This window comes from Papio anubis, chromosome 1, assembly GCF_008728515.1.
Source record: "Papio anubis isolate 15944 chromosome 1, Panubis1.0, whole genome shotgun sequence".
NCBI classification, from domain to species: Eukaryota; Metazoa; Chordata; class Mammalia; order Primates; family Cercopithecidae; genus Papio; species Papio anubis.
The window spans coordinates 182730600-183018957 of record NC_044976.1 but is presented as its reverse complement, the minus strand read 5'-3'; the positions used below and the strand labels follow the sequence as shown (position 1 = coordinate 183018957).

At 43.1% G+C, this 288358-nt stretch overlaps 4 protein-coding genes and 3 pseudogenes across 17 annotated transcripts; 5 read left to right on the top strand and 2 right to left on the bottom strand.

The window, feature by feature from the left end:
- Positions 1-68322: 68322 nt before the first annotated feature.
- FAM20B (FAM20B glycosaminoglycan xylosylkinase) lies at positions 68323-117508 on the top strand. 2 transcript variants are annotated; one of them, XM_003893465.4, is made up of 8 exons: positions 68323-68442; positions 85508-86017; positions 92044-92130; positions 96251-96360; positions 105327-105498; positions 105707-105898; positions 108189-108248; positions 112946-117508. In XM_003893465.4, exons 2-8 carry the CDS (start codon positions 85641-85643, stop codon positions 113175-113177), a joined length of 1230 nt encoding a protein of 409 aa, XP_003893514.1. In that variant the 5' UTR covers positions 68323-68442; positions 85508-85640; the 3' UTR covers positions 113178-117508. The 2 variants fall into 2 exon arrangements, with proteins under 2 accessions (XP_003893514.1, XP_017807351.1); XM_017951862.3 differs by lacking the exon at positions 68323-68442 and having other exon boundaries at positions 82188-86017.
- On the bottom strand, positions 78645-79457 carry LOC116271282 (annotated as a pseudogene).
- Positions 117509-122966: 5458 nt separating the features above from the next.
- Positions 122967-139236, top strand: TOR3A (torsin family 3 member A). 4 transcript variants are annotated; one of them, XM_031658211.1, is made up of 7 exons: positions 122967-123382; positions 123935-124048; positions 126885-127150; positions 129126-129304; positions 135362-135486; positions 136238-136406; positions 139035-139236. In XM_031658211.1, exons 1-7 carry the CDS (start codon positions 123109-123111, stop codon positions 139141-139143), a joined length of 1236 nt encoding a protein of 411 aa, XP_031514071.1. In that variant the 5' UTR covers positions 122967-123108; the 3' UTR covers positions 139144-139236. The 4 variants fall into 4 exon arrangements, with proteins under 4 accessions (XP_031514071.1, XP_021785829.1, XP_003893513.1 ...); XM_021930137.1 differs by lacking the exons at positions 136238-136406; positions 139035-139236 and adding exons at positions 132083-132179; positions 134969-135133 and having other exon boundaries at positions 135362-135477; XM_003893464.4 differs by lacking the exon at positions 139035-139236 and having other exon boundaries at positions 136238-137269.
- A 1001-nt stretch (positions 139237-140237) lies between these two features.
- ABL2 (ABL proto-oncogene 2, non-receptor tyrosine kinase) lies at positions 140238-267753 on the bottom strand. Of its 10 annotated transcripts, XM_017951844.3 has the most exons (14): positions 266871-267072; positions 181547-181691; positions 175125-175187; positions 173124-173294; positions 168037-168332; positions 163309-163581; positions 161900-161984; positions 160307-160484; positions 159034-159218; positions 155482-155634; positions 153241-153330; positions 150908-151081; positions 149804-150037; positions 140238-149494 (listed from the first exon to the last, which is right to left on the bottom strand). In XM_017951844.3, exons 2-14 carry the CDS (start codon positions 181656-181658, stop codon positions 148314-148316), a joined length of 3195 nt encoding a protein of 1064 aa, XP_017807333.1. In that variant the 5' UTR covers positions 181659-181691; positions 266871-267072; the 3' UTR covers positions 140238-148313. The 10 variants fall into 10 exon arrangements, with proteins under 10 accessions (XP_017807333.1, XP_017807332.1, XP_003893510.1 ...); XM_017951843.3 differs by lacking the exons at positions 181547-181691; positions 266871-267072 and adding an exon at positions 267318-267753; XM_003893461.5 differs by lacking the exon at positions 175125-175187.
- LOC116273763 (cytochrome b-c1 complex subunit 10) lies at positions 175896-177397 on the top strand. The gene is made up of 2 exons (XM_031663231.1): positions 175896-175916; positions 177209-177397. The coding sequence occupies exons 1-2, from the start codon at positions 175896-175898 to the stop codon at positions 177395-177397; spliced, it is 210 nt and encodes a 69-aa protein (XP_031519091.1).
- Positions 222871-223741, top strand: LOC103879634 (annotated as a pseudogene).
- Positions 259250-260545, top strand: LOC101003105 (annotated as a pseudogene).
- Positions 267754-288358: the final 20605 nt, after the last annotated feature.

Genomic DNA, 288358 nt, shown 5'->3' with positions numbered 1-288358 from the left:
TTGCCCTGTCATCATGATATATTGGTGACCTGGACCGTTAGATTATTAAAAACGTGTGTGTCCTCACTGGTGTTGTATAATGACTTGTAGGGGCCGTCGTGAAGTTTCATCCGCTGAGGGAGGAGGCATGGAGTCCGTGAAGTTTGTGCTTCTCCCCAGGCCCCTTGGGAACACATGAGGGACCTTTCTTTACCCAGTTGTCATGTGTGACCACCAGGCTGAGAAACCCTGCCCTGGGACAGTGCCTACTTTTCCTCAAATTGGCTGACTCGGAGTTCCCTGCATTTCTTCTTTCCTGCTTACACAGCAGAGACAGACTCATATCTATCTTCATATACAAATACGCAATTAACAGAACAAACAAAAGACCTGCTCATAGGAAATGCCCTACTTATAAAAGTCAATACACAGCCAGGCACGGGGGCTAAATCCTGTACCCCAGCACTTTGGGAGGCCAAGGCAGGCGGATCACCTGAGGCCAGGAGTTCGAGACCAGCCTGGGAAACATGGTGAAACCCCATCTCTACTAAAAATACAAAACTTAGCCGGGCATGGTGGTGCATGCCTGTGATCCCAGCTACTTGGGAGGCTGAGGCAGAAGAATCGCTTGAACCTGGGAGGCGGAGGTTGCTGTGAGCCGAGACGGTACCACTGCACTCCAGCCTGGGCAACAGAGCGAGACTGTGTCTCAAAAAAAAAAAAAAAGTCAATACAAATGAACATATTCCATTAGATCCACCCTCCTTTTAATCTCCAACCGCTTCTCTGTACACTTAAAGATTTTTGAGGATTGTAATGAATCCAGTCTGTCTTTAGCTCAACCTGTTCCAATTAATGTTCAAATGTCAAGGCGTGGCTCCGGAGCACCCTTGGTTTGACTCCTTTGTCCTGGCAGTGCTGCACCTGACTTCCTGAAAACATCCTCACCTCCTGGCAACAAGATGTTCCAGACCCATTCTGATTGTTTCCTGCTTCAAGATATGGAATCAGCTCTCCTCCAAATAATCCTGGTTCCTTTTAATGGAGAAAGCTATTAAAGATCACAATCTGAGTGCTGGGTGCATGTGAGGTAGAGCGGGGGAGGTGGGGAAACGGGGTAAGCGTGCTGCTTTGGTGGTAACGGAGACAGAAAAATATTTTCTTGTAAGGTTGTGTTCATGCTACTCTTTCCAATTTAACACAGCGTGCCTGGCGGGTTCCACCCACGTTTCTCACAGTATGAGCCTTCAGAGGCCACTAAGACCTTCTCCATGCAGACCTACACAATAAGCCATAAATTCAGCCCTCACCTTTTCTCCCCATCCCTTCCTGTCAGGGGAAGGAAGCCGGGCAGAGATTATTTTCTGACTAGCAGAAACTGTGCCACCACTTGACTCCTGTAAGAAGGCTGCCCTACAAGGATTTGGTTTTCAACTGCTTTCTCTGGTGTATATTCTATGGGAGTGGGGGTGGATGCATGATCAACTTTGCATTTGGCAGGGACTCCCCTGTATCTGGGTCCAGGCTGGAGGACAGGACAGAGGTCAGGACAGAGAAGCAGGAAGGTCATTCAAGAAGTGGGCTGCAGCCATTCAGAACGAGAGCCTTGAACCAGGGATGCAGCAGTAGAGGTGGAGAGTATGGCATGGAGCTGGGCATTATTTGGTGTCTGGACAGAGGAGGTCAAGGTGCATCCCATGTGCCTGGCCCTAGTCTCCAGGTGGAAGGAGGTGCCAGCCCAGGGAGAGAACAGAGTGGAGACACAGACACCTGAGGGGCCTGGAGTCAGCTTGGTTTTGACCTTGAGCTTGGGGTGTCTCCATTCAGATGGAAATATCCAGCGGTCTGTCGGATGCATGGGCTGGGACGTCTAACACGAACCACAGGCAGAGGAAGCTCCCAAGCCCAGGCAGGTGGTTTGGACTGTCTGTTGCCAACAAGTATTCTCCAGAGGCCGTCAACAGCTTGAGTTGTTTGCTTACATGGCTTGGGAAGACTTGGAGGCACTTCTCATTCTCATTTTGTGTGAGTCCTTGCCAGGAATCCCTGGTGTTTTTACTTAACACCAGAGTTCCAACTCAAATTAGCAAACGGCCCAGGAGGTGGGACCCAGAGAGAGGGCTGACCACGTCTCCCCACTGCCAGCTCTGGAGAACAAGGTAAGGGTGTTGGGGACCCAGAACCAAGGCCAGAGAGGCTTCTAGAGCAAGCCCTGGCCATTCCAGAAGATGGTCTCTGCCTCCCAGCATTTCCTGGTAGGTTCTGGAGTCTCTGGAGGGACAGCAGGGGTGAGGAATAGAGGAGGGTTTGCAGAGGAAAGATCTTCTCCCACCTCCCATGCAGCAATTTTGGGGGTGCCGTGGGGGTGCCGTGGTGGTGCCGTGGGGGTGCTGTGGGACTGGTCTGGCCCGAGCACCACCTGCCCCCCAAGACTCTGCCTTGGCCAGGGCTGCATCTGGGCCCCACCCGCAGAGAAGACACCACCGCCTCCCTCCCTCTGAGCATCCGCAAGACTGTGCTCATCTGGAAGTGCTGTTTGAACTGCAGCCTGTTTTCACTCAGGGTCTGGACGTGGCAACTTGGATCCTGGTTGTTTACCTAATCTAGCATTGGGTTATTTCTTCCCCTTCCCTGATTGCAAGAAAGTGCCAAATGTAATTAGCCGCCTCGGGCCATCGCTGTTCTCAGCTCTGAGCCAGATATCAGACCTGGAGAAGGATCGTTCTGGAGGTCAAAAGCTCGCTCAGGGGCCCTGTTCCCAGCCTTCATTCTCACCTTTCCCCAGGAGGGACCCAACCTCGAGAGTTCCATCTCCTCCTGGCCCCGCCACACTCCGGGCTCGTTCCCCTCCCCCAGCCTGAGCTCATACTCTCTCCCCTACTGGGGGTGCCCTTCCCATTTCCTGACACCACCTGGGACCCCACCTGTCCTCGCAGCTCAGCTCGGCCACCATTGCTTCCAGCCCACAGTGACGGGGTCCTGGTCACCACTCAGGACCAAGGTAGAATGCGACCAGACCCTGCCTTCCAGCAGCTTCTGACACAGGACACAGGCACAGAACCTGTGCGTTAACAATTACAGCCCCAACTGGAAGGATGAGAAATTCCTCTTCGGCGTTTAGAGAACATCCTCTAGCCAACTTCGCCGCTGCCTTCCTCAGTTCTCCCAGGCACTTCTGCCTGCTGCCTCACCGCCACCCTGCGCCACCGACAGCACAGCCTCTCTTCCAGCCTGGGTGGGGGTGTGGGTTAGAGTTCCAGCTGCCTCCCGAAGTTGTTGGGAAATGACTTAAGTCTTCCTTGCCACTTGGGCTTGGAAGTGAAGTAAGTCAGACATATGTGGATTAAACCTTGTGATCACCACCGACCAGCGCCTGGAGAGGATGTGCGACACCTGCCTCGCTGCGTGGGAGCATGCAGTGAGATCATTTACACAAAGCACTTAGCATCCAGCACACGGTACTTCCTTAATAGGTCTAAGCCGGCATTTCTGCGTGTATTACATTCCATCCTCAGCCCAACCTTCACAAGGAAAACAAGACCAGTTCGTGCTTCCTTCCATTCTCCAGGCTGGTGTGCAGTGGTGCAAGCTCAGCTCACTCCAGCCTCAACCTCCTGGGCCCAAGCTAGCCTCCCACCTCGGCCTCCCGAGTAGCTGAGACTACAGGTGCGCACCACCACGCTTGGCTAATTTTTTATTTTATGTAGAGATGGGGTTTCACCATGTTGCCCCAGCTGTTCTCAAATTCATGGACTCAAGCAATCCACCTGCCTTGGCATACCGACTGCTGGGATTATAGATGTGAGCCATTGCACCCAGCCTCTGTTCTCTTCTTCAAGCACACATAGATGCATGCACTGCTCTGCAGCCTTGTGCTCTAAATAAGTAGGGTTCACAGGTGAGGTCTTTCCTCATGACCAACTTTTATAAATGTAGGCAGAGAAGAGGGCAAAGGTTTTCAGAGCCAGAGATGGCACAGAAGTTCCTAGTGATGTCTGGTGCGGGTAACTGCCTGTCAGGTGGTGGTTGGGAAGCTTCTGTGTGAGCAAATGTTTCTCTTCCTTCCCTTCCTCGACCTTCCATTCCTCCTGACACACCCCTTCCAATCTCACAGCTCCTCACCAGTCCTGGCCTCTCTGCCCCTCCAAAACATACCTAAAGAAATAACTCCCGGCCAGGCACAGTGGCTCAAGCCTGTAATCCCAGCACTTTGGGAGGCCGAGACGGGCGGATCACGAGGTCAGCAGATCGAGACCATCCTAGCTAACCCGGTGAAACCCCGTCTCTACTAAAAAATACAAAAAACTAGCCAGGCGAGGTGGCAGGTGCCTGTAGTCCCAGCTACTCGGGAGGCTGAGGCAGGAGAATGGAGTAAACCCGGGAGGCGGAGCTTGCAGTGAGCTGAGATCCGGCCACTGCACTCCAGCCTGGGCAACAGAGCGAGACTCCGTCTCAAAAAAAAAAAAGAAATAACTCCCCCTAAAAAGAAAGATGTATGTACAAAGATGTTCATCACAAAATTATTTATAAGATGAGCCTCGATCTTCAACTATTGAGGAACAATTTAACTACAGCATAAAAATGTTATGGAAGACTCTACAGATGTTAGAATGGATCAACATGAAGACGAGCATCTAAAAACACATTTATAAGCTGGTCCTAAGTAAAATAAGCAGAACATAAAATTGTTTATAAACACTGTGATTAGAAATAAGTAAAAAATGTGTATTTCTCCTACTAAAGTTAGAAAGGGGCACAGATAAATGAAAACAATTGTGTAAGAGGAGTAGAAGGGGTTATGCACGGCATGCTTTTAAATTCCTTTAATGTTATTGCAAAGTTATGTTAATAATAAAAATGTCATATAAAAATAAAAGTGCCAGTCCTCCGTCCTATTCCAAGTAAGTTCATGTCAAGATGATCATGGCTTGGAGTTACCTTCCCCTGATTGTATATTTGGATCTGAAAGAAGCCTCCTGGGAAGGAGACCTCTTAAATTTAAGAGGAAACTCTAGGAGATGAGATCTTGGACAGGGCAGAGTGGAGCAAAGTCTCTGCTGCCTCAGCACCTGGCTCGCGCCCTCACGGGGCGGAGAATTCAGGCACCGGGGGCCCAGGTGGCCATAGAAGGCACCACACTTTTCTGGGCTACCTTATGGGCCAGATGCCCAGCAGTCAAGAGTTAGTTAGAGATGGTACCCAATCCCCTGTTGCCCCATTCCATGGAACAGACAGACAGACCAGGCTCAATCCAGGCTACAGTGTGGGTTAAAAGGTCAGGAAGCAAGTCACTGAGGTCTCAAAAGACAAGGAGGGGCCAGGCATGGTGGTTCCTGCCTGTAATCCCAGCGCTTTGGGAGGCCAAGGCAGGAGGATCACTCGAGGCCAGAAGTTCGAGACCAGCCTAGCCAATATGGCAAAACCCTGTCTTGACTAAAAAGACAAAAATTAGCCAAGTGTGGTTGTGTGCGTCTGTGGTCCCAGCTACTCAGGAGGCTGAGGCACAAGAATCGCTGGAATCCGGTAGGCAGAGGTTGCAGTGAGCCAAGATGGCACCATTGCACTCCAGCCTGAGCAACACAACGAGACTTTGTCTTAAAAAAAAAAAAAAAAAAAGATACCAGTCGTGGTGGCTCACGCCTGTTATCCCAGCACTTTGGGAGGCCAACGCAGGCGGATCACCTGAGGTCAGGAGTTTGAGGCCAGCCTGGCCAACATGGTGAAACCTTGTCTCTACTAAAAATACAAAAAATTAGCCAGGCGTGGTGGCAGGTGCCTGTAATCCCAGCTACTCGGGAGGCTGAGGCAGAAGAATCACTTGAATCCGGGAGGCGGAGGTTGCAGTAAGCTGAGGTCATGCCACTGCATTCCAGCCTGGGCGACAGAGTGAGACTGTCTCAAAACAACAACAAAAAAAGACAAGGAGGATTTTGTCTGGGTAGGACCCATGCTGGGGTTCGGGGTGCTTTAGGGGAGAAAGCATGGACTTTGCATCCTCAGCTGAGATCCCAGCTCTATCACTACCCAGGTAACCTGGAGCAAACTATTAATCTTAGTTTTCTGATCTGTGAAATGGGCATTTAATGATCCCTACCTGAGTATTAATTCTCGTGTGTGTGAAGAGAGGTCGTGGATCTGCACGTACAGTGCCTGCACATGGCACTACATGTTGGCTTTCACACCTATTTTTGGTGGAGGTGGCAGGAAACCCAGGCAGCCTATTCCAAGTCCACAATGCTCCCACTGAACCACATGGCAGGAAGGACAGAAAAAAGTGCTATGAATCAGGACAAAAGACACTAGAGCCCAGGTGCGGTGGCTCATGCCTGTAATCCCAGCACTTTGGGAGGCTGAGGTGGGAGGATCACCTGAGGTCAGGAGTTCGATAATAGCCTGGCCAACATGGCGAAACCCTGTCTCTACTAAAAATACAAAAATTAGCTGGGGGTGGTGGCAGGCAACTGTAATCCCAGCTACTCCGGAGGCTGGGGCGGGAGAATTGCTTGAACCTAGTAGGCAGAGGTTGCAGTGAGCTGAGATCGCGCCACTGCACTCCAGCCTGGGCGACAAGCGAAACTCCGTCTCAAAAAAAAAAAAAAAAAGACACTAGAAACCTCAGGCAGGTTCCAGGAGACCCCAGGGTGTGTGCAGCCCAGAAAATTCCTCTGGGAATTGTTCTTTCTTCCAGTTTTACCCAGTGTACGTTTGCATTTTAACATCACCATCTGTGTCAGTAGTCATGCCACAAGAACTCTAACTCTGTTCCCAGAGTCGGGTAATATCTCTCCAAAGGATTTGCCCTTGGGTTTGATAAAAGTCGAGGGGAGTAGATAGGTTACCCTGTGTAAGCTCTCTGATCAAGAGTGGCTTTGCAACCTCTTTATACTAAATGTGGCAACCCAACACCTAAACTGAAATGAGTAGCGAGGAGTCCCCATGTGTGTCCTCTGCCTTGTGACAGGAAGAACCCTGGATTAGGATCCAGAACCCTGGAGCTGAGCTCATGGCCTGGTCTCTCCGTGTAGTACATGCCCTCAGGCAAGTGCCTCGATCTCTCTGGGCTGCAGATTCCATTGGCACAATGAATGCTTCAGGCTTGATGGGCGGTTTGCCTCATCTACACATTGGGATCACCTGGAGACCTGTTAAAACCACAGGAAATGATGGTCAGACATCCAGCAAGAGCGTAACATTTTTAAATCTTTTATTTTCTGAAACAGGGGCCTCACTATGTTGCCCAGGCTGGACTCGAACTCCTGGGTTTAAGTGAGCCTCCCACCTCAGCCTCCTGTGAGTAGCTGAGATTGCGGGCATGGGCCACCATGCCCAGCTCAGAGACAGCCTAATTTAGGGGTGAGACCAGGACATGGGTATTTCTTTAAAGTTCCCTAGATCATCTTTTTTCAAATTTAGTTACACATTGGAGTCACCTGGGGAGTTGTAAAGACTGATGCCTGCGTCCTACCCCCAGAGAGTCTGACATAATTGATAAAGTTGGGGGAGCCTGGGCATTGGTGGGTTTCAAAGCTCCCCAGGTGATCTTCATGTGCAGCAAAAACGCCTCTCAGCTGGAGGCAGCTCCTCAGGAGGCCTGCATTGGATTGGCTGCCGCTTCCTCGGTCTTGTCAGACTTTCATTCCTGCTCAGAAAGACGTCCACTGAGAACCTTGAGTAAAATCAAAGCCAGGAGTGGCCAGGGATGGCCAGGGATGCCCAGGGCAGCTTACAAAGCTAAGGCCCCTGCAGCGGGCAGGCGGGCCCTGGCTGGAGTGATGCAGGTTGGGTGACTGCTGTCCTGGCCACCCCAGGCCAAATGAGAGTGCTGGCTGCAAACAGGGCTCGTGGGGCCGTGTGTCCCAGGCCGTCATCCCTCCACAGGAGCCCCGGAGGCAGCTAGAAGGGCGAGAGCACAGAAATGCTGTTGCTTCAGAAGATGTGGATTTTCATCTTGGTCTGAATCCTGGGTGAGTCCCTCATCCTCTCCACCTATTAATTCATTTTTATACATGCTTTGCACCAGTATTTATCAAGCGCTGTGCTGGGCCCTGAGGGAAAGCGAGGAGTTGGACACAAGGCCTGCTGTCAAGCAGCCAGGTGTAGTTGTTGGTGCTGGGCTGGAAGGTGGCTCGCTGGAGGCAGGGGGTGCATTTTAGCAAAGGATCGGAAAAGGCCAGCAGTACACGTGGAAGGCTGCACCCCACGTGTACCATGTGTTCATGTGTGTGTCGCCAGGGGCAGTTTCCAGGAGGAGAACCTTCAGGCCAAGGAGCAGACTGGGCAAAGACACAGAGCTGTAAGAGGCAGGACCAGGATGCCGCCGGGGGAGGCACAGACAGGGACCCGGCCATACCCCATGTGCCATGCTAAGGCTTTCGAGCTCTGTCTTGGGGACCCAACTTCCCACACACATGCTCCTGAGCCAAATAAAGTCACAGTCACAGGATCAACACTGTTTCCCAGTCTGCCTCTACCCGCTGTTATGGGATGCCCACATCAATACCCCATTATCCTCAGAGTCCTCAGGCTGTGTCAATGCATGTCGGGACAGTACTGTGGCGCCCGCCCCACCCTGCTGTGCCTCCTTCCATTCCCTGCAAAGTCGTCTACCACCGAACCCAGGGAGGGACACAGGGCCACTGTGGATGGGCTGCTGAGGCGTCTCCATGCTAGACTTCTGATGTGGTTTGGCTCTGCGTCCCCACCCAAATCTCATCTTGAATTGTAGCTTTCACAATTCTCTCGTGTTGTGGGAGGGAGTCAGTGGGAAATAACTGAATCGTGGGGGCCGTTTCCTCTATACTGTTCTTGTGGTAGTGAATAACTCTAACGAGATCTGATGGTTTTATATGGGGAACCTCTTTTGCTTGGGGGTCATTCTTCTCTCATCCGCCGCCATGTGAGACATGCCTTTCACCTTCCGCCATGATTGTGAGGCCTCCCCAGCCACGTGGAACTGTGAGTTCATTAAACCTCTTTCATTTGTAAATTACCCAGTCTCAGATATATCTTTATTAGCAGCATGAAAACGGACCAATACAGCCTCTTTATGTGAGCCTCTGCTCAGCTGCCCTGTGCTCCTGGGGGCTCAGGGAGCACCCACGGAAGCCATTCCATCCTTTTTGTCTCTTGGTCTGATTCCCCAGAGGCACTCAAAGCCACCCTTCTCTATCAGACACCCATGCCCTGCCTTCTTCCCTTAGGACAAGCTCTCCCCAAGGAGGCTCCGTGGTGCCTCCTGGAAATGGGCCCCAGCGTCCAGAATCTGGAGACCCACACACAGTTTTGACCATGGGGAGCACCCAAGAAGTCAGACAGTGGTACCATCTGTTTTCTTTTTAGATTAAAATAAAGAATGGAAACTTGAAAGTTCATGTGTCATCCTTAAGTAGGTCATGCCCTTGCACATCAAGGTTTGAGACTGAGTGAGTGGCGGCGTCACCTCCGCAGCAGCACCTTAGCTGTTAGCACTTCACAGCTTGAAAGGGTGTTCACGGACGTTTCATCCAGAGACTCACAGCTAACATATGAGGCGGGAGTTGTTATCGTTCCCATTTCACAGCGGAGTAAATTGAGGCTCAGACAGATGAGACGATTTGTCCAGGTTGCACAGCCAGGACAAATAATCCAAATCAAAGTTTTCTGGCCCCAAAACAACTGGCTACATCACACTGCTGACAGCATTTTTTAAAACTATGAAGTGCTACACAAATGGCAAGCATTAATAATTATTATGACTTCCACCTCCTGCAGCTTGGCTTAATGCCCCAATGCAGCCTGCACTTCAGACCTGCTGCACTGCACACAGGTCCCCTGCCACCCAGCCCTCACTCAGGAAGAGCCACCATCAGCCCTCACTGGGCAGAGCTGTGAGACTCTCATGTGCCCAGGATCCAGCCCCCAACAAAATGTGACTCCCCATCTGGTTTCACATGCATCTTTGTACTTTCTGGCTGTCCTAACTCCGGCATCCATTGTTCCAAAAGCAGTGTGCGGGGAGTGGAGTGGACACACACGGGAAGGATGAGAGCGTCCTGCCTGACTTGCTGTGAGGCTCGGAGGTGACAGGCCCTGGGGGATGCTCCTTTGGGCATCTCAGTGGCCCAGGGTCATTCAGGCTTCAGACTTCTTCGAGTATAGCCTGAGCGCTTCCCCCACAGTTTGCCTTTGCCAGGATGTGAATTCCTGTTTTGAAAGTGTTGGGAGAGATGGGGTAATGCAGAAGACAGGGACAGGAAAGTGGGGGGAGGTTCAGAGGCTTTTGGAAGTCAAATACTCCCTAGGAAACATTTCAATGTATAAAAGACTGAGAAACATATGGACTGAATTTTCCCAAAGAATACACATGGATTTAAAAATTAAAGGGCAAGAATGGGGTTGGATTTTTTTTTCTGATTGGGTGTTTTTTCCCCCAAAAGTACATTTTGGGGAAATTTTACTGGAAGCCAAAGCACTTAAAACATCCTAAGATGTTAACCAGACACGAGGCATCCAGGTGACCCATCACCCCACATGCCAGGTTAGCCAAGTGTCTTCCGCCTCCCTGAAACTAGGCCCACACCTCTGCTTGCTCTCCACCCAGGGGCTGCACATCGATTGGCAGAGGAAATGGTGACCACAGGTATTCCACTGGCCAGGTGGCACAGCTCGACTGCGGCCCCCTGGGGGCTGCTTGCCTGGGTTCACCCACTGTGAGCTCCAGAATGTTCATTAAATTCAAGTGGAGTCCAGTGGGTCTGACACCAACCTCTTTCCTAACCTCTCTGGGCCTCAGTTTCCTCATCTGAAAAATGGAAATGATAATAGCACTTATGTCATAGGGTTATTGAGAGAATTAAGTGGGGAAGTAAATGATAAATGCTTAGATCCGTGACTTGCAAAATTTTAAGTGCTTGCCAGTCAAAAAATAGACATAATTATTATCATTTATTTTATACATATACACACACACACACACACACACACACACACACCCCTAGAGTGGGATCTTTTAACTCAGGATTTTATAAGGACTACAAAAGGATTCATTGTCAATTTATTAAATATTAATTGAGGGCCTACTGCATCAGGATGAGCTAGGTTATTCTGTAATAACAAACATCCCCACTATCTCAGTAACTGACAGCAGCAAAGTCCCCTTTTCTTTTTTTTTTAAGACAGAGTTTCGCTCTTGTTGCCCAGGCTGGAGTGCAGTGGCGCAATCTCGTCTCATGGCAACCTCCGCCTCCCAGGTTCAAGTGATTCTTCGGCCTCAGGCTCCCGAAGTAGCTGGGATTACAGGTACCCACCACCACTCCCGGCTAATTTTTTTGTATTTTCTAGTTGAGACAGGGTTTCACTATGTTGGCCAGGCTGGTCTTAAACTCCTGATCTCAGACAATCCACCCCCCTCGGCCTCCCAAAGTGCTGGGATTACAGGTGTGAGCCACCATGCCTGGCCAGCAAAGCCCCTTTCTTGCCAATGCTCTCTGTCCATCTCAGATTCCAGGGGCTCTGTTCCACCTGCTCCTCACTGAGGGATGAGGGCTGATGAAGTCCCACCACCCTGGGAGGCATCACCCATCAATAACAGGACAAAGGGGGAGTTGGAGCAAGTCACACATTGGTTCTTAAACATTCCTGCTGGAAGTGCCAAGTTACTTTAATTTTCAGTTCAGGAACCAAACCAAATCATGTGGCTGTCTTAGAGGAGTAGGGAGAGTGTAATTCTGCCATGTGCCCAGAAAAGGGAATACTGGAAATAGCAGCAGAGAACTTCAGGGAGCACCACAAATCAGCAACTGCTCTAGACGCTTTGAGATACATCAGTGAACAAAACAGACTCCCTGCCCTCATAGAGCTTACCTTCTAGTGAAGGGAGAAAGACAATAAAGGTAATAAGTTGAAGGCTGCAATTTTATTTTATTTATTTATTTTTGACACAGAGTCTCACTCTGTCGCGAGACCCAGGCTAGAGTGTAATAACATGATCTTGGCTCACTGCAACCTCTCCTCCTGGGTTCTAGCAATTCACATGCCTCAGCCTCCCACGTAGCTGGGATTACAGGTGTGCATCACCACAGCCAGCTAATTTTTATATTTTTAGTAGAGACGGGGTATCCCCATGTTGGCCAGGCTGGTCTCAAACCACTGACCTCAAGTGATCTTCCCGCCTCGGCCTCCCAAAGTGCTGGGATTATAGCCATGAGCCATCATGCCTGCCCTAGGCTACAATTTTAAATAGGATGGTCAGAGTGGGCCGCATTGAGAAGGTGAAATTTGAGCAAAGACTTGAAGGAAGTGAGAGGGTGAGCCACACCGATATCTGGAGGAAGAGTGTTCTAGATGTGGGGGACAGCCTGTGCAAAACCCAAAGCCTGGTGTGTTCCACGAGGGGAGTGAGGGAGGGAGGAAAGGTGAGCATTTGAGAGTGAGAGAGAGGCCAGGCCCAGCAGGGCTTCATAGCTGAGGATGTGGGCTTCTACCCTGATGTGCTGAAGGGCCACTGGAGAGTTCTAACTTAAGATTGTTTTTTTTTTTGAGATGGAGTCTCACGCTGTCACCCAGACTGGAGTGCAGTGGCACCATCTCCTCTCACTGCAACCTCCACCTCCTGGGTTCAAGTGATTCTCCTGCCTCAGCCTCCCAAGTAGCTGGGATTAGAGGCATGCGCCACCATGCCTGGCTAATTTTTTGTATTTTTAGTAGAGACAGGGTTTCATCATGTTGGCCAGGCTGGTCTCGAACTCCTGACCTCGTGATCCACCTGCCTCAGCCTCCCAAAGTTCTGGGATTATAGGTGTGAGCCACTGCACCCAGCCCTGACTTAAGATTTAAAAGGATAACTGGTTGCTGTGTGGAGAACAGACTACAGGGGAAGCTTGGAGACCAGTTAGGAGAGAAATGGCCGTTCAGTCGCCCTCTGTGGTAAGAACACACATGACCCAATTCTCTGCGGCAGGTTTGTTTGTTAAACCTGAAATGGCTGGCACTTGGTCAGCCTTGCTGGCCTCTCCACGCTGGGCTGTCTGTAGCCACAGTCTTGGGCAAATATGCTCTGGCTGTGGGGTCAGGATTTATTCTGTGCTACCCATGGGTAAGGGGTGGCTAGGGGGATGTTGCAGGGTAAGGACATTGTTAGTTTAAAGCCTTTTGAAAAGAAATGTTTCTTGCTGCTCTTATTTCCTGTCTGGATTTAAATCAGACACCTCCCCTAGCAAAAACAAAAAAACTCCACTTTCTCCTGGAAACCCTATTCCCTGTCCTCAGCAACAGAAGCCCAAGACCTATTGAGTTACAAGGCAATGTCATAACCTGCAGCTTATTTAGGATGAGAAAGAGTCCCTCCACAGAGAGGGTGGCCTGTGTCCACTGGCCCTCAATGAATACGTATTTATTGCTTCTTCCTAAGGATAGTGGGAAGGGATGAGAAGGACGTGGGTTAGATGTCTGGCCCAGTGTCTAGTTCTGCCACTCATAATAACTGGCCTGGCCTTTGTAGAGCACTTTCAAATGCATTATCTCACTCGAGGCTCACAATAGTGCTCTGAAAGAGGTGATGCTGTTATCCTCATCTCGAGAAGCTAGGTGATGTGATACCTGGTAAGTGAGGGGGGCGAGATTTAAACCAGGTTTCCTGCCTCTAAAGTTTAGGATTGTTTCACCGCATCACACAGCCACTAGGAGCACCCCCAGAGAACCTGAGTTACTTCTCCCAGTAAGTCTGTGAATCTGGGCTGGCCCTGTGACCAGTTTTGACCGAAAGAACTTAGTGGAAATGGCATCATGTAACTTCTGAGACTGGGCCTTAAGAGATTCACAGCTTCTTGCAAGTCTTTGTCAGTTGAAATGCTCTCTCTTGAAAACATGCTGTGAGGTAAGAAATCTAACCATCCCATGACCATCAATCTGAGAGGAAGTTCAAGCCACATGGAGGGGGAGATGCTACCTGCTGAAGCACTGAAGCATCAGACATACAGATGAATCCTTCTTGACCTTCCAGGCCAGCCAAGCCACCAGCTAAATACAGCCAAGTAAATGGCCCCAGCCAATAACGTGGAGAAGAAGAGCCACCCAGCTGAGCCCTGCCTGAATCCTTAACCCACAGAATCATGAGAAAATACAATGATTATTGCTTTAAGCTACTAAATGTTGGAGTGGCTTGTTAAACAACAATATAAATGATCACAACCCCTTCATATGGGAAGAGATGACCAACAGTCAACTTAATTCCTTCCTTCCCTCTCTCTCCCCTTCTTCCTTCTCTCCTTCCTTCTTTCCCTCCACAAATGTTTGTTAAGCACCTACAACATGCCAGGCACTATGCTAGATGCTGATACAAAAACGAACAAGGCAGTCACTACCCCTCAGGAGCCTAATGTCTAGTAGGAGAGGCCCTGTGTACACACATATATACAACAAACAGGGTCATGAGGAATACAAAGCACTCAGCTTTGTATTTCTTCACCGAAATACAAAGGGTACTCAGCTTCACCGAACACAGGTCAGTAGAGGCTTCGCAAAGAAGATGTCACTTGCTGTGTGGCAGTCACTGTGCTAAGAGCCAGTTATCTGAACTGTGAGCTCTCTTTCTCTCCACCCTCAGCTCAGCAGTGCAAGCTACACTTCCATAAACATGCCTTCTGCATCATCACATGAGTTATTCAGATATTGAATGTGATAAGGCCAGGCTGGATCCACCTAACACACATCAATTTAGGACTGCCCTGATCCCTGCCCACCCCACCTCCTTGATAGAATTCCATTGACAAACACTCTTAGAGAACTTTTGTTGAACCAGCTACAAACCAAGTTTTCACCTGGACAACATTTCTTCATCTTGACCTTGAAGATATAACAAGAGTCTTTGTTAAGGTCCCTACTACATTCCAGAGTCTCCTTGAGTATAAACCTCACTGATCCTCCAGTCTGGTGATGACTGTATTATTAAAGGAAGTCAGACCATTTCCTCTGCTAAAGGCTTACAAATTACATATTTAATAATCTTTTCAAAACATTTTGCCAAGGTTTGGTTGTCAATTTTGGAATCTACCTCTTTTTCCATTTTTAAATTTAAACTCTAAAAAATGGTTGAACTGTTTTTTGAAAGTTGCTTCAATGTCTGCCAGTCTCCTGGCACCTCCTGCTTTCTCCAGGATACTTCAAACAGGACCAAGCAAAGTTTGGGCATCTTTGCAGCCCCTCTCCGTGCTCTGGGATGTATCTGAACCAGTTCAAAGGTGCAGGGCACTCCCTTCCTATGTAACAGGATGATATCTCGAAGTATTAATGTGGGTGTTTTCTCACTGAAATGGCGTGGTCCCAAGATTGGTGAAGGCATCTGGGTCCCTATGTGTTCCTTCCCATGGGGAAGTTTTGCACAAAGGCCAAAAGCAGAAGTACCTACTTGACTATTCTGGTGTTGGTTGAAAGATTATGATAAATATTTTTGATGGCAACTGAAGAGTAAGACAGAACTCCCTGAGGCAAAAAAAAAAAAAAAAAAAAGAAGAAGAAGAAGAAGACATCAATCAGAGTGGGAGGGAGTAAGGCCGGGCAATGCTAAGGAAGTGGTGAGAACTGGGTTGATGGCTGTGTGGTGCCCTAGCGATGGGCACAGGCAGCAGAGTGCCCTATTCGAGCAATAATTTTCACACCCCACACATGACATTGAGACAGAACCTTCAAGGGACCACTCTGGGTTTGGACAGGACAATGTGGCTCTGTCATCTGCTAACATCCACAGCCATAATGGCCTGGAGCTGCGTGACCTTGGGCAAGTTCCTGACCTCTCTGGGCCTCAGTTCCTCATCTGTAAAATGGGGGTGGTAGCATTCCTTGTGTCAGGATTGTTGTTAGGATTAAATCAATTAATACATATAAATACTTAGAACCATGCCTAGCATGTAGGGTTATGTCATTGATGATGATGATTGTTTTAAGGTGCAGCCCCTGAATTTTGGAGAAAGAGAGCTTTGGTAATAATTTAAATTGGGTTTCCTGCCAAACTGGCAAAGAAGTTCAAGGAAGACTCCAAGCTGGTACTTGGAGTCAGTTTAAGTCAACTTGAAGAAAATAGAGAAATGTGGCTGGGAATGGTGGCTCATGCCTGTAATCCCAGCACTTTGGGAGGTTGAGGCAGGTGGATCACTTGAGGCCAGGAATTCAAGACCAGCCTAGCTGACATGATGAAACTTCGTCTCTACTAAAAATACAAAAATTAGCTGGGTGTGGTGGTGCATGCCTGTAGTCCCAGCTACTCAGGAGGCTGAGGCACAAGAATTGCTTGAACCCGAGAGGCAGAGGTTGCAGTGAGCCAAGATCGTGCCACTGCAAACTAGCCTGGGCGAAATGCCTCAAAAGAAGGAAGGAAGGAAGGAAGGAGGGAAGGAGGAAAGGAGGGAAGGAGTGGGAGGGAGGGAGGGAGGGGAAAGAAAGAAAGGAAAGAAAAAGGTTGAAAGCAAGAAAGCAAAGAAAGAAAGAAAGAAAGAAAGAAAGAAAGAAAGAAAGAGAGAGAGAAAGAGGAAGAAAGGAAGAAAGAAAAGAAAGAAAGAAAAGAAAGAGAGAAATGTGACCTTTCTTGCACACTTGAATTTATGAACCAATATTCTCATCTGCTCCACTATCTCAATCCTATATTAGGTTACAATGTCCTGTTAAAATCATGTTTTATCTTTCAGGGAACAGAGAGCGCCTGAGTGGGCTCTTTCATCTGCTAAGATTTCCCACCTTCCCAAAGCAGCAGGTCTACCCTTTCTTATTCATCTTTCATATTAATCTTCTTCCAAACAAAACTGTGATAGAAAGGCTTCCTAAAGAAGTTGCGTCCTCATCTCCAGAATCCACGAATGAATGTGTTAGGTTACATAGCAAAGAAGATATAGATAGAATTAAGGAACACAGAGAGAATTAAAGTTGCTAATCAGCTGCCCTTAAAATAGGGATGGTGGCTTGGGTTATTCTGATGGATCCTATCACAAGGGTCCTTATAAGTGGGAGAGGGGGCCAGGCGTGGTGACTCACACCTGTAATCCCAGCACTTTGGGAGGCCAAGACAGGCAGATCACTTGAGGTAAGGAATTCGAGACCAGCCTGGCCAACATGGTGAAACCCCATCTCTACTAAAAATAGAAAAATTAGCCAGACGCACTTGTAATCCCAGCTATGTGGGAGGCTGAGGCACGAGAATCTTTTGAGCCTGGGAAGCGAAGGCTGCAGTGAGCCAAGATCATGCTACTGTGCTCTACCCTGGGCAAGAGAGCAAGACCCTATCTCAAAAGGAAAGAAAAGCAGGAGAGGGAAACAGAAGAGGGAGGGCCCAAGAGATGGCAGAGTGGAAAGACATGGCCCAACATTTCTGGCTACAAGAATGCGAGGAAGGGGCCATAAGCCAAGGCACATGGGCAACTTCTAGAAAGCTGGGAAATTCAAGGGAACAGATTCTCCCTTAGAGCCTCCAGAAGAAAGGGATGCAGTTGTGGTGACAGCTTGATTTTCAGTCCAGTGAGACCCATGTCAGCCTTCTGACCTCAGAGCCGTAAGATTATACATCTGTGATGTTTTAAGCCTCTAAGTCTGTGGTAATGTGTTTTCACAGCAATAGGAATGAATAGACAACACCACCAATACAGAAAATAATCAAACAAAAACACTTGTTTTTGCAAAGCTCAGCTTTAGCTTTTCTGACACTGTTTTTGAAAGTTCTTGTCTTCCTGAGCTTGTCTTTGCTTCTCTGCCCCCGGTCCTAGGACTGATGCAGGTTCTTTTGCACTAAGAGCTCTCTAAGAAGTGTTGTGTTTATTTAAACATGTCCCTCTCCTTCATGGAGGTCATTGCTGGTGTCCTCTGGGCACTCCCTTTTCTCCTCACATTTCTTATCTTTGTCTCTGGAGTCATGCCTTCCTTTCCTCTGGACTTTCTGAAGTCCTGTCCTAAGGCTTAGTGCGTGGGACTGACTAGTTAAAATCCAGTGCCAAGTGCTCAGAACATCAAGACACAACAAAGTCACCCAAAATCCACTGGGCAGAATCTCCTGAAATTGCTTTTTTTTTTTTTTCTTTTTTTTAAGATCTAAAAGTCAAGTATCAGTAATTCCATAAAAGTTCAATGTAAGTAAAGAGAAGACAAGTAAATAACTACAGGTGTGAAAAATACACCACAGAAGCAGAAACAAGAAGAGGTGTCAAGGTGGAGGGGGACAAATACATAAGAAAATAGTAAGGAGAAATTCTATGGAGAAAATAGTGGCTCACACCTATATTCCCAGCACTTTGGGAGACCAAGGCAGGAGGGTCACTTGATCCTGTGAGCTCGAGACCAGCCTGGGCAACATGGCAAAACCCTGTCTCTACAAAAACATACAAAACTAGCCAGGCATGGTAGTGCTTACTTGTAGTCCTAGCTACTTGGGAGGCTGAGGTAAGTGGATCATTTGAGCCCAGGAGGTCAAGACTGCAGTGAACCATGATTGTACCACTGCACTCCAGCCTGGGTGAAAGAGCAAGACCCTGTCTCTTAAAACAACAACAAAAATCCCTCAGCCCTGCAGTGGGGCACACCTGGGAGCCCCTTTGGATTGGGTGGTCAGGGAACGGCCCTGGGGGGCAGTGACCTGCTGTACCACACTCAGGAGCTTGGCCAGGACCCTGTGGAAGACTCAGGGAGCCCGCAGGGGATGGTAGGCAGGGGAGGACAGGGCCCAGTCACTCCGTGGCTCACTCACTCTGGAGTGGGTGTGGGATGTGCTGGCAGGGCCAGTCCAGGAGCCTAGTTAGTTAAAGGGGGGTCCTGTGGTAGCCCATGCATGGGATGATGGTGGCCTAGAGTGAAACCATGATGGTGGGTTGGGAAGAGTGGAGGTACTTAGGATGGGGAAGAAGCAGGACTTTCTGTGATGGAATGTGTGGGGGTGGGAGCAGGGGAGGGAGGGGGGGTGAAAGGGATGACTCTGGTTCACTGTCAGGGGACTGGATGGTTGTGCTACTTGGCAACACAAGGAACTCTGGGAGAGGGGGAGATTGGGTGGCCAGAGACGTGCGGAGAGGGGCATGGAAGAGCTCATAAGCGGCAGTTCTGGAAATGAATGCTGAGCATGGCAGCTGGACAACAAGGTGGCCCAATGGCCTGCCCCTGCAGTCTGCGCACCCTTGGATAGTCTCCTGCCTTTGAATCTGGGCTGTGCACTCTGGTTTTCATGGACACTAAGAGGGCATAGTCACCTCCTCACAAGATCTGCCATCAGCACTTTCTGATTTTTTGTGCTTGGTCAGGATTAAGTCTAGAGTAGCTGCCCCCAGAAGGAGCCATTTGAAAAGCATATTGAGGATTTTCCAATACTCTGCTTCCAGAAGAATTAGACACCCCACCTCCTCTGGTTTAATCTAGCCTTTTGGGGTTGGCTCCACAGGTGACTTATGTAGGAAATACGTGGGACTCCTCCAAGGCAGAAGTTTTTAACGGCCGAGCCTGGCAGCCTTCACTGACCCTCATCCACATAGACAAGTGGCCATGGGTATACTCCACTCAGTCACCCCACACTCCAGAGGCCTCGGGTAGACTTTCATGTGTTCACAGACAGATGTAGCTTTTCACTGTCTTCACATTCACACGCTCAAGTACAAGGTCAGTCCCTGCCCATGTGAGATACAAGGACGCACAACCTATGCTAGGGTAGCCAGTGCGCCCCTTCCAGCTGGCCAGGAGCCCTCAGCAAGCCTGAAAGCTGGGAGGAGAGGTGCCCAGCTAGGTGGAAACAGAAAGGAAGATGCAGCGCTATGGGTGATCCTGGCAGCTGGCTTGCTCCTGGAAGGCCAGGTGGGATGTCTGGAAGGTAAGGGCCTGGAACCTGGGCAGAAATTGTAAGTCTCTGGTCTTCAAGGCCTTTAGGAGATGAGAATGTTGAAGCCTCAGTCTTACCAACTAAACCTCTTGGTACCAAGAGGGCCTGGCCTGCAAGGTAGAAACCAAAACCCCCCTCCAACACACACACATGCACACACACGCCTCTAAACATTCAAGTGTACAGATGCTAGCACCATTGTTTCTACAAGCCTGAGAGAAACTGAGCTCTGTTTCCATTCTCCTCTCACATCTGCCTGGTGGGAATGCTCTAAGGTGGGGGTTCCCAAACTTTGTTGCACATTAGGATCAGCGGGGAAGAAAGCTTTCACAAATCTGGATGTTCAGGTCACTGCTCATGCCAATGAAATCAGAATATTTGGGTGTAAGACCCAGACATCAGTATTAACTGGTGACTCCTATGTGCAGCTAACTTCAAGAACCAAAGATCTTTGTTGTTGTTGTCGTTGTTTTGAGACAGAGTCTCGCTCTGTCGCTCAGACTGGAGTGCAGTGGTACGATCTTGGCTCACTGCAACCTCCACCTCCCGGGTTCAAGCGATTCTCCTTCCTCAGCCTCCTGAGTAGCTGGGATTACAGGTGTGTGCAATCATGTTCAGCTGATTTTTTGTATTTTTAGTAGAGACGGGGTTTTATCATGTTGGCCAGGCTGGTCTCAAACTCCTGACCTCAAGTGATCCACCCTCCTCAGCCTCCCAAAGTGCTGGGTTTACAGGCATGAGCCACTATGCCCAACCCAAAGATCTTTATTCATCATCAAACACGGGCCTGTGGTGGGGATTGTTAAAAATTGAGGTGAAATTCATATAAAGTTAATCATTTTAAAGTATACAATTTAGTGGCATTTCATACATTCACACTGTTGTGTAACCATCACTTCCATCTAGTTCCAAAACATTTTCATCACCTCAAGGACAAACCCTGTACACATTAAACAATCATTCCCCTCTCTCCCTCTCCCCTCAGTCCCTGTCAACCACTAATATGCTCTCTGTTTCTATGGATTTACCTATTCTATGTATTTCATATAAGTAGAACCAGACAATATTTGACATTTTGTTTCTAACTTCTTTGCTTGGCATAAGCTCATCCATGTTGTAGCATGGATCAGTAGTTCCTTCTTGGCTGAATAATATTACCTGGTATGACTAGGCCACATTGAATTTATCCATTTAACCGCTGATAGACATTTGGATTGTTTCCACCTTTGGGCTATTGTGAATAACGCTGCTTTGAACATTCATGTACAAGTTTTTGTTTGAATACCTGTTTTTGATTCTTTGGGGTATTCTGGGAGCAGAATTGCTGGGTTATATGATAATCTGATGCTCCTTTTTTTTTTTTTTCCTAGACAGGGTCTGTCTGTAGCCCAGGCTGGAGTGCAGTGGCCAGATCATGGCCCACTGCAGCCTTGGCCTCCTGGACTCAGGTGATCCTCCTCCCTCAGTCTCCCAAGTAGCTGGGACCACAGGCATGTGCCACCACACCTGGCTAATTTTTTTAAAAAAGTGTTGTAGAGATGGTATTTCCCTGTGTTGTCCAGTCTGGTCTCGAACCCCTAACCTCGCATGATCCGCCTGCCTCGGCCTCCCAGAGTGCTGGGATTACAGGCGTAAGCCACCCACTTCTGGCTGATGTTTAACTTTTTAATGAAGTGCCAAACTGTTTCCCACACATGCTGCACCATTTTACGTTCCCACCAGCAATGTACAAATGTTCCAATCTGTCCGCATCCTTGTTAACACTGTTTTTCATGTTTTATTATTATAGCCATTCTTGTAAGTGTAAAGTGGTATCTTATTGTGGTTTTAATTTTCATCTCCCTAATGATGAATAATATTGAGCATTTTTTTCTTGTACTTGTTAACTATTTGCATATCTTCTTTGGAGAAGAGTTTATTCAAGACCCAGATATTTTATACCTCCTAATCCTCATAGCACCGCTGAGAGGAAAGGATTGTTCACATTTTTCTAGATGAAGAAACTGAGGCTAAGAGAATCTAGGTCGCCCCAACTCTAATCGATGACAGAAATCAAGGCCTGCTGATGCTTGAAATTCATACCATACACACGCCCCAAATATTTCAGTGTGCAGACACTTGTGCCAAATGAGAAATACAGTCAGAGAGCTACAGGGGGTCAGGTGCAGTGGCTCACACCTGTAATCCCAACACTTTGGGAGGCCGAGATGGGCAGATCACCTGAGGTCAGGAGTTTGAGACCAGCCTGGCCAACATGGCGAAACCCTGTCTCTACTAAAAGTACAAAAATTAGCCAGGCATGGTGGCAAGTGCCTGTAATCCCAGTTACTTGGGAGGCTGAGGCAGGAGAATCACTTGAACCCAGGAGGCGGAGGTTGCAGTGAGCCAAGATCATGCCACTGCACTCCAGCCTGGGTGACAAGAGCAAAAACTCCATCTCAAAAAAAAAAAAAAAAAAAAAAAAAAGCTATGGGGTGTGGAGGAGGAGGGGTGAGCACAAAAAACTGGAGCCCCTGCGGAGGTCTTCAGATAGAGAGTGGGGTTCCATATGGGTTTGGAGTGACAGAGAGAGGGATACAGTAGAGAGACCAAAGCGTGAGTGCCAGGGACCAGCAAGGTGTATTGAAGGAGATGCATTTTTTCAGGCCTGTTTCTGTAGCAGAGAAAGACACAGTTGTCGTGTTCAGCAGGGGGCCCAGGGTGGAGGTCACTCAGGTTTTATGCTCCGGACTCCTTTGTGCCCTGAGAATTCTCTAGGCTTGGCCACAATCAGCTCCAGCTGCTGATTCTGGGATGGACTCAGACAGACCCAGCCTCACCCAGGTCACACAAATGGAAGTGGTAAGTCGATGCTCCACACAGGCAGCTGCCTCAGCTGCAGGAAACCTAGAGGTGTGAGTCGATATTTCTGTTAGACTCTCAGTTTCATCAGAAATCAGTGCCAGAAAATGGCTTTGCAGCTTCGTGTGTGTGTGTGTGTGTGTGTGTGTGTGTGTGTGTGTGTGTGTATGTGTCTACGGGCTCCAACAATCTTTGTACATTGTACTCTAAGAGGTGCAAAGTGAGATTGAGGGGTAAGGAGGGATGAGGGGGAAGGAGTTCTGATGATCTGAGGCTGGAGGAGAAATAAGGACCAGAGCTGCCCTCAGGACTTGGAGAACAGCCTTCACCTCTGGAAATGATGCCAAAATATTTCAGCCTCTCTCTCCTGGGGTTTCCTGTTTCCTATTTGGTCTCTGGTTTCCAGGCAACACATGAATACCCCCAAACTCCCGAAGTGTATGGGTCTCCAAATGTCCTTCTTCCTCTAAAGCTCACATCCGTAATGGGTTTCCCATCTGCTCAGTCTCCCAGGGCAGCCCGTCCATTCTGCTGTCTCCAGAGACAAAAGCAATCGAAGATGCTTGTGGTCCCAGGTGTGTGTGTGTTTCTACCCTCCCCCCGACCCCGGCACTTTGTAGGTTTCTCCAGTTTAATGAGTCTTCCTGCAAAGTCAGTTTGGCTGAATTGCATTATTAGGGTGGGGAGCAGGCAGGAGATTTAGGGTTTGCTGATTTGATGCAGTAAAGAGCAGCAGCAGGAGCCCAGCAATTTAGAAGAAAAGTGGGGGAATAAGCCCCAAACTTGACCCACTGGTGAGCTAGTGGCTAACTTTCTCTCTCTCAGGAGAGTAAAGGGGCTGTCTTCGGGAACTCTGGTGGGTTTCAGGGGACTTGAAACTTCCTTAGATTCATGATAAACTGGATTCATGATTCACTCCCACCAGATTCAGAGAACCTGGTCAGAGTGAAGTATAAAATTGAAGGGGGCAAAATTTTGGAGAGTTGCATTAATTTTTGTTTTTAGTATAATTAATACATATCAATTGTATTAATATTATTTGCATAATAATAAAGTTAAATAGTACTTCAAGCCTTAGAACAACAGTCCTTTGTCACTCTTATCCAGCTTTGAGCTCCAATCTCAAGGGCAACCTATTTTTAGTTTTAACTATTTGTAAAAATTTACCTTGGAGAGGGGTGTATTAGTCTGTTTTCATGCTGCTGCCAAAGACATACCTGAAACTGGACAATTTACAAAAGATAGAGGTTTAATGCACTCACAGTTCCACATGGCCAGGGAGGCCTCACAATCATAGCAGAAGGTAAAAGGCACTTCTTACATGGTGGTGGCAAGAGAGAAAATGAGAGCCAAGCAAAAGTGGTTTCCCCTCATAAAACCATCAGATCTCATGAGACTTATTCACCACCATGAGAACAGTATAGGAGAAGCGGCCCCCATGATTCAGTTATCTTCTACCAGCTCCCTCCCACAACGTGTGGGAATTATGGGAGTATAATTCAAGATGAGATTTGGGTGGGGACACAGAGCCAAATCCTATCAAGGGGCAAAGCAAGGTGGCTGAATAGAATCTTCCAGTAATTGTCCCTCTGCAGGAACATCAAATTGAGCAACTATCCACACAAAAAAGCACCTTCCAAAGAGATGCATTGGAGAAGGTAGGAAGGACAGTCTCACATTGCCTAAACCATCCCTACCCCAACCCCAATCAGGATGGTAGGAGACAGAAAGTGCCTGCTTGGGGAAGAGAAAGTGAAGTGAGTGTGGAACTTCGAATTAGAACTTAGTGCCAGCCCCACCACAGTGGAACAAAGCTCCATACAGAGCTACTGCAGCCTGAAATTCCAGGCTGGGGCCCACAGAGGGAGAATTTAGACCTAGCCCAGGCCAGAGGGGAGTATACCACCCAGGCAGGAGGAGCCAGAGTCCCTGTCCACTTCATCACCAGGACAGTAAAGTGGCAACAGGCCCCAAATAAACTTCAGTGGCTGGCAGGCAGGCTTTAGAAACAAACCTTGGTCCTTGGATGAGACCCAGTACTGTGCTGATCTGAGAGGCCATGGGTTGAAAAGTTAGCCAGTATTGAGAGGTGAAGCTAGCTGTACTTCCTGGGTCGCATGGGGACTTGGAGAACTTTTCTGTCTAGCTAAAGGTTTGTAAATGCACCAATCAGTGCTCTGTGTCTAGCTAAAGGATTGTAAATGCACCAATCAGCACTCCGTGTCTAGCTAAAGGATTGTAAATGCACCAATCAGCACTCTGTAAAAACGCACCAATCAGTACTCTGTAAAATGGACCAATCAGCAGGATGTGGGTGGTGCCAAATAAGGGAATAAAAAAAAGCTGGCCACCCCAGCCAGCAGCAGCAACCTCCTGGGGTCCCCTTCCGTGCTGTGGAAGCTTTGTTCTTTCACTCTTCACAATAAATCTTGCTGCTGCTCACTCTTTGGGTCTGCACTGCCTTTATGAGCTGTAACACCGTGAGGGCCTGTGGCTTCATTCCTGAAGTCAGTGAGACCACAAACCCACCAGAAGGAAGAAACTCCGGACACATCTAAACATCTGAAGGAACAAACTCCGGACACACCATCTTTAAGAGCTGTAACACTCACTGCAAGGGTCCGTGGCTTCATTCTTGAAGTCAGTGAGACCAAGAACCCACAAGAAGGAATAAATTCCAGACACAGTATGACATCAGTGGTGGCCACTGCAAGAGTGCCCATGTCACATTTCCCCCCAGCTCCAGGCAGTGCAGTTCAGAGAGACTCCCTCTACTTGGGAAGAAAGAAGAGTACAGGAGACTTTGCCTATGAATCTAGTGCCAGTTTTGCCACAGTGAAACAAAATACAGGGCTGAACCCCCACCTGGACATACTTCTAGACTTGTCCTGGGACAGAAGGGAATCCATCATCCTGGCAGGAAAAACCCAAGTCCCAGCCTGCTTCACCACCAGCTGACCAAAGTGACCTTGGCCTTTGAATAAGTATCAGCAGTATTAAGGTAGTAGCAGCTGCAGGCATTGAGCTAGCCCTGGTACTGCACTGGTCAGGGAGACTGTAGGCTTTGGTATGACCTAGCATAGTGCCAGCTGCAGAGGCCATGGATATGTCCATGTCAGCCCTCCCCCAATTCCAGACAGTGCACAGCAGAGACAGAATCCTTCCACTTGGGGTAAAGAGGGAGGTGAGCAAGGACCTTAGTGTGGAAACTCAGGAACTATCTCCGATTTTCCAGAACTACATAGTTTGCAAGACTCACAGTGAACCTTGGGTTAGGGCCCCCTCTACCGCAAAGTGGCTGCATTGACCACAGATTTAGTGAACTCAACAGGTGGTCCCTTTTGAATTACTGGAAGGCTCCCTGAAGAACAGATACAAACAAGACTGGAATAAGTATCTACTTCATCAATGCCCAGATATTGATGAATGTACACAGGCATCAAAAATAGTCAGAAAATATGGCCTCACTAAATCGACTAAATAAAGTACCAGTAATGACCCTGGAGAGATGGAGATGTGTGACCTCTCAGCCAAGGAATTCAAAATAGCTGTTTTGAGGAAGTTCAGTCAACTTAAACACACACACACACACACACACACACACACAGAAAAACAATTCAGAAATTTATCAGAGAAATTTAACAAAAAGATTGAAAATTTGAAAATAAATAGAAATCCTGGACCTGAAAAATATAATATGACAGATCAAGTAAAAAATGCATTTGACATCTTCAGCAGAAGAATTGGTCAAACAGAAGAAAGAATCAGGCTATTTGAAAATACACAGAGGAGAAAAAGGAGAGACAAACACAAGAATTAAAAAATAGCTTCAAAAGAGCAAATGTAAGAGTCATTGACCTTAAAGAGGGAGTAGAGACAGAAAAAGGGGCAGAAAGTTTATTCAAAGAAATAGTATCATGGAGTGGGGAGAAGAAAAAAAAATATCAGAAAACTTTCCAAACCTAAAGAAAGTTATGAATATCCAGTTACAGGATGGTCAAAGAGCACCAAGCAGATTGAACCCAAATAAGACTACCCCAAGGCATATACAAATCAGACTCTCACAGTTCAACAAGAAAAAGAGGATCCTAAAAGGGGCAAGAAAAAAGAAACAAAAAACATATAAAGAAGTTCCAGACCAGGTGCAGTGGCTCACACCTGTAATACCAGCACTTTGGGAGGCTGAGGTCAGAGGATCGCCTGAGGTCAGGAGTTCAAGACCAGCCTGGACAACATGGCAAAACTCCGTCTCTACTGAACAATACAAAAATTAGCTGGGCATGGTGGCTGGTGCCTGTAATCCTAGCTACTCAGGAGGCTGAGGAAGGGAGAATAGCTTGAACCTGGGAGGTGGAGGTTGCAGTGAGCAGAGATCACACCATTACATTCCAGCCTGGGCAACAGAGCAGGGCTGTCTAAAAAAAATAAAAAAGGAAAAGAAAAAAAAAAATCTCCAGTACATCTGATAGTGGACTTCTCAGTGGAAATCTCAGAGGCCAGGAGAGAGTGGGATGCCATATTCAAAGTGATGAAGAAAAAAAAAATTACAAATGAGAATACTGTATCCAGTAAAGCTATCTTTCAAACACGAAGGAGAGATAAAGACTTGCTCAGGCAAACAAAAGCTGAAGGAATTTATCACCACCAGACCTGTCTTACAAGATATGTGAAAAAGGAGTTCTTCCATCTGAAATAAAAGGATGCTAATATGCAAAAAGAAAACATTTGAAGATATAAAACTCACTGGTAAAAGTACATATATAGTCAGGCTCAGTGGCTCAAGCCTGTAATCCCAGCACTTTGGGAGTCTGAGGTGGGTGGATCACTTGAGTTCAAGAGTTTAAGACCAGCCTGGCCAACATAGTGAAACCCCGACTCTACTAAAATTAGCCAGGTATGGTGGCGGGCACCTGTAATCCCAGCTACTAGGGAAGCTGAGACGCAAGAATCACTTGAACCTGGGAGGCAGAGGTTGCAGTGAGCCAAGATCGCACCACTGCACTCCAGCCTGGGTGACAGAGCAAGACTCTGTCTCAAAAAAAAAAAAAAAGAAAAGAAAAGAAAAGAAAGTATGTACATAGACAAATTCAGAATAATATAGTAATTTAGTAATTGTGGTATGTAAGCCACTCATATCTTTAGTATGAACACTAAAAGATACACCTGTCAAAAAGAATAACTACAATTTGTTAAGAGAGACAATATAAAAAGACTCAAATTGACAACAAAAAATCAAAACGCAGAGGGGAATGGAGGTAAGTATCTTTTTTTTCTCTCTTTTTTTGCAATCAAAATTAAGATGTCATCTTAATAATTTCTTATAGCTAAAGATAAGCCTTTAAAATAATTTACTACAGCTAAAGCTAAGCCTTATGGTAACTATAAAGCAAAAACCTGTAATAGATTCACTGAAAAAACAGGGAATTAAAATATACTACCAGGAAACAAGTAACAAAATGGTAGTAGCAAATCCTTACCTGTCAATAATAACACTGAATGCAAATGGACTTAATTATCCAATTAGAAGACACAGAGTGACTGAATAGGGTGGTTTTTTTTTTTTAAAAAAAGGCCCAACTATATGCTGCCTATAAGAAACTCACTTCTCCTGAAAAGCCACACATAGGTTGAAAGCAAAGGGATGGAAAAAGGTATCCTACATAAATGGAAACCAAAACCAAACAGGAGTAACCACACTTTTATCAGATAAAACAAACTTCAAGTCAAAAGCTCTAAAAGGAAACAAAGAAGGTCATTATATAATGATAAAGGGATCGATTCAGCAAAAGGAAATAACAATTGTAAATACATATGTACCCAACACTGAAGCACCCAGATATATAAAATAATATTAGAGCTCAAGGAAGAGACAGACCCCCATACAATGATAATTGGTAACTTTAACACTCCACTTTTAACTTTGGAAACCATGCAAATACATGAAAATTAAACAACATGCTCCTAAACAACCACTGAGTCAAAGAAGAAATTAAAAAGGAAATAAAAACATTTCTTGAAACAAATGAAAATGGAAATACAACATACCAAAACTTATGTGATACAGCAAAAACAGTACTCAAAGGGAAATTTATAGCAATAAACACCTACATCCAAAAAAGTAGAAAACTTTCAAATAATGAACCTAGTGATGCACCTCAAGGAACTAGAAAAGCAAGAATAAACCAACCCCAAAGTTAGTAGAAGAAAGGAAATAAAGATCAGAACAGAATTAAATGAAATAGACGCTAAAAAAAAATACAAAGGATCAAAAAACGGAAAAGTTGGTTATTTGAACATATAAAAAAATCAATAAATTACTAAACTAACCAAGAAAAAAAGAAGACCCAAATAAATAAAATTAGAAATGAAAAAGGAGACATTACAACTGATATCACAGAAATACAAAAGATCGGCCAGGTGCTGTGGCTCGTGCCTGTAATCCCAGCGCTTTGAGAGGATCACTTTAGGTCAGGAGTTTGTGACCAGTCCAGCCAACATGGTGAATCCCTGTCTCTACTAAAAATACAACAAATTGGCCGAGTATGGTGGCAGGCGCCTGTAATCCCAGCTACTTGGGAGGCTGAGGCACGAGAATCACTTGAACCCAGGAGGCAGAGGTTGCAGTGAGTCAAGATCATACCACTGTACTCTAGTCTGGGTGACAGAGCAAAACTGTCTCAAAAAGAAAAATAATAATAATACAAAAGATCTTTAGAGACTATTATGAAAAATTATATGCTAACAAATTAGAAAACCTAGAGGACATGGATAAATTCCTAGACACATATAACCTATCAAAATTGCACCAGGAAGAAATAGAACTGAAAAGACCAATAACAAGTAATGAGATTGAATCAGTAATAAAAAGTTTCCCAGCAAAAAAATCCCAGGACCAGATAGCTTTATTGCAAAATTCTACCAATTTTTATTAAATTTTTTTAGAGACATGGTCTCACTCTGTCACTCAGTCTGGAGTGCAGTGGTGTGATCATAACTCACTGCAGCCTCAAACTCAGGCTCAAGTGATTCTCCCACGTCAGCCTCCTGAGTCACTAGGACTATAGGTGCATACCATCATGCCCAGCTAATTATTTTTTTGTAGCTACAGGGTCTTGTTATGTTGCCCGGGCTGGTCTCCAGCTCCTGGCCTCAAGCAACCCTCCCACCTCAACCTCCCAAAATGCTGGGACTACAGATCTGAGCCACTGCACTCAGCCTACCAATCTTTTTAAACAGATTTAACACCAATTCTTCTCAAGCTATTCCAAAAAGTGAAGAGGAGGGAATTCTTCCTAACTCATTCTATGAGACCAGCATTGCCCTGATACCAAAACCAGATAAGAATACAACAACAACAAAAGAAAACTTCAGGCCACCATCCTTTATGAACATAAATTCAAACTTTTTAACAAAATACTGCCAAGTCAAATTCAATAGCACATCAAAAAGATAATACACCATGATGAAGTGGGATTTATCCCAAGGATGCAAGGATGTTTCAACATATGCAAAGCAATAAATATGATGCATCACATTAACAGAATGAAGGATAAAAACCATATAATCATCTCAATAGACACAGAAATAGCATGTGATAAAATTTAACGTTCCTTCATGATAAAATTCTCAACAAATTAGGCGCCGAAGGAACACACTTCAATATAATAAAGGCTATATATGACAAACCCACAACTAACATCATACTAAACAGAGAAAGGTTGAAACCCCTTCCTCTAAAAACTGGAACAAGACAAGGATGTCCACTTTCACCACCCCTATTTAATGTAATACTGGAAGTCTTAGCCAGAGCAACTAGGAAGAAAAAGAAAGGACGTCCAAATTTGGAAAGAGAAAATCAAATTGTCCCTTATTGCAGGTGACATGACCTTATGTATAGAAAAGCCTAGACTCCACCAAAAACTGTTATAACTGATAAACAAATCCAGTAAAGTTGCAGGATACAAAATAAACGTATAAAAATCCGTAGTGTTTCTATACTGCAATAATAAATGAACTGAAAAATCAAGAAATGAACTGCATTTACAACAGCTAAAAAAATAAAAGGAATAAACTTAACCAAGGATGCAAAAGACCTTCACAATTAAAACTACAAAACACTGATAAAAGAAACGGAAGAAGACACAAACAAATGAAAATCCATCCCATGCTCAGGGATTAGAAAAATTAGTGTTATCAAAATGACTAAAGCAATTTATGGGTTCAATGTAATCCCTATCAAAATATCAATGACATTCTTCACGGGAATAGAAAAACAATCCTAAAATACATATGGAACCACAAAAGACCCCAAATAGCTAAAGCAATATATATAAAAAAAAATAGCAGGAGGCATCATACTACCTGACTTCAAAGTACACGACAAAGCTATAGAGTTAAGAGTAACCAGAACAGCATAGTGTTGGTATAAAAACAGACACATAGAACAATGGAACAGAACAGAGAATCCAGAAATCCACATATTTAAAGACAACTAATTTTTGACAAAGGCACCAAGAACATGCATTGGAAAAGGACACCTTCTTCAATAAATGGTGCTGAGAAACTGGATATCCATATGCAGAAGAATGAAACTAGGCCCCTATTCTCACCATATACAAAAATCAACTCAAAATGGATTAAAGACTTAAAAGTAAGACCCAAAACTATAAAAATGCTAGAAGAAAACATAAGGAAAATATGCTTCAGCCCATTGGTCTAAGCAAAGATTTTATGTCTAAGGTTTCAAAAGTGCAGCCAAAGAAAATAGACAAATGGGACTATATTAAACTAAAAAGCTTCCCCCAACAAAGGAAACAAGAGAGTGAAGAGACAACCTACAGAATGGGGGAAAATACGTGCAAACTACTCATTTCACAAGGGATAACATCCAGAATATACCAGGAACTCAACACCAAAAACAAAAACACTAAAAAATGGACAAAGAATCTAGAATTATACACATTCCTCAAAAGAAAATATACAAATGACCAAAGAATATATATTGAATAGCAGGAGGCATCATACTACTGATGAATACTATTGAATATGAAAAAATGCTCAATATCAACCAGGTGCAGTGGCTCACACCTGTAATCCCAGCACTTTGGGAGGACGAGGCGGGCAGATCATCTGAGGTCAGGAGTTCGTGACCAGCCTGGCCAACATGGTGAGATCCCCATCTCTACTAAAAATACAAAAATTAGCTGGACGTGGTGGTGCACACCTGTAATCCTAGCTACTCGGGAGACTGAGGTGGGAGGATTGCTTGAACCTGGGAGGCAGAGGTTGCAGGGAGCAGAGATCATGCCACTGCCTAGGTGACAGAGTGAGACTCCGCCTCAAAAGCACACTTAATATCACTGATCATCAAGGAAATGCAAACCACAATTAGATATCTCACACCAGTTAGAATGCTACAATATGGTTTGGATATTTGTCCCCTCCAAATCTCACGTTGAAATGCGATCACCAGTGTTGGAGTGGGGCCTGATGGCAGGTGTTTGGATCATGGGGGAATATGCCTCATGAATGGCTCAGTCCCCTTGGTGATGAGTGAGTTCTTGCTCTGAGTTCATGCAAGATCTAGTTGTTTAAAAGTGTGTGTTACCTCCTCCCTCTCTCACTTGCTCCTGCTCTCACCTTCTGATACAGGTATGTTCTCTTCACCTTCCACCATGATTTTAAGCTTCTTGAGGCCCTCACCAGGAACAGATGCCAGCGCCATGCTTCCTGTACAGCCTACAGATCTGTGAGCCAATTAAACCTCTTTTCTTTATAAATTACCCAGCCAGCAATATAAATTACTGGCATTATAGCAACGTAAAATGGCCTAATACGGGCTCTTACCAAAAAGGCAAAAGTTAACAAATGCTGATGAGAATGCAGAGAAAAGGGAACTCATACACTGTTAATGGGAACGCGAAGTAGTGCAGCCATTACAGAACACAGTGCGGAGGTTTCTGAAAAAACTAAAAATAGAACCACCTTATGATTCGTTCAGCAGTCCTGCTACTGGGTATTTATCCAAAGGAAAGAAAATCAGTATGTTGAAGGGGTACCTGCACCCCTATGTTTATTACAGCACTATTCACAATACCGACAATATGAAACCGTCCTAAGTGTCCATCAGTGGATGAACAGATAAAGAAAATGTGGTTTATATACAAAATGAAATACTATTCGGCCATAAAAAGTGAAATCCTGTCATTTTTAGCAACAGGGATGGAACTGGAAGGCATTCTGTTAAGTGAAATAAGCCAGGAACGGAAAAGCAAATATCACATGTTCTCACTCATATGTGGGAGCTAAGAACACTGATCTCATGGAGGTAGAGAGTAGAATGATAAATACTAGTGACTGAGAAGGATGGGGAGATAAAGAGATGTTGGCTAATGGGTGCAAACATACAGTTACATAGAAAAACTAAGTTCTAGTGTTTAATAGCACACTGGGGTGAATATAGTTAAAAATAATTTATTGTAAATTTCAAAACAACTAGAAGAAAATATTTAAAATGTTCCCAACACAAGGAAATGATATATGTTTGAGGCAGTAGATATTCCAATTACTTTGGCTTGATTGTTCATTACACCTTGTATACATGTATCAAAATAGGACATGTACCCCAGAAACTTGTATGATGATTATGTATCTATTTTGAAAATTTGCCTTCATATTTAAAGGCTCTGATCTATTTTTCATTGCAGACTTTATTGACTTCCACCATAAAATATAAGGATTTAATTTATCTCTCTCGCTCTCCTTTTTTTTTTTTTTTTTTTTTTTTGAGACAGAGTCTTGCTCTGTTGCCCAGGCTGGAGTACAGTGGTGCAATCATGGCTCACTGCAACCTCAACTTCCTGGGCTCAAGCAATCCTCCTATCTCAGCCTCCCAAGTAGCTGGGACAACAGGCACATGCCACCATGCCTGGCTAATTTTTAAATTTTTGGTAGCCGTATGTTACCCAGGCTGGACTCAAACTCCTGAGCTCAAGTGATCCTCCTGCCTCAGCCTCCCAAAGTGCTGAATCTTACACCAACCTCCCCTGTCTGCCACACACATGCACACACTTCCACTCTTCCATCTCACAGTAAGTTGTATGGCAATATATAAAAATCAAGATTCAGTATTTGTATTATTGCTAAGTAAACACTGTTCCTAGCTGAGTCTTGTGATGTCAGATTACATTTTCTTTCCTATACAGAGTCCTCACCTCTACCCTACCCCCATATTCAGAATTGCCTTTTTTTTTTTTTTTCCATTGTTAAACAACAGGTGTTGGCAAAGATGCATAGAAGGCTGGGCGCGATGGCTCACGCCTGTAATCCCAGCACTTTGGGAGGCCGAGGCGGCCGGATCACGAGGTCAGGAGATCAAGACCATCTTGGCTAACATGGTGAAACCCCATCTCTACTAAAAATACAAGAAAATTAGCCGGGTGTGGTGGCGAGCACCTGTAGTCCCAGCTACACAGGAGGCTGAGGCAGGAGAATGGCCTGAACCCGGGAGGCAGAGCTTGCAGTGAGCTGAGATCATGCCACTGCACTCCAGCCTGGGCGACAAAGCGAGACTCCATCTCAAAAAAAAAAAAAAAAGAAGAGATGCAGAGAAAAGGGAACACTTATACACTGTTGGTAGGATGTAAATTAGTACAGTCTCTCTGGAAAATAGTATGGAGATTTCTCAAAGAACTAAAAAGGGAACTGCCCTTTGATCCACCAGTCCACTACTGGATATCTTTCTCAAAGGAAAATAAATCATTTTATCCAAAAGCCACCTGCACTATGTTTATTGCAGCACTGTTTCTAATAGCAAAATCATGGAATCAACCCAAGTGTTCATCAACAGATGACTGGATCCTAAAATGTGATATAGATACACCATGGAATACTACTCAGCTATAAAAAGAATAAAACCATGTCTTTTGCAGCAACATGGATGGACCTGGAGGCTGTTATCCTAAGTGAAATGACTCAGAAACAGGAAGTCAAAAAACACATGTTCTCACTTATACGTGGGAGCTAAACAATGTGTACACATAGCCATACAAAGTGAATCATAGACACCGGAGACTCCGAAAAGTGGGAGGGTGAGGAGGCGGGTGAGGGATGAAATATTACCTATTGAGTACGACGTACACTATCTGAGTGATGAGTACACTAAAACCCAGACTATACCATCAGGCAATATTTCCATGTAACACAACTACACTTGTACCCCTAAATCTATAAGAACAAACAATATAATCAATAATTTTGAAAGACAACACATAATTGCCTTTTTTGTTTGCTTTCTTTTCTATGTACCCATCACTCATTTTTCTCAGAACTGCCCCCTCACCCCTCCGTGTAATTAGATGGCCAGGTAATGGGCCCCTTTTTCCCTCTGAGATATCCCTCCCCCAGCCACAGCCTCCTGCTCTTATCTGGCTCTGAGAGCTCAGAGCTGCCATCTCAGAACTTCCCCTCGACCTTATTCTGGAGATTTTCATCCCTCTCCTGAGCTGCTTGTCTCCCCGTCTTTCTCTTTCTTGGTTTACCCCTGCATTTTGGTGGAGCTCCTGTTCCAGTAGTTTCCTGAGAAAAGGGTTGGGGGGTTGGAAATCGTTTTAAAGTCTTACATGTCTGTAAATGCCTTTAGTCTGTCTTTATAAGATTTCAAGTTTAGGCCAGGCTCAGTAGCTCACGCCTGTAATCCCAGCACTTTGGGAGGCTGAGGTGGGAGAATCACTTGAGGCCAGGAGTTTGAGACCAGCCTAAGCAACATAGTGAGACCCTGTCTCAATAATAATAATAATAATGAGATTTCCCAGTTTGACTGGGATTGAATTGGAGAAAGACATTCCCTGTAACTTTGAAGGTCTTCTACCTGCCAGTGCTGCAGGTGAGAAACCTCATCCCATTACTGATCTTAGTATGTGACTTCTTTTCTCTACACCCCTGGCTACTGGGATCATCTCTTTATTCTTGATACTCTGACAATTCAAGATTCAGTGCCTTGGTGAGGGTCTGTTTTCATCATTCTTGTTGGGTATTCTGTGGCTCCTTCAAACTATTGATTTATGGCTTCAGTGCTGAAAATGTTTTTTATAGTAGTTTATTGATAATCTCTCCTCAGTTTTATCTGGTCCCTCCCACTGAAACTTCTTCAGTATGATATTTGACCTTTCTTATTTTCCATCTCTTTTTGTTTTACTTCTTTGGAGAGTTCCATGAATTTTATATTCCAACTCTCTCACTAAATTTATTGTGACTATCATGTTTTTCATTTCCAAGAGTGACTTGTTCTCTGGGTGTTCCTATTTAAAAAAAAAAAAAAAAAAGAAGCATCCTCTTTATTCTATGGATCTTATCTTTCAGAGGATGATGACAACTGTTTTAAAGTTTTTTTCTGTACCTTACATTATCTTTGTTTCCTGAACTCCTTTGCAGTGATGTTTATTTGTGCATTTGCTTTGGGCCCTCTCTTGAACGTTGGAGGCTGTCTGGTACGGATAAAAAAAAAATACATAAGCCAAACAAAACAAAACAAAAAGTACACAAAAATAAACCTCCCTGGGTGGGCGCAGTCACTCACGCTTGTAATCCCAGCACTTCGGGAGGCTGAGGCGGGAGGATCGCTTGAGGTCAGTTCAAGACCAGCCTAGGCAACATAGCAAGACCCTATGTCTTCTAAAAGTGAAAAAATTAGCTGGGCATGATGATGCATACCTGTAGTCCCAGGTATTCAAGAGGTAGACATGGGAGGATCACTAGAGCTCAGGAGTTCAAGGCTGCAGTGAGCTATGATCACGCCACTGCACTCCAGCCTGGGTAACAGAGTGAGACCCTGTCTCGGAAAAAAAAAAAAAAAAAAAGGATAATAAAAATACATGCTCCTCTTTAAGAAGAAAATAGAGGTTTTCTTTTCAGTAAAGTGCTTTGCTAGGTAAATTCGTTAGTGTAGAATTTTAAATTCCAAATCAGATTGCATTTTCCTATACACTATATTTTCTGTTCTTTGGATCGCCTGACACCCAAAGAATAGTAAGAAACTTCATTTGAATTAAAATTTGTTTTTAATATAAGAAACACATTGTAAGCACTCCTTTTGTTTTTTGTTTGTTTGTTTTGTTTTGTTTTTTGTTTTTTTGTTTTTTTGAGACGGAGTCTCACTCTTGTCGCCCAGGCTGGAGTGCAATGGCACAGTCTCAGCTCACCGCAACCTCCGCCTCCTGGGTTCAAACGATTCTCCTGCCTCAGCCTCCAGAGCAGCTAGGATTACAGGTGCCTGCCACCATGGCCGGCTAATTTTTGTATTTTTAGTAGAGACAGGGTTTTGCCATGTTGGCCAGGCTGGTCTCAAACTCCTGACCTCAGGTGATCCGCCTCCTTGGCCTCCCAAAGTGCTGAAATTACAGGTGTGAGCCACTGCACCCAGCCTAAACACTCCTATTCTTGAACTAGTCACCAAATTTGTGAAATTTTGTTTAAATAATTATAATAATCATAAATCGACAGCAAAATAAAATATTAATGATTCAAAGCGATGTTTTTTTCATAAAAAGCATGGTTTTCAAAACTCAGCACATGCCCCCCTCACATAAGAATAATTCTACATATTCTCCTACTGCTGCAGCAGATGGGTGGTTGTTATCAATAAAGTGATTTCTGAACATTTTCCCTAAAATCTGAACACAGGAAGTTTGCTGTTTGCTTACCAGTGACTTTCTCCTCCTCTGGTGACCCCAGGCTATCCAGGTGGTTGAGTGGGGCTGCTCTGAGCATGGGGACAAGGCACAAGGGCTGCTGGGCTTCTCTACAGAGTGGCCAGACTGAGACCTACCTATTTTGTTGGGAGAATCCAGTTTTAGTAGCTATAGGTCTTTTCTCCTGGGCTGGCCAGTTTTTCCAGAGAATCCTCTGATCTCCCACTGGAAAGAAACAGCTGGGCTGCTCAGAACTGGGTGAAAGAGGGTCCCTGGGGTCTCAGGACACAGGATGGGGACTTTCACTCTATTGCCTTGATTTCAGTGCACGCTTTTCTCCTCTCTCTGCTGGGCTTAGTTCCCTGGAATCCAGGTCTGTCTGTCTGTCCTGTTTCTCCAGAGAATGAACTTCCTATGTCCCACAAGGGGTGAGGGGAGGAGAGGTGGGCTCTGACTGTACCTTATACAGACTTCACCCCTTCCTGCCCTCTCCTCTGCCTTCTGAGGGAGATGGCACCTGCCTCTGCTTCCTTGCCTCTCACAGACTTCTTCTACTTACTCCATTTTGTCTTCGAAACAGTTGTTGACATCACTTATCTTTGTTCTTAGAAGTTGACACCTTTTTTCTTTTTTGAGACAATGTCTCTGTTGCCCAGGCTGGAGTGCAGTGGTGTGATCATAGCTCACTGCAGCCTCAAACTCCTGGGCTCAAGCAATCTTCCCGCCTCGACCTCCTGAGTAGCTAGGATTACAGGTGCTCACCACGATGCCCAGCTAATTTTTAAATTTTTTATAGAGACAGAGTCTTGCCGTGTTGCCCAGGCCAGTCTCAAACTCCTGGACTCAAGTGATCCTCCTGCCTCAGCCTCCCAAAGTGCTGGGATTGCAAGGGTGAGCCACCATGCCTGGCCTGCAAATGTTATTAACAGCATCTTAGAATGGTGGATCTTTTCCAGAAGGTTTTCAGTTTACTTTGTCCAGATCCATCAGAGAAATTACTATCTGGGACTATGGCCTTACCAAAGGCCTTACTATGGCCTTACAAAAGCTATGGCCTTACAAAATGTATTTTTTAAATAGTAAGACTTGAAAGTTGAAATTAATCCTTGATCTATGGACTGCAGAGTGTGAAAGCAACATTACTCCTTGTACATCTCCATCAGAGTTCTTAAGTGCATTGTCAGTGGGCAGTAATATTTTGAAAGGAATCTTTTTCTGAGCAGTAGGTCTCAACAGTGGGCTTAAAATATTCAGTACACCATACTGTAAACAGATGGGCTCCATCTGTTCCATTTATAGAGCACAAGCAGAGTAGATTTAGCAACTCTTAAGGACACTCGGGTTTTCTTTCTTTCTTTCTTTCTTTTTTTTTTTTTTTTTTTTTTTTGAGATGGAGTCTGGCTCTCTCGCCCAGGCTGGAGTGTAGTGGCTTGATCTCGGCTCACTGCAAACTCTGCCCCCCGGGTTCACGCCATTCTCCTGCCTCAGCCTCCTGAGTAGCTGCGACTACAGACGCCTGCCACCATGCCCAGCTAATTTTTTTGTATTTTTAGTAGAGACGGGGTTTCACCATGTTAGCCAGCATGGTCTCAATCTCCTGACCTCGTGATCCGCCCACCTTGGCCTCCCAAAATGCTGGGATTACAGGCGTGAGCCACAGCGCCGGGTCAGTACTAGGATTTTCAGAAAGGCAAATGAGCCTTGGCTTCAACTTTAAGTCATTAGGGGCATTAGCCCTAAAGAAGAGAGTCAGCCTGTCCTTTGAAGCTTTGAAGCCAGGCATTGACTTATCTAGCTATAGAAGTCCCAGATGGCATCTTTTTCTAAAAAGAGGCTATTTAACCTACATTGCAAATGTGTTTAGTGTAGCCACCTTCATCAGTGATCTCAGCTGAATCTTCTGGATAACTTGCTGCAACTTCTAAATCAGCACCTGCTGCTTCACCTTGAATTCTTATGTGATGGAGATGGCTTTTGAAACCTCATGAACCAATCTCTGCTAGCTTCCAAGTACTGTTCTGCAGCTTCCTCACCTCTCTCAGCCTTCATAGAATTGAAGAGAGTTAGAGTCTTGCTCTGGATTAGGCTTTGAGTTAAGGGAATGTTGTGGCTGGTTTGATCTTCTGTGCAGACCAGTCAAACTTTCTCCATATCGGCAATAGGGCTGTTTTGCTTTTTAATCATTTGTATGGTCACTGGAATAGCACTTTTAATTTCTTTTAAGAACCGTTCCTTTGCACTTACAACTTGGCTACCAGTCTGGCGCAAGAGACCTAAGTTTCAGCCTATCTCAGCTTTTGACCTGCTTTCCTCACTATGCTTAATCATTCCTAGCTTTGGATTTAAAGTGAGAGATGTGTGACTCTTCCTTCCACTCATACACTTAGAGGTCATTGTAAGGTTATTAATTGGCCTAATTTCAGTATTGCTGTGTCTTCGGGAATAGGCCCAAGGAGGGAGGAGGGAGGCACAGAGAGAGAAAGATGGGGGAATGGCTGGTGGGTGGAACAGTCAGAACACATACAACATTTATCAATTAAGTTCACCATCTTGTATGGATGCAGTTTGTGGAGCTTCAAAACAATTATACCAAAGCCAGGCGCTGTGGTGCATGCCTAGAGTCCCAGCTACTTGAGAAGCTGAGGCAGGAGGATTGCTTGAGCCCAGGAGTTCAAATGTGACACAGAGACCAAAATGTGACACAGAGACAAAAAGTGAGCAACATGCTGTTGGAAAAATGGCACCAATAGATTTGCTCAATGCAGGGTTACCACAAACCTTCCATTTGAAACCAATGCAATATTTCTGCAAAGTGCCATAAAACAAGGTATGCCTGTACTGAATAATGCAATGTTCGAATCTTCTAGCAAAGTGAACAGAACTACACAGAAGCATGCTTTGAAATTGCCAATTTTGGAAATTATATTTGTTTTCAAAACTTGTTATTTCTTGGAACTCCACTCATAGGATTTGTTAAAAGTGTATAAAAAGTACATAAACCTATTAATATTATTTTCTTTGCAACAATAACTCATAGCACCAAGTAGAGCCACAAACATGCACTCATAATATTGCAACAGCTACACACAAGTGAGATTATATGGTGACCATGTCTCTCCTATGCATTCCTGTGCCCATTCCCAATAACGTCCACCTTAACCTTCAATTTGGAGTTGTCAGCATTTTCCTGCTCCGAATTTTGACTTGATGTCAATGGAGTCCTTCAAACTGGAAGTTTCTCTATGTTGATTAAACTTCAGTGCTCATAGAATTATCATACTTTTGCCTGTTTTATCAAATTCACTTTTCTCAGGTTTTGGGATTTGAAAAAATATATGATTTCCAAAAAAAAAAACGCCCAGAAGAAATCCATGCATGGGAACACTAGGCCATGATCTTTGCCTGATCGCTAAAGGAAGAATCCTGTTAAACACAATAATATCATAAATGGGAACGTGCATGGGAACAGCGAAAGCAGTGGGTTAGGCCCTGGTTTCTGCCTGTTAGAAGTCCCCTGGCCCCCACACACCCACAGCCGCCTAGGCACGATGTAACCCTGTATTATTTCCCAGGAGATCTCAGATCTGTTTTCCTCTGAAATATTAGGACTCACCTCAGCCCTTGGGTCACAGTTAACAGTGTGTCATTTACATCTATGTGTGACTTTGTCACTCTGTGGCACCCAAGTAGAAAGAAGAAGGTAAAGGCACGTTAGAAGAATCCATTCTATTCCCTCTCTGCTGTCCTAGTCGTCAAATCAGCGGAAAACTTAGACGGACGGTATGTTTACTGGAAGGAAGGGCAGAGCCCCAGAGAGGCTGCGGACTGAGACCTGCTCTGCCTTCTGTCTGGAAAGGGAAGAAACTCCTACACCAGAAGCAACAGGAGTTGGGAAGCAGAGAGCAAAGAAAGCTGGCAATTTCTGCAGGAGGGAGGAAGGGGAAAAGGGAGGGAAGAATCATGGGTCCCAGGCAGGGGGGGATTTAGCATGAAACTAATGAAGCTTAAGCCTCAGCACCCCTCGCTTGCAAGGACCCTTCCAAGTTCCTGGGAGAGGCCCCTAGACATTTGTTTAAAATTTGTAAAATTTGGAAAAGTGAGATATATTAACCACAATCCAACTACAGCCACTCAGGAGGCTGAGCCTGGGGGATCACTTGAGGCCATGAGTTCAGGATCAGCCTGGACAACCTAGTGAGCCACCCATCTCTAAAAAAATAAAAATAAAAAATTAAGATTACAGTTGTGGTGGCTCACAACTGTAAGTAATCCCAGCACTTTGGGAGGCCAAGGCAGGCAGATCACCTGAGGTCAGGAATTCGAGACCTGGCCAACATGGCGAAACCCTGTCTCTACTAAAACTACAAAAATTAGCTGGGTGAGATGGTGGGCACCTGTAATCCCAGCTACTTGGGAGGCTGAGGCAGGAGAATCGCTTGAACCCAGAAGGCAGAGGTTGCAATGAGCAGAGATCAAGCCACTGCACTCAAGCCTGGACGACAGAGCAAGACTCGCCTCAAAAAAAATATATATATATTAAGACTACAGTTTTCTCCCTCCCTGACATCCCTCGGTCACACTTTCTTTCTTATTGGGTGGTATTTGGAGTGGCTGTGGGCATTTTTAGTCTCTATCTAAGGAGAAATTGAGTTGAGAGTACGTTTACTTACGTGATTTGCAATCACTTTCAAGTATAGTTTCTAGCAGCACCCCTCCCTCAGTGAAGGAATGGCTTCTAGGGGCATCTCTGTTGTCTACTGTATTGACTTCATACCACAGTTCCTATCGAAATATAAATGTGACTTTCAACACCTGGCACCAGAAGTCGGTGGGAAGTGGAACAGAAAGAATGTTGAAAACATATGGAGTTGGAAGCTAGTTTGTAGACAATTATTACAGCTATGGTAGATGTAAAAGGCAGTGTTCGATTCTCACTGATGTCTAGTCAACATTTTCCTCTGCCAGGATACTCTCCCTTGCCGTGACTTTTTTTCTTTTTCTTTTCTTTTTTTTTTTTTTTTTTGAGATGGAGTCTCCCTCTGTTGCCAGGCTGGAATGCAGTGACGCAATCTCAGCTCACTGCAACCTCCACCTCTCGGGTTCAAGCAGTTATCCTGCCTCAGCCTCCTGAGTAGCTGGGACTACAAGCGCATGCCACCATGCCCAGCTAATTTTTGTATTTTTAGTAGAGATGGGTTTTCACCATGTTGGCCAGGATGGTCTTGATCTCTTGATCTCGTGATCCGCCCTCCTTGGCCTTCCAAAGTGCTGGGATTACAGGCGTGAGTCATTGCGCCTGGCCTTTTTTTTTTTTTTTCCCCCTGAGACGGAGTTTCGCTGTTGTTGCCCAGGCTGGAGTGCAGTGGTGCAATCTCAGCTCAGTGCAACCTCTGCCTCCTGGGTTCAAGCAATTCTCCTGCCTCAGCCTCCTGAGTAGCTGGGATTACAGGCACGCACCACCATGCCTGGATAGTTTTTTGTATTTTTAGTAGATACGGGGTTTTTCCATGTTGGTCGGGCTGGTCTCGAACTCCAGACCTCAGGTGATCTGCCCGCCTCGGCTTCCCAAAGCGCTGGGATTACAGTTGTGAGCCACCATGCCTGACCTGTTGTAACTATTCTTAATACTGCTGCGAATACAATTATAAACACACCATACTTTTTTTTTATTTGTTGGGATTGAAAAAATAGAATGTATCAAATTCTTGAGTTAAGCATGAACTTATAGCAATATTACAGAAATTTTTGGTCAACTGTGCTGGAAAAAACACTAAATTATCTTTCTATTATTTCTATAGAAAATGACACTACAAAAGTGTTGGCATTTGAAGTGGTCCTCAAAGAGTAGGCAGCCAAAAGCACATGGAAAAATATTATAGAAGTGTGTCAGTTAATAAAAATGTGAATTTGCTGGATTTTGTGATGTTTGTGGTATTTGTCAGCCTTTAAAACTTTATAACTTGATGTCATCTGTTTTCTCATTCTAAATATTTACTTTTATACTCAATTTTGTATTTTTTTATTTTATGTTATTTTTCTTGAAGAGATCTCCAAATTATATAAGCTTCAGATTCACAAAACTAGATCTGCGCCTGGACTCTGGTGTGGGGCCCAGAGATTTATACCAGCAGCCATTCTCAGCCCTCAGCAGCCCCCCGGGACTCTAACCCACTCTTCCCCAAAGTCCCCAACCCAGCCCTCACTTCAGGCCTGACAGCCATCAACAACTTAAGGCTGAGGGACTCTTGGCTCCTCTGGGGAGCAGGAGGGTGTGTGAGCTAGTGAGACACGCACTTGCTGGATTAGACCCCGGGGACTTTTCCCCCAGCAAAGTCCTGCCCGACAGGGTGGTTGGCCATTGTGTCAGTACCCACCACCCTCCTGTGAATGGCGAGCCCCCGGCCCTTGTGGTCTGGGCTGAGGTCTCAACCACCAGCAGCAGTACCTGAGGCTGAGTCCGCTGTAGACTTTAAAAACAGGACCGGTGACCAGACCCAGTGGTTCATGCCTATAATCTCAGCATTTTGGGAGGCCAAGGCAGGAGGATTGCTTGAACCAAGAGTTCAAGACCAGCCTGGGCAACATAGGGAAACCTTGCCTCTAGAAAAACTTTTAAAAAGCCAGGCGTGGGGCCGGGCGCGGTGGCTCACGCCTGTGATCCCAGCACTTTGGGAGGCCGAGGTGGGAGGATCGCTTGAGATCAGGAGTTTGTGACCAGCCTGGCCAACATGGTGAAACCCCATATCTCCATATCTACTAAAAATACAAAAATGAGCAGGGCGTGGTGGCGCACAGCTGTAATCCCAGATACCCAGGAGGCTGAGGCAGGAGAATCGCTTGATTCAACCCGGGAGGTGGAGGTTGCAGTGAGCCAAGATGGTGCCACTGCACTTCAGCTTGGGCGACGGAGCGAGACCCTATCTCAAAAAATAGTTTTTAAAAACCCAGGCATGGTGGCGCATGCCTACAGTCCCAGCTACTCGGGAGGCTGAGAGCAGCTTGAGCCCGGGAAGCCGACGCTGCAGTGAGCTGCGATCATCCCACTGCACCCCAGCCTGGGTGACAGAGCAATACCCCATCTCCAAAACAAAAACAAAAACAAAAAACAGGACCAGCAGGAATAGTGTGCTGCGGATTGGGACCCCTGAATGTTCCTGAGAGACTTAAGCTTGCGTAATTCAGACGTCTTCCCTGCTGTGGCTGGTCTTCCCGCCTCCCCAGTCGTCTGCCCGAATGAGTGCTTACTAATGAGCCAGAGAGCTCTGAGCCGGCCTGTGCCGGGCATCCAAGCAGGGCTCTGGGGGCCCCTCTCAGTGAAACCACATGACTGTGAAAACAATCTCCTGCTCTTCTTCACCCTGACCTTGGGTCATTCTGGCCTAAAAGATTACATTGCTCCCAGCCTCGGGGAAGTTTTTGTACAATTAGCTCCAACTCTGCAGAAAGACCCCGCAGAGGGAGCGGTGGGGTGGAGCAGGGCTGTCCTGCCCCACTTTCACCAACTCAAGCATGAAAGGATGCTGACCCCGTGTGGCCATATTTGGAGGTGCAGCACGGGGAGAGAGGAAAGGCCCCAGCACGGTCCTTTGACCTTGCTCTGTCCCTGCTCACCTCACAAGACCCTGGGGAGAGGACCTGGCCCCATCATGGCCTGCTGACTCGTTCTCCCCTGGCGAAATGTCCCCACCAGTTGCTCTCAACTCTGTGCAATTACTAGGCTATGACTTCACAGGCCATTTGAGCTCAGATGGGTAACCCGTGTAGGAGATGAGCTCAAAGGGCAGGATGGATTTTGACGGGGTGAGAAGGAGTGTTTCTCACTCACACACAACACTGAGCACAGTGTCCCAAACATAATGTGGAGTAAACACGCGCATGCACACGTGCACTTCAGGTGCAGGAGACAGCCCAAGCAGAGGCAGGCAGGCAGGTATGGAACGGACTTGGAGGGCTGGAGAGTGGAGCTGCTTTTCGGGGGAGATTTCAGGGTAGGTGGAGCACTGAGCTGAATTTTCTAGAAGCTGGATTCCTAAGCCCCAATTCTGGGCTCTTTCTCTGACCACACAGCTGTGTGGAAGGAAAGGGGCCTGAGTTCTGCCATCTGGGCTAGGAAGAGGAGTCGGTATAGAGTCAGTCAGTTGTAGCATTTCTGATTCCATCTGAATTCCTAACACATCAAAATCAGATTCCGTTCTGGACATTCATTTTTTTGTTGACGCTGTGATTGAGGACTCATGAAAAGAAGGTGCCATGCCTAGGACAAATGAGGAAGGAGAGGCTCAGAAAAGTTAAATAGCTGTGTCTTAAGTCACAGCCACTCAGTGTGTGAAAAGCCAAGCTGAAGTTTGAACATGATAAAAATATACCATGGCTGCTGGGCTCCAAAGTGCAACCTGCAGCTTCTAAGGGAACTAAAGCCTAACTTGTTCCCATCTCCCCCAGCTCAATCCACTCTCCCTGCTGTAGCAGAGCCATGGCCTCAAGGCAAATTGGATCCCATCACCCACTGCTCAAAACTGAGCAACTCTTCTCTGGTCTCAGGATAAAAATGGTATGTGTGTCTTGGCGTCACAGGCCTCCTAACCTCACCCCTTGCTCTCACTACATCACTTGCCATTCTTCCCTCCTGTGACATGGAACTTCAGCCTTGGTTCCATGCCTTTGCCGCCCAAAATGCTGAGATTATAGGCAGTTCCCTAAACAGCCAGCCTTTCAGATCTGGAGGACCTTGATTGGTAAACTAATCACCAGGGGATTTTGATAAAATACAGATTCCATTTCACCAACCTGGTTTGGGGCTGCAGGTTCTGAAGCTGTAAGAAGCTCCCAGGTGGTATGAATCTTCCAGGGCCACAGACCACAGGTGAGTAATGAGGTGCTAAACACACCACGTTCCCCTCACCTTTGACCGCAGCCAAACTTCCTTTGATCTGAAACTTTTCCCCTACTTCCCTAAGCCCCCCTCCTGTATCTTTCACCTGGTTGGCAAGCCTACTTCTTCTCCAGGCCTCAGCTTAGGTGCTTCTGCCTCCATGAAGTACTCCTGACCCCTTTGAGACTGATTAGGGCATGTCTCATCTGTTAGAGATGCAAACAGAAATGGGCGAAATGGGACCAGGCACAGTGGTTCACACCTATAATCTCAGCACTTTGGGAGGCCAAGGCAGGCAGATCACCTGAGGTCAGGAGTTTGAATCCAGCCTGGGCAACATGGCAAAAACCCCATCTCTACTAAAAATACAAAAATTAGCCAGACGTGGTGGTGCACACCTGTAATCCCAGCTACTTGGGAGGCTAAGGCACAAGAATCGCTTAAACCTGAGAGGCGGAAGTTGCAGTGAGCCAAGATGACACCACCGTACTCCAGCCTGGGCAACAGGGTGAGACTCTGTCTCAAAAAGGAAGGAAGGAAGGAAGGAAGGAAGGAAGGAAGGAAGGAAGGAAGGAAGGAAGGAAGGAAGGAAGGGAGGGAGGAAGGGAGGGGTGAAACGGGCCAGGCACAGTAGTTCACACCTGTAATCCCAGCACCTTGGGAGGCCAAGGATCGCTTGAGCCCAGGAGTTTCAGACCAGCTTGGGCAACATAGTGAGACCCTGCCTCTACAAAAAATACAAAAAGTAGCTGGGTGTAGTGGTGCATACCTGTAGTCCCAGCTACTTGGGAGGCTGAGGTGAGAGGATCACCAGAGCTGGGGTGATCAAGGCTGCAGTGAGCTGTGATTGCGCCACTGTACTCCCAACTGGGTGACAGAGTGAGACTCTCTCAAAAAAAGAGGAAATAGAAATGGATAAAATGATAAGATAGCTGGGATTTGTCTTAAAATACTCAAGAAAATATATGGGAGCAGGTACATGAAACAAAAATGGCAAAATATCAATCATTTTGATTGTCATTGAAGCTGGGTGATGAACACATGAGAGCTCATTGTACTGTCCTCTCAATATTTGTATTTGTTTGGAAGTTTTCAAAATAAAAAACTTTTTTAAAAAAAGTTTTTAATAGAGTTAGGCTCTTGCTATGTTGCCCAAGTTGCCATGAGTTCCTGGGCTGAAGCAGTCCTCCCACCTTGGCCTCCCAAAGCACTGGGATTACAGGTGTTAGCTACCATACCTAGCCAGAATAAAAAGCTTAAAAAAATAAAGCCTGAGATAAGTGCCTCTCCCATGTACCTCCTTAGGCGACTGTCCCTGTCCGCCCCCACCCTATAGCACTTATCGCACTGCCTCATGAGTGTAGAGTTTTTCAAGGGCTGAGATTGAACTGTGTTTTGTTCATTTTTGTACACCAGCCCCTAGCACAGTGATTGGCACAGAGTAAATTCTCAACATATTTTTGTTGAATGATTGAATGAAAATCCTGCCAGGTTACATTAGTTAGCAGAAAAGAAGCAAATCACTGAAAATACATGTCAAAAAAAAACAACGCATATTGTTTCGCCTTATGTAGAGCTGTGCTGCATTTGCTCCCGGAATCCTCTGTAAAGGTCACTGTGTCCCAAGAAAGATTCAGTGTCACATGAGAGAATCCATTTAAATCGTTAAGAAGAAAGCAAATTTAGACACTGGAACTCTGCCGTGTATAAGGGAGAAGGGTGAATGGGTATGTGATCCAAAGGTGTTGAAAATAGAGAGTCATTCATTCGATCACCAAATATCAGTTCATTGTCTAAGCTTCAGCTTTGCCTGCAACGCTGGAGACTACTTCTCCAAAGTAGTTACTTGCATGAGATTATATGAATGGAAGCCTGTGTATATTGGCCACATGAATGAGGCAAAAGTGGGTTTTGGGAGGGTGGGGAAGGGTGTTGTTTGTTTTATGCAGGGATACCCCAAAAGAAAGGGGAGAGAACAGGGAAGTGGGCGGGATGGTGAGATATCTAGGCCCCACCCCAATGGGACTAAAGGGGTAACTCAGGGCTGGAGGCTAAAGAGCTGACTTTGTAGGACCCAGGGTGTCAGTCTAGTGACAGTCTGAGGCAACCCCAGGGACCTCAGGAGTTGAGAATGAGCCCTTCTCTGCTCCACTGCCCACACACATCTGCTCAGACCCAGTACTGCTTTAACGTTCTGAGATCTCTGGGTGACCGCCAGCAGCAGGCGGCAGGGAGAAAGGAATACCGCCTGGGTTTTCTGGCCTCAACAACGGGATAAACAGGGATGAACATTCACAGGCACGAGAAATAGAGTGGGAAGAGCAACCTCAAAGGAGACACAGTGTGTTCACTTAGCAAGGTTGTTCACCAGAGAAGCTTCTTTCATGTAAGTGAGAGAGAAGCTTGAGAAAACCAAAAGAGGGGCTCACCTGGTTCCCCCAACAAGCTTTCAGTTCTCGTTATCCTCAGAAGCAGTACTGGGCGCGGTGGCTCACACCTGTAATCCCAGCTGAAGCAGGTGGATCACCTGCGGTCAGGAGTTCAAGACCAGCCTGGCCAACATGGTGAAACTCCATCTCTAATAAAAATACAAAAATTAGCTGGGCGTGGTAGCGGGCACCTGTAATCCCAGTTACTTAGGAGGCTGAGACAGGAGAATTGCTTGAGCCCTGGGAGGCGGAGGTTGCAGTGTGCCAAGATTGCGCCACTGCATCCCAGCCTGGACAAGAGAACAAGACTCTGTCTCAAAAAAATAAAGAAAGAAATAAGAAGCAGGACCAGAGGTTGGAGCTCTAAACAGAATCAGAAAATCGAAGTGGGTTTCAGAGTCAGGACAGCCACTGCATGAAGGGAATACAGCCGCATCATGGCAAGATCAAAATTTCTGAGGCTGACAATAACAAAGGTGATGTAGGCTGGGTATGATGGCTCACGCCTGTAATCCTAGCATTTTGGGAGGCCAAGGCAGGCAGATCACCTGAGGTCAGGAATTCAAGACCAGCCTGGCCAAGATGGCGAAACCCCATCTCTACTAAAAATACAAAAATTAGCTGGGCATGATGGCACACGCCTGTAATCCCAGCTACTCAGGAGGCTGAGGAACGAGAATCACTTGAACCTGGGAGGCGGAGGTTGCAGTGAGCCGAGATCGTGCCACTGCACACCAACCTGGGCGACAGAACAAGATTCCGTCTCAAAAAAAATAAATAAATAAAATAAGGTGATGGAGTTCTTTGGTGGCACATCCCTGACCCAGACTGGTAAAACTCACATACTGATGACCTTGTGTTCAATCTTACTCATTTCTCTATGCCAGGTCTCTAGCACAGTGTCTAATGCAAAGGAGGTGCCAAGTCAATGTTTAAAAAATCAATGAAAGAGATGAATGCACTTGGAATGGCGTTGATTTTTGCTTTGCCTCCAAGCTAGAACAAATAATTGAGCTCACTCATATCCATGTTATCATTACTATCCAGGCTACTGTGTTAATATTTAATAACTCCCTTATTCTCCCAAACTTCAGGGAAATTGAAGCTTCAGTAATGAGGGAAATTTTCGCTTGATTGTTTTCTGTGGGAAGTCAACCACAGCTCACATCTGGTGCCCTCCATGAAGTCTTCGTCATTAATGGAATTTTGTACATTTTCTCCTCTCTGCTAAATCCAGACCTTGGAGAAAGAGACCCTCCCCATCTTTCCATTAAGAGGAAGTTTAATTGCATCTAGACTTTGGTTGGTTAGGGCTTGATTTTAGGTGGGCAAAGCAGGCTTCGGCAAAATAAGCAGAGCCAAGAGAGGCTCCTGTTGTTTGGGTCAGGCTGTTTTTAGCAGTGAGGAAAGACCCTGGGGCTAGAAGGATTGATCACTACGTGTGAACTACACGTTGGAGATTTCATCTGCCTGGGACCTAGCAGATGTGCCTATGAGGTCTTCTTTGCCAGCTACCCCATCCTGTCTTCCAGAGACTGTTGCATCCAGAGATCTCTTGTCCCCTTTTGCTCCCTGGACCTTACTTGCTCATCTAGCTCCCAGCCATGTTCCTTCCACTCCCATCCAGGGTTACTGACTTCAACTCTATGAGCAGTAACAGACTGGTGCCTTTCAAGCAATAGCCATTCATTCCACAAACATTTATTGAACCCTCAATATGTATCTAGCACTGTTCTAGGCATTGGGAATATAGCAGTAAGTAAGATAGGCAAAATCCCTAACCTCATACAGCTTATATTCCAATGGGGAGAATGATAAATATATATATATATATATATATATACACACACATTTTTTTTTTTTTTTTTTTTTTTTTTTTTTTTTTTTTTTTTTTGAGATAGAGTCTCACTCTGTCACCCAGGCTGGAGTGCAGCGGTCCAATCTTGGCTCACTGCAACCTCTACCTCCCGGGATCAAGAGATTCTCCCACCTCAGCCTCCCAACTAGCTGGGATTATAGGCCTTTTTGTATTTTTAGTAGAGACAGTTTCACTATGTTGACCTTGCTGGTCTCAAACTCCTGACCCCAAATGATTCACCCACCTCAGCCTCCCAAAGTGTTGGGATTACAGGTGTGAGCCACTGCGCCCAGCCAAAAAGGAATGCTATGTTCTTGCTAAACAAATGAACATGCGCAGAATTTCTGAAACAGGATACACAGAGTGTCCACCTCTAAGAGAGGATGCTTCACTCCAACACTCCCCTCTCTAAACAGCAACTCTCAACAGGCAAAGCCGGAAGCAGGGCAGCCGCTCTAACAATAAGCACCACAACAGTGGCTGACTTTAATCACATGCCCTACTCTGTTAGTCCTCAGAACAGTGTAATGACCACTAGCATTAGACCATTTTGCAGAGGAGGAAACAGAGGCTAAGAGAGATTTAACAACTTGGCCGGGTTCACATAGCTATGCTTTGGCAGCACTGGAATTGTAACATGGTGACACCCTACCTCTACTAAAAATACACTTTGCCCACTGCTACACTGCTACACTGCTACACAGGGACAGAAAAGGAAAACTATCTCAAGAGATAATGCGCAGTGCTGAAATGGTGAAGGAAAAGCTTTTGGGGGAGTGAAGGGGAGCAGATGGTCTGATTTGCCCCACCCTCAATAGGGTGTGTATATATATGTGAGTGTGGACAGAAACACAGATGCACATACACGACCACACACACGCCCTCTGAGCCTTCCAACCAGAATCCACAGGCAGCAACATCTCCTTCTCCATAGCCTTTGTTGATCCTTGTTCCTGAAGCTAGAAAGGGAGGAGGGCCCGGAGATGAGTGTCTGAATGGCATGTCCTCGGGACAGCCTTTAGTGACATTTGTAAGACCAGGGCTACAGTTATTTCAAGCAACTATCATTTCCCTTCCAGGATAATCTAAGATGCGATTTTTACTAATGAAAACTAACACGGAGCATCTATTATGTCCCAGTCACTGTGTTGGGCCCATTTAAATATGAATTATATATTGTCTCTCACTTTAAAAGGCTTAAGAGAGCCTGCCAACCTCTGACTCCAACCTGTTTAGCCATATTGCTTGTACTTGTGCTTAATTTATAAATTAAATTGGAATTTCAAGGTCCCTGCTGATTGGCAAGTGGAATTACTAAATTGTATTTAACCTAAGTGAAGTTGAACATCTCACGACTTCTGAATGGCAGGGAGAAGATCAAGGAGAAGTGGACCAAGGGGCTGGCTCTTGAAATATCCCCACCCTCACCTTCGGGAAACCTTGTCTGTGGAACTGGGTGGGAGTTCTGGCCCCTCCTTCCACTAGTTGTCACAACTGGAATGGTTAAAAGCAACGATTCCCACCAGAACAGCTAAAATTTGAAAACTGACGATAGCTCGAGGAGCACCAGGAACTGTCATGCACTGCTGCTGAGAGTGTAAGGTGGTACAGCTACTCTGGACAAATCTTTGACAGTATTCACTAAACCGGACACACATATACCTTATCAGCCAGCAATTCCACGCCTAGGTATATAAGTAAAGTTTGTGCACATGTGCATTAAAAGACATGTATAAGAAGGTTCATCATAGCACTTTTGGTAACAACCAAAACTGAAAACAACCCACATGTCCAGCAAGAGTGGGATGGATAACAACACTGTGGTGTATTTACATAAGGGAGTACTCTAAGCAAGAAGGATAAATGGACTGAGCGCAGCGGCTCACAGCTGTAATCCCAGCACTTTGGGAGGCTGAGGTGGGCGGATCATTTGAGGTCAGGAGTTCGAGACCAGCCTGGCCAACATGGCAAAACCCCGTCTCTACTAAAAATACACAAAAAATTAGCTGGGCATGGTGGCCCATGCCTGTAATCCCAGCTACTGGGGGAGGCTGAAGCAGGAGAATCACTTGGACCTGGGAGACAGAGGTTGCAGTAAGCTGAGATGGCATCACTGCACTCCAGCCTGGGTGACAGAGCAAGACTCTGTCTCAAAAAAAAAGAAGGATACATCGTCTACAACCACATGCTACTCTGTGCACAGCTTTCCTAAGCATCATGTTCAGTAAAAAAGCCAGATAGGAGAAAAACACAGCGGCATGAATCCGTTTACATAGCCATTTATACAAAGTTCAAAAACAGGCAAAAGTCATCTATGTTGCTTTTAAAAGCCAGGATAGAGGTCACCTTTGAGAAAGCTAAAGAAGATAGAGATTAGGAGGGTTAGGTCCGAATTTCCGGGATGCTGGTAATGTTAACATTTCTTGGCTTGGATGGCTGTTACATGGGTGTGTTCACTTTGTGATAATTTATTAATCTATAAGCTTATGACTTTTAAACTTTTGTGTAAATACATTCCTCCAGTAAATTTTTAAAAAAATAATTAGGCTACATACCAAAAGACAAGGGATAGAGATGTAACTTAAAAAGTCAGATATGGTCACAGGCCCAGGGGCAAGAGGAGGTGAGGTTTGCTTCCCAGGACGCCCAGTCTCCCAATATTTACCAAAGAGACTTGTGAAAAAGGCCAGGAATGGGAAAAGGGGTGTCAGGGCCTTTGAGGTGGGTGGGCCAACTACCCAGAACTGCCTTGGCCACACTGCAGGACTCTAGGCCTGTAAGCAAGGTTTCTGAGAGGACTGCTCTCCTATCCCTTGCCCTCACTCACATCCCCAAAAGCAATTTTTGCCGCTGGGCCAATGCTAATTTTCTTTCTGAGATGATCATCAGATAAGTTAGATGCTTCATATGGCCTCCATTCTTCTACAAAGAAAGGTCAATACTAGTCAGGTGCAGTGACTCACACTTGTAATCTCAGCACTTTGGGAGGCTGAGGCAGGAGGATCACTTGAGCTCAGAAGTTTGAGACCAGCCTGGGCAACATGATGAAACCCCATTTCTACTAAAAATTCAAAAAATTAGCTGGGCATGGTGGCACATGCCTGTGGTCCCAGCTACTCAGAAGCTGAAGTGGGAGGAAAAAAAAAAGAAAGGTCAACACAGATAACTCAATCAAAAAATAGACTACAGGTTTAGGCCAGGCGTGGTGGCTCATTCCTGTAATCCCAGCACTTTCGGAGGCCAAGGCAGGTGGATCACGGGGTCAGGGGTTCAAGACCAGCCCGGCCAACATGGTGAAACCCTGCCTCTACTAAAAATACAAAAATTAGCTGGTTATGGTGGTGCGCGCCTGTAATCCCAGCTACTTGGAAGGCTGAGGCAGGAGAATCGTTTGAACCCAGGAGGTGGAGGTTGCAGTGAGCCGAGATCACGCCTTTGTACTCCAGCCTGGGCAACAGGGTGAGACTCCATCTCAAAAAAATAAATAAAAACAGGCTACAGGTTTAAACAGGCACCTCACCAAAGAGGACATTCAACTGGCCAAGAAACATATACAAAGATGTTCAGCAGCATTAGTTATCTGACATATGAAAATAAAAATTAAAACCGCAATGAGAAACCATTAGACTTCCACCAGAATAGCCCAAATGAAAAGAACTCACAACACCAAGTGTTGGGATGCAGTGCAACTGTATATCTAATCCATTGCCTGCTGGGACTGTAAATTGGCCAATCACTTGGTAAACTGCTAGGCGGTATCCAAACATACCCAGCAGTTTCACTCCTGGGAATACACCCAACAGAAATGAGAGCTGTGTCCACCAAAAACATGTTGAAACATCCAGAAAAGAATGTTCACAGCAGCTTTATTCCTAATAGCCAAAAATTGGACTCAACCCAAATGTCCATCCCAGGAGAGTGAATAAATATATTGAGGCATATTCATACAATGCAACACAACTCAGCAATAAAGAAAAGAACGAGATGTTGCAGCACACATCAGCCTGGATGAATTTCCCATAATGTAGAGTTAAGAGAGGCCAGTCACAAGAGCATATTTATTTATAGTATTTATTTATAAATAAATATGTCTATTTAATATATCTAATATTAATATTTAATTTATATTAATATAAATATTTAATATGTAATATATAGTTAATAAATATACAAGTATTATTTATTTTTTTATAAATAAATAAGAATGGACTACTGATATATGCAATAACATGTCTGAATCTCAAATGCATGATCTCAAATGTATGATCCCGTTTACCTGAAGTTCTAAATAGGCAACACCAATCTATGGTGGTTGAAGTCAGGACGGCAATCCTTTGCAAGATTGTGAAGTATGAACTAGGACGAGGTGCTGGAAATGTTCTGTACCTGGGTGGTGGTTACATTGATGTATATACACGTAAAAATATCTTAGTCACACACTTAAGATAGTGCATTTAAGACGGCATGTGAGTTACACTTCAATAAAAATGTAAGTTTAAAAGAAAGAAAGAAGAAACAAAGGAAGAAAGGAAAGAAGGAAAGAAAGAGAAGGAATAAATGAAAGGAAGATTGGCAAAATTCTGCCCTCTCATATGAAAAATGGTATAGCCTTTCTAGAAAACAGGCATTTTCTTAAAAAGTTAAACCTTCACCTACCATTTGACCCAACAATCTACTTTTAGGTATTTATCCTAGAGAAAGAAAAACTTATTTGACATGAAAGCCTGTATATAAATATTTATGCCAGCATTGCTCATACTTGTCAAAAACTGGCCACAACCCAAATGTCTTTGAAACAACTGTTACATCTATACAATAAAATATCACTTAGCAAAGAAAAAGAATGGACTTGGGGCCGGGCACGGTGGCTCACACCTGTAATCCCAGCACTTTGGGAGGCCAAGGCAGGCAGATCACAAGGTCAGGAGATCGAGACCATCCTGGCTAACACGGTGAAACCCCTTCTCTACTAAAAACACAAAAAAATTAGCCAGGCGTGGTGGCAGGCACCTGTAGTCCCAGCTACTTGGGAGGCTGAGGTGGGAGAATGGCATGAACCAGGGAGGCAGAGCTTGCAGTGAGCCAAGATCGCACCACTACACTCCAGCCTAGGCGACAGAGCGAGACTCCGTCTCAAAAAATAAATAAATAAATAAATAAGAATGGACTACTGATATATGCAACAACATGCCTGAATCTCAAATGCATTATGCTGAGTGAAAACCCAGTCTCAAAAGGTTACATACTATATGATTCCATTTTTATGACATTCTGAAAAAGACAAAAACATATAAGAACAGAATGCAGATCAGTAGTTGCCAGAGTTTAGGAATGGGGGAAGGTCTGAATACGAAGAGGCAGCATGAGAGAAATCTTTAGGGTGTTAGAATTGTTCTGTATCTTGCCTGAGGTGATGGTTACAAAAATCTATACCTGTGAAAAATGCATGCAGTGTATATCAAAAAGTTAATTTTACTTTATGCAAATAAAACATTTTTCAGGTAAAATTTGGCTGGACATGGTGGCTGAAGCCCATAATCCCAGCACTTTGGGAGGCCGAGGCAGGCGGATCACCTGAGGTCAGGAGTTCGAGAACAACCTGGCCAACATTGTGAAACTCCAAAACCCCATCTCTACTAAAAATTCAAAAATTAGCCAGGCATGATGGTGGGTGCCTGCAGTCCCAGCTACTTGGGAGGCTGAGGCAGGAGAATTGCTTGAACCGGGGAGGTGGAGGCTGCAGCGAGCCAAGATCGTTTCACTACACTCCAGCCTGGGTGACAGGGTGAGACTCTGTCTCACACACACAAACCCAAAACCCAAAACCAAAAAAACCCTGTCATTTTCAAATAAAAGCAAAAAAAAAAAAAGAAAGAAAGAAAAGAAAGCCATCAACCACACACAACCCAGAACAAAACTCTGCCCCCTGTCATGGGCTCTGGCCATCCTTCCTCCAAGCGCAAGCAGGAAGAGAAGATGGCAGAGGCCTTTGAGAACTAGGATAAGACCTGGTTGAGGGCAGACATTCATGAGCTTAATTTCTTATCCTACTGTTCATGTGGCTTTGGAATGACCACCGTCCTATGAAATGCCATTAGCTCACTGTCCATTCTTGTGTGTTCACCTTTTAATCTTTGGACCTTACCACTCGGAAATAGCTGGAGCTGCCACAACTCCCCAAGGAAGAATTTGCTGACATCAAGCCAGTGAAGAGTCCCTCTGGGGGCACACAAGATAACTTATCACCCACTAGATCCTTCTTACCCATAACCCACAGCTCCTCCCAGCTGGTGGGGCCAGGGCCATGAGCTGCTATGAATCCACATAGAGGGAATTATGGAACAGGGCCTTCAGGGTCACCCTGGATCATACAGTACCCGCCATGCCCCTACAGGGTCATGCCCATTGCGCCTCAGCCTGTATGCACATGCTGCTTGCTGAGCTCAGAACTCCTTTCTCTCTCCCAAGGCTTTGCCCCTGCCCTCCTGGAATGTCATCCTTTCTCCCCCAAATGTGGCAGTATCTGTTACCTTGGCTTGTAGAACTTTCTACACCCAAGTCCTACTGATTCTTTCTCCTAAATACCCACAAATGATCTCCTCACTCTCACCATCCCCGCCTGCTTCAGACCTTCAGCCCCTCTTGCTCAGACCATTGCTAGGCGGATAGCTTCTGGGCTGCCCTCTCTGCTCTGACCCCACACCTCTTCAATTCCCCTCCTCCTAAAACCCACTTGGTTCCCTCACCTAGGCAGGCTCACAAGAACCTGGTCAGGCCCTTGCCGCTTTCCCTGATCCCTACTGCTTCCCAGACACATCCCCAGCACTCCTATAAAACCTGGCCACTTGGGGCCGGGCACGGTGGCTCATGCCTGTAATCCCAGCACTTTGGAAGGCCAAGGCAGGTGGATCACCTGAGGTCAGGAGTTTAAGACCATCCTGGCCAACATGGTGAAACCCCCTCTCTACCAAAAATACAAAAATTACCTGGGCATGGTGGCACATGCCTGTAGTCTCAGCTACTCAGGAGGCTGAGGCAGGAGAATTACTCAAACCTGGGAGGTGGAAGTTGCAGTGAGCCGAGATTACATCATTGCACTCCAGCCTGGGTGACAGAGCAAGACACTGTCTCTAAAAAAAAAAAAAAAAAACAATCTGGCCACTGGCTCTTCCATTCCTCCATGTCTCTGCTCACACTGATCCCTCTGCCTGGAGTGTCCCTCCCTCCCCTCTGTCCACCTCGTAAACCCCTCATTTTCTTTAGGCCCTACTCCAATCCACCTCTCTGTGAAGCCTTTCCTGACCACCATGCCATCCATCTGCCCCAGGAACATTCATTCATTCCACAAGTAGTTATGCCCCACCTATGTGCTGGGAATTAGGACAGATAAGGACCCTGCTCTTGGGGAGTACATTCACCTGGGCAAGGTTGATAATCCTTGCTTATCATCCTATATAATTTCAGAATGATTAAGGTAAAGGACTACAGAATGATAAGATGCTCATGGCAGCCTTGCTGAGGGCATGCCACGTAAGCAGATACCTGAGGAATTCCTCCTCACCCTCTGTGTACTGAGCACTCTGCATTCTTTTTGTTTGTTTGTTTTGTTTTTGAGACAGGGTCTTGCTCTGTCACCCACGCTAGAGCGCGGTAGTGTGATCTCGGCTTACTGCAACCTCCACCTCCCAGGTTCAATCGATTCTCCCACTTCAGCCTCCCAAGCAGCTGGGACTACAGGTGCGTGCCACCACGCCAGGTTAATTTTTTTAAACTGGAGTGCAGTGGCGTGATCTCGGCTCGCTGCAACCTCTGCCTCCCAGGTTCAAGTGATCCTCCTGCCTCAGCTTTCCAAGTAGCTGGGATTACAGGTGTGCGCCACTACACCAGGCTAATTTTTGTATTTTTAGTGGAGACAGTGTTTCACTATGTGGGCCAGGATGGTCTCAAACTCCTGAACTCGGGTGATCCACCCACCTCGGCCTCCCAAAGTGCTGGGATTACAGGCGTGAGGCACCGCGCCCAGCCGTGAGCATTCTGCATTCTATATGGTCTCGCCTTGGTAGGGTTGTGAGACTTAGCAAATAAAAACATTGCATAGGACAAACTTATACCAAAAAATTGTTCTTGAAATTCAAATTTAATGGGACCACCTGTGTTTTATCATGCAACCCTTCTCCTAGGATCTCACTGCACGGGGAGTTCTGAGAATGAGCACCCTCAGGGCCCAGCACTGTAGCTGGCTGCAGTAGGGACTCAATAAACACTAAAAGAATGAGCCATTAAGCAGATGAATGAGCAACACTTGCTAAGTTGTACTGCATTTTGCATTTGCTTGCTGACTCCCCTCCTGCATGGCAAGCCCCAGCTTGCTTCCAGGCAGTGTTAGATGGCATCCTCTGTACTTAATGCAGCCTGAGGAGTGGTTTAGGGAGAATGTACTGCCACTTACTATCTATTATGTCTATTAGTGCCTCCCCTACCACCCCAAGTAATAATCAAATAAGAAAAACCCATTTTAGAGTGTGGCAATATATGTAATGACATGGAAACTGAGAAACATTTTTTTAATCATATGTATATGAATAAAAACACCTTTGGAAAATTTTGCTATATTTATAGCCTGCAGTGTATCATCTATGAAAAAACTGCTTCCATCTAGTGCCCTAGCTACCCCTTTCCAACCAGACAGCCTCTACGAAACCCTTCCTCTTTTGGAATCGTGGAGCTGGTATAAAGAGCTGACCAGTAGATGTCTGTTATACAAATGATGGCATGAAAAAATTTTACTGTGATTCTGGGCCTATGTGTCAATCTCCCCACTGGACTGGAATCCTGCACAGGCCAGCAAGGTGTCCTTATTGTCCCCATGCCCAGCACACAGCAGCAGCTCAGGAAATGAGGATTGAAAATCTATCAAGAGCCACATCTCATACTTGACATTAAAGCTTCCCCGAAGGAAGGCTGGTTCAAAAGCACACCTCATGTTGCCCTCTGGAGGTCAGCAGTCCCATCAAGGCCCAGCCCAAACCACACACTGGCAAGCAGCCCAGAAAGGGTATGGTCCAACTGCCCCACAAGTCCTGTGAATAAGCCCAGTCTTCACTCCCAGTTCATAAAAGGACCACTGTCCCAGGACAGCCTCAGCTCCTGTTGGTTTCAACTCAGAAGGAGAATGTTGTTGCTTGTGCCTCTTTTTAGTTTTAAAAAGGACAAGGAAAGGCACTGTATGGAGTGTTTTACTTTTGACTTTTTTCTTCATGACTACAAACTGTTGGATGTTGAAAACCTTGCATTTACTTGTGAATTGCCAGTCTGTGTTTGTGTATGGAGGAAGGTAAGACTTGAAGGGCTGGAATTATTTTCATTTTCCTTGTAAGTTTCTCCAGTACTTAGCTTTTCATTGAGCATTCTATATTTATTTGTGTCATTATGTCATTCTTTGGTGCATTTTATAACCTGTGATGCTGAAAACTGCCTTCCTTCACATTATGGGCTGGAGTCAAATGGGCCAATACAGTCACACAGCATCCACCAGAAGTTAGTGCCACAGAACACGGTCCTGAATAAGCACACCATTTAGCTACAAGAATGAGCACAGAAAGACTGTGTATAATAGTATCAAAGAATAATTCAAAGACACAGGGTTAATTATTAGGGCACCATTTACTTGTATACAGGGGAAACCAATAATAGCTTTAGTTCATACATCAGAGCCAAAATAAGAAGTGGGGAAAGAGGAGAAAGGAGAAAAATGAAAAACTGCAGACGTGTGAAAGATAATGAACTTTGCCTTTTCTTGGATAAGCCACTGATTAGCAGGCAGCTAGCTAAGAAGGCCAGAGGGCGTTCTGCCCTTGACATCTGGATAAATCATCAAAGAGGATAATTCCAGCTGCTTATGGATTCTCCAGGAGCCTTTGGAGTGGAACTGTGCTGTATCCATGACAAGTTCCCTCTGTGTCACATGTGCCTGGGTCCTGGGAGATCACCGCCATCTCTGTTATGCATGTCTGCCCCATGACCTTTATTAAAAAATTCTCAATGCAAGCAGCCTAAATGTCTAACTTACAAGGAACAGGCTAAACAAACTTCAGTATAACCTCAGCATGGAATACCAAAGATCTTTTTTTTTTGAAATGGAGTTTCACTCTGTTGCCCAGGCTGGAGTGCAGTGGTGCGATCTCAGCTCACTGCAAACTCCGCCTCCCAGGTTCAAGCAATTTTCATGCCTCAGCCTCCCGAGTGGCTGGGATTACAGGTGCCTGCCATCACGCCCGGCTAATTTTTTTATTTTTAGTAGAGACAGAGTTTCACTATGTTGGCCAGGTGGGCCTCAAACTCCTGACCTCAGGTGATCCGCCTGCCTCGGCCTCCCAAAGTGCTGGGACTGCAGGCATCAGCCACCATGCCTGGCCCCAAAGATCTTTGAAAAATGTTGTGATTTAAGAAAATGTTATAGTAAAAATATGTAATAATATAGAAGTTGTTCAACATATACCATTAAGTTATGAGTTTGTAGGGACACAAACACTCAGTCCATAGCATGAAATCTGTATCAGTCAAGGTTCTCTAGAGAAACAGAACCAATAGGATCTATATATATACATCTCTCTAGAAAGGGACTTATAAGAAGGTATTGGCTCATGTGAATATGGAAGTTAAGAAGTCCCACAATCTGCTGACTGCAAGCTGGGGACCCAGGAAAGCTGGTGGTATAACCTGACAGCCAGAGGGCCAATGGTATAGATTCCAGTCCAGATCTGAAGGCCTGAGAAGCAGGGGTAGCAAGGGCAGGGGAAGACCCACATCCCAGCTAAAGTAGTCAGAGACCAAATTCAACCTTCTTCTACCTTTTTGTTCTGTTTATATCCTGAACAGATTGGATACAGTCCACCCACACTGGGGAGGGCCATCTGCTTGACTCAGTTCACCAATTCAAATGCTAATCTTTTCCAGAAACACCCTAACAGATATATCTGGAAATGATATTTATCTGGGCATCCCATGGCCCAATCAAGTTGACACATAAAATTAACCGTTGTCATAATCCAATGGGGAGAAAATGGTGCCTGAATATGAGCAGTGGTTAGGTGGCTGGAAGGAAGGAGATGCATTGCGAAGTCTCTAGCAGCCATAGTCAGCAGAACTTCATGCTAATCAGAGGTGGGGGTGAGAAAGATGAGTCTAAGACAACTGATGGTTTTGGTAGGATGAGTAGTGGTCACATTAAGTGAGACCCTTTTTCTTTCTTTCTCCTTTCTTTTTTCTTTCTCTTTCTTTCTCTCTCTCTCTCTCTCTCTCCCTCCCTCCCCCTTTTTCTCTCTCTCTCTCTCTTTCTCTCTTTCTTTTTATTGATGGAGTTATGTAGTTTTGCTCTTGTTGCGCAGGCTGGAGTGCAATGGTGCGATTTTGGCTCACCTCAACCTCTGCCTCCTGGGTTCAAGTGATTCTCCTGCCTCAGCCTCCCGAGTACCTAGGATTACAGGCTTGCGCCACCATGCCCAGCTAATTTTGTATTTTTAGTAGAGACAGGGTTTCTCCATGTTGGTCAGGCTGGTCTCGAACTCCCGATCTCAGGTGATCTGCCCACCTCGGTCTCCCAAAGTGCTTGGATTACAGGCGTGAGCTACCATGCCAGGCCGAGACCCTTTCTTGTGCATTGCCATGGTGAAATACCAGCCTGGTATTACCATTTCTTCCAAAGCTTTGCTAACATCTCTGAAAATCCTAGCACATTCCCTTCAGTGGTCCCCTGTATTCCCTTGCCTGAGGGATCTCCCTACCTACATGCCATGCCTCCCCATTTCACCCATGGGCCCCAGAGGGGTATAGCAGGCATCAGTGAGGTACTGGTTCTTTCTCCCTGGGCTTATAGTCGCACTGTGTTGAGTACCTTGTCCTCCTCTGTTCTGGGTCACCTCCCTGTGCCACAAACATCTACCTTCCAGGAGAGGATCACAAACTGTAGGACTGAAGACTAGATTTCAACCCATAGATGTCTATGATTTGGCCTGCTCTGTGTATGTGTGTGTACACACACACACACACACACACACACACACACAGAGAAATGTAAATGCCTTTGAAGGAGGGACCAGGCTCTCTGGTACGTCATGTTCCCTCAATCCTTCTGGTTGCCTCACCTTTGGCCTGCTTTGCTCATTTCCCTTCATGCCTGACAGCCATAGGCTTCTATATGTCTAAGCCCCACTGGAAGGAAAGATGTAGGGGGTCTGGTCCACCAAGGGGCGGCATCTTGAACAACAGAGCACTGACTTTCTTGTCACATCTTTCTCATGCTTGCTCACAGCAGGATAAGCACTTGGAGAGAAATGGCTGGCTTCCTATAGAAGGTTACCAAAAAGACCAAGCTATCTTCCCTTGAGAATAAAACCCAATTGCCTGTATATTAGATTGAACTATATAAAATTGTCCGTGTTCAACTTTGCCCTATAAAGATGACAATTTCACATGATTCAACCTATTAACATGGCCCTGGCTTAGTCACTAGTAGGACAGTGGTTCTCAGCCTTGGTTGCAACTTAGAATAAACTGGAGGTTTTAAAAAATATTCTTGCTAGGATCTCACCACAAGACTATTAAATTCAAATCTTTGCAGATGGGGACAGGCATAGAGCTATTTAAAAAGCTCCTCTGGGCTGGGCACAGTGGCTCAAGCCTGTAATCCCAGCACTTTGGGAGGCCAAGGCAGGAGGATCACTTGAAGTCAGGAGTTTGAGGACAGCCTGGCCAATGTGGCAAAACCCCATCTCTACTAAAAATACAAAAATTAGCCAGGCATGGTGGCACGCGCCTGTAGTCCTAGCTACTCAGGAGGCTGAGGCAGGAGAATCTCTTGAACTCAGGAGGCAGAGGTTGCAGTGAGCTGAGATCGCGCCTCTGCACTCCGGCCTGGGCGACAGAGGGAGACTTTGTCAGAAAAAAAAAAAAAAAAAAAAAATGCTCCTCTGCAGCCAGACTGAGAACTGTCCTCTAGCACATCCCTCAGCCAGCCATGAGAGAGGCTCAGACAGCCTTCTGCTGAACTCCTTACCACATTATCCATGGATGGTAGAAGCTTCCTGGCTTTCCAAGCAGGGTCTCAAAGAGAAGTCTGAGGAACCCAGAACTTCCATGTGGCTGCAATTACTTCGTGCATTGAATTGAGTCAATAAAAATTAAAGAGCTTCCATCACAACAACAAAACAATGTGTATTAAATACCAATATGCCTGTGGTACCATCCTAGGCATATTACAAAAGTATTGCCTTGTGGGAATTAGCAATGCGGAATTTGCAATATTGCCTCCACTCAATCCCTTGAAGAGTCATATGTGGCATTAGAGAAATTCACAACAAACTGGAAAATGTCAAAGATGTGGCCCTGGACATTTACTAAAGCGTATATACCACAAAAAAGTGTACATTTTGGGGTAGTTAAACAAATTTCTACAGCCATACATGACAGTTAAGTGAAACACAGCTTTGAGAGCCACAACTTCTCTGCATTTCTTACTAACTCTAGAAATCTAACATATCCATTAATGTATTTTTCTTTTTGCTTTTACTGTGCAGATTTAAAGAACAAAATTAGGTAAATATATTTTCAGAATAAAAGAGAAAACAACCCGTATTACTTTTGGGAGTGATGAAAATGTGCTAAAATTAGATTATGTTAACGGTTGCTCAACTCTGTAAATATACTAAAAGACACTGAGTATATTTTAAGCAAGTGAGTTTTGTGGTATGTATATCTCAATAAAGCTTTTCTTAAAAATAATATTGCTAGAGTGAAAAAATAACCGAAAGATTCCCACCACTTTCAGAATCCGCAGCCCGAATGTCTCAGCAGAGAAGCTGGGTGTGCCTGTGTATGTATGTGGCTCATGATGCTGTCCCTGGGATGTGAGTTGTTTGCTCAGACGGCATTGACAGGGGTGCCACGTGATGGGGTAAGTGGGCAGTCCGTTGCTATAAGCAAGAGGCGGGCTGGGAGTAGCTCTGCAGAGCTGGTGGCAAAATGAAAGAAAGGAGTTTGCCCCATTGGGAAAGAAATGCAGAAGCAGCTGTCCACAGACAGCCCAGTGCAGAGAACAAACCTGCCTGGGAAGCAGCTGAGGCAGGGCACATGCTCCTGGAAGGAAACAAAGAGATACATGTGCTCCTTTACTCACTAGCCTTCCCTGTCACTCCCCAGGCTCCTGGCACCTTGGAACAGCGTGAGCTTTCCTAGGGCTCCTCTCAACTTGCTTGATGTAGAATTAACTTAATTAGTTTCAGAGGGATCCATCATGATGGCTGTATTACCTAGGTTAAAAGAAACTGTGTGTGCATGCATGCGTGTGTATTTTGCCTTCGTGTATGCAAAAGCACCTTGAGACAATATCCTCCTTCTAACTTGGGATTGCTGGACTGTTATTGGAGTCCTAGGGCTTGACACATTGGCAGAGACTTGGAAATTCTGAAACAGTTTAAGGAAAATGCTTACAATGATGAAGGGACCAAGAAACAAGTCTCTGGGGCTCAATTCCCTGCTCTGCAGTACCTGTTCTCAAACTTTCCTTTCAAGCATTGCATAGCTACCATGGGCCATGTGCCGTGTTAGTGTTACAGAAGACGCAGATGTCAATACAACCCGGGGAACGGGGTCAGACAGATCCCCAAAGACTTCAATACACCCCACCGCAAGACAGTTACAAATAAAGTGCTGGGTCTCAGAAGCCAAGGAAAGCATGTGCAGTTGGGAAGGCTATGAAAGGCTTCATGAACAAGAAGCACTGAAAGCTGTATAACATTTTTACTGGTGGGAGTGAGGTGGATTTCCTGGAGGAAGAATCAATGTGATCGCAACCATAAGGGCAGGGAAAGGCGAGCAAGTGAGCCTCTTAGGGTGGAGGATAAGGAATTAGCAGAAAATAGGCCTGAAAAGGTGACTATGGCAGTAAATGCCAAGCACAGGTGTTCCTATTGAATTCTGCAGGCCACAGACAAGCTTCTGGTGGGTTCTACACTGAGGCTAATTCCAAGATTGGGGTTCCACATTGGGGCTACTATCCTTCCTTCTGCTAAGGATGCCTACCACCCTTGGCTGGAGGGGGACAGCCAAATTCCTGCTCTGGTATTTAACTCAATAAGCTTCAACACATCAATGTGGAGAAGGTACTTTGTATGAGGCACTCTACAAGTGGGAATAAAAATGAAATAGTGTATGTCTTTAAAAATCCTTGCAGTTTGGGAACAAGGAAGAAAGATGAAGAGGAGATTAGATAAAGACACGTAGAACCATACATTGTATGAGTGGTAAAAGGAGCAACACAGGAGTTTTGACAAAGTGCTCAGACCTCCTTAATTGGGGTTCCTGCCAGCTTCTCAAGAATGGGAACCAGGCTTTCTTCATCTTTGCATGGTCTGGTAACTCAGTGCCTGGCATTTGGTAGACATTCATTAAATGAATGAATGTATGCATCAGCGAATGAATGAATAAACAAACAAATGAACAATTCTCCTGTCATGCCTATCTGCTGAAGATGGCAGCTGTAAGTTCACAGAGCACAGCCTAACTTTGGTTCATATTATTCCTCTCTTCTCCTACCCGTATTTTGCTCACCTCAATACCAGCCCACACTGTTTTCCTGGACTGTGATTCTTTCAGTGATCACAGAGTCTGTGCTGCATTAAGTGTCCCTATTCCTTGCAGCTGCTTCCTGTGTGCTAGTCACGTAAACGCCCTTCTTAAGTGATTGCATCCCTCATAATACTTAGAATATATTGACTGTTGATTGGTTGGAAAATAACTCAGTACAGGGGGAGAGGGCAGAAACTGACATTGTGGAGTGTCAGGCACGGTGCTGGTGCTATGCATACACTCGAGAAGGGTCCGGGTAATGCAGCACGGAGAAGGGAAAACTTGGGGGCAGAACAATTTTGTCGTCTGAAAGCCTTTCACAGAGAGGCCCTGAACCCATGGCTCTCCTTCTCCGAGGACAGAAAAGGAGGAAGTGTATCTGTCCTGCAGTAGGTGGGATGGATAGATGGATGCGAAATTAAGCACTGAAGTGGGATGCTTGGAGAGGCAATGACTGCCCCCTGCCCCACCTGAAAATCCTTAAAGACAGAAGGGATCATCCGCCCAGGGAGCTGAGGCTGCAGGATAAGCTGGCCTTTTCCTGAACAGTGACAGTTGGAGCGTTCACCCTCACTGTCCTTGTCAGAGATACAGGCAAGAAAGGAGAATCCTTTTGAGTAAAGTGTCTTAAAGGAACTGTTGATTTACCCTTTTGCTTTATGATCTCCTGATGTAGTGAGCAAGGTTCAGGGATATTAGCCAACTGCAGGCAGACCGATCTTCCTGTGCAGAGAAATAAGGTAGATTCTCATTATCACCCAGCTCATTTTCCCAAGAATTATATATTCCCTGGCCAGAAAACAACCTCTAAACCTCCAAACCTTTTCAACTACACGCAGCAAAAGGCTGATACAAAGCCTTCTGCATTTGACTGTACGCCCCCTGCAGAGATTGATACTGCCTCCCTAACTACATTGTCTGGAGCGGGTGTCAATCCCAATTATTTCTCTAGGATCTCCTGATAGTAAATGCTCAGTAAATACACAGATGAATAACAGCTAATCCTACACAACAATCTTAGAGTACTTTCCCCTCACATTTCCTAACTTAATCCTCACAATAACCCTGTGAAGTTATTAACTCCCATTTTCCAGTTAAGGAAACTGATGCTCAGCAAAGTTAACTGGCACATCCGATATCATACAGCCAGTAAGAAAGAATTCTGTTCAGTACACCTTACTGATTAAATGAACTATGTGGCCTGAAGAAAAAGGTGTCAGCTCAGTCTTTCCCCCTCACGCATCTTATTCCATGGAGTAATCTGCATTATATTTCAGGGTCAGTCACACTAAGTTTGCGCTTTAGTACATGGTGAATAACTGGATGGACACAGTGGCGCTCTGTATAAAGTCAGCGGAAAGCAAACAAATGGAAGGGAGAATCTTTCATTCACACCATTTATCCGCGCCCACTGGGTGCACTGCGGTCGGGCACTGGCGACCCAGGGGCGACTGACCTGCCCTCATGGGGCTTACGGTCCTTAGCAAAAGACAGATGTAAAACAACTAATATTACAGTCAATGAATCATAATTTTGTGAGATACTCCTGAAAGTATGTAGCAGGACGCTCTGCTCTGGTCCGAAGGAAGAGCCATTTGCACTCAGTGGGAAGGCTAGCCTTTTTCTGGGCAAAAGAGGCGGGCGATACATTTAGATAGGCAGAAGCTCCGAGCAGAAGTCAAGGCAAATTTAAAAAGCAACAGGAGGAAGGAAAATGCTTCTCACAAACAGAAGCTGACCTAGGGGACCGCAACTCTCCAGTCCTGCTGCCTGGCTGCCTACCTACCCAAGAAAAGCAGGAAAGAAAAAGCGAAGATGGGGTGAGGGGGATGGAGGACAAATAAAGGAAAAGAAAAAAGAAAGAGCGAAGGAAGTGAGAAGCGAGAGGCCAGTTTATGTAAGCGGGCGGGGCGGCGCGGCCGAGAGGTGTAGAGACCGGCACCGGCGCCGGCGCCGAGGGAGTTAAGCCGAGGGGCCTGGTACGGAAGAGGTTAAGGGGGGCCGTCCGGCGCGGGTCCGGTAGGGGCCGCCTACTGGGGCAGGGGCGGGGCCGCGCCGAGCGAGCGCTGGGATTGGCCGCGGGGCAGGCGTTACGCTAGGACGGTACCAACAGTCGGGGGCCGCGGAGGCGGGGGGTGGGTGTGGGACTGCCGCTCTGCGCGGGGAGAGGTGGCCTGGGAATGGCCGGGCCGGGGGTGGGCGGGAGCCGCAGTAGCGGCGGCGGCTGGGGGCGGTGAGCGCGGCGTGGGGCTGCCCCTCCCCGGAGGCGGCGGGGGCGGCCGGGCCCGCGCCGCACCGCACCGCGCGGGCGGCCATGGAGCTAGCCTAGGGCCCGACAGGTGAGTGGCTTGGGGGCGGGGGAGGGCGCGCGACCCCCGCCCACGGCGCGGCGGGCGGGAAAATGCGGACCGGCACGCGGGCGGGGCGCGGTGCGTGGCGCGCGCTGGGCTGGGGCCGCCCGGGGGCGGGGCGCCTCCCTGAGGGGCCGGGCACCGGTGCCCTGAGCCGTCCCCAAGTGGCCGCGGGCGGGTCCCAGGCGAGGGCCCGAGGCTTCCTAGGAGACCCGCTCGGGCCGCGCGTCGCTGCCTGCGGTCGCGGCTGAAGGGACGCGGCCTCGGCCGCCACCTCCCTGGCCCACCTGAGGCGCGGGCCCCACCTGGGGCCGCCTCAGGCTGCCGGGGGTCCTTCTAGTGACCATCTCTCGTCCCCTTCCGCGGTCTCCAGAGGCGATTGGCCCCGGTGTCTCTCTTGTGTTTCCCGGAGCGCCCGTTGCGACAGCCCAGGGAACGCGCCCTCACGGGGTCTTTGCTGGGCCCGCCTCGTGGCCAGGAAGCGCGAGTGACCTGCAGGCCGGAGGCGGGAGGCGGGAGGCGGGGCAACCGTACCCGCGGCCCGCGGTCTCTTGGGGTCGTGCGCCGGGCGCTCGCAGAAGGGCACAACTTAAGGAATGCTATGTTAGCCCTCAGTGGGCTGCGCTTGAGATTTCATTTCCGGGTGTGACGGCCCCGCGATTAAGAGCGGACCGATACGTTGCCCTTAATGATGAATGTGAATAGTTGTCGAGCTGCGTCCTTGATTGTGGGTTCTGATAAGAGATTCATTCTGATCTGACTTCTTTTAACCTGCCAGTCTCCGGATAGGAAGACAAGGGGTAGAAGGATGAATTGGAGGGAAAGTAGGGGTAACAGGGCTTGGTTAGTCTTTATGGAATTATTAGTCCTTTTAAAGGCCATACCATCATTGGGATGGACATAAGGAGTTTCTAATTTGGGAAAATGAGAGTTGCTTGGTATTGCGACTTGGGTCTAGTGCCAGATATCAGCATCTTCCCCACCCAGCCAGCTTCCCTCTGGAGGTTTGATTTCTCACTTGGAAGTGAAGTAGGAATGTGGGGTTTTTTTAGCCTTTAGCCTTTAAATTGTAGGACTTTATAAATCTATAATCTGGTACAAGTTAAGATTGCCATTTATTAGCCACGCCTATCCTTCTTGCATTGTAAATTCTTGCATAAATTTCACTGGCGTTGATTTCTAAAAATCTGGTTAGGGATCTCTGTGCTTATGTATTACAAACATTTGAGTTTATGCAGGATCTTTGAGCTAAGCTTAGAGCAGTTCCTCAAATAGGATTTGTTATCACGACTGTCTTTGAGAAACTGAGGTACAAATGGTGAAGATGCTAAATTATTTGCCCAGACTCATAGCCAATCTCAGGGAGATTTAAAATCAATGTTTTCTATTAATAACTTTTCTAAAGTTTGCAAAGATGTTGGACTTTGGCCTCTAGAACCGTACGATGGAATCAGTCAGCAGGAGTCCCTTTCCCATTTGAAATTGCTTATCAAAGGAGAATTAAAAAGGCACACACAAGTGTAATAATTCAGACTCTCAGCCCCACTGATGATAAAGTGCAGTGATAAATATGGATACAGGTTAAAGATGATCAAGACGTCTTGGAGTTCACAGCATTTCTTTTCTGGCTGGTGAAAATGTGACATTGGTACGCGCTATTCGTTTCTCTAGAACTAGCAGAACAATAGCTATGTTTTGGTGAATTAATGGAAGCTAGAAAACACATGCCCTGCTTTTCTTTTTGGTTCTTAAGATTAGAGAAAAAGAAATCACTGTTTCTATCATCTTTATTTTTATGATCTTTTATATCATGGAATTATTTTGTGTTAAATTGATACTTTCTTGACTTTTAGTTCATTCTCTCGATTTCCATTTGTAGATTCCAGCCCTTTCACACAGCCTTAAAGTTTCTGCTTCTTATCTCTTCTGAATTTTAAATTCCTAAATGAAATTTTCTGTTCCTTTACTTTCAGGGCAGACTTCAGCTTCCTACACTTTGTGTGTCTATCATTTCATTGGTGTAAAACCCTAAAGCCAGATACTTCTATTAATGCAAAAACACTGGCTATCAATCCAGCTGCCCAATTAGCCTAGCCAGAACAGACTGCAGGAGCAAGGTTGTGAAGCTGCACCTGACTGGAACCTACACAGGCTACTCCCAGGCTGCAGGTGGCTTAGAACACCATATAATCACAGAAGCAAATAACACACCTCTACAGCATGTTTTGAACAGTAATCTGAAACACATTTTCTAGGCTTTTTTTCTTTTGACAAAAAGAGAAACTAAACAATTTGGGTATGTACATTGAGATAACTTACTTCCCTCATACTGTTGTCCATTTATTCATTCAACTGACAAATATTTATTGTACACCTTCTACATACAGGCACTGTCAGGTGCAGAGAGAAAAATACACAGATACACAGATTGCTTCTTGAAAGCAATTACAAGCAATACGGGACCTCATTGTAACTGTGCTCCCCATCCCAATCCACAAAACCACCTGGCACGTAGTCCCAGAAGGACCTGACATTCAGATTCAGAAGACAGTCTCCTTTGTTTTTTTGGTTGTTTTGAGATGGAGTCTCGCTCTGTGACCAGGCTGGAGTGCAGTGATGCAATCTTGGCTCACTGCAATACCTCACTCCTGGGTTCAAAGCGATTCTTCTACCTCAGCCTCCCCTGAGTAGCTGGGACTACAACTGTACATTTTCCTACGCTAGCTAATTTTTATTTTAAGTAGAGGCGGGGTTTAGCCGTGTTGTAGGATGGTCTCGATCTCTTGACCATGATCCGCCTGCCTCGGCCTCCCAAAGTGTTGGGATTACAGGTGTGACTACTGCCCCGGACCAACTGTCTTTTTATGTATTCTTACAGAATACAAAGAACGCCCTCCTGCTTCAGTTATGAGATTGTGGCAGTCACCAAGAGACAGCCTTTAGTTTTAGGATTTTCACGCCAATTGAAATGGTAGACACACATAAAAGTGCTTAAGGAAACTGAAGTCTGCCCTGAAAGTAAAGGAACAGAAAATTTCATTTAGAGATTTAAAATTCAGAAGAGATAAGAAGCAGAAACTTTAAGGTTGTGTGTGAGAGAACAGAGTCTGCAAATGGAAATCAAGAGGGAATGAACTAAAAGTCAGAATTTATCAATTTAACATAAAAATAATTCCATGATATAAAAGATTATAAAATAAAAGCTAACCACAGAGGTTGTCTCTTGGTGATTGCCACAATCTCATAACAGAAGCAGGAGGGCATTCTTCGTATTCTGTAAGAATACATAAAAAGACAGTTGGTCGGGTGCGGTGGCTCACACCTGTAATCCCAGCACTTTGGGAGGCCAAGGCAGGCGGATTGTGATCAAGAGATTGGGGTCATCCCACAGTAACATGGTGAAACCCCATCTCTACTAAAGCCAAAAAAGTGGCTATGCGTGTGGTGCACACCTGTAGTCCCAGCTACTCAGGAGGCTGAGGCAGGAGAATCGCTTGAACCCAGGAGGCAGAGGTTGCAGTGAGCCAAGATTGCATCACTGCACTCCAGCCTGGTGACAGAGCGAGACTCCATCTCAAAAAACAACCAAAAAAACAAAGGAGACTGTCTTCCAAATCTGAATGTCAGGTCCTTCTGGGACTGAGTGCCGGGTGGTTTGTGGATTGGGATGGGGAGCACAGTTACAATGAGGCCCTGCAGTTGCTTGTAATTGTTACAGTAATCTGTGTATCTTGTGTATTTTTCTCTCTGCACCTGACAGTGCCTGTATGTAGAAGGTGTACAATAAATATTTGTCAGTTGAATGAATAAATGGACAACAGTATGAGGGAAGGGGAAATATTCTAATGTACATACTAAATTGTTTAGTTTCTCTTTTTGTCAAAAGAAAAAAAGCCTAGAAAATGTGTTTCAGATTACTGTTCAAAACATGCTGTAGAGGTGTGTTATTTGCTTCTGTGATTATATGGTGTTCTGAGCCACCTGCAGCCTGGGAGTAGCCTGTGTAGGTTCCAGTCAGGTGCAGCTTCACAACATTGCTCCTGCAGTCTGTTCTGGCTAGGCTAATTGGGCAGTTGGATTGATAGCCAGCGTTTTTGCATTAATAGAAGAACTTAGAGCTCTTGGTAATGGGCATGCCAATAGCATTGACCTGACTGCCCTTGTCCCTTACTTTGAAGGTGGAAGAGGGGAGTTTTCCCTTCTTAGAGTACTTCTCCAGCAGTTCCTTCTTCTACACCTACATATATCTTCCTGTTTTCCTTCAGCTGTCGCTGTAACCCCAAGTACTAATGAATTCATTAACATAGGCCTGGGCTGCAGAACAGAAGCTTACTTTGCTATTGAAACGAGCTTCTGACTAACTTATAATGTCAACATGACTGCTCGAGCTGCCTAGAAGAGAACATAATGCAAAGATCTCACTTCTGATTTGGTCTTTCTTATCAAAAACAAGAGAAGAAATGCCTATCTCCGATGTAAAGAATCTGGGGGGTGCATCTGTCATCCCAGTACGAGATAAGAAAAATGTAAGCTGATGCAGAAAAGAGACCTTGAACTTTGGTGAATGTTTAAGGTCTGTACTTTCTGGCAAGATAACCCCTTTAGAGAAGAGGGTGCTAACTTGGGCATGTTATAAAGGCAGGTCAAGGAATATGAAATTATGAATGTGTAAAGAGGACAGAACCAAGTACAGAGGGAGGCAGTGAAGTCTATCATTCCATGCTCTCAAATGTTAACTTTCCGCTTTATATACATAGCAATGCCTCATTTACCTAATAATGTTGGGAAATAAGGTATTATATGCGAAAATTTTTTTTAGTTATACCTTTTGTGGAAAAATTTTTACAATGTATTATATGCTTTGGTTATTGTTACTAGCAGACTGGCAGTAGTTGAGTGAGGCTCTGAGATGATTTAAAAATGTAGGTTGTCCTCTCTGGTTTTTGAATTATTGAATCTACTTGAGTAGGATTCAGTTGTCAGTCTGTGTCTTCTTTCGGTGGTGGAAAGCTGCTCTTTTGCTACTGTTAGTATCCCTGCTGCCCTCTTTTAAATTTGCAGCTTCTAGCAAACTATCACAAGAACAGAAAACCAAACACCGCATGTTCTCACTCATAGGTGGGAACTGAACAATGAGATCACTTGGACTTGGGAAGGGGAACATCACACACCGGGGCCTATCATGGGGAGGGGGGAGGGGGGAGGGATTGCATTGGGAGTTATACCTGATGTAAATGATGAGTTGATGGGTGCTGACGAGTTGATGGGTGCTGACGAGTTGATGGGTGCAGCACAGCAACATGGCGCAAGTATACATATGTAACAAACCTGCACGTTATGCACATGTACCCTAGAACTTAAAGTATAATAATAATAAAAAAATAAAAAAAATTAAAATTAAAAATTAAAATAAATTTGCAGCTTCTTATCTGTGGAGTAGGAGCTTCCTGACATTGAATGTAAAGCAGCTAAATAGGCTTAGTTATGTTCTACCTGCTCTTCTCCGAGTATTAGGGTATGAACTTTGTAACCACTGTTTTTGTTGCCCAGAGACCTTTTTTGTTTGTTTCTTATCGTTGGTGTAGATTGTGAACTTGTGCTCTGTATAGGTGCATTTATGTTCCTGTAGTTCTTTCTGTAGAAAAAAACCAAAATAATATGAAAGTACTTACTCGTGTGGATTCTTGTTTTGGAAAGCACTGCCAATAATATTTGAAGATCTGATTTCAGCCCTGTCTTGTATCATCCTTGGGCAGTGTGTTAGACAACCTCCTTTCTTCCTTTTAGCATTTCCAAATTGTCCTTACTCTCAATCCCAGCCAATAATAGGAACCAGGTTGGCAATAGCGGTGGCCTTGAAAGGTGGAAGCAGGATATACAGAAGGTGGCAACTTTAAATTGAGTGCATATAATTGGTATACATATTCGATATTTCTGCATCTTTTATATACTGTATGCCTGAATTCATTGTAGGACTTATTTCCCCATGTCTCTGAAAGAGGCAGTCTTTAAACCAGAGAGTTGCCAGTTTAAAAGAAATTCTTATAACCCTAAAGGTCTTTCTCCCTTGCCCTTCTCTCCTTTTATTCCACAAACACTTATCAGATACCTCTTACAGGCCCTGCACTGTGCTAAGTTACTTGGAAGTACAAAACATGAATAAAATCTATCCCATCCTCAAAAAACTCACAGTATATTAAAAGAGACAGATGTGCCAAAAAAAAAAAAAAAAAACTGTGTGTGTGTATGTGTGTTCATATTATAACAGAGGGATCATGCTTGGAGCCACCTAGCTGTAATTTCAGCACAGATCTGTTTGAGGTTCTACTGTTTCTGAAAGTGATCTGTGTGGGCTGTCAGCTTGACATACCATAGAATATAAGGCTAAAAATGCGAGGTCTATTGTTGTATAAAGTTTATGTGGTTTTCCAAGAACTGTAATGAATTGAACACTAAAGATGGAAAGCATATGAAAAGCTGAAGGAAAATGTTGTTTTATTTGTAATTCTGTATTTCAGCACTATGCAGGAATTACCTTCTATGATCTAGCCTTAAATGGTGGTTCTATACTGACAGTTGAGCTGTGAAATACCTGGAACTTGGGAAGTTTCATTATACCTGGTTTATTTAAAGGAAAATGCAAATTGTTACTCATTTCCACGTAGTGTCAAGATTACTGTGTGTGTGGGTTTTTTAGAACAGAACTTGCCAGCAGTATGAGCTAAAGTTTTTTTCTTTTCATTTTTCACGGAAGAGCGTTGCCCTAAATCAAGATTTAAATGGGACAGGTTGCAGGGATTTATTTTTTTTTTCAGTTTACTTATTGAAATTATTCAGTTACTGCCTATTTCATTTGTACTTTCACATCTAGCAAGAAAGACTACCTTAATGCTTCATTAATGCCTGGTGATGGTCTTAGTTTCCTTCCTTCAGAGGGAACTTGTTAGAGAATTTCACATAAGGGATTCTGAGTTTACAGATGTAAATAAATGTTTAAATGGAAGTGAAAACAGTAAGGAAAACCTGACACTTGGACCAATTTGGATTATGTGAGAATTAGATTTTGTATACCTGTACTCTTAAATTACTCTTAAGGCTTATCTTAAGGGCTTTAGCACATGAAAAGCTGTCATCTTTAAAACACAGAACTAATTTTCCAAACTGAAAACAGTTGTGAAAGGCGTTCTATTTTAGCCTTTTTTTGTGAAATGGGAAAAGTTCATGCTTCCCATCTGTTTCAGTTACATTGAATGTGGTAGAATTGAACTTTGTAGAGAAGAGAAACAGGTTGGCCAAATTCGTGACAGCCTCCCAGTCTTCTGCTTTGCATGACACTCACTCTGAAGATATCTATTTGCATAGTCTTATCTACTTCTCAAATTTAGGCAAGGATTTGGTTCAGAAATACAAGACTACTAATTACTACTAAACTCTTAGTAATGCAATATGTGGATTTGGCCCCTCACTATGTAACCAAGAAGACAACATTATGGTGTATTGATTCCAATGAGGGTTTTCTTTGTCATTTTTCTCCTCTCAGGAGGTCATCTTTGTGTTTTGGTATGGTGATAATGACTAACAAGTGATTGCTGTGGGTCATCCAGGCACTAATCTTAGCACAATACATGTAGAGATCTCAATCTTTTTTTTTTTTTTGAGACAGGATCTTGCTCTGTCGCCCAGGCTGGAGTGCAGTGGCATGATCTTGGCTCACTGCAACCTCAGCCTCCAGAGTAGCTGGCTCATTCATTTTTAACAACCCTGTGAGTTAGGTAATAGTATTCTTGTTTCATTTTTTTTATATGCAGAAACTGAGACCCAGAGAGGTCAGAAGTTAAATCTCTTTCCCAAGACCCACATTAGGTGGTAAAGGAAGCATCCAGCATTCTGAATCCAGAGGACATGCTTTAACCCCTCTGCTACAGAAAGCTTATATTTAAAATAAAAAGGTGAATTAAGAAGCTATTTCTTGAATGGAGAATTAGCAGAGAAAGGAAGAAAACATATCTGTAGATACTGATTAATGCTATTACTTGGTATTAGTTTTTATTTTTAGTTGAAGACCCTCATGTGAAGATGAAAGGAAGAATAGCGTGCTGTTGTGGCAGGCAGCAAAGCAGGAGTGGGCTGGTTTTCCCAGGGTACTCAGCATTTACTGAGATAATAAACACTTAATGCTGTTTTATATTGGAGGTTTTGACTTTCTGGACATCTTGACTGTCACACAATACTAAAAGATTTTTGAATGCTGTTAATTTTACTTATCACTGCCACTAACTGTCAGGAGAGACTACATTTATTTCTAGGGAACAGGGGATGTAAATTCGTAACACCTAATAATATGCACAGTACCCTACTGTCACTGCTAGTTAAAAATCAAAAGGACAGTATACCAGACAGTCCACGGTAAAAGCGTGTGTGTGTCTAACCTTTTTTGCACTTAAAGATGTGCTTTTTGCTATTTATGCTTTGGCCGAAGTATAGAAGTTAGGCTTTATAAACCAGACTTGTGTCGATGTGTGAATGTGTCAGGTTAGCCTTGATTGCTCTGTGCTTTAAGTCTAAGTAGGGCTCTGAAGTATGCAAGTGGATTTTAGTAAATGATCCAGTTGAGAATATATTTCTTCTTGTGATGCCTTTAAGAGACTTTGTTAATTATGTATCTTTCTAAATATATACAATGAAGACAGAAAAACATAAATGACATATGACTTTTATAACAAGTATATCGCTCCTCAGAAGCCGTTAATAATCATTTACAAATATGACCTAACAATATATCAAATCAATTTTTATTTGTACTTAATGGTTAATTTAGTGATTACCCCCTCCCTGAGATAATTGTTTTTAGTCACATAATTTATTTCCCTATGTCTTCTCCCCTGGTATTTTTAGTATCCCCAAAAGGAGTTGATGGGGGCAGAAGAGATGTGAGAATGTTGGGTTTTACGGACTACCTCAAAATAATAGTGGCTTAAGACAATGATTTGTTCGTTCTCCTCCCCTCCCCTCCCCTGCCCTCCTCTCTCCTCCCCTCTCCTCTCTTTGACAGACTCTTGCTCTGTCACCAGGCTGGAGTGCAATGGCGTGATGTTGACTCACTGCAACCTCCGCCTCCTGGGTTCAAGCGATTCTCCTGCCTCAGCCTCTCGAGTAGCTGGGTCTACAGGCGTGAGCCACCATGCCTGGCTCATTTTTTGTATTTTAGTGGAGATGGGGTTTCACCATGTTGGCCAGGCTGGTCTCAAACTCCTGACCTCAGGTGATCTGCCCACCTTGGCCTCCCACCTAGAGTACTGGGAGTACAGGTGTGAGCCACCGTGCCTGGCCTGTTATTTTTTATAATTTTATAGGTCATCTGGTCTCACATGTTCCTGCTCACATCATATAGGCTGGGGTCACAACAGTGACTGTATTCTGCCAGACCACAACTGGGACTGGAATGTCCTTGAAAGTGTCATCTTCATGTCTGGCACTTCAGCTGGGGTGCCCAGGATAGCCAAGGGTTGGCTGGACCTCTCTCTCCATATAGATCACTTGTCATTTGGTAGTCTTAGCTTGAGCTTCTTTACATGGTAGCTAGATCCCGTGAAAGTAGAAGCTGCTAGATCTCTTAAGGCCAAGGCCCAGAACTGGCACGCAGTCACTTCCACAACATTCTGTTGTCAGAGCAAGTTACAAAGCCAGCCCAGATTCACAGGGAGGAAAAACAGACTCCACCTCTCTCTCTGTCTCTCTCTCTCTCTTTTTTTTTTTTTTTTAAATAATAGAGACAGCGTCTCGCTGTGTTACCCAGGCTGGTCTCGAATTCCTGGGCTCAAGCAATCCTTCTGCCTCAGCCTCCCAAAGTGCTAGGATTACAGGTGTAAACCAGTGTGTTTGGCCCTGACTCCACCTCTTGATAGGAGAAATTGTTAGTGTCTGTCTTTGTAGACAGTCAACAAAAAACTTAAATTCAAGTCTTACCTCCTATACTTACCAAACCTTCAGAGTTTTACTGAAACCAACAATTACCAAAGAATTTTGTAAAAAGATCCTTGTAGTTCCTACTCAGGATCAAGGGCAAAGAGATTGTGTGCATAAATATAATTCTATACCAGTTAGGAAATCCCACCCCTTTGCCTCAGATCTCCTTTGTTATTAGTCTTCTGCTTGAAACATTCTTACCGAACATTTCCCTTGTGGTGCTTTATGTTTACAAGGCATGTTACATTCTGCTTAAATCATAAGAACCTCATTTGATCGTTAAATTAGAAACACAAAAAGTGAAACTTATGTTTACTTTTACCATAGCTTTCACTTTTAGTTGCTATGAGCAGAGGTTGGTATTTATTTCTTCTCTATGACCTCAGAGGTAGTATTGTGAGCTTGTCACTTAATCAAAGGGCAATTCAAGGGGATACTTCTAATAAGGCTTGGAATCTCATTGGTGGCTTGTAGGACTCTCTAGTAAGGTAGTAAGTGTTAAGGCCAGGTGTTCTCATGTTCCTCAGCAGCCACATACAATGAGATTTATCACATGATCTGTAGACCCCCACACCAACATGCTTTTCTGTAAATGTTCCTCCACCATCAGCCAGATTTTTTTTAAGTACAATTTCCATTTTATTTTTCTCCAGAGAATGGTCTGTCTTCAGTCTTTAAGGACTCAGCTCCTTACACAGGCTTTGGTGGGGGTCGTGGGGCAGAACCCACAGGTCTAAATCCAGGTAGAGGTGTTCGGTCCTTGTGGGCTTCATGAGATTGATTCCTGATTACTTTGCTGTGAATTGCACAACTCAAACAGTAAAGTAGCTTCACAAACAGCTTGGGAAGCATACAGGCATCAAAGACGCTTCTTCAGAAATGTCCCTGACTGCTGTGGCCTCCACTGTATTTTGAATGATGAATTTCTTAATGGCCTTGTCCTTGGGCACACATCAGGCACAGTTCATGCAGCAAATAGGTTGCACGTGGCTGTGGCCATTTTTGACATGATCTTTGTTCCTTGTTTTCTTTGTCATCTTGGAGGCATGGACCGGAGAGGAGATTCTTGAAAGAAGACTTTACATTAAGACCTCACTTTTTTTCTGTGGGATCTATATCTCTTCTCAGAAAACAACTTAATAGTCTTAAGTTTGCCCTTATACGATATTTATCAAATGAGAAGGATGTGTGTGTGTGTGTGTGTGTGTGTGTGTGTGTGTGTGTGTGTGTGTAGAATGAAAGTGAATTAGCCAGCTGGGTATGGTGGCTCACACCTGTAATCCCAGCACTTTGGGGGGCCGAGGTGGGCAGATCACTTGAGGTCAGGAGTTCAAGACCAGCCTGCCCAACATGGCAAAACCCCGTCTCTACTAAAAATACGAAACTTAGCCGGGTGTGGTGGCTCACACCTGTAATCCCAGCTACTTGGGAGGCTGAGGCAGGACAATTGCTTGAACCCAGGAGGTGGAGGTTGCAGTGAGCCGAGATAGCACCACTGCACTCTAGCCTGGGCGATAGAGCGAGACTCTGTCTCAAAATAAAAAAAGAAAGTAAATAAGTAAATTATCCTCCGTAGCAAGCCTCATGTAGCTGATGGCGCTAAGGCTGAAACCAGGGTTCAGTAGGAAAATTCCTTATAAAGGTCTGCTTTCCAGAACTCCAGGTTAGGAGTTTATGCCAGCTTTTCATGTGAAAACTATTTACAGTTATGCCATTTGTACTGCCTTTTTAATATTTAACACTTTTGAAGTTATGTTATTACCTTGAGTTTATTTGTTCTTTGAGGTAGTTTCTGTTCTGCATAACAGAAACATTAAAATAAATGACCGTAATATAACTGGACATTGTTGCACTGTTTGAAGCATTTATTGGAGGAGCTGAGGGTGTGATATAGAGCAGGCACATTCTTCTGGGAATGTTAGTGAGGTTTTTGTGAATAGTTTGAATATACACAGTGAATTTGCTTTTATTTCCTTAGTGTCTGAAATGCGGAATCTTTGGAAAAGTCCAGTTTGCAGAATATAGTATGCTCCTTGTCCCAAATTAAAAAGGAAAGATTATGTGTCGTGAAAACCCTGTCTTGGATACTTTCTCCTCTCTCACATATAAAGGAGTGAAGGGGATCATTCTAAGGAGCCAAGATTCTGAAAGGAGAATTAAGAACTATATACAATAAGCTATTATACAAGGCCAAATGTAGTTAAGTACTGGCCGAAAGGAGGGAGAAGTGACTTTAAGAGTTCAGGAGGGACCAAAAATTGTCTTAGAGATGGCCTTGGAGATAAGCCTTAAAAGGAGGCTTAGACTTTATGAGGAGGAGATTGGAAGAAAGGGTAAGAGAAAGAGGAATTTTGAGGGACTACAGTGTAAGGAATGACAGAACCAAAGGGCACCTACACATCAAGAGGAGGACCACGGCATGTTCAGTTGATCCCTTATGGCTAAAGCTGAGAAGAGGAACAATGGGATTGATGTCTAGATTGGAAGCTATTTAGGATACAGCTTTAATGCCTTGCCAAGGAATCTAGAATCAGAGGTCGTTGAGTGATTTGAAAAATGATTTTGGCTGCATTATTTAGGCTGGATTGGAGAACCTGGAGGCTCAGGCATCAGTTCTTTCTGTGGTCCAAAGGAAGGTGATGAGCACTGAAGTTGGTGGCTGTGGAAATGAAAGATGGTTATAAAGAACAATGACAAATTGCACTGTTACTCATTCTACCAGGATGTGGTGACTATAATCACAAACATGAAAACTTGTTTAGTCACTTTTTTTTTTAAGCTGCCCTCACTTAGACTCTGCAGAAGTAAATAGTGAAATAATACAATTGAACCCTTCAGTTCCCTTAATATAAATCTCTTTCTTGCTTGCTTACTTGATTTCTTTCTGTCTTTATATTTATTTATTTATTTATTTATTTATTTATTTATGTATTTTGTGAGACAGAGCGTTGCTCTGTCACCCAGGCAGGAGTGCAGTGGCACGGTCTCAGCTCACTGCAACCTCTGTCTCCCGGGTTCAAGCGATTGTCTCCTGCCTCAGCCTCTTGAGTAGCTGGGATTACAGGTGCTCACCACCACGTCCAGCTAATTTGTGTGTTGTCCAGGCTGGTCTTGAACTCCTGACCTTAGGTGATCCCCCCGCCTCGGCCTCCCAAAGTGTTGGGATTACAGGCATGAGGCACTGCCCCCAGCCAGTTCCCTTAATGTAAATTTCTAACCTGAGTGAGTGAATTGTTTGTGGCCCTGAATTGATGAATGTGTTCTTCTGAGGCCTCTTCAAAAGGAGAAGTTTTGAAATAAGTTTCAAAACTTAAAAGGACAAACTTGGATTGTGGAATTGGACTGTTTTCCTTATCTGAATTTTGGAGCTGTTAGAACTTCTTATTGCATCGATGATTAAAAACAAAACAAAAAAACCACAGCTCTAACGTTTGTGCAAAATGTTTGGATATATATATATAGCATGAGGGGGAGGATTTTCTTCATTCTAAATGAATGAGCAATACCATTAAAAGTTTATGGGTTGGCCGGGCGCAGTGGCTCATGCCTGTAATCCCAGCAGTTTGGGAGGCCGAGGCGGGCAGATCACCTGAGATTGGGAGTTCAAGACCAGCCTGATCAACATGGAGAAACCCTGTCTCTACTAAAAATACAAAATTAGCCAGGCGTGGTGGCGCATGCCTGTAATCCCAGCTACTTGGGAGGCTGAGGCAGGAGAATCACTTGAACCCGGGAGGCAGAGGTTGTGATGAGCCAAGATTGCACTATTGCATTCCAGCCTGGGGAACAAAAGTGAAACTCCATCTCCAAAAAAAAGAAAAAAAAAATTTATGGGTTAACCAGACTTTAGTCCTGAAGGATGTTCTATAGAAAGTAAAAGCCTATTAAGCTGACCCCTTTGTGCCAGAATTGTATTGCATTTGTAGCTAGTTGCATCTGGAGGTGCTGAGGAAATGATTGTCAATACAACTAGATTTCCATATTGCCTTTTATCTCTGCAACCCGAGAAGTGTACCGTTGAACAAGTACTTGAAAAAGTTGTGTGGTTTAGGTTGCATTAGAACTAGCAAAAATCTCTGAAATCTTCTCTGCTTGCACTGCTGTTATCAGTAATCACAGGGAACTGTTTTACTGAGTTCCACACCAAACTTGATACCATCACAATTACATTTTAGATGCACTTGAATTGCCTTTGTTTCAGCTAATAGTGTTGCCTACCCTGGGAGATGATGATGAAACAAAACAGGTGGCGGGGGATAATTGGAATTTGAAATTAACTCTCACTTTCTGCTTCCTTCATGAAATGAACAGAAAAGGAGTGGTTAATCACTGAGAATAAACTTCATTCAGCTGGCTCACTGCAAGGTGTTGCCTTTAGAATACATTGTTGCTCTGATGGGCTGCTTTTGAGTATGTTTCCAGCTGTTATTAGGGGAGCAGTATCATGTTTAAGGGGGAGTGTCTCAGCCTGAATCATTTGCTCTATTTTTTTGTATTGGTTTTATTTTTTGGATTAATGGTTTGAGTTGTTAAATGAATTGGAGAGTGAAGCAACATCCTGTTATCTTCTTGTCATCTTTGTCTTACCTCAGTGCTGTGCTGTCTGTAGGCACAGAGCAGAGCAAGCCTGTGCATGTTTTTCAATGGCCTTATGGAGGAGAAAGCAACCTCTCAGGATGCAAATGAGACGGAATTGTATGTTCTTGACACCGTTGCAAAAATATTGTATTTGGAGTCTTTTAACTTAAGAATTGCCCAGAGTGTGGTCAGCCCCATGCTAGAAGGAGCACTTCTTTATGTCTGTGACATGAATATCCTTGTTATGTGCCTGACCATTCCAGATGTAGTAGTGTTGCCATAGTACCAGGCTTTATTAGTTTTCTGGTTATATTCTGCTAATAGCTAGATGGTATGGGAATATTTTTTCCCTTTACTTAAAGTACACAGTTTTGATTATCAATGATTTGCAGGTATTTTAATTTTGAAAAATAATTGGTGAAGGACTAAGTAGAAATATGTGTCTGGGGTTGTATTTAAATACATGAGCAACAGATATGACGCGTCCAGGATCGCTGAGTACTTGGACTCAGAGACAGCTATTACTCTCCTCTGCACCCTCTGGCATTTTTAAGAATTGTTGTCTTACCAGAATGAGAATTGGAAAGTTACCAAATACTGGTGGTTTGGGATATGCAAAAATCCTTTATGGATTTTGAAAGTTAAAAAAAATGAGAGTTAAACAATTATGTATAGCTTGCTCTTTTGTTTTTGTTGTGTTTTTTTTCTCATTGTTTTGGTTATTAGGCATGTGTAGCCAACCTCATGGCTCCTAGATGGCTTGCATTCCAATTAAAATAGAAATATTTGCTTTAAAATTTTCAGTATATGTGGTTCTTGCTTATTAGTGTCACGGGATCCTTGGGGTGTCACTTTGCCAGTGAGAAACCTCTGTGGCCATGGCCGTGGCACCTTCTGCCTGAATAGTGCTCGTGCCCACTGGGCTCGTTCTGCCCACTCAGTCTTGCAGGCTGTGCTCAGCTCGTACTACCAGCCTGGATCCCATACCTGCCAAGGGCAAGCCAGGTGCAGAGCAGCGAGGGGTGTGTGGACAAGCTAGCACGGGGTCTGGCCACTGCACACAGCCAGGCACTCTGGCTGCTGTGGTGGGGTAGGCATTTGCAGGCATAAGCACAGCTGCCGGTTCTGTGTGAGGCTGCAGCTGGACCAGAGTATCACATGCAGCTTCTGCTGCAGGTGCCCACGTCCGGACAGGGGGAACATGGGGGCATCCAGAAACTTGGAGACACCAGGAACTTCAGAACTCCAAAGAGGGCGTCACAGCCCTGGCTCGGGGAGACCCTAGGTCTGAGCTCCCCAAAGGGCCCCAGCTCTTCTCTCTTTCTGATTGCCTACCACATGGTGAGCAGGGGGTGTGTTTCAGCCCTGTTTGCGTTACAGCTCTTTCAGTCCCGCCATTTGGTAGGTCCTAAGTTCTTGTCCCATGCCCAGAAAGAATGAAGTATGCAGACAACTGGGGGGTGAGCAAGGTGGAGAGGAGCTTCATTGAGCAATAGAACAGCTCTCTGGAGACCCAAAGTGGGTAGCTCTTTCTGCAGCCATGTCGTTCTGATGAGTGTCTAGCTCTCAGTGGAGAGGAGACCCACAGTAGGTAGATCCCTTTTGCATGCAGGTTGTCCTGACATCTGTTTGAGTCTGGCTGAGTTCAGGGTTTTTATGAGCTCAGAAGAGAGGCAGTGTGTGCTGATTGGCCATGGGTGGCCATGGGTGGGCCCAGAAAAAGCACCATAAGTTCTCACTCTGGTCTGTGGACTCTTAACCAGAACTGACAGCCGAGCCCCCATGCCTCAGGCCGTCCCTGGCTTGAAGGTGGGGCTTCACCGGAAACCCACCCCTTTCCGCCCAGGAGCCTGCCTCCTGCCACCATTCATGTCATCCACAGTGCCCAGGCTGTTCATAGCAAGGGATGCCTGCAGGCCTACACTGAGCCGGCCTCATTCCTCCCTTGGCCTCCCTCCCATGCTCATTGGTGCCCAAAGTCCAGAGTGGGCTGAGACAGCAGGGGCCTGGTGTATCAGCACTGCCCCAACCACATGTACACCTGGCCAGGTCACAGCATCACCTGGGCTCGGCCACAATTTTGCTCCACCCCAGAGTGGGTGCTGGGAGTGGGGAGAGGCCAGGCAGCAGGAGTGGCATTTCTGAGCCTGTGGGTGTAGCTGTGGCTGGGGGCTGCAGCTGCACCCAGGAGTATGGGGCACCTGCTCCAACAACTTGGAAGAGGGCAGGGCTCCCGCCTGTTCCCAGCTCCTGCCAGCTCCATGGAGTGTGCAGCCCTGGCCATGCCTCTCCCACTGCGGCTGGCTTCTTTGCAGCAGCTGCTCCAGATGGGCCGCTGCTGCCATCTTTAGGTCCCTCTCCAGACTAGTTAATTTTAAATTATTGAACCTTCTTGAGCTCAAGGTTAGCAAGCCTAAAAGGGTGAGTCATGTATTAGAGGCTTGCAAAAGATTCAGTGGTGGAAGGACAGAATTTTTGATCAAATTTTGCTTTGTATTTGGGCTTGCAGGAACTGTGGAAGGTGCATCAGTGAAGAAATGGACCAATGTGTATAATCATGGAATCTTCTTGCTAACCATCACCACCAGCTCTCCTTAATAAGTGAGCAAGAGTGGGTCAGGGGAGAAGGAAAAGAGGTCAACATGAAGCTAAAGCAGCGAGTCGTGCTGTTAGCAATTCTCCTTGTCATTTTTATCTTCACCAAAGTTTTCCTGATTGACAACTTAGATACATCAGCTGCCAACCGGGAGGACCAGAGGGCCTTTCACCGAATGATGACTGGCTTGCGGGTGGAGCTGGCGCCCAAGCTGGACCATACCTTGCAGTCTCCCTGGGAGATTGCAGCCCAGTGGGTGGTTCCCCGGGAAGTGTACCCTGAAGAGACACCAGAGCTGGGGGCAATCATGCATGCCATGGCCACCAAGAAAATCATTAAAGCTGATGTGGGTTATAAAGGGACACAGCTGAAAGCCTTACTGATACTTGAAGGAGGACAGAAAGTTGTTTTCAAACCTAAGCGGTAAGTTTTCATCTGGGAAACTGCATGTGCTAGTTGGTTGATTGATTTAACTTGGGTTTTATATAAGATTTATTTTATCATCTTCTCTTGGAAGTCTCTTCAGTAAAATAAGAGGGGCAGACTAGATCTCTAAAGTCTTTTCTAGCACTTAACATGAATCTGCGTTTATAGTATCATACAGAATAGTTTTCCTGCCCTAAAAATCCTCTGTGTCCTACCTACTCATTTTTCCCTCTCTGCCCCGGAACACCTGGTAACCCACTGGTCTTTTTACTGTCTCCGTAGTTTTGCCTTTTCCTGAATGTCATATAGTTGCAATCACAGTGTGTAAGCCCTTTCACATTGGCTTCTTTCACTTAGTAAACTGCATTTAAGATTTTTACATATCTTTTTGTGGCATGATAGTTCATTTGTTTTTATCACTGAATAATATTCCATTGTCTAGATGTACCACAGCTTAATTATCCATTCACTTACTGAACGACATCTTGGTTGCTTCCAAGTTTGGGGCAATTGTGAATTAAGCTGCTATAAACATCCATGTGCAGGTTTTTGTGTGGACATAAATTTTCAACTCATTTGGATAGATACCAGAAGCATAATTGCTGGACCACATGGTAAGAGTTGTTTCATTTTGTAAAAAACTGCTAAACTATCTTCCAAAGTAGCTATACCATTTTGTGTTTCTACCAGCAATGCATGAGAGTTCCTGTTGCTCCACATCCTCACCAGGGTTTGGTGTCAGTGTTTCAGACCACAGCTATTCTATACATCTCTCATTGTTTCTTTCACCTGTTTTAAGTAAAGAATTGGGCCATTTTAGTTACCTTAGTAACTAAATATGTATGTTGTTCATGATCCCTTTGGACTTCCTAGGGATCTACAGAGATAATTTGTGTGACAATTCTGTGACATAATTATTTTTATTTATTTATTTCTCTACACAAGACAGCTTGGAGGGTATAGTTAATTTTCTAAAAACGTTTTCTGAGTGTATGAATCTGAATTAGGTTAACATCATGATGGTGATTTGTATTCTTTTGCGAGGAGTTAGTTACCAATGAATATTCCCAAAGTTTGTAATGTCTGAAATCTTTTGTGTACTAAACATTATTTTAATTCCTCAGTAGAACTTTTGAAAAAATTATAACATGACTTTAGATTTCTTTCTGGAGTGGCAGAAGAAATGTAGGGAAAAGATGTACAAAGTTCAACTCCCTTTCTTACCCAACTATTAGTAAATAAAAGGCCGTCAGAGCATGAATGTATAGGGAGCCCAGAAATCGAAGGGATCACTATTGGTCTGGAACTGGGAAATATATGTCAGTGATGTGGAAATTAGGAAAGTTAAAAAATGTGGTAGACTTTCAGAGAATAAAAATTTGATTGGGGCTGGGCTTGGTGGCTCATGCCTGTAATCCCAGCACTTTGGGAGGCCGAGGTGGGTGGATCACTCCTGGGCAACGTAATGAGACTCCATCTCTATAAAAAATAAAAAATTAGCCAGGTGTGGTGATGTGCACCTGTAGTCTCAGCTACTTGGAAGGCCGAGGTGGGAGGGCGGGAAGATTGCTTGAGTACAAGAGTTTGAGGCCGCAACAAGCCGTGCTCATGCCACTGCCCTCCAGCCTGGGTGACAGAGTGAGACCCTGTCTCAAAAAAAAAGTGGTTATGTGGGCCTGGGATCTAATTTCTGTTTAACGCACACTATTTGCCAGGGATTACACTAAGTACTTTTGTATCTGTTAATCCTTTAAACCCTTATAGGAAGGTTTAACCTTTGTGTACAGTTTCAGTTCTTATTTTCAGAATAAGAAACTGAGGTTTAGAGAGTGTAACTAACTTGACAAGGTCATCTCACATTAATCGGTGGTACGGAAGTTTGAACCCAGATTTGTTAGAGTTGTAAGCAGCTTGTATTCTGCCACACACATGGAATTCTCTTAAGTTTGTTTGTTTCCCATAAGTGATGACGTGGAGCACCCATCATCAAAAATCGCATTTAGCTTTGAAGTATAGTCTTTGACTTCTTGGCCTGAGAGATTAGCAGCATAAACGGAGTGATGGAAAAAGGCAAACTAAAGACAAAAACAAAATTTGCATATAAAGAGATGGTCAGGCACACTGGCTCACACCTGTAATCCCAGCACTTTGGGAGGCCGAGGTGGGCGGATCACTTGAGGTCAGGAGTTCGAGACCAGCCTGGCCAACATGGCGAAACCCCATCTCTACTAAAAATACAAAAAATTAGCCAGTCGTTTGGTGTGTGCCTGTAATTCTAGCTACTCAGGAGGCTGAGGCAGGAGAATGACTTGAACCTGGGAGGCAGAGGTTGCAGTGAGCGGCAGAGGTTGCAGTGAGCCGAGATTGTGCCATTGCACTGCAGCCTGGGCAACAGGAGCAAAACTCCATCTCAAAAACATAAAATAAAATAAAGAGATGAGTTGTGAGCATTTTGTGTTTAAATAAGAGGAGATCCAGCTGGATGCAGGGACTCACACCTGTAATCCCAGCACTTTGGGAGACCGAGGTGGGTGGATCCCCTGAGGTCAGGAGTTCGAGACCAGCCTGGCTAACATGCTGAAACCCCATTTCTACTAAAAATACAAAAAATTAGCCAGGCGCGTGCCTGTAATGCCAGCTACTCTGGAGGCTGAGGCAGAAGATTCGTTTGAACCCAGGAGGCAGAAGTTGTAGTGAGCTGAGATCGTGCCATTTACACTCCAGCGTGGGCAACAAGAGCGAAACTCCGTCTCAAAAAAAAAAAAAAAAAAAAAAAATGAGATCCTCGTCACACTCACCACTTGTACACTAGGGAATTGAAGGGGAGATGGGACAGCAGGAGTGTGTTAGAAGACAGATATTCCCAAGAGTGTGCAGTGTTAAACCAGGTACTTTGCAGGATAGGCTTGAAATGTTCGGACAAGATGTAAGTGGAGGGAGGAGAGGCCAGACTGATAAGTAGGGGAGGTAGCAACAGATAAATGCATAACCTTAGTCACTTCTTGCTTCATCTTATATCTCTTACTACCACTGCAGCCTTCTCATTACCTCCCTCCTCCAGACCATCCTGGAAGAGGTATGTTCTTCCCCAGAAGATTCATATGATCACTTTGTTCCCCAGCTTTAAACCATCCAGGGACTTCCCATTGCCCACCAGACAAAACCCAGCCTCCACAGCCTAAGGTCAAGCCCCTGACTGTCTGGTCTCCCTCTCTGTGCTCAGCATTATCCTACCTTTGCTCTTTGTTTCTGTCAAACTCTGGCCCCGTGCTCCCCCATCATCTCCTGAACAGCCTGTGTCCACTCCCAGCTCCAGGGCACTCTCCTCTCCAACTCAGCAAGGTTTTTTCTGGCCCCTGCCATAGGTGTTAACTTTCTTAGTCAGTGTACATACTGACTTGTGCTGCTTTATATCAGCAACTATCGCAGGCTGGGGAAAGTGGGTGTAAGTTTAAGTGCTTGCAGAAATTGACTCTAGTCCCTAAACACCCAGCAAAATGCTGTTCTGACCCCAAGGGCTTCAGAGGCTATTTTGTCCTGGTGTAAGTGAAGATTAATGTCCTTCGTCAGACTCTGATGTCCTTCAGCAGAAGGATAGGAATGATTTATTGGCAGTTACTGTATGAATTTTGCTGCTCTGTCAGTGGCTTAAGATGGATCACTCTCTGGTAAGAGGAGAATCTAAGTCCTTTCTCTAATAGCCACTTGTGGTTTTAACATTTCTGGAGCCTGGTTATCCATGTCCTACTCTCGGGGATACAAGTTGTGTACAGTATAGGTAGATGATATATATAGGAATACAGTGACACTTTTATTTACACATTTTGCCTTACATTGTAAGTAAGGGTAATTTTTTTTTTTAATGTAGCTATTTCCATTCTAGAAGTAATTGATTTTCACAGGCAAAAACGGCAGTTATGTTGGAAAAAGAACAAGAAGGCAGGGGCCTAGGAGCGGCTACGTAGAAGTGAATGAGTAATCTTAGGAAGTACTAAAAGGGACCTTGGAGATCAGCTAGTTCAACTGTCCATTTTACAGGTGAGAAAAATGACATCCAGAGTTCCGTATTTCACATAACCAAAACATGTGCTAAGGATTCAGGCCTGACTTCAATGTAGTTCTTTTGATTCTTACTCCTTTTCTCTTCCCGCCGTCTTTTCCTCTCCTGCCCACTCCCGAAGTTCCTGTATTTCTCTAAGCTTTTGCATTTTACTCTGAGCAGCCTTTAGATGGATTGGAAAGCTCTCTAATGTTTCACTGAAAGGAACGTACTGCACTTCACCACATACCTTCCTGTGGCTGCCCTGGAGTACTAAAAATAAAGTATTCAAGGATAGCCTACATCTGTAGTAGAGAGAACAATACCTGAATAGTGTCAGCTTTTTGCTGCAGTGGTATTTCAAATTTGACTTTTAATTTAGAGGTAGCTAATATAAACCTTTTTAAAAATTATTCCTAAGTAATCCTTTGCACTAGGAACAAACAAACAAATACATTTGGGTATATTGACCATGCTAAGAAGAAACTGGTGTGCAACCAGTTGGTGATCAACGTGGCTGTCTTCTAACAAATGCTTCATCATTTTGCCTTGAAGATATGTTTTGTGGAGATGATTTCACTGTATATTCTAAGGTCATTTAAGTTGAGGTTCACTGCCTTTTATACTGTTTTCCACTTCCCTATTGCTGTTTTAGCATGGGAGAGCCAACTATCCTTAGTGGAACTTTTCTTCTCCATATCAGTCTCAATTGATTTCTATTTCATAGGTCCATTGTAAAGTCTAAAAGTTCTCCTTTAGATTCGGGAAATGCAGGAGACCAGTAGAGAACATAGGTGAATTAAGTGCTTTTTTTCTTCCCAATTAACACATTTAAATTCTATCTTTTAAAATGATTAGTAGAAAGAAATATGCCAGTCTTCATTATCCTTTGCTTATGTCATGCATATGATAGAAAATCATCAGAATGCAGTTTGAGATGAAAGAGACCTTAGAAATTACTTCTTAGTCCAGCCCCTAATATTGTAAATAAGGAATCTGAGACCCAGAGAAGAGAAAAGTTTTGCTCAAGCTTACCCAGTCAAGTAATGGCAGCCATACCCACTTCCCACTGCCAGTCCAGGACTCCTTGTACATCATAAACTTAAAAAAAAGAACAAGAATGGTTATTCAAACAACTTTTTTCAAAAGCACCATTACCTTCCCGTTAATAAAGATTGAGTTATATCAGACCATTTTCCCCAAAATTTAAATTTCTCTTATAAGCTTTGCCACAGCCATTCTGGTAAGCAAAAGTTTTTTGTTTTTTGAGACAGAGCCTCACTCCGTTGCCCATGCTGGAGTGCAGTGGCACAGTCTCGGCTCACTGCAACCTCTGCCTCCCAGGTTCAAGCGATTCTCCTGACTCAGCCTCCTGAGCAGCTGGGATTACAGGCATTCACCACCGCACCCGGGTAATTTTGGTATTTTTTAGTAGAGACAGGGTTTCACCATGTTGGCCAGGCTGGTCTTGAACTACCGACCTCAAGTGATCCACCCACCTTGGCCTGCCAAAGTGCTGGGATTACAGGTGTGAGCCACCGTGCCTGGCCAGCAATTAATTACACGTTTTTCTTCATTTCTTCAGGTCAGTCTAATAAACGTTTTAGTAGACATTTATTAAGCACCAACTGTGTGCTTAATAACAGTGTGCTGGTGGTACAAAGACAGTCCTTGTCTTCTAGAAAACTACCTTGTATCTGTACTTAAACTACATCAAAAGCCCTTTAGTGGGGCAAAATGACATCTTCCGTGTTTTGTTCTTAGAATGATCGCTGACGTAGATAGAGAATTCTAGTTTCCTTCTCTACCTCATCTTCACTCCATCTACCGGCAATTCATGCTAATCCACAGTTGTTCTCAGGGTTGACAGAGAAGGTGACTATAGCAGAATCAGGCTTGCTAAAGCTTGTATTCTACCACTTGTGCTGTCACCTGTTACTGGTGTAATCCATGTATACATCTGTGCTTCCCATTCACTTTGCAGGTATAGCCGAGACTATGTGGTGGAAGGGGAACCATATGCCGGTTATGATAGACACAATGCAGAGGTAGCAGCCTTTCACTTGGACAGGTACGTATGATCACAGCAGGTTATGTTCATTTTGTTTACTTTCAAATATCTTGAAGAGGACTCATGGACTCCTTCAAAAGGATGCAACACTAATAAGTAACTTGTTACCCCTTTTAGATAGCTAATTGACTAGTTCCATTACACTTGTATGAGTCTCATAATTTGGTTGGCACTGGGAATACTAAAGTATTTTAATTCCGTGCTTCTTTAGGCCATTTCATTTCTGGCCTGCTCTGTTATTATCATCAGTGAAGATATTCTTGGTAAATAAACTTTGAACTTAAATATCTGAATTGAACTAGTCATTAATTGGGCCTAGCCGTCCTGTTGTTTTGTTATGTATTTGTTTTAAGTAAGTAATGCTGACTTATCCCCATGTGCTGGAAACATATAGCATGAAATATGAGTTTTATTGTTCTTTATACAAACTATGCACAGCTTCAAAAACCAGAATAATTACAAAAGGAAAGGGCCGGGCGCAGTGGCTCACGCCTGTAATCCCAGCACTTTGGGAGGCCAAGGTGGGCAGATTGCATGAGCTCAGGAGTTCGAGACCAGCCTGGGCAACGTGGTGAAACCCTGTCTCTACTAAAATACACAGAATTAGCTGGGCGTGGTGACAGGCACCTGTAGTCCCAGCTACTTGGGAGGCTGTGGCAGGAGAATCGCTTGAACCTGGGAGGCAGAGGTTGCAGTGAGCCAAGATCGTGCCACTGCACTCCAGCGTGGGCGACAGAGTGAGACTCTGTCTTTAAAAAAAAAAAGAAAGAAAGAAAATAGATGTGAATTATAAGTTTGTAAGTTAACTAGGAAAATTCTATTTTTTTTTTTCACCCCCCCGCAGGTTACTAGTCAGGAACCTTGCAGCTGAACTGTCTGGTATCCCAGTTACTCTGCTAACCAGTTCTTTCATCAGGCCATATTGGCCAACTTTAAAAGAAATTGCTCACAATATTTGTTTTAAAAAATTAATTTATGACTGATGCAGTGGCTCATGCCTGTAATCCCAACACTTTAGGAGGCTGAGGTGGGTGAATCACTTGAGCCCAGGAGTTCCAGACCAGCCTGGGCAACATGGTAAAGCCCCGTTTCTACTAAAAAAAAAATACAAAAATTAGCTGAGTGTGGTGGTGTGTTCTGTAGTTTCAACTAGTGGGGAGGCTGAGGAGGAAGGATTGCCTGAGCCTGGGAGATCGAGGCTGCAGTGAGCTGTGATTACACCATTGCACTCCAGCCTGAGCAACAGAGTGGGACACTGTCTCAATAAAATAAAATAAAATAATAAATAAAAAAATTTTTTGAGACAGAGTCTCACTCTGTCCTCCAGACTGGAGTGCAATAGCCTGATCTTGGCTTACTGCAACCTCCACCTCCCGGGTTCAAGCGATTCTCCTTTCTCAGCCTACGGAGTAGCTGGGACTACAGGTACATCCACCACACCCAGCTAATTTTTTGTATTTTTAGTAGACACGGGGTTTCACCATGTTGGTCAGGCTGGTCTGGAACTCCTGACCTGAGGTGATCTGCCCACCTCAGCCTCCCAAAGTGCTGGGATTACAGGTATGAGTCACCACGCTCAGCCTAAAAATGAATTTATAAGGAAACCAGAAAAAAAAAAAAAAAGATGAAATGTTTGTCTTTTTCTGAATTAGGATTTTGTAAACATAAAAGCAGTAACATAAAAATCACAAATTCAATAGTCTTGACTAAATAAAATAATGAACATAAGAAACAGCAAACAAAATTTAAAAGCAAACAACAAACGGAGAAAACACTTTAATATAATCTGAGTATTAATAGCCTTAATATGTGTTTATACAAATCTATATATGTATGTTAAAACTCTGTTAGAAAATGGGTTAAGAGCACAAACACTATCAATTGCTAATAAATATGTGGGGGCAGGGGGAAGTACATCCTCACCAGAAATTTTTAAAAATTCAGTTGAGATACTGTTTTTACCTGTTGAAAATGGCAAAGCTTAAAAAAAAGATAATACTTTATTGGGAGGAATACATTGAGATTCATATGCTGCTTATGGCATTGTTAATTGTTTCAGTCTTTTTGTTAAGAACCCTAGCATTGTATATCAAAATTAAGGATAAATGTATCAACATTAAGGAATGTTTATATCGTTTGAACAAATAACTGCTTTTTTATACACATATCTAAGACATTTCTAGGAAGTACCCTAGAGAAAGAATACAAAACTCAAAGATATATATACAACAGTCTTAGCTGTAGCATTTTCAGTAGTGAAAAACTGGTTGTAACCTAAACATCTATTGATATGGAAAAGCTTAGATACATGTGTACAATACCATGAATTTTTGCTGCCCCTTTTAAGACCTAGTGGTGTACAGTTGGATAAATCCTACTCCTCACTTAATGGCACACTAGAATCAGGCTTTCCAAGACCTTATCTGTTTGCTTCTTTTCTTCATCCCCAACCCCCCCATCCTGTTTGTTGGACACCAACAGGCATAAAATTCCTCATTTCTGTACCAGTGTTTTGTATTACCCAACACAGTAAGTTTTGTTGATATATATGTAAAGTGATATTTCATTGTTATTTTGTATTTCCCCATTACTGGCAAAGTTTGTCTTTTCACAGCAGGACACCTATTTGTTAAGTTAGAGTACTTGTGTACTTTTGATGTTAACTAACTATAATGTTTCAGTTTGTGACTTGTGCTTTGGGAGTCTTGTATTTAAAAGTCCTTCCCTACCTCAAAGTCTGAAAGATGTTCTCTTGCCAATCCTCCTGTCACTTTTGTTAAGTGTCACTGTAGCCAGCCTCAAGTGCTACAGTAACATTGCCCTTCAATGCTAAACTGGCTGTTGTTCTTGGGCCTGGCAATTTTCAATGGGGAGAAAAAAATACTTCCCAATCTAGGCATGTGTTTGTAGTCCTGGCTAACAGGGAGGCTAAGGTGAGAGGATCACTTGAGCACAGGAGTTCCAGGCTGCAGGGAGCTATGATCATGCCACTGCACTCCGGCCTGGGCAACAGAGTGAGACTCAAAAACCAACCAACCAGCCAACCAACCAAACAAACACACACACACAAAAAACGCTTCCCAACCTTTTTCATTTGTGGATCCTGATACTTTTTTGCTTTGGGTTGCTATTTCTTCATTACAGTCAGATTTAACCACTTTTCCTTACCTCAGGGGGGATCTCTGGATTTCTATGTTATTTTGACAAATCTGTTGACTTGCCTTTGTGGTTTTTCTAAGACTGGGTTTAGGACAGAATCAGAAGCCCTAAACAATACCCATTTGTAAAGGCTTTCAAATGACTGGGAAAAGGTTCATGATACAATGATGAGTAAAAAGCAAGATATAAAACTGCTTACGATGTAATCTCAATTGTATGTGTATACATAAGTGTGAGTGTGTGTTTATATACCCACACTTAAAGGGAAAACATGCTGATATGCCAAAATGTCAGTACCTGTAATTATTTTGGGGTTGTGGAATTATAGGTGATTTTTATTTTCTTCATTATAAATTTTCTGTGTGTTCCAAATTCTGCCTCTCCAACTTTTGTTCAGTTAGTGTATATTTTTTAGCCAGGAAATTTCATTTTTTAAAATAAATTATTGTTTTCAACCTTTTAGATTATTAGAGGTATCTTCAAATTATTTATTTAATTTGCTCTGTGGGTTTATCCTTTTAGATCAGTCTGCTTTTTTTTTTTTTTTTTTTTTAATTAAATGTGCTGTTTTTTTTAAAGTTTTGAACCCATTTTTGAGTTTGGGTTCCATTTTTTTTCTAATGCTTTCCTAAAATCTATTTTTAATTTTTATTATGAAAAAATTTCTAACCTACAAAAGTAGAAAGAATAGTATAATGAGCCCATATACCCACTCTGTAGATTTAACAGTTGTTCACATTTTATCAGATTTGTCTTATTCTTTTTACTGAAGTGCATATTAAAATAAATTACACACACCTTGACATTAAATTCCTAAAAATATGTGCCTCTAAAAAATTAGATTTACCTACTAGCTAAAACCCTTTACACATTTGACGTGATGAACTGTAATTTTTAAGACTGTTATTTAAAAAACATCCCCTAAGATTTTTCTCTTCTATTTTTCAATCTTCCAAACCAGGATTCTGGGTTTCCGCCGAGCCCCCTTGGTGGTTGGCAGATTTGTTAATCTTCGGACAGAGATTAAACCTGTTGCCACGGAGCAGCTGTTGAGCACCTTCCTAACTGTAGGTAAGAAGATTGTAGAGGACATTTATATAGGGGAGTGATTAATAAGTTAAAATGGGGCATTGTTGAGCAAGCTGGTTTCTGACTTTTAGGAATTAAAGAACTTAAGGGAATACAAAAGCAAATCAGACAACCAGCTCTCACGTTATTTGGGAAAATGAATCTAAAGGAGATGGCAGGAAATTGAAATTTTCCTGTGTACTCTTGTGTTGTCTGTGACATAGGAAGTGAGGTAATTTAGTGATAGTGAAAGCAGGTGATTATTTCCTTCTGCTTTCTCTTAGAGCTATTAAGTCTCAAACTCAGAATTTGGCCTAAATTGGTTATTGTTTGTATATCATTGGCTCAGTTGTTTTTACATATGTGTATATATATGTTTTCTTGGAAACTGTCTCCATCTCCTTAGAATTGAGGAAATCTTAAGGCAACTCTTTGGGAGGCTCAGAAATTATTTTGTAAGGTTGTATTTGGACCTGGAAGATCAATAGGCCTACTACTTCTTCAAGGGTTAACCTATAACTCATCGTGCCTGGAACTGGCTATGTTGCCCCTGGCCTCTGTTTTCCATTATCTTAACTCTGAGGTAAGAGATCTGAGCTAAAATTCTCAATCCTGTTCTTGTGAGCAAGATGAGAATGGGAAGAATCCAAAAGGGCTGTGGTTTCTTGTTTCCACCTCTTCACCTTGACTCTTTTTCAGTGATACAGTGCTCTGCATTAGGGCGTGACTGTTGAAACAGACATTGCAAGATGAACTTCACCTTGCTTTTTGCTAGAGTGAGTGGATTTACATTTAAAATGAGGAAAAACTGAATATTTAAAGGACTTATGACAGATTCATCATTCAGAATTTCAACTTATAAGGCTTGGGCTGTACTTTTCTTATAGATAACCAAAAGCATACAGTGTTAGATATTGTATCAGATATTTTCTAATTACCTTTGGTTGTTCAATTTTATGCTTAGCAAACATGAATTCCTGGTGGGTGCTGGGATTGAGGGAAAGAGTCCAAGAAGAATAAGTCAGGGTACCTGCTCTTCAAAGGCTCACGTATGGTTAACTCATACATTGTATGAAGTGTGGGGAAGGGAAAAGCAGAGGGTTTGTAGAGGAGGTTATTAACACTTGAACTGAGTATTGAAGAACCAGTATGAGTTACCAAGGCAGCAAAGAGGAAAGGGCATTGGCAAAATAATGGGAATATTAATGAGAACAAGGGCATAAAGACTGGAAAGTAATAGGGCGGGTAGAGGGATTTGACTGGAGGTGAAGTTTTTAATAATCATCTGACCTCAGCATCACCTTGTTGTTATTGTTGTGTTTTTAAGACTTTATTGTTTTTAGAGCAGCTTTAGGTTCACAGCAAAACTGAGAGGAAGGTGCAGAGATTTCCCAAATAACCCCTGCCCCTCACACGCATAGTTTCCCCCATTATCAACATCCCACATCACAGTGGTACAGTTGTTAAAATTGATGAGCCCACGTTGACACATCATAATCACCCAGGGTCCATAGTTTACATTCGGGTTCACTCTTGGTGTTGCACATTCTGTGGGTTTGGACAAATGTTTAATGACATGTATACATCATTATAGTATCACACAGAGTATTTTCACTGGTCTAAAAATCCTCTATGTTCTACTTATTCATCATTCTCCACCCCTCTCTCCAATCCGCTTGCAACTACTGATCTTTTTACTGTCTGCATAATTTTGCCTTTTCGAGAATGTTACATAGTTGAATCACAGTATATAGCTTTTTCAGAGTGGTTTCTTTCACTTAATAATATACATTTAAGGTTCCTCCATGTCTTTTCATGGTTTGATTTCTCATTTCTTGTTATTGCTGACTAATGTTCCATTGTCTGATGTACCACAGTTTATCCATTTACCTATTGAATGGCATCTTGGTTGCTTCCATGTTTGGGTAATTGTGAGTAAAGCTGCCATAAACATCTGTGTATAGCTTTCTGTATTGACATAAGTTTTTAGCTCTTTTGGGTAAATACCAAGGAGTGTGATTTCTGGATTATATTAAGAGTACATTTAGTTTTGTAAGAAACTGCCAAACTGTCTTCCAAAGTGGCTGTACCATTTTGCATTCCCACCAGCAGAGAGTGAGAGTTCCTGTTGCTCCTCATCCTTGGCAGCATTTGATGTCATATTTTGGATTTTGACTGTTCTAATAGGTGTATCTCATTGTTTTAGTTTGCATCTCCCTGATGACATATAATGTAGAGCATCTTTTCATATGTTTATCTGTCATCTGTATATCTTTGTTGAGGTGTCTGTTAAGGTCTTTGGCTCATATTTAAGTTAGGTTGGTCGTTTTCTTACTGTCAAGTTTTAGGCGTTCTTCATATAATATGGCTAACAGTCCTTTGTCAGATATGTCTTTTGAAAATACTTTCTCCAGCTGGACATGGTGGCTCATGCCTGTAATCCCAGCACTTTGGGAGGCCGAGGTGGGCAGATCACTTGAGGTCAGGAGTTCGAGACCAGCCTGGCCAATATGGTGAAACCCTGTCTCTACTAAAAACACAAAAATTAGCTGGGCATGGTGACACACACCTGTAATCCCAGGTACTCGAGAGGCTGAGGCAGGAGAATTGCTTGAACCCAGGAGGCAGAGGTTGCAGTGAGCTGAGATCATGCCACTGTAACTCCAGCCTGGGTGACAGAGTGAGACTCTGTCTCAAAAAAAAAAAAAAAAGAAAGAAAATATTTTCTTCAGATGTATAACTTGTCATTTCATTCTCTTGTTGCAATTTTTAAAATATATTATTAAGTAAGTTGATATAATAATATTAAGTAAGTTGGTATATAATACAAGAATAACTAAAATCTATGTAGCCCCAGCAACCTACACAAGTATGTTCACACTGTTACTTTATCTGATCCTTTTGATGATAGCATGCAATAAGTAGGTAAGGTGTTGCCCACATTTTATACCTGAGAGTGGAGGCTTAGAAGTGGCTAATGACTTTCCCAAAGTCACAAAACTACTAATTGTTAACCAGGATCCAAACTCAGATTTTAAGACTCTAAAATCTTTCATTAGTTTATAGTCTTTATTTATTCAGTACAACTTTAATTCACTTCTGTTTGACAGGCGCTGAGCTAAGTGCTGAATATGCAAAACTGAATGACCTTCCTGTCTTCAAGGATCTTTGTCTAATGGGGGAGCCAGACATGTACAAAGAGTCTGTGGACTGTGGTGGTGGGGGTGGGAGTGGGAATAGGGAGGTGGCCTAGAAGTTATGGCCAGGATGACAGTTAATTAGTGAAGGTGATATTTTAACCAAGTCTTAAAGGGAAAATAGCAGTCCCTTAGGTAGATACAGTGGGAAAGAATATTTTGGGTTTGTATTTAACATTTTTTGTGCTATAGATACCTTTGGCAGTCTGGAGAAGCTTATGGATCCTTTCTAAAAATAAAGGTTTTAAATACATACATAAATTAAAATACATAGACTTATAAATGAAACCAATAATATTGAAGTATAATTTCAGTATCAAAAATTTTAAAAAGCAAGTTTAGATACAGTAATATGTGCTTTGTTGTTTAACACATTAAATAAGCTCTATCAGAGATTAGTCACTATTGTGATTTCAAACTATGATTATAAACAGTATTTTGAGATTATCTGCAACAATGCTAGTATGATATGAAAAATCTGTGATTTCTTGTAGAGACAAAGTCCCATGACGGTTTGCTCCCTGCCATCATAATAGAAGGAGACGCTAATTTTTAGTAGAAGTTAGTGAAAATAAAGATGTAATTTTGTTCCCATCGAGCTTACAGGCCCTATGAGTTGACCCTGTTCCAGGAAGAGGACAGAGCATGGACAGAGGTGATGAGCAATGAAAGAAAAGCAACAAGCTCAGGAGACTGTGCTGTTTAGCTGAAGGAAAGGATATGTGGGGCTGGCCAGTGAGGAAGACAGCTGGTCAGGACAGTGTCACTGGAGGGCCTGTGTACCATGCTTAGGAGTTGAGACTTTCTCTTTAGGCACTAGAAAGCCATTAAAAGAGTTCGAATATGGAAAAATCAGATATGAATTTCAAGAGCAAATTGTGGCAGCATTGTCAAGGGTGCATTGGGAAGGGGAGAATGAAGAGCTGAGAGCACTTTGGGAGTGCTGTGAAATAATATGTAATAAGAGAACTAAAGCAGGGACAGGGAATAGAAAGATTTAAGAGCTATTCAAGAATTGGAATGGAAAGAATTTGGTGAACATTTGGGCTGGGAGAGCAATTGAGAGAGAATAAAAAATTAAGAATGACTCCTAGGTTTCTGGATTGGATGACAAGTGATTAGTGGAGCTGTTAACTATTTTAGGAATGTAGGGAGAGGAGCATATTTAGGGAGGTGGAGCAGAGAAAGATAATGAATTTAATTTTGGATATTTTGTTTCCTTGACAGGAACATCCAGGAGTAAGTGTAGACTAATCTTTTAGGAGCTAAAGCCTACAGTTTAGGAGAAAAGGCTTGGCTGAAGCCACATATTTTATTGTCACAGTTGGTAGTTCACCCAAGGAGAGCATGGAGACTGAGGTGGTCAGAAGACCAGTTTTTAAAAGTTTGGCAATCCAGGAAATAGAGATTCAAAGCCTCAGTTCATGGCACTGAAATGGGGATATTGAACTCTGGAAAGGTAGATTGAACCATGTTATTAAAAATAAGTAGCTGGCATCAATTGGTGTCTGACAATATGTCAGGCATTGTGCTAAGCATTGCCGCCATGGATTGCCTCATTTACTCTTCACAACCTAGTGGTGGAGGAGGTAGTATTGTTGTCTCCATTTTACAGAAGTTGCTTAGAGAGACTAAATTACATGCCCAGAGTCTTGCAATCTCATGATTAAACTAGTCTAAATGTTAACCCCAGGAACCTGACCTCAGACTCCACATTCTCCCTTCCAGTTATGAAGATTCTTATTTACCAAACTCAAGAGTTTGTATTTTATCCTGTAGGAAACAGGTTTCCTATACCAGGCAATATTTTGTTTTAGGGCTTTGAATTTTTTTTGAATCAGTAATGGATTCACACAATTCAAAATTCAGGGAAATTCAGGCCGGGTGTGGTGGCTCACGCCTTTAACTCCAGCACTTTGGGAGGCTGAGGCAGGAGGATCACATGAGGCCAGGAGTTTGAGACCAGCCTGGCCAACATGGTGAAACTTCGTCTCTACTGAAAATACAGAAATTAGCCAGGTGTGGTGGTGCTCGTCTGTAATCCCAGCTACTTGGGAGGCTGATGCAGGAAAATCACTTGAACTCGGGAAGCAGAGGTTGCAGTGAGCCAAGATCATGCCACTGCACTCTACCCTGGGAGACAGAGCAAGATTGTATCTCAAAAAAAAAAAAAAAAAATTCTGTGAAATTCAATGAAAAATTTTCTTGTCCGTCCAGTTCCTTCCCCTTTCTCTGAGTGGCAACCTCTAATTAGTAATTTCCTTATGTCTTTTTGTGTATGAATATATATTTTTATCTATCTCTACCATTTTATACAACATATGGCCCACTTTGCATACTTTTGCATCTTACTCTTTTTACTTAATACATCCTAGAAATCTGTATCATGTACAATGAGCTTGTTGTTTTACACTACAAAGTGTTCCATTATTTGGGTTTACCATAATTCATATAACCAGAATTTTATTGGACTTATATGTTGTTCCAGTATTTTGTTTTTATAACCAGTGTTGCCCAGAATTACCTTGTATATATGTCAGGGGTCCCCAACCCCTGGGCTGCGGAATAGTACCAGTCTGTGTCATGGTAGGAACTGGGCCGCACAGCATGAGGTGAGGGGTGAGCAAGCATTACCGCCTCAGCACCAGCTCCTTGTCAGATCAGTGGCAGCATTATATTCTCATAGGAGCACAAGCCCTATTGTGAACTGCGCATGTGAAGGATCTAGGCTGCGCGTTCCTTATGAGAATCTAATACCTGATGATCTGACATGGAGCAGTTTCATCCTGAAACCATTGCCACCCAGCCCCCAACCCCTGTCTGTGGAAAATTGTCTTCCACAAAACCAATCCCTGGTGCCAAAATGGTTGGGGAACCCCCATACGTATTATTTCACACATGAGCAAACATTTCTAGAAATGGGAGTGCTATGTCAAAGGGCGATAGGTGTGGCCACGTTATCCTATATAGATGTTTAACCAGTTTATATTCCCATAGAAATATATGAGAGTGACTCTTTCTCCTAGCTTCACCAACAACATGTTATTAAACTTTTGATTTTGTGTATTTCATATGTAGCATCTTTTTGTTTGAGAGCTATTTGTATTTTCTATTAACTGTCTTTGCATATCCTTTGCTCATTTTCTGCTGTGTCATTGGTCTTATCGCTGTATAGGAGTTCATCCGTAGGGCAGATAGTCTTCTGTGACATGAGATGTAAATACTCTCTCTCAAATTTTTTTTTTTTCCCCCCGAGATGGAGTTTTGCTCTGTCACTCAGGCTGGAGTGCAGTGGCGCAATCTCAGCTCACTGCAACCTTTGCCTCTCAGGTTCCAGCAATTCTCCTGCCTCAGCCTTCCGAGTAGTTGGAATTACAGGTGCATACCACTACTCCCGGCTAATTTTGTATTTTTAGTAGAGACGGGGTTTCACCATGTTGGCCAGGCTGGTCTCAAATTCCTGACCTCAAGTGATCAGGAGTTCACTTATTATGATAGTTGCCAAATGGTGATTTTTTTTTTTAATGCTCTCTCTCAGCAGTATCACCAAATGATAATTTTTGTATTTTTATTTTTTTTGAGACAGAGTCTCTGTCACCCAGGCTGGAGTGCAGTGGCACGATCATGGCCCACTGCAGCCTCAACCTCCTGCTCTCAAGCAATCCTTCTACCTCAGCCTCCTGAGTGGCTTTGACTACAGGCGTGCGCCACCATGCCTGGCTAATGTTTTTACTTTTATTTTTATAGAGACAGGGTTTCATTGTGTTGTCCAGGCTGGTCTCAAGTGATCCTTCTCCCTCGGCCTCCCAAAGTGCTGGGATTACAGATGTGAGCCACAGTTCCTGGCCTTCAAATAATTTTTTTCATTCTATCATTGCTTCTAGACCTATTAGTTGTCATTCCGTTGAAGGGTAGAACTCCCCCGCCTCCACACATTCATGTGTTTATTTATATCACCATGAACTCACTATGAGCTACAATTTATTACCATTTATAATTATTCAGATGCTTAAACTGTTCCACATTTGGCCAGTGGGAACCTCTACAAACTAGTTCCTGTGTCATTTTAGAATGGTCCCATCATTCTCCAAGCACTTTCTTGCAACTAGCATAATGCTGTGGTCCAGGCTCATCTTGTACTTTCCCTAACCCAGGCCTGAAGTCAGCTATTTCTTCACATTAAAAGGATACAGGCGTATCTTTTTCTGTATCTGTGTATTAAACCCATCAATTCAGGCCTGGCACAGTGGCTCATGCCTGTAATCCCAGCACTCTGGGAGGCTGAGGCGGGTAGATCATGAGGTCAGGAGTTCCGAGACCAGCCTGTCCAATATGGTGAAACCCCATCTCTAATAAAAATACAAAAATTAGCTGGCGTGGTGGCATGCGACTGTAGTCCCAGCTACTCGGGAGGCTGAGGCTGGAGAATTGCTTGAACCCAGGAGGCAGAGGTTTCAGTGAGCCGAGATCACGCCACTGCACTCCAGCCTGGGCAAGAGACAGAGACTCCATCTCAAAAAAAACAAAACAAAAAACAAACAAAAAACCCATCAATTCAAGCTAGTATTTCCAATTCTAATTCACCACTGCAGGATTTATCCTGGCTTTCTCTCTTTCTGTATGTTTAACTCTCTTCTCCACTGGTGAGAAGCCTGGTTACTGTTACACTCAGTCTGTCTACTTATTTGCTCAACTTCCCCCCTTCCTCTATACCTCCCCCTCTATGTAACCAAACTCTTGGCCACACTTGGCCTGGTACCTGACCTTTTTGCCTTCCCCTGGGCACTCTGGCCAAGATCTCAGTCCTAATAAAGAAGAGGAGGACGTTACTTTCCTTTAATTAAAGTTGAGTTCAGGCCAGGCGCGGTAGCTCACACCTGTAATCCCAGCACTTTGGGAGGCCGAGGTGGGTGGATCACCTGAGGTCAGGAGTTCGAGACCAGCCTGTCTCTACTGAAAATACAAAAATTAGCCAAGCGTGGTGGCATGTGCCTGTAATACCAGCTACTCAGGAGGCTGAGATGGGAGACTTGCTTGAACCTGGGAGGCGGAGGTTGCAGTGAGTCAAGATTGTGCCACTGCACTCCAGCCTGGGTGACAGAGCAAGACTCAGTCTCAAAAAAAAAAAAAAAAAAAAAAAAAAAGAGTGAGTTTAGAGGCCGGACATGGTGGCTCATGCCTATAATCCCAGCATTTTGACAGGCTGAGGTGGGCAGATCACTTGAGTCCAGGAATTTGAGCCCAGCCTGGCCAACATGGCAAAACCCCATCTCTACCAGAAAAATAAAAAATTAGCTGGGCATGGAGGCATACACCTATAGTTCCAGCTACTCAGGAGGCTGAGATGGAAGGATGTCTTGAGCCCCAGAGGCAGAGGTTGCAATGAGCTGAGATCACGCCACTGCACTCCAGCTTGGATGACAAAGCCAGACCCCGTCTCAAAACAAGAACAAAAACAAAACAAACAAAGTGAATTTGAAGGATCCTGGTGATGGTAGTTGATGCCAGAGAGAGAGACTGGGTAGAAAGGATACAGGAGGCAAGGGCAGCTTGCTTTTGGGTGTATATCCTTTTGTACTTTTTGAATTTTTTTTTATACTGTGTGCTTTTTTATTACCTATCCAGGAAAATAAATGTTTGAAATAGAGTAAACTCAGGGTCTTTGTTTTCACCATGCCTATTTACTTAGCTACTCTGTTCTGCATTATTTGGGAGAGAATTTGGAGTCTTCATTATTTCCTTAAGTGTATTTGGCTCCTTTCTGTCCTGTAGGAAACAATACTTGTTTTTATGGGAAGTGCTATTACTGCCGAGAAACAGAACCAGCTTGTGCTGATGGAGACACAATGGAGGGATCTGTCACACTTTGGCTTCCAGATGTGTGGCCTCTGCAGAAACACCGTCACCCATGGGGCAGGACTTACCGAGAAGGCAAATTGGCCAGGTAAATGCTCCTATGAGCCATTACTTAATTCTCCCCTGTGCCTAGCCAGGTGCCAGTTCTGTAAAGGAACCAGCACTTCTGTCCAAGAGTAAAAAGAACTGTGGAGTCAGGGGCAAACCCAGTAGGTAGGAACTCTGTCTTCTCTTTGTATGTAACAGTGCCAGGTACAGTGTTGACACTCAGTGCTGGTGATGCTGCTTGTCTCCAGGTGGGAGTATGACGAGAGCTACTGTGATGCTGTGAAGAAAACATCCCCTTATGACTCTGGCCCGCGCCTCTTGGACATCATTGACACAGCTGTCTTTGATTACCTGATTGGCAATGCTGACCGCCATCACTATGAGAGCTTTCAAGATGATGAAGGCGCTAGTATGCTCATCCTTCTTGATAATGCCAAAAGGTGAGACCAGCAGGACTGTCCTTGTCAGGGAGGGGTTTCTGTGTATGAAAGAAGGGCATTTTCCAGAGCATCCTGGAGAACATCCAGAATACAGTTGATAGGTGGCGTCCTTCTTTTTCCACTTGGAGTCTTTGCTATTGGTACCTGTCGTTCTCTCTACTCTCAGGGATCTCAGTACTTCAAAAAATGGAAAAGCAATTCTTTCCAAGGAGTCTATGAGCCTCTTCTCAGACAACTGGAAACCAGGGTCATTCATTTGTTACTACCTACATCATTCTTTCTTGGCTATGATATTTGGTGTTTAGAAACTTGAGAGATACAGATGTAATGGAGTGTGGAATTTGTTATTAAATTTATTCTATCCAAAGGTTCCTGCAATTAAAAAATTAATTTATTTGATAGGATGTTTTGCTATTTTTATGTTAGTCTAGGCCCATACTTTTGCTATCATGGGAAGAAGAGCTGTTGCCTAGTGTGGATTTTATATATAACGACAAGTTACTTTTATCTTGAATAAGAAAAGTTTATTCATTTTGAATAAATAGAATGTCCTTATTTTTTTAGGCCTGAGCTATTTGGAGAGCACATTGTATTTCCGTTTCATATTCTGCATTCTCCATGGTGGCCACTTTAGTGCCACACTTTTAAAAACAATTTTTTTTGAGATGGAATCTTGCTCTGTTGCCCAGGCTGGAGTGCAGTGGCACAATCTCAGCTCACTGCAACCTCTGCCTCCTGGGTTCAAGCGATTCTCCAGCCTCAGTCTCCTGAGTAGCTGGGACTACAGGCACCCGCTCATTTTGTATTTTTAGTAGAGACGGGGTTTCACCATGTTGGCTAGGCTGGTCTTGAACTCCTGACCTCAAGTGCTCCACTCGCCTCGGCTTCTCAAAGTGCTGGGATTACAGGTGTAGTGCCTCCCTTTTAATTGCATTTAATAAATACTTACTAAATAGAATGCTTCCTTGGAGTACAGAATTTTCCAGGCCCTAGGTCACTACTGTTAACATTGGTTGTTGGAAATAAGCTAAGACATGGCTCCTCAGCAGAGTGCTTGGGCAGCATTTGCTAATGATGCCACCATCTTATACTGAACACCAGGCGCCTTGTGCTTCGCGAAAGATGGTGACGACCACAGAAAATGAAAGACCAGCAAACACTGCCTCTCCCTCTACCCCATTACAGCAAAGCACATAGCACTCATCCTGTGATACACATGATATTTGTTATTGGTATATATCAAAATAGTTGCTTTGTCCATTCAGGCTGCTATACAAAATCCCTTGGACTGGGTAATTCATAAGCATTGGAAATGTATTGCTTAGTTTCAGAGGCTGAGAACTCTTGAGATGAAGGTGCCAGCAGATTCAGTGTCCGGTGAGGGCCTGTTCCTCAGATGGTGCCTTCTATGTGTCCTCATATGGCAGAAGAGGTGAACATGCTCCCTCTGACCTCATTTATAAGGGCACTAAACCCGTTGATGTGGGCTCTTCCCTCATGGCTTAATCATCTCCCAAAGGCCCTACCTCTTAATACTGTTGGACTGTTACACCAGGGATTACGAATTTGAGGAGGACACAAACATTCAGACAATAGCAGTTGCCTTTGCCTTGAATTACTGGAGGACCTACACTGTACTAAGAACTACCAGACTCCAGCTATTAAGGTGAACCTCTGGAAAGAGGGAAAGGTTGACAGTTTTTTAGAATCAGTTCTCCTTTTCTAACTCTGAATTGCTGCTAAGGTAATTTTTGCATCTGCTGTGAATCAGTTTCCTCAGCCTCTGTGAACAGTTTTTCCAATTTGAATCGGTACATATACTTACTTGTAGGGAATAGGATATTGGTAATTTGGGAGTAGAACAAGTGTGACTTCTTTATACAAGTAGTGGTCATCTGCTTGTTTGTGGGAATCTAATATAAATGGCCTTTATTTCTCTCTCTGGTCCTTAAAACCTTTGCAGGCTTAGGGGTCTTCAAGTTCTCCCTTTGGTCTGTGAACTCCACACTGTGTTTACCATAATTATGCTCCAGTACCTTCTAATATCTTGGCAGGAAAAGGTCCCTTGTAAATGAGTATATTTGTTGTCAGATATTTTAGTACAGGCTGTTAGGGATCCTGTGTCTAATTGGTCATGCCCCGCTTGTTTTCAATTTAAGTGATTTGAGCTGCTGGAGCGTGAAATTATCTAGGATCACAGTTGAGTTTCATATAGAATTTGCTATTGCTTTGATGCTAAGAAAAGAATGGTACTTCCACCGAATTCACTAAGTTTTAATTTAATTTTCAGCTTTGGGAACCCCTCGCTGGATGAAAGAAGCATTCTTGCCCCTCTCTATCAGTGTTGCATGTAAGTTGTGCATAGCAAATACATGTGCCTGCATTGCCTTCCTTTCCAGGCTCAGGTAACAGTACATCCATTTTCTTGGCCCTCAGACTTTCTGATACCTGAGCCGTGCTTTTCATACTTCTCCAACCTAGAACCTCTGGAGATCCTGAAATGGGATATCAGGGAAAAGTGAAGGCAGATAACCCACAGCTCAGAATTCATCTCAAATTTTGTATGAATAGAAGAGTGTATGTATTCAGTAATACATGTCTATGTTTGGTTTAATAGCAGAATATAATCACCCATACTCCCCACCCCACCGCCAAAAAAAAAAACCAAAAAAACAAACTGAGTAAAATCTGCATCCCTGGTTACTACACCTGGTTACCTTGTGGTTTCAAGTCCTCTCACTCACCCATCACATACCACCTGGGGTTCGCATATTTCAGTTTGAAATTAAACCAAAAGTAACTTTTTCTGTAAATAATAATAGATTTTGGCCAGGCACAGTGACTCACTCCTGTAATTCCAGGAATTTGGGAGGCCGAGGTGAGTAGATCACCTGAGGTCAGGAGTTCGAGACCAGCCTGGCCAACATGACGAAACCCCGTCTCTAATAAAAATACAAAAATGAGCCGGGCATGGTGGCAGGCACCAGTATTCCAGCTACTTAGGAGGCTGAGACAGGAGAATTGCTTGAACCTGGGAGGCGGAGGTTGCAGTGAGCCGAGATTGCGCCATTGCACTCCAGTCTGGGTGACTGAGTGAGACTCTGTCTCACAAAAATAGAAAATAAATAGTAATTGGTTTTTTTAAAAAACCGGGAACAGAGAAATTGAAAAACGAGTCAAGAAAATGAGCTAAAGTCTAAGAAGCTTCTTTTCATCATTCCTGAAATTATTTTATTTTTTTATTATTATTTTTTTTAATTTGAGACAGCGTCTGCGTCTGTCACCCAGGTGGGAGTGCCGCGGCGCAATCTCAGCTTATGGCAACCTCTGCCTCTCGGGTTCAAGCAATTCTTGTGCCTCAGCCTCCCGAGTAGCTGGGACTACAGGCACCTGCCACCAAACCCAGCTAATTTTTGTATTTGCAGTAGAGATGGGTTTCACTATGTTGGCCAGGCTGATCTGGAACTACTGACCTCAAGTGATCCACCTGCCTCAGCCTTCCAAAGTGCTAGGATTACAGGTGTGAACCACCGCGCCCGACCATCCTGGTGTAATTTTAGAGCATGCACATGAAGAATCAGCTGGGATTCACTTTGCTTAGCTTCATAGAAAAGCAAGTTCAAAAGCACCACTTAATACTGGTCAGCTCCCAGCAACATATCACATAAGACTGCCCTAGCAACTAGTCTCTTTCTCTTCTTTCTTTTTTTAAATAACAACAAAATTCTGTAGAAAGTAACAGTTTACTCAGGCAGTCCTTAATTGTCTTTATTAATGATGGGAAGTAGTGATATATACAATCAAGAATTGTGCGTTTGTCTTTGAAGATGTTTTTGTGGTAGTAGTTTTATCAGTCTGGTTCAATCAGGAGATAAAAAAGACACAGTGTGTTAAACAGAGGTGTTTAATATAAATAATTGTTTGTTTGTTTGTTTTTGAGACGGAGTCTTGCTGTGTCACCCAGGCTGGAGTACAGTGGAGCGATGTCGGCTCACTGCAACCTCCACCTCCCATGTTCAAGCTATTCTCCTGAGTCAGCCTCCCAAGTAGCTGGGATTACAGGTGCCTGTCACCACACCTGGCTAATTTTTGTATTTTTAGTAGAGACGGGGTTTCACCATGTTGGCCAGGCTGGTCTAGAACTCCTGACCTTGTGCTCTGCCCGCCTCGGCCTCCCAAAGTGCTGGCATTACAGGCATGAGCCACTGAGCCCAACCCAATATAAAGAATTATTAAATTCCAATAACAGGAGTGACTGTAAAAGAAAACTAGGGCTGAGGGAGAGTACCCAAGGAAGGACAAACTTGGAAGGGGATCCCCTCCCAATGACTGGAGTTTGGACTTCAGTGGAGAAGGTTTAGCTCAACCCACCAGATAGCAGAGAAGTTTGCTAGTTTGCAGGTGCTGAACAAGCCAGAAGCAATTCTCCAGAGTGCAGGCTGGGTGTACATTCAAGCCATAGCTGGTGTCATGACATGCAGAGGGAGAGAGAGAATCCAGTAGGAACCTTCTGTGCTGCAGGTGAGGCACACATGTGGGCCTTCAGAGGGAATTGGGGCCAGGGTGAGCAGATGACCTTCAAATCTCTGGTTTCCATGTTGAGAGGGCCTCAGGAGAGTTATCCCCAGGCCAGGCTAAGGCTTGAGGTCACCAAGGACCCACACTTTCTGGGAATGTGGCTAGACAGGGCTTCACTGGATGACCTCTGTGCCTCCCCAACACCACTATCGACCCACAGAAGCATTTGGAGAGCCCCTTCCCCTTGCAGTGTGCCCTTAGCGCCCTCTAGTGAGAAAGCTTTAGGGGAAAGATGCTTAAATGAATCCCATCCGTTGTAGCAGAGCACATTTTGGTTTTGTTTGGTTTTTTGAGATGGAGTCTCGCTCTGTCGCCTGGGCTGGAGTACAGTGGCATGATCTCGGCTCACTGCAATCTCCGTCTCCTGGGTTCGGGTGATTCTCCTGCCTCAGCCTCCTGAGTAGCTGGGATTACAGGTGCCCGCCACCATGCCCAGCTAATTTTTTGTGTTTTTAGTAGAGATGGGGTTTCACCATGTTGGTGGGGCTGGTCTGGAACTCCTGACCTCAGGTGATCTGCCCACCATGGCCTCCCAAAGTGTTGGGATTACAGGCGTGAGCCACTGTGCCTGGCCAGCAGAGCATATTTTGAAGAGTGAATTTGGAGCTGAGAGGAAATAACGTGATAACTTAGTCACAGAGGAAGCTCTGATGCTCTGGGCATTTGTAATATATTTCAGAATAAAAAATAACTGTACTCCGTCTGTGCCTGTTTGTCCCTTCCATGCATGCTTTATGCAACAGTCTTCCTTAGCTTTTAAATTGTTGCACAACAGGCTGCCTTTTACAGAATCAGACATTTCTGCGTACCTAGTAATTCTTACTTTGCCCACAGAGAGCTAAGAACTTTTCTTCTCAGATAAATAAAAGATACTCTATAGTTGGTGTCTTGTTTGTTTTGTGCTGCTATAACAGGATACCACAGACTGGGTAACTTGTTTTGTTTTATTTTATCTTATTTTGAGAGGGAGTCTTGCTCTGTCGCCCAGGCTGGAGTGTGGTGGCGCGATCTCAGCTCACTGCAACCTCCACCTCCCAGGTTCAAGTGATTCTCTTGTCTCAGCCTCCCAAGTAGCTGGGATTACAGGCGTTCACCACCATGCCTGGGTAATTTTTGTATTTGTAGTAGAGATGGGGTTTCACCATGTGGCCCAGGCTGGTCTCGAACTCCTGACCTCAAGTGATCTGCCCCCTTGGGCCTCCCAGAGTGCTGGGATTACAGGCATGAGCCACCATACCTGGCCAGACTGGGTAATTTATAATGAACAGAAATTTATTGGTTCACAGTTCTGGAGGCTGGAACGTTAAATATCAAGGTGCCAGCATCTGACAAGGGACTTCTTGCTGTGTTGTCATGTCACATGGCAGAAGGCAAAAGGGCAAAGAGAGAGGGCAACAAGGGACTGAACTCACCTTTTTTTTTTTTTTGAGATGGAGTCTCACTCTGTTGCCCAGGCTGGAGTGCAGTGGCGCAATCTCAGCTCACTGCAACCTCTACCTCCCAGGTTCAAATGATTCTCGTGCCTCAGCCTCCCAAGTAGCTGGGATTAAAGGCACGTGCCACCATGCCCAGCTAATTTTTGCATTTTTAGTAGAGATGGGGTTTTACCATGTTGGCCAGGCTGGTCTCGAACTCCCAATCTCAGGGCCCACCTCGGCCTCCCATAGTGTTGGGATTATAGGCATGAGCCACCTCTCCGGGCCTTGAACTTGCTTTTTCATAGCAACATTAGTTCCACCCATGAGGGCAGAGCACTCATGGCCTAATGACCTCTTAAAGACTCCACCTTGATACTGTTACAATGGCAATTTCAACATGTATTTTGGAGGGGACAGACATTCAAATGGTAGCAGTTGGTGAAATAATTAAGGCAGATAGGTATCCTTAAAATAATTTTTTCGTAGGAGAAATTGTTTTAGACTTCAGAAACACAAGAAGAAGGAAGCTTATAGTACCCATTAACGTCTAAGGATACATCCTCTTGTTAACATTGTAGTGTACTTCATTCCAATCCGTGTGTGTGTATTTTGTTTTCCTACAGATTTGAAGTGAAACAGGGTTTTCCTCCAACCTTTTCCCCCCACCCAGCATCATACCATAGGCATTTCCCATGCCACTAAATTTTCAAAATTGTTTTTAACGGCTGCATGGTATTCCTTTCAATGGATGAACCATAATTTAACTATTTCCCAATCATTAGACGTTCAGATTGTTTAACATTTTTCCTGTTACAAACAGCACTGTGGTGAACATGTGTGTAAATCTCTGTATATATCTCTGATTAGTTACACAGAAACAATATCAAAACATGTAATGTTGCTTACTCATTATGTAGTGGTAATTCTAAAACAAAAATGATTTAAAGTATTTTACCTAATTTTTTTTTACTTTTGTCTGCCTAGCAGGCTTTCAAATTCCGTTTGATAATGAGAGGTTTTAAGTAACTTGTTCTATAACTTTTTCTTCCAGCATTCGGGTTTCTACCTGGAACAGACTGAACTACCTAAAGAATGGTGTGCTAAAGTCTGCCTTAAAATCTGCCATGGCCCATGACCCCATCTCCCCAGTGCTCTCTGATCCTCATCTGGACGCCGTGGATCAGCGGCTCCTGAGTGTCCTGGCCACTGTGAAGCAGTGTACCGACCAGTTTGGGGTGGACACAGTACTGGTGGAAGACAGGATGCCTCTCTCACACTTGTAATTCTCGACACAAAATAAGTGAAACTTCTTTTTACAAAGATAGAGAAACAGCACAATCAATTCCAAATGGTATGAGATGGATTGGAAGTGGCCAGCAGCAAGTTCTGGTGACAGGGGACAGGGTGGCCTTGGATGTCTTTGGTGTTTTCTGTAGTGGAAACTAAAGCAAAGACCACAAGTTTCAGAGCATAGAGACATTCCTGCTGAATCGCCTTCTGACCTCCTCGGCAATTGCCCATTTTAGCACTGGGCATCATAGTTGGTCAGTCTTAATTCCCATGCGAAAGGACAAACAGGTGTGACATTTGGATAGACGAATACTGGGGTTGGCTCTGGAGCGTGTGTTTTGAATTGAACCTTGCAGTCCTTTCTCCACGCCTGTGGATTTTGTGGAAACACTTTGCAATCTCTTGTGTCTTTTTTTTTTTTTTTTTTTTTTACCAGAACTAGTTAAATCAGAATGCTTACTGTCCTACAGAGTGGCAGCAGATAAAACCTTGCATTCCATCAAGCCAAAATAGCACACTCTGTTGGAGGAGATACATGTTTCAGATAGAATTGGAGGGAAGGACAAAAACAGAAAGGTGTTTGGGCTTTTAAGCCATTGGGTAGTATTGTTTTGATGATCTTAGAGGAGGGAAGAAGAGAGAGAGACCCACTGGTAGAACCAGAATCGGGCAGATGATTGAAATTGAAAAACAGGTTCCCTTGTATTTAGGATCTTAAGGTGTGTAAAAAGCAAACATGACTTTGCACCTCAGTAAATTCTGCATTCTCATAGTTGTATCCCAATTAACCAACAAGTTGTTTGGAGAAAATGCTATTACAATCTAAGCATGATTCTCTAAGGAGACTAATTTTTTCCCCTTTTGCCGAAAGCAGTCCTTCCCAAATTAACAAAGCAAACTGAAATAATACCTTGAATAACAGGTAGCCTGTGGTCTCTGTCATCCTCATTTCTCTTCTGAAATGAATTTCCACCTCTGCCTTTAGGGTATTTTGTCACTGAAGCTGCTGTTCCCAAGAGATCAGCAACCTTTTTGCCCCTTTCTCCTAAGAAAGGGACACTCCTACAGGTGAGAGTGTATACCTTACTGGTGGCTGGACTGGACTTATCTTGTGATTTGGGGCCACGGAAGACTGGAAACAAAGATTTTAAGCCGCCTTCTTCTTCTTCTTTTTTTTTTTTTTTTTTTTTTTTTTGAGACCAAGACACACTCTGTTGCCCAGGCTAGAGTGCAGTTGCATGATCTCGGCTCACTGCAACCTCCGCCTCCTGGGTTCAAGCGATTCTCTTGCTTCAGCCTCCAGAGTAGCTGGGATTACAGGTGCCCACCACCACGCCCAGCTGATTTTTATATTTTTAGTAGAGACAGGGTTTCACCTTGTTGGCCAGGCTGATCTCAAACTCCGGGCCTCAGGTGATCCACCTGCCTCGGCCTCCCAAAGTACTGGGATTACAGGCATGAGCCACCATACCCAGCCAAGATTTTAAGCCTTCTGAGCCTTGAAATTGAGGAGGTTAAAAGGAAGAGCCTTAAGATTTTGATTTATGTCAAATCCTAATTCCATCATTCAGTCTTGTCTGGAGTTCTGAACCCATGATGTTATATTATGCTTCTTTCTCCTCTTAGCACTCTCAAATTTCAGGTTTGTAAAGCACAGTTTTCATTTTGTGTTCTGGCAAAGTGATGTCGACGTGTAAGTAGTTGCAGTAAAACACAGGGGCAAAGGAAGACAGGGCTGATGTGCCCGCTCACCTGTGGACTCAGAGCTATGTGCTTTGCTCCTGCATCTTGTCAAGGTGCATTCCAGCTTTTCATTCCTGTCAAGCAGAGGCGAATATTTAAACAGTGTGGTTGAATACATTTAATGCCAGCCATTGGAAACTAGTTTTAGGCACCCACTCTCAAAAACAGCTTTAGAATTTATGCCCAGTTTTCTTGCATTGAAAGATAACTGAGTAACCTGTAACTATTTTTAGATAGCATGAAATTAGGAAACTTTTGTACATTTTATATACATTTTGAGATGAAGAGAACAATGGGCTGGGTTATAAAAAGGGTGTATTGAATTTAAGAAGACAGAGACTAGCACAAAACACAGAATTCGTGTTAACCAAAGGAGGCATTGATTTCAGTTTTAAGGCTACTCACTGTTGTGTGTCCAGGGAAATTCATAGCTCAGTATGAGAATACCTTGGTTAGTGCTCACCCACAAGCTTCCAGGAGCCAGCTGGGAGGAGACAATAGAAAGAGATATCAGCTCTGCTCTCCCTGTAAAGGTTAGTTGAACTAAGTTATGGATTTGTGGTCTTTCAAATACATGATGCCTTTAGTATGCCACACTGAAATGAATAAGAAGTCTGAAACTAGGAACTTCATAACACTGAAGGCAGAGATTCTGCTAAGGAAAAAAGCAGGCAGGAAAGAAAATATCTCAATCCTTTCTTGAAAGCATTTGCAGAAAACACATCATTTCATTTTATTCGCATCTGTTTTCAGACTCGTGATCTTAAAAGGCATTCTGATCATAAATTTAGAATTTTCATCCATAAAATTTAGAACTCTAATCCATAAAGTTAGAATGGAGCTAATAGAGTGGTGTGACATGGCACTGAGAATATAAATTTTTGTTCTAAGTCAGGATTTCAGTAAGCTAGAAAAGTATGTTTAGGCAAATCTTGGAGAAAACCAACCATAAACTTACAGCTCTAAAATTCAGAAAGCGCTAAAATTTCAAACACTGTTTGAAAGAAGAGGTCGGGGCCGGGTGCAGTGACTCATGCCTGTCATTCCAGCACTTTGGGAGGCCGAGTTGGGCAGATCACCTGAGGCCAGGAGTTCGAGACCAGCCTGACCAACATGGTGAGACCCTGTCTCTACTGAAAATGCAAAAATTAGCAGGGCATGGTGGCATACGCCTGTAGTCCCAGCTACTCGGGAGAATTGTCTCTGTCTTAAAGAAAAAAAAAAGGAGGTGGATTTTTTTTTTAAGTGTTGTCACACTGTCCTACTTTCTCTATTAGAATCTAAGGCTGTTACAATCAAGTCGTTGCAGGGTTTGGATCAGCTGTAAGGTATGCCTACCAAACATCCAAAGGTAGATGTGGAGACATTTTAATACTACAAAACTAGGAAAATCCGAACTCATGGCCATTTCCTGCCCTCTTCCCACTTGTTACAAAATGTTTATTCTAAAGTTTGAATGGATAAATTTGAGTGTAAAGGTTTTGTTATAAAACTTTCTTTAGTATGAGGCTGCATTGTGGGTTTGGGGGAGGTGTAAATAATTTTCTGTGTAAAACAAATTCATAGGATCTGATTTGCTCAGAGTATTATTCAAGAATGTATTAATAAGGCATTGCCCCCTGTTTGCACTCAGGATTAATATGTCAAATGAAATTTAAGAAGGAAATGGAAGAATTCAGGTACATTAATTGCATATTATTTTGGGAAAGATGAATCCTATACATGGCAATTTTTCAATGTCATCCAAAGCCAGCGTTGTCTTCCAAAGAAATCCATCTTTTTTTTCTAAAAAAAGAAAATGCTTTTGCCTTCCCTTCCCTTTCCATCCGCCATATTTCTTCAGCCTTTCTTCTTCTTCACCCGTGTATTCTTTGACCAGTAAATGGCCACACCTCAATGATGATAAAACAGCATCGTCAGTAAGCTATCTTATATGCCTCATCCTGTGAGTTTGAGCTTCAGGAAACATGAGTAAAGGTATATGTAATGTATATAGTCGTATATGTATTCTAGCAAGAAAAACATATTTATTTTAACAAAGGGGAACACTGACTTAAATTGCTGAAGGACTTGCAGCTAGTGAAAGGTTCTCAGTCTCTGAGAGTGGACCCTAATTAACATAAAGACTATTCATCAGCAAATACCTACTGAGCAGCTCTAGTGTGCCAGCACAGGCCAGGCCTACTAGTGAGCCAGGCAAACCTGTCTTTGGGAAACTCATTCTACAGGGGAAGGCCAGTTTTTTTCCCTTCAATTCCTCAAGTCTGGGTGGTGACAAGGTAGGAGGGACTGGGTACTGGACTACCACAGGTTTTTAGGAACTAAGGTGTTTCTCATAAACACAAAATGTTGGGTGAAACTGGGAACAACTTACTCGGAAGCTAATTTATTTGCTTAAATGGAAAGTGTGGGAGCCACTACCCTGTCTTTTGATCTGCCAAGGATTTCCTCTCAGAGCTGTTGCACAGAGATTGTACTTGGTAAGATATCAAACAAGACAGATATGCATCTAAATTTCTAATGTGTTCTATGGGTTTCAATTCTGAAAAAAGAAAATGAATAAAGATTTTAATAAATATGATGTCTGATCTTTTCCTCTTCTTTCTCCCTTCAGGATATTTCCAGTGGTTCCTATTTCAGTTTCCTTCCTGTTTTGTTAGGGGACAGAAGAAGATTACATCTTTTGTGACCACTTAAACTTCCACAGGGATTGTTTCATAGTACCTGGTGGATTAGACCTGCAGATTTCCTCACCAGTCTTCAAACGGTTCATACTAGATTGTAACTGTACCAAAATTTTTCATGGGATCATTCTTAGGTGCTTTTTATATATTTAATAGTTAATTCCATTTTTGCAGCTTCCTTAGAGGTAAAGGATTATGAATCCTGAAGCACTTGTCAGCATACTACAAAAAAGGTAGGAAGAGAAGGCCAGTTGCCCTAATAGTACTTCTTAGGACACCTAGATTTTTAACTTTTCAGATGGAATCCAGCATCATAAACCTCAACCAGATAACTGAACAAAGCTCTTAAGATTTTTATTGGGCCAGGCGCCGTGGCTCACGTCTTTAATCCCAGCACTTTTGGAGGCTGAGGCCTGTGGGTCACCTGAGGTCAGGAGTTTGAGACCAGCCCGGCCAGCATGGTGAAACCCCTTCTCTACTAAAAATACAGAATTAGCTGGGCATGGTGGCGCATGCCTGTAATCACAGCTACTCGGGAGGCCGAGGCAGGAGACTTGCTTGAACCCGGGAAGTGGAGGTTGCGGTGAGCTGAGATTGCGCGATTGCACTCCAGCCTGGGCAACAAGAGCGAAACAGATGAGCTGAGAAACATTCCTGTAATGTTTGTTTCTCATGCAGGGTTATTTAAATATGGAGACTTGCTTTTGTTTTGTTGTTTTTGAGACCGAATCTCAGTCTCAACAACAACAACAAAAAAAGCTGGGCGTGATGGCAAGCGCCCATAATCCCAGCTACTCAGAGGCTGAGGCAGGAGAATCGCTTGAACCCGGGAAGTGGAGGTTGCAGTGAGCCAAGATCGTGCCATTGCACTTCAGCCTGGGCGACGAGGGAAACTCTCTCAAAAAAAAAAAAAAGTTTTATTTGCAGCATATTTGTGATAGTTTTTGTCATTTGTGTGTGAAAACATGTGGGAGGCTAGTAGAGCCTGGTCTGTGTATCTCACTGACTCACCACATAGAAATTCTTTTCCAGGCTAGAGTTCAGGATTCCTTTGCTTCTCAAGCATATCAGAACAACTGGTATTAGAGCTTGAAAAAGGTAGCTGGGAGCAGGGAGTGTGGGGCCCTGTCACTGGGTAATTTTACCTAGTGTGTTTGCTTATGAGACTGATTTGTAGCAGCCTTCATTTTGTAAAATAGGAATGGTCATAACCACTGGATTTCCATGGGTAGGGTTTTGTAAGGTATAAGCCCCAAGGAATAATGGTATTAAATCACAGTTTGTGAGATGTTTGGTCTGTTGTCAGTAGATCTTTGGGCCACTGTGCGGTGAGCTGTGGTATACTACTGACGTGATAGTGACTGTCTTTTTCCTTCAAAGAGCCTGCAGTCTAGACCTGGCAGAAAAAAAAACTGCTTGCAAGGCACCAAGTCCCTCAGGAATTATATAAATTAATTGCAGTGAGAATAAGAAACAGGAGAAGATCATGGAGGTGGGGATTGGAGGGGTTGGATTAGGCAGGACCTACATTGAAAAAGTGGAGATTGATCCAGGCCAGGCTTGACAAGAGGTGTGTATAGAACCCCTGACTCCGGAAATGCAGAACTATTTGCTTAGTGAATACAGGGCCTTCTGGGCCTGTACTTTCAGTACCTGGGTCACCAGAAATACTGCTTCAGGGGTTTCTCGTTGTTCTAGGAAATGTGTGTGTGCCTGTCTCTTAAGGACATTCTCAGTCCACGTGGAGTGCTGTATAGATGTTAAAGGAACACAGATGAGCTGGGAAACATTCCTGTAATGTTTGTTTCTCATGCAGGGTTATTTAAATATGGAGACTTGCTTTTGTTTTGTTGTTTTTGAGACCGAATCTCGCTCCAACACCCAGGCTGGAGTGCAATGGCGCGGTCTTAGCTCACTGCAACCTCTGCTTCCCAGGTTCAAGCAGTTCTCCTGCCTCGGCCTCCCAAGTAGCTGGGATGACAGTCACGTGCCACCACGCCTGGCTAATTTTTATATTTTTAGTAGAGACGGGGTTTCTCCATATTGGTCAGGCTGATTGGTCTCAAGTGCTTGACCTCAAGTGCCTCAGCCTCCCAAAGTGCTGGGATTACAGGCATGAGTCACCGTGCCCGGCCGAGACTTGCTTTTGACCCAGAGTGTTTCCAAGGCAGATGGTTCTGACTGCCTTCGGCGGGGTTGGGAAGATGTCTATTGTAAGGCTAGGTCATACTCAGATGATATCAATAAAGGTGTTGTGTGCCAATTTGGCCTTAGGCTTTTTTTTTTTTTTTTTTTGGATTGACAGTCTTGCTCTGTTGCAGGCTGGAATACAATGGCACAATCATAGCTCATTGGCAGTCTCAAACTCCTGAGCTCAAGCAATCCTCCTCCCTCAGCCTCTCAAGTAGCTAGGATTACAGGCACGCAGCACCACATGCAGCTTATTTTTTATTTTTATTTTTGGTAGAGAGACAAGGGATCTAGCCTTATTGCCCAGGCTGGTCTCAAACTCTGGCTTCAAGCGACCCTCCTGCCTCCGAAAGTGCTGGGATTACAGGCATGAGCCACGGCTCCCTGCACAGAAAGACTTTAAAAGTGCAGGTTTTGATTCAGTATGTCTGAGGCCTGAGATTCTGCATTTCTGTCAAGCTCTCCTGGGTGATGCCAGTGCTGGGGTTCTGGAACCACTCTTGAGTAGCACCGTAATGCTTGCTAAAGAATCATAGCTGTCTGTAGTTTTCCCAGCAGTCTCTAGATGTCCCCATCATCCACGATACTGCTCCCAGACCTTTAAAATGAGCACGGCCTTCAAGCCCTGAGACCAAAAGGAGTATTTATTGAAATACTCAAGAGACTTGTCCAGAAACTGGTGTTTGGATTTATTGTTTCTACACGGGACTGACTGGTGAAAAACTGTTTACTTCTATTTTTTTTTTTTTAATAGCGAAAAATGTCAGCCGGGCGTGGTGGCTCACGCCTGTAATCCCAACACTTTGGGAGGCTGAGGCGGGCAGATCACTTGAGGCCAGGAGTTCAACACCAGCCTGGCCAACATGGCAAAACCCCGTCTCTACTAAAAATACAGGAAAAAAGGAAAAAATTAGCGGGGCGTGGTGCTGAATGCCTGTAATCCCAGCTACTCAGGAGGCTGAGGCAGAAGAATCGCTTGCACCAGGGAGACAGAGCTTGCAGTGAGCCAAGATTGCACCACTGCACTCCAGCCTGGGTGACAGAGCAGGACTCCGTCTCTAAATAAATAAATAATAAAAATGTCTTGAAATCAAGTCAGTTGTCGAAGAACTTCCCAGCTAACCTACTTTATTTACCATGGGATGCTAAATCCAAGTCAGAACATCTCAGAAATGAGGAGGTAGCCCTACATGAAAGTTCCAAGCAAAGATAATTGTTTCCACAAAATCTTAAAACTTGGATTGTTTTAATAAACAATTGTTACTATTAATTTTTTCACCATAAATTCACTTATAAACTTCACCAGTATTAACTAAAGCCATCCTCACCTCCTGTGTAGACCACCCAGAGCCTCCTCCAGGGCTGGGTAGATACAAAAATAAAAGTGGCCACATATTGAGTGTTGATGATGTGCTCATTGAATGAGCTCATTTAATCTTCACAGAAGCCCTATGAGGGGACTATTTTATTATCCCTTTTTATAGGTGAGGAAACAGGCATGGGATGGTTCAGTAACACACAGGGTTGCACAAATAGAAAATGGTAATCACTATACTAGACTGCCATTCAGACTCAAGCGACATTTGTTGAGTGAGTTAATTTTTTTTTTTTGAGATGGAGTCTTGTGCTGTCACCCAGGCTGGAGTGCAGTGGCACGATCTTGGCTCACTGCAACCTCCGCGCCCTGGATTCAAGCCATTCTCCTGCCTCAGCCTCCTGAGTAGCGAGGATTACAGATGTGCGTCATCACACTCCGCTAATTTTTGTATTTTTAGTAGAGACTGGGTTTCGCCATGTTGGCCAGGCTGGTCTCCAACTCCTGATTTCGGGTGATCCGCCCTCCTCGGCCTTCTAAAGTGCTAGGATTACAAGCGTAAGCCACCGCACCCGGCCTAATTTGTTTGGTTTTCCAGTAAGCACTGTGGTGTATGTGCTGTTAATTGTCTCTGGTGGACTCCACAAGCTTAATGTACACAGTGCTGGGCTGGTGCCATGGCTGCTTCTCTGAAAAGTTTTTGACATCACACCGGATGGCTGAGACACTACGAACATTTTACTTTTCATCTCAACCTCGTGTCCTAGCAAAGGTGCTTGTCTAGTTTCTGTAGCTGTTTGAATGAAAGGCGCAAATTTGGTGTGCTGCTGAGAATGGAGCAGACCTGGCACTGGGTGTGATCTAAGAGACGGGGGTGAAGAGATGAGTCAAGTTGCCTGTGACATTTGTGACTCATGGTGCTCGGATTCACCTTACTGTCTGGAGGGCCCAACCTCAAAGCCACTAAACATACGACATTAGCCAAGTCCTCTGATCTCTCTAGACAGCAGTTTTCTCCTAAGACAAGATGGCTTTTTGGCCATTGGCTGAAGTAAGCCAGGTGATTTTAAACAATGCATTAAGCTCTTCTGAAATCTAACAGCCTTGTTCCAAGCTGCTCGCTATGGAGAAGAGAGCGCTGAGGGAAAGAGGCCCTGTAGTCTTTTGCCAGTGGTGTCGGATGGGCTACTCAGTCCCAGCACTTGAAAGTTGCAAACCTAGTCAAGAAAGTGCACACAGTACTTCACCTTTTTATGAGATATAATTACATTGACATGACGCCTTATGATTTACCCGTGACTCGGGGGGTTTCCAAAATCCAAACACGTCCAGACTGGGGCCCGTCAATCAGCTTCCTCTTGCTTTTCGTGGACTCCCAAACTGTGGAAACCTGCTGGTGTTTTGCTGCGGTTTAATTTCCCTCTGCGGAGGAGCCAGGGCAACCTCGGCCAGACAGGCACCCAGCTGCGCCCTTCTTTCCAGGGCCTCTTCACTCAGCTGACTCTCCTGGCCTGCCTAACGCTCCTGGCTGAGACGGTTTCCCGGCTTCCTCTAACAGGTTGGCGAGAAGTTGATCTGCAAACGCGAGGCAGAGCAGGAGTGTCCTTATTCGGTAGGCCTCTGATGGGCCACCAGGTCCGTCCGAAAGTCCTAGCCGAGTGATTGACAGTGGCCATTTCAAAGCCTGATTTCACCTTTGCAACCACAATCACCACCCAGAATAAACTGCTTCCAGGAAGCCAGTTAGTTGCACCTTGCCTGAAGTCAGTCTCCGGACTGCCTCTCAGGACCCCCTCCAGGGTTTCGGGTTCCCGCCTGGGTCACGTGTACGGAGGCTGCCAGTGCGCACTCAGCCCGGCCCGCCGGTCGCCAGAGCAACACCAATCCCGGGTTCACTCCCGCCTCGGAAGTGCGGTCCCCGCCCGACAGCCCCCGGCTTAAGGGAGCCTGGCTAGGCCGGCAGCCAGAGGGTCCCGCAGCTTGGGGCCGGCCATGCTTCGCGGCTCGTGGCGCCAGCTTTGGCTCTTTCTCCTGTTGCTGCTGCTGCTGCTGCTGCTCCCGGGCGCGCCTGAGCCCCGCGGCACCTCCAGGCCGTGGGAGGGAACCGACGAGCCGGGCTCGGCCTGGGCCTGGCCGGGCTTCCAGCGCCTGCAGGAGCAGCTCAGGGCGGCCGGCGCCCTCTCCAAGCGGTACTGGACGCTCTTCAGCTGCCAGGTGTGGCCGGACGACTGTGACGAGGACGAGGAGGCAGCCGCGAGGCCCCTGGGTAAGACCCCGTCCCCGCGGCCCGCCGTTCGCTGCGGAGCAGAGTGCGATCCGGGCGCGGCTGTGGTCGCCTCGCTCCTGCCCCGGGCGACGTCAGGGCCCGCAGTTCTGCTCCGCTCAGCCGCCGGTACCGGCTGTAGGCGGGGGCAGCCTCCGCGGAGCAGGGAGCCCCATCACCGCTCCGGCCCCACTCGCATCCCCGGTGCCGCCCCCTGCGGCCTGGCTGCCCGTCCCCTGCCGCCCCTCATCCCCGCGCTTTCCAGACTCGCTTGCACCGCCTGTGCCGTCTCCCAGCCCACCCTGGCGTTATTCGAAGGTGCTGCTCTTGACAGCTCTAGGGAACGTCCGCTGTGGACATGCCTGGTGACTGCCGTCTCCCTTGCTGCTTTTGGACGCAGGGTTTGAGGACCGACAGTGGGCTGAGCTGGGGCTGGGAGTTGGCATCTGAGTTCTGGGTGTCGCTCTGTCCCTGACAAATTGTGTGGCAACGTTGCCGTATCACTGTCGAGCGCCGGATGGTCTCCTCTCGGTCTCACAGCTCTTCCTTTTCCAGGCTGGCGCCTTCCCCTGTTGGGCCAGCGGTACTTGGATCTCCTGACCACGTGGTACTGCAGCTTCCAAGACTGCTGCCCCGGTGGGGATTGCAGAATCTCCAACAACTTTACAGGTTGGACCTGGCATGGCTTGAAGGGACTAGGGATCTGTGGGGAGGGGACGCAGTCCAGGGGAAATGGTTAGATGCAAGGGACCTTTCGTCATCCTGTCCAACCTCCCCACAAGCAGGAACTGCCACAGTCTGAGGTTTTGAAGGAGTACCAAATGCTTGAGTCAGGGAAGCCCCTTTTTAGCCTCTAGCTTAATAGCCCAGGCAAACTGAGCTGTTTCGTGCATCTTGAGGATCCATGGGAATGCCATGAACACATCACACTCAGCTAAGCTGGGAGGAGGGAACAGGCCCATCATTACCACCGTGTGTCCCCTGTCTAAACAGGTTTTCCTCTGCTCATTTGTGAGCTACCCCCACCATGTCCTCCTGCATCCCTGAGAGCTTTTCCAAGGAGAAGAGAATACCTAATATCTGTTATACATACCAGGCACTGTGCTAAGAGTTTCAAAGGGATTAACTCATAATCCAACATCTCCTTTGATCTCTAGGAGAGTCAGGCCCAGAGCACCTTGTTTCACTCTAAACAGAAACAGGGACCTCTCAGAGGGGCTGGAACTATCCAGTGAGAGAACTGATCAGAAATTCTGGGTTATGATTACAAGTGTCCCTTTCTTTTTTTTTTTTTTTTTGAGACAGAGTCTTGCTTTGCACCCACACTGGAGTGCAGTGGTGCGATCTCAGCTTACTGCACCCTCTGCCTCCCGGGTTCAAGCAATGTTCCTGCCTCAGCCTCCCGAGTAGCTGGGATTACAGGTGCCCACCACCACGTCCGGCTAATTTCTGTAGTTTTAGTAGAGACGTGGTTTCACCATGTTGGCCGGGCTGGTCTTGAACTCCTGACCTTGTGATCTGCCCACCTCGGCCTCCCAAAGTGCTGGGATTACAGGTGTGAGCCACTGCACCTGGCAACCAGTATTTTCTAATTAGTTTGGGTGACTTGATTTGCATATTGCAGTTGATTTGCATTTTCACTCTCACAAGGTCATCTTTGGCCCCATGTTCTGAAACCTATTCAGACATTTGCAAAAGCTTCCTCTCTTTTCCCCAGGAGCAATTTCTTACCCAGAGTTCTGATCCCAGCTCCTTCAGTCTCCATAAATGAGGCCCACCTTAGATATTTAGGTCACTTAATTGGCCAAAATGCCAATAACACAGTGTTTTTAGGGACACAGTCTGGCTCAGGACAGAAGATAGGAGTACATACAGGTCAGGAAGTCTGAATTTGGATCACTGCTGACTTGGATAAGACCCTAGGTGGCAATTAGCGAGTTACTTTCTGCCCTCAACTACGTTCTGCCCTCAACATGCCTGTTCGACAAAGGCTTGGATATCCAAATTGTTGTGGCTGGGGAATCAGAGACTCCTCCACTGGATTCCTAGTCTTGCCTCTTCCTTGCTGGCAGAGTCCTTCCCAAGTGTCCATTTCCTCAGCTGTATTTTATTTTATTTCTTTTATTTATTTATTTTGAGACCAAGTCAGTCTCTGTCACCCAGGCTGGAGTGCGGTGGCGTGATCTCGGCTCACTGCAACCTCCGCCTCCCAGGTTCAAGCGATTCTCTTCCCTCAGCCTCCCAAGTAGCTGGGATTATAGGCGCACGCCACCATGCTTGGCTCATTTTTGTATTTTTAGTAGAGATGGGGTTTTGCCACATTGACCAGGCTGATCTCGAACTTCTGACCTCAGGTGATCCACCCACCTCGGCCTCCCGAAGTGCTGGGATTACAGGCGTGAGCCACCTCGCCCAGCCAGTTTCTTCAGCTTTAAATGGGAATAATAATGCCTGCCTTGCAGAATTGTGAAGACTAAATGTAAAACACTTAGCCCAGTTCTGAATACAGAGAAAACAGCAAATGTTAATTTTCTTCTATGTCACTACTACTTTTGGAGCAATGTGTGATACCCTCAACGTTTTATCATAGACCTTGACCTCCCAAGGCTCCAGAATACACGCTCTGGGCTGGCTTGAGGTGTTCAACCAATTGATCCTGGATTTGGAGTGCTCACCCACAGCTGGCAGCACACCCTCCCTGCCTCCACTGTGGCTCCTGGTAGCCCCATCTCCAAATCCTACAACCTCAGGTCTGAGAGGAAGTTAGGCCTAGCAGAGGGCTTTGCACACTGGAGCTGCTCTCAACAAGTGTCGGCTGAATTGAATGAGAATGAATAAAATCAAGCTTCTCCATGAAACAGGGAGCCCTGAAACCAAGGGATAGGAGCAGCCTCAGGACATGGGGGACAGGATTCCTCCCTAGACAGGTCTGTGCCAACTGTTCTGAGTATGTGCAGGATCTTCAGGAAGGGTGATTCCTCTGTCTCCCTAAGTCCCATCTTTATTTCCCAAACTCTTCAAAAAGTAGTCCTTGAGGCCAGGCATGGTGGTTCACGCCTATAATCCCAGCACTTTGGGAGGACAAGGCGGGCAGATCACGAGGTCAGGAGTTCCAGACCAGCCTAGCCAACACGGTGAACCCCATCTCTACTAAAAATACAAAAGTTAGCCAGGCATGGTGGTGGGCACCTGTAATCCCAGCCATTCAGGAGACTGAGGCAGGAGAATCGCTTGAACCAGGGAGGCGGAGCCGAGATTGCACCACTGCACTCTAGCCTGGGTGACAGAGCAAGACTTCCTCTCAAAAAAGAAAAAGGAAAGAAAGTAGTCCTTGCATCCCTTCTGCTACAAAGTCTGCCTTCTGTCTGCTTATTATGCCAAACAGGAGGAGTAACTGATCCCGACCAAGAGAGATTCAGAGTTGCTTGGTTTCTGGGCTGTTGGCTGCTGTGGTGGATGCGCCTGTGTGTGCCTTTTGCTGTGACTGCCTCTTTCTCGTCCTTAGGCTTAGAGTGGGACCTGAACGTGCGGCTGCATGGCCAGCATTTGGTCCGGCAGCTGGTCCTAAGAACAGTGAGGGGCTACTTAGAGACGCCCCAGCCAGACAAGGCCCTTGCTCTGTCGTTCCACGGTTGGTCTGGCACAGGCAAGAACTTCGTGGCACGGATGCTGGTGGAGAACCTGTATCGGGATGGGCTGATGAGTGACTGTGTCAGGATGTTCATCGCCACGTTCCACTTTCCTCACCGCAAATATGTGGACCTGTACAAGGTGAGGCCGACCAGGGCTGGGGTGAGGCCTCTGTGCTGGGAGGAAGACCCTTCTGCCAGCCCTTCCTTGCAAGGAAGTGGGCTCTGGAGAAGCCTGGGGAGGTGGGGACAGGTGGCAGAACCTGTGACAGAGCCACTCACTCGGTCCACTCCTCACAGAGGCCCTGAGCATCTGGTGGGGACTGGCGTTCCAAACACCCCCCACTGCTCTGTCCCCCGAATAGTCACACTCGAGAGGCTGGACGCTGCACTTAAGCAGGGACGCTGCATGTTGATTTTTGTTGTAGAAGTATTGAAATGTCACAGGCAGTGTAGAACAGAGAAAAGCAAAAACTATCGGACTGTCCACATGGGCACACCCTTGTCAACTAAGGAGAGTTCGCATTTTATGTGCTGCCTTTGGTGCGGAACGTTTCCCCAGGCTGTCATTGTAACTACATTGGACAGAGAGTGGCATATCCTGCCTTTTTAAAAAACAGGCCTATTGGCTGGGCGCAGTGGCTCACGCCTGTAATCCCAACACTTTGGGAGGCTGAGGTGGGCAGATCACAAGGTCAGAAGATCGAGACCATCCTGGCTAACACGGTGAAACCCCGTCTCTACTAAAAATACAAAAAATTAGCCGGGCGCGGTGGCGGGCGCCTGCAGTCCCAGCTGCTGGGGAGGCTGAGGCAGGAGAATGGCGTGAACCCAGGAGGTGGAGCTTGCAGTGAGCTGAGATCGCGCCACTGCACAACAGAGTGAGACTCCGTCTCAAAAAAAAACAGGCCTATCCTATCTTATATGATTTTCCACGTCTTCCCGTATCGGCTTATTATAGAACAGCAAGTGGATGGACAGAAATTTCCTTGGCTGTTCTGCCCGTTTGGGTTTCTTCTAGTAATTCAGCCATGTAGTATTGAAAACATACCCGAAGAGCCTGACAGAAATGACTGCACCTGTCTTTGGCTTTCTGTTCTGATATCTGGAATGTGTTCACCTGGGAAGATTATGTCAGTGTCTGAGGACAGAGACTGCCCACGTCTCCTGGCAGTTTCCATATGGTTTTGGAGGGCAGGGGCAGGCTGAGCTGGCCTTTCCAGGAAGAACTATTTGGCTTAGACTGTGGCAAAACTGCTGCAGCCCCAGCTTCCCCGCTCTGAAAACTGGCATGTGCACAGCCCTACACCTCACACTTTCCCCCACACAGGTGCACCCAGTAGACAGGAGTGTGGGCTCTGGGGTGGGAGCTGGGCCTGAATAATATATTCCCTGCCCATTTTGATGAACATTGCAAAGAACCATCTTTTCACTTGAGGGTTTACTATCTTGCCTGGGACAAAGAACCCTCCGCAGCCCCTTGCAGGAGCGAAGTCGGACATTGGTTGGGCCCAGTGAGTCCTTCAGCAGGCTTCCCCCCTGAGATCTCGGCCCAGCCAGGGTGCCCGTGGGCGCTGTGCACCCGGGAGTTCAGGGCAGGGGACTGTGACTGCCTCTAGGCACAGGAGCCTCTCCTTGCCCATCACCCCTGTGTTAAAGCCCAACTCCTACCCACCCCCTGGGAATAGACCCCGAGCTTAAACAGGGAAGTTGCGCCTGGATTTTTTTGTTGTAGAAGTAATGAAATTTTGCAGGCAGTGTGGACATGATTAGCTCCGGGATGGGACCTAGTCCTGGAGAGGAGAAAGCAGGGCTGGAGCCGGGGCCCCTTCTCAAGGGCAGAAGGGCTTCTCCCCACTCCTTTCTAGGCTCTTTCCTAGTCCCCAGGCTGGCTTCACCTTGTTTAGCTTTCAACCCTCAGGGTGCTTGAGAATCACCTGAGAGCTGGTCTGATGCAAATGGCCTAGGCCTTCCCCCAGAGCTTGGATTTGATAGGTTCGAGGGGGTGAAACCCAGCCCCAAGGAGTCCATTGCACATGCCCAGGGGAAACCACGCCCTCAAGGCCAGAGGTGGAAGGAGTCACCAGTTCCCCAGCTGCTCCCTATATCCCATGCAGGAGCAGCTGATGGGCCAGATCCGGGAGACGCAGCAGCTCTGCCACCAGACCCTGTTCATCTTCGATGAGGCCGAGAAGCTACACCCAGGGCTGCTGGAGGTCCTTGAGCCACACTTAGAACGCCGGGCCCCTGAGGGCCACAGGGCTGAGTTTACATGGACTATCTTTCTGTTTCTCAGGTGGGTTCTGGGGAACAGTAGTCAGGAGGGCTAGGGGAGGGGAAGATACTAGCTGGCAGTGGAGGCTTCCACACGCCCCCAGGTTCAGAACCTTTTCCTCAAGAAAAAACAGCACAAACTCTGGTACAGAAAGCAGCAGCCAGCTGTGATGGCTCACGCCTGTAATCCCAGCACTTTGGGAGGCCAAGGTGGCCGGGTCCCTTGAGTCCAGGAGTTCAAGACCAGCCTGGGCAACACAGTGAAACCCTATCTCTACAAAAAGTACAAAAATTAGCTGGGCATGGTGATGTGTGGTCCCAGATATTCGGGAGGCTGAGGTGGGAGAATCGCTTGAACCCAGGAGGTGGGGGTTGCAGTGAGCTGAGATCGGGCCACTGCACTCCAATCTGGGTGACAGATTTTTTGAAACAAATTCCCAAGGCAAGCCTGGTTAGAGAACGGCATAGTCTCCCATCAAGTCCAACACAGCCATTTCTTCCTCCAGCCTTGGAAGGTCTATTTCTGCTCCAATCATGAGAAGTCATCACTGGCTTAAAATCCAGGGCATACGGGTTGAGAGAAACCCATGCTTCCTCTGAGTACCTGTAGTTCAGTTGTGACACTGCCACGCAGGACCCAGTCACTGAATCACGGCACTGTGGGTCCTGTGCTTTTGTTGACATGTCTTTGCAGGAAGACAACTTAGAAATAACTTGTCCAACCTCATCTTTTTGCAGAGGCTCCAACTGGGGAAGTCCTGCATCTGTTACAAGTTGAGTTTGGGTCCTTGTTGACCCAATTCGAAGGCTTCACAATAGCTCGAGCCTCGGTGGGAGTCAAACCAAGTGCTTTCTTCCCAGCTCCACTCCGGCCTCGCCTTCCCCAGGCCAGCACTTGCTTGCTGGGGGGTTTTCCCAAGCTGCAGGGTGCACTTTGTGAGGATGGGGAAGTTGGTGGGGAGATGCTGATTTTCATCCTAGCTTGGGAAGTGTGGAGGGGTGAAGGGGTGAGCTGTGGAGGGCACATCTTGTTTCAGTGTGGATTCACAAGAAGAACTGAAACGGGCCAGGTGCGGTGGCTCACGCCTATAATCCCAGCACTTTGGGAGGCTGAGGCAGGTGGATCACCTGAGGTCAGGAGTGCGAGACCAGCCTGTTTCTACTAAAAATACAAAAATTAGCTGGGTGTAGTGGCAGGCGCCTGTAATCCCAGCTACTAGGGAGGCTGAGGCAGGAGAATCACCTGAACCTGGGAGGCAGAGGTTGCAGTGAGCTGAGACCATGCCATTGCACTCTAACCTGGGCAACAAGAGAGAGACTCTGTCTCTAAAAAAAAAAAAAAAAAAAGTGAAACAGGTTTAAACCATTGCTGACTTGGGATTTCTGTGTGGTGGCAGGCAGCCTTCCTGGTCTGTAGGTGAAGCTGTGGAGACTTAGAATGCATTGCGAAGTGGGAGGGGAGCGGGGCGCCCAGGGTGACTTTTAAGAGAGAGCTCTCTTGCATGATTTGAGTGCCCAGAACCAGGAGGTGAGGACAGTACATTCTTCTAATTAGTTTTTATCCCCACGTTCTGTACTGTTTATTTCCCACCTTCGGAGGCAGCCGGGCTCACCTCTCCTCCTGTTATAGGGAGTCAGGTGGAGGCTGCAACATGCATATGAGCCCAAACAGAGGAGTCACCTGGGTGCTCTGTGGTTTCTCCCCTTGAGCCCTGGGTTGGGGAGTCAGGGGACCCTCTGAACCACTGATGTGGAAGCCAGTCCTTCCCACGGCACGGAGCGAAGCGTGGTGATGCAGCCTCGGGCCTCCCTTTCGCTTGCTTCCACAGGGATCTCTCTCGCACTGAGTGTCTTCCTCCTCCCTTTCCCCGTCAGGGGTCTCCCGGCTTCAGGTGGTGCCAGCCACACAGACTCTCCCACCCACTTCTCTGCTTGGAAAACCTCACCTGGGCCATGATTGCCTAATGCGACCCGGTGACCTTGCAGTCTCTAGGCAAATGTTAGCCTTTGTAGTATTTTGGCCGTCGACCCGACGGCAGCACCCTCCAGCCCCTCACCAGCCGCCTGGCCTTTCTCCCCGTGACCCAGCCTCGGTGGACTGTCCGAGGCCACGTGATTGTGGGCGGCATGGGGCAGGGCCTGCGGGAAAGCCGCCTGCCAGACTCCTCCATGCCACAGCAGGGTGGGGAGGTCTCCCAGGAGCCTTTGAGCTCCAGGGAGGAGGATGCGTAACTGACAAGGATGTAAAGGACAGATTAAAAAGATGTGGCCTTGGGTTCTAGTGGCTCTGGTGTGGGCCTGTGCCCAGCCTTTACGAGCCAGAGGTCCCCCCTCCAGCCGAGGACTGGGCTGACATAGTCTGTCCCCAGGCTGTCCAGGGTGGCAGCCTCTCAACCTCTGAGGTTCTCAGGTAGTCCGGCGATGGCTGGGAGGAGACACTGTGTTGATATTGGAGTTTCTGGACTTGATCTCTATAATGAGCTTCAATTAATCATCCCTTGTAATAAGGATTCTAGGGCATGAGAGAAAAGCACAGCTGATTCAAACTGCTAGAGTGACCAAGTCACACTGTAGGAAGAGCAGCAGTTTAATTCTGAAATAAATCCTAAACCTGCCATTTGAAGTGAGTCGCCAGTGGTTTTGCTGGCCTCCCCCTGGTGGCAGGAGAGAGGAGGTGGGAGCTGAAGCAGGGAGTTGAGTGTGGTGCTCAGAGCCTGTCCTTCATCCGGGCCAGGGAATCGGGGCCGGTGGCTGGGCATCAGAAAAGTAACATTACTTCGCCCACTTCTGCCAAATATAGAAGGCTGCAAGAATGGGCTCACGCGGCAGGACAGGAACGTGGAACTCTGCGATCGGAGCTGCTGCCCTCTTCTCATGGGAGCTGTAAAGTGACTAGGGTAATTAAAGCCTGTTTCCTTTGTGCTGTTGTCAGGAAAAGGAAAGAAAGGACTTTGAAAAATTATAGAACTACACAAATGGAAATTATTCGTGGAGTCGTGGGCCTTGCGCCCCAGCCCCGTGTCTGTTGGCTGCCTGTTGACTAACGAGAGGACAGCTTAGATTGGTCCAGTCCTTACTTTATAAATGAGGACACTAAGGCTCAAAGAGATGATCGAGTCTATGTCTGTTCTTTAGGAAAGACAGAGCAGTTAGCATGGGGTTTGTTACCAGTAACCACCAGTTCTCTCTGGTGAGGCCTTAAGTCCCCTTCCTTTGGGGTCTTAGGGATAAGGCTGGTGAGATCAGCCCTGGCAGGGGCTGGAGGCAGGGGAGAGGGCTGGTTGAGAGAGGTGCCTTCTGGCTCCTCCAGACTTCCCAGTGACGCAGGTGGCTGTGGAAGGGAATTGAGGTGCTCCGGGAAGACAGTGTCTGTCTGAAGGTAGAATGCTGGTGCTGGAGTGGCGATCCTGAAGACAGGAGGGGTGGCGCATAGAGAGGGGCCCCAGGTTATGGGTCGGTGGGTGAGATTAAAGCCTGTAAAGTGGTGGAAGAAAAGGGACTTTGGCTGTGAGACAAAACAGGAGAGCTTGAGAAGGGTGGAGATGGTGCAGACACATGTGCAGAGATGTCCCTTTATTTACTAAAGGCCGTGTGCCTGATATGTGCAAAGCACTGGGGTTACAGAAATAAATAGGCCCAGCTTCCTGCCCCATGTGATGGGACCTCTCTTTACCTGCATCAGCACCTTACAGGATGGAGAAGGCCCTGGAGTCCGTGCCCCTGGGCCGGGGTGAGGGAGTATCACTGTGGGGTTTCACAGCATCCCAGATCCTGCCTTCAGCCTCTGCCAAGGTAAACAGTGCTACCTGCTTCCTGTGGGGAATGCAGGATGGGCCAACACCCTGGCAGCAGACTCTTACCTCAGCTTATGCAATGGTGGCTGCTCCTGTGTGCACAGGTATGTGCCTGGAAGGCCTTCCTGCAGCAGCGGCAGTGTCGCCAAGTGGAAGTGTGTTGTGAGCTGCTTCTCGGGGGAAGCCTGGCTGAGCAACTGACCTTGAGCAAGCACTGCAGATGGCCCTTGTTCCTGCCGGGCTCCCCCAGCTGGGAGCTCTCAGCCCCTGGTAAATTCTGGTTGTGAAAAACACACTGGCACTTCCCCCTACGATGAGGCACCCGGTTGGACAACTTGGCAGTCCGGGCTTACCTGCATGGCAGGGAAGGATGCCTGCTCAGCTTTAGCGTCTACCCAGTGGCGGAGGCAGGGAGGGAGAGAACCACACAGCTCCCCTCACTTCCCAGGAGCCCCCATGGAACAACAGGATGTGGTCACAGGCTAAATGAGCAAAGATGTGAGTTAATATACTGGTGGGTGTCATGGGGGCTTTCAGAGCCGGGTAAGGAGGGAAAGAGATGGAGATACTGGTTCCCCACTCCTTAACCTGCCACCTGCCTTCCCTGTCCTTTACCCTACCTCATTCTACTGGACCTGAGGAAAACGCAAGGGGGGCTGAGGTAGGAGGATCACTTGAGCCTAGGAGTTCGAGACCAGCCTGAGGAACATAGTGAGACCTTGTCTCTACAAAAAAAAAATTTTTTTAAATAGCGCCAGGCACACCTGTCATCCCAGCACTTTGGGAGGCTGAGGCGAGCAGATCAGCTGAGGGCAGGAGTTCAAGACCAGCCTGGCCAATATGGTGAAACCCTGTCTCTACTAAAAATACAAAAATTAGCTGGGCATTGTGGCACGTGCCTGTAATCCCAGCTACTTGGGAGGCTGAGGCAGGAGAATCTCTTGAATCCAGGAGGCAGAGGCTGCTGTGAGCTGAGATCATGCCACTGCACTCCAACCTGGGCAACAAGAGTGAAACTCCGTCTCAAGAAAAAAAAAAAAAACAAATCTGGGTAGAGTGACATGTACCTGCAGTCTCAGCTACTTAGGAGGTTGAGGTGAGAGGATTAGCTGAGCCTGGGGAGGTTGAGGCTGCAGTGAACCAAAATCACACCACTGTACTCCAATCTGGGTGACATAATGAGACTCCGTCTCCAAAGAGAGAGAAAGCACAGGGAAGTGCGAGTGCACTGATGTGGAGCTGGGCAAGGCCTCGGTTTCAGGAGCTGGTGGAGCTGGCAGAGGCTGCAGCCCAGGGAGGGAGGACAGCTCAGTGAGGTGGGGGAGAAGTACGCCTGGGCTGGGGAGGACGGAGGAGGTCCACGTCTCCACCACCTCTGTCCCAGCTTCCCTGCTGGTGGCTCTACGGTTGCTCTTCTCTCCCTATTCCCTTTCTCCCTCCTGTCTCTAACCCAAATTGCTTTCTGTGCTTCACACCCGTAATTCTAGTTGCCCAGTGATAGCACAACCTGAGAGAGATCACAAGCAAGCAAAAAACACTCAAATGTGCGTAAAACCAGGCTTTCATCTCTACCCTTCCATGTTCCACCTCTGTTAAGGGGGACAGCAAGCAGCTTGAGGCTAACACTTGTTGTTTCATGACCTCCTTTCACTTCTCACATCTATCAGTTACAGGGTTTTTCAATTGTGCCTCCATAACTAATTCTTAAATCCTCCTTTCCATCCCTTCTCCATGGTCCATAAGCTCAAGTTCATGTACATGGCAGATAAAGGCCTTCTCACCCTAGCCTTGGCCAACCTTTCATGCCTGTGCTCCTCTGGCGCACCCAGGCCTGGACACATCCCTTCCTTGTCAAGTGTCTGATGGTCACTAATTGTTCTTTATTTGCTCAGAAGCCTCGTCCTGCCTCTGAAACCTTCTCCTTAGAACTCACTCACTCCTCCATTAGCGCTTGCCACACTGTCCTGGAACCGAATACACGGATGCCCCTCAGACCACACAGAAGTAAAGAACCACATCTTACCATCTTCATGCTCCCTGCACTTAGCACAGTCTCAGTAAGTGTGCGTCAAAAGGGAACAAGAGAGAATGGGTGGCAAAGCTGGACAGCGTCTTCTGTGCAGACCTTTAGGTTGTGAGGTTGTGACAAGGTCTCCTGGAAGAGAGAGGTCCACGCCCCTCAGCCTCTATTCTTCCAGGCACCAATGCAATGGTTTCAGCGGTGAGATAACATATATGGAAGCTAAATATAAAGAAATGGGTTAACAAGCTCTTGTCTCTTTCAGTAATCTCAGGGGCGATATAATCAATGAGGTGGTCCTAAAGTTGCTCAAGGCTGGATGGTCCCGGGAAGAAATTACGATGGAACACCTGGAGCCCCACCTCCAGGCAGAGATTGTGGAGACCACAGGTAAGTAAGTGACTCAGTATGCCTCTGGTGAGAGCCACAGCTGGTGATAATTAATTTGTTGGAATGTGTATTTATGAGGTAGATAGGGTACTTGGGAACACAGAGGGCAGCCCATAATCATCTCACATTGTCAACCTTGGGTAGGCACAAGAAAAGTGCCTGAGCTCCTTTTCTGGAAATACTTGGAAGAGGAGTTTGCACGGGCTCCAAGAACAGGCGCAGTGGTCTTGAAGCCTGAGACTCTGAGTCTCACTTCAAGACTTTACCTAAAGGAGACACAGCTGTAGAGTTCTTGACACATACTGCAGACAGCACTCCTAGAGTTGAGAGAAGAGATCCAACCTCACCCAGCCCTTCAGTTTGGGGGCACCTTAAAACTCCAGTTGGGGCCAGGTGCGGTGGCTCACACCTGTAGTCCCAGCACTTTGGAAGGCTGAGGCAGGCAGCTAACTTGAGTCCAGGAGATCTAGACCAGCGTGGCCAACATGGTGAAACCCTCTCTCCAAAAAATACAAAAAACAGCCAGGTGTGGTGTGCGCCTGTGGTCCCAGTTACTCACAGGCTGAGATGGGAGGATCCCTTGAACCCAGGAGGTGGAGGCTGCAAGGAGCCCAGATCGCACCACTGTACTCCAGCCTGGTTGAGCAAGCCCCTGTTTAAAAGAAACAAACAGCAACCCCCCACCCGCCTCTAAATTCCAGCTAAGTTCAGTCCTAGGTCAGACTCCATGTAACTTTGGTCTTGATTTCAGACAATGGCTTTGGCCACAGCCGTCTTGTGAAGGAAAACCTGATTGACTACTTCATCCCCTTCCTGCCACTGGAGTACCGTCACGTGAGGCTGTGTGCACGGGATGCCTTCCTGAGCCAGGAGCTCCTGTATACAGAAGAGACACTGGATGAAATTGCCCAGATGATGGTGTATGTCCCCAAGGAGGAACAACTCTTTTCTTCCCAGGGCTGCAAGTCTATTTCCCAGAGGATTAACTACTTCCTGTCATGAAGGCTAGAGGAAGACTTCCTGGAGCTCCCTTTCTTCCACTAACAGGACCCTGGGACCTGTAGGAGCACCCTGTTTGGGACTGTGAGCTGTTTGAGGGGCTGTGGACTGGCATCCAGCAGTCACTAACACACAACTGGTGTGTAAAAGGCAGGCCTTACATTAGAAGCTGAGCCAATCCTTTTTCTTTTTTTTCCTTTTTTTTTTTTTTTTTTTTTGAGGTCCCACCGAGATAGGAACTTGGATTGCTGGATTCAAAAACAGACCCCATTCTTAAGATCACTTGGTGCCTTAAAGACACACATTCCAAAGTGGAATGTGGTTGAAGAAAGTGGGCCAGGTGTTTGAAGACAGGCGTGTGGGAGCTCAGCAAATCCCAAAGGCTTATTATGACACTCCAGATGGTCTCCTTAGCATCTCAGCTCTTCTGCAAGGAAGAGCTTGGGTGTTGGGCCTCAAAGGCTGTAGAGTCCTTGGGTTAGAGAGCTGGGGAGAACGAAGTTCTGTGACCCAGGAGCGGCGAGTACACTCTAGGTTTACGGGCTGGTGGGCTTTCAAATTGGTACTCCCAGAGGAAAGCCGGGCTGCTTCTGTTGTGAGCAATCAGCCAAGAGCCTGAGGCTGAAGGGAAAAGTACACAGAGGAAGGTGTTTTACAAATCAGGTCAGTGTAGGCCAAGACTTATGGTCTACAGATTTTGGTGGGGGAGGGGGGAACCTTTTCAAAGACAATTGGGGGTCTTGACGTGTTAACGTAAAGATTAAAATTTTTGATTTTTCTAAAATCCTTGGCCTACTTTCTTACTGTTTCTGAGACCTAGCAAAATTTCAAACCTGATAATCCTGATAAGGCCTGGCAGAGACAGGGTGGATGCTGGCACACATGGAGCTAGCAGGGTATGTGGCTGGTCTGCCCATCTAGTCAGTTTGCTTTGGGACCGCATCGGTGGAACCAAGTCATGCCAACCTCCTACTGAAGAGGCTTCCATAGCACATTGCTCTTACATGTGAAAATGTTCACTCCTGTACTCTCAGCTGTAAAAAGAAAAGCAGTCATTTTTTAGGATTAAATGGCACCGTGTAGACATGTAGCATTGTGCCTAAACAGTGTTCATTATGTGCCTTTCCCCTTCCTTTTTCCCTGTTTTTTACATATTACACACACACACACACAGTCAGGGGCTCACTATGTTGCCCAGGCTGGTCTGGAACTCCTGAGCTATCTTCCTGCCTCAGCCTCCCAAAGTATTGGGCTTACAGGCATGAGCCACTGTGCCTAGCCTTTTCTTTCTTTTACCATCTCGTGTCCTTTCTTAATTTAAGCCTTCCTCACAGATTACCTGACATCAGGAGTTCAAGACCAGCCTGGCAAAGCTGGTGAAACCCCGTCTCTATTAAAAAAAATTAACCAGCTGTGGTGGCATGAGCCTATAGTCACAGCTACTCGGGAGGCTGAGGCAGGAGAATCACTTGAGCCCGGGAGGTGGTGGGTGCAATGGTCTGAGATCGTACCATTGCACTCCAGCCTGGGTGACAAGTGAAACTATCTCTCAAAAAACAAAAAGCCTTCCTCAACCCTCTCTCCTTTAGTTCTTATCAAATGAAACACTTCTGTCTCTTCCACATTGAACAGTTTATTGTGCTCATTTACTCAACTGCCTCAAGGTTAGAAAGTACCTACCCTGAGCCACATTAGGTACTCAAATATTCAAATCAATGAAATAAAAGGGTTTTAGTTTCATACCACTCAAGGGATAACAGTGGACTCAGCCTAACTATACAATCGGATGGAGCCAGTGTTAGCTACTTACAGGTTTTCCGTCTCGAGCATCCCAGAAGATGCAAGCCACCCGATGCTACTGCACACCAGGCTCTAAACGCACTGAACACACTTGTTAAAGGGTAAGTCTCAGAGACAGAACAGGTGGCATCCGTTCCAGCACTGGCCAGCTGTGTTTGGCGCCATAAACAGAGGATCTGAACCTCCCACCTGGGGAACCAGGACAAGCAGCAGAATATAGTGGTTCCAAACACATTCTCCGGAGCCAGACTGCCAGAGAAACCAGGGCTGGAGCCATGGTTTCACCACTTACCACTGTGAGGCCACGGGAAAGCAGTTTAGCCTCCGTGTCCACTCCAGCATAACCGTACCTACCTCATAGGGTCGCTGGATGACATGAGTTCATTTTTATAAAGTGCCTATGAAACCGCTTTTGCAAAAATCATAAACTGAGAAAACTATGAGTGACAGTTCAGACCTAACTGACCCCATCTTGTTGCTAACCTCTAAACTGTCCTTGTTCATTCCTGGGCATAGGCCAAACTAGCTTTGGGAAGGATTTTTGTGTATAGTTTGTTTAAATAGCCCTCCCAAAAAGGCTAAACCGTTCTTGTAAAACAAATGAAAGGCCACTAAGCCAAGATGAGAGGAACTGGAATTCTTACCAGCCATTATTCTGGAGGTCATAAGATTTGCAACTTCCCCAATTACTCTTGAAGGTTAATGTCACTATTGTGAACCTAAGATCGGCCTTTTTGATGTCTTTCCAGGTTTTTCATATCTAACAACCAGATGGCCCCACCTGGACCTGCCAACCAGTTCTGTGGCCCCCACCTAGGAACTGACTCAGCAGAAGAGAACAGCTTCGATTCTCCATGATTTTACTCACCAAATTATCCTTAAAAACTCTGACCCCCCCATTTTCTGAGAGACTGATTTGGGTAATAATTAAACTCCGGTCTCTGGCACAGCCAGCTCTGCGTGAATTATTCTTTCACCATTGCAATTCTTCTGTCTTGATAAACTGGCTCTGTCTAGGCAGTGGGCGAACTCATCCCAGCACTTTGGGAGGCCGAGGTGGGTGGATCACTTGAGGTCAGGAGTTCGAGATCAGCCTGGCCAATATGGTGAAAGCCTGTCTCTACTAAAACTACAAAAATTAGCTGGGCATGGTAGCACGCACCTGTAGTCCCAGCTACTTGGGAGACTGAGGCAGCAGAACTGCTTGAACCCGGGAGGCAGAGGTTGCAGTGAGCCGAGATCATGCCATTGCACTCCAGCCTGGGCAACGAAAGGAAACTCCATCTCAAAAAAAAAAAAAAATTGTAAGTTAAATCACATTGAGAGATTCTTGGAAGATTCTAAAAACAAGACTTTCTAGACAACCAAAAATGAGTGGGAGAAAAGGACTGAAGGTGGAATGTGAGGAGGTGTATAAACTGCTGCTTACCAGCCAGTTTAATTGGGCCTCATGTATGCACAACTTGTGTATATTCTACCCATACCTAGTTAAGGTTACTTCTAAAAGCAGTAACTCATTCATAAAAAACTGAAGACCACATCAACCAGAATGGAACGTTATCCTGTGGGGTTCTACACCCACTCTATAAATGCTACATTGACTCAAAACACTTAGAACTTACTTGGAGTTGTCCTCAGAATGGATTTTGAGAGAATTAAATTTCACTTGACAGTCGCTTCATGTTGAAGACACACATACAAACACATTACCCACCTTATGCACAGCAGCCTGGACTCCAGATGATGCCTTTTGTTCACTTCCAAAAATGTAATCCATCAACGGATGAGTATTCACCCCCACAGAGGACATTCTAAAGAATGTGCCAGAGGGCTGCTTGCTAAAAGCAGCTTCTTTACCTTATAGACATCCGTATTACGTAGAGAGAAAGAAATGCTGCTTAGATTCCCTGTCAACTGAAATCATGGGAGAAACACTCCAATCTCCAGCCTACTTTGCAAATAAAATATTGCAACCTTTATTTAAAACAAAACACAACTTGGCAAACCTTGTGAGAAGACAGAGAGAGCAGTCCCTTTCAAGGGCCTCATTTATTTACATCAAGTTTAACACTGTTAGCAGTTCACAGTCAGACAACAGAGGGAGAGAATTAAATTAGAAAAACAACGGAAAATATATTACAACAACAATGAAGAACAAATACCTGACAACACTGGTAGCGTGGCCCACGACTGATGTGTTTTTAGTTAAAATCCCACGTTGTCTCACTATGTCCCCTTAGCAATGCACACAGTGCCCGATGCTCCAAACCCCACTCTCTGTGCACCACATACACACCTGCAGGGCGGGACCTTTGGTATAAATGTTCAACGAGTTTTAAAGAATCTGAATCCGCATGTTTTGGGACAAAGCTCTGTCAACCACCATGAAATGTTTAAACTTATTTTTACTAAGCAAGCATAAAACTGGGGTTTGTCCAGTGACAGTCATTAGAGAATCAGACTGCAGAGAAGGAAAAGTGCAGAGTCTGGGAGGAGATGGGGGTTCTGAGTATGCATCAACAGCTAAGTCAGCCTGTTCACAGTCAACACACCAACCACACCACCGCTGTTCACCCAAGGAAAGATCTGAGTGATTCCTCTTTTACTTACTCCCCCTTTCTTAATGGGCACGACGGCAGTGCATGTGCACTTACGGACACAAACGCATACCAGCTATACAGATCTGAGATGAGAGGGTTTTCAAACATATGCCCTAAAGAACCATACAATGAGTATCTCATTGTTCCTTTCTAGTTTCTGAATACTAATTGACAATCATCCTAATCATGGTGATTTCTCAAGATCTCAATAAATTCCTCTCAAAACATAATGGAGTCCAAGTGGCCACAGTGAAAAATTGCTGTCAAATGGAGGAGAGCTGGTTTCTCCAGCCCTCATCTACCAGAAGCATCTCTGTCTCCTGGCCTTCTTGCCACTCACAATACCTGGTATGGTACTTCTGAATCATGCAGAACAGTATCTGAGGTTTACTGTTGATGACCCTAAAGCGTTCCTAGTCCTGCAATACCTTCTAAAACAATAAATTTGCATATTTTTTGTTGTGCTATAATTGCTGAAAATTAAGTATACATACATGTGAACATTTAAGTCCCATTCTCCAGCTAAAGTTGATGGTGCCTAATTACATGATTTAAAACTCCCGCTCTGAGATTCAGAAGCAAATCTAAGCAAGTTCCGACTATACAAACTCCCTATATTTCCTTTCATAAAGCCTGCTAGCATTCCACAGTTTGCCTCTAGCGTGTCCTAAAAGGTTACTTAGCATGCTCGGAGACCCCAGCTTCTAAGGGTTCAGCTCAGTAGCCTGGAGTGACAAGGAGGACCCTGAAAATCTGCTGATGTGAGTACAATGATGAACAAAGAATCTTCCAGAACAGACACAGATGACATGTATCACAATTCTGCTCCAGATATGGGGTGGTCTGAGGACAGTGCTGTGCCTGGCCTTTCCCCTTCAACATGCCAGCTGCTCCCTCTGAGTGAACAGGGCTTTGCTACTCTGCTCAGGGTAAAAGGTAAGATTTTTCTAGGAGAGGTAAACAATTTCAAAGTTAGAGATGTACATGGGGATGAAGAAGTAAGTGCACTTGGAGGGAAGGGTCCAGTGAGGCCTCGCAGGTGGGCTTGAGAAACGCAGCCATTGCTGAGTGAGCACTCTCAGGAAACCACTTCAAGTGGGGGATTCTCACAGATGGAGGCTCTGGCCACTGCCACCTGAGAAGCTCGTGTCTACCAGTTCTCGTTCAATAATCATGCAAAATCAACCCAGCTGACGAGTTTTTCCTCTGTAAGACTCATGAAACCTATCTTTGAAGGCACAAATCTCCAAGGGTGGCCTCTCAGCAGTTTCTGCCATTCCAAGTCAGCTTTCAATCATGATCTACCACAAGGCCTCCTTACCTGGGGAGGAGTATGGGATCTTTTTATCCTGATCCCACAGGGTGAAGTCTTCCCTAATTTCCTGTCCTTTGGATCTAGGATATTGAGTCAGAAATGAAGGTATCATCTTGTTTTTGTTTTTTCTTGATGTGTCTCACTCTGTCACTTAGGCTGGAGTGCAGCGGCGCAATCTCAGCTCACTGCAACCTCCGCCTCCTGGGTTCAAGCAATTCTTCTGCGTCAGCCTTGGGAGTAACTGGGATTACAGGCGTGTACTACCATACCTGGCTAATTTTTACATTTTTAGTAGAGATGGCGTTTCGCCATGTTGGCCAGGCTGGTCTCAAACTCCTGACCTCAAGTGATCCGACCATCTTGGTCTCCCAAATTGCTGGGATTACAGGCATGAGCCACCAAGCCCGGCCAAAAGATATCATCTTGTACATACTCAAGATAGAATACATACCTCACAGAGGTGGCATGAAAAGCAGAAATTCATCCTTGTGGACATTGCAATAAACTTCCCAAAAGACAGGCTGGACTAGGAGTCTGGGGGTGAGCGCTCCGGAGCAGGTGCGGCCCGCCCACAGCCCTGAATCCTACCCACACTTCCCAGTAAGAGAGGAGCACAGGGAATGACAGTGAAGTTCAAGTGAACCACCGTTGTGCTGAACAGAGCAAGTAACAATAACGATTACTACTGGCTTGCTGGGGCGGGGCGGGGGCGGGGGCGGGAAGCAAGCCTTGCAAAAGTCTAGTAGTTGGAAAACCGGAACTCTATCCAAATGATATAGATATCCTGACTGTTAAGAGTGGGAGACGTTTCAGAAGTTCTCACATACTCCTACGGATTCCAGACTGAAGCAGGCATTTACAAAGGAAGTGAGCTACTACTGGCTCGATATAAGCTAAGACAGAGATACAAACCGCTGAAGCCTATCAATACTTAAGCCAGAGACCCACCTACAAAAAGAGGATTGGTCATAGCAGATCCTTAGGGCACAGAGATGAACCCCAAATCCAGGGGGAACAATTTAATGCAAGACGATGAAACTCAAAAATCAAGAACAAAAATACAGATAACCCCGTCAACCCAATATGAACTCCTGGTAGGGGCACAGCCTGATAATAACAATGACATCAGTAGCAAAATGGAAGGGAGCAGGAGGGGTCATCATGAAATGTAACTATCATTCAAAAGTGGACACCAATGCAATTTCCTTTCAAGTATTTTATAATAGGTGAATTAAATTCAGCTACTCTTTATAGAAAAAGAAAAAAAAAAGATAGATGACAAATGTCAATGTCATTTATAACTGGTAGGAAATCCTAGAAAAGTAATTCCCAGAGTGCACTGGTTTTATGGCCATCCACTTCCCCCTGTAAACCTAACAATACTATGCAGGCCATAGGTTAAAAAAGACACTGTCAACATCAACAGATAACAAGTCTGCTCCCACCACATTTAGGATAAATGGCCAAGCATATAGTGGACAAATGGAGAAGAGGGCCTCATCCTTCTTGAGTCAAGGTCCCTGGAAGAGCTTCTGTGTTCTGGAGTGAGTACACATTCTTACTTTTTAAAGATCGGAATTAAACCAAAAAGTTGGTCCCTAGTTCCCTGAAGTAATTCAGCTCTGAACTACAACTTTAGCAAAACACTTGCTACACCTGCTCATATTCGTTAAGCAGTTTCATATTTCTAACTGTGATACAGGACAGAGGTGATTCTTACATATCTGCATTTTCAGGTCCCCCACAGGGTCCATCCACATTGAATCAACTGTCTTATCTTTTAAACAGACAATACTACCACCTTATAGTTATATTACAGTTGATATTTTCTCAAAGTGCTCTCATATACATTATCTCATAGTTATTAAAACAATGTGAACAATAAAGTTTTTTTAAGAAAAAGGAATGTAGGACTAACTAGGTTTTTTAACAACTCAAGTTGGTTTTCTTTACTACAAAGTGCACATTGCTGTGTTGCTGAGGTCTGTCCAAAAGAATGACCCCATATGATTGTTTAAATGACTGAATTCTACTGAGTGCTTGCTTTGCTCGTGTCCCCATTACTCCACATTCAAATCCCTTAAGGTCAGAGTGTCAGGAGCATGTGCTTTACAAAGTGTGCAACACCACACAGGCTGATTGTCATTCTGAGCCACTTTTTTGCAGTGTCTCACATGGCAGCAGGTATGGTGGAAAGACCCCACAACCATAAAGTCAAGAGACTTGAATTCGAGTCCTGGCTCTGCCACTAATTAACTGTTGAGACAATGGGCAAGTTACTGAACCATCTTCTGCTAGTTTCTTAATCTATAAAGAAAAGGGTTGGGGTACTAATAGTTTTCAGATAGCAGTGGGTGTTTGAAACACCTGGTGAGATCACTGGAGAATACACTGGCCGAGACCCCAGTCCACTGGGAATTCTGTGGAGTGGGGCTATTCCGTCAGTTTGGTTTTTTTCCCCCCCTAGGGGATCCTGCTGTGCATCCCTAGACTGGGTGTTAATAATAGTAGTAGCAGTTTAACATTTATAGAGTGTGCTCATTGTGTGCCAGGCACTTGAGCTAAGTATCTTACAAATATCATCTCATTTAATCCTTACAACAACCCTGAGGTAGTTACTATTATTATCCCTGTTTTACAATGAGGAAACTGAGGCTCCCAAGGTTAAATGACTTGCCTTTTAGACCGGCATTAGAGCCTAAACACTAAACCACTATCTATACTGCATCCTTTAAACTCAAAATCTCCATGACTTTAGTTAAACAAAAATGGGCAGTGCCTTAGCAAAGTCAGCATGCTTTATTACCTGGGAAATATTTTACTGGCCAACTTTCAGTTGAATCCTAAGAAACTCTCCATCTAATTTAAATCCTAAAATGCTGCTGGTAAAGGGTCTCCACTGTAATGACCTCTACGTACAGAGGTCATCTAGAAAAACACTGAATGAGTTTCTTAGGGCCAAATTTTTTAAGGCTAATCTCTGAAAATCATGATAGAAGTCTACAGGAAAATATATACATTTAAATTTTACACAAAGCCTTTTAAGAAAATACTTTAGGTAAAGCACAATCAAGATGTATTCAACACAAATCACGGCATTTTAAAGTAGGAAATCTAAACTGAAATAATATTATCTGTACATGAAAGGAATCAAGCAGTGGCAGCCCAAAGGCATGCATCCAGATACACAGCATAACCACGTTAGAAAATTGTCAATGCTTTGTACGTGGGCCTTTTCTCACTGCTTTTAGAATAGCTAAAATTAAACTACACTTTTAGTTTCTAGAAGCAGTTTTCTCTGCTTTGGATTCAAACCTTTTAATTTACATAAGGGTTTGTGTTTAAGCTGGTCCTTTTCAAGTAGAAAAAGGAAAAACCTAAATTATGCTTGTACAGTAAGTTGACAGTGCCTCTTTAACCTGAACCTTGAGCCCTCAACCCCTGAAGTTACATAGTTCAAGCATCATGTGGACGGGGTGTGCTCCAACAGTCAATGCCACTCTTGACAGTGTTGACAAAAATCAATTCCATTTATGTATTGCGCACCCACTGTAGGCAAGACAGAGCTAGGTGCTGCCCCTGAGTAAGACACAGCCCCCACCCCTACCCTTCAGATGGTTGTTGGGCGAGAAAACCAGGGAGCCTACATACACTCAGTAGTGTTTCTCCAAGGCTTATTTCCAGAACTCTCAAGGGAAAATAGAGCCCTTGCTTAAAAAACAAAGAACAAAAAAACCCTGAAAAACAATTATAATCCCTTAACTTGCATCCCACAACAACAGGGATAAACCTAAAAAGCAGCATAATAATATTCTGAAGTTTTAGCTTTCCCATCCTCGACCTTAAAAGGCTAACTGCTAAAACGAGTTCTTCAAGTTTATGGACAAGTATGATGAGCGAGAATGGCAGGAAAGAAGGTGGGAAAAGGACGGCTGGTTTTCACATCTGAGTTCTCTTCCAACCACTACGAGGAGATGAACCTGATCACTAGCTGCCTGTGCTGCAGCTGCAGGCGACGTACTGCGGGGATCACCCAACACCTGCCAGGAATGCCCAGCACTGCTTGTCTCCTCCAATCTTCTTAACCTGGGCCTCCTTTGGAGCAGCAATGGTAAGAATCAAGGTTTCCTTTCTTTCCAATGAAAACTCAATTTTGTTCTTGGTCAAAAATGCCAAACTCAATTCAAAACATAGTTTCCCCCTTAGTATTCCAGCCCAATTAATATAATCGCAGCAATTCTTAATTTCATTAATATTTTCTACTCAGCAAATAAGAGAATGAAAAACCATTCAGCATGACAACACTGCACTGAAAGAGCTTTCCAGAGAGGCTCTCAAAGGGATAGCTGTACACTTATTTGCAACACCCTTGAGAACATGCACTATTACCTTAATTGAACAGATTAAGAGATGGGGCTGTGGTTTGACACTGTATCAGTGACAGAGCCAGGAAGAAAACTCACTGCTCAATGTTGAATTCCTATCTTCCTAAGCTAATATTCCTTTGAGAGAACAAAATAAAAATACGTGTGTATTGAGCTCTCCTTGGGGAGGATGGGGGAAGTATTCATAAAGCTCTAAAAAGAGAATGAAGCAGTAATTGGAATTAGACCCAATACCAAGAACATTAATAATACCTAACTCATTAGATTCACTTCCATGCCATCCTAATTAGCTTCCACAATTATAACTAAGTAGGGAAGGAAAAGGCCTATTTTTCAAGGGCAAAACATATTTAAGGATTAAGTCATTAGGTTCCCAGGGTCTAACTGGTGCTCCCTGAAAATGACTACTCTTCAATTATGCATTCTTAAAATAGAAGTGAAATGACAAAATAAATAAAGAATATTCCCAATAAGATCTGTACAAATAAGCACAATGATTGGGTGGCGGGTAGGGAGGAATATGTGAGAGAAGAAAAGCACGTGAGAATAACATGGGGGTGATTCACTTCAAATCCACACAGAGGAGAATGCCTCTCCCTATTCTCTACCTAGATTGGGCTTAAGGTGATAAGGGAGGGGAAAGGTAGAGAAACAGCCATTAGGACCAAGCCAGCTTTTCCTCTCAGTCACAGGCCACCGGGTTTCAAGAAAAGACCATCTCCCTGGTATTTTAGTTAATAAAGAAAAATACACAGCTGCTCAAGTCCTTGGCCAGTATGTCAGTATGCAGGGGAACTGTATCCCAACAGGATTCATTCCCTTGTGAGAATCTGTAGGGACTACTATTTTCAAAATCAACACTGCTTAATGCTCTGAATGCTACCAGGAATAAAGGAAGACAGCCTGCCCAGCAAAAGACAGAGAAGAACCACTAGGGAGACCCCTGTACTTATGGTTTACAGATAGCCACCAACAAGCAGGAAGCCGATCCTGGTCCATTATGAAATAATATACCAGACTGGGAGAAGTGACTTCTGCTAATCTGTGTAAGATTTCAGAAGGTTTTCAATCCCCTGCTTCAACTTTCCAGCATTCTTTACTTCCTGCACTAATACACCAGCGGAAAACAGGACAGAGGCATTCAGATAGGGCCACATTTCCCAGTTTTGTGTTGTAGTGCTTTGATTTGCAGTTCTTATTACAGCAGCAATGGCCTTGTGGAAGCAAGCAAGGCTAACATCTGCTTCCAACAGTCCTGAACAAAAATTTCTCTGGGTATATTCCCAGCTTTCCTTTCTTCTGTCCCACCAAATTCATTAGGTAAATTGGAGCATAATCACCATTGGTACCTACCAGAGCCCCAGGTCTGGGTGCAGCTGCTGCGGTCTTGCTGAGAGCAGCCCTGCCTAGCACCTCCCAGCATCCCAGGTAGGGATGGGCTGCATTGCCTTCCTTATGACATACACATGTTCCCTATTTTCCAGTGCAGTTTCCAACCCTGTCCACGACTGCCTCGCCCCCACTTAATTTACCTCTCCTATACTTATGTGGTTTGCTTCTTATTTTTGAGATGAAACTGTAAACGTGAGAACTCAGGGATCTGAGGTACTTCACATAAACACACTCAAGTATGAGTCTTTCATTTTCTGAAAACAAGAACACAGGAAAACAAGTCCCTTTCCCTCTCCCCTCAGAAATGTGTGCATTTTCCCACCAGGCTAACAGTGGCTACCTCTGCACCACATCACTGATTTCCTGTACACATGACAATAAGTTATTAAGGACAGGGTTTGCCCCGGGCACACCAGCAGCTGCTGAAGACACCTGTAGCTCCTGCAGGCTTAGTTCCAGTTTGCTCACAGCCTCTCGGAAGGCAAATTTGTTGCGAGTCTGAGGGATGCAGTCCACATAGCCTGAGCAGTAGTCGAGCAGCTGGTGTCCAGTGTCTACCAGCTGGCTGTTGGGCACAGGTTCCGTGATTGCACTGGACAGTAGGTCAGCACATTCCAGCAGGGCCTCTTTGCTGATTTTGTCTGCTGAGATTTTCTCAGCGGCCTGTTTGGTTTTTCTCAGAGCCACTTTAGTACCTGCTGTGCCGTTGGCCATTTTGGCTGGCGAGATGGACGATGTGGGCAGAGGCACTTGAGGTGGAGGCATCACTGGCCTCCCAGCTTTCCCACTGACGGGCACTGCACCCAGAGCTGCCTTCTTTCCTCCTTCCTGTGTTTCTGACGTGGACTGTCCTGCAGTCGGGGCAGTCGGCTCTTCTGTAGGGTCTGAGCAGATGGACGGATGCTGCAGTAGTCTCATCACTGGTGGTGGGGGTGGGGCACACTTTGGTTTTACCCGTCGGGGTCGGTCCTTGTCTCCAGAGGATGTGACCTGATGCTCAGATAAGAGCTTGAATTTATTCCCCTGAGAGTCTGTGCCAATGAGCTGCACGTCAGCTGGAGTGTGTTTCAGAGTGGGTGAGATAAGGACTGGCACTTTGTGGTTGTGAGTGGTTGGGAGGACGGGGGCAGCCTTGGCTGGAGAAGGCCAGCCTGGCTGCTCTCCATCCTCTAGAACTCCAGCCATCCCAAGTCGTGCCCCACCATTCTTCTCTTTGCCCTTGGGGGCAGCTGCCACTCCAGCCATTCCCACCCCTGGAGGGTCCTTCTCTGTAATGGCTAGATCCCCAGAGGGCGTTCTGAGAGGAAGAGCTGTGGCTCCTCTGGGCAATAACTTGGCTTTTGGTCTCTCCCTGCTTGGAGCAGCACCTTCCTCTGATTTTTTTGGAAGCATGTCATTGGCCCTGTCCACATTCTCTTCTGGCTGAGAAGAGGTGGACACTGTCCTTTCCAGCTGGAGTTTGGACCTCTGGCAGTTCCTGGGAAGGGTCATTGCCATCCTATCCTGCTCTGGAAGCCCTGAGGACATGGAAGATGTAGAGTTTGACCTTGGAAAAGGCTTGGAAGTGTCATCACTGGCTGTGGGTTTACCTGCTCGTAAGCCCAGTGTCTTTTTGATTAAGCGTGGTGTAAAGAAGCCTGTGATGCCAGACCACCCACCCCCAGCAGTGCCACTGCCCCCACCCCCACCACCGTCGTCATTACAGAGGTTCCTCTGTGCAAAGCTCCCCCCATAGCACTTGGGTGGCACCAGATTCGCCTCTTGCTGGGCAGGAGTGAAAGAGAACCCATCAGCATGCTGTAGAGAAGCAACAGATGAGAAGTTACCCGTGAGTTCGTATTTCTTATGGGGCTGATTCTCCATTTCTCGGAAGGAGCTGCTGCGTTTGGGGGGTGTGGGAGCATTTCTCTTTTTCATGAAGGAGCTGAAGAAGCCCCCCTTCCTATCCCTGGTGAAGCATGTCTCTTTGGCATCTTCCAAGAGGCTGCTGGGTGACTTGTCTCTTTGCTTTCGAGGCAGTGCTGGGGATCCACTGGAGGCCTGTGCACCTCTGACGAACCCTGATGAGAAATGGCCGATCAGTAACTTAAAAGACAAGAAGTGAATCTATCACATTTGAATTACCAAGGCAGCATTATAAGAGTTTTGTCAGCATTTATCAAGTGTCAGGTGTTGGCAGGACTCAGAGATAAATAATAAATACATTATCATTTCACAGTGACTGGTGTTCCAAATGTGATACGAGTTTTAAAAACTGGGGGAGACAGGGGGCCGGGCACGGCGGCTCACGCCTGTAATCCCAGCACTTTGGGAGGCCAAGGCAGGAGGATCAGGAGGTCAAGAGATCAAGACCATCCTGGCTAACACGGTGAAACTCCATGTCTACTAAAAATACAAAAAATTAGCTGGGCGTGGTGGCAGGCACTTGTAGTCCCAGCTACTCGGGAGGTTGAGGCAGGAGAATGGCGTGAACCCAGGAGGCGAAGCTTGCAATGAGCCAAGATTGCGCCACTGCACTCCAGCCTGGGCGACAGAGTGAGACTCCATCTCAAAATAAAAGAAAAAAAAAGCCAGGGAGGAGATAACCCGCTGGTTATTACCTCAACACTCATCCTTTCTTTAAAAACCACCGCACAACCTCTTCTCCTCTATCAGGTTCAGCAAAGTTTTTGATGGAACTGTAAAGATGATACCTACTTGGGAACCCAGGGTTAAGGAGATGAAACTGGAGCCAGAGTTGTATGTTGGATGGATAGATCAGGACGACCAACACTGGCAATGCGGAGCCAAGGGCTTTGTGGGTGGGTAAAAGAGACGCCATGCTTCCCTCCAGGAAGACGGGCATGAAAGTGAACATAAAAGCCTCATACTCCATGCTTCTTTCAACAAAGCAGTTTCTATTTTGATTCTACCTGCCGAGAGACCCATACCTGGTGCTAAACTGGAAGCAGAATTTTCTGTGGCATCCTGTGCCCCTTCAATGTTCTCCTTGTTCTCCACCTGTTTCTTCAGTGTCCGAGTCTTAGAAGGAAGTATAGGTAGCCGGGGCAGGTACGGAACAACAGATGACGAGGAGGCGGCTCTCCCAAGCTCCTCAGCTACCTCTGTGAGGAAGATAAGGGGACCGATAAAAAGTACAATTTCATAACAGAAAAAGGGAGTTCTTTTCAGAAAAGGCACACAACTGAGAAAGAACTGGCAAGTAGAGTACTAAAATACATACACGGAATCATAAAGTATGTACTCTTTTGTCTGGCTTCCTTCGCCCAGTACCGTCTCTGTAGATTCGTCCACGCTGCTATATGTGGCAGGGGTTCTCATTGCTGTGTAACATGCCAATGTGTGAATATACCACAATCCGCCCGTTCTCCTCTTGATGGATGTTTAGGTTGTTTCCAGTTTGGAGTTACTATGAATACGTTGCTAGCATCATCCTGCTATGTGTCTTTTGGTTCACAATGTTATGCACGTCTGATCGGCACAACGTAGGAGAACTGGTGGATCACAGGGTATATGTGCATTCAGGTTTATTAGGCCCTGCCAACCTGTCCCCCAATGGCAATACTATTTCACACGAAAGCTGTGGTTACTCTGCATGTTTGCTAAAATTTGATGTTATTATTTTTGGCTTGATTTTTTTTTTTTTTTTTGAGATGGAGTCTCACCCTGTTGCCCAGGCTGGAGTGCAATGGCGTGATCTCGGCTCATTGCAACTTCTGCCTCCCAGGTTCAAATGATTCTCCTGCCTCAGCCTCCTGAATAGCTGGGATTACAGAAGCAAGCCACCACACCCAGTTATTCTTTGTATTTTTAGTAGAGATGGGGTTTCACCATGTTGGCCAGGCTGGTCTTGAACTCCTGAACTTGTGATCTGCTTGCCTCGGCCTCCCAAAGTGCTGGGATTACAGGTGTGAGCCACAGTGCCCAGTCTTTTTTTTTTTGACAGGGAGTCTTGCTCTGTCGCCCAGGCTAGAGTGCAGCAGTGCGATCTCAGCTCACTGCAACCTCCATCTCCCGGGTTCCAGTGACTCTCCTGCCTCAGCCTCCCAAGTAGCTGGGATTACAGGCACCCACCATGCTTGGCTAGTTTTTGTATTTTTAGTAGAGACAGGGTTTCACCATGTTGGCCAGGCTAGTCTCCAACTGCTGACCTCAAGTGATCCATCCACCTAGGCCTCCCAAAGTGCTGGGATTACAGGCGTGAACCACTGTGCCAGGCCAGTCTGATTTTAATATAAGCCTTTCTGGTAGGCCGTGGATTGGTATCTCATTGTGGTTTTATTTTGTATTTCTCTATGATGAGTAATGTTGAGCACGGTTACTGGACATCTGGATATCCTCGTTTACTAAGTTAAGTTAACCTTTAACTCCTTTCCATGTCAATATATCCAAGAAGGCCAGGAGCCGTGGCTCATACCTGTAATCCCAGCACTTTGGGAGGCAGTGGTGGGTGGATCACTTAAGGTCAGGAGTTCGAGATCAGCCTAGCCGACATGGCAAAACCCCATCTCTACTGAAAATACAAAAATTAGCCAGGCGTGGTAGCAGGCGCCTGCAATCCCAGCTACTCGGGAGGCTGAAGCATGAGAATTGTTTGAACCTGGGAGACGAAGACTGCAGTGAGCCGACATCACACCACTGCACTCCAGCCTGGGCGATAGAGTGAGACTCTGTCTCAAAAAAAAAAATGTGTGCATATATACACACACACACACACATATATGAATATCATTTTAAATATTCAGCTATATGGATGTAATAATTTACAGTCCAGTAGGTATTTCAGTTGTTCATAATTTCTCACTATTATAAACTATACTTTGATGCAATGTCCTTGTAGTTAAATCTTTGTTTATATTCTTAATTATTTCCTTAAGATCTATTTCCAGAAATGGAATGTCTGGTTATCGTTTTTACAACTTAGTTCTGCTTTGTAGATGTAGTTTATACTTATTTTTTCCTTTTTTCTTCCCTACATTCTAAGTATTGATGCTTAAAGAGCTACCACACTTACTAAGGTTACTGACAGGGAGGCTGAATAAATTTCTAATTAAAATATAATTTCAATTTTTTGAGACACAAAGATGCACTGAAAATAGCAAAATAGCAACACAGCAATAATAAAGGTCAAAAATTAATTCAATACCATGAAACAGAGTCCAAAACTACAAAAGTTGATCATTTTTTAAATGTAATTACCATTATCGCCACCGCCACCACTACCCAGAACTAGTCACCAACAGTAAATCCAACAGATTCTCACCTTCAGAAATGCTGGAGTCATGGAACATGGTTTCAAAAGCTTGGTGTGTTTCAGCAAAAGAGGGCCTATCGGCAGGGCTCCACTTCCAGCCTGTGTAACAGAAGAAGAAAATATTAAAAACTCCTTGCAGAAGTTCAATATCCAGTGGTGTATCTAATAACGAGTTCTATGCATCATGATGTATACTTATTAGAGTTACAGCATGTTCACAATGATAGCAACATAGCTCTAGACTCAGAGGTATAATGAACCCACTTTCTAAATTCCTTTTTCCTTTTTCTTTGAGACAGGGTCTTGCTTTGTCACCCAGCTGGAGTGCAGTGGCACGATCTCGGCTCACTGCAGCCTTGACCTCCTGGGTTCAAACAATCCTCCTGCCTCAGCTCCCCAAGTAGCTGGGACTATGGGTGTGCAACACCACACGTGGATAATATTTTTTTTTTTTTTTTTTTTTTGAGACAGAGTCTCACTCTGTCACCCAGGCTGGAGTGCAGTGGCGTAATCTCAGCTCACTGCAACCTCCGCCTCCTGGGTTCAAGTGATTCTCCAGCCTCAGCCTCCAGAGTAGCTGGGGCTACAGGCGTATGCCACCACATCCGGTTAATTTTTATATTTTTAGTAGAGACGGGGGTTTCGCCATGTTGGCCATGCTAGTCTCAAACTCCTGACCTCAGGTGATCCACTCACCTCAGCCTCCCAAAGTGCTGGGATTACAGGCATGAGCCACTGCGCCCAGCCAAAGTGAGCGCACACAGCAATCTCAAACTACTGTATTTTTTATATAGACAGGATTTTGCCACATTGCTCAGGTTGCTTTTGAACTCCTGAGCTCAAGCAATCTGCTCACTTCGGCCTCCCAAACTGCTAGAATTACAGGTGTGAGCCACCACACCTGGCCATGAACCCACTTTCTAAGGCTGGGGCTTCAATTTAGCCTCAGCTCCTATTCCCTCTACTAAAAGGATGAGGAGAAACAGGGAGATGGTTTAGAAAATGCAAGTTTTCTTCCACTTGAAAATAAAAGAAGTAAAACCTGTCTTCAAACTCAGCCTAACCATACAAATAATCAACTGTATATATTCAGAAATATAAAAGGATATCAAAAAGGAGGAGCTCAGAGTTCATTTTTGACAAAGTGCAACAGAGAACGTCAATGTTCAATGAGGAAAGAACACAGACTTACGTTTAAACACAACTGCAATTGGGTCCAGGCCCGGTGGCCCACACCTGTAATCCTAGCATTTTGGAAGACTAAGGTGGACAGATTAGTTGAGACCAAGAGTTTGAGACCAGCCTGGTCAACATGGTGAAACCTTGACTCTACTAAAAATACAAAAATTAGGCCGGGCATGGTGGCTCACACCTATAATCCCAGCACTTTGGGAGGCTAAGGCAGGTGCATCACTTGAGGTCAGGAGTTCGAGACCAGCCTGGCCAACGTGGTAAAACCCCATCTCTACCCAAAATACAAAAATTAGCCAGGCATGGTGGTAGGTGCCTGTAATCCCAGCTACTTGGGAGGCTGAGGCAGGAGAATCGCTTGAACCCGGGGGTCGGAGGTTGCAGAGACTGCACCACTGCACTCCAGCATGGGCAACATAGCGAGACTCCGTCTCAAAAAAAAAAAAAGTAAAATTAGCTGGGCATGGTGTGTGTGCCTGTGGTTGCAGCTACTCAGGGGCTGAGGCACGAGAATCGCTTGAACCCAGGAGGTAGAGGTTTCAGTGAGCCAAAATCGTGTCACTGCACCCCAGTCTGGGCAACAAAGCAAGACTGTTTCAAAAATAACACCAACAAAAACAAACAAGCAAACAAACAAACCTTGCAATTTAATTCACTACTCACTTTCCTACCTTTTCATCTGCAAGCAATCAGATGCTTCTGTTTATCCACCACAGAGGTTATTTTTATGCCTTTTTCATAGTCTTTAGCAACCATTTTTATCTAGTTGAAAACAGTCCTCCCCACCTTAATCTCTAAACTCAATTTCTTATCTTATTAAATATGCAAATGTCTCTGAGAAACTGGGTCAATATTTAGGCCATAACAACTATGCTTAGGATTCCAGTAAGGTTCAATGGTATATGATATGACAACTGCCTGATCAATGATAAATTCTTTAAATGTCATGAGGCTGGATTCAATCTAACAACACTGAGAGGAGAAATGTTTCTAATTTTGTTAACTATTCTGAACTGCTTAGCTTATGCCTTCAAAATTAAAACATGCAAAAATACTCACATGCTCTCATAAGTTCATAAACCTTAGGGGGGCATCCCTCAGGCTGTTCCATTCGATATCCTTTTTCTAGTAGGTCATAGACCTGAGACAGGTCAATACCTGGATACGGTGACATTCCATAGGTAGCAATTTCCCACAACAGTACCCCAAAAGCTGCATAAGGAATTAAAATAAGCACTTAGTGTTTCTTCTCCGATTTATTTTTTATTTTAGATAATCAGGTGATTCTCTTTCAAATTTTAGGCAACGTTCACACACTACTACAACAACATTAATATATAATATACTCATCAATTCTTACAGCACGGCTTGTCCTTCTAAAATATTTGCAACAGGAATGCTGCAGATAATCTCAAGACAGTTTTATTTAAATTTCCCAATTTTTATTTAGCTTTCCTTTACTATAATGAGGGAAAATAAACTATGACCATTTAAGAAGTCTGAGGCATAATTCAACTATTCTTAGAAAAGTTTTTGATATACAGTAGTCACCCCTTATGCCATGGTTTCACTTCCCATAGTTTCAGCTACTCACAGTCATCCAAGGGCCAAAAATATTAAATAGAAAATTCCAGAAATAAATTCTAAAGTTTTAAATTGCATGCTGCCCTGACTTGCATGATGAAATCTCAAGCCATGCTTCTCCTTCCCACCTCACACGTAAATCATCCTTTTACTCAACATATCCACAACATAGATGCTACCCACCCCTTAGTCACTGAGAAGACATCTCGGTTATCAGATCAAAAAAAGATTATATACCCAGGGCTTGACACTATCCTTGGCTTCAGGCTTCCAAGGGGGGGTCTTAGAATGTATTCTCCTGAGGATAAGGGAGAACCATTGTATCTAATAAGTATAATAGTTTTAAAGTCAGCTAATATAAGAGGAGTAAAATAAAAACAGTTCATTTAAAATCAGATAAAATTCAGAGCAGAAAAAAATTTGATTTTTGTCACAGTTATTTGAGTTTGAGATTTCTAGTTAAAAGTGACTTAGAATCCTATGACTATTTCTATTGGTCCACAATCCAAATTTCCAGATTTTTCAGTCTATGAAGCCAAGTCATATTACTTCTCAGAGCAGTAGAAACCAGATCAGTTAAGACAAATTCTAGATGAAACCTGTTGCAGGAAGTCAGGGACCCCGAATGGAGGGACTGGCTGGAGCCACGGCAGAGGAACATAAATTGTGAAGATTTCATTTTAATATGGACATTTATCAGTTCCCAAAATTAATGCTTTTATAATTTCTTATGCCTGTCTTTAATAATCTCTTAATCCTGTTATCTTCGTAAGCTGAGGATGTACGTCACCTCAGGACCACTATTGTGTTAACTGTACAAACCGATCGTAAAACGTGTGTTTGAACAATATGAAATCAGTGCACCTTGCAAAAAAACAGACTAACAGCGATTTTAGGGAACAAAGGAAGACAACTATAAGGTCTGACTGCCTGCGGGGTTGGGCAGAATAGAATCATATTTTTCTTCTTGCAGAGAGCCTATAAACGGACATGCAAGCAGGGAAGATATTGCTAAACTCTTTTCCTAGCAAGGATTAATATTCTGGGAAAGGAATGAATTCCTGGGGGGAAGTCTATAAACGGCCACTCGGTGAGTATCTGTCTTATGCGGTTGAGATAAGGACTGAAATACGCCCTGGTCTCCTGCAGTACCCTCAGGCTTACTAGAGTGGGAAAAACCCCACCCTGGTAAATTTGAGGTCAGACCAGTTCTCTGCTCTCGAACCGTGTTTTCTGTTAAGATGTTTATAAAGACAATACGTGCACCGCTGAACATAGACCCTTATCAGTAATTCTACTTTGCCCTTTGCCTTGTGATCTTTACTTTTGCCCTTTGCCTTGTGATCTTTGTTGGACCCTTATCAGGAGTTTCTGATTTGCCCTTGTCCTGTTTCCTCAGAAGCATGTGATCTTTGTTCTCCTTTTTGCACTTTGAAGCATGTGATCTTGTGACCTACTCCCTGTTCTCTCACTCCCTCCCCTTTTGAAATCCTTAATAAAACCTGCTGGTTTTGCAGCTCAGATGGGAATCACCGTCCTACCGATATGTGATGTCACCCCTGGAAGCCCGGCTGTAAAATTCCTCTCTTCGTACACTTTCTCTTTATTTCTCAGCTGGCCAACACTTACGGAAAATAGAAAGAATCTACGGTGAAATACTGGGGGCGGGTTCCCCCAATAGAAACCTCATCACACTTCCCTTGAAGAAAAAACAAAGCTCTGTGTCACAGTACTCTGTAAATGAGTGATAAAACCTAATATGAGGCTGGGCACAACGGCTCATGCTTGTAATCCCAACACTTCGGGAGGCCAAGGCAGGTGGATCATTTGAGGTCAGGAGTTCGAGACCAGCCTGGCCAACATGGCAAAACCTCATCTCTACTATAATGACAAAAATGAGCTGGGCATGGTGATGCATGCCTGTAGTCCCAGCAACTCTGGAGGCTAAGGCAGAAGAATCACTTCAACCCGAGAGATGGAGGTTGCAGTGAGCTAAGATTGTGACACTGCACTCCAGCCTGGACAACAGAGCAAGGCTCCATCTCAAAAACAAACAAACAAACAAACAAACAAACAAACAAAAGCAAACCAAACCTAATGTGGAAATAAGATGCTTTACAGAGAGGATTATCAGCACTCCAATGTAATATGAGATCTAGACTGTGAGCTCTCTGAAGGCAGGGACTTCTTTTTTAAAACTAACTTACTTTCTCTCTCTCTTTTTTGTTTGAGATGGAGATTTGTTCTTGTTGCCCAGGCTGGAGTACAATGGTGTGATCTTGGCTCACCACAACCTCCACCTTCTGGGTTCAAGTGATTCTCCAGCCTCAGCCTCCTGAGTAGCTGGGATTACAGGCACGCACCACCATACCCAGCTAATTTTGTATTTTTAGTAGAGACGGGGTTTTTCCATGTTGGTCTGGCTGGTCTTGAACTCCCGACCTCAGGTGATCCACCTGCCTCGGCCTCCCAAACTGCTGGGATGACAGGCATGAGCCACTGTGCCTGGCCCTAAACTTTGTTCTTTACACTTTTTTTTTTTTTTTTTTGAGACAGAGTCTCGCTCTATTGCCCAGGCTGGAGTGCAGTGGCGCCATCTTGTCTCACTGCAACCTCTGCCTCCCTGGTTCAAGCCATTCCCCTGCCTCAGCCTTCAGCCTCCTGAATAGCTGGGATTACTGGTATGTGCCACCACGCCTGGCTAATTTTTGTAGTTAGTAGAGATGGGAGTTCACCATGTTGGCCAGGCTGGTCTCGAACTGTTGACCTCAAGTGATCTGCCCATCTCAGCCCAAAGTGCTGTAATTACAAACGTGAGCCATCACACCAGGCCTATACTTCTGTTAATGCAAAGTTCTTAGCACAGTCCTGGCAGCTAGGAGGTATTTAACAAATACTTGCTGAATAACTGAAGAAGAATGGCAGGTAAAGGTAGAGGACACTGAACATCATAAGAGAAGCTCTAAAGAATCAAGACATTAAAAAAAAAAATAAAATGACACCAAAAAAAGTCCCTTTCAACCTTACCCCAGACGTCAGATTTAATTGAGAAGGTATTGTAGGCAAGACTCTCTGGTGCTGTCCACTTAATAGGAAATTTGGCTCCAGCATGAGCAGTATAAGTGTCTCCAGTCATCAATCTACTTAAGCCAAAGTCAGCCACTTTTACCACATGGTTTTCTCCCACTAGGCAGTTACGAGCTGCAAGATCTCTGTGGGAAAGAGAACCCTAATGTGATTCCATTCAGACGGTGAGGAAAATGGTCGTGAACACTCTATTCTTGGTTCTTTGTGTTACAGGCAGAGTTAAGTAAGTGCTGACGAATATGGTAGTATTTTCCGACAATCACTAACATCTTAGAAAGCCCACTAATGATATATCACTGTAGAGCACTCATCAAGAAGCAGAATAAAGCAGGCTTTATAAAATGGGTCCCTATTTATAAGTACACTGGGATAGGTGAGCAATAGATGCTTTTCTACAAGACTTTAAGTTATTTACTAAGGCAGAAAACTATTTTAAAAACTCAGCCACTAGGCCAGGTGTGGTGGCTCATGCTTGTAATCCTAGCACTTTGGGAGGCCAAGGTGGGTGTAACTCCTGAGCTCAAGAGTGCAGGACCAGCCCGGGCAACATGGGGAAACCCTGTCTACAAAAAAAACAAAAAACAAAACAAAACAAAACAAAACAAAAAACACTTAGCCGGGCATGGTGGCACATTCCTATAGTCCCAACCACTCAGGAGGCTGAGGTGGGAGGATGGCTTGAGCCCAGGAGGCAGAGAGTGCAGCAAGCTAAGATTGCATCACTGCATTCCAGCCTGGGCGATGGAGCCAGACTGTCTCAAGAAGGGGGAAAAAAAAAAAAAAAGCCACTAGATGGTGAAAAAGGATCTTGGATACAGTGCTGGGCAAAATAAAGAGAGCTCTCTGGCCAGGCATGGTGGCCCACACCTATAATCCCAGCACTTCGGAAGACTAAGATGGGAAGATCACTTGAGGCCGGTAGTTTGAGACTAGCCTGGTCAACATAGCAAGACCCCATCACTATTGTAATTTTTTTTTTTTTTCCAAAGAGAGTTCTCAGTTTTGAGAATAGCAAAGGCCCCTTATTAATACTTTAATCAGAGTACAGTACGTTTGTTTACAAGTTAGAAGTGACATTATAATGGGCCCTGTGAAATACGAAATTACTTTCTTGAATCATCCGAAATTTTCTGAGAAGGTTCTCACATTCTTCCTTTTATCTGCATGTCAAGCAGGATGGCTTCATGGTTAGTCAGAGGTAAGTTTTACACACCTATGGATGAAATTCTTCTTCTCTAAGTACTCCATTGCAGAAGAAATCTGAGTGGCCATGTAGAGAAGCACAACTGCAGTCACCTCTTCTCGGTTGCATTCTCGGAGGTAATCCAGCAAATTCCCATATGGCATGTATTCAGTCACAATGTAAAATGGTGGCTCCAAAGTACAGACACCTAAAAATTGAAGAATAGTGCTTGTTTTTGTTAATGTACATTCAAACACTTCAACCCACTTTCGTCAAGAATAATTTGACAATTTTTCAGGTCTAGTTCGGCAGTAATCTTTCCCCTTTTTACCACCACATTCTCTGAAATTAATAAGCAAAAATTAAGAAGCTGGTTTATATGGGAGTCCTTGCTTCCACTATATTGTTCTCTGGGAATTCATATGCCTCTGAGTATTTGTCTGTTTGAGCAAAAGCAACGTGCTTGTATTAATTCTATAAGGGGCCAAGAAAACCAACATGTCCAGACTTTTGTACATGGCCCATGATTCTCCTCCTCAACTGCAGGCTAACAATACTTACTCAAAAGTAATAGCAATTGTGCACATGCTGAAGACTATGTGAGCCCCACCTGTAATACTGCTTTGTAAAATGATTTTCATCGTTTCCATAGTCAAGGAATTCACTGATATATGGCAGATTCCTTATAAAAAACCAACAAGAGGTCGGGTGCAGTGGTTCACGCCTGTAATCCTAGCACTTTGGGAGGCTGAGGCAGACAGATCGCTTGAGACCAGCAGTTCAAGACTTGACTGGCCAACATAGCAAAACCCTGTCTCTACTACAAAAATTAGCTGGGTGTGGTGATGCACGTTGAGGCACGAGAATAGCTTGAACCTGGGAGGCAGAGGTTGCAGTGAGCCAGGATCATGCCACTGCACTCCAGCCAGGGTGACACAGCAAGACTCTATATCAAAAAAAAAAAAACACAACAAAAAACACCCCCCATCCAAAAAAAAAAAAAATCTGGCCCTATTTTTAAAAAGTACAAGAGCTTAGTAAAAGAGTTCTTTGTGACCTGAACAGTGAAAAGCCAATCTAACATAGTACAGCATTTCCTGCTTGTAAAGGTAAACTGATGGATGTGGTCACAGTTTTTAACTTGCTTCAACAGTCCTTCAATGTCTCTTTATTTTGCAAAAACATTTCATGAGTTTTTGGTTCAGTACCATTTTGAACACTTCTGAACTTTGAATCTGGGGCAATTAGTACAAACTGAGCAGTTTTATATACTAAAATCAATCAGGCCACTGCTTCTTGGGCCATTTTAAAACATGGAACCTACTGATTAAAATAAGTACTTATGGAAGTGGATTTAAACCTGCAGCTTCCACCATGGTGACTGAAAAGAAAGCTTTGGGGCTGGGGGAGCGGGGGAAGGCTGGGCATGGTGGCTCATGCCTGTAATTCCAACATACTGAAAGGCCCACATGGGAAAATCACTTCAACAGCAGCCTGGACAACAGAGTGAGACCCTGTCTCTAAAAAAAAAAAAAAAAAAAAAAAGAAGGCATTTGGAGATAAGAAGGGGTTAAAGGACAAACATTTTTGGAGGATATCTATGGTTCAGGCAAGGTTCCTCACCTAAAAGTTGTACCAGATTAGGATGCTTGATTTCCTTCATTACTGCAGCTTCTTTTAGGAACTCTTCTACCTCCATGGTATCTTCCTGGAAAAAGGGAAAGGAAGAAAGAAGAAAACGAGAGGGACAAACCCCCAACTTAAAATCATTTGATTCATCTCACAATCCTAAAGCTTCAGCTTTAACAGTAAAAAGAAGTATCTTTTGAATATTTTAGCATATTACAAGAAATAATTTTTATTTTAATTTATTTTTTTGAGACAGGGTCTCACTCTGTTACCCAGGTTGGGGTGAAGTGGTACAATCTCACTGCAACCTCTGCCTCCTGGGTTCAAGCGATTCTCCTGGCTCAGCCTCCCAAGTAGCTGGGATTACAGGCATGCACCACCACGCCTGGCTACTTTCTGTATTTTTAGTAGAGACGGGGTTTTGCCATGTTGGCCAGGATAGTCTCCTGACTTCAGGTGATCGGCCCGCCTGGGCTTCCCAAATTGCTGGGACTACAGGCATAAGCCACCACACCCAGCCGAAATGATTATTATTTTAAGAAGTCCAACTTAGAAAGAAAAATGTCCTGGAGTGACAATTAGCAGGAGAAGCAAAATTCAGCAATCATGTCCTATAATCAACTGAAACACAGGAGCCCTGTATTGGATACTTCAGTTCTCTCACAATTTATTTATTCAGATATCTCAGGCTTTGAATGAGGAAACCTAGCACTTAGCTGCTTACATACTTATCTTCTTGATTAGATCATAATCTTCTTAGAGAGCAAGGCCTTATATATTGCTTTACACTCAGAATATGCTTAAGTAACAGAACTGACTACTACTTATAGCTAAAGAATAGCCCTTATGAGTGATATACTAGAGACAGTTACTGAGGGTCTGGGACAATCAAGTGAGTGAAAACCTTACAATTTGATACTGGGAGGTTTCAAGGAGACATATAGTAGTACCAGGAAAAAGATTTCTGTGAATGTTAAGAAGTGCTCTAACTGCAAAGAGACAGGAGGAACAACAACAAGGGAGAGGAAGGACAGAACAAGAAAGAGGCCCATGATTCTCAGACAAGGCACAAAGAATTCTGTCCAGCAGGGGTCGATCTCAGGAAGCAAAAGAGCTTATTTTGCTTTTATAACTTTTAATTTGCTTCTAACCTCCCACTAAGATCTACATCAACAGCCTCCAGAGACAGACCTTTCCCACATGTGGGTTTCATTGCATTGCAGTGAATAATCTACCTCTGCATTGTCAGCAATGGCACTAGGGTTAATCATCACAATTTGCTGATGTGCTTGGCACCAGTGGGTGGAAAGTGTTCCAAAGTTAAAGAAGAGCATGCTCATATTTCCAAGTGATTGAGCACAAAAGAAAAAGATGCCTGAAAACTGTAATTCTCAGCAACCCACCTTCAATGTTTTCACAGCAACCGTAAGGCTGTATTTCTTCCAGACGCCAACGTAAACCTCTCCATACTGACCGCCCCCAAGTTTGTGCTTCATGGTAATATCCGTTCGTTCCATTTCCCATTTGTCGTGGATGGGGGACACACCATAGACCGTAGGCTTATTACACTTGGGTGCTGGGTAGTGTAATGTTGTCACCAGCCCATCAGCCACTGTGGAGTGATGGTGTACAAGCTCTGCCAAGGTGCTGAAGCGGCTCTCAGCAGTCACATATACCTGGTAAGAAAAGCAGAAAAGCTAAACAACTTGAAAAGAGATTAAGAATTGTTTTTTTAAAGCCCATATTTCACTGGCCTGAAGATAGGAGGCTATCTTTAAAAAAAAAAATTTTTTTTTCTGCAGACAGGGTCTCACTATATTGCCCAGGGAGGTCTCAAACGCCAGCCTCAAGCAATCCTTCTGCCTAGGCCTGCCAAGGTGCTGAGATTACAGACTGGGTCACTATACCTAGCAAGAGTTTATCTTAATTGAGGTAAATTTAAAAGTTAAATGATGACTGCAAGGGTAAACATAGAACTTTAGTTTAATCTTATTTAATCTGCCTTTCCTATTCTTCCTAAATTAGTCTTGGGGAAAACCTTCCAAGATCTCTCTCTGGATCATCAAGCTCATTGGTCTTCAAATATATATATATTTTCATATATATATGTATTTTCATATATATATATATGGTTTTTTTTTTTTTGAGACAGAGTCTCACTCTGTTGCCCAGGCTGGAGTGCAGTGTCGCAACCTCAGCTCACTGCAACCTCTACCTCCCGGGTTCAAGTAATTCTTCTGCCTCAACCTCCCAAGTACCTGGGATTACAGGCATGCGCCACCACGCCTGGCTAATTTTTTTCTTTGTATTTTTAGTAAAGACGGGGTTTCACCATGTTAGCCAGGCTGGTCAGGGACTCCTAACCTCAAGTGATCTGTCTGCCCCAGTCTCCCAAATTGCTGGGATTACAGGTGTGAGCCACCGCGCCCAGCCAGTCTTCAAATACACAAGACTGTGGACTCAACTACAGAAGATAGGTAAAGAAGAGATGCCCTGATCAAAGTAAGCAAGCAAGGACTTGGTCTTTTGTAAAAATTTACAAAATATCACCTCCCTCCTGTAAAGAACATAACTTGAAAACCACTGATTTAGATGTTTTTGGTAAGAGTATTCAAATATTTCATAATTTTAATTACGATGTACATTTGAGTGTCTAGGCCATTAAAGAAAGAGCCACAATTTACCAGTGGCCAGCACTTTGGGAGGCTGAGGCTGGCGGGTCACTTGAGGTCAAGAGTTGAGACCAGCCTGGCCATTATGGTGAAACCCCCTCTCTACTAAAAATACAAAAATTAGCTAGGCGTGGTGGTGTGCACCTGTAGTCCCAGCTACTTGGGAGGCTAAGGTGGAAGGATTGCTTGAACCTGGGAGGCAGAGGTTGCAGTGAGCTGAGATCATGTCACTGCATTCTAGCCTGGGTGACAGAGCAAGACTCCGTCTTAAAAAACAAAAAACAAAAAAAGCCACATTGGATTTCACAGAATTGCTTACAACATAGTTAATTTGCTAAGCAATAAGAAATATAAAGTAAGAGGGAATTCTCTGGCCTTCTCTCCCAAGGGAGCTTTAATTTTTATTTTTGAGAAATAAGGATCTCACTGAATTGCCCAGCCTGGAGGGCAGTGACATAATCATGACTCACTGCAGCCTTGACCTCCCAGGTTCAGGTGATCCTCCTGCCTCAGCTTCCCGGGTAGCTAGGACCACAGACATATACCACCATGGCCAGTTCATTTTTAAAATTTTTTGTAGAGACGAGGTTTCACTATGTTCCTCAGGCTGGTCTTGAACTCCTGGGTTCAAGTGATCCACCCACCTTGGCCTCCCCAAGTGTTGGGATTACAGGCATGAGCCACCACGCCTAACCTGTTATTTATTTTTTTTAAAGACACTTTTGGCCAGGCACGGTGGCTCACGCCTGTAATCCCAACACTTTGGGAGGCCAAGGCAGGCAGATCACGAGGTCAGGAGATCGAGACCATCCTGGTTAACACGGTGAAACGCCATCTCTACTAAAAATACAAAAAATTAGCCAGGCATGGTGGTGGGTGCCTGTAGTCCCAGCTACTCAGGAGGCCGAGGCAGGAGAATGGCATGAACGCGGGAGGCAGAGCTTGCAGTGAGCCAAGATCGCGCCACTGCACTCCAGCCTGGGCAACAGAGCGAGACTCCGTCTCAAAACAAAAACAAACAAACAAAGAAAGAAGCTTTTGTTTTAGTGTATACATAAAAGTATACATAAAATTCATAAATGGAAAATTTATAATTTTTACAAAGTAAACTCACCCATGTAAACGTCACCCACACCAAGAATTATAACATGACCAGTACCCCAGAAGCCTCCCTTATGCTCTCCAGCTATTTACCCTTGCAAAGATAGCCACTATGCTGACTTCTAACACCTTAGATTAGCTTCTGCTTCCTTTTTTTTTTTTTGAGACAGAGTCTCGCTCTGTTGCCCAGGCTGGAGTGCAGTGGCACGATCCTGGCTCACTGCAACCTCCGCCTCCTGGGTTCAACCAGTTCTCCTGCCTCAGCCTCCTGAGTAACTGAGTAACTGGGATTACAGGCGTGCGCCACCATGTCAGGCTAATTTTTGTATCTGTAGTAGAGATGGGGTTTCATCATGTTGGCCAGGCTGGTCTCCTGACCTCCTGACCTCCAGTGATGAGGCCCGTCTCAGCTTCCCAAAGTGCTGGGATTACAGGTGTGAGCCACTGTGCCTGGCCTCTGCTTCTGAACTATATACAAACAGAATCACACAGTATGTATTACGTCTATTTTCTTCCACCCAACTTAAAAATTTTAAAATTTAAACTTTAAAATTTTTAAAACTTGCATTATATTTCACATACCATAATATTCATCATTTTAAGGTATACAATTTAGTGGTTTTAGCATATTCTCAAAGTTGTCCAACCATCACCACTAACTCTAGAACATTCTCATCATCTCATACCTATTAGGAGTCCTTCCCACTCCCCACATTCTCATCCTCCAGCTAATACTAATCCTTCAACTTTGCTGAAGTTGAGTCAGCTGATATTCATCTACAGTAGGGGCCAGCAAACTCTTCATAAGGGCCAGATAATAAATATTTTAGGCTGTGGCCATAGTGTGTCTGTCAGAACTACTCAGCGCTGCCTAGTAATAGAAACCATAGACAATACATGAACAAATGAGTGTGGCTATATTCCAATAAAATGTTATTTACAAGAAAAAGCAGATGGCTGGAGGGCCATAGTTTTACCTGATGGTGTTGTGTGTAGCAGTACTGTGTTCATTTCTGTTGTTGAATGAAATTGCATTTTATGAATATACCACAATTTATTAACCCATTCTACTGCTGTTAGATCTGTGGGTGTTTCTAGGTTTTGGCTATCAGAAGCAATGCTGCTATGAACATTCCTATACATGTCTTCTGGCATACATATGCACTCATTTCTATTAGGTAAATAACTAGAACTGCTGAGTCACTCTTACATTACTACACATCTGATTCTGTTCTGTTTGGCCAAGAGGAAACATACTATGTCTATATGGTGGTGCAAAAGTGAAAGAAAACTAAAAATTTACTTACTTCCTACTTTGTATCAGTCATTATGTCTTACAGAAATTACTTCATTTAATCCTTACAACAACCCAATAAAGTGGGAGCTAATTACAGACAGGGAAACTGAGACTTATGTAAGGTCACAATCAGAACTGCTTGCTCCAAAGCCTGTGCTTCCCCCACAGCATGCCTATCACATAGAGGAGAACACAAGAAATAATTCAACCTAAATTTACTGCACAACAAAAAAACAACAGACATAAGCTCATGTTCTATAGTTTATAATGTATAAACACACTGTAACAAACCCATTCTACCTAATTAACATGGCTGGTGTTCCCAATATACAAACTGTTCAATGACTGAATGATCTGTTTCAGTTAATATACATTAGTGATCGACACCAGGCTCAAAAGTCTAAATTCTTACTCTGTGAACTTTCTGGTAGATATTATTCTAATTTTCTTTTTTTTTTTTTGTTGAGACGGAGTCTCGCTCTGTCGCCCAGGCTGGAGTGCAGTGGCCGGATCTCAGCTCACTGCAAGCTGCGCCTCCCGGGTTCACGCCATTCTCCTGCCTCAGCCTCCCGAGTAGCTGGGACTACAGGCGCCTGCCACCTTGTCCGGCTAGTTTTTTGTATTTTTTAGTAGAGGCGGGGTTTCACCGTGTTAGCCAGGATGGTCTCGATCTGCTGACCTCGTGATCCGCCCGTCTCGGCCTCCCATATTCTAATTTTCAATGATACAATGTTAACTGATAAATTCTATACCAGTGCACTGGGTGTGTATTTGTGTAGTGATTATTAGAACAGCTAACTTATACAGCAGTTCCCTTCATTCTTCACCTTCAAATCTAGCTTATCTTTAAAATATTAATATAATACTGTTTTTTAAATTTCTATTACCATATTCTTTTCAAGAGAACAAGCTCTAACATGCCAAAAAGCCCAAACTCACAAAGCTAGTGAATATTTTATTTCATGTCAGACATAAAACCTATTACTTCACTTCAGTCACGTTGAATATTATTTCACAAAGCAGCCAGTCCATGCTTAAAGGTGCTGACCAGCGAGTCTTACCTTGCCATCTGCAGTGGTGTTAATCCTGTAGTGATACACACGTCCCTCGTACCTGAGCGAGATGGACAGCTGCCCAGGGCTACTCTCACTTTCTCGCACCAGGAAGCTGCCATTGATGAGACTGCTGAGCAGATACTCAGCTGCACTGCGTGACACAGGTCCGTGGTACCAGGAGTGTTTTTCCAGGCTGTTCACTGGGGTGATGTAGTTGCTTGGCACCCAGCCCTGCCCATTCTTAGAGCGAACTTCACTCCACTCGCCATTCTGGTTGTAACCAAGAACTCGTAGCTTTTCACCTAGCCATAAGGTCATCACAGGATGAAAGAAACGATGTTAAGACTTTATTTCAACTGAAGCAGTGTATTGTCAAACTTTAAACTCATTTAAAAAAAAAAAAGAATCTCGAACTTTTATGCCAATTTTTTTTTTAAATAATGAAAACAAACTTGGCTGTTCATCATATCCTGATTGCTCTCTTTAACTTTTAGCTTAACCACACAAGCATGGTCGGAAATGGTTTTCTGGCATTTACTACAGGGTTTTAAAAGTCTATATACAACTTAAAAAATACCCTTAGGAAACTCTATGTATGGCAGACAGGTTATTAAAATGGCTGGAAAAGGATACAGTGCTCACTCTTCAAAAGAAGAAAATTCACTTTCCCTGAAAACAGTTTATCAAGGAATGTATCTTATATATGATTCAATGTTAACAACCATCAAGGATTAGGGATAAGACATGTGAGATACAAAGTGACTTCTAAATTTCACTTGGCACCAAGGCAACAAAACCACTGATGTAAAACAAAAACAAAAACAAAAAATGAACAAACAAACAAAAAAACACAGACCACAGAGTTTTCAGCAAGAAAACTGTTTAGTGGGGTGAGGGAATGGGCAGTTAGGACTCCCAAAACACAACCCCTTCCAGAATACAAGTTTAAAAATAGCTATAGTTTTCTTATTTCCTTCCTAGTTCCCACAAAGAATGAATCACTCCTTTCCATTCTACACTAAAATCAGTGCGTGGAATGGCAAGCTCACTCTTAAAGTTGGAAACCAAAACCCGAGTCACTCGGTGTATCTTTGCCGTCAACTTCAACGTTCTTAATTTTTTCATCAAAATTGGGAACATCAAGCTCAGACTTCAACATATAACTTGCCCCGATACTTGCAGCACAAATTAGGTTTCTTTGGCAAAACAGAGACAGTGAAAGAAATATCACTAGTGATAAATAAATGTTAATCTAAAGAATCCTTGTAGTACCTCAGGTTCTTATCTCTAAGAGATGCAACCCTTCCTATAGCGTTCATATCTACTTCTTCAGTGTCAGAAAGTAGAAGGAAGCGAAGTCAATCAAAAGCACATGGCCATGGCTGAGCATGGTGTCTCACGCGTGTAATCCCAGCACTTTGGGAGGCCAAGAGAGGCGGATCACATAAGGTCAGGAGTTCGAGACTAGCCTGGCCGACATGGCGAAACTCTGTCTCTACCAAAAATACAAAAAATTAGCCAGGCATGGTGGCGCATGCCTATAATCCCAGCTACTTGGGAGGCTGAGGCAGGAGAATCGCTTGAACCCAGGAAGCTAAGGTTGCAGTGAGCCAAGATTGCACCACTGTACTCCAACCTGGGCGACAGAGAGTGACTGCCAAAAAAAAAAAAAAAAAAAAGAAGCACATAGCCAGAAGTATCAGGGAAAAGTTTTTAGGAAAACTCAAAATAATTATCCTTGTAACCATCTGTCCTTTTTTAGTGGCCTTCAGAAATGTTTCCATAGAATAACTTTCTATTAGACACCATCTCACCTTACACACGTGGATATGAGATAATGAGGAAAAAACACGAGTATACGTACATATATACACCTATGGGTACATAAAATATACATATATACAGATAGGAGTCTGGTGTAGCAGTGGATATGCGTAAGTGCACAGATAAATACTCGCTAATCATATTTACAGGAAGAAAAAAAAAGAATCCTGCTGGAAAAACTGAAGAAAACCTGTTGCTCTGTAGCTTTTCTCTATTAGTCCACATGAACTAAAAATAAAGCCTGTAACTACTTTGTATATATATCTATATACATTTTTAAAATATTGTTGCTTCCTTAAAAAGAATTGGTAATGACAGGCTATCATAATGAAGATACAGTCAAAGACCCCAGGATTTTTTGTTTGTTGTTCTCTTTTTTTGTCAGTTATCAGGAAAATTTTTCTACCCTGGAAGTTTTGACTACCATGGAAAATGACAGGGGGATGACTAGTACGGATTCAAACATTGGCCAAACTGACAGAGCAATCCTAGGGAGAACTTTTTTGTTTGTCTTGAAACAGGTCTCCCTCTGTCGCCACGTAGCAGTGCAGCAGTGCAAACACAGATCACTGTAACCTCAATTTCTCAGGCTCAAGTGATCCTAAGACCTCAGCCCCCCAAGTACCTGGGTCTACAGATGCATGCCACTGCACCTGGCTAATTTTTAAAATTTTGTAAAGACAGGGGTCTCACTACATTGACTAGGCTGGTTTTGAACTCCTGGGCTCAAGCAATCCTCCAGCCTCAACCTCCCAAAGTGCTGAGATTACAGGCATGAGCCACCGTGCTTGGCTGGTAGAATTAAAAAAAAAAAAAAAAAAATTCAAGCAAAATATCATTTTCAATCAAAAACTAAAGTGTTGCTTTATTTTTAAAATATATTTTCTTGTCTTTTAAAATAATAAAACAGCTTTAGCATGACATCATTTTAAATTAGTGAGAACCAGATATAAAAATTTGGCATTCTGTGGATTTTAAAAGAAACCACTGTTGGTCATAAGATAAAGGCCAGTCATAACTGATAACTGAAGAATCAACAGTCTTTCTTTATCAATGTTTCCTTGATGACTGGGCTATCTTGAAAAAACAACAGGAAAACATACCTATGAAAGAATTTCCGAGTCATCACTTCACAAATTTCTCCAGTGAAGAATCAGTAAAGGTAAAATCAAGTATACTGTAGCCCAAAGAGACTACCACACAATATTAACTTTCTGGCTGGGTGTGGTGGCTCACACCTGTAATCCCAGCACTTTGGGAAGCTGAAGCAGGCGGATTACAGGTCAGGAGTTCGAGGCCATCCTGACCAACATGGGAGAAACCCTGTCTCTACTAAAAATACAAAAATTAACCGAGTGTGGTGGTGCACGCCTGTAATCCCAGCTACTCAAGAGGCTGAGGCAGCAGAATCGCTTGAACCCGGAAGGCAGTGCTTGCAGTGAGCCGAGATAGCACCACTGCACTCCAGTCTGGGCAACGGAGTGAGACTCCATCTCAAAGAAAAAAAAAAAAAATTCTTTGATATATTTTGTTCTATCCTTAAACTTTACATAAAATTTTCCTACGACTGCGTAAACACAACCCCTACATACATAACATATATCATCCTGTCCCCAAAACTATCCAAAAGCAGTAAGTAAAACTGACACTAGGAGATAATGCACTTTAACTTTTACTTTTAATTCTGTTCTATATACAGTTGGCCAACAAATGCAACTACCACGAAGGCTAGACTCACTATACACCTATTCTTTTGTTTTTATTTTTTTAAGAGACGGCATCTCGTTCTGTCGCCCAGGCTGGAGTGCAGTGGCACCATCTCAGCTCAATGCAACCTCGGCCTCCTGGGTTCAATTCTCCTGCCTCAGCCTCCCGAGTAGCTGGGACTACAGGCACATGCCGCCACACATGGCTAATGTCTTTTGTATTTTAGTAGAGACGGGGTTTCACCGTGTTGCCCAGGCTGGTCTTGAATTCCTGAGCTCAGAGATTCCGAAAGCCTCGGCTTCCCAAAGTGCTAGATTACAGGCGTGAGCCACCGTGCCTGGCCACACCTATTCTAATTGAACTGTGGCTAAGATGAGCCATGTTGCCAGACCTCACTGCTACTCAGAATGTTGTCTGTGAACTTGACTGTCTATATGTGAGGACTGTTCATTCATTACTAGTCCACAGTGAGATTAAGAACTGCAACCAAATGTAAACCAACTACATCACTAAGCACGCTATTTATTATTTAGTTCAGTTTTAACCCTTTGGAGCAAGGCTTTCTGCATGAAGATAGTAGTCTAGTGTTTCACATTCTGGCATAAGCATCTTACCTTGTTGTGGACCATTTCTGAGTAGCACTGGCCTAGACAACATAAATGTCTATTGTTTGTGTTTATATAGATCAGTGAAAGGAATGGTAGGAAAGGTTTATTTGATTTCCATTATAGTAATTCAAGAGAGTGGTAGTTTATTTCCGTGGTAAATTCTTATAAAATGGAACATTAAGAACATGACCAAATAAAATAAAATCAACTATTATTGATTTTGCGTGTGTGTGTGTGTGTGTGTGTGTGTGTGTGAGAGAGAGAGAGAGAGAGAGAGTGCGAGGGCAAGGGCAAAAAAAGTAACTTTTATGATAAAGAAATAGGATTAAGAACATGACCAAATAAAATCAACCATTATTGATTTTGTGTGTGTGTGTGAGAGAGCGAGAGAAGAGAGATAGAGAGAGAGAGAGAGAGAGAGCAAGCGAGGGCAAGGGCAAAAAAAGTAACTTTTATGATAAAGAAATAGGATTATGGGGACATTATCCTTGTGTACCTGAACTGATTTGCTAGTCTGCCTAAGCTTATTCTTGCCTTTTGAATGTATGAAAACCACTGCTGGGGGGGGAAAATGTAGTTCAGGATTTTTTTTTTTTTTTTTTGAGATGGAGTCTCACTCTGTCACCCAGGCTGGAGTGCAGTGGTGTGATCTCAGCTCACTGCAACCTCTGACTCCCAAGTTCAAGCAATTCTCATGCCTCAGCCTCCCGAGTAGCTGGGACTACAGGCATGTGCTACCATGCCCAACTAATTTTTTTCATATTTTTATTAGAGACAGGGTTTCGCAATGTTGACTAGGCTGGTCTCAAACTCCTGATCTCAGGTGATCCGCCCGCCTCGGTCTCCCAAAATGCTGGAATTATAGGTGTGAGCCATCGAGCCTGGCCAGGCCCCTTTATCTCTTAATCAATAATGAAAACTGAAAAGTGAAAGCATGTTACATAGAAACCTCACCTTTAGTGATGCTGAGTGTGTTATCACCACTTGCTACAAAATCATAAAGTGCAACAAAGAGATTAGGGTCACTCTCGGTGGCTCCGAGCAAGTTCTCCTTGGAGCTCCACCTGATAGCTTCATTTAGTGCCTGGGGTTCAACATCACAACCATAGGGACGATGCAAAGCTTCTGAAAGACATAAGAAGGGAAGAGAATTCATGGTGAGTTCAACAGCAAAACATTTGTTTGAATTCAGTATATACATAGTATTTCAGCTGCTGGCTCCAGAGTACGAAAGAACTGCACAGTATAAAGTGTTATGAAGAATGAGCAAATAGGCACTGTCTCTCCTAAGCATGAGGAAGCAATTTACTTGTTAAAAATGTAACAAGGTAGTCAGAGAAAAGACCACAAAATGAGAGTTTAGCCGTGATTTACAGGTACTCACCAAAATCAGACATAAACTAATAGGAAACGCAGTTTTCTCAAAATGGAAAAAAGAATCTCAACGAGACATGGTTACTAACTTTATAAAACATATAGGATATTTTGTTATAGTGGTGGTTGTAGTTTTAAGGAAGAAATGATTATAAGTTTCTTACAAGTCCACCCAAACTACCCTTATTCCCTTTCTCTCTCCACAAAAAACAAACTGTAGAAAAGACAACAGGGATTATTTTTCAGAATTAGGTAATACTGTATAAATCCAGGCCCTCTAAGCATAGAAAAAATTATTTAAAAAGTGCTTTTAGAAAAATAATCTTGTTTTGGCCAACATGGCGAAAAATAATCTTCTTTTGTTTTTAAAAAAAACAAAAGAAACATGACAGCACCCAGCCTGAATGACATTTTTAAACACTATTTTGTTTTCCTGAGCAGTGATTTTTTTGTAAGTATCAATAACTTAATTGAACAGCCTAGAAAATATTACTATCATCGGGCATTTATTGAGTTTCTACTCAATGTGGTCCAAGCCTTTTATGACCTGTTTTTTTCTCAAGACTTTACAGTTTCTAAATTTATTTATAGTACATAGCACAGGTGATCTCTATACCATCTTAAAGATCACCTGTTTCTCACGGCCCAGATCGATTACACAAAAAACACAGTTTTTCCAGTATCGATTTTCTTGATCAGACTGTTTTTAGTGCCTGTCTACAAAGGCAAACTATCCAAATGTCTATGTCATATAACAACATTTTTATGTCTCTCTTCCTCCCATTATTATTATTATTATTATTATTATTATTATTTCTGAGATGGAGTTTCACTTTTGTTGCCCAGGCTGGAGTGCAATGGCATTATCTCGGCTCACTGAAACCCCTGCCTCCCGAGTTCAGGTGATTCTCCTGCCTCAGCCTCCCAAGTAGCTGGGATTACAGGCATCCGCCACCACACCCAACTAATTTTCTTGTATTTTTAGTAGAGACAGGGTTTTACCACGTTGGCCAGGCTGATCTCAAACTCCTGATCTCAGGTGATTCACCCACCTCGGCTTCCCAAAGTGCTGGGATTACAGGTGTGAGCCACTGCACCCAGCCGACTTATTCCCCACCCATGCCCACCCCCCAACCCCCTACTCCCCCACTGCGATGGAGTCCTGTTTTGTTGCCCAGCCTGGAATGCACTGGTACAATCTCTGCTCACTGCAACCTTTGTCTCCCAGGTTCAAGCAATTCTATTGCCTCAGCCTCCCGAGTAGCTGGGATTACAGGTGCATGCCACCAAGCCCAGCTAAGTATTGTATTTTTAGTAGAGACGAGATTTCACCATGTTGGCCAGGCTGGTCTTGAACCTGACCTTGTGATCCTCCCGCCTTGGCCTCCCAAAGTGCTGGGATTACAGGCGTGAGCCAACACCCAGCCAGGCCAACTTATTTTTAATATAAAAACGGTTTTATCATATATGAAAGGAAAAAACTTGAATTTGTGGTTCCATTTATTTTCAGATCCATTCCCTGTTCTCCATCTCTACTGCCAATGCCTTAGTTCAAATCCACAACATCTCAACATCTCTCACCTGGACTACTGCCTCCAGTCTTGTCTCCCTCAAATCCATCCTCCACACAGCTGGCAAAGTGATCTATTTAAGAAAAAAATTGACCACATCACTTTTCTTAAGCCTCTTCAATAGTTTAACATCAAGCTAAAGTCTCCTTTTCATGGCCTTCAAAGGCCTTTCATGATCAGATCTCCACCTACTCCTCCGGCTTTGCCTCTCCCCACTCTATACCTCAGATTGTAAACTTTAATATACACCATGTTGCTTCTCACCTTCTGGCTTTGGTTCACACAGTCCAGACTAACTGGTCACCCCACTTTTCTTTTGACTGGTTGATTTCTACTTGTAATACTCAGCTCCAATTTATAGTAGTTCCCCTTATCCATGAGGAATATGTTCCAAGACCCACAGTGGATGATTAAAATCAGGATAGTACCAAACTCACTATATACTACGTTTTTCCTATACATACATAACCATGATACAATTTAATTTATAAATTAGGCTCAGTAAGAGATCAACAATAATAAAACAGAACAATTATAATATATTGTAATAAAATATATGTGAATGTGGTATCTCTCTTTTTCCCTCAAAATATCTTAATACTTTCAGACTGGGGTGGAGTGCCAGTAACTGAAACTGCATAAGGCAAAACTGTGGATAATGGGGGATACTGCACCTTCTCTCTGTGATGTCAAAAGCATCACAGTTGCTGCCTTAATACTCTACCTTTATCTCAGTATTAATAATACATTCTACATATGTTTGTTCCCCAAACACCATAACATGCTCCTTGTATCTGGAATGGTATTCTTTTCCTACCAAGAGTTACATAATATGTGTTTAATAACTGTTAGCTAAACAAATGCCCAAATTACACAAACATATAAGTGACAGGAAACAAGATGTATCTTAATCTTAAAATCACATTAAACAATGCTTTAAAATTGGCTTTGGCCAGGCGCGGTGGCTCAGGCCTGTAATCCCAGCACTTTGGGAGACCGGGGAGGGAGGGTGGATCACCTGAGGTCAGGAGTTTGAGACCAGCCTGACCAACACGGTGAAAAACCCCATCTCTACTAAAAATAGAAAAATTAGCCAGGTCTGGTGGCACGTGCCTATAATTCCAGCTACCTAGAAGGGTGAGGCAGGAGAACTGCTTGAGCCTGGGAGGTGGAGGTTACAGTGAGCTGAGATTGCCACCGTACTCTAGCCTGGGTAACAGAGTAAAACCCTGTCTTTTAAAAAAAAAAAAAAAAAAAAAAAGGCTTCATAACTTCTACATGATATACACACAGAAATTCCTGTTGTAGTTTGGCTCTGTAATTCTCCAGTTTCAGAGTTTCATATTCCCCTCTCTAAAAGAATATATATTTAAAATTCCAGTTAATTCAATTTTGTTTTACATTAAGAACACTATGATAAACTTAAAGAAATGTTCTGACATCATGAAGAGTTAAAGTAGTTATGTTGTTCCTAATTTAAATACAGAATTATAGTGAATGGGAACAGCTGTATTCACTATAGCCAATTTGGGATGATCAAATCAACAAAAATCCATATTGCAAAAAACATTCTTCAAACTGGTTGCATGTATCATATAGGTCTTTATTCCAATGCAAAAACTATCTACTCTAGCAGAATTTCCACTGGGCTATACAATGCCAATCCTTTATTAAGTGAAAAAAATGCCAAGAAAGTACAGAAAATATCCACATTTATTAGCATCTATTACTGAACACTCCATAATCCACACTTATATATATAATATATATATATATATTTTTTTTTTTTTGCCAGTGACACTGGTAACACATTACAATGTTTTATAAATACTCTGTTTAATGATTATCAAACAGATTAAGTATATTTAATTCTTTGTAGTACAGGAAAAGTTCCCCTTGTTTGAAATTATAAGATAAAAACTCAATAGTAAAAAGAACTTTGGTACTATCAACGACCAAGTTAGAAATAGTAATAAGCAGAAGCCAACTCTTAACCTCTATCAGGACAAAACCAGCAAATGTCATATAGTTATACCTTACTTTGTGAAACTCAGTATATTAAAGTTTACAAAACAGTAATTTGATCACCCGGAGGGTGAGGACGGTGATGCAATATTGAGCAGCTTCCTGGGCTCACACAACCAGGAGCTGGCCAAGAACTGGATTCCCACAGTGGACATAAGGGGCGCCATGGGCACTGTGGGGCTGGTGTGGGTCACTGACTGGAGGCCAATTCTGGACCGGGTGCCTTACATCAACAGCAAGTTTAAGAAGAATGATTAATTAAACTGACGCCTCCATGAACCCCTCTGGTGTCAGGTGGTACCAGTTCCTCCCATGTCAGCGCCTGCTGCATCTGGAACAGCCCAAGCTCTCAGGATGGACACTCAGGGAATCCACAGTGCAACTTAAGATTTCTTGTATTTCTGAAAACAGCTGGGGTGTTTTAAGCACACAGCATTAAATCTCACTATGAAACCTGCCCCCTGCCTGGATATTAGTCATGCTGATAATTCAGTTACTTTGAATACAGCCCCGGAGAATGACCCAGGGGGCTTTACAAGCTCCAAAATGTTGCCAGTTTAGGAGAGTTTTCCAATGGCTGTCAGATATTGTTTTATTATTATTATTATTGAGACAAGGTCTCGCCATGTCCAGGCTGGTCTCAAACTCCTGAGCTCAAGCGATCCACCTGTCTCAGCCTCCCAAAGTACTGGGATTACAAGCACCAGCCACCACGGCCGGCCTGTTTAACTATTTTAAATGTTTACTGGGGAAAAAGAAGCCCCTAGCAATTTGAGTGACTACCACATGCAAGGCACTGTGCTGGGCTTCAGAGTATAAAGATGAGAAATCACTAATAACACCATTGGGACTCAATATGCAAAACTATCATCCATGCTTCCATCAAAATTTGTTTCTCTTACAGAATTCCTCATTTCAGTTAATGGCAATTCCATCTTTTCAAATGCTGAGGCCAAAAACCATGGAATCCTTTATGTCTCCTTTCTTGCTCTCACATACGACATCCAATCCATTCAGAAATTCTATTGGCACTGCCTTCAAAAATATACCCAGAATCTAACCACTTCTCATTCAGTACCACTTCATGACCACCATCATCTAGATAAGAGGTCCCCAACCCCTGGGCCACAGACAGGTATTGGTCTGTGGCCTGTTAGGAACAGGACCACGCAGCAGCAAGTGAGCAGTGGGCCAGCAAGCATTACCTCCTGAGCTGCACCTCCCGGCAGATTAGTGGAGGCATTTGATTCTCACAGGAGCCGAAACCTACTGTGAACTGCTCATGCGAGGCATCTAGGTTGAATGCTCCTTAGGATAATCTAATGCCTGATGATCTGAGGTGGAACAGTTTCATGTGAAACCACTGCTCCCCACCCCGGTCTGTGAAAAAACTGACTTCCATGAAACTGGTCCCTGGTGCCAAAAAGGTTGGAACCACTGAGGAGATTATTTCACTAGACTCCTGATTTCCATGCTTCCATGCTTGTTCCCTACTGTTTATTCTCAACATACCAGCCATCTGTCAGAGCATAAGTCAGATTGCTACTCCTCCGTTCAAGACTCTTCAAAGGCTCCCCATTTTATAGTAAAAGCTAAAATCCTTAAAGGCCCTGCAAAGTCCTTCACAACTGGTCTTGCCCAGCATCTCCTGCTACTATTCTTCCACCTCATTCTGGCCACTGACATCAATGCTACTGCTTGAACAGAGCAGGCACACTTCTGCCTCAGGACCTTTGCACTGGCTTCTCCTTCTGCCTAAAACACTCTTCCCCATGACATTTCACCAAATGTTACCTTCTTGTTATGGCATTCTCTGATTATTCTGTTTTAAAGTACATCTATTCTTGATAACACTCTCACATCCCCCACTGACTCCTTTCCTGATTTATTTTACCTCCATACCTCTTACTACCACCAAACATATCGTGTAATTTACTTATTTATTATTATATTCATGTATCTAAGTCTCCCTGCTAAAATGTAAGTTTTATGAGGACTAGGATTTTTGTCTGTTTTGTTCACTGAACAGTGACTCCAGAACAGTGCCTACATATAACAGGCTCTCAAAAAAGATTTGCTGAATGAATGAACTATGTAAACATACTCACTCACAGAGGACGCTCTGAAAGGACAGAATATAAAACAAAACTCTAGAGTCAGGCAAGGTTTCAGACTTAAAATTAGATAAACATTTAAACTGGATGAACACAGGCCAGGCACAGTAGCTCATGCCTATAAACTCAGCACTTTGAGAAGCCAAGGTGGGAGGATCGCTTGAGGCCAGGAGTTCAAGACCAGCCTGGGCAACATCATGAGACTTCATCACTATAAAAAATTTAAAAATTGGGCCGGGTATGGTGACTCGCACCTGTAATCCCAGCACTTTGGGAGGCCGAGGTGGATCACCTGAGGTCAGGAGTTCGAGACCAGCCTGGCCAACATGGCAAAACCCTGACTGGGCGTGGTGACAGGAGCCTGTAATGCCAACTACTCGGGAGGCTGAGGCAGGAGAATTGCTTGAACCCGGGAGGTGGAGGTTGCAGCGAGCTGAGATCAGACTGCTGCAGTCCAACTTGGGTGACAAAGCAAGACTCAGTCTCAAAACAAGGAAAAAAAAAAAACATTAAATATTGGCTAGGCATACTGGCACACAACTGTAGTCCCAGCTACCCAGGAGGCTGAGGTAGGATTGCCTGAGCCTGGGAGGTTGAGGCTGCAGTGAGCCAAGATCACACCATTGCACTCTGATCTGGGCAACGGAACAAAACCCTGCTTTAAAAAAAAAAAATTAGATTAATAGGAATTCTGCACTGATGACAGTAGAGTGACAGACTGTCAATACTCAAGGACATGTTTATAATAAGGGGGAACTCTGAATCCAAAAGAGGACTCTTAAAGACAAGTCAGCTTCCTGAAAGTTGTGTTATCTGACAAAAGGAGAAAACAGAATGAGACCTACAGCACAATTTTATGTAAATTTAAAAGACATATACAGGCCAAACAATATTATATTTCTGAAATATGCAAAGTAATAACTGTAGGATAAAAGTAATTTTTGAGGCCAAAGTACTAAAAGAACCACAACTTAGAAAATAATCCTTTTTATTCCCCATTTCCCTTCTTCCCATCTCTGGTTTTACAGTCTTTTGGGTTGAGTCAAAAGATCTTATTTCCTTCCTTTCTTCCTTCTTCCCACTCCTCTTTTGTTCTCAAACTTAGGGTCAATTTCCTGCACAATCTGTCTGCACAGGATATCCACTTAAACACCATTCTACCCATTAGCACCAAACAAAAGGAAAACTTTTCCAAAGAGAAAAACATCCTAACATTTTTCTGAAGCTAAGAAGGAACATATTTTGAATCATAAAGAGTAAAGGAACTAAATGAGGGGGAACAAGGGATAAAGGCAAAAACAAAAGAAAACAAAAGCCTGTGGGAAGAGCAAGTAAGTGTCACAGTGTTACCCAGTAGCTATAGTCTATGTCACTTTCCTCATTGATTAAGACAGACATGCCTGGATGATTCAGATGTACTGTACACACCCAAATGCAAGTGTGTGGGCTGGGAATGGTTTATTTTTGAACAAAATGAAATGACTACTATAAATTAGGTAACTTATATATCAAGTTAACTAATCTTCCATTATTCACTGCTATAGAGGTAGATCAGAGACTTAAGATGGGATAAGAGAAGACTGATTTTCACTCATGTAAAGAACCTAGGTAACAGAAATATATTATCACAATTAAGAAAAGGCATTTTTTTTTCTATTGCTACATTTGCAGGCTACAACAAAAATAAAGCAAAACAGAATAGCCACTTGTACAAAGTAAATTATCATGATTAAAAAAGTTAAAACCCAAAATAATAAAACTCAAACTGAGAAAATTCCTAAGCTTAATGTTTAATTGTATTAAAAACACTTTTCACCAATTAGTCATTCAATAACTTTTATCAGTTTAATTAGAAATTTGTCAGGTAGTAATTGTTGAAATTAATATTAAAAATTTTCAGTTTAGGCATTTTCAAGTATTTTATAAACATTTATCGTGTCAGAATTCTATTTTATCTGACTGTATATTCTCTAAGAAGCTAATAAGTTTTAATAACTTCTTTTAAAAATTATGTAAGGTAAATTATTCAACAGTTTGCAATATAGCTTAAGTTCTTCACATCTGTATCTTACTATTACAAAATATTACATATTATCCATACATTCTTCCATTCAGTAAGTATTTATTGAGATCCTACTATGAGATATTCCCCCAAGAAACCACACAAACTTTCACTGACCAAGAATGAAGACAAAAAACAGTAGTAGGTAAGATGAATTTTTTTGAAATCTTCATTCACACTTGATTAATGTGGTTATCAAGCCTCCCCGAAACTATCAACTCTGAACCATACCTGTCATGTCGGGTAGAGTAGACTCTGAGGCCTCAGTGCACAGGCAGCAAAGTGAAGTGTCCTGATCTCTGCCATAACTATTAGGTGGAAGGAGAACTGTCCCAAGGACCATACCTCCGCCCAGAAGCACAAAAGTTAAACTGTTCTGTGTAAAGAGGAAGTCTTAGAATTCCATTCTCTGACAAGCAATACCACATGCATGTGACATTTACTCATGTACTCAGTGGCCAGAGCGAACCAATAAAATGGTAGAGCATTCACAATTCCCAAAGTGGGTGGAGAGTGACCTAAAGGAACATTTCCAGTAATCCACAAAAGACTGAGTCAGAATGGAGTTACTTCAAAATCTCTGGGAATACTTTTAAAATAGAAGTAAAATAAAAACCAACATACATATGTACAACAAACAGCCTAATAATAAAATAATGTAGAAATTAATACATCTCTATTTTATAGGGAGATGATGAGGTGGGATTATAGAGAAAAGTTTCCTTGGAGAAAACCTGTTTACAATAAAACACGAAATACACTTTTAAAAGAAAGGAAACGCCTAACAAGACTCATCTTTACATCACTTAAATAGTTCAAGAAACCACAAAGCCAAAGTCAAAGAAATAGCTGTGATCTGATTCACGAGCACAGAAGCCAAGAAATAACTGCTTTTGCTAATAATTTGGCTCCACAGTGTAATAAAGGTTAAAAACATAGCAATACAGTGTTGAAAACTTTTGAGTATTAAAAGTTTATTTATTTATTTTTATTTTTATTTATTTATTTTTTTGGAGACAGAGTCTCACTCTGTCGCCCAGGCTAGAGTGCAGTGGCGTGATCTCGGCTCACTGCAATCTCCACCTCCCGGGTTCAAGTAATTCTCCTGCCTCAGCCTCCCAGGTAGCTGGGATTACAGGTGCCCGCCACCACGCCCAGTTTTTTGTATTTTTAGAAGAGACGGGGTTTCACTATGTTGGCTAGGCTGGTCTCAAACTCCTGACCTCGTGATCCACCTGCCTCGGCCCCCCAAAATGCTGGGATTACAGGCGTTAGCCACCATGCCCAGCCTGAGTGTTAAAAGTTTTTAAAGTAAAAAGTCCAATCTTTGTTAATAAACAGGAACAAAGCTAAATAAAATTTAAAAACCTAAAAATGATAGTACTTTGTGAGAATTAAACTAGCAAAACCTACAAATAATAGATGACTTTAATGTATGATCTACATAAATAACATTAAAGAGTGTAGGCCGGGCACCGCGGCTCACGTCTGTACTCCCAGCACTTTGGGAGGCAGAGGCATGTGGATCACGAGGTCAGGAGATCCAGACCATCCTGGCTAACACGGTGAAACCCTGTCTCTACTAAAAATACAAAAAATCAGCCGGGTATGGTGGTGGGCACCTGTAGTCCCAGCTACTTGGGAGGCTGAGGCAGGAGAATGGCGTGAACCCAGGAGGTGGAGCTTGCAGTGAGTCGAGATCGCGCCACTGCACTCCAGCCTGGGCGACAGTGTGAGACTCTGTCTCAAAAAAAAAAGAGTGTTTAATTGTGTAACTGAGAACTCATTCACTCAATAAATATTTATTAAACACCTAATATGTACCAGCCCGTTCTAGGTCAATATAAGTAACAGGGTAAGATAATAGGATGACAGGACTGAAACAGCCTTAGAGAAAATTGAAAAATAAAATGGTAACTTAACCTTATTAGAGAAAGAATAACTTTAATGTAGGTAATTATTAACTATTTAAAATAACAAAGCTTATGTTTTCAATAAAATTATCCTTTATAAAGCCAGTACTTTCAACATCAAGGGACAAATAAAGAGTTAGATGACTAAAGGTAACCACAATTATGACTAAGAATTTCAAATACCAGATTGAATATCTCATTCTCCAGATTATAGAAAAAAATGTATGGGAAAGGACCTTCAACATCCATATGTAGACTCTATACTACATGATTTACTATTTAATCAATCAATCTTCTATTTAAATTACCAATAATTAGTAGTTACATTTTCAATTACTTATATCATAATTTGGAATAAAGAGGAGATAAATGGATAAACAAAAGGTGGCCTATACATATAATGAAATATTACTTAGCCATAAAAAGAATGAAATTTTGATATATGCTACAATGTAGATGGGCCTTGAAAATATGATGCTAAGTGAAATAAGCAAGACATATCAAGGCAAATATTATATAATTCTACTTACATGAAATATTTAGAATTTTTCTAGTTCTGGAAGTCTAGTTCTGCAAATGGGTAGCTATGTAACATTATGAATATATTTAATCCTACTGGACTGTACATCTAGGAATAGTTAAAATAGTAAATTCTGTGATACTTTGTCATAATTAAAAATTAAAATTATTAAGGTTTCCAAAGGCCTTTTGTTATAGCTATCAGTATTTACCACATTTGAAATTAAACCTGAAATTTTTACTGAGAAATTTGAATATATATTAATTCTAAAATAACAATAAACCCATTACGTTAACAACATATTTTTACTTAAAAATAAGTACTTTTCAAAAGAGAATTAAGAGTTTTTTCAAATCTCTAATAGGTTGAGGTAGGAAGGTGCATTACTTTAATGAACGTGACAAACTAAGGCCAGAAGCAAAAGAAGAATCTAAGCAAAGATGAGGACGAACAGGGGTATTCTGAGTAGAGAATGTAGCAAGTGCAATGCAAAAACCCTGAGGTAGGAAAAGAACCTGGTATGTACAGGAAATAAGAAGTGTGGCTACTGTTAAGGAAGTCAGAAGATGAGCATGAAACAAACTAAGGTAGACAGGGGCTGGCCAAATCAAGTGCTTAAGGATTTAGGATTCTATTCCAAGTACAATGGAAATCCAGTGACCAGTTTTAAGCAGGGTGGCCACATGGTCTGATCTTTTTTTTTTTTCCAGACAGGGTCTTGCTCTGTCTCCCAGGCTGGAGTACAGTGGCATGATCTTGGCTCACTGCACCCTCCACCTCCCAGGTTCAAGTGATTATCCTGCCTCAGCCTCCTGAGTAGCTGGGATTACAAGGTGTGCACCACCATGCCTGGCTAATTTTTGTATTTTTAGTAGAGACGGGGTTTTGCCATGTTGGCCAGGCTGCTGATTTCCATTTTTTAAAAGACCACTATTACATGAAAAAAAAAAAAATGAATTACATTGAGAACCAAATGAGAAGCAGAAAACTATGCAGAAGTTCAGCAATGGGATCATGTCGGCTAAGAATAGGATGGTGGCAGTGGAGACAAAGAAAAGTGGAAGTACTTAACGATATGGTTTGAAGAGGGAATCAACAGGGCTTAAAGATTACTTGGATATAACATAAGAGAGGAGGAGAAAATAAACAAAGGCTGCCAGGTTTTAGGCTTTACTGTAACTGGGTAGATGGCCATGTAATTCACTCAGAAGTAGCAGTAGTACAGGTTGAGTATACCTTATCCAAAACGCTTGAGACCTGAAGTGTTTCAGGTTTTAAATTTTTTCAGATTTTGGAATATTTGTATATATATAACGAGATATCTTGGGTTTGAGACCCAAGTGATATGGTTTGGCTGTGTCCCTACCCAAAATCTCATGTTGAATTGTAATCCCCATAAATCCCTACGTGTCAAGGGCGGGACCAGGCGGAGGTAATCGGATCATGGGGGAATTTTCCCCCATGCTGTTCTCGTGATAGTGAGTCTCACAAGATGTGATGATTTTTATAAACATCTGGCATTTCCTCTGCTTGTACTCACTAAATCCTGCCACCCTGTGAGGAAGGTGCCTGCTTCACCTTTGCCTTCTGCCATGAGGAAAAAGGAAAGGAAAAAGATATATCACCCCAAAATATGTCTCAGACATAAAAATTATTTTTGAGCCTAAAGTAATGAATAGGGGAAAATCTCCCCATATCCTCTTGCTTTTCTACCTAAAGACAGGATACAAATTCTCCTTTACTGGTGACAACTATAGACTCTTATCAGCCCAGAGATGGCCTGAGCCTGGGAGGTTGAGGCTGTAATGAGCCAAGATCACGCCACTGCACTCCAGCCCACATGACAGAGCCAGATCCTGTCTTTAAAAAAAAAAAAAAAAAAAGTAAAAAAAGTAGGCAAAGATCATGAACAGACATTTTCCAAAAGACGACATATAAGTGGCTTACAAACATACGAATAAATGGTCAAATCACTAATCAAAGAAATGCAAATTAAAACCACAGTAAGATATAATCTTGCACCAGTCAAAATGGCCATTATTTAAAAAAAACAAAAACAAAAAACCAACAGATGTTGGCAAGGATGCAGAGAAAAGGGAACACTTATTTACTGTTGGTGGAAATGTAAGTTAGCACAACCTCTATGGAAAATATAGAGATTTCTCAAAGAACTACAAGTAGAACTATACTTCCAGCAATCCCACTACTGGATATCTACCCAAAGGAAAAGAAATCATTCTATCAAAAAGACACTTGCACTCCATGTATTTATTGCAGCACTATTCACAATAGCAAAATCATGGAATTAATCTAAGTGCCCATCAATAGATGACTGGATTTTTAAAAATATGGTACAGATATACCACAGAATACTACTTAGCCATAAAGAAGAATAAAATCACGTATTTTGCAGCAACACGGTTGGAACTAGAGGTCATTATCCTAAGTGAAATGACTCAAAAACAGAAAGCCAAAACTCCTATGTTCTCATTGTAAGTGGGAGCTAAACAATGGGTACACATGGACCTACAGAATGGAATTACATATTTTGGAGACTGTAAAAGGTGGAATACTACCTATTGGGTCCCATGTCATGTATGCTATTCAGGTGATGGTTATACTAGAAGCCCAGACTTCACCACTAGACAATATGCCCATGGAAGAACTGCACTTGTACCCTCCAAATCTATAAACTTTTTTTAAAAAAGCAATAGAGGGGCCTCAACTTTTGCAAGACTAACTCTCTTTAGGTTAGTCAATAATAGTATAAGTATATGTTGTTTTATTATTCTTTGCTTTACTGTGCTTTGCAGATGCTGTGTTTTTCACAAATTGAAGGTTTGTGGCAACCCTGCATTGAGCAAGTCTATCAGCACCATTTTTCTTTTCTTTTTTCTTTTTCTTTTTTTTTTTTTTTTGAGACAAAGTCTCACTCTATTGCCCAGGCTGGAATGCAGTGGTGTGATCTCAGCTCACTGCAACCTCCACCTCTCAGGTTCAAGCAATCCTCCAGCCTTAGCCTCCTGAGTAGCTGGGACCACACGCGTGGGCCACCACCCCCGGCTAATTTTTGTATTTTTTTGTAGAGAAGTGGCTTCACCATGTTCGAGACCAGGCTGGTCTCGAACTCCTAGCTCAAAGCGATCTGCCCACTTCGGCCTCCCAAAGTGCTGGTATTACAGGTGTGAACCACCGCATCTGGCCAGCACCATTTTTCCATCAAGTGCTCACTTCATGTTTCTGTGTCACCTTGTGGTAATTCTCACAATATTTCAAATTTTTTCATTGTTATCATATTTATTATGGTGATCTGTGATCAGTGACCTTTGACTACTGTCATTGTTTTGGGGTGCCACAAACTGCGCCATATGAGACAGTAAAATTAATCATGACCACTCCACTGATCAGCTGTTTCCCTGTCTCACTCCCTCTCCTCAAGCCTCCCTACTCCCTGAGACACAACAATATTAAAATTAGGCCAAAACTGGGTGCAGTGGCTCACACCTGTGATCTCAGCACTTTGGGAGGCTGAGGTGGACAGATCACAAGGTCAGGAGTTCGAGACCAGCCTGGCCAACATGGTCAAACCCCATTTCTACTGAAAATACAAAAATGAGCTGGGTGTGGTGGCACATACCTGTAATCCCAGCTACTCAGGAGGCTGAGGCAGTAGAATTGCTTGAACCTGGGAGGCAGAGGTTGCAGTGAGCTGAGATCACTGCACCGCACTCCAACCTAGGCAACAGAGCAAGACTCCGTCTTGGGAAAAAAAAAAAAAAGTAAAAAAGAAAAGAAATGAGACCAATTTATAATGGCCTCTAAGTGTTCCAGTGAAAGGAAGAGTTGCATGTCTCTAACTTTAAACCAAAAAGTAGAAAGGAATAAGTTCAGTGGGCAAGAATGTCAAAAGTTGAGATAGGCTAAAAAACGATGTCTCTCGTACAAGTTAGCCAAGTTGTGAATGCAAAGGAAAAGTTCCTGAAGAAAATTAAAAGTGCTACTCTAGTAAACCCAAACATGTTAAGAAAGTGAAACAACAGCCTTATTGCTGATAATGGAGAAAATCTGAGTGGTTTGCAAACCAGCCACAATATTGCCTTAAACGAAAGCCTAATCCAAAGCAAGGCCCCAACTCTCTTCAATTCTGTGAAGGCTGAGAGGTAAGGAAGCTGCAGAAGAAAAGTCTGAAGCTAGCAGAAGTTGTTTCATGAGATTTGAGGAAAAGAAGCCATCTCCTTAATACAAAAGTGCAAGGTGAAGCAGCAAGTGCTGATTTAGAAGCTGCAGCAAATAAGAAAATCCAGCTAAGATCACTGATGAATGTGGCCACACTAAACTACAGATTTTCAGTGTAGATGAAACATCCTTCAATTGGAATAAGATGACATCTAGGACTTTCATAGCTAGAGAGGAGAATGTCTAGCTTCAAAGGACAAGTTGATTCTCTGGTTAGGGGTGAATGTTGCTGGTGACTTTAAACTGAAGTCAGTGCTCATTTACCATTTTGAAAATCTTAGGACCTTTAAGAGTTACTCTAAATCTACTCCACTTACGCTCTATAAATGGAACAACGAAGCCTGGATAAGAGCACATCCATGTACAGCATGGTTTAGTGAATATTTTAAGCCCACTGTTGAGACCTACAGCTTAGAATAAAAAAGATTCCTTTCCAAATATTACTGCTCATTGATAATGCACTTGGTCACCTGGTACATTTAATGAAACGTTGTTTTCATGCCTGTGAACATGACATCCATTCTGCAGTCCATAAATTAAGGAGTAATTTCAACTTTCAAGTCTTATTACTTAGGAAATACATTTTGGGCCAGGCATGGTGTCTCATGCCTGCAATCCCAGTACTTTGGGAGGCTGGGGTGGGAGGGCTGCTTTAGGCCAGGAGTTCAAGACCAGCTTGGGCAACATAATGAGACCCCATCTACACCAAAAAAAAAAAAAAAATTTTTTTTTTAAAAATTATCCAGGCATGGTGGCGCACACCTGTAGTCCCAACTATTAGGGAGGCTGAGGTGGGAGGATCACTTGAGTCCAGGAGGTCAAAACTGCAATGAGCCATGGTACACTGCACTCCAGCCTGGGCAGCAAAGCAAGACCCCATTTCAAAAATGAAACAAAACATTTTGTACAGTAATAGCTGCCATAATGAGTTCTCTGATGGATCTGTTAAAATAAATTGAGAATCTTTTAGAAAGGATCTACCATTCTAGATGCCATTAAGAGCATTCATCATTCATGGGAAGAGGTCAAAATAGCAACATTAAGAGGAGTTTGGAATAAGTTGATTCCAATCCTCATGCGTAACTTTGAGGAGTTCAAGACTCCAGGGGAGAAAGTCATTGCAGATGTGGTGGAAAAGGCAAGAGAACTAGAATTACAAGTGGAGTCTGAAGATGTGACTCAATTGTTGCAATCTCATGACAAAACCTGAACGGATGAGGAGTGGCTTCTTGTGAGTGGGCAGAGAAAGTGGTTTCGTGAGATGGAATCTACTCCTGGTGAAGATGCTGGGAATACTGTTGAATTATGACAAAGAACTTAGACTATTACATAAACTTAGTTCACAGCAGCAGGATTTGAGAGGATTGACGCTAATTTTCAAAGAAGTTCTACTGTAGGTAAAATGCTATCAAAAAGCACTGCATTCTACAGAGAAATCGTTCATGAAAGAAAGTGTCAATGGATTTGGTAAACTTCATTGTTGTCTTATTTTAAGAAATTGCCACAGCCACCCCAACTTCCCAACTTTCAGCAACCACCACCCCGATCTCAGCAGCCATCAATGTTGGGGCCAGGCCTTCCACCAAAAAAACAACTTGCTAAAGTCTTAGATGATCATCAGCATTTTTTAGCAATAAAGTATTTTTCAATTAAGGCATGTCCTTTTTTAATAGACATAATGCTAATTACATACTTGGTAGACCACAGTATAGCACAAACACGACTTTTATATGCACTGGGAAACAAACAAAAAAAAAATTGTTTGACTCATTTTATGGTGCTACTCACTTCACTGCAGTGGTGTGAAACCAAACTTGCAATATCTCCAAGGTATGACTATAGTTAAAGAGGATAGTTCCCTACCTCTCATACACTCACATTCACAAAAAATCAAGATGGTGTTTTAATCACAACTATGCTTATTCTCCCCCTCTGTGTATTCAAATCCTGTATTTCTTTCAAGGTATAGTTTCAGTTCCTAGATTCTCCTTGAACCTGACCTCTGGTCATTTTAGATCAAGTAATCTCTTCCTTTGCCTAAGCTCAAAGCACCCATTGCCTAAAATAGCAATTGTTATACTAATATGGGACATCCTCTATACTATATTTACTATAATTTATACACCCTGTTTTTATGTATTTTTTTCTCAAGTTTCTATAGGTACAGAATGAATGCTTCCAATGAAGTCAGCAAAGTGCTTTGCTAATAATTGACAAAAAAAAGGATTAACTCATTTAAAAAATTCAGTACGTATGAGACTTCTTGCCACAAAAAGTGAAAGCTATAACAGCATTTTTCTCTTTTTCTACATCAATGTTTCTCAACTTTTTTTTTTCATAACCATTACTCCATGGAATAAAATTAAATTTAAGTAAATATAATTCATTGATTTTAATTCAATTTCTCCCTAACAAGAGAAATTAAATGCTGAAACAATAAAATTTTTTAGCGTAGCATTGAGCTTTGGAGTATCACAAACCATTGTAAATATCTAAGTTGTTATCACCCCCGTTGAAAATGCATGCTCTATACCTATCCAAACCATACACTTCAAGGTTCAAACAGGATGCATTTCCTCCTGGTAGAGTAGGAGCCTTTTCTGATTATATAACCATAGACATCAACCTACTGGATTCTAAGTCTTCTATTACAGATAAAGGAAGAGCACATTTTTCTAAGCAGAAAAAAACAATATAAACAAAGACATAGTGGGGAAAGGTAGTCCAAATTCAAGGCCAGATCAAGATGTGGAAACCTGGGTAGGCTAATAATTAATACTTCTTCAAACCAATACCAATGTGTGTTCAACATTTACTCAGGGAGAAGCCTGAAGTTTACATTATACCTCTGCTCCGGTTCTGAAGAATTCACCTTTGTCCCTAACTTGGAGTCTTGACTCAGCTAAAAGCCCTGCAGTTAATCAGAATTACTGACCTCAAGTGTCAGTTTGGCATGTCCTTTGGTGGTCTCACACACTAGCCCAAACTGCTTATGAAAATATTTCCCAAAGCTACATACTTTCTCTGAAAGTATTTTTAGTAAATCATTTCTTCATCTTGTTACATTTCCTGTGAACCTTCAGAAACCAACTTCCTGAAGAGGAGCTCAGGTGGTACATTCCTTAATCCAGCTCACTGAGTTTTTTGCACGATGAATTTGGCCTGATTAGAGAGATGACTGCATGTGTTTGTGTGCGTACGTGCGTGTGTGTGTGTAAGTAAGTAAGGTGAAATATATGTGGGCCAAATGACATGTTCTTGACATTCAGACCAAAGAATTCAAACTTATCACAGTAAGCAACAAGGAATCATTCTAGGTTTGTGAGTAGTAGTAGCACAATGTGCTATTTAAACAATACTGATCTATAAGACTTCTCAGAAACCACCTGAAGTTGCAGAGAATAACTAAAAATCTGCTGCAGAAAACCAAAGTGCAATGATAAGGGCCTGGCCACAGAATGGAGAACAGACAGATTCAAAAAATCTTTTGGAGAAGGGATTTGATAATTATCTGGAAATAAAGAATATAGGAAAGGAAACAAATACTAAATCTCTAGTTTGGAGCAAAATGAATATAAAGTAACACCCAGATATCAAAGAAAGAGTTGCAAGAACAAGACTAGAATGTAAGTGAGGTATTTCCATTAAGGATACAAATTCAGAAGTACTAAACATCACTCAACATTTTACAGAAAAAAAAAAGTTATTAGCATTCAAAAACATTTTTATCAATGAGAAGAGTGGCAATAATTATAAGATTTTATACTCAATTTCTGAAATACTTTCTAATCCAGAAGAATACATTTCTGGATGGTGCCGGATAACAGAAATTTCTAACCTCATCAGAAATGAACTTTCCTGTTCATTTCATGCATCCTCCCTAGGTGAAGTCATTCACACCCAATTCTTTTAATTATAAACTCTAGGCTACTGGTTCCTGTATTAGTTTTCTGCAGCTGCTATAACCATATACTAGATGGCTTAACCCGACAGAAATGCATTCTCTCATAGTTTGGGAGGCCAGAAGTCTGAAATGAGCAACACTGGGACAAAATAAAGGTGTCAGTGGGAGACTCCAAGGAGAATCCATTTCTTGCCCCTTCCAGCTTCTAGTGGCTGCCAATATTCTTTGGCTTGTAATCCCTCCAATCGTCAAGGCCAGGATCTTCAAATCTCTCGCTGTTCCAGGTTCACATTGCCTTCTCCTATGCATGTGTGAAATCTCCCTCTGTCATACGTGATGGCAGCATTTAGGGTTCAACTCAATAATCCAGGATAAGCTCCCTATCACATGTAAAGACCACAAATTTCCCCCACCCCCAACTTTAGTTTTGCCATGAGAGGTAACATTCATAGGTTCCACGGATTAGGACATGGATCTTTTGAGGGGGTACTTTTCAACCTACCATAGCTCCCAAATGTCACCAGCCCAGAACACTTTCCTGATTAACAGATTGCTTGATTCCTATAGCCTATGGATAAGTAGGTACTTTTGGATATCCTAAAGGCAACAAAAATCCATTTTGTTCCTACTCCTGGTTTGTTTCTCTTCTGTTTTACGCACATGTACATGTGTGTGTTTTGTTGCTAATGGCATATCCAGGCATCCAACCCAGAAACATCAAGATCATTCTAGAGTCCTCTTTCTTCCCTAATTCGCTCTATAAGTATATCCTATGAATCATACCTCTTAAATGTCTCTCAAATCCATCCATTCCTCTTCATTTTGTACCACTACCTTAATTCAGCTCATTATTTCCTTGCCTGAACTGCTACAACATTCATCTATCATATTATGGTCAAAAAGCAACTGCCCAAAAGTATAAATAATCCCCACAAGTTCCCCCAAGTCAAATAGCAAAGTTTTCGAAGTTTAAATACTTCAGAAATTTATTCCAATGAGTTTTTAATTTTTAAATGTTACACTTAATTATGCGTTGGTCTCTATGAAAGAGATGTTCCACATCTCCTCTCTCCTCACCCAGCTCTTCATTCTTCTCACAAGGAACAATCAGGATCTTGTCTTTCGACTCTATCCTCAAGGAAATAGAGGATTTGCTATAATTTATTATATTCGGAAACTGACTGAGCCACATATTGTGTCTACTGTGTTTTCCTCCTGCCTCTTATTAGAAGTATGGCCCTTTCATGCAACTAGAAAGGTAAGATCTCCAATTCGGTCCTAACCAATTATGTTTCTTCACTGGGGCTTGAGGCCAAACCTGCTGCTGATGATGACAGAAAGTGTAATTCTGCCTTGCTTAGTACCATGTGCAGATTTCATTCTTGAAACAGAATACTGGCTGAAGGACTGACCTAGGGTAGAACATAGGAATTCTTGTGTTCTGGCCAAAAGAACCTCTTAATATCATCTCCTTAATAGCATCACTTCTCATTATTTATTAGATTATTATTTGCCTTATTAAAGGTATAGTTGTTCTCAGATAATTATTACAGTATTCACATTTGGGAAAGACTCATCTTTAAACAGCTGTTAGCATTTGACAGTATAATCACGGATTTTCCTCTGTATTTAATCACTGTACCTTGCACATAGCAGCCCCAAGTACTTTTGATATACTGTAATTTATAACATCATTACCTACAGTCTTGTCCTGAAAGACAGGCATTATCATCATAACTTACAAATACTTGGAAATGTCAATTAACTTGTTCAAGTCCCAGAGCTAGTTGGTGAAACCAGGATTCGAAACCCTAGGTCTTTTCTAATTCCAAAGCCCACGCTCTTTTCACTATACCAGGCTGCCTCTCTAATGCAATAGAGAGTGGTACAAAAAGAACTGAAAAACTCCTTTTCTTATCTTCTGGTGAAGACTTTGAAAACAGCCAGGCCCCAAAGTGGGCTGATCTTGATTCATCTGCCTATACATGTGATGACATTTAAGAGTTAAACCTTAGAGACTAATCAGAATGATGTGCATGTGCTTACCAAACAATCCATTTCATCAAAGGAAACTGGAAATGTCTGCCATTTACTCCCAGCAACAGAGTAATCACAAATTTTTCCAAAGTGGATACACAATGACTCAGAAAACAGCTTTTAAAATTTATACAGCTCGGCCGGGCGCGGTGGCTCACACCTGTAATCCCAGCACTTTGGGAGGCCGAGGCAGGCAGATTACCTGAGATCAGGAGTTTGAGACCAGCCTGGCCAATGTGGCGAAACCCTGTCTCTATTAAAAATACAAAAAAATTAGCCAGGCGTGGTGGCATGCGCCTTTAGTCCCAGCTACTCGGGAAGCTGAGGCATGAGAATCACTTGAACCCAGGTGGAGGAAGTTGCAATGAGCCAAGATCGGGCCGCTGACTGCACTCCAGTCTGGGAGACAGAGCGAGACTCCATCTCAATTAAAAAAAAAAAAAAAAAAAATTTATACAGCTCATGCCAGAACTTAGAATCCATCCAAAAAAAATGTAACTTTCTCTCTAGTATGACTGGACAATTTCCATCTCTTCTTGGAAGTACCTTATTTGGACCAAAAATTGAATACACAGTGTCCTTCCCTTTGGTTTCTCCTCAAAAAAAGGATGAGCTGAACAAAAATCTTCCCCAATATATGGCTCACCTCACAAACATCTCACCAAAAAAGACAATGTATGTGTGGGTATTCATTAGGAAATATTTCTTATAAAGTTTCCCTAACCTTATTCTTTCAGCACACCTGTTGCCGCACTGTAGATAATGTACTAATGTAACAAGCTTTTCATATGATGTTAAAAACAAAAACAAAAACAAACACAAAACAGGTTCTTCTTGTTTCAGACCTGCAGAGCTAGTTCTCCAATATTTAAGAAGAGCTATGTCTATCTGTATATACACTCCCTATATATATTTGGGTAATGGCTGCAAGCCATCTCCTGCTGGCTGAATTCAAATTGCCTTAACCAAGAGAAACAAAGCACCTATTCACTACTCTTATTTCAGCAGCTACTGGCTACCCAAAGCAATAGAATTCTGATCGTCCATACAGAATGAGTGTTAGAAGTAAGAAGGAAAAAACCATACTTCAAATTACAAAATTTTGGTTTAGGACACACTAATATAGTTTTGTTGTTGCTCAAATAATCTATAAAAGCATGCTCAGGATTCGGTCCCTGTGCTTTCACTGCTGAACACCATTTTTCTCCAGCTTCAAGCAAGACTATCACAAAAGTTACAAAAGCACTGGAAATTTTTCATTACATATTTTAGTTAATAAAACTCTACTAGGCCAGGCACGGTGGCTCACACCTGTAATCCCAGCACTTTGGGAGCCAAGGAGGATGGATCACTTGAGGCTAGGAGTTCAAAGACCATCCTAGTCAAAATGACGAAACCCTGTCTCTATTAAAAACACAAAAAAATTAGCTGGGCATGGTGGCGGCACCTGTAGTCCAAGTCACTTGGAAAGTTGACACAGGAGAACTGCGTGAACCAGGGAAACAGAGGCTGCAGTGAGCCCAGATGGCACCACTGCACTCCAGCTTGGGCAACAGAGTGAGATTCTGTCTCTAAATAAATAAATAAATATGCTCTGTCAGTATCAAACAGTGAATGACTCATAATAAAATTCACTGTTATCACTGGCTTAATTTATGAAGAGGTGAAAATCATGGGGCAGCAAAAACTCTGCTTTAACTCCACCACCACTACCAATACAGGTTGAGTATTCTTAATCCAAAAACCTAAAATGCTCCAAAATCTGAAACTTTCTGTGGACATGACACTCAAGGAAAATGTTCACTGTAGCATTTAGGATTTTCGATATTCAAATTAGGGATACTGTCTGGGCACGGTCACACCTATAATCCCAGAACTTTGGGAGGCTGAGGCAAGCAGATCACGTGAGGTCAAGAGTTTGAGACCAGCCTGGCCAACATGGTGAAACCCTAGTCTCTACTAAAAATACAAAAACTTAGCTGGGCATGATGGCGTGTGCCTGTAATCTCAGCTACTCGGGAGGCTGAGGCAGGAAAAATCACTTGAACCCAGGAGGCAGAGGTTGCAGTAAGCCAACATCATGTCACTGCACTCCAGGCTGGGTGACAGAGGAAGACTCTGTCTCAAAAAAAAAAAAAAAAAATAGGGATACTGAACTGGCATGCAAATATTCCAAAATCTGAAACACATCCAAAATTCGAAACATTTTTGGTCCCAAGCATTTCAAATAAGGGATACTTAACCTGTAATGTCTTTCCAGTGCACTAGTCCATTGATGAGGTAGGAAGGAAAGACCCTTTAAAGTTATCCAAAAGACAATCTTTTTTTTTTTTTTTTTTTAAGACAGAGTCTGCCTCTGTTGTCCAGGCTGGAGTGCAATGGTGCAATCAAGGCTCACTGTAGCCTCAAACTCCTGGCCTCAAGCGATCCTCCTGCATCAGTCTCCCAAAGTGCTGGGATAACAGGCATGAGGCACTGCACCTGGCCCAAATTAGACTCTTTAAGCGTAGGAGCTACTAGCATTTCTTCACCAGGATAGCTGGGCCCAGGCTAAAAGAGGAATGACTTTGTGTATTTAAACCTTCTCAAAACTATGGCTCATTTCAATTTTCTTTTTCAGTTTTGCTAGATTTCCACTGATTCTATCTTGATGGCAGAAGGGCGGAATATGGTGTTCACAAATAAAAGGAGATTACAGGAGAGTCTAGGAAAGGATATAAATCAGACATCAGATTTCTTCCTGAACGCTTAGCCAGATTGTGAGGACTAGGACTGAGGACAGGAAAGAACAGGCAAAAGGTAGAGAAAAGCAATGAGATACTAACTCCACAACAGGAAAAATTAAATTCTGGACTTTTGAGCACCACAATATCCAAGAGCAATTTAGAAGATACAGAATGGGAGAGAAATAACACATAACAGGTGTTGAAAACTTGGTTATAAAACCAGGTGCTTTACATATATTACCATGAATCCTCATGTTAACTCTGCTAAAAAGGTTATATTATCCCATTTTGCAGATGAACAGACCATGTGGTAAGGTGTAGAAATACAATTCTGGAATAGGATTTGGAATTCTGCCTCCTGTTTCACAGATCAATTGTCTTGGACTATCAAAACCAGAAAGTTTAAGCGACCCCCACAACCACCTGATTGTCTCTCTGCACTTAATGCAGTGAAACGGCCTCCAACCTAAGGCTAGAAATGAGTGACTAACAGCCTTTTCCATGATGAGGGAGTGGATAGTGAAGAATGAATTTAAGAAAAGATAAAGCCAGACAAGGGTAGCACACACACACAAAAAGAACAATATTCCTTATGAATATAGATGCAAAAGTCCTCAATAAATTATTTAATACTAGCAAACCAAATCTAGCAGGTTAATAAGATTATTTGCTATACCAACTATGATTTGTCCCTAGAGTGCAAGGTTAGTTCAACATATGGAAATCAATATATAGTATAGCATATTAACAGAAAAAAATCATTCTCAATATAGCCCCTACTCTTATTATGTGGGGAAAAATTTAAAGCATACATTCCTGATTTGAATATGTAATTTCTAGTTTTTAAAGAGATGGTTAAGAGTCATGCCTTGTAAAACTCTTTCCAGTTGTGCTTAATGAGAATATAATAATATCATCTCCCATTTATTGAGTACCTAACACATGTAAAGTGTGAGGCAATATGAAATTCATTTAATTATAATAGCTGCATGGCAGCTGTTGTATGAGTATAAATCAGCAGTAGAGCATGGTAGTTAAGAACACAGATGCTAGAGCCAGATTCTCTGGGTCTGAATCCTAATTCTACCACTTACTACATCTGTGATCAAGTTAAGACCATTTCTTCAGTTTCCTCATCTAAAAGTGAACAGTATAACAATACTAACTCTAACAGAAATGACGTAACAATTAAAGGCATAATTACAACTAAAGATCATAAAACAAAATAAAAACAAGGGCTCTATAAATGTTGGTTTATTTTATTGATGAAGATGAAAAGATTAGGTAGGAGTATATACCAGACCTTATCTTCAGACCTTAACAATGAAGTTTCTGCCTTTTCTAACTATAAGACTGCACTGGATACTTGGATGTAACCTAGATTCAATTTAATGTGAATAAAATACATGCTCTAAGTACAGTTAATCTCTTTAATCTGTAATCCTTAGAACCTGTGGTCTAAGGTCAAACAGTTTTCCAATTCATAAAGAGGGTCTACACTACTGCTCCACAAGCAATGTAACACATAGTAAAATAGTCACAGAACACATGAAGATTATCACAGCTTGCTGGTGAAGGAATAAGTACTCCTAGTCAGCATACTGGCTCAAATATACTGACATCATTCCATAAACTATCAGCAACAGCTGTTTATGATGGGATTTCTGGTTCTGCTGATTTGTTGATTTTCTGACCATGAATTTAAGAGATACATCTGTTTAAGAAAGAGCTAGAAAATATGGTAGCCTGTCACTTCAAAATGTGTCATTTTTGGTTGTTTTTGAAACTATCATTACCTTGAAGACTTCCTAAAATTCTGATTAATAGCCATGGGCTGCTACACTGATTTATACTTGACCAATATAGATTAATACAGAATTTTGTTAATCTCTCAAATAATATGGGTTTAAATGATGTAATGAAGTACAGGCTTTTCTGAAACTGCTTATATTAATACAAAATAATGTCTTATAAAAATACTTGTATACTTACATGTATAACTTGTATATATAACCTATATAACACATATAGGCTGGGTGTGGGGCCTCATGCCTGTAATCCCAGCACTTTGGGAGGCCAAGGCAGGCGTATGAACCGAGGTCAGGAGTTCAAGACTGGCCTGGCCAACATGGTAAAACCGCGTCTCTACTAAAAATACAAAAATTAGCAGGGTGTGATGGCATGCACCTGTAGACCCAGCTACAGGGGAGGCTGAGGCAGGAGAATTGCTTGAACCCGGGAGGCGGAGGTTACAGTGAGCCAAGATGGCACCACTGCACTCCAGCCTGGGTGACAGAGTGAGACTCCACCTCAAAAACCAAAACAAAAACATATATAACTTGCATTTTTATATATATATCTTATATACCATACTTACATATAACTTACATAATATTCATACAACTATTAATACTCATAAATATTAAGTATCTACTTCAGCCAGGGGTGGTGGCTTACATCTGCAATCCCAATTATTTGGGAGGCTGAGGTAGGAGGATCACCCGAGGCCAGGAGTTCAAGACCGGCCTGGGCAACACAGTGAGACCCCCATCTCTAAAAATAAAATACATTTTAAAATAAAAAATAAAACCTTTTTTTAAAGTATATACTTCTACATCATTCCTATATATCAAAATGCCACTTAAGTTGGAATTCCAAACTTTTGGAACAAATATAAGTATATAATTATTAGATTAGTATGTATATAATTAATACATATCTAAATTATCTAATTCTCATAATAATCCTATCAGGTAAATAACTTGTCCAAGATTGTACAGATTTGCTCCAATTTCCTTCATCTTCCTTATATGCTATATTTTATGATAAAAATTCATGTTTGACATACTGAGATATGAGTCTTTTAAAAATATCTTAGTTATATTCTTAATAATAAAACAAACATTATGTACCATATACGATGATTTACAATTTTCCAAATGTAATCATTTAATCCAGAGTTTTTCAACCACAACACTATTGACATTTGGAGCCAAATAATTCTGTGTGGTGAGGTAGGGGGGAGGTGGGGGGTCATAAAAAGATGCTCAACAGCCATTAAGAAAATACAGCCGGGGCGGTGGCTCAAGCCTGTAATCCCAGGACTTTGGGAGGCCGAGATGGGCGGATCACGAGGTCAGGAGATTGAGACCATCCTGGCTAACACGGTGAAACCCCGTCTCTACTAAAAAATACAAAAAACTAGCTGGGCGACCTGGCGGGCGCCTGTAGTCCCAGCTACTTGGGAGGCTGAGGCAGGAGAATGGCGTAAACCCAGGAGGCAGAGCTTGCAGTGAGCTGAGATCCGGCCACTGCATTCCAGCCTGGGCGACAGAGCGAGACTCCGTCTTAAAAAAAAAAAAAAAAGAAAGAAAATACAAATTAAAACCACAATGAGATATCACTACAAGCACAAGCCACCACACCTGGCTAGTTTTTTCATTTTTTTGTAGAGACAGGGTCTCTGTTGCAAAGGCTGGTCTCAAACACCTGGCCTCAAGCAATCCTCCCACCTCGGCCTCCCAAAGTGCTGGGATTACAGGTGTGAGCCACCATGCCCAGCCTGCATTTCTAATATCATTAAGAGGTGATACTGATGCTAGCAGTCTAGGGACCAAAATGCCTAGAACTTCCTATACAAATAGGGATAAAGGGTCATTAACAGAGAACATTTTTTTCTTTAAAAAAAGCAAAAGGTTTGATAAGCTACATACCCATCTCAAGGTATGAATTACAGTATTTTTGAAAGCTTATTTACAAGATTTAAGCCTGGCACAATGGTGCACATCTGTAATTTCAGCTCCTTGGGAGGCTCAGGCTGGAGGATCACTTGAGCTCAGGAGTTCAAGACTAGCCTGGATAACAGTGAGACCCTGCCTCAAAAGAAAAGAAAAAAAAAAAAGGAAAAACAGATTTAAAAACTAAATGATATCATGCATTAATATGTTTGATAAATACTGAGTACCTGGCCAGGTGTGGTGGCTCACACCTGTAATCCTGGCACTTTGGGAGACCAAGGGGGGAAAATCTCCGGAGTTTATGACCAGCCTGGGCAACATAGTGAGACCTCATCTCTACAAAAAATGAACAAAATTAGCTAGGCGTGGTGGCGCGTGCCTGTGGTCCAAACTACTCTAGAGGCTGAGACAGGAGGACTGCTTGAGCCTGGGAGGTCAAGGCTGCAGTTAGCTGAGACTGTGCTAATGTACTCCAGCCTGTATGACAGAGCGAGACCCTCTCTCAATAAAGAAATAACGAGTACTTATCAGGTGCCGTACTGAGGTAACATGCTGCTGTGGTTTGAATATGTTCCCCAAAGCTTGTATGTTAGAAACTCGATCCTCAATGCAACAGGGTTGGGAGATGGGGCCTAATGGGAGGTGTTTAGGACATGAGGGTTCTACCCTCATAAATGGATTAATGGCAGTATAAAATAGCTTGAGGCTGAGAGTTCTACCCCTCGTGCTCTCTTTCTCCCTCTCTTTGCCCTTCCACCAGGTGATGTCTCCTGCCATGATGCAGCAAGACAGATGCCAGCCCCTTGATCTTGGACCTCCCAGCCTCCAGAACTCTGAGAAATGAACTTCTGTTCATTATAAATTACCCAGTCTCAGGTATTCTGTTATAACAACACAAAATGGACTAACACACATGCTGAATGAGTCAGTATTTCCAAAATGTGTTCCATAAAAGTAGGCTAAATAGATGTCACAAGTGTTCCACAGTCAAATAACATTGGAAAATGCTGAATATAACAAGTCCAACAATAAAGAAATGGCTAACTTATAAAAGCCATTAATACATTCACATTCCTAGAAACCATCCAAAAGATAGCTAGAGGCAGGGCGTGGTGGCTCACACCTGTAATCCTAGCACTTTGGGAGGCCAAGGCGGGCAGATCACCTGAGGTCAGGAGCTCAAGACCAGCCAGACCAATATGGTGAAATCCCTTCTCTACTAAAAATACAAAAAAATTAGCCGGGCATGGTGATGTATGTCTGTAATCGCAGCTACTTGGGAGGCTGAGGCAGGAGAATTGCTTGAACCCAGGAGGGAGAGGTTGCAGTGAGCCGAGATCATGCCACTGTATTCCAGCCTGAGCAACAGAGAGAGACTCTGTCTAAAAAAAACACCCAAAAGATAGCTAGAGCATGTAACATATCTCAGATTTCTTTTCTCACAGATATTCTTTTTACTAAGCATCTCAGAAAACTAGTATTATAGGGAATGGACTCTTGAGATAAGAACTGAGAGAAAAAAGAAAGGTTTAAATACAGCTATATGTCAAGCGCTTCATATACATCATTTAAGTTTATCTAATTCTTATAATAATCCTATCAAGTAATTAACTTGTCTGAGATCACAAGGTGAATTATAGCAGAACCTGCATTTAAAACCTAGCCAACAGTCTGTCTCTGAAGTCCTGCAATATTGTCTTTTTAATAAGAAAAAAATATCAAAGAGAGTCCTATGGGATGGGGTGGAAAGGAAAGAAAATAAGAAAAGCAATGGTAACAAGAAACATTACTGTTGGTGCAAAGTCCAAGCAAAAATGAGTTGAGGCTCTAAGAAAACAACCCATTAAAAAACCAGAAGAGAACTTGAACAGACATTTCAACAAAAAGCTTATACAAATAGCAAATAAGCACATGAAAAGATGTTCAACAGCCATTAAGAAAATACAAATTAAAACCACAAAGAGACATCACTATATGCCTATTGGAATGGCTAAGACAGAAAATACTGACATCAAGTGCTGACAAGCAAGCAGACCAACTGGAACTCTTATATGTTGCTGAGGGGAATACAAAATGGTGTAGCCACCCTGGAAAGCAGTTGGGCAGTTTGTTATGAAGTCAAACACTTACCATATGACCTGGCAAACCCATTTTTGAGTATTTACACTGGAGAAATGGAAACTTAAGTTCACACAAAAATCTGAACACAAATGTTTATGGCAGCTCTATTGAAAATTGTCTCAAACTGGGCCAGGCGCAGCGGCTAACATCTGTAACTCCAACACTCTGGGAGGCTGAGGCGGGTGGATCACTTGGGGTCAGGAGTTCGAGACCAGCCTGGCCAACATGGTGAAACCCTGTCTCTACTAAAAATACAAAAATTAGCTGGGCATTGTGGCAGGCACCTGTAATCCCAGTGACTTGAGAGGCTGAGGCAGGAGAATCGCTTGAACCCAGGAGGCAGAGGTTGCAGTGAGCTGTGATTGCGCCACTGCACTCCAGTCTGGATGACAAAGTGAGACTCTGTCTCAAAAAACAAAAAAAGAAAAGAAAATTATCCCAAACTGGAAACAACTTAAATGCCCTTCAATGAATGAAGGGATAAACAAAGTGTGGTACATCCATACTATGGAATACCACTCAACAATACAAAGGAATGAAGTATTGATAGACACAAGTTGGATGAATCTCAAAGGCATTATGCTGAGTCTCCCACAGAAGCCAATCTCAAAAGGTCTCATACTATATGATTCGAGCTATATGACACTGCTGAAAGACAAAACTCCAGTGATGGAGAACACATCGGTGGCTGCCAAGGATTAAATGGGGGGTAATCTGTGACTACAGAGGGAATGCGTGAGACAGCCTTTTGGGGTGACGAAACTGTTCCACTGTTTGTGGGGTTATACAAATTTTACATGTGTTAAAATTCATAGAACCATACAATAAACCAACAAAATCCATTTTACTGTGTGATTATTTTTTACATTAAGAGAAAAAAAGCAGAAAATGTGTTGAAGCACATTTTCATGCCAGTTATATGTAAATAAAAGTCATGTCATGAATGTCATTATCACAGGACACTAAATTGCAATAATAACTACATATGAGAATTTTGCAGCTTCCCTTGAATTTTAAATTTCCACACTTATTTTAGATATAATTACCTTCTGTTCAGAATTGTAACAAAAGTTTAGGTGAAAGGTCCTTCCTAAACACATAAAATACGTGGAATTCAGCATTCCAAGATCTTCACATCTTCAGAAAAACACCATTGCCTATGTTATTTAGGCAAAAGATAATGAAATATCTAAGGGATGAAAGGAATGTGCCAATCCTCTTTCTCTAATGGAATTCCCAAAGTCAATGTTGCTAGCACCTGGTACAGTGACTTCAAGTTCAGAGCTGACATTCCTGAGGAGGGACTTGCAAATAAAACTAGATCATTCCTAAAGATCTACAATACAATCCTTTGTAACCCAAGCAGTCAGCTGTTTCCCTGAGACTATGGAAGCATGCAACAACTGCTTACTCATACACTATAGTTTCTGGGCATGAAATATATACGAATGTATCTGTGTAGAGTAGTCTCCCCCTGCTCTCATGAGATACATTCCAAGATCCCCAGTGGATTCCTGAAACGTTGGATAGGACCAAACCCTATATATACTATGCTTTTTTCCTACATAAATAAGCCTATGATAAAGTTTAATTCATAAATTAGGTAAGGCAAGAGATTAACAATAAAATAGAATAAATATAATTACCATTTATATTGTAGAAGTTAGGTGAATGTGATCTATGTCTCAAATGTATCTTGCACTGTACTCACCCTTCTTCCGGTGATGATGTGAGATGATAAAATAGCTACATGATGAGATGAGGTGAGGTGAATGGTGTAGACATTGAGACACAGCATGTAAAAGTTATAAATGCGTAACTATCAATAATAATTTATCAATATATTAATTATTCAAATATTTAGTGAACATCCACCGTGTGCCAACTACTGTAACAAGAACCAGGTATATACCAGTAAACTGGAAGGATGAGATCTGTGTCTCCATGTACCATCTCCAGTTTAAAGGCACCAGCAAGTCATTTTTATATCAACCATTTAAAGCAGGTAAAGTGAATGAGGAAGAAGGCATTCCAGGTAAAGGGTGACTGACAACAACAAAACTCCATAATACATTTTGGAAATTAAAGAAAAAACTAGTACAGCCCCAGATTTTCCATTTGCTTTTTGTGCTGAGGGTATGTGTACATGAAATGATATGCTAAGAATATGAAAGTAGGAGAGGTAAGCAAGGACCAGATCTCAGACAGCCTTGAATGTCACACTACGAAGTTCAGATTTATTTTGTTGGCAATGAGAAGCTATTAACATAACAGTAGCAATTTACAAGAGTGCTTCTTCTGGATAAATACATACTTTTACTTTTCTGGATCATGGGGGAGGGGACAGTTATGCCAGGGAAATACAAAAACACACACAATACACACTAGATCATTGAGATAATAGCTAAATCATTATTTTCTACCTCAGTATATAATCCCAGCCGGATACAAGACTTTTTTTTTTTCCCCCAGACTGAGTTTCACTCTTGTTGCACAGGCTGGAGTGTAGTGGTGTGACCTCGACTCACTGCAACCTCTGCCTCCTGGGTTCAAGCGATTCTCCTGCCTCAGCCTCCCAAGTAGCTGGGATTACAGGCACGTGCTACCATGCCCAGCTAATTTTTTGTATTTATAGTAGAGCCAGGGTTTTACCATGTTGGCCAGATTAGTCTCGAACTCCGGACCTCAGGTGATCTGCCCACCTCGGCCTCCCTAAGTGCTGGGGTTACAGGCCCAGATTCAAGACTTTTAAACGTAAGACCTGACACTAGAAAACTACTAGAAGAAAACATAGGAAAAATGCTTCAGGACATTGATCTAGGCAAAGATTTTATGGCTAAGACCTCAAAAACACAGACAGCAAAAACAAAAATAGACAAATGGAGCTACATTAAGCCAAAAAGCTTCTGCACAGCAAAGGGATCAACAGAGTTAAGCGACAACCTGTTGAATGGGAGAAAATATTTGCAAACTATTCATCTTACAAGGAACTAATACCCAAAATATACAAAGAATTCAACTCAATACTTAAAAACAAAAACAAAACAAAACAAAAAACTCATTAAAAAAGTGAAAAAGGACATGGATAGACATTTCTCAAATAGCTAACAGGTACACGAAAAAATGCTCTTGGCAGGGCGCGATGGCTCACGTCTGTAATTCCAGCACTTTGGGAGGCCAAAGCAGGTGGATCACGAGGTCAGGAGTTCGAGACCAGCCTGACTAACATGGTGAAATCCGTCTCTACTAAATACAAAAATGAGCCGGGCATCGTGGTGCCTGCCTGTAATCCCAGCTACTCTGGAGGCTGAGGCAGGAGAATCGCTTAAACCTGGAAGGCGGAGGTTGCAGTGAGCCAAAATCGAGCCACTGCACTCCAGCCTGGGTGACAGAACAAGACTTCATCTCAAAAAAAAAAAAAGAAGAAAGAGAAAAAGAAAAAATGTCCTATATCACTAACCATCAGGAAAACGCAAATCAAAACCACAATGAAATATTACATTACCCCACTTGGAATGGCTGCTATTAGAAAGACAAAAAATAACAGATGCTGGTAAGAATGCAGAGAAAAGGAAACTCTCATATGCTGTCGGCGGGAATGTAAATTAGTACAGCTACTATGAAAAACAGTTGGAGATTTCTCAAAAAATTAAAAACAGAACTACCATACGTTCCTGCAATCCCACTACTAGGTATTAATCCAAAGGAAAAGAAATTCGTATATCAAAAGACTACCTGCATTCACATGTTTGTTTCAGCATTATACATAACAGGAAAGATATGGAATTAACCTAAGTGTCTATAAATCAACGAATGGATAGAGAAAATATGGTGTACATACCACATATGCACAAGGGAAATCTATTTGGCCATAAAAAAAGAATGAAATCATGTCATCTGCAGCAACATGGATGGAACTGAGGGTCATTATGTTAAGTGAAATAAGCCAGGCACAAAAAGACAAATACCACATGTTCTCACTTTTATGTGAGGGTTGATCTCACGGAGCGAGAATATAAAATTGTAGATGGCTGTAAAGAGTGGGAGGTGGGAATGAAGACAGATTAGTTAATGGGTATAAACTTACTGTAAGAAGGTTAAAAGTTCTAATGTTCAATAACAGAGTGGAGTGACTACAGTTACCAACAACGTATTTCACATTTCTAGGTAGCTAAAAGAGAGGATATGAAATGTTCCCAACATATAGAAATGATAAATACCGAAGGTGAGGGACACCCCAAATACTCTGATTTAATCATTACTCATTCTATGCATGTAATAATCACATATACCCAAGAAATGTAAAAATATATAACAATTAAACATTTTTTTAAAAACAGAAATAAATACAGGCCGGGCACCGAGGTGGGCAGATCACTTGAGGCCAGGACTCCGAGATCAGACTGGCCAACATGGCGAAACTCAGTCTCTACCAAAAAATACAAAACTCTGAGGGGTGTGGTGGCAGGCACCTGTAATTCCAGCTACTCGGGAGACTGACGCAGGAGAAACTTTAACCCGGGAGGCTGAGGTTGCATTGAGCCGAGATTGTGCCACTGCACTCCAGCCTGGGTGACAGAGCAAGACTCCATCTCAAAAACAAACAAACAAACAACAACAACAACAACGACAACAAAATTAAAAGAGAAATACAAATCCAAATGAAAACAGGGATAAGTTACAACTTTCAGCTGTTAAAGAAGAGCTTGTTCATGTATATTTTTAAATGGATAATGGTAAGTAACAAATTCCTGCAATATCAGGTTCCTGGATACAGTTAAAATAATGCTGAAGTAGTTTCATTTTAAAATGTCATTACAACTGTACCACAGTTTCCACAGGGACCCCTAGCAGATACCAAAATCCACAGATCTTTAAGTTCTTTATATAAAATAGCATGGTATTTGCACATAACCTATGCACATCTTCTGGTATACTTTTAATCATCTCTAGATTACTGATAATATCTAATACAATGTAGATTTTACATAAATAGTTGTTATACTGTATGTTATTTTTTTCCTGTTTACTTTTTATTGTTTTTCTTCCCTCAAATATTCTCAATCTGTGCTTGGTTGAATCCAACCAAGATGCAGAACCTGGACATGTGAAGGACTGACTGTATTTATAACACACCAAAAATGATAGAATTAGCACTTTTTAAAAGTTGTAGTGAAAAAGGTTTTAGATGTCACCCGAAGCTCTTAGATGCTCTTGCAAAGCATGTGCAACAGAGAAGATAGCTATTTTCTTTCTTTTTGTGTACAGTTCTATGAATTTTAATACATGTACAGATTTATGGACTCACCACCTGCTTATACAGGACACAGAGTAGATACATGTCTCTCGTGCTATCTCTTTAGAGTCACATCCTCTTCCCACATACATAGCTTTCAGAAGCTCTTTTAGGAAGTATGTGAACAAAAAAGTATGAAGAACACCACTATATAACACTAACTAGCGTGACTTCGTAGTCCAATTTCTAAGGCTTTAAATTTTCAATGAAATTCTAGTTCATTTAGTAATATCAATAATGCCAAAAATATTCGATAAGCAACTCACAGTGCCTTGCAGTCAAAACTTGCATTTCTCCACAATATTCACAGAGAATGATATAGTCTAATTTCATCTGGATACTACCTGCATCTTTAGACAGAAATGGTTAGTAATATTGGAGAGTATTAAAAAGACCCCAGATTTAGAATTTTCTCCCATTTTCTGCTTGCCTAATTCTTTCAGAGAGTTGAGATTTAGAAATGAAAATCATAAAATAGAAATGAAATGTCAGTGTAACACAAACAGGAGTAAACCCTTTTGCCCAAAAATGGGGTTTTACTAGTCTTTCACCAGGCTTACCACCACTATGGGAAACAGTAACAGTTAAGACTAGGAGACATTAAACAGGTATGAGAAACATAAGTGGGGAAAGTCAAATACAGGAAATAAGCTGAGGTAGTTCTTGTTGAATTATTTAAGAACAACATTTTAACTCTATCCAACTCTACAGAAAAGCCTATGTCTTTATCCATTTTCGCTGCAATAACATCATGCCACAGATTGGGTAATTTTTAAAGAATATAGGGCTGACACAATGGCTCATGCTTGTAATCCCAATACTTTGGGAGGCTGAGTTGAGGCCAGGAGTTTAAGACCAGCCTGAACAACAAAAAAGTGAGATCTCATCTCTACAAAACATTAAAAATTTGGCTGGGCACAGTAACCTGTGCCTATAGTCCCATCTACTCAGGAGGCTGAGGTGGGAGGAGCTTGAGTCCAGGATTTTAAGGCTGCAGTGAGCTATCATCACCACACTGCACACCAGCCTGGGTGACAGAGAGATTCTGTCTCAAAAAATAACAACCAAAAAAAAAAAAAAACCACGCTTATTTGGCTCACAGTTCTAGAGACTAGGAGTCCAAGGGCATAGCACCAACATCTGGTGAAGGTCAACCCATGGCAGGAGGCATCTTATGGTGAGAAAGCATACTCAACAGTACTCACACTTTTATTTGGAGCCAACTCCCGAAATAACTAACCCACTCCCCCATAACGAGATTAATCCATTCATGAGGGCTCCACCCTCATGACCTAATTACCTCTTAAAGATCCCACCTCCCACTACTTTTTCAATAGCAATTAAGTTTCCAACACGCAAGCTTTGGGGGACATAATCAAACCATGGCAGTCTGGTAACAAAGGAAGATTATTTTAGTCATTGTGACCAAACATTAAAGAATGCTTTTTTTTTTTTAGTCACAGTCTTACTCTGTCACCCAGGCTGGAGTGCAGTGGCACAATCTAGGCTCACTGTAACCTCCGCCTCCCGTGTTAAAGCGATTCTCCCGCCTCAGCCTCCCGAGTAGCTCGGATTACAGGCCCGCATCACCATGCCTGGCTAATTTTTGTATTTGTATTTATTTACTTATTTAGAGACGGAGTCTCGCTCTGTCACCCACGCTGGAGTGCAGTGGCACAATCTCAGGTCACTGCAACCTCCATCTCCAGGGTTCAAGCAATTCTCCTGCTTCAGCCTCCTGAGTAGCTGGGATTACAGGCGCCCACCACCATGCCCAGCTAATTTTTGTATTTTTAGTAGGAGAGGATTTCACCATGTTGGCCAGTCTGGTCTCAAACTCCTGACCTCAGGCGATCTGCCCGCATCAGCCTCCCAAAATGCTGGGATTACAGGCATGAGCCACCGCGCCTGGCCTAATTTTTGTATTTTCAGTAGAGACAGGGTTTCACCATGTTGGCCAGGCTACTCTCAAACTCCTGAGCAAAGTGTTGGGATCACAGGCGTGAGCCACCTTGTCTGGCAATAATACCTTTCTTAAAAAAATAATAATAATCCCCAACATAGTTGTATATGAGAATAACACAGAATTAAGTGAAAAGTGGGAACTTAAATAATTTGTATTAGCATAATTAATAAAAACAGAAATCCTCATTCACTGAAAAAACTCTGAGCAACTATTCTAACCAGGAGGCTGAAGTTCTGATACGACTGGTGATTGTCTCTATAACTACTGGCCGTCTGTGCAAAATCACACTGATGATTTCCCTAACCTATTAATAACAATATGCCACATTTTATACCCCACTTATAGTAGGATGTTACTGTTAGCTAGATACTAATGGGAATACAAAACCAAAAGATACAGAGACAACTCTCAAGGAGCTCAATATCTGCATTAGAGATTTTGCTAGAAGAAGTTGATTTTACACTGCTATGAAATATAGTATGTAATTAATTACGCTACATGTAGGTATAAAGAAATATAAATAAAATTCTGTAAGGAACTCTGTGAAACCTCAAAGAATGACTTTCTTTTAAAGAGACAGGGTCTCACTGTCACCCAGGCTTCAGTGCAGTAGCACCATCACAGCTCAGGTTGGAGTACAGTGGCACGATCATGGCTTACTGCAGCCTCAAACTCCGAGGCTCGAGCAATCCTCCCAACCCAGCCTCCCAAATAGTTGGGACTATAGGCACTTGCCACCATGCCCAGCTAATTATTTTGGTTTTTTTTTGTAGAGATGGGGTCTCACTCTGTTGTCCAAACCCTTTGCCTTAAGCAATCTCCCACCTTGGCCTTCCACCGCTGGGATTACAGACATGAGCCACCACAACTAGCCTGACTTTTCATGTCTATGTTTTCATGTATCCAGGAAACTCTTGCCTAATTTATTTCTTCATTTTTGAAAAAGAATAAAATCATTGATGGGAGAAAAAAACTCAAACCTAACCACCATTTAACCATTGGTCAAAGATGTTTCTTCTTCATTAGAATATTTCCCCAAGAACAAAAGGGGAAAAAAATCCCAATATATACCACAAATAAATACATTTGTCCTTACTGAAGGTAGTCACAGAGCTAGAGCCCAAAATAATTCAACGCAAAGTACAAAGCAAATAAATTTACTTTAAAAATCTTAAATAACAGATTATCAGCATTTTCAAACACCAAAGACTAGAATTAAAAGTTGGTAATATGCTACACTTCAAGAAAAGGAAATTCCTTAATTAGGTCTTGCCCTAGGGAAGATTATAAAGTAGGCCTTGATTGGCAGGCACCCTCCTTTACTGATCTCTTGCTGAATTTGTCCTACTATTAACCCTTCATGATACCTCTACCACTCTCTGTATATACACATACGCAAATGTATATGTGTATGCACATTGTCCTAAGTCTTTTTCAATCTAAAGACTGAAGTGACTTTATCTTTGATTGCTGAGTGGTAACAGGAGAAAGAGAATGAATTCAATTTATTTTACCTACATAGGAGCTAAAGGTTGAGGGTGTTCATTCATCCAGGGCAAGGTCTGTACTCTAGAGCTTTAGAATTTAAAGATAATATGATAAATAACTTGTACTAAGATGTTAATGCACAAAAAATGGTTCTTAATCTCCCTGACCATAGAAATATTTATATCTTAATAGGATACAGAGTTAAAAATAAAAGCAATTTACCCGAAAAAGAGAAATTTAGGCATTAAGAAGTAGGCAAACAGACACTGCTGGTATTCCTCAAATTATGCAAGAAAGCCTATTCTATCCCTCTTATAAATACATATGGTCTAAAAGTGGCAAATCTCTTCTGAAGATACTAAATTAACAGGGTTAGACAAATGTCCACCCAGAATATTATGTGGTACTTTGCACTGTAAAATATGGATTCAGTAAGCCCTATCTGAATATGTATAAACTATTAAAAATCATAAGTTCGGCCAGGCACAGTGGCTCACGCTTGTAATCCCAGCACTTTGAGAGGCCGAGGCGGATGGATCACTTGAGGCCAGGAGTTCGAGACTAGCCTGGCCAACATGGCGAAACACTGTCTTTACTAAAAATACAAAAATTAGCTGGGCTTGGTGGCGGGTGCCTGTAGTCCCAGCTACTCGGGAGGCTGAGGCAGGAGAATCACTGGAACCTGGGAGGCAGAGGTTGTAGTGAGCGGAGATCGTGGCATTGCACTCCAGCCGGGGCGACAAGAGTGAAACTCGGCCTCAAAACAAAAACAAAAACAAAAACAAAAACCGTAAGTTAACAGAAAAGTCTTCATTCCACATACATTCTTCCAAAACTATCAAGAAGTATTTTGAAAGTATGTTTTAGGAAATAGCTCATACAATTAGAATAACTTAGTCACAAACATTAAAGTTAGAAAGGCTGTGATTTTATTTATTTATTTTTTTGAGACTCCACTGTCACCAGGTTGGAGTGCACTAACTGCAACATCCATCTCTCTGGCTCAAGCAATTCTCCTGCCTCAGCCTCTCCAGTAGCTGGGATTACAGGCATGCGCCACCACACCCAGCTAACTTTCGTATTTTTGGTAGAGAGGGGGTTTCACCGTGTCGGCCAGGATGGTCTCGATCTCCTGACCTCATGATCCGCCCACCTTGGCCTCCCAAAGTGCTGGGATTACAGGCGTGAGCCAACATGCCCAGCCAGAAAGGCTTTTGATAGCTTTTTAGAATAACAGTTTACTTTGCTCCAAACAATACCAAGCTAATTATTTTAGGCAGAGAATCTACAGACTAAAAGAGAATTAAGATAATGGATCAATTCCATTGGACATATTATTAAGTATTATAACAATTATTAAATGTATCATTGTGATGTATAGATCTTACCTGGATATTAATTTAAAAAGCTGAAAAAGAATGAGATTTGAACACTGACTGGATGTGACTATATAAAAACAAAACATAAAAATTTTTTAAAGGAATAATTACAATGCCACCTACCCTCTCAAGAAAACCCTGAAGTATGATATTGTTACTTGCAAGAAAAAGAAAATGGTTTCTGGCCAGGTGCAGTGGCTCACGCCTGTAATCCCAGCACTTCGGGAGGCCGAGGTGGGAGGATCATGAGGTCAGGAAATCGAGACCATCCTGGCCCGTGTAGTCCCAGCTACTCAGGAGACTGAGTCAGGAGAATCACTTGAACCCAGGAGTCAGAGGCTGCAAGGAGCCGAGATCATGTCACTGCACTCCAGCCTGGGCAAAAGAGCAAGACTGTCTCAAAAAAAAAAAAAAGAAAAGAAAATGGTTTCAAATACATTGGTAAGGCTGGGGTGCGGTGGCTCATGCCTGTAATCCCAGCACTTTGGGAGGCCGAGGCAGGCAGATCACCTGAGATCCAGAGTTCGAGACTAGCCTGACCAACATGGAAAAACCCCGTCTCTACTAAAAATACAAAAAATTAGCCAGGCATGGTGGCACATGCCTGTAATCCCAGCTACGTGGGTGCCTAATACTTTGAAATACATATATGTGTGTGTATACACACATGTATACACATATGTATATATATGTATATACATATGAATGACTATTACTTCATATTACTTCAGCCCTGGCACAGTCTTAAAACCTTCTACAACTTTTTTATACTCCTCAAATTTTCTACTGGGGCTGAGCACAGTGGCTTATGCCTATAATCCCAGCCCTTTGGGAGGTTGAGGCAGGTGGATCACTTGAGGTCAGGAGTTTGAGACCTCAAAGTGGTGGCGCACACCTGTAATCCCAGGTACTCAGAAGGTTGAGGCAGGAGAATCACTTGAACTTGGGAAGTGGAGGTTGTAGTGAGGCCAGATCGTGCCACTGTACTCCAGCCTAGGCGACGGAGTAGAGACTCTGTCTCAAAAAAAAAAAAAAAAAAAAAAATTCTATTGGTTCTAAGCAAAAAGGACAAGGTAGAGAAATATAAAAGGGTGCCTATCCCCTGACCTTTTAGTACCTTTCCCCCATGGAGTTTTTCATTTTTAAAAAAATATATTTTAAAATACAGACTAGGTCTTGCTATGTTGCCCAGGCTGATCCTGAACTCCTGGCCTCAAGCAATCCTTTTGCTTCACCCTCCCAAAAGTACTAGGATTACAGGCATGAGCCACCATGTCCAGCTGAAATTTCTTAGAGCACTTTTTGTTTCAAAAACAGGAGAAAAGATATGAGTTAGTTATGTTTTTAGCAGAAATAGGTAAGGTACCAAACATAGCCACAAGAGCAATAAGATGTCAATGACAGAGAGAGAAAATAAAGAGAGGCAAGATGTTAGACCAGGCTGATAGTTGTTCAGCCAGCAACTTTACCCTTTTCCCTGGTCCCCTTGAATGGGTCCTCTGTTCCCTGCCCTGCCCAGGACAGAAAAGCCACCACCAGTCACTTGGAACTAGCAGAGACCAGACTTCCACTGCCAAGAATGTTTCACAATAATAAAAGCTTAGTTAACATCTGAAGGCTTAATTAGAATATTACAACAGACAAGTCTGAGTTACCTAAATGAAATAAATGAGCTACTTTCGGGGTAGGATAGTGGGGGAACCACTCTCCTTAAATGGATGTCCTTAAGGGAGAAAATATCTAGCTCTTAATTTTAGTCTCTTAGCAGACAGATATCCTAGGGAGGTTTTACTACTGTCTGGCATGCCACTGTCTTGTAAGTCTAATAAATGAGAATGTGAGCTCATGCCCTAGGCGGTGAGTCTAAAGGCTGATGAAAGGGAATGATGAAGCAAATTAACAAAGGAGACTGCATGCTAGACAAGTAGACACATTCTTTTTTTTTTTTTTGAGACAGAGTCTCACTTTGTCACCAAGGCTGGAGTGCAGTGGCACAATCTCGACTCACTACAACCTCTATCTCCCGGGCTCAAGCAATTCTCCTGCCTCAGCCTCCCAAGTAACTGGGATTATAGGTGTGAGCCACCACGCCCAGCTAATTTTTGTATTTTTAGTAGAGACAGGGTTTCACCATGTTGGCCAGGCTAGTCTCTCAACTCCTGACCTCAAGTGACCCGCCTGCCTTGGCCCCCCAAAGCGCTGGGATTACAGGTGTGAGCCACCACACCTGGCCAAGTAGACACATTCTTGCCACAGTCTCTACAGTCACAAGTTCATTAGTTGGGGGGCAGGGGGGATGGTTAATGGGTACAGAAAAATAGAATAAGATCTAGTATTTGATAGCACAACAGGGTGACTCTAGTTAATAATAATTTAATCATACATTTTGAAATAACTAAAAGAGTATAACTGGATTGTTTGCGACACAAACTAAAAGAGTGTAACTGGATTGTTTGCGACATAAATGCCTGAGGTGATAGATACCCTACTTTCCCAATGTTTAATAGGATATCCTATTACACACTGTATTCCTGTATCAAAATATCCTCTATACCCTATAAATATATATACCGATTATGTACCCACAAAAATTTTTTTTAAAAAGTTTCTAAGAAATTGATCAAAATCAATCACTCCTTTTTAAATATATGTATAAAAGGTTGTTATAAAGTTCTATTTAAGATTATCTCACCTTGGGAGCTGAAGGCAAATATCTGGCATATTCAAGTGCTATTCAAGAAAACAAAAATAATAAGGCTTTTATTAGCAGCAGTCACTATTTGTTTTTACTGCTGTTACATATTCTTTTTTTTCTTTTCCTTCAGACAGATTCTCATTTTGTCACCCAGGCTGGAGTACAGTGGTGTGATCTTGGCTCACTGCAACCTCCGCCTCCCAGGTTCAAGCAATTCTCCTGCCTCAGCCTCCCAAGTAGCTGGGACTACAGGTGCCTGCCACCATGCCTGGCTAATTTTTGTATTTTTAGTAGAGATGGGGTTTTGCCATGTTGGTCTGGCTGGTCTCGAACTCCTGACCTCAGGTGATCCGCCCACCTCGGCCTCCCAAAGTGCTGGGATTACAGGCGTGAGCCAACATGCACAGATGAGAGTCATTACATTTTCTTATCCTAAGATAACTATAAACAGGTATACTTTTTAAGAAATAAAACTTTGCTTTTGATGTCTAATACTTAAGAGAGTGAATGAATCAATAGAAGAGGAAGATTTAACACCCTAGCCTAGGAGAGATAAGCAAGTGAGTTGCAGGTTCCTATTTCTGACAAGGAGAACAGGGATTAAAAACAATATGAGAAATAAACAAAAAACAAGCCAACAAACACTATCAGACCACTGAACCCTAGTTGCAAGCCAGGCTTCTACACTAAGCATCCTGATTATTCCAAAGATGCCCCGAGATTCAACCCAGCCCTTCTGGCCTCTGCCAAAGAGGCACAGAAACAGTCAAGACAAGTTCCAAGAATAGTCGTGGCATACCATCCCCCTTCAACTACAGTCATCCTCAGGGAGACTGTTTCTGGGAGCATCTTGCCCTGGGACTAACAGCAGAATTCAGAAGGGCAGTCAGTTGTTACTACTATTTCCTTCCTTATCCAACAAAACTTCAAGAAACAGTAGATTAAGGAACCCGGGATTTAACTGCAATTAATTCATTTAATTGGGGGTGGTAAAACAGTTACCTCTTTTGTAAATCTAGCATTTTAGGGACTATCTGGGAAACCACAGGCACCAAAATCAACTTTTAAAATACTTAAGAATAAAAAGTGGACAGTCCTTTTCTGCAAAGTTAGAGAGACTACATATTAAGAGGTTATGAAACCAGTATAAAAGTAGCTTTCTGGTTGGAGAATAAGAACTTTCTCATACCTCAGTCATCAGTAATCAAGGGAAAAACTGCTATTAAAACTTATTTTCCTTAATGAATTATGGTCCATTTGGGCATGATAGACTTCTAATAGAATACCCACAATATGGGATCCAAGACTCTGGTCTCCCTACTCATTGTATGTGTAAAACATTCTGCTATGTATTTAAGGTGCTATGTAAATATGCCTACACTAATATTTCTGCAGGGATATAATTACATAAAATGGAATACACAAATTTTGGTAATAAAAGGTTCAAATTCCAACATGCCAAAATTCTACTGAAAGTAACAACTATATTAAAGCTTGTACTGGCCAGATGCAGCAGCTCATGCCTGTAATCCCAGCACTTTGGGAGGCTGAGGTGTGTAGATCACTTGAGATAAGGAGTTCCAGACCAGCCTGGCCAACATGGTGAAACCCTGTCTGTACTAAAAATACAACAATTAGCTGGGTGTGGTAGCATGCACCTGCAGTCTCAGCTACTTGAGAGGCTAAGGTAAGAGGATTCCTTGCTTGAACCTGGGAGGTGGAGGTTGCAGTGAGCCGAGATCCCGCCACTGCATTCCAGACTGGGTGACAGAGAAAGATTGTGCCTCAAAAAAAAAAAAAATTGTTTGTGTAAGAAATCTTTAGAGTACACACAATCATGCTCCAAAAATCCAAGGCATTTTTAGTAAGCTTATAGTGTCCTTGTTCACTGTTCCAACTAAATGACCTTATAACTAAAATTAGGAACACAGAGAATAAAAACTTAAGGCAAAACAAAGATCTGGACTTTAAAAAGTAAGAACACAGGGCGGGCATGGTGGCTCCTGCCTGTAATCCCAGCACTTTGGGAGGCCAAGGCAGGTGGATCATTTGAGGCCAGGAGTTCGAGGCAAGCCTGGCCAACATGGTAAAACTCCGTCTCTACTAAAAATACAAACATTAGCTGGGTGTGGTGGGCGGGGTGGGGGGGCGGGCGGCGCGTGCCTGTAATCCCAGCTACTCAGGAGGCTGAAGTAGAAGAATTGCTTGAACCGGGAGGTGGAGGTTGCAGTGAGCTGAGGAGCCACGATCACGCCACTGCACTCCAGCCTGGGTGACAGAGCAAGACGTTGTCTCAAGAAAGAGAAGAATATCTAAAATAAAGCCTTCTTATAGGAACAAATAATGTTAATACCCACTGACTAAATCACTAAATCTGAGGAATACCTAGATTACATAACTTTTGACGTCAGAGTATAAAAGAAAAGGAGCATTGATAAAACAGTGGAAATTAGGAAACACGACTACATTAACCATAGTTACATCCTAAGTAGGAATACAATTTAATGAGTCACCAGTTTAAAATGTGCAAAACTCAGACCTAGAAGGGTAAGGCTTATATAATGTTGTCCAATTATTTAAAGTGCTCAGATAATTCCTCCACATGAGGATTAACTCTGCAATTCTAAGCTTCCTACCCAACGTCCCAATCCCATAATAGGCAATCACATTATACTAATTATGACTATCATGATTTATACTCGTTGGAATACTGACTATTTCACAAGTCAAGTGTCTAAGCAATTTGGACCTTGAAAAGGCAAGAAAATAAAATTTAAAAGCCAGGGATATTCAATATATAACATTATATAATGTAAATATTAGGAACCAAGAGCAACAGCTATCTTATCTATTTTTTTGTAATAGAAAGTACCTAGGAAGAACAGGCCCAGAATCAGGGGTTACTAAGATAAGTAAGACATGGTCCCTGGCCCTCAAGAACCTCATGTACTAATATGGGAAAAACAAAAAAGTAAATCAGCTATTATAATACAGAGATATGGCCTGAATGTTTCTGGTATCATATAGCAAGAGTGTCTACTAGTATAGACAAAAGCAGAGAAGGCCTCTTGAAAGAGGATTCTTGGCCTGAGTCTTAAAGGGAACTCAAGAATTAGCCATTGAATAAAAGCAGGTTAGCATATAAAATAGTACAACTGTGATATGTATTAATACTATATTCATTCATTCAAGAAATATTTCTTGGCTGGGCATAGTGGCTTATGCTTGTAATCCCAGGACTTTGGGAGGCCGAAGCAGGAGGATGGCTTGAGGTCAGGGGTTCAAGACCAGCCTGCACAACATGGTGAAACCTTGTCTCTCCTAAAAATACAAAAATAAAAATAAAAATTAGCCAGGTGTGGTGGCACACACCTGTAGTCCCAGCTACCTGGGAGGCTGAGGTGGGAGGATCACTTGAGCCTACGGAGGTGGAGGTTGAGGCTGCAGTGAGCCATGCACTCTAGCCTGGGTACTGCACTCCAGCCTGGGTGACAGAGCGAGACCCTGTCTCAAAAAAAAAAAAAAAAGGAAATACTTCTGGACCAACTGCTGTATGCCAGAGACAGGCCATATTTACAGGCCCACCTGTACTTTAGCATGGCTACAGCCTCAGGAGCATGTATGAGATTGGGAATGCATCAAATTATGAAAGCCTTGGATGCTCTGTTAAGGAGTTTGGACCTCACTCTAAAGATGGTAAGAAATCAATAAAAGCTAGTAAGCAAGGAAGCAAAAAGATCAGAGTTGTATACTCCCTGACTCAGGCTTTCTTATACGTTCCCTCTGAGGAGCTGCCATGAAGGCTCCAGAGGAGAGGAAGGAGCTGATATGCCCCATGTTTCACAGATACTGCATGAGACTCTGCTGCTAAGGCCTACCACCTCTCTACCCCCATGTTCTATCATCAGACTTCACTAGTGGAATAAAAAGGTCCAGTACCAGTAGTAGGTAGGAAACAGAAAAGTAACAGAGAAGAAAGAGAGTTCCTGTGGTCAAGGTGCATAAGGGTCACCACCAGGGAACTATTCATACTTTAAACAGAATATTATACCAACAAAATAATACTAGAGGATATTAAAACATCTGATAACAAAGTAAATTTTATGTTGTGTGTATTTTATCACAATTTAAAATAATTTTTTAAAAGAAAAAACTGTCTGAAATTTAGGTGAAACATTTTTCTATTCTGTCATTTAAATGATAAAGATCAGTTCAGAGTATATTTAATAATAATTCCCCCATTCTTCCTTCACATTTAAAGAATTCTTCCAAGTCCGCCCCCTACCACAAAGCTAAATGTGCAAAAATGCAAAAAGTGTGATAATTATTTCATTGGGGGAGAGAAGAGAATCATGTCCCAAATGGACAACATCCAATAACCAACTATCCTTGAGACTTGCAATGGTGCAAACTGCCACCAAAAAGAATGCACGTGGATTTGGACACATTCTAACAGTACAGCTGTCTGTCCAGGCATGCTGCTGAAAGAACAGTACATTCCTCTTTGTTCCATCCTCCACCCACCTTAAGCCCCATTATGAAAGGCAGTCTAAACAAAACTGTCATATTTAAGCCTCTAATACATGTGTGTTTTCAATAAGATCAGCTAGGTAAAAATAGTGGCAGTAAACCCCTCCAACACTGCCCTAAGATTAAGAGTCTGAAGATTTCTGAAGAGGAAAATAATTTTGGTAATGTATATTTGTCAAAAGTTTTGACTTGAGATTGCAATCTAGGTGTAAAGATAGGGAAATAAGTTACTAACTTTCAGAAAACTGATACAGTATGGTAGAGGAGTGAGCACTGAGAATCAGAGTAATGGGGTCTGAGTCCTAAATAGCTAACCTATCAGCAGCTTTGTGACCTTGGGAAAACTGCCCAACCTCTCTGAGCTTCAGTTTTCTCATATATGAAACAAGATTAATGATGCTTACACCATCTATATCATGGTGTTGCTGTGAAAAGCAAAGAACTAAATGTAACCCTAAATCAGCACACTCAAATGTAACCCTAAATCAGCACACTCTAATGCACCCACTCAATAATCTCAATTTCATGCAACTCTTTTTGAATACCGTTTTATATTTCCAGCTCATCCTTTCTAATACATAAATTAATATAATCTTGCGACCCCACCAGATCTCCCATCTACTGACCACTATCTTTGAACTATCTTTTCTTAATTTTTATTTTATTTTTATTTTTGAGACAGAGTCTCACTCTGTCGCCCGGGTTGGAATGCAACGGCGTGATCTCGGCTCACTGCAACTTCTGCCTCCCGGGTTCAAGCAATTCTCCTGCCTCAACCTCCCGAGTAGCTGTGACTATAGGCATGTGCCACCATGCCCGGCTAATTTTTATTTTTTTATTCTTTTGTATTTTTAGTAGAGATGAGGTTTCACTATGTTGACCAGGATAGTCTTGATGTCCTGACCTTGTGATCCGCCTGCCTCAGCCTCCCAAAGTCCTGTGATTACAGGCGTAAGCCACCGCACTTGGCCTATCTTCAAACCATCTTTTCACTGTTCCTCACCCTGTGAAGTCCTCTCCTCTCCTTACCAGCTTAAGTTCCATGGTCCATCATTACAATCACTTGCTCCTCTATCACTTGGACATACTCACTTTGCAGAACCACAAGCCAGGTAAATTCAACTATTCTCCTACTCCTAAAGTGAAGGTGGTTGAAGAAAAAAAGCACAAAACCAAGCTGACTGGCCTCACTTTTAACTCAGAACCTTTAGCCTCAAATGAGCCCTTAACACTGCCTGGTGATCATACTATATTTCTCTAGTCCATTCGCTTTCCCACTTTTCTAGACAATTATATGCTCTCCTCTCTTTTCAAACTCCTAATAGCTTCCTTTCTTACTAAGCCGATGACCTGGCTTAGAAAATTAAAGTAATCAGAGAGGATCTTCCAGGGTATTTGACTTTCTGTTTCTGAGCTGTTTCACTTAAGATAATGGCTTCCAGTTCCACCCATGTTGCCAAAACAGACATGATTTCATTCATTTTTATAGCTGAATAGTATTCCGCTGTATACAGATATTACATTTTCTTTATCCGTTTATCCTTTGATAGACATTCATAAACCTTTTAATCTTAATTGCCAGCTTTATGGTTGTGTTTATTGTTTTATTATTTTGATTTAACATTTTGCATATTTAAAATTTAGGAGAATTAAGTATGCAGTGTTAGTGGAAACTTTTTTGGTTAACAGCTTATAGACTTATTAATTTTAACAAGAACACCAGTTTGGCTTTGTAGGATATCTGATTTATGGAATATATTAGGATATTAGGAATATTTTAGGATATCAGTTTTTTGTTTTTTTTTTTGAGGTACAGAAAACTGGAAGTGGACTGTCATAGTATTGCTGGTAAGAATCACTGGGGCTCTTGATTTAACAAATAACTAAGTTTTTTTTTTTTTTGAGACAGTGTCTGACTCTGTCACCCAGGCCAGAGTGCAGTGGCAAGATCACGGCTAACTGCAGCCTCGATCTCCTGGGCTCAAATGATCTCCTACTCAGCCTCCCAAATAGAGAACTGCATGTTCTCACAAGTGGAAGCTAAATAATGTGTACACATGGACATAACGTGTAGAATAGGACACTGGGGACTCAGAGGGCGGGGCAGGAGGTGAGGGATGAGAAATTACTTAATGTATATGACTTATATTATTCAGGTGATGGTCCCACTAAAAGCCCAGACTTCACCACGACGTAACAAAACTGTACTTGTACCACTTAAATTTATAACAACCACAAAAACATTAGAAAGTTTAAATAAATATGTATCCCTAGAAAGTACAGGTTGATTTTCACTTAAAGGAAGACAGTCACAGGGCTGTTAACCTTCTCAACAAGAAGAGTGCATCTTTCTATGCATGCATAAAGCACTCACCTCAGGTCAATTAATCACAAAGCAACAATCTAACAAAAAAAGATAATTCCTGTCTTTGTTCATGTAAAACTGAAATGATTAAAAAAAAAAAAAAAGTAGGCCGGGCGCGGTGGCTCAAGCCTGTAATCCCAGCACTTTGGGAGGCCGAGACAGGCGGATCACGAGGTCAGGAGATCGAGACCATCCTGGCTAACACGGTGAAACCCCGTCTCTACTAAAAAATACAAAAAACTAGCTGGGCGAGGTGGCGGGCGCCTATAGTCCCAGCTACACGGGAGGTTGAGGCAGGAGAACGGGGTAAACCTGGGAGGCGGAGCTTGCAGTGAGCTGAGATCCGGCCACTGCACTCCAGCCCGGACGACAGAGAAAGACTCCGTCTCAAAAAAAAAAAAAAAAAAGTATAATACAAACGTAAGTTAAAACGTAGAGCACTAAACCAGAAGCCAGAAGACCAAAGTTCTGGTCTTTTCTCTGCCATAACTAGATATGGGAATTTTACTGTGTTTTCATTTCTTCATCTGTAAAATTAGGGAGCAGGGGAAAAGATCACTCTAAAATTATTTCAGAGTTTTCTGAGCTTCCTCCTGACGAGTAAGGAGACTTGTGGTCTGATTCTCGAACGTTCCTAGCAGCATGGCCCCTAAATGCCAGTCTCCACTCCTGCCTCAAAAGAAGAAACCAAGACCATCTCCTGTTCTGAAAATGGAAGAGACATCATCAGCCTCTCTAGACTTGCCGAAGAAGAGAAAAAGAACAGCAGGAAGCAACTGAACATACTGATGAAGTACAAAATGAAATAAACAGGCTTAATGAACTGAGGGAGAAGATTTTGAAAGCAGAACAGAAAATAAACTCTGTCAACCATTTTTTTCAGAAGAGGTGAGAATTTATCGCCAAAAGTCCAAGTTTTGGGGTTATAACGTTTGTCAACCATCCTCAAGTGTCTGCGCTGCTTAGGGAGAAGGACGAAGAGGGACTGCATTATCTGACCAAAGCTGAAGTGACAGAATTTGAAGATACTAAGTCAGGTTACAGAATAGACCTTTAGTTTGATGAAAATCCTTCCTTTGAAAATAAAGTTCTCTTCAAAGAACTTCATCTGAATGAGAGTGGTATTCCATCTTCAAAGTCCACTGAAATCAAATGGAATCTGGAAAGGATGTGATGAAACATTCAAGTCAAACACAGAATAAAGCCAGCAGGAGGAGGCAGCATGAGGCACCAGAGAGCTTCTTCACCTGGTTTACTGACCATTCTGATGCGGGTGCTGATGAGTTAGGAAAGGTAATCAAAGATGACATTTGTCCCATCCCATTACAGTACTACTTGGTTCCCGATATGGACGATGAACGAGGAGGAGGAGAGGAGAAGGAGAAGAGGAAGAGGAGGAGAAGAAGGAGGAGGAGGAGAAGGATTAGAAGATACTGAGGAAGGGGATGAGGAAGAAGATGATGATGATGATGAAGGGGAGGAATGATAGTAGGATGAAGGAGAAGATGACTAATAGAACATTGATGGATTCAACCTTCCTTTTAAAAATTTTCTCCAGTCCCTGGGAGCAAGTTGCAGTCTTTATTTTTTTGCCCCTCTTGGGGCTCACTTGCCCTGCTCTTGAGGTCTCTTTTCTCTACACCATGGTTCTCAACTTATTTGGGGGGTAAATACTTTGAGCAGAATATTATGGGATAAGAGTCTCTACCCCTTTCTGTTCCAAATTCATTTTTATCCCTTCCTGTCTAAACAAAAACTGTATGGAATCACCACCACCGAGCTCTGTTGGAAAAAAGAAAAACCTGCTCCCTTCACTCTTCTGGAACCTGGAGGGTGCTAGGCCCCTGTGTGGTAGTGCACAGAATTCTAGTTCCTTTCCTCCTTTTTCTGTATACTGGACTCAGAGAGTACACTGTGTCTCTATGTGAATATGGACAGTTAGCATTTACCAATATGCATCTGTCTACTTTCTCTTATTTAAAAGGGGGAAAGAAAACTCTAAAAACTGGGGTTAGAGAAGGTGAGCAAAGGGTGGATTTGAGATGGTTGGGTGGGTTAAGCGGGCATTTTGACAACATGGCTTCTCTTTTGGCATGTTAAATTGAGATGTCTGACACACATCCTTGCAGTTTAAGGTAATACTTTTAAAATAAATTCTCTCCTAATGATGACTTGAGCCCTGCCACTCAACGGAAGAATCAGCAAAACCTGTAGTATCTTATTTGGAATTGACATTCTCTATTGTAATTTTCATCCTGTTTATTTTTAAAATTTTTCTTCTTGTTTCACTGGAAAGATGATGCTCAGTTTTAAAAGTTAAAAGTGTATAAGTTGCTTTGTATAAGTTGCTTTGCTATAAAACTAAATGTGTTCACAATGGAAAAAACTTTTCAGCTCAAACATCTTATGATTCCGTGACCCAAAGTGAGGTATGTCATATTACATTTTCTTATTTTAAATAGAAATTAAAAGTACATAAGTTTGAGTTAAAGGTAGCATTATATTGTTTTTAACTAAAAGAGGTAGCTGTACATACATTATTTTATTAGCAATAATAAAAACTCATGAAGAGATATAATGAGAATTTAATAATAAGAATATACAATGCTTTCCCTGGATAAAGTTACTTCTGTAATACTATTTTTTTAATTTAAAAAATTACCTTCTAAACCATTAACTTGAAATACTTAATAGCTACTTTTATAAGTCCTATTTTAGGAAGCCTAGACAAGCAAACCAAATTAATAGAAATTGAGAGTAGAGAAAATTAGCAATGGGCCAGGTGCAGTAGCTCACACCTGTAATCCCAGTACTTTGGGAGGCCCAGGTGGGGAGAGGTGGGGAGATCACTTAAGGCCAGGAGTTTGAGACCAGCCCGGACAACATGATGAAACCCTGTCTCTACTAAAAATACAAAAAAATTAGCTGGGTACGGTGGGGCATGTCTATAATCCCAGCTACTCGGGAGGCTGAGGCAGGAGAATTGCTTGAACCTGGGAGGCAGAAGTTACAGTGAGGCGAGATCGCACCACTGCACTCCAGCCTGGGTGACAGAGGGAGACTCTGTCTTAGAAAAATAAAAATAAAAAAATCAGCAATGCCCTCTTCTGGGCTACAACTACTTAATGAATAATATATACAAGCCTTGGAACTTATTTCACAATTCTTTTTGAGCATGTGTGCATGGGTTTACCAGTCATTTCAACTTCTTTTTTGTTTTTTGTTTTTTTGAGATGGAGTTTCACTCTTGTTGCCCAGGTGGGAGTGCAATGGCATGATCTTGGCTCACTGAAATCTCCGCTTCCTGAGTTCAAGCGACTCTCCTGCCTCAGCCTCCCAAGTAGCTGGGATTACAGGTGCCCACCACCATGCCCAGCTAATTTTTTTTTGTATTTTTAGTAGAGACGGGGTTTCACCATGTTGCTCAGGCTGGTCTCAAATTCCTGACCTCAGATGATCCACCCGCCTCAGCCTCCCAAAGTGTTGGGATTAAAGGGGTGAGCCACCACGCCTGGCCTCAACTTCTTTCTTAAACCTGACTGGATCCAGCAAATATTTATTTAAAGTATTGTCAATATGGCGGGCTTTCCCTTTAACTTTCATTTCCCATTTCTCTTCTGCTTCCAATACTATTTATTTATTTATTTACAGAGTCTCATTCTGTCACCCAGACTGGAGTGCAGTGGCGCAACCTAGGCTCACTGCAACCTCCGCCTGCCAGGTTCAAGCAATTATTGGGCCTCAGCCTCCCAAGCAGCTGGCACCACAGGTGCATGCCACCATGCCTGGCTAATTTTTGTATTTTTAGTAGAGACTGGGCTACGCCATGTTGGCCAGGCTGGTCTCGAACTCCTGACTGCAAGTGATCTGCCTGCCCCCACAAAGTGCTGGGATTACCATCGTGAGCCACCACGCCCGGCCCCATTACCATTTATATTTTAGCATACTTTGCAGTGTCCACTTTGGTTTTCCATTTTCACCTTTACCATGTCTGGTCTCTCTGTCTCTCTTACATGTGATTTCATTTCTGACTCAAGGGACTTCATTCACCCAGTTAGGTATTAGGAGTTCTGAGATCCTCAAATTTCAGATTTCCCATGTTCCACCTCCTTTCTGCAATACCAGATGTAGCAGGTTTGCCAGCAAATTCAAACATATTATTCTGTCAGTTTAAATTTTCCAAGTTGACATTTTTATATTCCATTTATTTTCATCACTAGCAACTAGGTTGCTTAAAGTCTAAGGATTTTGCCTTTTAAATACTTTCTAGCACTTTGATATACATTGGAGAAACCAAGGAAGTTTCAAATTCAAAATGTCATCTAGTCAAAATGGAGAGGAAAAAATAGCACCCAATATTTAATTTGTCAAAACTGTGCAACACAGCCCTTTTTTGGAAGGCCTAAGAAAAAAAATTATTGTATGCTATAATATAACTATAAAAGGTATTGGAGTTTCTTTGGGGAATTTTACCATATTTCTTGAAATATGGGATCTGTACAAATTTGAATCCCTCCAGAGTTTTAACTATAATTCCTAAAGTTATCATTTACAAATATAAATGTTCATTATGAATTCATTTTTACTTCTTACCTCCATTCCTCAAGAGGTAAAAATCAAATCTAGGGGAAAAATAATACTAACTAAATTTGATAAAGCTCACTGTATCTAGTATAGTGTTGTATACTCTACGGCTATTTCAGAGTCATAACTAATCTCTCTGCTTTCACCCTTGCCCCCCAGAGTTTACTCTCCACAAAGCAGCTAGACTGAACCCTATAAATCTAAACTCTCCAAAAGATTCCCATCCCACTCAGAATAAAATCCTCCTTCCTTATTATGGTATACAAACCCTACATAACCAGTCATCAGCAATCCCCATCACTACTCCCACACAATTCTTTTACTTTCTTTTTTCTCTTATATATTATCCCCTACCATTCTCCTTCAGCTTTCCTCTCCAGCCAGTCTAGCCTCTTCCGCCATTCTGGAAGGATATACATCTCTACTGTAAATACAGTCTCCAGACTTTTGTCCTCGATGGTCCTCTTCCTGAAACGTTTTTATCTCAAGTCACAAGTTTGACTCTTTCAGACAGTAATTATCTGCTCAATGTTACCCCATCAGAGGCTTTCCCCAGCCATCTAATCTAAAACAGCACATTCACTGGGCATGGTGACACAGGCCTGTAATCCTAGCACTGTGGGAAGCCAAGATGGGTGGATCACCAAAGGGCAGGAGTTGGAGAACAGCCTGGCCAATATGGCAAAACCCCATTTCTACTAAAAATACAAAAAAAAAAAATAGTGGGGCGTGGTGGCACACGCCTGTAATCCCAGCTACTCAGGGGGCTGAGGCAGGAGAATTGTTTGAACCCGGGAGGTGGAGGTTGCAGTAAGCCGAGATCACACCACCACACTCCAGCCTGGACAACAGAGGAAGACTCTTTCTCAAAAAAATAAAATAAAATAAAAAATAAAACAGCACTTCTATATCACTCTCTCTCCCTTTACCCAGTACTATCTTCCTCCCTACCACTCATCATCTCATTATATAGTAAATCAATATTTAGTTAGCACCTGTTTCCACCCACTATAATGTAATTTCCATGAAGGCTGTGATTTGTTCAGTGCTGTTATTTCCAGTGCCAAAAAACTACCTCGCAGATGCTCAATAACTGTTGAGCAGATGAAAATTTAAAATGTCTGACTCTAGAATCCATGTTATCAACTTTACTTATTCATACACACCAAAGAAGTCCTTTAAATAATAAATGTTAGAAGCATATTTAAACTGAGAATATTGGCCGGGCGCGGTGGCTCAAGCCTGTAATCCCAGCACTTTGGGAGGCCGAGGCGGGTGGATCACGAGGTCAGGAGATCGAGACTATCCTGGCTAACATGGTGAAACCCCGTCTCTACTAAAAATACAAAAAACTAGCCGGGCGTGGTGGCGGCCACCTGTAGTCTCAGCTACTTGGGAGGCTGAGGCGGGAGAATGGCGTGAACCCGGGAGGCGGAGCTTGCAGTGAGCCGAGATCACGCCACTGCACTCCAGCCTGGGAGACACAGCGAGACTCCGTCTCAAAAAAGAAAATAAATAAAAAATAAACTGAGAATATTGATTGCCTCTAAAGAAGAGGCTAAAGGGAGAGAAATACAGGGAGATTAAATGTATACCCCTTAAATCTTGAACTATATTAATGAGTTAATTTTTCAAAATTAAACAAAATGCAACATGTTAATTTAACAGGTTATAACAATGACTGAATTACGTTAACTTTCCAATTTAATTCTGCATTCTCAGGATATGGAACACTAATGGCTAAAACATGACAATCTTCATGTTGTTTTCTGGTGCTTTTTGTTGTTGTTGTTTTGACACAGAGTTTCACTCTTGTTGCCCAGGCTGGAGTGCAATGGTGTGATCTGGGCTCACTGCAACCTTCGTCTCCCAGGTTCAAGTGATTCTCCTGTCTCAGCCTCCCAAGTAGCTGGGAATACAGGTATGCACCACCACAGCCGGCTAATTTTGTATTTTTAATAGAGATGGGTTTTCACCATGTTGGCCAAGCTGGTCTCAAACTCCTGACTTCAGGTGATCCGCCCACCTTGGCCTCCCAAAGTGCTGGGATTACAGGCATGAGCCACCACGCCCAGCCCTGTTCTAGGGTATTTTAATAAGACTTTCCGGTAATTTCTCAGAGCACAAGAAGTTAAATGTTACTTTCTTAAATGTTCCCTACTTTTGTATCATATTACATCTTAATTAGCAATCGCCTTGTCAGTAGGAAGTCCTTACCTACATTCATCTGTTCATTCATAAAGGGTGACACAGCCACCAAACAGTAAGTGGAGTCTGAGGATAGGAAAAACAAAATCCCCAAGTGTTTTTGCCTACTCTCACCACTCAGCACAACATTTGACACCAGATGTGTGGGGTTATTTCCTCCACACACCAAGCAAGCAGCGCACAAGCTGGGTGTCTTACAATTTAACTCAATTCTAATTCTATCTACCTAGAGATAGTGTCAGATTCCACAAGTCCAGGGCTCAGGCCCACATGACTGTCCTAGACTTCAGATGCCATTTCTGATTGATTGGCAATACACTGGGGTTTCCACAACCCCTTCCTTGGTTAGATTAATTTGCAAAAGTGGCTCACAGAACTCAGGGAAACACTTTACATATGTTTACTGATTTACTATAAAGGATATTACAAAGGATACAGATGAACAGCCAAATAAAAAGACACAGAGCAAGGTGTGGGAGAAGAGTGGCTGAGCGGAGTCCTTCAGTAACTTCCATGTGTTCAGCTCTTCCAAAGCTCTCTGAACCCAGTACTTTCAGGTTTTGTGAAGGCTTCATTACATAGGCATAGTTGATTAAATCACTGGCCATTGTTGATGAGGTTAACTTTCAGCCTCTCTCCCCTCCACAGAGATGTGGGGGTGGGGGGGGGACGGGGGGGGGGGGGGGTGAGGAGTGAGTGCTGAAGTCCCGACCTTCTATCAGCCTCTCCTCAGTCTTTCAGATGACCAGTCCCCATCCTGAAGCTATCTAGGGGTCCCTAGCCTCCAGTCATCTCATTAGCATACAAAAGACGCTCTAATCACTAGGGAGAGTCCTAGAATTTTAGGAAGTTTTTTTTTTTTGGTCAGGAAACAGAATAAAGACCAAATATATATTTCACAATATCACATAAAGTTTCACTGTTATGAGAAACTCTGTCACCAAAGTTCCCATAACAAAATATTCCAGGATATGGTCTATTATATCCAGAATTTAAGGTCCTAGGCCTGGTAATAGAGTTGGGCGGAAGAAGGGTTGAGTAGGAAAAAGTAGAAGCAGCAATCCAGCCACTTCTCACTTCCCCTTCTAACCACAGCTAGTCCCTATTTAGATAGGAAGCCACTCCCAGTTCTCTTGAAAACAGTGGTCCTCTCAACTGCCAAGGCCACAGGAAGAATGTCACTTTCAGAAAAGAAAACCCAGAATGATGACAGTAATGAAATCCTTCATGAACCAATAATAGACTAATGGTCTTCCCAGTACTTTATAATTCTTACTATATCACAAAGGATGAGGATTATAAACCCAAAGTTAGAAAGAATAAGCACTGATTTCTGCCAGCTATAAGGTAATAGACGATTGCACTTAACTTTCAAAATCAAATAAGGCTGGATACTTTTCCAACTCTTCTGCATTAAATTATTAGATGCTGTATGATAGTATGAGAACCTTAACCTTTCTGTATGAAATCCGTTTTTTGTTTGTTTGAGATGGAGTTTCGCTCTTAATGCCCAGGCTGGAATGCAAAGGCGCAATCTCGGCTCACTGCAACCTCTGTCTCCTGGGTTCAAGCAATTCTCCTGCCTCATCCTGCCAAGTAGGTGGGAGTACAGGCATGTGCCACCACGCCTGGCTAATTTTTTTGTATTTTTAGTAGAGACAGGGTTTCACCATGTTGTCCAGGCTGGTCTCGAACTCCTGATCTCAGGTGATATCCACCCACCTCGGCCTCCCAAAGTGCTGGGATTACAGACACGAGCCACCATGCCCAGCCTCTGAAATCACTATTACATACACATATTCTGCTATCATTTAAATAATCAACACTCTGTTAAGATTTTTTAAAATCACTACAGAGTTTTCAAAAAATTACTAAGAAACAGTCTGTGTCCTATTAAATGACAGATGGAGCAATTACTAACTCAACTGAAATGAGACAGAAAATCTGACAATCAACTGGAAACTGTCATATACAAATTAAGGTTGGACCTAAGCAAAAGCATTACAAACGGTTTTTCTTTTGCTTTTATATTCTCTTTAAGAAAAATACCCATCCTGGCTAACCCGGTGAAACCCCGTCTCTACTAAAAAATACAAAAAACTAGCCAGGCGAGGCGGCGGGCGCCTGTAGTCCCAGCTACTCGGGAGGCTGAGGCAGGAGAATGGCGTGAACCCGGGAGGTGGAGCTAGCGGTCGGCTAATATCCGGCCACTGCACTCCAGCCTGGGCGACAGAGTGAGACTCCATCTAAAAAAAAAAAAAAGAAAAATACATTTAATTGCAAATAAAGTATAAAGTAGAAGAGTAACTGATACTTTGTGACATTTTACCATTCCCCTATAGTCAAAATGTAACAAAATATTTGAACCAATCATATTTCACTCCTTGGTTAGTCACTGTATATAGCAGAGACTCCATACTCAGTAGTTATAGATTTAGTTATGAAAAACAATCCCTATACTCAGTAGTTATAGATTTAGCTATGAAAAACAATCCACAGGAATACCTTGGCTCTCACTCTCCCAAAGGTAGATACAGCTGGCATCTTGAGCATGCTAGTCAATCTATCCAAATGCACAACTACTAATATCCCACCACTCTCTAGCTGTTTCCTATTTCATTTCATTAGGGAGACAGAGACAAACCAAAAAATATGATAAGAGAATGTCAAATGTGGCCAGGCGCGGTGGCTCACACCTGTAATCCCAGCACTCTGAGAGGCCGAGGCGCGTGGATCACAAGGTCAGGACATCAAGACAATCCTGGCTAACATGGTGAAACCCCGTCTCTACTAAAAATATTTTAAAAATTAGCCAGGCGTGGCAGCAGATGCCTGTAGTCCCAACTCCTCAGGAGGCTGAGGCAGGAGAATGGGGTGAACCCGGGAGGCGGAGGATGCAGTGAGCCAAGATATAGTGCCACTGTACTCCAGTCTGGGCAACAGAGCAAGCCTCCGTTTCAAAAAAAAAAAAAAAAGAATGTCAAATGCAACCGTTCCACCAACACTGTTATCTCCATAACATCCTATAAAATTATCACTCAAGCTCGAATTACAACAAACTCTCAATAAATCCTAGACCACTTTTATTTTCACTGGACAAATAAAATATCCCTGTTCTTGTCCCACACTGCCTGAATTTCCATTTTCCAAGTCATGTTGTCATAATGGCACACAACTTCACCCATTTGTTGTACTTGTAAGCACCAGAAAAATCAAGTACATTAACTCAAGCAGGTTGAGTTAAATCTGACAATTCACTTAACCTTTAATTACTTATGTGCTAGACATAAAAGAATGAAACACATGGCATGCAGAAAAATTGTACAATCATATCACATAGAAAAAATTTTAAAACTAGGTTAGGAAAAGTAAATCAATAAATTTTGGTTAATCAAAGTATGTTCTGAAACATTAAGTCTGATAACTTCTTCCTAATAAATACAAGAGCCTGAATTATTTTCTTAAAATTTTGCTATTTCAAGTACAGAATTTTTTACATATTTTTCTTTAAAGCGTTAAGTCACACTGCATTATATCTATTTGAAGTACTACTTAAATTACTAGAAAGAAATCAAGATAACATTAAACTCTTAAAATATCTTTGGTAACTGAAGGAATTATCTTCTGTGTTGTTGTCTATATTAAAGGTCATATCATATTTCATACTTTTCTTAGATAACATTTAAACAGCATACATGGTATGATGGAGAAAATTATAACAAACTCACATCAAATATCAGCCTTTCTGAATTTCCAAAAAAGGGCACAACTTGCAAAAAAAAAAAAAAAGGGAACCATAATTTTCATGTATCAAGAAAAAAACATAATAATCAGTTTTTCTAAAGTACTCAAAGAAGTCAATTTGAGGCAACACTACCAGAAAAAGTGGCCAATGAAATCATACAAAATTTCTAAACTTAAAAAATGTAGTAGGCTCTTTCTAAAGGTGAATATTATCGTCAAATCAGTAACGCAAACCAGCCCTAAATGTCTGCTTTTTTTTTTTTTCCAGGTAAGCAAGTGGGATTTAATTTTTTTGTTTATTTGTTTCTTTTTTGAGACAGAGTCTCGTTCTGTCACCCAGGCTGGAGTGTAACGGCGTGATCTTGACTCACTGGCAACCTCCATCTCCTGGGTTCAAGCAATTATCCTGCCTTAGGCTCCCAAATAGCTAGGATTACAGGTGCCTGCCACCACGCCCGGCTAATTTTTTGTATTTTTAGTAGAGATGGGGTTTCACCATGTTCACCAAGCTACTCTCGAACTCCTGACCTCAAGTGATCCGCCCGCCTTGGCCTCCCAAAGTGCTGGGATTACAGGTGTGAGCCACCATGCCTGACCTGTTTTTGTTTTTGTTTTTTGTTTTAGATGGAGTCTCACTCAGTCGCCCAGACTGGAGTGCAGTGGCGCAATCTCAACTCACTGCAAGCTCCACCTCCCAGGTTCACGCCATTCTCCTGCCTCAGCCTCCCGAGTAGCTGGGACTACAGACGCCCACCACCACGTGGCCTGGCTAATTTTTTGTATGTTTTTTAGTAAAGACGGGGTTTCACCTTGTTAGCCAGGATGGTCTCGATCCTGGCCTAATTTTTAAGTTACAGCAGAAACTGGATTTTCTTCCTAAGTACTGGAGTATCCCCTAGTGGACTGGTGAGGAACAGTTTCTTGTCTTACTAAATCAAACTCTGTCATAATAAATTCACTTTTTTATAATCTCACCTAAATAACTTTTTTCCTATAGTCAAAACAGAGTTAACATTAGTTTTTATAAATTTCATAATTTTGACTACAATGAAGGTCCTGCAAGGTAGAAACACATTTTTTTTGGCAAATACCATTTCCAGTGTTTCAAATATAATAACCTCTTTCAAGCATCTTGTTACATGAGCATGAATTTAGTAATTGAAAAACCAATCATCCTTAATAGTTTCCTAATGACATAACTTAAGGCAAAGGAAGTTTTTATGGAAATTAAACTACTTCACTGAACTAAATGTCAACAATCAAATCACGAACATTAAGCAGAGTGCTTTCTAAAGAGCCAGGGGTTTCAAGCCAGGAGGCTTGAAAATGATTTTTTTTTTTACATATATAATTTCTGCTAACATGGAATAAAGATTTCTAAAAAATCATTTTTAAGGTATCAACATTCTATTTACACACAAATTAAAACTCAACACACAAAACACTTCATATTTCTGCAAATAATTAAAATCCACTGAAGAATACAAGGGCTCCAGCTAGCAGTATGACTGGAACCTTGTGAGAAACCCTGAGCTAGAAACACCCAGCTAAGACACTCTCAGATTTCTAACACTCAGAATAAATGTTGTTTGTTTTAAGCTGCTAAATTTGGGGATAACTGGTTACTCAGCAACAAATACGTTGTGTTTAATATGCTTAAAGAAAAAAAGAAGGCAATGATAGTAAGAAGAAAATGGCATTATAAAACAAAGAAAATAACAAATGTTGGTGAGGGTATGGAGAAACTGGAACCCTTGTGCATTATTGGTGGGAATATAAAATGGTAAAGCCACTATGGAAGACAGTATAGTGATTCCTCAGAAAAATTAAACATAGAATTACTGTATGATCCAACAATTCCACTTCTGTATATATATTCAAAAGATTTGAAAGCAGGAACTCAGAGATACTTGCATGTCCATGTTCACTGCAGCATCAGTCACAAGAGCCAAAAGGTGGAAGCAACCAAAGTAGTCCACAAAGAGATGAGTGGATAAAGAAAATGGGCTAGGTACACACCATTAAATATCATTCAGCCTTAAAAAAAAAAAAAAAAAAAATTCTCACACACATTACAACACGGATGTACCTTGAAGACATTAAGTTAAATGAAATGAGCCAGTGACAAAAGGGCAAATACTATATGATTCCATTTATATGAGGAACCTAGAGTAATCAGACTCATAAAGGCAGAAAGTAAAATGTGGTTGCCAAGGGCTGGAGGAAAAGGGCAAATGGTGAATTATAGTTTAACAGATGCAGAGCTTCAGTGCGGAAGAAGGAAAGAGTTCTGGAGATGGACGGTGGTCATGTATGGTTACACAACAATATGAAAAGAGCGATGGCTCACACTTGTAATCCCAGCACTTCAGGAAGCCGAGGTGGGCGGACCACTTGAGGCCAGGAGTTTGAGACCAGCCTGGCCAATATGGCGAAACCCTATCTCTAATAGAAATACAAAAATTAGCCGGGTGTGGTAGCAGGTGCCTATAATCCCAGCTACTCCAGAGGCTGAGGCAGGAGAATCGCTTGAACCCAGGAGGTAGAGGTTGTGGTGAGCCAAGATCGCACCACTGCAATCCAGCCTGGGTAGCAAGAGCAAAACTCAGTCAAAAAACAAAAAAATTTTCAAGTGGTTAAAACGGTACATTTTATGTTATATGTATTTTACCACCATTTTTTAATAAGATCAGATTTTACAGAGAAACAGAACCTGCAGAAATAAAAGACACAATAATTGAAATTAGTTCAATGGATGAATATCAGATTAGATCAGCTAAAGAGGACTGTGAATACACAAAATGTAGCATGGTGATACAAAAATTGAATATATCAAACAGAAGTTATGCAACATGAGGACAGAATAGAATGTCCAACATATCTAAATACCATTCAAGAGGGAAAGAAAAGAAAAATGAGAAAGAGGCAATATTTGAAGATATAATTGCTGAGACTTTTCCAAAAACTGCTATAGTTTCTGGAAGCACAAAGAATTGCTAGTAGGATAAGAAATCTATACCTAGTCACTTTCCAGTGAAAATGCAAGACACTAAAGACAAAAAAAATTTAACCACCAGATAGAAATGACAGATTGTCTACAGTAAGGACAATTATACCAACAGTTTCTCAATAGCAACAATGGCACCCAAGGGATAATAAAAATATATATATATTGAAAAAGCTAAAGAGTAAATCAAATACTCTTCAAGGCCGTACAACTAAACCTGCTATGATTTTGAGGGCCCTTTTACCCCCACCAAAAGACTATAAACTCAACTCACCAATACATTATAGTTAACTAATTCTTAAGCAGGAAGGGTGTCTGGTTTTCCTCCAGAATATATCTGCTTGGTTAAAAAAAAACCACACATTTAAAAAACAAAAAAGTCCAGGCAAAGTGGCTCACACTTGTAATCCCAGCACTTTGGGAGTCCAGGGAGGGTGGATCCCCTGAGGTCAGGAGTTTGAGACTACCTTGATCAATATGGCGAAACCCCTTCTCTACTAAAAATGCAAAAATTAGCCAGGCATGGTGGTGTGTGCCTGTAGTCCCAGCTAATTGGGAAGCTGAGACAGAATTGTTTAAACCCAGGAGGTAGAGGTTGCAGTGAGCCAAGATCACGCCATTGCATTCCAGCCTGGGTGACGAGAGCGAAACTGTCTCAAAAAAAAAAAAAAAAAAGTTTTCTGCTGGGTACAGTGGCTCACACCTGTAATCCTAGCACTTTAGGAGGCTGAAGTGGGCAGATCACTTGAGCCCAGCAATTCGAGACAAGCCTGGGAAACATGGTGAAACCATGTCTCTACTAAAAATACAAAAATTAGCTGGGCACGGTGGCACACGCCTATAGTCCCGGCTACTTGACAGGCTGAAGTGGGAGGGTCACCTGAGCCTGAGGGGGTCAAAGCTGCAACGAGCTATGCCACGCCACTGCACTCCAGTCTGGATGACAGAGTGAAACCCTGCGTCAAAAAAAAAGTTTTCCAGGTGATTTTGATACACACTCCTAGTTTAAAAGAAAAGGAAAAGGAAGGAAAGGTAAAAAGGGAGAATACGATAAAATAAATGAGACAAAATGTTGACAATTAGGGAATCTAGGCAAAAAGTACATGAGACTTGTTTGTGCTATTCTTGCAACTTTTCTGTAAACCTGAAACTATTTCAAGATTTAAAAAGTTATTTTTAAAAAACCCACCTAGGCCAGGCACGGTGGCTCACGCCTGTAATCCCAGCACTTTGGAAGGTCGAGGTGGGCGGATCACCTGAGGTCAGGAGATTGAGACCAGCCTGGTCAACATGGTGAAACCCCCGTCTCAACTAAAAATACAAGAATTAGCCAGGCATGGTGTCAGGCGCCTGTAATCCCAGCTACCCAGGAGGCTGAGGCAAGAGAATCGCTGGAACCCGGGGTAAGAGGCTGCAGTGAGCCAAGATCATGCCACTGTACTCCAGCCTGGGCAACAGAGCAAGATTCCGTCAAAAAAAAAAAAAAAAAAAAGGCCACATATACCAGAATCACACAATCTGTTTCAAGATGCCACTATCTTTTCTCAACATGAATTCTAGGAATGGTAATAGGGTATCATGTCTATAAAATTATCCAAATTATCCTTTTTTTTTTTTTTTAAGATGGAGTCTTGCTCTGTTGCCCAAGCTGGAGTGCAGTGGCACAATCTCTGCTCACTGCAAACTCCACCTCCCAGGTCCAAGCAATTCTCCTGCCTCAGCCCCCCTAGTAGCTGGGATTACAGGCATGTACCACCATGCCCAGCTAATGTTTGCATTATAAGTAGAGATAAGGGTTTCGCCATGCCAGGCTGGTCTCGAAATCCTGACCTCAGGTGATCCTTCCGCCTCGGCCTCCCAAAGTGCTGGGATTACAGGTATGAGCCACCTGCGCCTGGCAAATTATCCCATTATTATCTGGAAGCATTCGTGATGAGGGAATAGAGATTGGATGTGTTTAAATCAGTTACTGAAACCTACTAACACACAGGTGTCAATAATTCATGACAGCCTCACTGTAAAGATATGGAAACAGTTTCCATGCCTCTCCTATCCTCTTAATGACTTTGTATTTATGATATTCCTAGTTCTTAAACTGTACAAAGTCTCAGTGGGTGACTGTGGAGATCCATTTAAAATTCCATTCTCTAACTTAATGTTTCTTCTCTCCTACTAATTTTCCTATGCAACCTCACATCAAACAACAAACAGAAGAGAAACACAAACTTTACCTTCTCTCTTTTTCTCCCCCTTTAAACTTCTCCAATCTCTCTACATCTTCACAGAAAATGTACTCTAACATTTTGAGTTATTATATGAAAGATGTAGTGGTAGAAGTTTTATATACATTATCTAATTTAATTCTCAAACCACTCTATGCAACAGGCATTATCCTCATTTTATAAATGAAGAAATAATTAGTTCAAACAATCACACAGTTAATACCATAATTTTAACACAAACCTATCTAGTTCCAAAATCCATGCACTTTCTACATCACAATGCTTTCATTTTTTTTTTTTTTTTTTTTTTTTTTTTTGGACACAGGGTCTCTCTCTGTCACCCAGGCTAGAGTGCAGTGGCAATGATCACAGCTCACTGCAGCCTTGAACTTCTGGGCTCAAGCAATCCTCTCACCTCAGCCTCCCAAGTAGCTAGGACTACAGACATGTACCTCCATGCCAGCCAACATTTAATTTTTGGTAGAGTCAGGGTCTCACTGTGTTGCCTAAGCTGGTCTCAAACTCCTAGGCTCAAGCGATCCTCCTGCCTCAGCCTCCCAAAGTGCTAGGATTACAAGCATGAGCAGTGCACTGCACCTGGCCCCCAATGCCTTTTTTTCTTTTTTTTTTTTTTTTCAGACGGAGTCTCCCTCTGTCTCCCAGGCTGGAGTGCAGTGGTGGCAATCTCCTTCTCACTGTAACCTCCTTCTCCCAGGTTCAAGAGATTCTTGTGCCTCAGCCTCCCAAGTAGTTAGGATTATAGGCGCACACCACTCCACCTGGATAATTTTTATATTTTTAGTAGACATGAGGTTTTGCCATGTTGGCCAGACTGGTCTTGAACTCCTGACCTTGAACTCAGGTGATCTACCTACCTCAGCCTCCCAAAGTGCTGGGATTACAGGCATGGGCCACAGTGCCCGGCCCACAATGCTTTCTTGAGTTACATTTACGTTGTCTCACTTTCAGTTCTCCTTCCTGAATAATATATTTCTATACAGTACAGAACCTTATCAGATAGCTAGACACCAAGATATAGTTTCACAAAGATAAAAGTTAAACAGAAGTTTGTCAGTCACAAATTAAGAGCCTTTTTTTCTCTCCTTCAGATCCCAAACTTAATTTTAGTTTCACATATTCTATCCCCTACCCTATTTGGGCACAACTTAAACCCAAAAAATGATACCTACCCATTGAGAGCTTCCTTGTAGAGATTTTGCATGCACATGGTAGATTCCAATTATAAACTTATCTGATCCACTATTGTGCGGGGAGTCTTCAAGAACACCCTCAGATTGGATGATTCACTAGGACTCAGAAAACTCAGCACATAGTTGTACTCATGGCTGTGCTTTATCATAGCAAAGGGATATAAAGCAAAATCAGCAAAGGAAAAAGGTGCATGAGGCAATGTCCAGAGAAAACCAGGCACAAGTGCCCAAAAGTCTTCTCCCAGTGGAGTCACACAAGACACACTTACTTCCTCCAGCAATGAGTTATAACAACATGTGTAAAATGCTGTCTCCAAGGTTCTGCTTAGGGGTTGATCACATAAACACCCTCTGCCTACTACACAGCAAAATTCCAGACTCCCAGACAGAAAGGTGTTCTGTGTAAACCACATTGTTTATACAAACAGCTTAGGCACAACGGGCCACTCTTTTTGGTTCTGGAAATGGTAGGAAACTTCCCCAAATCCAAGTTCCTAGATGCCAGCCAAGGGTCAACTTTGGAAGCAGACCTCGCTAAGGATTATCAGTCTCAATCAGGCCTGCTATGTTAATTCTTTCTGCACAACTGAGATGTTCTCTTTGGAAATAACATGGTTTTTTGTCCTGTTTTTGGAGTTCTGTGTTTTTCTATTCAAAATGCACCCCCATTTCCTGTCATTTTAATTAAAATTACCTTACTGAAATTTGTATCTTTTTTGTAATTTATCAGCTACTTACGCCCAACTTTTAAAACTTTTACAAGCCACAAATACGGTGGATACGCTATGGGATGGTCAAATTATTTGTCTATACTTAAGTAGAATACCTATGAGAAAAATTCTTTTAAGATTTAAAGATGGTAAAAAAAAAATTAATCTTAGCACACTGGGATAAATATCATTTGATACAATTTAACATATATATCATTATTGGTCTTCTATACTGTAACAGAATCGGTAACTATTAATACTTTTTTAGCAAAGAAAAGAAAAACATGGCTCTTACTTCTGCTTATTACCAATTAATATGCACATCTACAGATTAGCTGCTAACACTATGGAAGTGCCATTCTTTTAAAAATCACCACCTAAAAACTAGACAGGAAACCCACGCTTCCCTCTTCTTAAAAGAAATTAACTCACGACATTTTAAAAGGAATTAACCTTGCTGTCCTCCTACACATTTTTGTTTTCAATAGTTAACATTACCTTAGACTGAGTATGTTCTATTCAACGGGTCACAGAAAAAATTAACATCACAAGAATACTTTACCTCAGCTTAAAAATAGGAAAGGAGCTTAAATACCTGTATACAAATGTGTACTTCCTTAGTTTTTGGTTACACCAGCAAATTAAGTAGCACTGGATTGTAAGTGAATTAGTGATTGATCTGTACCCTGAAATAACTGCCTTTTTCCCCTATAATCACTTCTGTTAACATATGTCCTGTCCTTATGTAAACTTAATATGAGCTCAACAGAATGAAGAATACAGACGCCTTCAAGGAACTGAATCTAACAGAGGAAACAAATAACAATAAAAATTGTAAGGCAAAAGTACTGGATGTTAAATAGTGTGAAAAGAAATAAATGTGAAGTAAGTTCTAAAAAGAGATAAAAACAAAAACCAACCACCAAAAACCCTTTCTCCTTCAATTTAAGATCTCCAGTTCAGAAGATTCAGAAAAATGACAACAAAATATTGCCTTGTATATGTTTTGGTTAGCAATACAAAATGATACACATGAAAGAGGCTTTAAAAGGATACACACCCCAGAACTTTTATTAGATTGTTGTCTCCCAGTAGGAAAGTGGGTATGGGGTTTGTTTGTTTCAGTTTTTGCTTATTTTTTTCCCGTAACAAAACATACTGCATTTGTAAAAAGAAAAAATTATTTTTTTCATTTCCTATCAGAGAAGTAATGAATGTAGTAAATAAATGGCTTATATTTTTTTTTCCTAAAGACAAAACAAAATCTGTGTTTTAATAAACATTTTATACTTGCACAAAGAATGTTTTCCTCTCTTCTGTTGCCTTTGTAAGCTGTTTCCTTAAAACTCAGTGATCAAAATAAATAAAATACAACTAAGTACTCCAGAAAAGATCTTCAAATTGGAAACCAGTTAGTATGTACCATCACCTTCCCTATCAGTACAGACTTCCCTCTCACTGAGGTCATCCTCTCCAGGTAACTTTCCTGGATCATCCCTCACTTTCAAGTATTATTATCCCAAAGATCATTCTTCTCAAAGTAAATAGTCTTTTTTTATTGCTATGTTCATTGCAAATAAGAAAAAAAAAAAAAAACCCTCTATTTTTATTGTTACAAGCTATTCACAGAAGCCCATGCATTAAGAAAGACATCTTGGTAGGCAAGAGGTTAGAGTTAGGTCTCAGGTCTCATGTTCCAGCTCTGGCCCCACATACTATACATTATTTCATTTAGTATGGAATTAGGATAAGAGAATTCTTTTGTCAAACTACGTGCCAGTATCACACTGTTTTAAATACTGTATTTTTATAACAGGCAGCATAGCATGGTGGTTAAGGGAGTACACCTTAGCTAAACTGCCTAGCTTTGACTCTTGTCTTTACCACTTCCTTGGCTGTGTGGCCTTGCACACGTTACTTAATATCCCAGTAATTCAATGTCCTTATTTGTAAAATGGAGATGATAATGATACCTATCTAATAGAAAGAGCTGATTTGAGGATTAAATATTTTAGGCTTTTAAAATATTTCCATTTATATATTTATTTACTTAATTTATTTATTTAGAGATGGAGTCTCGCTCTGTCGCCCAGGCTAGAGTACAGGGGCCCGATCGCAGCTCACTGCAACCTCCACCTCCCAGGTTCAAGCAATTCTCCTACCTCAGCCTCCCAAGTAGCTGGGATTACAGGTGGGCATTACCATGCCTAGCTAATTTTTGTATTTTTAGTAGAGATGGGGTTTTGTCACGTTGGCCAGGCTGGTCTCGAACTCCTGACCTCAGGTGATCCACCTGCCTCGGCCTCCCAAAGTGCTGGGATTACAGGCATAAGCCACCACCCCCGGCAAAATATTTCCTTTTACATACTATCTGCTCACTGCAAAAAAAAATTCAAATAACACAGATATATGTAGAGTTAAAAGTGAAAGTTCCCTCTGCATCTCTACTCCTACCACCCAGCAAGGAACCTAAAAAAATACTAAGATGAGCTGGGTCTGGTGGCTCACACCTGTAATCCTAGCACTTTGGGAGGCCTAGGCGGGCAGATCACTTGAGGCCAGGAGTTCAAGACCAGCCTGGCCAAAATGGCAAAACCCCCCCTCTACTAAAAAATACAAAAATTAACCGGACGTGGTGGCGCATGCCTGCAATCCCAGCTACTCGGGAGGCTAAGGCTTGAGAATCGCTTGAACCTGAGAGGCAGAGTGCAGTGAGCCAAGATCGCGCCACTGCACTCCAATCTGGGTGACAGAGCAAGACCCTGTCTAAAAAAAAAAAACAAAACAAAAAAACAAACAAACAAAACAACTAAGATGATTCTTTTAGACCAACTGATAACTTCTTTGTTTCATTCACAGTTGTCTGGACCAAGAGAAACCTCCTCTGAATCTGATTAATAGACTCTGAACATCACTTATTCTAGAGTTTCAGATAAATGTAGTTACTAGATAGAAACATGAGTAGTGTCTCTAAGGAAGGGACTGAGTGCTGCATGTAACATAACAGGTGACCCAAATATTTAGCAACCAGCAGAGCAAAGTCCTTACAACTCTTTTTTTTTTTTTTTTGAGACTGAGTCTCACTCTGTCACCCAGGCTGGAGTGCAGTGGTGCAATCTTGGCTCACTGCAACCGCCACCTCCTGGGTTCAAGAGATTCTCCTGCCTCAGCCTCCTGAGTAGCTGGGATTACAAGTGCGTACCATCACGCCCAGCTAATTTTTAATATTTTTAGTACAGAAGGGGTTTCACCATGTTGGTCAGGCTGGTCTCAAACTTTCGACCTCGTGATCTGCCCATCTTAGCCTCCCGAAGTGCTGGGATTACAGGCATAAACCACCACGCCCGGCCCATTACAACTCCTCATCAAATATTTCCAGCTGCCCTCCCAGGCACATAACAAAACTGCACTTTCTCCATGACCCCCAGCATTACATGAGGCCATATGACTTGCTTTGGCCAGTGAGATATAAAAGGAAGTGATATACATCCCTTCTGGCTTTTAAAGTTTCCACCAGTACTTGACTCAGCACTGTTTCTCTCTGCAATGGTAACTGCCAGCTTTCTAGAATGATGGTTGAAGATTCTTGTCAGCCTGGGTCTCTGGGTGACAAAAAATGGGCATAGCCCACCTCCCACCTCCTTCGGGGGGTCTGAGGGGGTAAGACCCACCTCCTGATCCATATGGGACATGTATTACAAGTGACGAACTTTGGATATGTTAATCCACTGAGATAAGGGAGGGCAGGTAAGGGGGATTGTTATTGTGGGTACTGACTTATCACCTAGTCTATCCTGATTACACAGACCAACTGATTCTAAAGTTAAAATAGAATATAAGTAAACAACAACAGCCAGGAATATTCTGAAAAAAATAGCAATGAAGAGGAACTAGCCCTGCCGATCACAGCAAAAAAAAAAGACCTAATACTTATACAGCACCAACTACATGCTAAGCACTTTTCTAAGCACTTTATATAGCTTAACTCATTTAATCCTTGCATCAGCCCTCTATTAGATAGGTATCATTATCATCTCTATTTTACAAATAAGGACATTGAATTACAGGGATGTTGAATAACATGCCCAAGGTCACACAGCTAAGAAAGTGGTAAAGACAAGACTCAAAGCTAGGCAGTTTAGTTCAAGTCTATACCCTTAACTACCATTATACATTATAATGTATACATGTACATTATAAAAGTACAATTAGGCCGGGCGCGGTGGCTCAAGCCTGTAATCCCAGCACTTTGGGAGGCCAAGGCGGGTGGATCACGAGGTCAGGAGATCGAGACTATCCTGGCTAACATGGTGAAACCCCGTCTCTACTAAAAATACAAAAAACTAGCCGGGCGTGGTGGCGGGCGCCTGTAGTCTCAGCTACTTGGGAAGAGGCGGGAGAATGGCGTGAACCCGGGAGGCGGAGCTTGCAGTGAGCCGAGATCACGCCACTGCACTCCAGCCTGGGAGCACGGCGAGACTCCATCTCAAAAAAAAAAAAAAAAAAAAAAGTACAATTAAAACAGTGTGATATCAGCACATTATTTGACAAGCAAATTAAGAGAACATAAAGTGCAGAAATAGAATCAAATGCACACAGGATTTAGCATACAAAAAGGTGGATAAAAGCTTATTCAATACATAGTTATTCTGAAATCCCCATCCTCTTTCCATAAGCAATTCCAAATTCAAGGCATCTAGTCAACAGCCATACTAGCACATGTCTAAAATGACACATATCAGGGTTTGTACTAGGACACTGTTTACAACAGCAAAAATTGAAAACAAAATAATTATATAATTCATCCACATAATGAAACACCATGCATCCATTTAAAAAAAATAATAAAAGCAAGTTTTTTATTTACTGACATGAAAGAATTTCCAACATAAGCTATATAATAGCATCCATTGATCTAGGGGAAAAAAAAAGAATGGGGAGAATACACATGGATACAGGTACATATGCATAATATATCTCTGAAAGTATACACAAGGAACTGGTGATTTGGATTGCCAAAATTTGGGTGGCTGAGGAAAAGGAGTGGAAGGAAGACTTCAAACTGCATCTTTTGAATTTTGGACCACATAAATGTACTGACCCTTCAATAAACAAACAAATCATTTAAATTTTTTTAAAAAGACTGAGCCATTTAGCAGCAGGGATAAATGCCGAAAGAATAGATTGAGAATTCTCTTGATAAAGGAGCAGAGCAGCCATTACACTCCACATACAAGCTGAAACTGAAAAAGCCAGCTGGAAGAAAGGAAAACTGAACAGATGTACAGAGCGAAAAAGAAATGCCAAACCTTGCAGTTCCTGAGAGAGACAGAATATGCAGTCTTAATTTCTAATAGCTTGCCAGCTCCAGTTTCCATCAGGCACAGCTGTACAATGATGCCTGTCCATGAAGTGTCGTGATCTCCAGTATGCCCATATAACAACAGTCCCTTCCATTACCTTCTGAAGTTAGCTCCTCTGATTCTCCATTCTTTTTTTTTTTTTTTCTTCTTCTTCTTTTTAGGGCCTCTACCACTAGCTGTTCTATCTATCTGAATAAGAAGCTATTTTAGGATCATTTCAAAGCGTCCTTTGTGAGAGAGGAAAGATTGTGATTTACCTAAGTGAAGTGCTGGACATACCCAATCAGAATGTTAGTATTAAAGCAAAAAACAACTATACATTATAAGTCCAGAAGCACAGAAATCTGCTAATTAACCCTAGGCACAGAACAAGTCTGACACAATATACTACCCTGTATTAAGGTCTCAAAATTATCTCAGCCTCAACATTTTTTAGATTGTTTTTAAATTTATTTACAATTGTCTGAAACCTATGTCAACCAATAAAAATGTTAAAAATTAATGTTTAAAAAGCAATAATGGCTATCACTTTTTGAGTACTTAAGATTCATCATGCACTCGCTGATAATTTTACATGTAATAATTCCTTAATTCTCACAACTCTATAAGGTAGGTATTATTAGCATACCTATTTTACTGGTGAGAAAAGAGACACATAGAGAATGAATAACTTGCCCAGGAATACATTATTTCTAAGGTCTCTTCAGGTTGTAAATTTTTTTATACCTATGTCAAGCTACCAAAATCAGAAATTTAACACAGGATCTAAACCCACATGGACTGTCACCAGAGTCCATGCTATTAACAGCATGCTTATAAATGATTACATCTCTAATGTTGTCACTGAAAACAATCAGAAAATTTAAATGCTTCACGAATTATCAGTGTAAGAAAACTAGGTCAGGAAAATCATTCTAATAATCTCTTAAATATCCTTTTTTTTTTTGAATAAGTATTTTTCTAGTAATAGCAGTTACCTACTTTGCCTTTATAAATATTTACTTCAGACTCATGTCTACAAAATATCTGAGAAAGGCACAAAAATAGTACACGAAGACTAGTCTCAAAATAAATCAGTTATATTAACCCTTAATAAAGTGAATTGTATATGTTATATATATTTTTTCAACTTTTAAGTTCAGGGTGTACATGTGCAGATTTGTCACATGGGTAAATTGTGCATCACTAAGGTTTGGGGTACGAATAATCCTGTCACCCAAGTAGTAAGCACAGTGCCCAACAGGTTTTTCAACCCTTGCTGCTCCCATTCTTTCCCCTCTAGTAGTTCCCAGTGTCTATTATTCCCATCTTTATGTCCATTTGTACTCAATGCTCAGCTCCCACTTGTAGTGAGAACATGGGGTATTTGGTTTTCTGTTCCTGTATTAATTCACTTAGGATAATGGCCTCCAGCTGCATCCATGTTGCTGCAAAGGCCATTATTTTGTTCTTTTTTATGGCTGCATGTATATATTTGATTTCTCTTATCATATTATCATGAAGGCTTTGGACTGGAATATCAATGTGGGATATCTCCCCTTAGATGCAGCAGAGAATTGGGAAACCACAAAACTTATAATCAAGCTCTGCAACCTACTAGCTGTGTGGCCTGACGGCAGAAGACAATCTCTCTTAGCCAAATGTCCTTGTCTGTAAAGCCAGAGAGTATGTTCAGCTCTTAGAGCAGTTCTGAGAATTAAATGAAATAGCAGGATAGTGTCTGACACACAAGCACCCAGTCCCTAAACCATTCTACCACTAAAGCACAATGGTTAAGAGTGTAACTTTTGGAGTTATACATGCCTCGTTCTAAAAACTGTTTTCATCATTTATCAGCTAAGAATTAAATGAGATAAAGTTTACAGAAATGTTGGCACATAAATGCTCAATAAATAATGTAATAATACTACCAAAAGCGAAAAATAAACACTAACAAAAAATAACTAGAAACTAAATCTAGAAAAATGGGTTAGATTCTAGTTGTTCTGTGCTCTAAGACTGGGTTTAGGGCACACTAGTCCAAAATACAGCACCTTGGCATTTGAGGAACCAGCAGAAGCGAAGAGGTCTCTCTGACCTTCTCCAGCCCCTCTCCTCTGAAGCAGACCATACAAGAATTACCTGATCTTCTCTGAAGCAGGTTATAAGACCCTCAATTCCAGAGGTACCCTCCCTTTACTCAGAGGAAAGGAATGTCCTTCTCTCTGAAGACACAGGGACATTGAGAAGAATCTGACCAAACAAGCCTTGCTAAGTTCCCCCTAGGTTATTATCATTAGATCATTCTCCCTTTGTCCGATCAGACTTCTACACACTGTCCACTCTCCATCAAACCTAACCATAAAAATACACAATTTTCCCTGTTTATTTGGGTCTTCATTTCTGAAGGCTCCATGTCACATAAAACTTAAATAAATCTGTATGTTCTTCTCATTAATCTGTCCTTTGCCGTAGTGGTCTCAGCCATGAACCTAGCAATGGATGAAGAAAAGATACTACTTTTTCTCCTCATACATTTACTGTTAAGCTATGGGTCCATAATCAACTTGTTTCAACTACCCAAGTATCAATGACCCATCTGTAATTCAAGTGTATTAGAATATATGACTTCTACAGTCTCTTCTAGTTCTAAATTTTCATACCTATGTCTCTCTAGCTACCAAAATCAAAAATTTTATCTTAAAAACAACCAACACCCTCATACAAATACTCACTCTCAGGAAAAAGAAAACCAAACCAGAAGGAGATTCAGAGAAATTCAGAGATTCAGAGAAATGACCCCAAATGGCCAGCTCTTAAACTGCAGCCAAAGATTTCAAGTAATAAGAAACATTTTTTTTATTTTTGTTTTTAGAGACAGGGTCTCACTCTGCCACCCAGACTGGAGTGCAGTGGCACAATCATACCTCACTGTAACCTCAAACTCTTGGGGTCAAGCAATCCTCCTACCTCAGCCTCCCTAGTAGCTAGGACTATAGGCACACAGCTAACTTTTAATTTTATCTTTAAAGACAGGGGTCTTGCTATGTTGCCCAGGATGGTCTCAAACTCCTGCCTCAAGCGATCTTCCCCCTTAGCCTCCTAAAGTGGCATGAGCCACTGTACCAGGACAGAAATATGTTAAAAGCAAATACTTGAAATGAGAAAAAAAATGATTTTAAAAAGCAACACCAGCCAGGCATGGTGGCTCACACCTATAATCCCAGCACTTTGAGAGGCTGAGGTGGACAGATCACCTGAGGTCAGGAGTTCGAGACCAGCCTGGCCAATATGGTGAAGCCCGTCTCTACCAAAAATACAAAAATTAGCTGGGCGTGGTGGTACACACCTGTAAACCTAGCTACATGGTAGGCTGAGGCAGGAGAATCGCTTGAACACGGGAGGTGGAGGTTGCAGTGAGCTCAGATCGTGTCACCTGCACTCTAGCAGTGACAGAGCAAGACTTTATCTCACCAAAAAAAAAAAAAAAAAAAAAACCTTTAAGAGGAAAAGTTTTAAAGGATAAAAATATTTCACCAGGTGTGGTGGCACATGCCTGTAATCCCAGCACTTTGGGAGGCCAAGGTAGGCGGATCACGAGGTCAGGAGATCGAGACCATCCTGGCTAATGCAGTGAAACCCCACCTCTACAACAAAATACAAAAAAAATGAGCCGGGCGTAGTGGCGGGCACCTGTAATCCCAGCTACTCGGGAGGCTAAGGCAGGAGAATTGCTTGAACCTGGGAGGTGGAGGCTGCAGTAAGCCGAGATCATACCACTGCACTCCAGCCTGGGCAACAGAGCAAGACTGTCTCAAAATAAATAAATAAATAAACAAAAATAAAAGTATTCCATATACTGCCAGATATTTAAATATAAACAGATGAGCATGACCTCAGACTTAAGAATATTCAAGCTTGGAAGCTTGGAAAAATATTTGCTCAGAGCTGACGCCACCTTGACAACCACAGCATATAGCCAAGATGACTTTTCTCTTTAAAGATAGTTAATAATTTCAGAAAACAGAAGACTTGAAACAATTAGACCAAAGAACTTATAAAAGCATTAGAATTTTTCCAAATAGCAGGGTTAATGAAAGAACAAAATAAAACAGAAAACAAGACATATAGTGATAAAGATGGGACTTCAAGAAGTTTCCAGTCTAAGACTTAAAAGTGCAATTAGGCTGGACCTGGTGGCTCACATCTGTTATCCCAGCACTTTGGGAGGCTGAGGTGGGAGAATTGCTTTGAGCCCAGGAGTTTGAGACATACCTGGGCAACAAAGGAGATGCAATCCCTAAAAAAATATTTTTTTAATTTAACCAGGTGGGGTGGTATGTGCCTATAGTCCCAGCTATTCAGGGGGCTGAAGTGGGAGAACCACTTGAGCCTAGGAGAACAAGGCTGCAGTAAGCCTGTACCACTGCACCCCAGCCTTAGCAACAGAGTGAGATCCTGTCTCAAAAAATAAAAATAAAAATAAAATGTTTATAAGTGCAATTAAACTAAAAATACAGTAATCAAAAGAAAAATATATACTGGAGAATAAAACCAAATTTAGGCCAGGTATAGTGGCTCACACCTGTAATCCTAGCACTTTGGAAGGCCGAGGCAAGTGGATCAATTGAGGTCAGAAGTTCGAGACCAGCCTGTTCAACACTGTGAACCTGGGTGATGGAGGTTGCAGTGAGCCAAGATGGCACCACAGCCTGCGTGACAGAGCAAGACTCCCTCTCAAAAAAAAAAAAAATTAAAATAACTGTTTACCAATCAATAACTGCAAAGAAAATTCAGATTGGTTCAAAGCACCTCCGTGGAATAAAATCTGCATTGTAACATGCCAGGTACAATATCTCTGAGTGTACAATGAAGAAAATACTCTCTCCCTATGTATTCGTCCATTCTCACGCTGCTATGAAGAAATACCAGAGACTGGATAATTTATAAAGGAAAGAGGTTTAATTGACTCCCAGTTCTACATGGCTGGGGAGGCCTCAAGAAACTTAAAATCATGGCAGACAGCACCTCTTCACAGGGCAGCAGGAGAGACAACAGCCAAGTGAAGTAGGAAAGCCCCTTATAAAACTATCAGACCTGGTGAGAAATCACCATCAGGAGAACAGCATGGGAGAAACTGCCTCCATGATTTAATTATCTCCACCTGGTCCCACCCTTGACACGTGGGGATTATTACAATTCAAGGTGAGATTTGGGTGGGGACACAGAGCCAAACCATACCATCCTACTTGCTGAATATATCAATTCATTTAAATACTACTGAGTGACTGGCACCATTAAAGGTACAGGCACTACAGGGGTGAACAAGACCAAGTTCCTGTTCTCACAGGGCTTACTATCTAAAGCAGCACTGTTCATTAGAAATATAATGCAAGTTGGGCAGGGCATGGTGGCTCATGCCTGTAATCACAGCACTTTGGGAGGCCAAAGCGGGTGGATCACCTGAAGTCAGGAGTTTGAGACCAGCCTGACCAACATGGAGAAACCCTGTCTCTACTAAAAATACAAAATTAGCCAGGCATGGTGGCATATGCCTGTAATCCCAGCTACTCGGGAGGCTGAGGCAGGAGAATTGCTTGAACTCGGGAGGTGGAGGTTCTGGTGAGCCAAGATCGCGCCATTGCACTCCAGCCTGAGCAACAAGGGCAAAACTCCATCTCAAAAAAAAAAAGAGAAATACAATGCAAGCTGGCTGGGCGCGGTGGCTCATGCCTGTAATCCAAGCACTTTGGGAGGCCGAGGCAAGAGGATCACCTGAGGTCCGGAGCTCAAGACCAGCCTGACCAACATGGAGAAACCCCGTCTCTACCAAAAATACAAAATTAGCCAGGCGTGGTGGCGCATGCCTGTAATCCCAGCTACTCGGGAGGCTGAGGCAGGAGAATCGCTTGAATCCAGGAGGCAGAGGTTGTGGTGAGCCAAGATCACACTATCGCAATCCAGCCTGGGCAACAAGGGTGAAACTCCGTCTCAAAAAAAAAAAAAAAAAAAAGAAAAGAAATATAATGCAAGCTGCAAATGCCATTTTACCTTTTCTAATAACTACATCAAAAATTTAAATTCAAAAAATTAATTTTAATATATATTAGTCTGTTATCTAAAATATTATTTAAAACATGTAATCAATATAAAAAAATTAATGCAGTACTTTATATTCATTTTTTCCATACTGAGTTTTTGAAACACAATGTGTATTTTATTACAGTACTTCTCAATTAGCTTATTTGTATTTATTTATTTTTAAATACAGAAAGGGTCTCACTATATTGCCCAGGCTGGTCTCAAACTCCTGGGCTCAGGTGATCCTCCCACCTCAGCCTTCCAAACTGCTAGGATTACAGGCATGAGTCACCACTTCTGGCCAATACTTCTCAGTTAGGACAAAGGACATTTCAAGTGCTCAAAGAGCCACAGTGGCTACTAGCTGCCATCCTGGACAGTACCAACATAGGGAAGAAATGGACAGGTGCTGCTAATTTTTTTTTCCATTTTAAACCTTGTCATATTCTTTGACTTCTAAAACTGCCTGCATGTATTATTGTGGTAAAAATAACTAAAAAGAGTTCAGGCATGGTGGCTCACACCTGTAATCCCAGTACCTTGGCATGCTGTAGGCAGGAGGATTGCTTGAGCCCAGGAGGCTGCAGGGAGCTATGATCATGCTACTGTACTCCAGCCTGGGTGACAGAGTAAGACTCTATCTCTTAAACAAACAAAACAAAACTCTCTAGAAATATCAGTTTTAAGAAAATAAAAATATCAGTACAAAGTTATTAGATGCAATACAAGTAAGGCAACCAAACCTAGACTCAAGATGGACATACAAAATCAAGGCTTCCTATATGTTAGCAATAAGCAATTAGGAAAGATTACACTTAAAACAAAAATCATAAAATGTCCACTAATAAACCTACCAAGTAATGTCCAAAAACAAGATGAAGAAAATGAAAAATCTTTTACTGAGGGGCAAAAAAATATTTGCCTGGACTGGCAAAGGGATGTCATGTTCTTGGCCATAAGAACACAATAATGAAACAATGTCAATTGACCCCCAAATTAACCTATAATTTGACATAATGACCATCAAAATCTCCTAAATCTTAACAACATAATCCTAAAGATCTTTGGAAGATATACGATGCAACATCTAAGCCAGGTGTGGTGGCTCACGCCTATAATCCCAGCACTTTGGGAGGCCGAGGCGGGTGGATCACGAGGTAAGTAGATCGACACCATCCTGGCTAACACGGTGAACCCCATCTCTACTGAAAATACAAAAAAATTAGCCAGGCATGGCAGGCACCTGTAGTCCCAGCTACTTGGGAGGCTGAGGCAGGAGAATGGCATGAACCTGGGAGGCGGAGCTTGCAGTGAGCTGACATGGCGCCACTGCACTCCAGCCTGAGTGATAGAGCGAGACTCCATCTCAAAAAAAAAAAAAAAGATGCAACATCTAAATAAAATTTTAAGAACAACAACATGATTGGGGAACTAATCAGATATACATATACACTATACAAGCTTACAATAATTAAAATAGTATATTAACAATGTGCAGGAGGAGACAAAGATCAATGGAACAATAGAGTTTTAAAACAATCTATATATATATGAGAATATAATATATGATAAATATGGCTTTTCAAATCAGTGGAGAACTGATGGACTATGCATAAATTAATATGATGGAAAAACATTAAGTTGGTTCCAGGCTCAAATATATATACCCTTCGGATGGATTCAAATTACAAATATAAAGAAAAAACACAGGAAAGATGGAGAAGATTTAAATAATCTTATAAACAAGTATTCATCAGTAAGAAAGTGGTTAAATATATGGCTAGAGGATGGGACACTATAAAGCTGTCAAAAAGGATGAGTAATCTACAAACACTGGAATAGAAAGATCTTCCAGACAAACACACACACAAAAACTGGGGGTCCGGCATGGTGGCTCATGCCCGTAATCCCAGCACTTGGGGAGACCACGGTGGGTGGATTGCCTGAGATCAGGTGTTTGAGACCAGCCTGGCTAACATGGTGAAATCCCTTCTCTACTAAAATTACAAAAATTAGCCAGGTGTGGTGGCACGTGTCTATAGTCCCAGCTACTCGGGAGGCTGAGGCAGGAGAATCGCTTGAACCCAGGAGGTGGACGTTGCAATGAGCAGAGATCGTACCACTGCACTCCAGCCTGGGCGACAGAACAAGACTCGGTCTACGAGAAAAAAAAAAAAAAACTGGGGAGAAAATTCATACAGTATAATGCCATTTATGAAACAGCAAGAGAAGTATTAATATATATACTCATATATATGTAAATACATAGAAAGTTCTGAAATGGCTGGGTGTGGAAAACACCTATCAAACCACAAACAGTAGTTTCTTCTAAAAAGAGAATATGTATTGGGCCAAGAATGTCAAAGGGTACTTTCATGTCTAGTCTATATGCTTCTGAATTATTATTTTTTTAACCTTGAGATACCTTTGTATATTTTTATGTAATTGAAAAATGCATGGCCAGGCGCTGTGGCTCATGCCTGTAATCCCAGAACTTTAGGAGGCGAAGGCAGGTGGATCACTTGAGGCCTGGAGTCTGAAACCAGCCTGGACAATATGGCATAACCCTTTCTTTACTAAAAACACAAAAATCAGCCGGGTGTGGTGGCGCACGCCTATAATCCCAGCTACTCAGAGGCAGAGGTTGTAGTGAGCTGAGATCGTGCCACTGCACTCCAGCCTAGGCAACAGAGTGAGACTCTGTCTCAAAAAAAAAAAGAAGAAGAAGAAAAGAAAAATGCCAATTTCAAAATAAGTAAAAGAAGGCTACTGTAACAAAAACTTTTGTGTATCAACCTTTCTTTCCTATAAGGAACAGATGAGTGATAGATTGTACTTCTTAGTATTGTCAGGTTTTTTTTTTTAATGTTTTCTTAGTAATTACCTAGAAACAAAATGCTAAGTGGTAATCTTCAGTCCTAACTCAGTATTGTTATTTTAATTTGCTGGAATTAACACGCAGAGAGAAACATGTTAACAAAATTGCATGTGTACGTATTACATATTATACTAAGCTCCAGAACATTTTCTTTGACCTTATCTGCATGAAGTGAAAGGTTTCTGAACACTTCTCCCTAGAAAGCAAACCCAAGAATACAAATGGCCTGGGCCTGCCCAGCTTTAGTGTTCTGCTGGATCAAAAGCCAATGCTGGCAGAGTTCACTATGGAGAAGCCGGCAGTTCTATCACAGCAGAATCAGCACATTTACAGCAACAAGCAAAGTGGGAAAAAGGCTCAGTGTTGTTTTATATTTTTAAGCAACTAAGTTTAAACTTTGGATAGTAATATATTTAATGTGTATTTATCCATGCATTTATTTGAGTGAATTTCATATGAAAATACTTACAGAATGTTTTAATTAGTATAATGACAACAAATTTACATACTGAAATTATGCACTCAATCCAAAAAGGCAATGATTGGTAACCAAGAGTTTTTGCACAAAAAATCCTCACAAACACAGACACACAAATCTCTTTTTAGTTGTTTCGTAAGGATGTTCATCAACATCTATTTGATCAGCAACAATCTTTTAGATAGCAGTTCTAAATTGTATCTAAAAATTCTCTCAGAGCCATCAACATAGGCAATTAGTATAGAATAAATGAATAAAAAAACAGAAAATGCTCTGGAGTGTTAAGCTAAAATTTTTTTAAAATTCTCCTGCCATATTACTTGGGGGAAAAGGTCTTTATAAGTTGCATATTGCAATAATAAGCTAAATATATTATGTGGTTACATAGATTCTTCTTTTTTTGGCTGGAGTGCAGTGGCATGATCTGGGCCTGCAACCTCCACCTCCCAGGTTCAAGCAATTCTTCTGCCTCAGCCTCCTGAGTAGCTGCAACTACAGGCGTGCGCCACCATGCCCAGCTAATTTTTGTATTTTTAGTAGAGACGGGGTTTCACCACATTGGTCAGGCTGGTCTTGAAGGCCTGACCTCATGATCCACCTGCCTCGGCATCCCAGAGTGCTGGGGATTACAGGCATGAGCCACCTCGCCTGGCCAGTTACATAGATTCTAATATGAGATCATTGGAGGCCAGGTGTGGTGGCTCACGCCTGTAATGCCAACACTTTGGGAGGCCAAGGCGGGTGGCTCACTTGAGGTCAGGAGTTCAAGACCAGCCTGGTCAACGGGGTGAAACCCTGTCCCTACTAAAAATACAAAAATTAGCCAGGCATGGTGGCACGCACCTGTAATCCCACCTCTGTGGGAGGCTGAGGAAGGAAAATCGCTTGAACTCAGGAGATCGAGGCTGAACCCAAGAGGCCGAGATTGCAGTGAGCCAAGATAGCACCATTGCACTCCAGCCTGGGTGACAGAGCCAGACTCCGTCTCAAAAAAAAAAAAAAAAGGCCGCTCGGCATGTGGCTCAGCTGGGTGCGGTGGCTCACACCTGTAATCTGTAATCCCAGCACTTTGGGATGCCAAGGTGGATGAGTCATCTGAGATCAAGAGTTCGAGACTAGCCTGGCCAACATGGTGAAACCCTATCTCTACTAAAAATACAAAAATTAGCCAGGTGTGATGGCGCACGCCTGTGGTCCCAGCTACTCAGGAGGCTCAGGCAGGAGAATCGCTTGAACCCGGGGGGTGGAGGTTGCAGTGAGCCTCAATCACGCCATTGCACTCCAGCCTCGGCAACAGAGCAAGACTCCGTCTCAAAAATAAAATAAAATAAAATATTAGTAACACTAGGCCTAAAGATTAAGACAGTAGTTCAACATTACCATGAGATTCCAAATGGTACGGTGAGTGCCTACCTCTCCTTCATTAGACCATCATATATATCTAAGACTCAATCCATAGCCACATACAATCTAACCCTGGCCTACCAGTCTGAAAACCTCATCACTGGTCAAGACAGATGGGGTAAAAAATGCCTAAAAATATTTGTGTATGTATACATACATATGTATAACTACAAACACACATATTCTAAAAGATAACTAGGTACCATCATATACCAAAACTATAGAATCACAAATAGACATCCCATCTTCTTTGGTCTCTAATATTTTTTAATTTGAGCAACTAGGGTTTTACGAGTTTTAAAAGAAAAAACAGATATTGAGTACTCAGAACATGACTGGCACATAGCCCTCAATAAATGCCAATTATTTCATTACCTAATTCTTCCAGGAACTGAAGCCCAATCTGCTCAAGAATGAATCAGCAGAACTGTTTCCTACTTCCCCTTTCCCTGGTAACTCCAGATTCTTTCAAAAATGTGTCTCTCAAGAGACCTCTAATGTATGAACTTATAGAGATAAACCACCAAAAAAATGGTGTAAGACTGTGGTGACTTGCATGTGGACACTAACAGGCTAGGAACAAATGAATTTCTGAACTAGTTTTGAAGAGAGTACATTACATCCTGTTTTCTGACAGTCATTGAATCACCTCTGACCAAGTACTCTTCTTTTTTTTCTTTCAAGACAGAGTCTTGCTCTGTTGCCCAGGCTGGAGTGTAGTAGTATGATCTCGTAGTGTATGTAGTGGTATGTGTGATTGCAGCCCACTGCAGCCTCTGCCTCTCTGGTTCAAGCAATTCTCCTGCTTCAACCACCCGAGTAGCTGGGACTACAGGCACATGCTGCCACACCCGGTTAATTTTTGTATTTTTAGTAGAGATGGGGTTTCACCATGTTGCCCAAGATGGTCTTGATCTCCTGACATTGTGATCCGCCCACCTTGGCCTCCCAAAGTGCTGGGATTACAGGTGTGAGCCACCATGCCAGGCCAAGTACTCTTCTTAATCTCACATGACCAGGGGATTCTCAAAGCATGGTCCCCAACCAGCAGCACCTATAACACCTGAAAATTTGCCAGAAATGCATATTATTGAGCTCCTCCTCAGCCCTAAATCAGAAAACCTGGAGGTGGGACCCAGCAATCTGCTTTTACAAGCTCTCCACACTCAAGTTTCAGAACTGTTCTATATGATTTGAAGTAGCTACATATTTACCTAGTCCAGAAGACATTTGTTAACATTGAAAAGGTTCTGAAGTATTTTGAAGTCTCTATATATGCAGTGCCATATTAAGAAAAAGCCCATTTGACTCACAACTTCAAGAAGATAATCGTACTAAACAAGTTTGTTTCTTTTTGAGACAGGTTCTCATTCTGTCACCCAGGCTGGAGTGCCGTGACATGATTATGGTTCACTGCAGCCTCAACCTCCTGGCCTCAAGTGATCCTCTCACCTTAGCCTCCCCAGTAGCTGGAACTACAGGTGTACACTAGCATACCTGGCTAGGTTTTGTATTTTTTGTAGAGACAAGGTTTCGCCATGTTGCCCAGGCTGGTCTTGAACTCCTGAGCTTAAAGCAATTCACCTGCTTCGGCCTCCCAAAATGCTGGGATTACAGGCGTGAGCTACCATGCCTGTCCTAAACAAGCTTTTAAGAAGAAACTTTACATCCAGAGGTAAAAGAAAGAAAGAAGAGAACAAAAGAAGAAAACAGAGAACAAAAAAAAAAGGTCTTAAAGGATGTCAGATAAAGAAGGTTACAACAAAGTCATTTTAAAAAGTCATTAACTATTAACCAGCAAACAAATGGGCCAACTTAGAATGAAGTCTCTATCAACTTTAAATTTGCATTTGCCAGTGTTTCTGGTTTAAGTTATTTGATGGAAGAAAAAGATGTCTGTAAGAACCATGCACTACATATACTGACACCCAATCCCTAAGACAAAGACAAATGGTCTAGAGAAGGTATGACTTACCTTACAAGGAAGGTAGACCTAAAGTGATTTCAGATTCTCCTGTGATTTCAGATCCCCAAAATTCCCTTACCTTTTACTGCTTTCTGAAAATCCTCTAATAAGAGTAACTTAATAAGAAGAGAAAATAAAGTAATAAATATAAATGCTAAGGCAATTCTACGCTTTGGCATGCCATCGCAGTAACAACGGCAGTGCTTAGGTTTACAAAACATTTTCACATACAACTCATATAATCTTCACAATCATCTTGAGGTAAATAATGACAATGAAACTGATATTTATTGAGCACCACAGTACCTGGCACTTCCTTAAGAGTCTCGTACAATTTTATCATTTAATTATTGCAACAACCTGTTGTGAGGGATAAACCATGTACCAATGTCAGACACAAAGCAGGATTTATATCCAATTATAACTGATTTTAAAACCCACATTCTCTAAATCTCTACACTATGGCAAGACTTGGAGACAAAACTATCAGTCCCAGCTCTATCCTTTAACAGCTATGTGACCTCAAGAAGTCACTTAATTTTCTAAACTCCTCTTCATCTACAAAATGGGAAGATTAATACCTGCTTCACCTATTTCAGAGTATTTGTAAAGGTCAAATGAGATGAAAGACATAAAGGTCTTCAAAAGCTCTAAAAACTACACAAATATTATCATCATTCCCTATTTTGAAAGAGACTGAAGCAAAGAAGAATAAAAACATACAATGGTGGGGGGATGCTGGTTTTTCTGGTTTGGTTTTTGTTTTCTGTTTAAAGTAGGTTGAGCACCAGCTGCCTGCCACTTGCGAGCTGGGTGTGTGCTACACAGGAGAGTGCCTTGTTTAGGAGGTGGTTGCTTTGTCAGGAAAATCTACTACCAAGGAAGAAATTACCAAACCATGTCTTTTTTTCTATTTATGGAGTAGTTCACAGCAAATCTTGAGTGTTTTGACTAAAGCATGGAATGCAGAAAACAAACTTCAGCTTGTGCTTTAATCTCTTCTGAAATTCTACAGGTGTGTGTTTTATAAGCCGTATATGGCAGAAGTTTAAGCCAATCTGAAAGTCTGGTTTTTAGTAGCATTATTGTTGACAACTACATACTGCTGAATGTTCAACTGGTGAAACTGAAGGTCTTTTCACTCAGAAGAAATCAGTCAAGAAGAACTTGCAGTTCACAAGCTTCCGAGCTGCTATGGATGGCCCTGGCTCTCCAGACTGCCCTTCCCACTGAGATCTCTCACATGGGGTCTCCTGCCACTGCCGCTCCTGACTCTCCTCCTGATGTGGTACCTCTCAGTCTTCCCCACTACAATGTGACAGAATGTGTAGACTGGACGTACTTTTACAAGTATGAGCCAATTTACAGATGAGGCTTTTACTTCACACTTTGAGAGCATTCAAAGTGCTCTCATCAAAATCCAATTCTGGTTATCCTAGTGACCTCCCACCCCTCAGATGTGAAAGTCAGACAGGCCATTAGAGTTCCTTGGGGTGAAAAAAGTCTCGATGGGGATATGAGGTTCTTACATTTTTCTTATTAGGCCAACAGGCTAAAAGAGAAGACAAACTGTTAGGACTGTCCTCAGAGGATTAACATCTTCTTTATGGTGACGTAATCCAACAAGAGTTTTTAGACACATACAAAAACCTGACCTTAAAGACTGGCTGGGCACAGTGGCTCACATCTGTAGTCCCAGCACGTTGGGAGGTCAAGGAGGGTGAATTACTTGAGGCCAGGAGTTTGAGACCAGCCGGGCCAATAAGGTGAAAATCCATCTGTACTGAAAAAACAAAAATTAGCCAGGCGTGATGACATGTGCCTGTAATCCCAGCTACTTGGGTGGCAGAGGCCGGAGAATCGCTTGAACCCAGGAGACAGGTTGCACTGAGCTGCGATCGCACCACTGCACTCCAGCCTGGGTGACAGAGCAAGACTCCGTCTCAAACAAACCACAAAAACAACCTATTATGGCATTCAGGTGGGTAACTGAGTTTTGCCCCATTGTCAACTACATCATGAAGACAGACACTTATGTTTTCATCAATACTGGCAATTCAGTGTAATATCTTTTAAACTTAAACCACTCAGAGAAGTTTTTCACAGGTTATCCTCTAATTGATAATTATTCCCATAGAGGATTTTACCCGCCAAAAAAAAAAACCCGTATTTCCTACCAGGAGTGTCCTTTCAAGCTGTTTCCTCCCTACTGCAGTGGGTTGCGTTATACAATGCCCAGAGATTTGGTGCCAAGAATCCATGAAATCATGGGTCACGTAAAATCCATGATGTTTATGTCAGGATCTGTTTGAATTTATTAAAAGTGGACATTCATATTCCAGAAGACACAAATCTTTTCTTTTTATATAGAATCCATTCAGATGTCTGTCAATTTGGATGTGTGACTGCAGCCCACAGCTTTTCTTCCAAGCAGACGATCACTTTTTAGCAGATTACGCTAAGTAACATCACATGCCATTAACTTCACATTCTATGAAAAGCCTAGACGAACAGGATACTCTGCGGAAAGTGTTAAAGTTTGTACCGTGAAAAATTCATGGGGAGGTCAGTGTACTGCCTTACACTTAACTCTTTTTTTTTTTTTGATATGGAGTCTCGCCCTGTCCCCCAGGCTGGAGTGCAGTGGTGTCATCTCAGCTCACTGCAACCTCTGCCCCCCGTGTTCAAGTGATTCTCCAGCCTCAGCCTCCCGAGTAGCTGGGATTACAGGTGCCCGCCACCATGCCTGTCTAACTTTTTTTTTGAGACAGGATTTTTGCTCATTGCCCAGGGTGGAGTGCAGTAACACGATCTTGGCTCACTGTAACCTCTGCCTCCCAGGTTCAAGTGATTCTCCTGCCTCAGCCTCCTGAATAGGTGGGATTACAGGTGCACGCCACCACGTTCAGCTAATTTTTGTATTTTTAGTAGAGACAGGGTTTCACCATGTTGGCCAGAATGGTCTTGATCTCCTGACCTTGTCATCCGCCCGCCTCAGCCTCCCAAAGTACTGGGATTACCAGTGTGAGCCACCGCGCCTGGCCTGAAACTCATGAAGAACCCACAGACTGGTTACACCTTATGATTTATTTTGACAAAAATCAAGTCAGGTCCTTTAAAGATGATATTCAGAGGAATTAAATACCTTTAAAACAACAACAACAACAACAAAAAAGGCCAGGCACAGAAGCTTACACCTGTAATCCCAACACTTTGAGAGGCTGAAGTGGGTGGATCATTCGAGGCCAGGAGTTCAAGACAAGCCTGACCAACATGGTGAAACCCCATCTCTAATAAAACACAAAAATTAGCCGGGCGTGGTGGTAGCTGCCTGTAATCCCAGCTACTCTGGAGGCTGAGGCAGGAGAATTGCTTGAATCCAGGAGGCGGAGGTTGCAGTGAGCCAAGATCGCGCCACTGCACTCCAGGCTGGAAGACACAGCAAGGCTCCCTCTCAAAAAAAAAAAAAAAAAAAGAAATGAGGCCCCAGATGCAGGGCCTCATGCCTGTAATCCCAGCACTTTGGGAGGCCAAGGTGGGAGAATCATTTGAGCCTAGGAATTCAAGACCAGCTTGGGCAGTACAGCAAAATCCCGTCTCTACAGAAAAATTTAAAAATTAGCCAGGCATGGTGGCACACACCTACAGTCCCAACTTCCCAGAAGGCTGAGTCAGGAATGGCTTCAGCCAGGACTTTGAGGCTGCAGTGAGCTATCATCACACCACAGCACTCCAGCCTGGGCAACAGAGCAAGATCCTGTCTCAAAAAAAAAAAAAAAAAAACCACCTAAGTAAATAAATAAACTATTGAATAAAGCAGGCTGAAGACCCTTACGGAGAAACTTCAGACTTCATCACTTTACTTGGAATTTTACTGCCAAGTGGGCTACAATAACAGAATCTGTATCACAACTTACTACTTTGCTAAAAATATGGACCCCCACTACACATCTATAACTTACACAGATTTGGAGGTTAATAAAAATCTAACAGCTGACTTCTTTTTAAAAGTTTAGTCTTCAGGATTGGTGCTCAAGAAAAAAATAAAAATAAATAAAAATAAAAAATGAAGTTTAGTTCTTTTATTAAGTCACCATAATTAAAATTCCCTTGCAACAGCCTTCCTGTCCTTTCCATAGTATCGTTTTCAACCTGGGGTGCTGACAGCCTTCATTCCACATGAACTACTGGCCGGGTGTGGTGGCTCACACCTGTAATCCCAGAACTTTGGGAGTGCAAGGCAGGGAGATCACTTGAGCCCAGGAGTTCAAAATCAGCATGGGCAACATGGCAAAACTCTCTCTCTACCAAAAAAAAAAGAGACAGAGAGAGAAAGGCATGGTGGCACACACCTACAGTCCCAGGTATTCAGGAGGCTGAGAGGTGACAGGATCACTTGAGCCTGGGAGGTCCCAGGCTGCAGTGAGCCATTATCTCGCCAATGTACTCCAGCTTGGGCAACAGAGTGAGACCCTACCTCACTACAAAAAACAAACAAACAAACAAACAAAAAACAAACACAGATCCAAAATAAAATAAATAAATAAATCAGATCACTTAAAATAATGAGTTTAAGGAAAAATTTTTGTTATTCCAAACTTCATAATTTAAGGTTTTTTGTTTGTTTGTTTGTTTGTTTTATTAGAGACGGAGTCTTGCTCTGTCGCCCAGGCTGGAGTGCAGTGGCACGATCTCGGCTCACTGCAAACCCTGCCTCCTGGGTTCAGGGGATTCTCCTGCCTCAGCCTCCCAAGTAGCTGGGATTACAGGTGCCCGCCACCACACCTGGCTAATTTTTGTATTTTTTAAGTAGAGGCGGGGTTTCACCATGTTGGCCAGGCTGATCTCGAACTCCTGACCTCAGGTGATCCACCCACATCAGCCTCCCAAAGTGCTGGGATTACAGGTGTGAGCCACTGTGCCCAGCCTAATGTTAAATTTTAATAGAATTTTTAGAAAATGAGAGACGGAAGCTGAAGTAAAATTATTCAACTGTTAAAAGATACATGTGATACAGACAAGTAAGTATTCAACCCTAGATTATTAGTCACAAAACATCAGCTCACCAAAAAGGTTTAATAGCAGAGCTTGCCTCTCGCGGTGGCTCACACCTATAATCCCAGCATTTTGGGAGGCTGAGGCAGAGTATCACTTGAGCCTAGGAGTTTGAGAACAGCTGAACAACATAGTGAGACCTCCGTCTCTACAAAAAAAAAAAAATACAAAAAATACAAAAAATTACCCAGGTGTGGTAGCATGTGCCTGTAGTCTCAGCTCCTCGGGAGGCTGAGGCAGGAGGATTACTTGAGTCCAGGAGTTTAAGGCTGCAGTGATCTATGATCGCAGCACAGCACTCCAGCCTGGGTGGCAGAGCAAGACCTTTCTCTAAAATAAAACATAAATAAAAGTAAGTGTTTACAAAAAAAAAAAATAGCAGAGCTCAGAAAAGTCACACAGCACTCACTCCTTTCATACCAAAAATGGTCCTATTTTGTTCCTTCTGAAGTATATTCACAAAAATCACTTTTGGCAAGGCCAATTATCACCACAGCTTACCCACATATTATTAACAATGAAAAATGACCATTTTAGCTAAAGAAAGAAAAGTCCTGGACTCTGACAAACCATTTCCATAACGCATGTACCTTTTTACTGATTAACTAAATGTATTATTTGGCTTACATTAAAACCTACCAAAAAAAACTCAGGAGTCTAACAGACCTAACGTTCATATACGAAATTATGTGCTAATACTCAAGACAGTAATTTGTACACTAGATTCGAGCATCTAGATTTACCATGTTAATGTCAAATGATACATCCACTGAGAAGCTTATGAATCTAGTTCATTCATTCATTCAGTTCAGAATCTATCATATTTCTAAGTGGTGTCCTCAACTAGGGGCAATTCCACTCCCCCCAAGAGATTGAACAATGTCTTTAGGCATTTTTACTTGTGACAAGTAAGGGGCAAAAAGAGGGTGCTACTGGCATCTAGTGGGTAGAGTCCAGGGATGCTGCTAAACATCCTAAAATGCACAAGACAGCCCCCCACAACACAGAATTAGCCAACCCAAAATAACAATGCCGGCAAGGTTAAGAAACTATGATCTACAGAAAAAAAGTTTTAAAACTCATCTGTCTAAAAAACAGTACTCACTCCATCTTTGTTTCCTATATTATTTGCTAATTTATTTCTTTTCATACTAGTCTTTGGCAATAAACTTGCCCTATTCCCATTTTTTCAATCAGCTTCTAACTTCCAAACTTGTCAATAGAATCATCATCATTCCAGTTAGCCAGGTTCTGAATCCTGGTGTCATCTTTGAATTATCCCTATTTTTTTTTTTTTTTTTTTTTGAGACAGAGTCTTGCTGTGTCGCCCAGGCTGGAGTGCAGTGGCACGATCTTGGCTCACTGCAACCTCTGCCTCCCGGGTTCAAGTGATTCTCCTGTCTCAGCCTCCTGAGTGGCTAGTACTACAGGCGCGTGCCACCATGCCCAACTAATTTTTGTATTTTTAGTACAGACAAGGTTTCACCATGTTGCTCAGGCTGGTCTCGAACTCCCGACCTCGTGATCCACCCACCTCGGCCTTCCACAGTGCTGGGATTACAGGCATGAGCCATCGCACCCAGCTGAATTATCCCTATTTTTAATAATAACAGTAGTATTAGTAATGGCAGCAGCTAACACACATTTAGCTCATACTACGTGCCCAGCCACTATTCATTTAATACTAGATACTATTATCATCACCACTTTACAAATGAAGAGTCCAAGGCACAAAAAAGTTAAATAACTTGTCCCAGGTCACAAAGCTCATAAGCAGCCAAGCAAGGTTTCAAATCCAGGAAAAATGGGTCCAGAGTTCATGTCCTTAACAAATACTCCAAAGTGATCTCTCTTCTTTCATCCTCTATCAAATCATAAAGTCCTTTAAGTTCCAAAGGGCAGGGACTCTGTTATGTTCACAGCAACATTCCCACAACCCAGTATGTAATAGGTGCTCAAAAAAACCCCTTGTTTGTTGAATGAATGAAAGGCCCCTTGAAATTACTCCTCCTATTTCCACTGCCACCACTCAAGGCCAGTCTTTCAGGTGAAGACTAGCCAATCAGGTAAACGAATATAAACTTCTCTGCCAGATTTTCCATAACCCAGTCCCATCCAGCCTATCAAAATTTTCTTTCTACTGCTTCTTAATTAGAATCATAAAATCTTAAAATCAGAAAGTATCTTAGAGATCATCCAGTCCAACCTCCTCACTTTACAGATAAAGAAACCCAAAGATGGTGACTAAAATCACCCAGCCAGGTGGAGCCAGAACCAGAACTCGACTCTTCCAATTTTTGCTCTATGATCTTTTTCTTCCAACTCATAATGATGCTTCATTCCTGACAGATGTCTCCTCACTATCCTATCATCAAATTATATCTATTCCCATGTTCTTGCTCAAGTTGTTTCTTCTGCCCAACCTGTTCTCCCTCTCCATGGATCCAAATCCTCAAAATGTCTTCCTATTCCATTCTTCACTACTTCCTCTTTCTTGGAAAATCTTATATACTGAATAAGATAGTAGAGGAGGAGGATCATCACTGCCTACTAGGCCAAGTTTAATGCATAGTAACACTTCCCACAAAGTGAAGCTTACTTGGATGATTTCTTCCCTGTAAACTACTAATCCATTCTTCCATCCTATGTTTTAGGAAGTCATTTTAATAAAGATTAGCTCATATATCACCTTCATAAAGTGTTCATATACCTGAAAGAGACACTCAAGCACATCTTTAATAGGAGACATGTGGCCAGGCGCAGTGGCTCATGCCTGTAATCCCAGCACTTTGGGAGACTGAGGCGGGTGGATCATGAGTCAGGCGTTCCACACCAGCCTAGCCAACATAGTGAAACCCCATCTCTACTAAAAATACAAAACATTAGCCAGGCATGGTGGCGGGCGCCTGTAATCCCAGCTACTCAGGAGGCTGAGGCAGGAGAATCGCTTGAACCCGGGAGGCGGAGGTTGCAGTGGGCCAAGATCGTGCCACTGCACTCCAGCCTGGGTGACAGAATGAGGCTCTGTCTCAAAAAAAAAAAAAAAAAAAAAAAGAGTTGCGGCCAGGAAAGGTGGCTCACACCCGTAATTCCAGCACTTTGGGAGGCCAAGGCAGGCGGATCACCTGAGGTCAGGAGTTCGAGACCAGCCTGGCCAACATGACAAAACCCCGTCTCTACCAAAAATACAAAAATTAGCCAGGCGTGGTGGTGCGCACCTGCAGTCCCAGCTACTCGGGAGGCAGGAGAATCACTTGAATCCGGGAGGCGGAGACTGCAGTGAGCCGAGGTCCCGCCATTGCACTCCATAATGGGCACTAAAGCGAGACTCTGTCTCAAAAAAAAAAAAAAAAACAGTTTGGAGACAACTATTCTAAAAATACATCGACAATGAGATCAAAATAATAGGTTTCAGACTACAGGGAGCACACATACATGTATGTACGTATATGGGCACGCGAACACACACACACTACGAAGCGGAAAAATACTGACTTAAGTCCTAACCATGCCCACCAACCTCTAACCCTTGCCAGCAATCTCAGAATTGTGTGTCCTACTCTGAAGCATAGTACAGAGGCTTTGGCAAAGCCTCTCACTTCTAGTAAAAACGAAATACAAAACAAAACAAACCACAAAAGCATGTCAAAAGTGATGAGATGCTACCTTCATCTTTCCTACAGAAAGGCATTTCTGGGCACTCCACAGTTCACTATCGTGACACTGCTCATCACCTGACGTAAACACATTACCTTCTACGCCACAATCTCCTGAAATTCGGTTCCCATTTCCCAGTCCCTTAGGACACAACCCATTTCCCCTTCACTAACGACGGGTTTATGCTCCCACCTCTGGGACTGAGCTCATACTGCCCTTCATCCTTCCCTCTCCTGAAGCTGCCATTCACTCTTTCTCCAGCCGCATAGTCCCGTCCCAGAGTAGAGGACAGACCATCCAGGGTCCCCAAGCCCACTTCTCTTTCCTTCTCCGCCCCCGGGATCTGCCAGCCAGGCTGGAGACGCGAGGGGGGAGGGGTGTGACTCGCCTCCCAGGACTGAACCAGATGGCAGCAGATTCCGCCCCCACTCTCAGGCACCCTCCACCCCCGACCCCCCGGGCAGCCCATCCGTCACCCACCCCGCCCCGACCCCACCCCCGGCCTCCCGCACGCCCTCACGCCGGCTCCCGGACACACTCACCATGCTGGGTGAAGATATTGAAGCCGGTCTCTGTGGTGCGCCCCGCCGGGTCCCGCCTGCGGCCGGAGGGCCTGGCTGCACTGCTGCCCCGGATCCCGCGGGGCTGAGGCTGCTGGAGCCCCGGAGCCTCCCCGACGCGGCCCACCTGCTGCCCCATCCCTGCTCTAGCGTACTCCCGCGCCCCCGCCGACCCCTGGTCACATTCCTCCTCGACTCCGGCCTCGGGCTCCTGGCGCTGCTCCGGCCTCTCCCTCCCAGCCCAGACCCTGGCCCTGAGCGGCTGGGGCGCCGGCGGCTCCGCACCCGGACTCCTCACGGCAGCCGCCGCACTGCCTCCAGGCGACTCACAGATTCTGCTTTTCCCTCCTCCTCCCGCGGCTCCGCGCCCCAAACGCCGCCGCTGCCGCCGCCGCCATCTTTAAACCACCGAGCGCTGGGAAAGCGTGGGACAGAGCGTCTCCCGCCCCCCGCCCGCCAGTCACCTCCGCCGCTGGGAAGGAGGGCTTCCCGGCTGCCGCCCCGCCTTGCCGCGCTGCGCCCCCGCCCCCGCCTCCTCGCAGGGTGGGTCCCCCAGTGCCCACCTCAGTTGGCGACCACCGCTGCTGCAGTCTTTCGTCCTCCGAGTCCTGTCGCCGCACCTCGGCATCCCACCCCTCAATCCGCCTCAGCCGACCCCCTCCCACGTTCGGCTCCACACGCTACTGCCTTTGGGGTTGGTCGGTCTCCGGCCTTCCCCATCCCACTTCCACCTGTCAAATCAGTGAGTCGAGGGCTGAGTGGCCCCGCGTGCGCCCCTCAGGTGCAGGCACAGGTGGGGCAGAAAAGCACAAGGCATTTATTTGGTCCTTGCCATCCAGTTGAGGATCTCTGAAATGCCCAAGGGTATCCCTTTAAACACCCTTGTCAGCAGCAGGCCTCCAGTAAAAATTAAAATGGTATAAAATTTACAAGAAGAGAGTAAAATGCTACCTTATTTGATTTTAATTTTTGGAGATTATTTCATGATGTTAAATCGCACTCGCCTGGATTGTGTGCCTTCTATAGTCTCATTGGGGACGCAATTGTAGCCCCATTCCTCATATTATATTACCATGAATTCCTCTTGAACTCCTATCTCACCACATGTGAGTTTCTGTTTCCCTTACAATGCCTGACAGTAAAGTTAATCTTCCCACTGGCATCCTTTATACACTGTGCACGTGGTCAGGTCTTCTTTTGATGACAAAGGAGAAAAAATATACATCTTTGACCCTGTTTCTGAGTCAGAACTTACTCATGTTAGCTTATGCGGTCTAAAGAGGGTGAATGAGGCAGAAAAGAAATGTTTTATACACACACGTATACTATATACAATTGACTCGCCATGCCCCTCTCCCACGGTGCTTACTTGCATCTTAATGTTAATTCAAATTTTTTAATTCTCAAAAAGCTCGATCCTGTTATTCTTTTGGCTTCCCAATTTGCTTTATGAAAAGTATAAGTTAATGGAGGTAAAAAAAAAAAAAACAAAACTGAAATTTTGCTTCAATTAGACAGGACAGGAGCCACTGCAAAGAAGGAACAAAACAACCACTGGAAAGGTAGGGTTGGGAGAAGAGGTGGATGAAGCTCTCCTTTGCATATCTTTCCTGAACCAGGTTGAACCTAGATGAACCATCCACTGACGTAGATATTGCCTGTTATAAAAGCACTATGAAATTATTCCATTGCCATCCAGGGTGTGGCCAGAAATAACTGAAATTACCTCCAAAATGGGAACTTCCGGAAACACTATGTGTAAACACTGGATAAAATATGAATTTTCCATTTGGATTAAAATTTCCCTGTGTTTAAAATACCTTTCTTTTCTTCTAATTCCCAGTGTTTGCAACTACTGAAAAAAATTCATTCACAAGGGATAAAGATGTCACAGAGCCAGAATTTGGTTCACTGTTTGATTTTCATCATGGGAGAAAATTTTAATTTGGGGGTAATGGTTTGGTTTCTCTGCTAATTCATGCATACTATATAAAAATAGGTGAATATATGGGTTCACCATCTCAAATCTGAAAATCCAAAATCCAAAATGCTGCAAAATTCAAAATTTTTTGAGCACCAATATGATGCCATAGGTGGAACATTTCACACATAAGTACTTAACATAAACTTTGTTTCATGCACAAAATTTTTTAAATATTGTATTAAATTACATTCAAGCTATGTCTATAAAGGTATATATGAAACATAAATGAATTTTGTGTTTAGACTTGGGTCGCATCCCCAAGATATCTCATTATGTGTATGTAAATATTCGCAAATCTGAAACACTTGTGGTCTGAACATTTCTGATAAGGGATACTCAGCCTGTAGTAGAGTGCAGTGGCTAAGGGCAGGGACTCTGAAGCCAGACTGCTTGGGTTCATCACTCGGCCCTGATACTTATGAACTATTTGATCTGGGCAAAGCACATAACCTTTTTGTGTCTCAGTACATTATCTGTAAACTGATGATGATAACAAACAGTATCTACCTTATAGGAATATTGTGAAAATTAAATTAGTCTATAGATATATACAGTACTTAAAACAACATTTGGCATATAACTAGTGTCATATATGCATATACTATTAATACAAAAAACATAATGATTTTAGGTTTTACAAGCCTAACTTTTTCAAATTATATATATATATATGTATATATACTTAGATCATGGGACAAATTATAAAGTATTTATTCAGGTGAGCCCCCTCTACCTGCCACCCTGTATATAACTAAAAACAAAAACACCAGCCAACCAATAAAAACTTGTAGAATCATATAATCCCTTTATTAGTCATACCTACCTGGGTAACACCTTCAAAGTATACGTGAAGTATTACATAATACCTTTGTTTTACATATGAAGATTTCCTCTACCGTTGATTCTTAAGATCCTATATAGACTAAAGCAACTATGTAAGTGGAGACTTAGTTTACATCCATTATCTTGCCAGCGTTTTCTACTCTTTCTTTTTTTTTGGAAACAGAGTCTCAGGCTGGAGTACAGTGGCGCCATCTCTGCTCACTGCAACCTCCGCCTCCCAGGTTCAAGCAATTCTCCTGCCTCAGCCTCCCGAGTAGCTGGGACTACAGGCGCACGCCGCCACGCCTGGCTACTTTTTTATATTTTAGTAGAGACAGGGTTTCACTGTTGTTGCTCAGGCTGTTCTCGAACTCCTGAGCTACGGCAATCCACCCACCTCAGCCTCCCAAAGTGCTAGGCTTATAGGTGTGAGCCATGGCGCCCAGCTCTACTCTTTCATTTTTAAAGTGAAGAGAACTTTCAGAATAGGGAGAGTAGGGAAATAGACTAGAGAGACTTGGTTAATTAGGTACAGGAAACTATTTCACCTCAGTATAACCAAGCCAAAGTGACTTGCCTGAGAATTACCTAAGGTTCATTACCATAAGCAGCGGTTACTGCCACAACAACTCAACATCTAAAATAATCCCAAATATTCTGTCTTAGACTGAATTGAGAGAGCTGAGAGCTCCAGGCAGGGGCCGAAATCAGGGAAAGAAAGTAGCAGGGATGGTGCACATAGCACAGGGAGAGCCTCATGTGAGCAATGGCCAGAGGCCAGCATAAAAGATCAGACACATCACCAACAGCAACAAGGCGTGCTGAAGACACAGATATTCTTCATCCTCATCATCCTTATTACAGGAGCAATACCACTCTTTCCAGAAGGAAAGAGCTGTAATGCCTCTCTAATCCCTGACTTCACCGGTCTGCGTTTCTAGGCTATTGCCATACTTTTTACGGTTTTACAGTGTCTCTCATATCTACCTCTTCATCTGTATAAACAGCATTATGTAAGACACAGTGTTAGCTTAGGCTCAAGTCATCGCTGTGCTGGTTTCTCCTGCTACTAGCCCTTTCTTCCTAGAGATTCCTCACCTTTAGCACCAAGCAACTCACTCAACAGAAACTACTCTCGTTGCTTTGACCACATTCTCCCTCTCCTTCATTATGTACAAAGTCTAAGTCTAAAATTTTCACCTAACAGGCTGGGCACAGTGGCTCATGTCTGTAATCCCAGCACTTTGGAAGACCAAGGTGGGCGGATCACTTGAGGTCAGGAGTTTGAGACCAGCCAGGCCAACATGGTGCAAAAACTAGCTGAGCTTGGGGGCACACGTCTATAATCCCAGCTACTCCGGAGCCTGAGGCAGGAGAATTGCTTGAGCCCAGGAGGCAGAAGTTGCAGTGAGAGGAGACTGCGACACTGCACCCCCCAGCCTGGGTGACAGAGGGAGTCTCTGTTTCAAATAAAATAGACATTTCACCTAGTGTTTCGAAGTTATTTTCCAGGATAACCTGGATTATAATTGCCTAATGTTCTTCCGTCTCCTGTTCCTCCAACCTCCACCCCTCCTATGGCAGGCATACATGCTTTATCCAATTAGCCTATTTCTGAGATGTATCCCTTTTAGCTATGACTTTTGCAGTAATTATATTCTCCCTAGTAAAAGTCTTGGGTGACTCCCTTACAGGATTCTCCTGTCCCCTTCAGTATTCTATTCAGATCCTGCCTCCTTGATAAGAGAACCTCAGACTTATCAATACAGACCTAACAGTTTCCTTGGACTCTACTCAGTACAGGCCTTAAACAACCACAGCTGGTAACAATTCTTTCGTTGTAAAATTCACTTACCTTTCTCTATATCCCTCAGATATGTTTTGTTATGACACATGACTCAAGTGTCAGAGTTGGAAAGAAACTTAGAGGTCATCTAGGCTAATCTCCTGGAATCCTCTCTGCAGTAATTCCAGTGAGGGTATCCATTTCTTTCAAAGGGTTCTAATTATTAAAACATTCTTCCTAAAGATAAACTGAAAAATGTTCCCTTGAAACTTCCACCTGTTTCACCCCAGTTCTAATTCTACCATGTAGCTACACGGAACAAATCTAATCTTCATTCTACATGAAGTCCTTCACGTATTTGAAAGCTATCATGTTTCCCCAAATCTTTTATTTTCCTGAATATATGCATATGCTTATATAGTTATGTTTATCTATTTATATTTACTTGGGCTGAAAATGTTTATGTAGATAAACTGAGAGAAAAAAATTTTGTTGTAATTTTATGTATGACATTTTTCTTTTTCTTTTTTTTTTGTTTTTTGAGATGGAGTCTCGCTCTGTCACCTAGGCTGTAATGCAGTGGCATGATCTCGGCTCACGGCAACCTCCACCTCCCAAGTTCAAGCAATTCTTCTGCCTCAGCCTCCTGAGTAGCTGGGATTACAGGCACGCACCACCACACCCTGCTAATTTTTGTATTTTTAGTAGAGACAAGGTTTCACCATCTTGGCCAGGCTGGTCTTGAACTCCTCACCTCGTGATCCACCCGCCTCAGCCTCCCACAGTGCTGGGATTACAGGTGTGAGCCACTGCTGCCTGGCCAGCATTTTTCTTAAACGGTTTATGTATGCAGTTCTTTGGACTTTGTTTATGTGATTTGTCTCTGCTTTGTTGCATTAAATCTTTAAAGACCTGTACAGTGCCAAATACAGTTCCATTTACAGATTGACACTGTAAAAGTCTTTTTGGATGAGATAATGAGGGGGAGGAGGAGTTAGAAAATTCTTATGTGGCTGGCACCGAATTAGTCATTCTCTTTGAAAGTAGGGAGACAGATTAAATGACCTCTTGTTCCTTTTAGCCCCAAGAGTGTATGATGCAACATTTCTTTGATTTAAAAAACCTTAAAACCTTATAAATTATTAAGAGACTACTTCAAACAATTGGGCAAGTGCTGTATAAATGTTACCAGTAGCAATAATATCTATTCATTTAAAATTAATAAATTAGTACTCATTTCCCTTTCAAAGGTAATGAAATAGCTGACTAAACAATCCATTTAACATGTAGCCTATCACTAACTGTAGTAGTGCAGTGGTCCTGGGCCTAGTTTATTATTTATGTGAGATGTGTTGTTTCAGTTCTCTATTGCTGCATAACAAAACATCCCTCAAAATCTAGTGGCTTAAAACAGGAGTGATTAGGCCGGGCGCGGTGGCTCAAGCCTGTAATCCCAGCACTTTGGGAGGCCGAGATGGGCGGATCACGAGGTCAGGAGATCGAGACCACCCTGGCTAACACGGTGAAACCCCGTCTCTACTAAAAAATACAAAAAACTAGCCGGGCGAGGTGGCGGGTGCCTGTAGTCCCAGCTACTCGGGAGGCTGAGACAGGAGAATGGCGGGAACCCGGGAGGCGGAGCTTGCAGTGAGCTGAGATCCGGCCACAGCACTCCAGCCTGGGCAACAGAGCGAGACTCCCTCTCAAAAAAAAAAAAAAACAGGAGTGATTTATTACTTCTTACAATTCTGTGGATTGGCTGGACAGTTCTGCTGAACTTACCTTGGTTCATATAATAGCATTGGCTGGGCTAGAAGGGGCATGATGACTGAATGCACACGTCTGGTCGTTGGTGCTGCTGCCGGTTGGAGTGCCTCAGCTCTCCTCTGTAAGGCCCTTATGATCTGAATTGGGTCCCCCCACCACAAAATTCAAATATTGAAGTCCTAACCTGCAGTACCTCAGAATGTGACTGTCTTTGGAGATAGGGTCTTTAAAGAAGTGACCAAGTTAAAATGAGTCCATTAGGATGATCCCTAATCCAATAGGACTGGTGTCCTTATAAGAAGAGGAAATCCAGACACAGACACACACAGAGGGAAGACCTTGCGAAGACACAGGGAGAAGGTGGCCATCTGCAAACCAAGGAGCAATCTCAGGAGAAACCAACCTTGATCTTGGACGTCCAGCTTCCAGAACTGTAACAAAATAAACTTCTGTTGTCTAAGCCACCCAGTCTGTGGTACTTTGTTATGGCAGCCTTAGCAAATTACTACAACCAAATTATCAAAAGATAGAAAATTGAGATTTCTAACATTCTATTTAATTTAATTATTATTATTATTTGAGATGGAGTCTGGCTCTGTGGCCCAAGGTAGAGCACAGTGACACCATATCGGCTCACTGAAACCTCCGCCTCCCAGGTTCAAGTGATTCTCCTGCCTCAGCCTCCTGAGTAGCTGGGATTACAGGCGCCCACCAACACACCCGGCTAAATTTTTTGTATTTTTAGTAGAGATGGGGTTTCACCATGTTGGACAGGCTGGTCTTGAACTCCTGGCCTCGAGTGATCTGCTCACCTCTGCCTCCCAAAGTGCTGGGATTACAGGCATGAGCCACCATGCCCAGCAGATTTAATTCATATTTAATGAGTACTTTCTGTATTCCAGGCACTGTACTAGTTACTGGAGATACACTGGTGATTAAGACCAACCTGCTTATGCTCTAGTGAGGAAAACAGCCATAAACAAGTAATTACAATAACATGTAATAAGTGTTGATGGGGGATAAGGGGCTGCTGTGGAAACACATAACTGTTTGAAGGTAAGGTAATTGAGAAGATGTGGAACTTCTCCCAGGGGCAGGCAAAGGGGAAGAGGTAAGAGATAAGTAGGAGTTACCTCAGCAAAATGGGAAGAGCACTGCCTTTTAGGGAACATTGAGAAACAAATTTAGCTTGCCGTTTTTGGCAGAAAGCAGAGTCACAAGAGATGCACTTACGAAGTGGAGAGGAAACTAGGATCCTGAGGAAGGTCTGGAAAACCCTCTAAAAGGAGAACACAGGACATTGTCTTTGCACCTTCTTCATCTGCTCTTGGTAGCTTTCTAAAGAGCTCAGTAGAAAGTTTGGTGGTTCCTGAAGCCACCAAACTAGTTGCTTATACACTGAAGGGAGGCACTTGTATTCACAATAAAGTCGGCACTTCTGCAGGGTTCAATTATGTTTTTTTTAAGTCTTCATAAATTGCTAAAAGCTTTCTCTGATTGTGAGGATGTTTATTACATATCACTTCAAAACATTAACATGCTGAGAAAAGTCCAAGTGAAGTAACACAAGTTACTTGTTCTACTGACACCGTTCTCCAGTTTACTAATTATGTGTAAGTAATTCGCATTAGGCAAACATGGTTGCACCAGAGCATTTGTATTGATTGTATTGGTTACATTGTGATTATACCAGATAATCAGCTCAAACTAGCTTAAGCAAAAAATGGATTATAAACATGATTTCATCAAATCTCGGATGTCTTGAATTCTAACATGACCTATTCGATGGGTTGAATTGTGTTCCCCAAAAACTAGGAGTTGAAGCCCTAACTCCTAGTACCACAGAAAGTTAACTTCTTTGGAAATAGGGTCTTTACAGAAGTAATCGAGTTAAAGTGAAGTCATCCAATATAACTGGTGCCCTTTTAAAACGAAGAAATTTAGACACAGACATGAATAGGGCTTCTGAGGTATTGGTAATGTTCTGCTTTCAGATGCTAATGACCTGAAGTGTTCACTTTGCAAAATCTGTCAAGCAGTAAACTTATGAGAGAGATATATATTTTATGTGATTTCTATATGTGTGTGTATGCATGCATATATATATATACACACACACATATATATATACAGTTGTCCCTCTGTATACATGAAGGATTGGTTCTAGAACCCCTCATGTATACCAAAATTCGTGCATACTCAAGTTGCCCAGTGCGCCTTGCAGAACCCTCCTATACAAAAAGTTAACTTATGTATGTGCATATTTCACATCCCTTGAAGCCATCAGCCTTTGATTTAAAAACTCTACATATAACTACACCCTTGTAGTTCAAACCCGTGTTGTTCAGGGGTCAAATGTATACACATAAATACTTTTCTGTTAAAATTATTTTTAATTGGAACATAATAATTGTACATATTTAGTGGGTAAGCATATGCACTTTTCTGTATGAACACTATACTTCAATAAAAAGATGGGGCAGGGGGAGGAGGTACTGGCTTTCAAGTGAGAGGAAACAGCCTAAGCAGGGCACAGAGGCTTGATGAGCTTATCCAGGAACATCTCATCACATGGGAAAAGAAGAGGAGCTGGGGGTGGCAGAGGGCAGAGGAAATGTATTAAGTAGTGGGACTTAAGATTGGCCTGGTCCCGTCTGTTTCTAAGAATCTACGCTTTTGTCATAACCCAAAGCTATATAGCTAGTTAATTATTTAAAAAAAAAAAAAATTAAAGGCCAGGCATGGTGGCTCACGCCTGTAATCCTAGCACTTTGGGAGGCCGAGGCAGGTGGATCACTTGAGGTCAGTAGTTCAAGACCAGCCTGACCGACATGGTGAAATCCCGTCTCTACTAAAAAATACAAAATTATCCAGGTGTGGTGGTGCATGCGCATAATCCTAGCTACTTGGGAAGCTGAGGCAGGAGAATCGCTTGAACCCGGGAGGTAGAGGTTGCAGTAAGCTGAGATCGCACCATTGCACCCCAGCCTGGGCAACAAAAGCAAAACTCTGTCTCGAAAAAAACACACACAAAAAAACATTAAAGCCCTGTGGCAGGTTGAAAACATGGCCATAATATTTTGCTGGTTTTTTTTTTTTTTGAGATGGAGTCTTGCACTGTCACCCACGCCTGGCCTTGCTGGTCTTTTTGTCAAGAGGTAAAATCTATATCCCCACACTTTAAACCCTTTGAATCTGTACTGGCCTTGTGACTTGTTTGTGTATTAAGCACTATACTTATAGAGGGAGAGCCCAGACAGGGTAAAGGAGAATCCATGTTGGGAGGACAGTCAGCCAGGAGGAAGAAATGTTAGAGTCCAAGTAGGCTGAATAGAGCGTCCCCACAGAGCAACAATCTTGTGTGAGCACCTGAATAGAGTGAGAAAGGCAATTATGTGAAAGGAGTGGCCGAGCATGAAAATCCCAGGTCCTGGGAAGCCCCTTGCCAGCAACAGGAAAAGTCCCAGTGCAAAAGCCTTGTGATGTCCCTCAAAATAGAGGCTGAAAGCAACACTGTCGTTAGTGTCAAGTAGATTAGACATAAATTCTGTAGTCGCTGGTTGCTGCTCCCCGCTCAGTTCCCCAGGCTGATGTTGGTCACTCTGATTAGCAGTTCACAAGAACAGATCTTCCATTGTTGCCTTACTCCAAGGGATGCAGTTTAGGTGGGTTATTTATGTGTTTTGTAATATTCTGTCTTTGACTTTGCCTGTGGATTAACGATTGTGTTTTGTATCAGGATAGTACTAGTTTAACTTTTAATATTGTGACCATGTTTTCTAAAAGTTCAGATAACGAAAAAGAACAATTACAATACCTATGCCAGCATTACCTTGATATCATTGCAAAACAAGACTAAGCTACTGTGCTGTTTTAATGCAATATAGATAGAAGGACCCATAAAACAGGATGTAAGAGGCAAATAACCAAAACAGCATACCACACAATTTGCAGGAAATAATTTGGAGTTGGCCAGTGAAAGTACTAACTTGAAGACTAAATCTCACAAGTCCACAATGAGAAAGGTAAGTACTTCTGCATCGATGAAAAACTTTTGCATCTCCTCAAAAGACACCAATGCTCAGTCTGAAACAGTTGCTGGTGAATTGATTTGGGCATATCACAAAAACTAACATGGATTAGCACGCATTCCTTGATTGCTCTATGAAACTGAATACATTTATATCTCCTGATTCTGGGGTTGCAACTAAATGTCTTGTTGGCAAACAAAAGGGGAAACTTGATGATAGATGAGTCGGCCCCTCATAATAGAGAGCTGATTCTGACAGGTCCTACCAACAGTCACACTTTCTTTTTTTTTTTTTTCTTTTTTTTTTTTGAGATGGAGTCTCACTCTGTTGCTCAGGCTGAAGTACAGTGGCACGATCTCGGCTCACTGCACCTCCACCTCCCGGGTTCAAGTGATTCTTGTGCCTCAGCCTCCAGAGTAGCTGGGATTACAAGGCATGTGCCACCACACCCTGCTAATTTTTGTATTTTTCGTAGAGATGGGGTTTCACCACGTTGGCCAGGCTGGTCTTGAACTCCTGACCTCCAAGTGATCTGCCCACCTCAGCCTCACAAAGTGCTGGGATTACAGGCATAAGCCACTGCGCCCAGCCACCAACAGTCACACTTTCTACAGTCTATCAAGTGATACCTTGAGTCACAGAAACAACAACAGTAAATTCTTCCTAGGTCTTAGGGACTTCGGATTTAAAAAAAAGTTTCAAGTAATTTTTTTGAAACCCAAGGACTGTAGAGCCAGTACGCAATTGCAGATTAGAGATCCTGCAGGTACAAGACTCCAATACATGAGCGTTACCGCCCGAGGCCTTGGGAGCCCAACCGTTGCCTCCATGCGCCCTGGATGCAGGACATGGAGTCAAAGGAGATTATTCCCCAGCTTTAATAATTAATGTTGCTTTCCCTGTTGGATTCTGGACTTACTTGGGACCAGTTACCCCTTTCTTCTTGCCCATTTCTCCAATTTGGAAGGGGAATGTTTATTCTATGCCTGTATTTGGCAAACAAATGTATTTTGAAGTGTATTTTGAAAACACTTAGTTTTTAAATTTCACAGGCTCACAATGGGAGAGGAATTCACCTCAGGACCAATCTTGCCTTGAGTCCCACTCATATTGATTTAGATGAGACTCTGGACTTTGGATTTTTGAGTTGATGCTGGAAAAAGTTAGGTGTTGGGGACTATTGGGATGGAAAGAATGTATTTTGCATTGTGAGAAAAACATGAATTTGGAGGGCCAGGGGCAGAATGCTGTGATTTGAATGTGTCCCCTAAAGCTTATGTGTTGTAAACTTAATCCCCAATGCTACAGTGTTGAGAGACAGGGCCTAATAGGAGGTAATTAATGTCATTATTGTGAGCGTGGGTTAGTTATCAAGAGGGGGTTTGTTTTAAAAGCAAGTTCGGCACCCTCTTGCTCTCTCACTCTCGCTCCTTGCCCTGCCACCTTCTGCCATGGGACAAAGCAGCAAGGAGGCCCTCCCAACAGGCTGGCTGCTTGATCTTGAACTTCCCAGACTCTAGAACTGTGAGCCAATAAATTTCTGTTTATTATAAGTTACCCAGTCTGTGGTATTCTGTCACAGCAGTACAAAATGGACGAAGACAATGTATGATTTGCTTACTTGTGCCTGGAATGTTTGTGTCCTCCAAAATTCCTACATTGAAACCTAACCCCCAGTGCAATAGTATTAAGAGGTGGTGCTTTTCGGGAGTGATTAGATCATGAAGACTAGCCCTCATTAATGCGATTAACACCTTATGAAGGGCCCGAGTAAGCTGCTGGACTCTTCTGCAACGTGAGGACACAGCAAGAAGATGCCATCTGTGAAGCCAAGAGTGAGCCCTCACCAGACACTAAATCTGCTGGCTCCATGATCTTGGACTTCCTAGCCTCCAGAGCTGTAAGCAGTAAATACCTGCTGTTTGTTTGTTTATTTATTTATTTATGTATTTTTTGAGACGAAGTTTCACTCTGTCGCCCAGGCTGGAGTGCAGTGGCGCAATCTCGGCTCACTGCTACCTCTGCCTCCTAGGTTCAAGAGATTCTCCTGCCTCAACCTCCCAAGTAGCTGAGACTACAGGCACCCATCACTACACCTGACTAATTTTTGTATTTTTAGTAGAAATAGGGTTTCACCATGTTGGCCACGCTGATCTCAAATCCCTGACCTCAGGTGATCCGCCCACCTCGGCCTCCCAAAGTGCTAGGATTACTGGCATAAGCCACCACGCCCGGCCCCGTTGTTTATAAATTACCCAGTCTAAGGCATCTTTTCACAGCAGCTCAAATGGACTAAGACAATAATAAAAGTTTCTGGCGAGTTTTCAGTTTTCTTAAAATATGCAGAAACACTCAGTGAGACTTTTGACAGAAATGGAAGAAGGTAGTCTATTTAGACACGTGCCTTTAAGATGACTATCATTGCTGCCTGCCATAGAAAAGTTGTTAAAATGTTGACTTGCGTAACATCATTTTTTCAAAGTATAATTTGCAAATTATACTGAAGATGAGAATAGAGAAAAGGATTACCGTAAAACAGAAATGTATGTGCCATTTCTCCAAAACAATTTGATGATCTTTAAAGAGGCCTAAGTAGCCTTAAAGGGGGGAAGGGTATGAACGGAACACCCTGAGTTGCTCACTGTTACATGTAGGTTGCAACAAAAATGTTAGTGGAAAAAAATGACTCATTTTTTTTTGGAAATAAGCCTGCTTCAGAACTTAAAAAAAAAGAAAAAGAAAAAGAGGCCAGGCACAGTGGCTCACGCCTGTAGTCCCAGCACTTTGGGAGGCCGAGGCAGGTGGATCACTTGAGGTCAGGAGTTCGAGACCATCCTGACCAACATGATGAAACCCCGTCTCTACTAAAAATACAAAAAAATTAGCCTGGTGTGGTGTTGGGTGCCTGTAATCCCAGCTACTTGAGAGGCTGACTCAGGAGAATCACTTTAACCCAGGAGGCAGAGGTTGCAGTGAGCCAAGATCATGCCACTGCACTCCAGCCTGGATGACAGAGTGAAACTCTGCCTCAAAAAAAAAAAAAAGAAAAGAAAAGAAAAGAAAAAAAAGTGTCACCAGGAGGAAAGGATAGCCAAGTTTTTTCAGTACTAAAACTGTAACTTGGGCTGTGTGCAATGGCTCACACCTGTAATCTCAGTACTTTGAGAGGCTGAGGTGGGCAGATCACTTGAGCCCAGGAGTTCAAAACCAGCCTGGGCAACATGGCAAAACCCTATCTCAACAAAAAATACAAAAAGTTAGCCTGGTATGGTGGTGTGTGCCTGTAGTCCCAGCTACCTGGGAGGCTGAGGTGAGAGGATTATCTGAACCCAGGAATTTGAGACTGCAGTGAGCTGTAAACGGGCCACTGCACTCCAGCATAGGGACAGAGTAAGACCCTGTCTCGTAAAATAAAATAAAATAAAATAAAATAAATTAAAATAAAATAAAACAAAACAAAACTGTAACTTATTTGCAATTCAACTTCAATTTCACGGGTTCAAATTACCTCTGTGCTTTAAAATCATTTCCCCTGAGAAAGAGAGGTTTAACTCATGATGACATCCAATGTGCTTCAGAGTGTACAGTCTGTTTCTCTCTTCCTTGAATCTGGGCTGGTCCTGTGGTTTGCTTTGACCAACGAGTATGGCAGAGTTGACTCTGATTTTGGAGCCTACTTCATAAAACACCTTTCATCTTCTATCTTCAACACCTGTAAGACTCCCACTTGAAATACAGCTGAAAGGTGTCAAAACAAGAGTCACCTGTAAAATTTAAGAAGCGACTATTGACCATCAGTTTCACAATTACTTCCTGAATTAATAGGTATAATAATCTAAGTTAATGCACAGGAATCTCTTATATAGGACTATATTATAGAAATGGAAGAAACTGTTGAAGTAATTCTAAAATGTTAGGCAAGTTAGGCAGCAGGAAAAAAGGGCCTACTGAATGCTAATAATAAACTTTAGTTTCTTGATACAGTCACCATTTAAAAATTAGTATCATTAAAATAATTTCTGAACCCATAATTGGCATGAATTTTTCTTTTTTCTTCTTCTTCTTTTTTTTTTTTTTTTGAGACAGAGTCTCTCTCTGTTGCCCAGGCTAGAGTACAGTGGCACAATCTTGGCTCACTGCAACCTCCATCTCCTGGGTTCAAGTGTTCTCCTGCCTCAGCCTCCCGAGTAGCTGGGATTACAGGCATGTGCCACCATGCCCCGCTAATTTTTGTATTTTTAGTAGAGACGGGGATTTTCCATGTTGGCCAGTCTGGTATCAAACTTTTGACCTCAGGTGATCCGCCCACCTCAGCCTCCCAAAGTGCTGGGATTACAGGCATGAGTCACTGTGCCAGCCCGGCATAAATTTTTCTACTAAATTAAAGGAAGGTAACATGGAACTGTATGACCCTTGAAGCATCAGAAAATCTCACTGGGACTAAGTTTCTTGCACTGTAAATGACAGTTTGGTTAGATAACTAGAATACTATTGGAAAGTTTAATTACAATCCTGAGTATCATTACCAAAAAGTACCTTTCAAGTATGAGGAAGGAAGACACATGCTCACCAGCTTTAGGAAAAAGAATGCACATAACCTAAGTATCTGGAGACTGTTAAAGCTTCCCTGTTGATATAGCATTGGCAAAGTCTTTGTGTAACCCAAAGGCATGCATACATTAATTTGAAGGCCATTATTCTAGATAATGTAATAAAACAGAAAAACTAAGTGGTATAAATATTGGGAAACTATCTGAAGCTATGAATATATCTATATATATCTATATATTATATAAAATATATATCATATATAATATATAAGATATATAATATATATGTATATATTTTTGAGACGGAGTTTTGCTCTTGTTCCCCAGGCTAGAGTGCAATGGCCTGATCTCGGCTCACCGCAACCTCTGCCTCCCAGGTTCAAGCGATTCTCCTGCCTCACCCTCCCGGGTAGCTGGGATGACAAGCATGTGCCACCATGCCCAGCTAATTTTGTATTTTTAGTAGAGATAGGGTTTCTCTATGTTGATCAGGCTGGCCTCGAACTCCCAGCCTCAGGTGACCCGCCTGCCTCGGCCTCTCAAAGTGCTGGGATTACAGGTGTGAGCCACCATGCCTGGCAGCTATGACTATGTATTTAGAAAATCTGGGATGCTCAACTAAAGAGTTTTAGAATTAATACAACAAGTTAGAATGGCTAGGTATAAGTAAAGATCCATAAACTTAGTAGGTTCCCTTTATAGGAGCAATGAGTTAGAAATAGAATTTGAAAAAGTAAAAATTTAAAAAGTATATATACACACAATACATATATATAATGTTTTTATGTACATGTATATGTAATAAGTTGATCGGGAAAAAGTATTACAGCCTTTGCAACATGGCGAAAACCTGTCTCTACAAAAAATATAAAAATTAGCCAGGCATGGTGGCGCTCCCTTGTAATCCCAGCTACTCGGGGATAGAGTGGTAGTCCGGTGGGGAGTGTTGAGGCAGGAGGATGGCCTGAGCTCGGGAAGTCAAGGCCTCAGTGAGCCGAGATTGCAGCAGTGGGCCGAGATCACGCCACTGTACTCCATCCTGGGTGACAGAATGAGACCCTGTCAAAGAAAGAAAGAAAGAAAAAGGAAAGAGAGAGAGGAAGGAAGGAAGAGAGAGAGAAAGGAAGGAAGAGAGAGAGGAAGGAAGGAAGAGAGAGAGGAAGGAAGGAAGGAAGGAAGGAAGGAAGGAAGGAAGGAAGGAAGGAAAATAGAAGTATTAAATGAGAAGTGAGTATAAAACTGTAATAAGGAATACAAAGATTGGTTGGGCGTGGTGGCTCACACTGGTAATCCCAGCACTTTGGGAGGCCGAGGTGGGAGGAACATTGAGCTCAGGAGTTCAAGTCCAGCCTGGCCAACATAATGAGACTCCATCTCTATAAAAATTTTTTTTTAATTAGCTGAGTGTGGTGGCTCATGTTTATACTCCCTCCTTGGGAGGCTAAGGTGGGAGGATTGCTTAAGCCCAGCAGGTCGAGGCTGCAGTGAGCTATGATCATGCCACTGCACTCTAGTCAGAGCAATAGAGTGAGACCCTGTCTCAAAAATAATAATAATAATATAAAGATTAATTCAATAAATAGAGTCCCTCCTGAAAAGGAGGACTTTGAAGTTCTTCCTAAGAAATTGTCTTACCATAATAATCAAAACCCCTTTGATATCAAATAAACACTATTTTCGTATTTTATGCTAAATTAACAGCATATATGTATATAGTTATACATGTATTTGGGGGAGTTTCCAGTATGGCTGTATTCCAGTTTGTCTCTTTTTTTTTTTTTTTTTTGAGGCGGCGTTTTGCTCTTGTTCCCCAGGCTAGAGTACAATGGCGCGATCTCAGCTCACTGCAACCTCCACCACCCGGGTTAAAGCAATTCTCCTGCCTCAGCCTCCTCAGTAGCTGGGATTACAGGCATGTGCCACCACGCCCAGCTAATTTTGTATTTTTAGTAGAGACAGGGTTTCTCATGTTGGTCAGGCTGATCTCGAACCCCAGACCTCTGGTGATCCACCCGCCTCAGCCTCCCAAAGTGCTGGGATTTCAGGTGTGAGCCACTGTGCCCAGCCAGTTTGGCTTTTTAAAACATTGGTCATCCTAGCATTGGTCATTCATTCACTAAATATTAAGCTCTTACTGTGTACCAGCTACTGTATCAGGGACTAAGGTAACAGCTGTAAAAAAGGCAGACAAAATTCCCTTCTCCTCAAGGAAATTGTAGTGTGGTTGGAGAATCCAGCAAAGAAAATTGACAATTAGAATATACAGTGCAATGAGTGCTAAAGAAGGGGAAATGATCTAAGAGCACAGAAGCAGGGCCGGGAAGGTTTCCCCCAACGTGGGAATCTGGAGGAAGGGGAAACGGAAGGAAGCATTCTCCTCGCCCTAAGGAAGACCAGAGGGAGCATGGCACAGTGGGGAGCTGTGAAGTTTTCTATCACTTTTTTTTTTTCCTAGCATCAGCAAATATTTTTGAGTGTTTGCTGTATGCTGAATGATACAAGGGGCACAGAATAACTATGTGAGTGATTACAATACAGTGGGATTGGAAGACATAAGAACTCTGATTTCAGCTGGGCACGGTGGCTCACGCCTGTAATCCCAGCAATTTGAGAGACCCAGGCGGGCGGATCATGAGATCAGGAGTTCAAGACCAGCCTGGCCAACGTAGTGAAACCCCGCCCCTACTAAAAATACAAAAATTACTCAGCCATGGTGGTAGGTGCCTGTAATCCCAGCTACTCGGGAGGTTGAGGCAGGAGGATCGCTTGAACCGGGGAGGCAGAGGTTGCGGTGAACTGAGATCATGCCACTGCACTCCAGCTTGGGCCACAGAGCAAGACTCCATCTCAAAAAATAAAAAAATATTGGGAGGCTGAGATGGGCGAATCACCTGAGGTTGGGTGTTTGAGACCAGCCTGACCAACATGGAGAAATCCCACCTCTACTAAAAATGCAAAGTTAGCCAAGCGTGGTGGTACACACCTGTAATCCCAACTACTCAGGAGGCTGAGGCAGGAGAATCGCTTGAACCCAGGAGGCAGAGGTTTCAGTGAGCCAAGATCATGCCATTGCACTCCAGCCTGGGCAACAAGAGCGAAACTCCATCTCAAAAAAAAAAAATCAATCAATCAATCAATCAATCAATCAGCCAGGTGTGGTGGCACGCGTCTGTTATCCCAGCTACTTGGGAGTCTGAGGCAAGAGAATCGCTTGAACTTGAGAGGTGGAGGTTGCAGTGAGCTGAGATTGTGCCACTGCACTCCAACCTGGGCGACAGACTGGGACTCCATCACCAAAAAAAAAAAAAAAAAAGTCCAATGTCAACATAGGAACAAAACACAGGATAAGAGATGTCACAACGGTTGAGATACAAATTCAGGTAATATTTTAAGTGACTTTGCCTATTGCTTTTATGTTCTAATTTTTTTTTTTTTTTTTTTTTTTTTTTTAGACGGAGTCTCATTCAGTTGCCCAGGCTGGAGTGCAGCAGTACAGTATCGGCTCACTGCAACCTCTGCCTCTGGGGTTCAAGCCATTCTCCTGCCTCAGCCTCCCACATAGCTGGGATTACAGGCCCCCACCACCATGCCTGGCTAAATTGTATTTTTAGTAGAGACGGGGTTTCACCATGTTGGCCAGGCTTGTCTCGAACTCCTGACCTCAGGCGACCCATGGACCTCAGCCTCCCAAAGCGCTGGGATTATAGGCATGAGCTACCATTCCTGATCTGTTCTAACTTTTTTCATTTGGAAAAAAATGTAAAGTTGTAGAAAAGTGTAATGAATACTCACATTTCTCCCCATTTAGATTTACCAACTGTTGACATCTTGCCACACCTGCTTTGTCTCTCTACATATGTGTACACACATCTCCCTTTTGTTAAAACATTTGAAAGTAGGTTGCAGATGTCCTTCTACGTTATTTTTAAATATCCCAGCTTGAATCTCCCAAGAACAGGAATACCGTCCTGCAGAAGCACAATGTCCTAATGCACTTAAGAATATCAACATTAACTCAATCACATCAACCAACATTCAGTCAATGCTCACATTTCTCCACCTGTCCCAAATTCTTTTTTTTTTTTTTTTTTTTTTTGAGATGGAGTTTCGCTCTTGTGGACCAGGCTGGCAGGCTGGCAGGCTGGCAGGCTAGAGTGCAGTGGCTCCATCTCAGCTCACTGCAACCTCTGCCTCCCGGGTTCAAGCCATTCACCTGCCTCAGCCTCCCATGTAGCCAGGATTACAGGTGCCCACCACCACACCCAGCTAATTTTTGTATTTTTAGTAGAGATGGCGTTTCACCATGTTGATCAGACTTGTCTCGAACTCCTGATCTCAAGTGATCCACCCGCCTTGGCCTCCCTAAGTGTTGGGATTACAGGCATAAGCTACCACGCCCAGCCCCCAAATTGTCTTTACAGCTCTTCTCCCAACTCATCACATTTAAAAGTTCTTCTGTACCCTTAATGTACTTCTATGTGCCTGGAAAATAAATGTAACCTCGTTAGGTCTGTTTCTTCCCTTAAGATTAGCTATACTTTAATATTGATTCTGGTTAGACTTATTGGATATGTGATTTATGATTTATGATTGGATCTGTGAAGAAAATTTGGAAAGCATTCCTGGAAAGGCTACACATCACAATTAGCCTCTAGATGTCCTCCTTGGATAGGGGAAACCTGTAGCTAGTAGCTAACAAGGACTTTTCCAGAGCAGTCACTATTGAGCAGATGCGTTTTTCCCTAGTCGACATAGATGAAATAGTTTAATAAATGTTTCAGAATTCCAAACTGAACATAAATAAGCTCAATTTATATGGTTCTCCAAACACTTGGCACACCTGAACAAAGTTGTAAGCTGAAAGAATATGAGGATAAAAAATGAAGTTGACTGTCCTATAATGCCTGCATTTTGGGAGGCCGAGGTGGGCAGATCACTTGAGATGCGGAGTTCGAGATCAGCCTGGCCAACGTGGTGAAATCCAGTCTCTACTAAAAATACAAAAATTAGCTGGGTGTGGTGGTGGGTGCCTGTAGTCCCAGCTACTTGGGAGGCTGAGGCACTAGAATCACTTGAACCCGGGAGGCAGAGGTTGCAGTGAGCCAAGATCGCTCCACCGCACTCCAGCCTGGGTGACAGAGTGAACCTCCATCTCAGGAAAAAAAAAAAAAAAAAAAAAGGCCAGGCTTGCTGTCTCACGCCTGCAATCCCAACACTTTGGGAGGCCAAGGTGGGCGAATCACCTCAGGTCAGGAGTTCAAGATCATCCTGGCCAACATGGTGAAACCCCATCTGTACTAAAAATACAAAAATTAGCCGGACGTGGTGGCAGAAGCTTGTAATCCCAGCTACTTGGAGGCTGAGGCAGGAGAATCACTGGAGCCTGGGAAGCGGAGGTTGCAGAGAGCCGAGATAGATCGTGCCACTGCACTCTGGCCTGGGCAACAGAGTGAAACTCTGTCTCAAAAAAAAAAACAAAAACAAAAACAGAGGTTGATAGGACAAAAAGAGACCAGGGTAAGTATTCACAGATTTGTTTCTGCCACTTTCAGCTACTTTTTTTTTTATTATTATACTTTATGTTCTAGGGTAGATGTGCACAACTAGTTCAACCATTGTGGAAGACAGTGTGGCGATTCCTCAAGGATCTAGAACTAGAAATACCATTTGACCCAGAGATCCCATTATAATCCCAAAGGATTATGAATCATGCTGCTATAAAGACACATGCACAGTATGTTTATTGCGGCACTATTCACAATAACAAAGACTTGGAACCAACCCAAATGTCTATCAATTTCAGTTCCTTTTAAAGGGATATTTATATGACTCAATATTGTGCCTTTGTTATACTTGTCAGTTAAATGGGCAGAGAAACAGAATGGAATGAGCCTAAATGAGAAGCTAGACAGAAGATGCCTGACAGAAATTATTCCAAAAGTGAGAAGCAGAGACCCAGAAAGGATAGGCGTTTCCAAAGAGACAAAGAACAGCAATTTGGGAGAGTAGTTGCTATGATGAGTGGGACTTTGGGGGGTGGGGGAGATTTATAGGAGATTATAGAATATGTTGTTGTGTTAGAT

What these genes read in the sequence shown, in the direction of transcription:
- FAM20B (XM_003893465.4), top strand. Translation starts at nt 85,641, where the DNA reads ATGAAGCTAAAGCAGCGAGTCGTGCTGTTAGCAATTCTCCTTGTCATT. An exon ending in CTTCTTGATAATGCCAAAAG is followed by an intron (nt 105,899 to 108,188) that starts GTGAGACCAGCA and finishes TTTAATTTTCAG; the next exon opens with CTTTGGGAACCCCTCGCTGG. An exon ending in CCTCTCTATCAGTGTTGCAT is followed by an intron (nt 108,249 to 112,945) that starts GTAAGTTGTGCA and finishes TTTTTCTTCCAG; the next exon opens with CATTCGGGTTTCTACCTGGA.
- TOR3A (XM_031658211.1), top strand. Translation starts at nt 123,109, where the DNA reads ATGCTTCGCGGCTCGTGGCGCCAGCTTTGGCTCTTTCTCCTGTTGCTG. An exon ending in AATATGTGGACCTGTACAAG is followed by an intron (nt 127,151 to 129,125) that starts GTGAGGCCGACC and finishes TATCCCATGCAG; the next exon opens with GAGCAGCTGATGGGCCAGAT. An exon ending in AGAGATTGTGGAGACCACAG is followed by an intron (nt 135,487 to 136,237) that starts GTAAGTAAGTGA and finishes TCTTGATTTCAG; the next exon opens with ACAATGGCTTTGGCCACAGC.
- LOC116273763 (XM_031663231.1), top strand. Translation starts at nt 175,896, where the DNA reads ATGCTCCTTGTATCTGGAATG. An exon ending in TGCTCCTTGTATCTGGAATG is followed by an intron (nt 175,917 to 177,208) that starts GTATTCTTTTCC and finishes GATCACCCGGAG; the next exon opens with GGTGAGGACGGTGATGCAAT.
- ABL2 (XM_017951833.2), bottom strand. Translation starts at nt 267,474, where the DNA reads ATGGGGCAGCAGGTGGGCCGCGTCGGGGAGGCTCCGGGGCTCCAGCAG. An exon ending in CAATATCTTCACCCAGCATG is followed by an intron (nt 175,188 to 267,317) that starts GTGAGTGTGTCC and finishes TTTCTTAAATAG; the next exon opens with ATCACTTTGCCAGCTGTGTG. An exon ending in TGACTCCAGCATTTCTGAAG is followed by an intron (nt 151,082 to 153,240) that starts GTGAGAATCTGT and finishes TCTTCCTCACAG; the next exon opens with AGGTAGCTGAGGAGCTTGGG.